Genomic DNA, 288,358 nt, shown 5'->3' on the forward strand with positions numbered 1-288,358 from the left:
GTGCTGCACATTCACACACATTGGAAAATCCCAGGGCCTATGTGCTAAGTCGACAGAGAGACGGTGCACAGCTAACTGGCTTTACAATTCCCATCCTGATCTAACAAACGTTCCCGATCTAACAAACGTTCCAGACAGGCGTTTGTCAGATCGGGAATTAGGCTGTGTGGTGTCCATCTGGCCACACATTCCCCACGCAGGCGACTGATCCATTCAGTCACCCGTGTGCTCTCTCTTGCTGAAGAGGCTGCTGACCTCCCAGCCATGGGGAATAGATCCTGTGTAATGGGACGCAGGGCAGGGGCCAAATGTGAGAATCCCCCCACGACTGCTCCCCAAACGCAACATACGACTGCTCCCCAAACGCAACATACGACTGCTCCCCAAATTCAACATGACACGAAGGTGGATGGGATGGATCAGAGATGAGATGGCCCAGGTCACTGCTGAGAGAAGGGTTACTGACCCGCAGGACTCGGTTCCAATGAGACAGGAGGTGCTCGTGTATCTAAGGAGAGAGGCATCAGTGAGAATGGGAAGAGGAAGCTTTGGAAGAATAAGGGAGAAAATGGGGCAACTGTCCACGGTGCGGACTGAACTGCTGATCGGGGAACAGAACTGGCCGAACGGCCCTGAGGACATGGGCTCGTGGGAAGGGCCACCCCCGCGGTAGAGACAACGTCCCAGACTTCAGCTTTGCCTGCGATGACTGGAGACTCACGGGAGGTGCTGTCTCTGCTCTGAGCTCTGCTTGCCAAAGAGCCTCTGGGTGGGCCTTGTCTTCTTGTGAGGGTCTGCCCCTAGAAGCCTGAGCAGCCGTCGGTCAGGGCAAACCCTCTGCTTCCCAGGCCACCAGCCTCCTCGTTGGAAAGGAAGCAGTCAGATTGTGCATTGGCTCTGAGTGCTGCGTGTGGGGGGACGTATCCCCGGAGAGCCAGAGCCACTCTCAGGAGGCAGCTGCATTACGGTCCCCTGCCTGCCTGTCCAGCTAGGGGCCAGACCCCCATCAATTCAACTCCCCTTGGAAAGACACTGGCAGAGGTGACCAGGGTCTCCAGGGGACTCACCTCTGCAGCGCAGTGGGCAAAGTCTTCACCTGATTTCCTTCTCTGTGCCTTGGGAGAAGGTGAACATTATCATCGCACCAGCCCTGGCCTGCTGGGCTATTCCAGACACGCTTCTGTATCACGCTCACCAGCGCCCTCTAGGAGGCAGAGCTGTGAGAGCACCCAACGCATAGGTGGGGAGATGGTGGCACAGACAAGCCGTCACAGTCAGGGTCTCCAGCCCCGGGACCAACACCGGAAACCACCAGGCCCTTACCAGAGCCATGTGAGGCCCTGGGCAGACCAGAGCAGCGCAGGGTGAGGTGGGCTGTCTGATGGCATTTTGTCTGAGATGCCCGTACCATCACTCAGGCTCCTCATGAGGATGGGCCGCGGCCCCCAGGGGTGTGCCAGAGCGATTGTCTCGGGTGGTGACTCAAGGGAGGAGGAGATTCGCAGGCAAAGGCCTGGAGATGCTGTGTGCCCGGCAGCCACGTACAGGCGCCTTCGTCCCGGCCTCTGCTCATCGTCCCGGCCTCTGCTCCCCTCATGACCTTCATCTCAAATCATGTGATGTGCAGTGGCCTGAGTGCGTCCCCCAAAAACTCACTTGTGAAACCTAACCCCAAGGTAATCGTGTGAGGAGGTGGGGCCTTTGGGAGGTGGTTAACTCGTGAGGGTGGAGCCTTCAGGAATGGGATCCGCGTCTTATCAGATGGGCCCCAGAGAGCTCCCTCGCCCTCTCTGCCCTGTGAGGATATAGCCAGGAGGGCCCCGTCTATGATGGGGCCCTCGCCCGACGCCAACTCTGCCGGTGCCTTGATCTTCGACTTCTAGACTCCAGAACCGTGAGAATTAAAGTCCTGTGGTTTTAAGCCCCCTGGGGTGGGGTAAGGGGTTAGAGCAGCCTGGGGCACTGTGCACTTGTCCATCCGGTTTCTGCCTACCTCCCCAGGTCCAAGTTCCCCAAAAGCAGGACCCACACCATCCTGTTTCCTGCTGGGGCCTCTGTGTTGGCAACAGTGCCTGGCACATCTTAGGAGCTCATCAGCATTTGTCGACCAAATGAAGGAATGTGATCACTCACTGTACTGTCTCGCTCTCCATGACGTACATTGAAGGGATTTTGAGAATCCCCTGGTTGGCCTGTGTCAGGTCTCAGCTGTTCAGCATGGGTCCCGGGCCTTTCAGAGGCAGAGCACCGAGGATGCAGCCGACCAGACGCACCCTGAGGGCATGGCTGCTGCTGGCAGTTCCGTGGGCAGATCTTGTCACCTGTGCTCAGAGCCTCAGTGTGAGCAGCCCCTTCTGCCTGGAAGGCTCTGCTCCTGAGTCCCCCCAGCTCAGCTTCAAGACTTGTCTGTCCCCTCACTCTCCCCGCTTGCTCCCCTCCCACAGTCCCCTGCACACTCCCAGGCAGCATGTGCCACCCTGTGTGTCAGTGGCCTGATGATCTATGAGTCACTTGAAGACCAGGCTTCCGAGGCTCCCTTCCAGCAGTGCCTGGCCCGGGAGACACAGAGCACACGTCAAAGGAATAAAGAAATGAGCACCGGCAGGAAGAGACGTTAATTCCGACAAAGCCACAGCCCCCAGTGCCCTGGGAGAAACCCAGGGTCCAGCGCAGGGTGTGGTTTGCGGATCTGGAGTCAAACAGACTTCTGTGCAAGTTCTAGCTGTGTCCCTATTACCCAGACTTTGGACAAATCGCTCGCTCTTTCTAAACTTCAGAGTCTTCTGCGAAGTGAGAGTAGCAATAGGATTTACCTCAAAAGATTGTTGAGAGGACAAAATGAGTCAAGGAAGAAAGGACTGAGCGGCACGCCTGGTCTAGAATGAGCATTTGCTCAGTTACTCACTATGATTAGTATTCAGATTGTTCACAGATCAAGGGTCATGGTCATCTGGAAATAGGAGCATGTTCCACTTACAATGAGTGCACACCAATCACCTGCAAACAGTGGCTTAAAATAATGACCCCTTTGATTTTGCTCCTGGGCGTGCGCTTTGGGCAGGGCTCAGTGGGGAGAGTTGGTGTCCGCCCGGCTCAGTGTCAGAAGGAGCATTCAAGCGCTGGGAGCTGGGCTCCTAGGAGGCTCCCACGCTAGCTCCTGTCGCCTGAGGCCACAGCTGGGGCCTCTCCACGCAGGCAGGGCTTCCTCACAATATGGTGGCTCCCACAGGAGAATGTCCTGGGCAAGGAGGAGCCAGGCAGAGGCTGCCTCCTTTCAGAGCCTGGCCTGGCAAGTCACATGCGTCTTCCTTGTGCGCTCTAGTTGAAAGCAGTCACTGGTCCCTGCTGGATTCACAGGGCAGGAACCCAGACCCCACCCGTTGTCATGGCCATGGCAAGGGGAGCACGTGGGCTGTGGGTATGTCTGTGTGTCTCTGTAAAGCACGCGGCGGTGAGTGGGGGAGCACAGCCTGCACTGTGTGGATAGACACGGCTGGCCCTGCGCCTGGAGAAGCCACCAGAGCCCCAGGACAGGCTATTTCCACATGGCTTCCACTCCCTCACCTCCAATACAGTAAATACGCATTATTTTAAGATCTCCAAATGATTTCCAAGTGTAATGCAATTTTTAAAGATCGAGTCTTGGAAAACAGAGTTTGGAGGCAGGAAGGGATTCAATCGCAAGACAAAATCCCTAAAACTGTATGGAAACAGTTCTGTTTGCTCTGAATTCTGCTCTCCTGAGCAGCTGTCCGAATCCCTGTTTTCTGTGCCCCCTCACCCCACTGCTGTCCTCTGTCCCCCACTGTCCCTGTTCTCATGGGGATGGCCCTCCCTCCGCATTGCCAGTGCCCGAGGGCACAGTGACTTCGCAATGCCAGTCTTCATGGGTCTCTTCACGTCAGCAGGCCCGGCAAGGACACGACTACATTATGCTGACAGCGTTTTACAAACAAGCAGGAGTTTTTCACCTGCATCACACTTCACATTCTTAATGGAGAAAAGACAGCAAAAAAAAAAAAAAAAAAAAAAAAAAAAAACAAGGTAAGTATTTTGGGGGCAATACAACTTCCTCTTATTATTGTTTGCAGCAGATCATTCAAAAGAAGCAGCAACAAGAAAATAAACAGTAGCGACAATAAACGTTTAGTAAAGAAATGAATGGAACACTGAGTAAACCTTGGTTAAAAAAAAAAAAAAAGTGTCCTGACCATCTGTGAGAAACAGCAGGGCCGTGAGTCCACGTAGGCCCATCCATCTCCGTCACGCCACGCTGCTCCTCTGGTCTCGACTACTCACGGCCAGGAAGGCCCGGGGCCCCCTCATCCTCCCTGCGGGGGCCTCCCCACAGAGCAGGGGGTGCTGGGGAGCGGCAGACGGGCAAGGGGCATGCTCTGATGTGTGGAGGGGCTGGCAGATCTGGCAGCAGCAAGGAGGAGCTGAGAACTCCCAGGCAGAGAGAGAAGGCCCGGGTGGGGCCGGGGTGGGGCCCAGGTGGGCAGGGAACCCCTGAGCTGAGACCCCAGGGGCAAGTCTGAGAGAAGAACAGAGTCTGAGAGAGGATGAGCGAGGAGCCAGGGGCAGGTGGGAGGGGTTAGTGAAAGGCAAGGGCCCCAGGAAGGTGAGAGGTGGGTGGGCCCAGCTCTTGGGCTCTGGAGCTTGGAGGGAAGCTTCTGTTCCATGACCAAGGCCAGCGACTGCCTCTCCTTCCGCTCTCTTGCTGGTCCTGGGTGGGATTCAGTGATTTCTGATGGACACTCTAATAGAATATTTTAGTTTCCTGCTAAATTCTAAGAGGCTACTGTCAAGTTCATCCAAGTTAGGTTAGTGGCATTTAAAATGTAAGTGAAACATGGAAAAATGAAATTATAACCTAATACTGTTTTTCTATAATATCTTAAATACATACTGAAACTAGAAAGGTTATTTACATCTACAACCCCCAAAGTAGGAGAACATTGGAAATGCACTCCCTATAGACAGACATCATGAGGGGTTTCAGAGCTCGTTTTGCTCCCTGAACACGTCCCTAATTACACCCGCATTCCCCCTTCATCTCCACAGCATTGCTGATGGGCCCACAGATGGGCGTGCAGGTAGATACAACCATCAGCATGGAGATGGCTCCATCACTCAGCTAACCATGACTTTAAATCATTTAATTCTCTTCGAATCATAATCATGGCTGTATGAACTAACATACGAGACCCCCAAATATTTGGATGAAAAGCAAAAATACCCAGGAGTTTTCCTCCAGGCCGGCGGCACCTGTGTGTTCCTAAGCACCGAGAGAGTATGGATTCTTTCACGTTTGTGGAAACAGCTAACACGGGGCCCTCCCCATGCACTCATGCCTATTTCATTTCTGGTGTAACTGTGCCTTGTCGTGAGCATTGGATAATTACCATCTGGACGACGGTGGAAATGATGGCGGGGATTAGAGGGTCATGGCGCTGACGGCCCACAGATGGCCACTCGCTAGGGGTGACGGAGGAGGGCTTACCAGAGTGTGACCCTGAACACTGGAGCCGAGCTGAGGGAAGTCAGGGAGGGCAGAGTGCCTGGGAAAAGCCACCACAGATGCTGCTTCTAGCCCGAGCCTGAAAGGGCGGGAAAGGCCACTGTTGCCAAAGTCCATGTGAGCCGTGGCTGTAGGAACAGCTCCCTGACCAGATCTGTGGCCTTGGGCAAAGGAAACAATGTGGCCAGGCAGCAGGGAAGAGGGGGAACAGACACCCCAAACTCCCCCGCCCACCATCACTGTTTCCTGCTGCTGCCTCCCATTGACAGAAGCAGCCAAGAGCAGGAAGGAAGAGGGCCCAGAGCCGTGGTGTGGGAGACTCGGGGGCCACAGGGCAGGGCAGAACCCCTGGGAGAGGAGTTTTGGGGACGAATAGAAACTATGGAGCTCTGGCCCCTCACCCCACAGCACACTCACAGGCATTGGTGAGGACGGGGCCCCGCCCCCAGCGTGGGAGAATCCACTGAGGTAACACCACAAAGTCCCCAGCAGAAACCCGGGGCAGTGGGCCGAATGAGATAACAGGGGAGAGAAAGGGGAAGACATGATCCACGGAAGAGTTCAGCTGCTCAGGTCCTATTTCCAGAGACAGCCATGAGCCCTTGGATGAGAATCACCACTTCCAGCTCAATCTCAGGCTCCTTTTACCCAAAACCACGTGATGGGTGAGCCAAGCTTGCTTTTCTGTGGGGTCCAAGTCTTCACCACTGCTGACTTTCTGAGTTGATAGTTTCCTGCCAACCAGTGCCAAAAACTGAGTGGTACTAAAGATGCCCAGCAAATTCCGCAGGGTCCAGTCATGGTTCTCCGAGTCCTCATTATGTGGAATTGGGAGAATTCGCCCCAGCCAGCAGAGCGGCCACCTTCTCCACCTCCTGCTTCAGAGCCAGGAGGGGTCCAAATAGCAGGAAGCTGCCACGGCCTCCAGTTGAACAGAACCAAGATGGTGAGCAAACTCTGCCCTTGGGCAACAGGCTCTTCACATGCACCAGCCCAGGGCTGTGGGGATGGACATAAAGATTCCCTAAGTAGGTTAATGAGTCGAATGACCCAAGGGGCCACTCCTACCTCCCCTTGTTGCACCTGGTTCCAGGGGAAACGCCGCCTCTTGCAGGCTGCTGGGCTCTGGTGGGCACCATAACCCACAGGCACCAGACCCTCAGGGTTTTGTCTCCCAGGTGGCACTGTGTCCAGGCCCTCGTAGGTTATTACAGACTTATCAAGGCAGCTGCTGTGGGGGTGGGCACATGGGAACACCACTGAGTCGGGTGGCTCTGAGCTCATTGTTGCAATGACTTTCACTTGGATTGAATCCCTTGGTCAACAAGACATCTTGCGGGCAGCCCTGGAGATGGAGGCCATCCTGGAGGAATCGGGTCGTGATCACGGTAGAAGTGCTTCAGGCAGGGAAAGAACATCTGCCTCTGGGGAGGTAATCGAATGAGAAGAAATTGCTTCCTCATTAATGAGACAATTCCACGTGATCAGCCCAACAAAGGGGCCATCTTTGAGACTGAACATTGGCCTTTTATGGCAGTAGCTCCACCCCCTCCCTGAGCAATTCTACTAAAGCCCGTGCAGACCCCGCATCCCGCCCTCGAGGTCACTTTGAAGTTGGCCCAATGCGTAAGAATCAGGGTAGTGAGGGAAAGACACAGGCTGATGGCTGCAGGACCATTGTCTTCTCCCGGGTACTAGAGTGTGCCTTGTGAAGGGCATTTCCCAAGCACATGGGACCCGAATATCTCCACATTCTGTGTCCATCCCAACAATTCCCAGACTTCTTCATCTCTTGCTTGAGGTGGACACTCAGTAACCCCAGCCCATAAGCCAGTGCTCCCCTTTCACCGAGAGGAAGGAAAGGTTCACAAAGTGGTGGCGTCCACAGCCTGAGGCCACTCACTGAGGCTTCTCCTTCACAACGGCCATCGGCACCACTCCGGACCAGGCCATTACTGGTGTCTGGAGCCAGCAGAGCTGGGGACTCCCCCGTGAGTCCTGGCAAGCACCTTCCATCCTCTGTCGGCGGGGGACCAGGAGTTCAGCAGGAGGCAGCACTGTGGGCAGGGGCGGGACTGGAGCCATGAGTCGAGTCCCCCTGGTCAGGGCCACTTTGCCCATGCTGTGTCCACTCTAAGTGAAACATGGTTATGCACCTGCAGTTTTGTGTTGGGTGGACTGGACAGTAGGCCTGAGCCTGATCAACGGCCCTGGAACCCCCAGGGGCCACCTGACACAGAGGTGAGGTGTTAACAGTGATAGTGTCAGGACCAGGGCTGATCTCAGTGAAGAGTGGATCCCACCTTGCCCAATTACATCCTAATAAGTTTGGAAAAAAGTGTTCCCATGGGAACTAATTAAGAAGAAGGTAGATGAGGAGGCTGTGTCACTCTTTACTAGGGGACAAAGACATTGTATCTGAACAGATAACTCCACAAATCTTGAAATAAATAAATGGATGTTCAATAGTTCAAGGAACGCAATTAATTAGCGAAGGTTTTGCCCAACATGGTTCCAGCCAGGACTACTAAGTATGTTAAAAAGTAAGATTTGGTGTGAGTGGCATTTTCATGGTCCTTATTGCAATCATCAGGATTTTTTTTCCCCCTGAATCTTTCAAAACTGGGTATCTTTAGTTGAAACACAATTTTGCTGCTTAAGATCATAAGGAATGCCTTAGTAACACACACACACACACACACACACACACACGCTGGTTTAAAATATTTATTGATTAAAAAAAATTAAAAATTTTTTATACAAAGGTGATGAGAAAAAATCTCATGCAAACTCTGGGCATACAATAAAAATAACTCAAATATTAATATGATGGTTTTGTACAAAATAATTCTTTTGAAGTAGGACCTGTGGCAACCAGCACGGCTCCCTGCTCCAGACCGGGACGCCCCACTGGGAGGAACGCGCGGCCACCCCTGGAAACCTGTAAGTGATCCACAGTCCAGGTGTGGGATGCTCACAGTTGTCACTATGATGAACGATGAAAACCCTATTGCTGCTACTCAGAAACGAGACTGAGACCTAGGGACAGAGTAAGGAATTCCTCAACGCCGCGGGAATCCTGGAGGAGCGAAGTAATTCACAAAAGTTTTTCAGAAAATTTTCGCTAATCGTCTCAGGTGATGACACAAATGCCTTGAGATGGTTACGGAGGCTCCTGTTCCCGCTTCCCCACAGTCCTGCAGTGGATTGATAATTTGTGTATATTACAAGTAATTTGCATAATTAAAACAATTAAGAGATCGACGTATCATGACAATTAGAAATGCATCAAACTCTGAACGTACAAAAGAGAGAGCTTCAATATGAAACAGTAATCCTCTGAGAACGAAGACCCCGCAGTGCCGGTGCCCGCTGGGTCGTGCAGGTGCCGGCCGCCCCACGCCCGTGTCTGTCTCCACCGTGACCTCCTCGCCCCCGGCACGCCCAGGGCCAACCCCCGGGCTTATTGCATTTTTCACAAACTCATCTCATTTTCCGCAGCCTTAGTCTGTTTTCCTTGTCCCGTTTCTTAAGAATAAGTATGAATTGGTTGAAAAAATGCTCCTGGTCCTTTCTTTTTTGAACAAGTCGGAACCTCTGATCCCGGCCGTATTTCTCCGCAAACTCCTTAAATGTGGTCCTGAAAAAGAAAGAGTCTCCTGAGACACCTTCCAGAGAGCACCTCTGGCCTCCCCAGAGATCCTGCAGCGGTACTGCCTGAGCAAGCAGCCAGCCCTTCCACCAGGCCTGGCCGTGGGCGGCAGGGCACCCGGTGGGTGAGCGGCTCTGGCCAGCCGTGCCTGCTCCTCACCGGGGTCCTGCAGAGCCCTGACCTGCCCTCACTTGCAGGAACCCCTGGTCTCTCCTCTGAGTGGTCTCCAGAAATGAGCGGCCTCCACTAGCCTCCTCAGCCGGTTCGTGCAGCTGTCACTCTCCCAGCCGTCCCCGTCACAACTGTGCCTGCCAGGTCTCCTCCGCCCCTTCCTTGCTGCCACCATGCTCTGCCTGCCACGGTCTTTCTTACACTGTTCCCTCCGCCTGGCACACCCTTCCCTTGTTTCTTCCCCCAGTTAGAGCTGCTCGTCATGAGAAACCAGGCCAAGGCATCTTCTTTGGGAAACTCGCCCTGTCTAGGTCAGAGAACTGTGACTCCATCATAGCCCTCTTCACAGTGGTGATCTTGTCAAACCTCACGTGTGGAACCGGACTCCCACGTTCGAATGGGGGAGGCATTATCTGCTTCATTCTCTGATAAACGCCCTGAATGTCCAGCCCAGTGTCTGGCAACTAGTGAGCCCCAAACACTGATGGAGTGAATCAGAGCTGCCAGGTCAGGTGGTGCCCCACAGGAAAACACGAGTGACCCAGTCTAGACCAGCAAGGCTGTTCTCAAGGCTAGGGCAGCTCAGAGGGCAAAACAGGACGCGCCTCTGCGGTGACCAACCTGACCTTCACAGGCACCGGGCCCAGCAAATTCCTGTTCTCTTAGCCTTGAACTTGAAGCCAGAAACAGGGACAGGGGTAGAGGGGCCAAGGCCTGGAGCCACTGGTCCATGCAGATGCACTCGCTTGTCCAGCAACAGCAGGGCCTGGCCTGGGCAATGTGCTCTGGGGTGCCTGGAAAAATGTGGTCATTTTTGTCCGGGGGATTCTTCTTATTCCCTCCGATTTCTCTTCCCAGAGAATTTTACACTTCCTTGCAGACACTGAATTATTGTGTTAAATTATTATAACTTAATAGCTTCTGAAATATACAAACAACAAGATTATGCCGACATGGCTGTTAGAAGACAAGACAAATAATTATCAGACTCATGCTCATTTCTGTCACTGAACAACTCGTCTCATTCCTTCCCTAAGGCGCTGCCGTTTTCCTGCTCTCCATCTGTGGGGGGCTTGTTTACACATCTCTTGCAAGAAAAGCACTTCTCTCTGGCTTCCCTCTTCCTCCCTCCCTCCTTCTTGCCCTCTCCCCTGCCTTCCCTTCCTCCTTCCTTCTCTCCCTCCCTCCTTTTCTCCCCATTCCTTTCTTCCTTCTCTCCCTCCTTCCCCCTTCCTTCCTTTACTGATGTAACAACCTTGCTGTGCCGTGGCTACGCCACACTCCACCCCTGACCTGCTCGGGATGAGTCAAATGGTCAGACTCGCCTGGGCTTGTTCCACGCTCCCCTGGCTAGACAGGCATCTACACATTCTCAGTTAGGGGCTGGACAGGTGCCGCTGCTAGACAGGTCCTATTCTGGGTCTCTCTGAAAAAGTGTCCCTGAAAAGAAAGGGAGCTTCATACCTCTGTGGCCCCCGAGCCATGCCAAGGGGCAGCACTGGGTTTCTGCTGATGCTGACGAGCTGTGGTGTGAGCTCAGGAAGGTGAGTCACGGGCCCTGCATCTCTGTTCTCCCTCCACTAAGCGGGACTCAGGACAGCCTGCCATGAAGGAGGCAGCTGCTGCAGCTTCCAAGAAGGAGCACCAGGTGTCAAACCCACCAGGTAGCCAACCCCACCTGGCTAGGACCCAGTCCCTAGTGGATGCTCTCCCGAGAGGCGGGCAGGGCTGGGGCTAGGGGCTGTCTGGGAATTCTGGACTATCCCATCACCACCATTCCCACAGGCTGCTCAAGACTGAGGCTGAGACGGGCGACCAGTAAGGGACTGTATGGCTGTAGGAAGCCACACAGCCCCAGGAGGCTGCTTCGAAGAGGCCCACATGGCCTGTGTGGGGATGAGCCTAGCCGTCCAGCATGTGGTCATTTGAATTGCACATGTTTCAATAGGATGCCTACAGAACGGTAGACAGGAGATCTGGAAAAAGTTTTTGAAATGTTGTAAACTTAGCTACTTTAAAAATTAAAAAAAAGCTTTATAATTATAAAAGCAATATATCTCAAGTATAAATGCTAAAATTTGCTGCATTATAGTAAGCATTTTATGATCTCTATGCACCCTGTACCATTATGTTGTATAGTTTAAATATATACAATAAAATTTCTCTTAAAAAATAGCAGGCAATTAAATCTAATTTTAAAAATAGTCAGTTTAACTCCCTTCTAATTTCTACCACTCATTTTCCTTGCGTGTGTGTGTGTATCATCTTTTTTAAATGACTCATTGCATTCTGAATATCTTTTTCCATTGTCTTCATGATGTATTCATGGGAAGGGGAGTATGTGGCTTATTGCTACTATTTTATCAATAGAGAGACAGAGAATGCTGGCCAAATGTCCTTAATAGTAATGACGGTCTCAACAGTAATGACAGCTATAACTTTTGGAGCTCCTCCTGCCTGCCAGGTGCCACTGGGGTCCCTCCCTGTAGCCCCTCACTCCATCCTCCTAGTCACTTGCTGAGGTGTGTGTGGTCATCTTCCCATTTGGAGGAGGGCTCTGACGCACAGGAAGGCCCAATACTTACCCCATGGCCGGGATAAGATGGGCCAGGGCCGGGGCCAGGCTGTGAACTAAGGCAGAGAAGGGGCTCCCACACCTTTCCCAAGCCCTTGCCTCCGCGGCCTCTGTCCCATGGCCACCTGGTGGGTGGACACAGCTGAGCCATGGCTAGAACCCAGCATTCTCATGTCTACTTTAACCATAGAAAATCACAAGTTGCAAGCAATGGGACACACATTTACTTGCCCACGCTAGCACTTGTGATGAAGATAACTCATGCTATTTTTCCCCATTCAGAAAGTACCTGTTCTCTAGAATAGTTAGAGAAGTGTTATGAGGATTGTGTAACTAGCACTAACTTAGGCCACCCAATTCTTGATCAACCAAACCACAGGTCAAACAAAGGAGGCCTATGCCTTCATAGAAAGCATCAATTAATGTCCGCTTAAAAACTGATGCTGGCCAGGCACCGTGGCTCACGCCTGTAATCCCAGCACTTTGGGAGGCTAAGGCAGGTGGATCACCTGAGGTCAGGAGTTCAAGACCAGCCTGGTCAACATGGCGAAACCCCGTCTCTACTAAAAAATACAAAAATTAGCTGGGCATGGTAGTGGGTGCCTGTTATCCCAGCTACTTGGGAGGCTGAAGCAGGGAGAATTTCTTGAACCTCAGAGGCAAAGGTTACAGTAAACCAAGATCGTGCCACTGCACTACAGCCTGGGTGAAAAGTGAGACTGTCTCAAAAATAAACAAAAAACAAAAACAAACAAACAAAAAACCTGATGCTGGATCTTCCAGTCTAAAATAAAAATACATTGTCAACCATTTTTATGCTTATAAAACTTACAGTTTTATAGTTCTAAGAGTAGTACATGTTCATTAATTTATAAAGATTAGTCAATTAAAGCTAATTTTTAAGAGTTAAGCTTATGTATTCTTCAGATTTCTAGCATCTATTTTCTTATAAGTGTGTCTTATTTCATGGAAATAATGCCTCACTTATTATTTTAGTAAGTCTTGGCAACCCAGTTAACTCAGTTCACTTCTCCAGTATATCAAATCTTCATCTTATTCTGGGACCAACTGTTAAGACATCTGGAACCAAGCGGTGTGGTAGGGGTTACGGTGCTGTTGTTTGTAGTTAGCTTTGCATTTTTGCTTCTTGATCATTAGCTCAGAAACTCAACCTCATCTCATGGGTGCTGACGTATTGATTGGTTATCTGGGTCAGTCAGGGCTGCTGACGTTTGAAAGGTATGCAGGGTAGGAATAAAATGGTTGTGATGCATTTGGATAGCAAATAGCCCACTTTCCCAGGACTGATAAGAGGGACATTTGGAGGCTCATGACAGGCAGCATGGTAGAGGGGAATCAGCCTGGTCTCACTGGCAGGTCTTCAAAGCTCACACTTTTGTGTCTGTGGAAGGCTGGGTTGCACAATTTAACAAAAACAAACCTGAAGAGTCCGCTTGTAATTGGCAAGTTCCCAGCCCCAGAAATCATCTGGTATATTTATCTCTCCATACCTGGGAGACACTTTAGATTCCTCTAGAAGTTTCTTGAATTCTTCTTTGGCTAGCAGCAATTTACTTTTCTTTTCCTTGTATTCTTCTTTTATTCTTGTCTTGACAAACTGTTCAAATATCTTAAAACACAGACACAGAAGAAAAACATCATGAAATTGCATATCAGAAATGAAATCTTGTATTCCAAGCACAACATGAGAAAGCAGCAAGAATCTATGGCAAAAGCTGTCCTTGTTCACAGCTGCTGGAGTTATGAGCAACAGCCTTTCAGCATAGCTCTCCAGGATCCAAGCGGTCTGAATAATTAAACCTGGGTCCCCACACGGCCTGGCGTTTCTCTACATGCAGGCGCCATTTCTGGGTCAAATGTGAAACAGCCCTGCTGGAGAAACCCGGAGAATGGCTTGGCTGCCCTCTCCGCAGGCATCTGGAACCAAGTGGCAATTTGGAACTCATGCCGTAGGGCTGCAGTGGTCCTCGCTGTGGCCTCCGAGCAGCATCCGTACTGCACGGCCTCCTCACTTTCTCATCATGGCCAGTGGCACCAGAACACAGCAGAGCACTCAGTTCGTGCTAGTCACTTCCTAGGGTGACGTAATTGACATTCCAGTCTCCCAAAAATGACCTTAACTTGTGAAAAGAAAGTAAATTCTGCATCTCTGATCCCCACTTGTGAACCTGGGAGTCTGGCGCGTTGGGGAGGACTCAGGGTGCACAAGCGGCCTCTTCTGAGGAGGTCATGGGATGCCAGGCTGCCTGGGTCATCAGGGTGGAAACAACTGACCAGGAGGCCTGACGCTTGGGCACTGGGCATGCCCCAGTCTGACCAGAAGTACGTCTCAAATGCTGCCCCAAACAGGAAAACCCTGCTCCTCAGTGGGAAGGACACGCACATCAGCTGGCAGGCAATTTTGGGCAAGGCTCCAGGGCACTTCTCCCGGAACCCGCCAGCCCGCATAACGAGATGCAATCTCTTTATGACAGGCCACAAAACCTCTTCTCTGTCAGAGGAAGATGGATCATTGTTCTAACAACCGAAAAATTGTCATTTATAGACTACAGAGTCAAAGAGGGACAAAGTTCTTTCATTCCTAATGCTACCCCAAACTCAAGAATATTAAAAATAAACTGAAGATGAGTGTTCATGCAAATGTAGATAAACATAAACAAAAATATCAAGAGAAAGTCCACATAGGATCCTATAAGGTCGATAAATGGCAACTGTGCACCAATCCAACCAACGGCCAGGCAGATCTTAGAATGTGACCGAGGACCAAGCAGGCAGCTCCTTCGACACTCATGCCAACTGAGGGGGTGATGAGAAAGTAAGGTGGGCAGGTGAAAGCCTCCACCCCAGCACCGCTCAGCCCCTTCTCTGGAGCGGTTTCCTTCCCATTTTGTCTCATTGTTTCAGATTCCATGTCAGTAGTGGCAAACCTTTACAGGGTTATGAATACACAATGCTACTGGTCTCCTGAAGATACAGCAGCAAAATGAAACATCCACAAATATGGCTCAAATTGAGAATACGTGCATGTATATGTAAGTAAGAATATGATTGGCTTTTTTTCTTTTCTTTTTTTTTTTTGAGACAGAGTCTCGCTCTGTTGCCCAGGCTGGAGTGCAATGGCATGATCTTGGCTCACTGCAACCTCTGCCTCCTGGGTTCAAGCAATTCTCCTGCCTCAGCCTCCCAAGTAGCTGGGACTACAGGTGTGTGCCACCACGCCCGGCTAATTTTTTTTTTATTTTTAGTAGAGACGGGTTTCACCATGTTGGCCAGCCTGGTCTCAAACTCCACCCGCCTCGGCCTTCCAAAGTGCTGGGGTTACAGGTGTGAGTCACCGTGCCTGGCCATAATTGGCTTCTTATAGCAATGTAAGTTCTCAGTTGTCTTATATTTAACTAATAAAAAAAATGAATGCAGGGTTATTATCCAAATAAAAGCATATGGCTCCATCATTAGCTAGAGTTTCGCTCTATTAATTTCAGACCTGGAGAGAAAGCCTCGCTGGCTGTGGGGTCAGGGCTCTTCAGAAACGCCTGCTTCTCTCTCTGCCTAGAACCATTTCTCCATCTCATCAAACGCTCCTCTCTTTCCTCTCGCTTTGCTCTGTTACTTTATTTTATGCTGCTATAATTTAACATTGCAGGTTTTGTTTTTCATCCTTAACAAATTATACCAGCTTTATCCAAAGTGGAGCATGACTTTTTAAAAGAGATTCCGTTGGCCGTTACATCACTGCTGTACGTTCTAGCGCAATAAAACAAAACGCTATTTGTTGCCATAGAAACAGGCCTGCTTCACCCTCCCTCGACCCTGGTTCTGTGTAGGATCACTCTTCTCCTGTGCAGCTCCCCCAGCAGAGGAAGGGCTGTGATTTTCACACCAGGGGCCTTAGCTTTCCCCGTGAACACACTGTGTGACACGAGGTCCTGTACCGATTCTACGTCTGATACTTCTAACCCGATTTCTTCCTAAATAGGACTGTGGTCTTTGGATGGGGACCTGCTATGATTTCTCTCCATCCTCCTCCTCATACGAGCTGCCATGCTCCCCTTTGATGAGGTTGCAGGCACTTCTGAATGCCCTCTGGCCACTCCAGTGCGCTGGCTACAGTGTGGCCTGCTTCCTCCTCTTTCCCACTGGACCTTCTGGGACCAAGTTGCAGGACATTGGGACAGGCCCACAGTTTCCTCTGGGTGATTTCACAGGGATGCTTAAAGGCTTTCCCCAGGCAACGGGTACTTAGCATGAGCTATACTCTCATCTCATCTATTTGCAGAGGACCCACCCAGGCAAGGGCAGGGCATCCCAGCCCAGGTAGGCCTAGCCCCATCAGGGTTGGCATCTGCTGTCTCTGATGATGGCCTGAGGAAGGTCCAGCCTCACAGTGCTCGCTTGGATGAGCCCTGGATGGGATGCCCATGTCCCCCAGACATCAGGGGGGACATCGGGGGGACATCAGGGGGCTGGCGCTGCCCTGCCCATGAACCACTTCCACCCAGCAAGCTGACTGGGCCCCTGTGTTCCCAGTTGTTTTAAGAGATGTGCCTTGGCATTTAAACTAGAATATCTGGAAGGGCTTGATCATAAATTGGAATTTTCTTTTTGCAATGGAGATGATCTTACTTATTCAATGTTTTTTAAAGGGACTAATGGCCTCAAAAGGTATCCATGGCACAGAGAGAGAACAACTGACAACAGCAAACTAGTTGTGGTGGCACACATGGCACACGTGGCACACGCCACACATGCCACACAGAAGCCACACGCCACACACAGCACACACGCCACACACACTCCAGATGTACTGATGATTTTTAGACACTGCCTAGTTTATGGTTCCTGACTATGTCCTCCAGTGAGTCTGTCACGTAAAATCACAGGCTCCTTTCTATGCTTTTTCATAGCTGATTTTTTTTTTTTTTTTTTTTTTTTTGAGACTGAGTTTTGCTCTTTTTGCCCAGGCTGCAATGCAATGGCACAATCTCGGCTCACTGCAACCTCTGCCTCCTGGGTTCAAGTGATTCTCCTGCCTCAGCCTCCCAGGTAGCTGGGATTACAAGCAAGCACCATGACACCTGGTTAATTTTTGGCGTTTTTAGTAAAGACAGGGCTTTGCCATGTTGACCAGGCTGGTCTCGAATTCCCGACCTCAGGTGATCCGCCCACCTCGGCCTCCCAAAATGCTGGGATTACAGGCATGAGCCATTGTGCCCAGCCATAGCTGAAATTTTTGATTTTTAAAATTGCAACAAAATGGTGAAATATTGCCAATTATCTAAGTCTATGGTTTTCCTTCACTATAGGAAAAAAATATATAACACCCAAACTCAGCTAACTCTATTGTAGTATTATTTTGAGACTGTGATAACACATTTCACATATTTTAAAATATTTCTTTATAGAAAATGAAACTCAGCTAGAAGACAATAAAAGATTATTAATTCCAAGTTCTTGAAAAGTTCAAGTTCTGTATTCCAAGGCAGTCAATCCTGGGAACACGTCACACTGCCCAGCCTAAGGCAGTCAATCCTGGGAACACGTCACACTGCCCAGCCTAAGGCAGTCAATCCTGGGAACACGTCACACTGCCCAGCCTAAGGCAGTCAATCCTGGGAACACGTCACACTGCCCAGCCTGCCCCGAGCCTGCTCCAGGGAGACGGTCCAGTTCCAGTGAGCGGAGTGGTGGGGCAAGGGCTGGGAGCGGGCGTGGGGACAGAGTGGGAGCTGGTTACAACGAGCAACGTGGGTCCATGTGACTGAGACCCAGTGGGTTAGTGCTCCACTGACATCACCTCAGGCATGTGCTTAAAGGGGCTTGATGAGCAGAGGACAGAATTGAAAATAAAATGGCAATTTCCCATACCCTCCGTCTGGGGCTTTATCAGATTCTGTTGGTGTGAGAAATCCAGTGGACACCAACCTGGGGCCCCTGGTCACAGAATCCCTCTTCCCCAAATTAACTATGGCTCTTCCATTTTCAGCCGCTCTTCTTAATAGCTCACCTTCCATGTGCATCATTTCTGAACTCAAAGGGCAAAGGGAGGGCAAGACGTGACCGCACGCATGGAGTCTGGGCAGGGAAGTCCGGACCTCCCAGAGTCTATCTCAGGGCCCTTCTCAGACGCGCTCCACGGGCCACACAGACCCAGGCTGTGCTGGTCCCTCCCCCAGCAACCACAGGCCCCTCCTGTGAGCCAACACCATCTGTCCTTCTGTCTGTTTGATATGGAAAGCAGTGTTGGCTCAGGCACCTACTTTGTGAAAAGCTAGGGCAGACCCCTGGCAAGTCTCTCCTTAAAATAGCCCCCAGAGAACCCCCTCTAATCAATTCCTTGTTTTCTGGGCGATGTTCTGTAGAACTTCCACCCTCTACTGTGCTGCTATTGTTCTCTGGACCACTCCTATTTCATTAGTATTATTGTCAACCTGAAGAACAAGCAGAAAGAGGCTCTCTAAAATGAAATGAATGCTTATTTGGGAAGAGAGCATTGCGATGGGAATACACATGCCATCAAAAATGACAAGAATACTCAGGGAGTAAAAAAAAGACAGTAATTTTTAAGGAAAAATAAATGAGAGGATTAAATCATTGTTTTGAAATAATTATCTTTGGCTACAGAGATCCATAACAAGACAAAGCCAGTCTGAGGTTGGACAGGCAGTTGTTGGATAGGCGTCCTTGGAGAAGTGCTTTTTGTGTGTATAAGTTTGTGATGAGCCAGGTGCAGTGGCTCACACCTGTAATCCCCACACTTTGGGAGCCCGAGGTGGAAGGATTGCTTGAGCCCAGGAGTTCAGGATGAGCCTGGGGAATATAGAGCAACCATATCTCTACAAAAAGTATAAAAATTAGCTGGGCCTGGTGGCTGGTGCCTGTAGTCCCAGCTACTCAGGAGACTGAGGTGGGAGGATGGCTTGAGTCCAGGAAGTGGAGGTTGCAGTGAGCTGAGATTGGAACAATGCACTCCAGCCTGGGCAACAGAGCCAGACCCTGTCTAGAATAGAACAGAATAGAATAGAATAGAATAGAATAGAATAGAACAGAACAGAACAGAACAGAACAGAACAGAACAGAACAGAATAGAATAGAATAGAATAGAATAGAATAGAATAGAATAGAATAGAATAGAATAGAATAGAAGGTTTTGATGGCCTTGTGTGCAAGACTGTGGTTCTCATAGAGCCTTTTTAGTTATCAGGTACACAAGTGTGAGAACCCTCTCTTCATGGCCTTCCCCCATTCTATTTGTCAGGGTTCTCTTAACATTACTGGCTTCATTTTCATTCTGACAACTTTCATACTATATAAGACTTTAAGCATATAAAACCTTAAGGTCTTACATAAGACCACCTATTTCAGTATCTTTATATAATACCTTCAGTATTTCATATTTTTAACGTATGATTTATGGTCATTTGGAATGAGGGTTAATGCTCCTAAAATCTACATTTTCATCTTTAAAAGTATTTGTCTTCCAGGGTCATAACCAAATGGTGAGGTAAGAATAATGACCAGAATAGCCTTCCTCAGTCCCTCTAACTCTTCTGTTCACAAGCTTGCAAGCTCCAGTGCTGGAGTTGTAACTCCTCCCCACTGGCCACATTTACAACACAGTGTCTGTCATTCAGGAACGAAAAGCTCCCCAGATCCAGGATGCAGCAGTCGCTTTCATGCCCCTCTCTGCAGTCAAAGTGCCCTCCCACTCCATTACCTGCTTTCGTTCCTCAGAGTTGAGCAGGAGATAGCGTGGGTCAAACACGATTTTGTGTAATTCTTTCTCCCAGGTAGAAAATGCTGACACCTAAAGAAAGATATTCAATAGAGTTGCTGTTAGCATCTAATGCTAAGCCTGAAGCCGCGCTGAAATGATCGATGGTTAAAAACAAACAAACAAACAAAAATCGGCATTAAAGTACAATAGATTCAGTGATGTGGTGGAGTATAAGTGTTAGACTTGTCAGACGTCCCAAGAAAATCAATACCTAGAACATCAGAAAATTTAATTTCTAGACTCATGACCATTTCTTTCTTGGGTAACTTTCAGGGTTGTGTCCCCTGATGTGAAACCCCAATTATATCTGTAGAGGCATGGCATTCTAGAACACCCCACTTCAAAAGGAGAAATTATATTTGTAAAAATTTTCAGAACCCCTACAGACCATAACAAAGAGTAACGTCTTGAAAACAGGCTGAGGTTAGTTGATTTGCAATCAAAGTTTAACCTCTTTTAGGCAGGTCATTTTAAAAATAAATTATTTTGTTTGCAATGCTTTTACACATACTAAAAATTTGCAAGAATATTACAGAAAGTCACCATATACTCATACCCAGTTTCTCATGTTGTTAACATATCAGTAGGCTAGATTCATCACCACTAACACTGATACATTATTACTAACAATAGTCTGCATTTATTCAGATTTCTTTAGGTTTTACCCAATTTTCTGTTTCTGTCCAGGATCCTGTCACATTTGGCTGCCATATCTCCTTGGACTCCTCTTGGTTGTGACAGGGTCTCAGACAGCCCTTGCTGTTGATGACTTTGAGGAGCAAAGTCATGATGGTTTGAGGAGCCCTGGTCAGGTGCATTGCAGGATGCTCCTCAGTTGGGATTTGTCTGAGGTTTTCCTCATAAATAGCCTGAGGTTATGGGTTTTGGGAGGAAGACCACACAGGTAAATGCCATTCTCATCATGTCATAACAAGGGTATACACACTGCTGACATGACTCCTCACTGTCAGTGGTGGCTGTGGTCGGCTGGCTGAGGTCTCCCCACTGTGAAGTGCACCTCTCCATGCTGTCCTCTCTGGAAGGACATCGCCATGCACAGCTCACACTTAGGGGTATGGGCTGTGTCCACTTCCGAGGAGGAGAAGTAGCTACATGAGTGACTGGGAAATGTTCTGGGGGCGGGGGGTGGTGAATACTCGTTCATGCCTCCACATTGCTTATGTACTCAATCTTTTATTTATATTGCTATGGACTCGGATATTCAGCCCATGCTTGGGCTGGACTCCAGTGTGACTTTGCTTCTTTTCCTGCTCAGCTTCTTCCAGGTTAGCCTTGACAAGCTCTGTGGGGGGTTCCTGGCTCCTGTGCGCCTCTGACAGGAGCTCATCACTTGGCTTTTTGGGCATCTCCTTAATTTCTGCCACTAAAGATACTCCAGGGTCATCTTCTGCATGTCCCACCTTTGCCCTTGAATCAGTCAATTCTCCAATAAGCCCTGGCTCCTTTCCTAGAACGGTGTTAGAAACCAAGATCTGGGCACTGGTGTGTTCAATGTTAATGAGGTGTCATTGCTTCTAGACTCTCTCAGCTGATAGAGCAAGGGAATGCTTAAGTCATTTAGAACATAAAAGCATTCATTTAAAAACATGGACTATGCATTCACTGTGCCTTGAGCCCTAAGCTGGGTATTGAGGATCCTGAGGAAATAAATCAAGGAAGCCCATGGTCTAGGGTAGTGCTGGTGAGGAGCTAGCAGACTCTTAAGATGGCACTAGGGCCACAGCAGAGACAGACCTGGACACTAGTGGGACCCAGCAAAGACCCACAGCAGCCTGGGGAGGTGGCTTCCAGAGTTCTGTGACTTTGGAACATGAATACTCCTCACGGTTCACATAGGAGTCTGGAGGGTATCCCAGGACTGGCTGGCAGTCAGGGCAAAGGCTGGGTCATGAACTACAGGGAATGCAGGAATCGCAAGAGGCTGAACATGCCTGGGGGTGCCAGAGCCCATGAAGGAACAAGGAAGAGGCAGCAGAGCCAGAGGCTGAGGTGCAGGGCAGTCTGAGACACGGTCAGGAGCCTGGGCATTCTCTCAAGAGACAGGGGAGAAGAAAATTCGGATGGGGCATGCGTTTGAGGAAAGCCACCCTGGGATCTGGGCAGGAGATGAATACCTGGGCAGGGTCAGGGAGGGGAAGGTAATTGAAAGTTTACAAAAACAAAACCCCATTCGCATTCTTAAAATATTCCTCATAGAGGTACTATTTCAATAAACACGTGCTTTATCTGTTTATCATAACAGATGAATTTACTTCACTGGCAATTTCTATCTTTAACTATCAAATTTCAGCCTTTTCTGTAATAACCCACAAGCTCTTTCATTGGGTGGGATGACCGAGGGTCCAGCCAGGGATTCTCCTCCATAGAACACGGTGAAGCATTGCTGGGACTCAGAGTGAGGGGGTGACTCTGGGAGGGTCTCCAGGCAGAATGGGTCCCTTTAGCTTTGACTGAGTGCACGTGGCCCTGGGAGCATCTGGGGCTGTTAGAGAAGCTGTGGGCAGCCTCCATTCAGCCCAATCAGATGGCAGACACCCATCTCACGGGGACCTGTGCACAGCCCGACGGTCCCAGCTCTGCAGGGACAGAGGATTAGACCGTGTGTGGCATAACGACACCAGTTTCTGAAAAATGTTGGAGTTCTAGAAGTATAATAAAATAATTTTTCAATTAATGATGTGTAGTTTTTGCTGCCGAAGGGATTTATAATCTCTATAGAAGGTCAGATAAGCCATCTCTACAGTGATCACAACTTACAATGATAAGCCCAACAGTGTCATGTCAGGGACAGTTCAGGGAAGGGTGAGAGCACAGTGGCTGGGACCCAGGATGGAGGTGGGGGCTGAAGTGAAGGCTGCACAGCCATGTGTAAAACAGGGTCCTTCCCTGCCCTCCAGGGGGGCGCAGGACTTCTCCCAAAGAAGGGGTCCTGACAGCCATGGGGACGAGGAGTCCTGCGAACTGCTCCTGAGAGAAGCCTGACATTCCCGAGCCTGTGTGAAATATCTACGTTGCCCAGAGAGTACATTCCATGGGGCCAAGATTACACACATGTGTGTGTGACTATACACACACACATAAGCACACACACAAACATCCACAGCATGTACACATGCAGGTGCACACACATGCAAACACATGAACACACACAGGACATGCTAAGATATGCATACACGGGCACGTGTGTACACACCCGCATGTACATAGTTGCACAAATGCACACATATGCACAAAGATGCACACACTGATACACACATGCACATGTGTGCCTACATACACACACACACACACACGGTACCGCCACCACCACCAAGGAAGTCCAACGTTGCAGAACAACCAGGGAAAGAAAGAGAGAGCCCATCAACTGAGTAGACAGCAAGCTGCGTATCTCCTTTATTTATTTATTTATTTATTTTTGAGACGGAGTCTCACTCTGTCGTCCAGCTGGAGTGCAGTGGTGCGATCTCGGCTCACTGCAAGCTCCGCCTCCCAGGTTCACGTCATTCTCCTGCCTCAGCCTCCCAAGTAGCTGGGACTACAGGCGCCCACCACCAAGTCTGGCTAATTTTTGTATTTTTAGTCGCAACAGGGTTTCACCGTGTTAGCCAGGATGGTCTCGATCTCCTGACTCATGATCCGCTCGCCTCAGCCTCCCGAAGTGTTGGGACTAGGCATGAGCCACCGTGCCCGGCCCAAGCTGCATATCTTTTTTAAGTCCAGCTATGCTGTGGGACTGTTCTCTGGGTGGCCGTGGACAAAACCTGGTTCTCCCTGTTTCTGGCTGGTACCTCTCCAGAATGACTGGAATGCACTGGGAATGCAACAGGCTGAGAACAGCCAGGCTTTGTTTGGGTCCCACCCCAGAAACAAGACATCCTTCCACCTTTAGCCCAGCATTTCACATGACCTCAGGGTATAAAACCCACTGTGGGCTGCTTTTTGGAGCCCCTTGGTTACAGCAAAGGGTAGAGGAGGCTCTGTCCCCTCCTTGCCGCTTTCCTGGGCCTGCAGGACTGGTTCACAAGGCACCCTCATCTTCTACCACCCTTGTTTTCTGTCTGCAGGGAATAAACCCACTTCAGATGATTTGCTGTGTGTGTGGGCGTTCTGTCTCAGCAGCCTCACACAGGTGGCTGACCGGTGCCCAGGAAATCTCCTTCACATCTCAGTTTCTATTGCTGCATAAGCAACGACTTCAAACTCAGCAGGTCACAAGCACTACCTCGGATCACTCCATGGACTGCATGGGTCCTGAGTCCAGCATGGGGGCATTGGGCTCCTTGGCCCAGATCCCACTGGGCTGAGACGAGGTGCCAGCAGGAGCTTTGTTCTTGTCTGGTGCTTGGGGTCCTCTTCCAAGCTCACTGGACGTTGGGAGAATTCAGGTCTTGTGGTTGCAGGGCTGAAGCTTTCCATGTCTTCAGCCAGCTGGGAGCCAATCTTGGCTCCGAGCGGCTGCCTGCAGGTCCTTGCCCCAGGACCCCCACAGTGGGGCAGCTTCTTCAAGCCAGAGAGAGAATCTCTCCCTGGCTAAGGCAGAGTCTTACACAACACAGTGCAACATTGCCACGGGTGTGACATGGGCCCCATCCACACTCAAGGAGAGGCCCGCACAGGATGAGCACAGCGCGGTGGGGTGGGGTAGGGGGTGGTGTTTAGAATCCTGTCTGCCCAGCACGCCCCAAGACCAGGACACGCTGTTCCTCCCTCAGGGGTTTCCACGTCTCAGCAGAGATCTCTCTCTTTCCTCTTGCCTGACACTTCTTTGATTCTTTGGCATTTTATATGTGACTTGATCCTTAAAGACCTAAATTCTTCTGTAAACTTCAGACCCTTTCCTGCAGAAGTTTGTGATTCCACCCTCTTCCTCACCCTGTTGTACATCGTCACGTCACCCCCTGGACGAACAGCAACGGCGATCCTGGTGCCTGTCTCAGCACGCCTGTTGTCTGTTTCCCTGTGGATGACGTGACCATGGCTGTGACCGTGGCCGTGTCTGTGACCGTGGCTGTGTCTGTGACCATGACCGTGTCTGTGACCGTGACCCTGTCTGTGACCGTGGCTGTGTCTCTGACCATGACTGTGTCTGTGACCGTGGCCATGTCAGTGACTATGTCTGTGACTGTGGCTGTGTCTGTGATAGTGGCTGTGTCTGTAAATACTGGAGCTGCCTCGGTGGGAGAACAACAGGGTCTTGTTCTGGTTCCTGGGCTGGAGCGAGTGTTTGACTCTGTCTGAGGACCACGTTGCTGGTCCCTCACTGCACATTCTCATCTGATCGCTGTTTCAGGACTGTTCCTCCACCCCGCCTGAATCACGAGAGTGGGGACTGGAGGTCATGTGGGCTGGGCTGGAGTTGTGCCCTTTCTTCCACTCTCAGCCTCCTGCAGTGGGACTCTCTCCTCTCTCCCTGGGAACGCCGGCTGGAGCTCCTCTATTCCCTCATTAGTGTCCGGGTTGCAATTGATTCCCTCCCATTTCCACAGTGGAAGAAGCCAGAGCTGGTTGTTAGAAATGCAGGTGCCAGAAGTTAGCTGCAGAGGAGGCAGTGTGGTTGCAGGCCAGAGAGGCAGTTTCCAAACTTGGCAGATATCTCCATAAAATGGACATTGCCCAAGCATCACCCTGCAGATAGTGGCCGGCTGGCAGCAGGCGTCCTTGACTGCAGGTTGCCGTGTGGCACCGTCTCAGCCCGCAGGCATCTCTGCTGGAGAGAGGACAGGCACCTGGAGTTTGAGGTTCGGGAAGGGAAACTGCACCTTCTTCACAGCCACAGGAACTGGGCTGTCCCTTTCACAGCTGTTTCCAACATCCTCTCCGTGCCAAGGACCTGGTCTGGAGAACCCAAAAGTGTTTTCCAGATCAAGTGGCAAGATAAAAGGCCACGTGGGCAAAGCATGTGGCCATGGTCATCTGGTTCTGCGCTGACTCTTAACCACTCCCCTCCCTGCCACGTCACCTCCCTCAACTCACACCCTCTAAAACTTCTCCTCCTTGAGCCCTCAGGTGAGTCCACAATTCGGCTGGGTGCTCGAGGCCCTGGTGGTCTCGCCCCAGCTCCTCCCAGCATTCAGGGGGCTGCTTCTCTGTGCTGCCGAGTGATAAGTGGCTGCCAGGAGCCCCAGGTTTCCCTGAGCACCCACACCAACTTGAGCAGACTCTCAGCAGGGAAGAGACCCTAAAGCACGGCCCGAGCCCAGCACTGTCCATGCCTCCTGCTGTGGATGGGTCTGGGTGAGCCCCTGCCTGAAACCGGGCACCTCAGCCCTGGGAAGGCGGCCAAGACCTTGGGCATAAAGGAAAAGGTCACCATTTATAAAACAACACCAGGGAAAACTAGATCTAACTTCAGTCCCAGCTTCACCAAAAGCCTCTCTGGAGACTGAGAAACTCATCGTGCATTGTTCCGGTGGATGCGTCAGCTCTGAGAAAAGGGGGTTCAGTTCAACTAAAGTGGCTGAGAGCTCGAGGACGGCTCAGCCACTTGTGGGACGCCAACGTCCTGGAGGTGCCCCATGCGTGTGCGGCTCTCGGAGGTCATCAAGGACGGGACAGGTCTGGTCTGGCAGGGAGCCTCCGACAGAAGCAGAACGCTACCTTCTATCTCTAAAACCAAAAAGGCTCTTTCAAGTATTTTTCAATCCTTGGATCACGGAAAAGGCCAGGGATCCTGATGACTAGAGTAAAGGGCGAAAGCTGGCAAAAGGATGGCGCCTGCCAAGTCCCAAACTGGAGGATAAAGCCCCAGCCTTGAGAGGGCCTCAGGTCAGGGGCACAGTCCATGGCCTCTCCAAGGAAAGCCGGAGCCATGCCCTCTCCAACCCTGACGCTGGGGCTGGGCTTAGCCAGGCAGACTCGTGTGCGTCTGCAGAAACGTGTGTCTGTCTGTCCGTCTGCACCATCCGCCCCCACCCAGCCTCATGGCTCCCTGCTGTGGTCCTCAGTGTGTTCCAGGGACGGGAGCTGCGGTCTCTGTCCCTCAAGGAAAGCTGGGTCATACAGGGTCTCCCAAACGTGGCGAACTTCCATCTCAAAGACAAACCTGGTTACTTTTATGAAAGTCCTGGAAGCTAATGTTTTGATGAAATTTGATCGTCAAACAAAATGTATTTACTTTTACTTCTTTGTATCTTCAAATGGCCGTAATAGACCGGGAGCATGAAGTGTTAATCGAATTAGAGGTGATTTTTCCTTCTGGCTTTTATGAGTGCGAACGTCCTAAGGAAGGAAGCAATCTGTCACAATTACCTTCCTCTCTTGACGACCCTGCAGCTGGACCTTTGAAATACGATCACGATTTCCTTGCACAGCCTGCCCTTCCCCTCGCCCATGCCCTGTGGGCAGAGGACAGGCTGCGATTGGTTATCTTGGGGCCTGCGTGGAATTCGCTCATGTAAATAAATGAATAAAGCTCCCAGGTAACATTATGCTATATTATTTCATGCTGTGTTGGAAACACAAGAAGACAGACAGACAAGCCAGGCTGCTCCCAGGTGTTGAGGGCGGCCTGCCCTTGCCGCCGCCAAGTAAGACCCCAGCAGCTGAAATGCATCTCCAGGTCCCTTGGTCCCTAGTCATGGGCCCCGCCCCCAGCCTCTCTTCTCAACGCAGCCTGCAGGCTGTGTGGCCAGTGCCAGCCCCCTCCCTCCCTTCCTGCCATCTTCTCTCCGGTTTCTTCCTGCCTCCCCTGGTCTCAGGAACATTGATCAAAGGCCTCTGCTGGGGCAGCAGAAGTTCAAGACCACTGAGAGTGGGGGAGTGGGCCCCAGCCACACAGCACTCCCAGGGGCCACCTGAGGAGGGTTCAAAAACCTCCCTGGGGCCTGAGCCCAGGACCTCCGCTTCCAGGGCCGGGGCTGCAGACTTGGGCCACACCCCTGTCCCCGAGCTCTGTCCAGATTTGCCTGCTCTGTTTCTCCAGCTCCAGCTCCTGCACTGTCCTGGAGATGCCTGCCTGGATCTGCAGCCCACCTGGCCCCTCCTGAGCCCAGATGCCCCAACCCACCCCCAGCGGACTTTCTCCCCCTGTCCCCCAGGCCCACACTGTGCCTCCCACAAGCCCTAATGATCCCACAAGCCCTAATGATGCCAGCTGCATGTGGACAGACTTCATTTTTGAGAAACTGCCTGGCCACTCTCCTTTCCTTTCAACCTGTGCCCCTCTGCGGCCCTCTTCTCCTGGCCCCTGGACTTTGCCTGCTCTCAGGGACGGGGAACATTCCTGGAGCCTGTGGCTGCGGCTGCTCCAGAGTCCTCGACCATCAAAAGTGCGGCAGCCCAGGGCAGAATGACCGGGCTCCCACCTCATCCTTGAAGATGAGGCCATTGCCTTACGCTCAGACCCCTAAAGAAGCCGCATGGCCAGGGCCAGGGTGCAGGCGTTTGTTTGGAAGGTGATTCCAGGCCGTCCTGGGAACGGACACGCGGAAGGAGAGGAGCCAGCGATGGAGGGTGGGCCATGGGGCGAGGAAGGTGCCCAAACCTGCCCGAGAGGTATCCTCACTGAGGACTGGGAAGCAGGTTTTCACCTACTGACCCTCGTCGGTTGAGGGTTGCCCTTGGGGCGTTAAATCCCTAACGTTTAACAGTGGAAGTGGCCAGCACAGACAGAGTTCCTGTGAGCCCAGGTGGCCCCAGGTGGACCCAGGCAACTGTGAGTGAGCGTGGAAGGGAACCTGGGCCGGCAGGCGAGGCCTCCGTCTGCATCCCTGTGTTACCCTGCCTCGAGGCACATCAACGCCTACCCCCACCTTCAGGGCTCGGAGTAGTTTACTAACTTTTTGTTTTCTCTTTTGCTGAACAAACGCAATTTTACATGGTTATTCCACAATATAGCCAGCTGATTTCACTTACTTTTGAGGGTTACCTTCACACAAGCGTAATAAAAATCCCATTCCAGAAATTAGAGCCGGCAATCCCAACTCGCAAAGGCACCTTCAAGGGTGCTGTCCCCACAGGCACCTCCCCTTCCCTGGTAACAGCCTAGGCCTTTCTGCGCATGCACGTCCCAGCCGAGGGCCTGGTGAAGCTCCTGGGAGGCAGAGCTGCCTGTAAAGGCACCAGATGTTACTCATCCGGGGAGACGGACAGGCCAACGCTGCCCTTCCTGCTGCCTGGGAGGGGTGCCTGCTGCCTAGGACTGTAGGGGCCTCTGTCTGGTTTGTACCCACTCACCCCACAGCCTCGCTGTCAACACCCATCTTAGTGTAGGGAGAAACCATCATAGCGAAGCCTGCAGGAACCCTGCTCTGTGAATTCCTCACCCCAATGCAGACGTGGTCCCAGGGCTCTCCTGTGTAGCCCACCACACTGCCAGTCAGGGTCCCCGAGGCTGGTCATTGCTCTGGCCCAGGGTCACCCGCAGAGGGATCCCTGAAAAGGACCAAGGACGGCCCCTAAGTCCCTAAATCAAAATCGAGTATTCTCAGAGGGACTTTCTCTCCTGGCCCCTGGGTGAGCATCACCGACTTGTGAGAGGTACTTTGCAGAAGGAAAGTATTCTCAATAAAATGTCTCTAATGTATTCACCTAAACAGCAGGATTAAATTAATAACCTGCTATTCAATTAAACTTGCTCCTGATGGACTGAAGTTTTAAAAGAAAGCTTCTTTGGGATTTGTACTAGCAAGAAAAAAACAAAAATAAAACAAAACAAAAAACAAACCTTCTGCTGAACCATCATTTACATGCCACAAAACCACAAAACCTTCATCCCGCTGCCCCAGGGCACAATCCCCATGGCAGGGCCCAAACTCTGCCCTTTCTAAACTACTAAAAACCCCAGGGTCCACCCTTCATCACTCCACAAGTACATGAATTTCTGAACTGAAGTATTGAACAAATGCAATAAAAAATCGTATTAATCACTCAGTCCATGAAAAACTGACCTCTCTGTACCTCATTGTTAGGCATCTAGAAACCTTGTGGGTTTAGCTGTGAAATTCTCCTGAGCATGAGCAGATCTGCCAGCTGATTTTACAAAGCTGAAAAGTCATAAATAGTGGCATTGCTTTATGATATTCACAGTAAATTTGGATTGATCTTTTCTACTCATGAGCTGTGTGTGGGCCTCTCCTGAAGATCCTCATGAGACACGGGACTAGGCTTCACCCCAGTCCCTTTCTCTCGGGGTAAACACACGCCCTGTAGTTACTGCTTCACATTCAGATGATTTTGCTGATTCCTGTATAATAATCTGAGAAGAAAAAGTTGAAATGAATCACCCACTCTCATTGGGGTAAAAAGGCTCTGAAAATCTCATTAGTAAAATCTCTCAACCAAGGCCATTTGGAGAAATTCAAGAGGCCACGTAAACTGAGTCCGCCAGCATTCCTGCCCGGGAAGGGAAGGCCGGCCTCTTGAGCAGGTAGGTCAGTTTAAAACTGTGTTGGTAAATTGGGCCTGCCTCATTTCCAAAACAAAGAGATGGAAAACTTGGACGTTAGTAAGATAAAGGGAATGTTTTATTCCTATTTCCCAAATGTTCACGATGCCATCATGTTTCAGGGAAGACGAGTCATGATAAAGGGAATGTTTTATTCCTATTTCCCAAATGTTCGTGATGCCATCATGTTTCAGGGAAGACGAGTCATGTCTCCTGCCTGATAATCCAACCAGGCCAGCCTGGCCAGGCCTATTCGGAAACTCAGAATTACAGCCATTTCCACAAGGGCCATGTAGTCGCAGGGGCATAACAGTAAGGACTGGGAAACTGCCTGCACTTGGACCTGTGGATCACAAAACGGCCTCTCCTGCCTCTTGCCCAGTGACACCCCCGAACCTGACCCTGCTCCCAGGCAGGGCTCTCCTAGAAGGTGACTATCTTGGTAAAGACGCAGTCACAAGGGCATGTGCTGATATAAGCAGGTTTCCTGTGAGAGGGCCACCCAGTCACCAGCTGGACTCTTGGGCATCAGGCCGTCCACCAGGATAAAGAAGAGTCCGTGTTGTTTCCTGACTTTTTAATGATCGCCATTCTAACAGGTGCTGGAGAGGATGTGGAGAAATAGGAACACTTTTACACTGTTGGTGGGATTGTAACCTAGTACAACCATTATGGAAAACAGTATGGCGATTCCTCAAGGATCTAGAACTAGAAGTACCATATGACCCAGCCATCCCATTACTGGGGATATACCCAAAGGATTATGAATCATGCTGCTATAAAGACACATGCACACGTATGTTTATTGCGGCACTATTCACAATAGGAAAGACTTGGAATCAACCCAAATGTCCATCAGTGACAGACTGGATTAAGAAAATGTGGCACATATACACCATGGAATACTATGCAGCCATAAAAAAGGATGAGTTTGTGTCCTTTGTAGGGACATGGATGCAGCTGGAAACCATCATTCTCAGCAAACTATCGCAAGAACAGAAAACCAAACACCACATGTTCTCACTCATATGTGGGAACTGAACGATGAGATCACTTGGACTTGGGAAGGGGAACATCACACACCGGGGCCTATCATGGGGAGGGGGGAGGGGGGAGGGATTGCACTGGGAGTTATACCTGATGTAAATGACGAGTTGATGGGTGCTGACGAGTTGATGGGTGCAGCACACCAACATGGCACAAGTATACATATGTAACAAACCTGCACGTTATGCACATGTACCCTAGAACTTAAAGTATAATAATAATAATAATAATAATAATAATAAAAGATTTGAAAGAAAAAAAAAAAAAGAAGAGTCCGTGAAGGCACACGGGGAACACCTGGCGGCAGGGGCAGGGCGAGAGCTTTTCGCCACCCTGCAGAGACCAAGTTAGGAGAAACTACAACAAAGACCCCCATGCCAAGAGTGGCGGGAGGGCAGGAAGCCGGGGGGGCAGGAAGAGGGAGGGACTGAAGTCTCGTTTTAAAACAAAATTTGAGGCTAGTAAAAACAGCTTTTAAAATAACATTTTTTGAAAAACAAACCAACACCCAGACGGTGCATCGTGCCAGGGCCGGCTCCACACACGTGTGAGTCCACATCGTGCTCCGTGCCTCTCGGCGCGTGTGTTAATTCAGCCTGACACACACACTGCAGTCACCAGCTTACATGCCTAAGTTTCCTTCTGGTTCCTTGAGGCCCAGGGCTGTGTTTTACCTTTGAGTGAATGATGAAATACATAAACAGGTGCACACATTCAAATTCAAGGGGCTTTGGAGGAGACGTGTCCCTGGGGGTGGGTGGGACCAGCTCCTTCCTCCATAAAATTCCTAAGGGGTAGGATCTGCTCAATGTTTCCTGTTCCCCCAGGGTTTAACCCAGACCCAGGACAGCGCCCCAGCCCTAACCCTTATGAGGGTTCTGCTCAGACCTCTCTGTTCTGCAGGGAGCTGCGTTTCCAGGCAGCTCCGTCCCTGCCCCTCTCCAGGACCCTGGGAGTTACCAGCTGTGGGAGGGCCAGAAAGCAGCCTGGGGGTGGGTGCTGGCTGCAGAGGAAACTTGCTCTTCAGTCTGAAAGGCCATTTGTGTGTTCATTATAAATATCCTCACACGTGGGGCCCATCACTGCCATCTGCATTCAGCCTTACTTTCTGAGGAAATCCAGCGGGGCTGAAATACTGCCTCTGGCTCATGTTATACCCAGAGCCAAAGCAGGAAATGATAGTCATTGAAAGGGGATCTGAATATAAAATCCCCCCTGGCCCCCAATTCAAAGTGAGATTTGGAAATCAGCTACACTGAAGATATCCTAATTTTATTTTAAAAACAGTCACGTTCATCCCTAGGGGAGCGAGTCCCACTAGGTAGGATGGACAACCCCATGGGGAAGCTGCACAGGGAGGTCGGGCACCGCAACCTGGCCCAGCTCCCGCAGGAACCCCATCTGCGCAGTGCGTGCTTCCTCAGGCCACCCAGGACCTGGCCTCCCTGTGGACCCCACCTGCCGGCCTCTCAGGCCTCATGCCCACAGGAGAAACCACAAAGGCACCTTTCTCCTTTCAGAGGTGAAGCAGGACCTCCTCTCCACATTGGCTGCCCTTCAGCCTCCACTCACTTAGCACCTGCCCCTCACTCAGCACAACTGGGAACTTAGTAAGAGGGAGGCATCCCTCAGGCCCTGGGATGGTCACTTAGCCTGATCAGGAACTCAGTAAGGATGACACATCATCTCTCAGGCCAGGACAGTCACTCAGCCTGATCATGAACTCAGTGAGGAGGAGACGTCCCTCAGGCAGGGACAGCCACTCAGCTGCTGTTCCCCAGGGTCTGCTGCCGGAGTGCAGCCCCTCAGCTGCTGCGCCTTACCCCTCTCTCCAGCAGCATGTCCCGGAAGTGGGTCACACGCTCCTCCAGGGGCAGGAGGATCTGTGGGGGTGGCGTCCTTGTGCCTTTGTCCTCTCTCTTTGCCTCCTCTGGCCTGGGACTCCCGCAGCCTTCGGTCCTTCAGGGACACAAGATGCAGAGAGTTAGACACACTCATGGGGACCCAGCCGGTTCTTATTACAACCTTTACAAACCCTCCTTGAGGTAACTCTTTCAGAAACACAGTCTCTTTGACAACTCTTCACAAAGCCTGACGTGGTCTCCCCAGCAAGGGTGGCACATTTGCTCCTGGCAGGCACGGGGCTTGGCTGAGTCCAGAGCGGGAGGCTGGAATTGAAGTCCCAGCCCTGGGCCCGGCTGCGAGAAGCTGAAGCTCAGGTGCAGGCAGAACCACACCCCGGAGGCCAACCGGCGTGTCTCCCGGGCAGGCCCTCACTCCAGGTCTCCGTGCTGCCCACGGCCCATGGCAGGGAAGCCAGGCCTCAGGTGCCGCTGCAGAGATGGGGTCATGGAGGGGTAAGTAGCAGGCTTTTCATCCGAACAATCATTTCACTCATTCATGGCCCCTTTGTTCTGGACAAATTCCTGGAAGACAGTTATGCACAGAACCATTTGTGTCCTGAGATCTAACCCCAAAGGGAAACTTCAGTGACAAAGAAGGAGGCTGGGACCCCTCCCCAGGCACAGAGGACAGTGGAGAATGGGATCACCCAGGGGCCCTGGAGAAGTTCCCTCCTACAGCAGAGGGGTGGCCCCTGCCAAGGCCCCAGACACTGTGGGCAGCAGCAGGAGCTGCACAAGGTGGAACCCCGGGTGGGCAGGGAGGGAGGGACCCCACGAGCTGACTGTGCTAGGCTGGGAAGCTGACCAGCACTCCCTTTCAAACCACAAGGGCAGGGAGGCGGGACCCTACTCCTATGGAAGAAATGTGAGAGGCCCACCTTTTTCAAGTACCAACTCTCCCCCTTGCATTATTTTAACTGCACGTGGATAGATCTCTTTATGGTTCTACACTGGATTCTAAGAAGCATCTAGAAATATTCTTTTGAAAAAATTAAATGTTTGCTGCTGGGAGAACGTGTTTGGCCAAATGCAGACACCGTTCTTCTTGTGTCTGGCTTCCTCTCCTTCCCGCTCTGGCCCTGCCTGGGAGCAGGTCCGTCAGCCGCCCCCCGCACCTCAGGATGCAGCCTGTTCTCCAGGATGGGCAGACTCAATCCACGCAGGCTTGGCACACCCTCGGTCCGACCATGCTGAGCCCTCATGGGCCTGCTCCATGGCCTGGCCCTGCTCCCACACCTACCCATGGATCATCAGACCACCCATTTGAGAGCTCCCTTATTTTCTTTTCTTTTTTTCTTTTTTTTTGTGAGATGGAGTCTCACTCAGTCGCCCAGGCTGAAGTGCAGTGGTGCAATCTCGGCTCACTGCAAGCTCCGCCTCCTGGGTTCACGCCATTCTCCTGCCTCAGCCTCCCAAGTAGCTGGGACTACGGGCTCCCGCCACTATGCCCGGCTAATTTTTTGCATTTTTAGTAGAGACAGGGTTTCACCATGTTAGCCACGATGGTCTCGATCTCCTAACCTTGTGATCCGCCCGCCTTGGCCTCCCAAAGTGCAGGGATTACAGGCGCAAGCCACCGCGCCCAGCCGAGCTCCCTCATTTTCTGCTGCACTTAGGTCAAGCTCAGCCAGCAATCATGAAGAGCAGTCCTCTCATAAGCAGTGGCTTAGGGCCTCCTACATTCTGGGAGCTCCCTAAGTGCCTGGAGATGTAGGAATGGCAGGAACGTGCATCTAAAGGCCTTACCTGCTCCTTTCAAAACCAGATCACCCTGGGATCTGAACTGTGATTTTTTTGAACCTTTGTCTGAGCTTTCTGATTTGGCCTAGAGGCAAGAGTCTCTCCTGGGCCATGGTCTCCCCAGGCTCCCCTGAACTTTTCCGTAGGCCTAGGATTTTGAACTTCCATGCTCACCTTTGCATTAAGAGTACCACTAAACAGATTAGCCATAGTCTTCCCCGCCCTTCCCTTACTCTGCTCACCTGGACACCTTATCAGATTTCTCATCCTCTGCCATCCCCTAGATCTGACTCAGCAAGAATCTGCTGAGGTTGGTTCAGCCAAAACTCCCTGATCCCTGAAGTCTGCTCTTGCTAATTTTCCATCCACTGACCCCCAACCCTGACCGTGGCTATCAATTCCTGTTTTTCCATGCCAAACTTGGAATTGAGCCTGGTCTCTTTTCCTCCTTTGCAACAGTCGTGAATATAATCTGATTTTATGGCTTTAACTACTGTCCAGCTCTGGTTTTGACAATAGTGCCATGTTCTCCACTGGGGATGATTTTGCCCCAGGGGATATTTGGCAAGGTCTGGAGACATTTGTGGTTGCCACAACTGGGGAGATGTTACCAGCACCTGGGAGTGGAGACTCGAGATGCTGTGAAGTGTCCTCCAATGCACAGGACAGCTCCCACCATGCAGGCTCATGTGGCCCAAGTGGGCCTCCCCCAGGAGGTTTGGATGCTAGGTGAAGATTACACTACTTTTCTCATTTGGAGAGGAAGTAAGGGGTCAGACGGGAAAAGGTACAGGTGGTCATCTAGGGGCCAGACCCGGCCGTCCAGGCCTCCCAACACCTGCCAAGTGAGAAATGTTTCCTCATGGTCTGTCCAAGGTCCTGGGAAATTCATTAGTACCATGTTGAGGATGTGCTGAGAATATACAACGCCTTATGTCTAACAAGGGGTTTTCACTCACAGGGGCTGTAATATGGATTAATCCCAACGAATACAAAATGTGCAAAGAAACAGAAAGATTGCTCAGCCCATTCGAGAATTGTATTTATAGACCAACTATTCCAAGAGAATTTACATTCTCTGCTTCTTATGCAATTACATGGAATTTTGAGAAAAGAATATTACCAGTGGATTTCCAATTGTATCGTACTCCAAAGGGTATAATTAGGATTTCCCTGTAATAAATTTTCATTAGTTAAAAATAGAAATGTGAAACAAGGCCTGTATTGTTGCAACTTGAAATAAGAAGAAAAGGCACATTTAGACTGTGCGGTGATGGTGTGTTGAAGCTTATTCAACACAATACTCTATTCAGGACTGCTGCATGCCTTCCAAATGGCTATCAGTTCTGTTAGGATCGGTTGAAAGCAAATGCAAACTAGCTAAATATATCTTTGATATTCTTATGGCTGAATGATTTCTGTACCTTTAACAAAAAGTGAATTCTAATACTTTTAGTAAAGATAGCTCAAGTCACAGTTTTCCTGCCGGTAAAGGCGGCGTCCCCGAGGACGCACTAATTGGTGTGCACAAGCACTGCCGGTTGCCAGCCGGGGAGGCAGCCTTACTGCATCACAGAAGCCTCGTTAAGGTAACCCATGGATTTGGGAAGTTTTCCAGGTCTAGTGTATAGGTTGAAAGGGGCCTGGTCTTGGTCAACCTTTAACCAGGGTAGGTGCTCCTGAAATCTGGGCACCATAACCCTGGGCGGGGGGGCCCTCACGCCCAGGGTCAGCCCCTCCCTGCCTTCTGCCCCTCAGTGTGGTGACCATCCCACCCCTGAGCTCTCTTCTCCTGGTTCTGTCCCTTCCCCCAGCCTCTGAGCTGGCCAATTGATCTGTTAATGATTCGTGTGTGTGAGCGAGCCTGTGTGTGTGCACATGCAGGCATCTGTCCCACGCTGGTAAGTCTGTAAAGCTGAGGTTTTCTGATTTTGCCCATGTGCAGAGGGCAGCATATTATCCAGTAAAATGCACAAATCCGAGATCCAGTGGAGTTGGGTTCCGGGCACTGCAACCAAAGCCATGATTTTCCCTTTGTAAACAAGACACTTTAATGGTCCATCTGAGGCTGTGCACACCTGCTGTGGGTGCAGAGCGCACCCCTAAACCCTCAGAGGCACTTCTCTCCACCCAGATCCTTTCTGCAGAACCATCTCTGAGGTTGGAACCATTGCCCTGGCAGAGGAATGACAAACACCAAGCAGTTGCTGGCTCCAGGCTAGAGGATGTGTGATATTCAGCTTCTCCAGCCAGGCTGAGGCACCCACCCATTCCCTCGCAGGCTGACACCCAGGTGTCATCACAGCATGACCCAGATGGATGGAGGCTCAGACAGCCCAGCTGGATGGGTCAAGATCCAAACCTCTACGTGGGCAAATGTACTGACGCCTTCAGCCCCAGCATGCTCCCATGAGGTGGTCCTAGCACTCACCTAGGGCTGTCGTGTGGATTCAGTGAGATGGTCCACATCGACCCCTCAGAGCAACCCCTCCTGCTCCTTCCCTCCCTCTCCAGCTTGCAGGTGTGGTGTGTCCACCCATACTAGGCCCTGCGACACTGTAGCTGGAACAAGGAGCCCCTCACTGCCCAAGGAGCTTACAGTCTAGTGGGACGTGAATTAAGGTTACACACACATGAAGCCTCAGGTGCACAGGTGTGTCAGGGCTGAAATCCACAGTGCAGAGACGGTCAGTGTCAGAGGTATCCCTGTGGTGGGCTTCCGGTTGGTGTTCCCATGAACACAATTATTTGAGAGACTCTGCAGAAACAGCAGACATTCTAGTGGACCACGGCTCCAAGACAGAACATGAGCAGGGAAGAGACACAGACGATGACACAGGTTGAGATGGCGTCACTCTGCCAGGGTGCTGCCATGGGACGTGGGGAAAATGCAGACATAGGAGGGAGGACCTGGTTCTGGAGAGGCCTGTCTGCAGATGTGATGAGGTCAAGGTGTTTCTGAGCCTTACAGGTGAGGATGACTTGCTGTACAACCTTGGCCAAAATATGGAAACTCTCTGGATCTTACTCATGGTAAGATATATGCTTCCGACCAGATGATCTGAAAATGCCTCGCAATACTGCACTTCTATGATGCAGATGTGATCCTGTTAATTTCATCCTGATGAAATATTTAAACATCTTGACTCTGCCGTCAACTTACTAGCTCTGCCTCCCAACTTTGCAGTTCCTATAAATTTGATAAATAGGCCTCCTGCGTCTTCATCCAGCTTGTTCATAAAAATGTTCCACAGGAAGCACCAGACAGACGCCTCTAGCAGGTCTCCCAGCTGCAGCCCTGCAGACGGATGGCTCCACACACCCACGCTCACAATGGGCTGTGAGGCCTGGGCGTGGGCACAGAGGCAGAGATGCCCCCTCTGCCTGGCCTGTCTCCCATATAGTCTTGTCTCAGCCTGCAGGTGCCAGGTCTCCCAGCTGCAGCCCTGCAGACGGACAGCACCACACACCCATGCTGGTGATGAGCTGTGAGGCCCAGGTATGGGCACAGGCCCCTCGGCCCTGGCCTGCCTCTGGCATAGTCTTGTCTCAGCCTGCAGGTGCCATGCTACCATCAGAGGTCCCTGCTGACAGCCAGTCTGTGGAAGTTTCCAGAGGCTGTGCCAGCCCTCACTTCAGTCTTGTTTTATCATAAACAATGTCTCTTGCAGCCTCACTTCTAACAAGTGACTGCACCATGCCACACACTGCCAGCCTCCCCAAGGGCCCTTTGGCAGTATTGTTTGCTGGGGAAGAGTGGATTGGGAACCTAAAATGTTAGGCCTATGATATAACAAATAATTAATCCGGTCTTTACTCCCAGTTCCTGGCAGAGATCCAAAAAATTCTTGGAACATCCTAAGCACTAGAAATGACCTTTGCTATTCATAAGGAGACCTCTCCACCATACCACATCTTAGCTGCACTAATGAGGTCACTCACTGGGTTCTTAGTCTCAACGAAGGCGCTGGCATGCCAGGAAACAGCAGCCCTGAAGACTAGAGGGTTGGAATGTCCAGCCCCACCCACCACCTGCCATCCAGGGTGAGGAGAGGAGCTGGAGATTGAATTAAATCTTCTCACCAGTGATCAATAAATTAATCAATCATTTCTCTGTAATAAAACCCCAATAAAACCCTTGAACAATGAGTTTCAGGAGTGCCCTGGTTGGTGAACAAATCAGTATACTGGCAGCAAGACAAATGTAGGGGGACAGAGAAAAGAATATTACCAGTGGATTTCCCTGCCCTTGAGACCTTTCCCGATCTCAACTCATGAGTCTCTTCCATTTGGCTGTTCCTGAGTTGTCACCTTGATCATAAGATAAAACGGGAATCGTGAGCATAGCACTTTCCGTGAGTTCTACGAGTCATTCTAGCAAAGTATCAAACCTGAAGGAGGGTGGCAAGAGCTCCAGAATTTGTAACCAAATCAGACAGATGTGAGGGTAGCCTGGGGACCCCACTTGCAGCTGGTGTCTGAGGTAGGGATGGTCTTCTTGGGGCTAAGCCCTTCCCCTGTGGGGTCTGCAGTATCTGGGTGGTTGGTGTCAGAACTAGACTTAATTGTAGGACACCCAGTTGGTGTCAGAGAATTGCTGTCAGAACTCGGGTGCAATCAAATTCGCTTCAATTACATTCAGCAGGCATTGCCATGGGAACTACCCTGTGGTCCTCCCAACTGGGGCAACCTGCCTCGTTTCTCTGAGCCTCCCAGGTCGTTCATCTATTACACAACCCACTGGCCCCACACGGCTGTCATGAGACTGAACAGAAACCCTCACCTGCAGGGGCCTGCAGAGGGCTGCGTGGGGCCCCTTGGTTAGCACATGGCTGCTGGTGTCTGCAGCGGACCCTGCTCCAGACCCTGGGATCCCAGGCCCCTGCCCTCACCAGGCTCACATCCTAGAGGGAGGAACAGAGAGTAACAAATAACCAATACCACCAAGTTAGTAAACTGGGTGGTGTATTCAAAGATGCTGGATGCTCAGGAAGTCACAAAAAGCAAACAAATGAACGCAGCTGAGGGGAGGGTCTGAGACCATCACCAGGCAGGCAGGACACCCACAAGCAGATCCTAGGAAGAGGTGAGGAGGCTCATTCCAGACTCAGGGCTCAGCTATGCAAAGGCCCTAAGGTAGGAGCATCTAACAATATTCCAGAGACAGTGGCAAGGAGGTCAGTGAGTGGAGGGTATGGGGGGCAATGCTCAGAGGTCTTCGAGGGTCCAGGTCCTGATGTCTCCTCACCCATGGCAGGGCTGTGACCTTTCACTCCCAGGGACATGGGACCCCAGAGCCTCTGAAAGTAACGCATCCTGGCCTCCGACTGCCCCGAGTCCTGACTTAGTGCTCGCTTCTCTGCTTGCCTGGCCAGGGGCCACCCTGAGCCATGAAGTGCAGAGACAGCTTTGGGCAGCACCCGGGGAGCCAGGGCGGGAGTAGGTTCCTGCCCGGAGCTGCCTCTAGAGCACGTGGTTATTTCCGTCAGGACCCCATGGAGACGAGGCCCTGCCCCTGTCTTCTCAAATGCATTTCAGAAATGTTTTCCTGGACATCCAAGACTGCCCCATGATTTCCTTGGTGGATTTTTGAAAATCATGCATTGTTCCAGGTAGGGCATGAGTGGGTGGAGGCCACCTGGAGGAAAAGATGCCTCACCAGGTGAAGCCATGACATCAGGCTGTCCTGGCAGCGGAGGCTCCTGGAGACTGAGGGGATACTCTTCTGTCAATCACTGTGGCGTAGACCAAGGTGCAACTTTCCTTGCCTGGCTGATGCTACAAGATGATGCAAATCTGCACACACTGCCTGGTCCTTGGGTCAGGGTTTGACCATCCCATAGATCTCTGGCCTCTGACAGGTCTCCAAGGCTGTAATTCCAGGGCCCACTGCCAGGCTCCTGAGCTGCGGGAGACCCATCTAAGACCCACTAGCATCCTATGCAGCCGAGCTCCAGATTCTACTTTCTAAAGGAACAGGGTTTCAGGGTCTCCAGCCTTCCTCTCTTAGCATGCAGGAGTCCCCGTCCCCCAGGCTGGCCCCACCCCAGCCTTTGTCTTGGCATCGCAGACCTTGCCCTTCTGAGCGATGTTTCCGGAATTTGTCCAGCATGGAATTATTGCCACATTTCTGTAAGCCTTCCGAATGAGTGGCCACTGAGTTCTACTCTCATTGAACAAAATTGCCAGAGAAATTTATAAAACAAGGTGACTTTTTGCAAGTGCACTACGGTTTTGACATTTTCAGCTCTACGCCATGCAGGAGCGGAGAGCAAGACTTCGAGACCCAAGCAAGGCTGGGCCCCCTGCTGGCTTGGCTCTTCGGTGCTGCCTGTCTGTGGATGTGCATTGCACTGGCCTCTACAGGCTTCACCTTCTTTATCACCCAAATGACAACAACAACAACAAGAACAACAGGATCTGCATTGCAGGGTGGGCTGGGGAGGGAGTGCTGGGCGCTCATGAAACGCGTGGTCTCTGAGCTTGCAACCTGGGCTTTCCCACTGTGTGCTCTGTTCTTAAGCAAGTCTCTTCATTTCACCAACCCTCCATTTCTTCCTCTATAAAGTGGAAATAATAATAGTAGCAACCCCTTGGGATTTGCTTGTAAGAATTAAATGAAATAAGAAGAATCCCTTAAATCCACTGAGGGCTCACTGTGTCGAATCTTCTCCTCTTCAGCATCCCTCCATAACCTCATTTCATCACCAGCACAACCCCACTGTCCAGGTGGAAAAACTGACATAATGCATTTAAAATATTTAACACAATGGCTGGTCTAGTAATAGTTTTGATGACAATGATGGTGATGATGATACAGTGATGATGGTGATGAAGATGGTGGTGGTGATAATGGTTATTGTGATGATGACGGTGATGAAGATGATGGTGATGAAGATGGTGGTGGTGATGATGGTGATGGTGACGATGACGGTGATGAAGATGATGGTGATGAAGATGATGATGGTGATGAAGATGATGGTGAAGATGGTGGTGGAGATGATGGTGATGGTGATAACGGTGATGAAGATGATGGTGATGAAGATGATGATAATGGTGATGAAGATGGTGGTGAAGATGATGATGGTGGTGGTGGTGATGATTTTTCACCTTCATCATCTCTGGCAGCTTCTGATCATCCACAGCTGTTCTCTCCAGGCTGGGTTCCAGCCCTCTGTTCATCTGGATGACATCTCTTTTTTTTTTTTTAATTTTATGGATGGGAAGAACTTGTTCTTTCTTCCAGCAAAGAGGGCTGGGAATTTATCATCAAAATACTGCCAGACTGTAAATCTGGTGTTAGACACAATGCGAAATTCTGCAGGAATCAAAGTTTCTATGAATCTTTTGCCTTATGGGGCCTCAGACATTCTAACGTGTGGTTGTAACAAATGGTCTTCAGATGAGACAAACTTTGAAAGATCTGTATTCTCTAGTTTTTTAGCCTCGACACTGTGCAGTGCAGAAGCGTGCCTCTGGCAGCTGTAAGGAAGATTGGCACATCAATCAGGGTGGGCTGCAGGCCCCTGGGTGAGACAGGAGCACAGGGGCGTCGGTTCCGCCAGCTCTGCTCTGCTCACGTGGATGGTCGGGATTCACAGCCAATGATGGCATCGAGATGGATGCCTCCCCAGGATGGATCACGGCCACCAAAAAAACCCTGGCTTTGGGGCTTGGTGCTGGCCCTGAGTAGGAACCTTGCAGGCAGCTGGGTGAACTCAGCTGGAGCAGCTGCTCCTCTGCCCTTACGCAGAGGTGACACTGCCCAGTGCACAGAGATGGGGCTCTGGGATGGGCAGGGATGCAAAATCTTCCTGGAGGAGTGATCGTGAGTTCCCAGCTGGGGTCTGGGCTGCCTGGAATCTCCACGGACCTGTGCCCCAGCCACAGGCTCACTGTTGGCCTATCTGGCTTGGCCAGTTCCTGAATGCCTAGCACCCCTGCTTCTGCCCTGCCCGCTTCACCCCTTCCGGGAATCACAAACCCATTTCTGGCTCTGCCTAAGGCCAGACAGGCCCCACCGTGGCTGGACAGCTCACTCCCAGTCTTCAGTGTGACCACACTCATCTGTCCCGTGTGCACTTGCTGTCCGTGTGGCTGTGGCACATGGGCCATGCTGGGGAGAGGGGGCAGAATGAGGAGAGATCAGGCCATGGGAGCTGTGGCCTCCTGGACCCTCCACCATGCTGAGAGGCAGGCTCACCAAGGCCTGGGAAGGGCTGAAGTCTCTGCCAGCTGAGGTTTATGAGCCACTCAGAAGGCGAAACATCTGCTGAAAAGGGTTTGCTGGTGGCCTCGTTCTGGCTGGGGGCAGAATCCCAGTGAGCAGCAAGCTCCAGCTCTCAGCTGCGGGAGGCGGGGCAGCTCCGTGCTGCAAGGCAGCCGCTCTGGCCTGAGCTCCTGCTTTGTGACGAGCTCTGCTGGAGACTGTGTTTCAGTACCAGCTTCAGTGCCGGCTGCCAGGCTTCCCCAGCAATTAATCAGGATGCCCCTGAGCCCCTCCCCAGGACGTGTTTCTGCACTTGTAACTTGTGCAGCCTCCTCATGTGAGAATTCACTGGTGGCTCCAGACAGGCAGCACCTACCTCCACCCAGGGCAGCACAGACACCAGGCCATGTCCTGTCCTTTGGCAGGTAGTTTGGTAACATTTGCAAAATTACCAAAGCTCTCAATCTGACATCTTGGTCTCAGAGCTCTCAGAACTCTAGACGGGGCCAGACAAGAGCTGAGGGAGACAGTCAGGGCACCTTGGCTCTAGAATTTGGGGCATGGCTGACGGAGGCTGATTAATCACTGAAAAAGCAAACCCTCAGCAACAAAAACCTCTTTTCTTGTCTCTACTTGCTGCCTCCAGGTGTTGATTTTAGGTAATATTGAAGGAGACACATCAGCCCAGTCACATGCATCTCAGGACACAGGACTCTGAGGAATTCTGAGATTTAAAACAAAAACAAACGGCAGGAAACTAAATCCCACAAAAGCAGAAGGGAAGTGTTTTTATCTCCCCAAAGTCATAAAAGCTCACACCGGACTGTCAGAGCAACAGAACAAAAGCTCACACCGAATTGTCAGAGCAACAGAACAAAAGGCCCATAGACAACATCTTCACATACTGCTGGGTGAAGAACCCCCAGGAACACCAGTGTGCATGGCAAGTCCAGGCCAGGGCCCTGACAGAGACAGAGACCGAAGCACATCCCAGCCAGGCCCCGAGCACCAGCCAGCCCGCGACCCTGTCATAAGCAGCATTCCCAGGCCAAGAGGCAGCCCCCAGGCTTCTGCAGCTAAAAGGCTGATGGTAAGCAGAGGCAGACAAGAGCAGAAGCCTTCCAGGGTCCAAACCTCTTAGGAGCCCGGGTGGCCCAGGAAGTTCCAAACAGCTGGACCCTAGACACAGACTGGTGAGCTCAGTACAGCAGCTGCCTCAACAGACAGAGATGCCAGGGAATGGAGGGGCAGGTCCAGATAGAGTGCAATGCAGAGCGAAGGGACAGGTCCCTAAAACACAGCCCCCGTCATAATCACAGACTCTAGGAGGGAACCCCAGAACCACAGATCTGGAGACAGGTCCCCCAAAAACACAGCCCGTGTCACAATAGCAGACTCTAGGATGGAGTCCCAGAGCCACAGACCTGGGACGCTGCCCGGGGCCACTGCTCTTATCACAGTCTCATCTAAACAGGGATGACAGATAGAAAACCACCATGGTCCCACCCCATATACCACTACCAAGACCACCACCAAGAGGGACTGACGCTCAGAGAAACGTCCCCAGGTGGCAGAGGAACCGCAGGGAGGCACACCCAGACACTGAACGACAATTCAGCTGACTATTCAAAAAGGAGCTAAACATTAAAAGAAAAAAATAGGTGTTACAAAATATCAGCATATGTCTTATTTTAAAATGAGTAAAAAAGAATATTGGTCAAAGACTTGAAAAACAGTCTGAGAAAATCTGGGAGATAATTAGAAATGAAAGGGGAAAAAGTGGAAATGAAGAATAAACTAGAAGGAACACAAGAGTGAATAAATGTCATAAATGACATCATAGGAGGAATAGAAGGTGAGAAGGGAAGAGGAAATCCAGAAAGAGCATAATGACGAAGCGTCAACAGCGTGCAAAGGAGGTGACCCAGGAGGAAGCTGAGGGAGAACCAAACAGTTCACAGGTGACTCCAAGCCACGAAACAGAAAAGACATGAAAGCAATTCAAGAAAATGCCCTGATGGAAGAAAGGCATCCACCTACATTTTTATAAGATACACCTCATATCTGGGAAAATGAACCAAGAATCACCAAGAGTTAGCTCTATCATTGTCTTCTAAAGGATAAAGATAGTAACTAAAGTTGACTAAAACATCAACCATGTTTGCATCCAATTCACAGTAAGTTGGTCATCTTTCAAGGATACCAGGGAACCGATGGAGTATTTTGGAAATTGATATTTAAAGGAAAGAATCAACTGTTCATTGTGTGTTTTCAGTTTAAACGATACCTTGAGGGAGTCAATAGTTTATGAGGGTAAGTTCCTCTTTATGAAAGTAGGCGGCCGGGCGCGGTGGCTCAAGCCTGTAATCCCAGCACTTTGGGAGGCCAAGGCGGGCGGATCACAAGGTCAGGAGATCGAGACCACAGTGAAACCCCGTCTCTACTAAAAATACAAAAAATTAGCCGGGCGCGGTGGCGGGCGCCTGTAGTCCCAGCTACTCAGGAGGCTGAGGCAGGAGAATGGCGGGAACCCGGGAGGCGGAGCTTGCAGTGAGCCGAGATCGCGCCACTGCACTCCAGCCTGGGCAACAGCGTGAGACTCCGTCTCAAAAAAAAAAAAAAAAAAAAAAAAAAAAAGAAAGAAAGTAGGCAAGCTAGTAAATGTGAATAAAATGGCAGAATTAAGAGATGAGCACTCAGCAATCTCTAAGGAAGTCTTAGATCAAGATAAATCATCTGCTTGTATCATGTAAAGACAGACAAGTCGACATCACCTGCTTCCTGATGGAAGGAGCTCAAAGCCACCATTAGTCCTAATCAAACCTGACCCTGATAAAACTCGAATCTGACTGCAGATTTACCAGAAATACAGAGGACAGAAGAACACACCCCTAAACCATGCCCCAGGCATGATCTATGTCCAAACCATTCTCCAGGGATGAAATGACCTATGTCCAAACGATAGGAAACGTACACTTGTAAAAAATCTGTCACTTATTGAAAAACAAATGACGAAAATAAAAATGAAGCGTAGAAGGGAACACACCAGCAGGTTAAAAGAGACTTAGGAGAGAAGCAGAGGGCAATACTCGAAACTGATTTAGTCCTGATATGAAAGCAAACCTCTAAGAGAAAATAAAACAGTCAAGAAAATTTAAACCATGACTGGGAGCCCATTTGATAATGTTAAGGAATTATTTCTGTTTTTAAAGATGTGACTATGTTACCATGCTTATATTTTTAACATCCTTGTATTTTAGTATTGTAGAATATTTACAAATAAGATTTATATGATGTTGGGAGGAGTTTGTTTCAAACTAATCTAGAGGGGCATGGACTAAAGCAGAAAAACGCTGGCCTTGAGTTGATGCTGGGAAATGAATGCATGGAGGTGAACTGTGTTGTTCCAACTTTTATGTGGAACTTTTCCATAATAAAAAGTTAAAAGTAGGTAAAATAACTATTACTCCTTAATTGAGTATATTTGTTTTTTCATATATTTGTTGAGCCTTTTCCACCCAGTGTCAGGCAGCTAAGCACACACTGGGCCGTCTTACGCCATCTGTCTCTCCTATCACAATAGAACTGTTTGGCTTTGATGGAAATCACTCCGTCTCCTGGAATCTTTTGAACTGACGTAACCTGCTGTATTAGTCCATTCTCACACTGCTATAAAATACCACCTGAGACTGGGTAATTCACCAAGAAAGGAGGTTTAATGACTCACAGTTCCGCATGGTTTGGGAGACCTCAGGAAACTTTCAATCTTGGCGGAAGTTGAAGAGGAAGCAAGGCCTGTCTTCCATGGTGGCAGGAGAGAGAATGCAGTTGGTGGAGATTTCCACAAACTTTTAAACCCCCAAATCTTGTGAGAACTCACGCACTATCATGAGACAACCATGCAGGAAACTGCCCCCATGATCCCATCGCCTCCTACAAGTCCCCTTCCCTGACACATGCTGTATTAGTCCACTTTCACGCTGCTCAGAAAGACATACCCGAGACTGGGTAATTTATAAAGAAAAAGAGATTGAATGGACTCACAGTTCCACGTGTCTGGGGAGGCCTCACAATCACGGTGGAAGACGAAAGACGCATCTTACATGGTGGCAGGCAAGAGAGAGTGTGCGTGTGGGAACTCTCCTTTATAAAACCATCAGATCTCGTGAGACTTAGTCACTATCACGAGAACAGCTGGGGAAAGACCCGCCCTGGTGATTCAATGACCTCCCACTGGGTCCCTCTCCTGACACGTGGGAATTACGGGAGCTACAATTCAAGGTGAGATTTGGGTGGGGACACAGACAAACCATATCACATGGGGATTACAATTCTAGATGAGGGTTGGGTGGACAGCCAGTGGCAAACCACATCACCCATGTCCCCTGCACATGACCATTTTCTCTTTGGCTTCTCCCACCCTGGCTGTCCCCTCAGGGCCCACGCCCCCGTGTCCCTCTGCCTGTCATCCTGTGATCTGCTCTGACCCTCTGTTCCTCCTCGTTCAAGTTGAGCGTTTCTTACCACAGAAGTGATGACCACACTGAAGAGTTAACCTGTCATTTCTCATAATACAGAACAAATACGTTCTCTCTCACGGGAGAGGAAACTACCTGAGATTTTGATAAATTTATACCTCCAAGTGGTGATAGAGCGAGCCAAATATTTGATAACCAGCCTTGTGAAGAAAGTACTGAGTTTTGGGGGAAACTGACTCCCCCATTCACTCGGTGATCTCTGGATCCCTGCAGGGATGGGCATCAACCCCCCGGCAAACCCTAATTACGTCACAAATACGGGGTAACTGAATTATATGAAAAGAGTACTGAAAACACGCCCACCCTCTGGAGGGAAGCAAATCGGTGGAGCATTCCCGTGAGCACTCATGCAAGCTACACTGTGCATTTCATAAGCCCACGGCCACAGCCACACAAAACAATCTGTTGACTTAAGAAAATATATTTCCAGTTCAAAACACCACAGCAATTCCAGAAATCACAGGTGTGATTCGAGCCGTGGTGTCCAGGTTTCTGATGCTCAGGCCCTCATTCTTGGGGGACGTTGGGAGACAATTGCAGCGATACCACTCAGCAGAGACCACCACCCTGTACATGTGAGGTCAGAGGGATAGAAGGGGACTGTGGACGGGATGCTCCCCAGAGCCCATTTGAAAGGGAGAGTTATAAAGCCAGAAGATCAAAGATCAAAGCAGGTCTGAACTATGAAAAGACCCGTTCATCAGAAACTGGCAGCACCTCCAGGCCCTGAGCAGAAAGGGGCTGAGCCGTCATGAGTCTATTTTCCAGTCCCAGGGAAGATGCATGGTCATTGCGAACACATCCCTCTAAATAGTAAATAACAAGCTATTTGAAATGATACTCACCATGTAGATTAGAATATTTCAGTAATTTGAATGCTTGTCATTGTGACATATTTCTCCTCCAAGAGAATTTCAGGAAAAGTTTCATGTGGACCTGAATCACTTTCACAATCGATTTAATTCCATCTGGGCATGAATGCCCAAAATGTGTATCGATTGTACCAGGGTTCACAGGAAATGTGGGGAGTAGAGACCGGTGTCCAAAACAATCATCATCTCAGCTTATTTGCTTGTTTCTTAAACATCATAATCTGACTGCTGATGTATCACACGTTCTGGGAGAATTTTAGTGTTCTTTGATGAGGCAAAATTATGCTATCCTCACAAAAAGGGCAGGTCCAAATGGCCAGATTTCAGCAGGCCCCCTGGAGGCATGTTCTCTAACTATACGGGCCAGATTCTACGACATAGAAATACATAAAAGCAGTTAGGAGCTTGAGGAGTACGTGGACTTATTGACCCTAACCTTCCCAAAGAGGGATCAAAATGCCATGGTGATGCTGGTGGTTCACCCGGCCTGTGGCGATTCGCTCTGAACTGGTGGCGTGCAGGTTGGTGCTTTGGAAGAGCTTTGGGAAAACCTGCCCGATGGTGATGCTTCCAAACAGAGGGTGTGGCTTTGTAAACCGGTCTATGAACGAATGCCCAGGACAGGATGGGCGTGCTCAGTCCTCGGGCTGGCTGCAAAATGAACACCAAAGCGTTTTCCTCCCATACCTCAGAGCGGGCCGCAGCCTCCCCGAGAGTCTCCTTCTCCCATGGAATCTTCAAGGCTGGAACCAACGTGGAAATGAACAGCTGCCAAAACGGAGGCAGCTCCATGCAAAACCTCTGTGCACATTTCAAAGTTGGTTTTCAATGACGGAAATCATACGGATGATTAAAACCAAAATTAGCGTTTCGATGTTGTTGAATGCCAACTGTTGGGAACCGAGGCCAGACCCACGGGTCGGGAAGTGCAGCCGGGTGAGGAGGAGGACAGCCCAACTGCTTCGGATCCCGCCATGCTTTTCCGCCCACACAAGTTCAAAATTCATCAACTCATGGCCACATTCCATGTTTCCTGTGCCTCAGGAAGCTCCTCTTGTGTTTTAAATTAAGCACACATACCCAAAGACCAACGGAGACCAGTTTAGCTGAGGTCCACATGTGATGGTGAAATCAGAGAGGCTGCACTGGGTCCTTTCCTGGAATCCTTGGCCCCCATCAGAGGTGCTCCTTGTCCATCCCCTGTGGCCCACACAACATCCTTTGGCCCCCAAAAGTGACTTTTTATGGAGGAGATTTGGGTTAGCAAGAAGACAGCTGCCCAGGAGATTTTGAGTAGGAGGTGTCCTCCCTCCACAGCCAGTGAGCCCCTGCCTGCCCTGCCTCGTGCGGCCCTAGACCTCCCCACATAGTGGTTCACAGGCTTCCACGTGCTGTGGGGCCAGGCGGCAGGATCCCTGGGGGAGGAGAGCTCCATCTCCTACCTGATCACCTCCCTGGCTTAGGGAAGACACTGTTATTCTTCTTCGCATTGTTCCTGAAAGTTCTGTGGTGTCTGCTTACTATTGAACCACTCAGATCTAGTTCTATGTGTTTTGTTCGTGGCTCCATGGGCACTCAGGAGACAGAAGAGCTCGCCCTGACCCCCCGGCTGCTGGGCCTGCTAGGCACCCCCAAGCCCAGCTCTTGCTCCCTCTTCCCCTCTCTCCCTTACCATCCTTTCATCCTTTGCTAAAAAGTTGAAAGGACTGAAAAGGTGAGAATGGGCACAGGCTCTGAGTCAAGATTTTGTTTTACCTTCATTATGGCAAATATTTTTACTGCAAAAGTACATTTTTTAAAAGAGAAAACGCATATAGTGCTAAGATTCCTGACCACTTCATTTGGGTTCCTGTTGCAGGCCTAGGGTATCCCATGAGCAGGGCTGGTACAGGAGCCTGGTGCAGGATGAACGCACCTGTGGGCCGTGGCAGGACCCAGGGTCCAACGGAATGTCTGGGCATCCTGGGGCCAATAACAGCCCAGCTCAGGAAGAGCCTGGGAAGCGCCCCTCATTGATTTGCCTTTCGGAGTCCTCCCCACCCTTCTCTGCCAAACATGGGGCCCAGCAACCACAGCATTCCTTGCATCTCCCTGTTCTGGGAGGGAACACACTTCCACATTCATCCCCTTATGTGAAACTCACAGGCGAGGCAGGGCAGAGCAGCAGCCACACAGGAGGGGTTAAAGGGCAGGAGCCATCCCCTGGCTTGATGGAAAACAGGGATTCCCTACCTCGGTGCATGGCAACTCCCAAAACCAAACCGTGACCAGCTGACTTGGAGGGAGACCCACTGGCCGTGTGCACCCTGCAGGTACGCAGGCATCATCTCATCCAGCTGTCCCAAGGCCCACTGGGGCCTCTGCAAAGCCTCATCTTACATATGAGAAATCTGAGATCAGGGTTGGCTGACTTTGCCCGAAGTCATCAAGCAGGCAAGACACAGAGCTGCAGCACCAAGCCAGGGCTGCCTGACCCCTAAACTTAACCTGACACAGCACATGGCACCACCTACGCACTTGGCCCCCACGACCACTTCTACAGGACTCGGGAAACACAGCAGGGCTGAGAACGTGGGCGCCTGGGTAGGCTGGGGGTGGCAGGCCCTGTGTACAGTGTCTGAAGTTGTCTGAAGTGCCCCAAGCCTCTGAGATACCTGCTTCAGCAGGTGCCCAGGACACTGCTAAGACAGAGCCTGAGACTTCTTACCATCTGTCCAGCGGTTGAATTAGCTCTTTGCTCACAGTCAATGTGGTCAAAATGATGCCTTTTCTTTCTACATCACCTGAGTACCCAGTAGGGAAGGACCCGCTGGGGAAGGGAACGGCCACCTACCGGTTCCTCTTGGTTTTCACATCTGGGTCTTCCCTGCCGTCTTCAGAACTGGACCCATCGCTGCTGTCAGCTGAAAGAAAATCAGATGAACAGGGTTAGAGTTGTCAGCGCTCAGGGCTTTGGCACAACCACTCTCAAGCAGACTTATCTAGAAATTAAGACAACAGGCTTCTCTTAAAGATTGATGTGAAATCCTACAACGAGTTTCCTCTCGGCACACAAGCTTTCACATTTCAGCGGAACAGAAATCTGACTGTGCTGATCTGCAGAGTGGTTCTCCTTAGATACTGTCTGTTTAGCAGGTGCTGGGCCTTCCAGAGGGGCTGGAGGGTGGAGAATTACAGGTGGACCTCTGCTCAGCCTCCGGGCGAGGGCCCAGGATGAGCAAAGCTATGTCATGTTCTTGAGAGGGAACCATGAGACCGGGGCCACTTCTGTGGCCACTGCCCCAGGGAAGCGTGGCCCCCAGCAGCACCTCCAACAGGCCCATGCTCAGCTCCTCTCCATCCACTACAATAGATAACGAGATTCCCCTACCCTGCATGCAGCCGTGCCTCACTATGGATGCCCATCTACTTCCAAAAGCCGAATCGATTTTGAAGACATGGTCCCTATTTCCATTCTGAGGCGGTCGGCCCTGTAAATGTTTGACGAGCTTTTGGAATGAAAAAGTAAAAAGGTGCTTTGGTGTTTCCTATGGGTCTCCGGGAGGGAAGAGGAAAGATGATCATGTAGATGGTCTGGAGTGTCATCGCTTCTTCCCTGACAGGCGGAGTGACTTCCACACGCGCCGAGCATCACAACGGCCTCCCACCTGCTTCTCATTCTGTGTCTACCTCTGGCTCATTCCGCCCCTCCCAGTTTGGGTGGCCAACTGAGCTGGGCTGGGCTGGGCAGAGCGTCCCACCATCTTCCCAGCCAGCCTTGGGCCACCTTCCCAGTGACTGCGGAGCCTGCACTTCCTTCCTGGGAGGGTCTGCAATGAAAACAGTGCTCAGCTTAGGACGAGCGCAGAGTTGATGAGAAAAGACATCAATTTCAACAACTGCAGGGGTCTCTGCACATTTTCTTTCCATAAAACCCTACAATTCTCCCCACACCTGTTTTTAGAATCCCAATAATAGCTCTGTCACCAGCTCACCGTTCAAATCTATTTACAGGCTTGTTTCCAATGTGCAGCGTGGGGCCCGTGGTAAGAGGAGAGGGTCAGGCTCTGGAAGCCCCGGCTCGCCGCAGTCATGCTGCATCATCCTTGGGGGCCTCTGCCATCTGAGCTTCCCAGGCAGCTCATGGTCGCCCCACCCACGTAAGCCACGGGACCACGGAGGCTGCCTTAGAAGGACCGGGGTACGGCATGTCTGCCCTGCACCTTCCAGCAAGGCCGCAGTGTCCACCATGCACACCCTGAGTGGATGTTCCACCCTTCTGAAAGGATGCAGGCCTCGGGGAAGGGAATTCCCGTGGGCAGTGCAGAGTAGGGGACGAGCAGAACTTGGCCCTGGGAGGGCGGAGGAGCCACAGCCCAGGCGGAGCTTCCTGACTTTTCAGCAGCCCCTGGTTCTGAACCTGGCAGCGCTGACTCCAGGGCTGGATTGCTCTGCCCTGGAGGCCGCCCTGCACCCTGCAGGTGTCTCTCAGCCTCCCTGATCCCTGCCCCTCCCCACCATGCTAATGCAAAAGCCTCCAGAACTTCCCAAATGTCCACAGGGGTAAATTTGCCCTTCCCAGTTGAGAGCCACTGGTCTAGAGCCAAGATCATTGATGACAACCGGGGGGCCATGGAAGGGAAGAGAGGACACTGGAGGGTATCCACTTCCTCCTCTCTGGCTGCCTTCTGCATGTGCTCCACAGCCCAACACAGCCCTCCAGGCCAGGACCCCAAAGGACACACTTCATGCTCCCTGCTTCCCAAGCTGCACTCGTGCCAAGCCCAGCACTTCCAGGCATTTCTGGTTTTTTCTGAGGCGGAGTCTCGCTCTGCCCAGCTTCAGGATGAGGGCCTGCTGTAAGCACTTCTCTGTCATGTTCTTGAGAGGAAACCGCGAGGCTGGGGCCACCTCCGTGGCCACTGCCCCAGGGAGGGGTGGCCCCCAGCAGCCCTTCCCTCAGGTCCACACTCAGCGGCTCTCCATGTTCAGTCTGTCACCCAGGCTGGAGTGTAGTGGTGCGATCTCGGCTCACTGTAACCTCTGCTTCCCGAGCTCAAGCAATTCTCCTGCCTCAGCCTCCCAAGCAGCTGGAATCATAGGCACCCGCCACCACACCAGGCTAATTTTCACGTTTTTAGTAGAGACAGGGTTTTACCATATTGACCAGGTTGGTCTAGAACTCCTGACCCCAAGTGATTCACCTCCCTCGACCTTCCATAATGCTGGGATCATAGGCATGAACCACCATGCCGGGCCACCTCCAGGCATTTCTACTTCCTGGCTGTGGGAACCTGCTCTGCCCATTCAAACTGAGGACACTGGCCAGGCACAGTGGCTCACATCGGTAATCCCAGCACTTTGGGAGGCCGAGGTGGGTGGATCACAAGGTCAGGAGTTCGAGACCAGCCTGGCCAACATGGTGAAACCTCGTTTCTACTAAAAATACAAAAATTAGCCGGGCGTGGTGGCAGATGCCTGTAATTCCAGCTAGTCAGGAGGCTGAGGCAGGAGAATCGCTTGAAAACACAAAGCAGAGGTTGCAGTGAGCTGAGATTGTGCTGCTGTACTCCAGCCTGGGCGAAAGATCAAAACACACCCTGCTCCCTGCCTCAGCCTCTGCACCCAACACCCTCCAAGGAAATGCAGGACTCCTCTCCTGTGTCCCGGAGTCCTCTCCCCCTGGGGCGCTGGGTCCTGGGCTGTCACTGTGCCCTCCTGGTTTTCCCTCCCTGGTGCTGTGGCTTTTCCCTGGTCCCTCCTGGCCATTCCCACCTAGGTCACTGGGCCTTCTGGTTGTCTCATCCAGAGGCTCCTTGGCCTCACAGAGGCTCTCTCAGCTCCCCCGGACCCTCCGCCTGACTGCCTTTCTGCACCTCATGGTGTTTGAAATCTTTTCCAAGGTGTGCCTCCTGCCTGCTGTGTCCAGGGGAGGGAACATTCCAGCTCTGCCTGGAAGAAGGCCTGGGAATGGCACCTCTCCTCCACCCACACCAGAATGTACCCAGGGAGGCCACGGGGGAAACATCCACATTTCTTAAAACTTAAAAAATGAGGTCATACAATTACATGCATATTATTTAAAGTACATGTGTATAATATTGGTAATTTTTTAGGGTTTAAAATATAGGTAATTTTTTAGGTTTTGAATAGTTTCAACATGGGCATAGTTTTCCTAATTACGATCCAGACTCATAAATAAAAGTATGTATAAATTTAACAGACTTAAAGAATACAAAACCAGAGAGGTTGCCGTGCACAACGGCGGCGTAGCAAGCTCTCTGGTTGGGTCTCCACCAAGACTGCCGTCAAGCTGTAGGGGGATTGGAAGCAAGTATTTCAGCTCTCTGGGAGCAGAACAGACACTTATAAAAGCTAGGACTGGTGTAACAATAGTGCTAGAGGCTGGGCGCGGTGGCTCACTCCTGTAATCCTAGCACTTTGGGAGGCTGAGGTGGGCAGATCACCTGAGGTCAGGAGTTCAAGACCAGCCTGGCCAACATGGTGAAACCCTGTCTCTACTAAAAATACAAAAATTAGCCGGATGTGGTGGCACATGCCTGTAATCTCAGCTACTCAGGAGGCTGAGGCAGGAGAATTGCTTGAACCCAGGAGGCAGAAGTTGCAGTGAGCCAAGATTGTGCCATTGCACTCCAGCCTAGGCAACAGAGTGAAACTCCGTCTCGAAAAAATAAAAAAATAAAGAAAAATAAAAGAATAGCACTAGAGAGGCTGCCATTCTCAATTGACTGCGAAGACAAGGGAACTGAAGCTTCAGTCACCACACACGATGAAGAATATACACTTCAAGGCCATCACTTTGGAAAAGGCACACTTGGATGGCTCCAGTCTGCACAAGCCCACGTCAGCGATCTCTGGGAAGTGGGAGAATCCGATTTCCACCAAAGCTGCCCCATTACAATGCCTACCATATCTATTTTTCAACCAAAAACTCAAAAGCATGCAAAACCAGGAAAGTAGGGCCAATTCACCCGATAAAAAATATTTGACAGAAATCATCCCTGAACAAGTCTACGTGTAAAAAGTATCTCAAATGGAGTTAACCGTACACGTTACAACTATAAAAGTTGTTGAAGAAAACGTAAGGGGAAAATCTTTGTGACAGTGTTTAATCATTGCAGAGTTTCTGCTATGGGTGAGGAAACAGTTGTAGAAATCAGTAGTGTTGACAGCTACACAGCATTGTGAACATACCTAATGCCACTGAATTGTACACTTACAAATGGTTAAATGGTCAACTTCATGATATGTATATTTTACCACAATGAGAAAAAAAAATCAAGGACAACTTGTTCTATGGCAAAAAAAAAAAAAAAATCAAAAGACCAGGAAAAATATTGTGATACTATTGTAGCCAAACACTGATAGCCTTGATTTTCAAGTCCAAATAACTCAATAGGAAAGCTAAAGAACACAAACACAAAACAAATGGCCAACAAACCTGTGAAAAACGGTTCAATTTCACTCAAAATTAAAGCAATGCCAACTGAAACAAAGAATGGCTTTAAGAATTAAGTCTGATGTTCTACAGTGCTAAGGAGATTATGCAGAATCTATCAGTACAAGTGTGAACTGATCAGTCTCTTTGGGAGAAGATTCGGCAATACCTGCCCAAAATCTAAAATGCATGTACCTTCTGAGACAACAGTTCTAATAACATGAAATTACACAATCGCTATGTTTTCAGAAATGCTCCTAAGGTAAATACCTAGGTACAAAGATGTTCTTTCCAGCACTGTGTGTGTGAGCACAAAGCAGATGACCCAGACGTCCATCCAAGAGGAAGCTCTGAGGAAGTCATCATGCGTCCAGACAGGGCGAAGGTGGGGGCACAGGAGATGGATAGGAGAGAAAAGCAAGGCATTGGAGGGAGAGGGAACAGGGTGCAGGAGACAGGGAGGCTCTGGGTCTGAAGGATAGCCAAGACGTGTTACAGGTGCGATGCAGGCAGCGTGCAGCAGTGGGTCAATCTCTAACATGCTTATTAATGCACACACAACAATATCTATGTATTTTTAAAATGTGTTGTTTTTTATGCATTTGCCAGAAAGGCTATGCATATGTGCGTGTGTGTCTGTGTGTCTGTGTGTGTGTGTATCTGTGTGTGTGTGTCTGTGTGTCTGTGTGCATGTGTACGTGTGTGTTTCTGTTTCTGTATATATATGTGTGTGTCTGTGTGTGTCCATGTGCTTGTGTGTGTGTCTGTGTGTGTATATGTGTGTGTATCTGTATGCATTTGTGTGTGTCTCTGTGTATGTGTCTGTGTGTGTATATATGTGTTTGTGTGTGTGTCTGAGTGTGTTTGTAAGTCACTGAGTTCAGGGAGTGTGGCTGGTTGCATCAGGTAGTAAAAGTCCTGAGTCTCTGAGCCAAACGCTTTCCTTTCTGTGAGTGGTGGGGAATATACCTAATTTTGTCAGTCTTCTTAGAGAGGGTAGGCACAATCTTTGGTAGAACTTACTATGGAATCATAGGAGCCGAATGTTGGTGCGTAAGGCAAATTTGCATTCAGATGGGATCCTTGGCACACCTAAACTTCCCACTCATCACATTTCTTTCATACACAGACTGCACCCTACAAATACAGAGAACTACAGTTTTGGTATCTGTGGGTGCCTGGCTGGACCTGCTGGTGGACCCAGCCCCTGCACAGCCAGGCCTCTCACCTCCGGTGCAGGTGACACCCCCACCTCTGCTCCTGGCAGGAGCTCAGCCCCACAGGGCCCTGCTGCTGAGTGGCCCTGGGCTTTGTGCTCTGCCCTCTCTGATGGGGCCTCCTGCTCTGCATCCTGTCCAGTGCCCTACCCCGCTTGCTCGGATCCTGAGTCCTGAGGAGGATGGGGCTCGGTAGGTTGGAAGGTGGTGTCATCCTCCCTCTCCAGGCGGTTGCGCTCAACCCTGTGAGCTGGATGCAAACCCCAGGTCACGCATTAACCTCGGGTCCCCCCCATCTAGGCGGCACTCAGGCTCGGCATCTTCGTGGAAAAGTCAGTGCTCTCCCAGGACTGTGGCTTTCCTGGGCACAAAGAGGGGCACAGTCCTCCTGCATGGTCCGGGACCCCAGAGAGCACCTTGCAGGGGCTGGGCCAGAACTCATCTACAGGCAGGCAGCTGTGCGAGGGGTGCCCAGGAGGCAAACAAGGGCGGGCACCGGGATGAGATACGGAGCAGGAGCCCTTGGCGGAGAGGGCAAGGCACATGGCTCAGGGCAGCAGGGTCTTGGGGGATGAGCTCCTGCCAGGAGAGGTGGTGGGGCTACCGCCTGTGCTGAGGGGCGAGAGGCTGGCTGTGAAGGGGCCAGGTTGGATCCGCCCCACTCCACCAGCAGGTCCAGCCAGGTGCCCGCAGATGCCAAAACTGGACTTCTCTGTATTCCTAGATCACATCCTGCGTGTGAGAGAAATGTGATGGGTGTGAAGTTCAGGGATAGAAAGAGCCGTAGCAGAGCTGCAACTGCCCCGATTAGGAGACGGACCTGATGTGGCCACTTTGCTTTGCTAGGCCTGGGCTCCCAGCCGAACTCAGGGAGGACATTCTGGATTTGGTCAATAATGGGGACCTCTCCGTGGCCACTTGGAAATGCCATAGCACAGGTGCCGTGATCACAGCAGGGCTTCCCCGAGCCTTCCACGCCTTGAGGCTCATTGTCCCCAGACAGCCCCAGACAGCCACCCTCCACCGCTCTCAGCTCAGCCACAAGCACACCTTCTTCTTCCCGCCTTAGAGCTCAAAACACACCCTTTACCTCCCCTCTCCACCTCCTGGGGTCCAGTGTGAGTGACCATGCCTCAGGGAAAAGCCCCTGGCTGGTGCGCTGGGTCACCCCACTCCACCCATCCATTGTTGCTTGTTTCTCTTCCCCAGTATGCAAGACGTGGCGCTCCCTGCCCAACATCTGCTCATCTTTGGTGTCCTGTGTCCAGTCCAGTGCTTGGCCAGTCACCAGTCCCTAAATAAAGGACTGGTTCAGAAGAAAATGAACTTCCTCTCTTCCCTCCCTTCCCTTGCTCCCTTCCCTCTTTCCTTTCCTTTCTTCCTTTCCTACTTCCCCTCTCTTCCCTTTCCTTCCTTTGCTCCTGGCCCCGGAGGTGGGTGGTGGCTTCATGTCTTAGGTCCTGGGGAAACTACTCTGAAAAATGCTGTTCTAGCGTCTGTCCTTCTCCACCGAATCCACTGGTGCATCCAGGAGCCGGGCTCGGCCCCTGCCCTGCCCACCTGGCCTCCTGGCTGAGGCCAAACACAGCAAGCTGAGGGGTGAGTGTGATCAGAGCGTCCTAGAGACTCCCCCAGCTCACTCCTTCCCTTGCACCGGCTGCCCTGTGAGCTCCACCCTCACACTCAACTTCCTGCACGGTCAACTCGGGATTCTGCAAGGAAGAGACACCTGTCGCAGCTCATCTGCTTCATCTTGGCATCATGTTACAGAGACTAAACAAAGTGGGCACTAAAATGGAGCTTAGCAAACAAGCCACCTGGTTCATTCATTGTTCAAAGAGGAGGCTCAGGGCCTGGAGGCCAGCAGAGGGTGCCGTGACATGAAGGCCAGGGTTCCTCCCAGAGAGCCTGGGGCAGGTGGGTTCCAGGTGGGCAGAGCCTTCCACATTGCCCGGAATCCTCATGGACAGAACCACACTAGCTCACCACCCTCCAGGGCTCTGGCATTTGTGTTTTCAGCAGCCCTGGGTCCCCCCAAGTGCCCCAGCCACCTGGGGCCCTGGATGTCATAGATCCAGTGTGCGCTGTCTTCTCGGACAAACAACGCTGGGGAAAGTGACCCATTCATGAGTCACAGCTGTGTTTACTCACCGGACAATTTTACATCCTACTTGGTGAAATGAATGTCATTGTCAATTTACATTGGTCTTGAATATAAATGTCTAAAGTGTTTATAGAGCAATTAAGTCCAGTGAAGTTCATGTCATCTGCCTGCAGGCTAGGGAGGGACAGTGTTGAGTGCACAGCTGCTGCAGCTGCTGCCTGGTGAGCTGGCACAAAAAGTCACCTGTGTCCATCACAGGCTCATGGGGGCCTGGCCAGGCTGCCCTCAGGCCTGGCATCAGACTCGCCAGGGTGCAAATCCCCATTCCCCACTCAGTAGAGGTGTGACCCTGGGCAAGTTAACTAAGCTCCTTTTTGAAATTCCCTCTTCTGTAAATCAGGCATGGGTCACAGATTAATGCCTCCCACCAATGCCCACATCTGAATCCTGGAAGGTGTGCATACCCTGGGCTGCCTGGAAAAGGGGATGGAGGTTGCTAAACAGTTCCCCTTGAGGTGGGAGACCATCCTGTATCATCCAGGTGGCCCCACAGACCACAGGGACCCTTCAGAGTGGAAGCGGGAGGCAGAAGGGCCAGAGTCAGAGAGAGAAGAGAGAGGCATGAAGATGGATGAGGGGGCCAGGAGTCAAGGAAATCTCCCCTGAATCCCCTGGAAAGACACAGCCCTGCCGATGCCAGTGAGGCTCTGCTTAATGTCTGCCCTCCAGAACTGTAAGATCATCACCTTGGGTGACTTTTATCCCCGTGGTGATCATTTGTTACAGCAGCAAGGGGTCTCCAATGCTGATGGCATCTGCTGCGTGGGACTGAGGAGGGGAGTCAATGGAACCAAGTGTGGGGGTTGCACACACCCAGGGTCCCACCCGGTGGTCCCTCCCCTCCCCAAGGCAGTGAGAAGGCCCCTCTTCACTTCTTACCCCAGGGCTCCCGGTCCTCCTCCACCCCTGGGAGGCACTAACAGGAGACAGCCAGGCAGGAGGAGAGGCCGGGGTTTGTATTCCCTCTCTCTCCCCCACCTCTCCTCCCTCCACCCCAGACGAAGAACCCAAGGGCCCCAGCTCCAACACTTCCCACCAGGCTGCACCAAATGTCCCAGTAAAGTGACAGGTGGCCCCCGTGGCCAGGGCAGGCAGAGCAGGCCAAGGTGGCCGGGCTGCAGGTGCACGGCCAGATGGCAGGGGAGTTTCTGCCGTCTCTAGCAAGAGAGGGTTCGGCTGCTGCAGGCGAAGACAGCGAGAGAACCGTGCCTCTGATAGGCCTGTGAAATGTGGGCACAGGTGGGAATGCAACAGCCAGCACCCTCCCAACTGAAGTGTCGGTAAGATCCCTGAGAACGGCATGGCATGGAACGGATGGGGGTGAGGGTGAAGCCTGGCACTTCTCATTTTCCTCCAGTTCTACTGGCATTTATTCTCAACTAACAGCACAGTTACTACAGCGATAAAAAATCTGGATGCTCTGCAAGGTAATTAGAAAATAATTCAAGACTTCGCTCGAATCCTTCAGCAGTGCTCACAGAATGAAAAAGCGGCCTCTTCCCTTATCTGCGGAATGACGAACGTCTCAGCACTTCTGGCGGTGCTGCATCCTGCATCCCACAGCTGCCCAGCGCTGTGAGCCACAACTTCCACGTCTCACACCCCCACTGAACACACACACACACACACAGACACACAAGCTCACACACACACACAGACACACGAGCTCACACACACACGCGCCCCTGAGACCTAAGAGCAGTTAAATGTTGTAGCCATTTTACAAAATTCTTCTATTTCATTTGCCTCTTGAAAAGTAATAGGTGTCGACTGAAAGCGTAATTGTCCCATTTCAGACTTCAAATAGGTATGGATATATTCACATCGACAATGACTGATAGTTGAACAAAATGTGAAAAACAAAACTCTCCACCCAGAGCCATCTCCCCTGGAGCTTGTTTTCATCATCAGGGTTAAATATCGGACAAGCCGCGATGAACGTCGGCCAGGGAGAATGCCGGTCACTCCTGATGGCTGCAGGCCATCAACTCTGCTCCCTGATCATTAATTAACCCTCCAGAAACACCTCCTGTCCTAATTGTTTCGCTGCAAAGCTCTCTGAGTGCATTTTAGGGAATTAGAAGTTGTGCTCTTAAACATCAATTCTACCCTGGCAACCGGAAGTCGAGAATCGAAGTCATTTGCATATCCTTAAGATTCAGGTTAAAAAAAAAAAAAAGACTGGTTGAAGACAAATCTCTTCCTCTCTTTATATGAGGAGGGAAGTAAGATTAAAAATCGTTTTATAACTACATGTAATTTTGTAATCACATGTCTGTCTACTAAGTAGAGTACTTAGGTCCACCATAATAAAATGGGTATCAGACAAAACACCATAACATGCTAAATCTAAATTAATCAGGTATTTCTGGTTGTTAAACCTTAACTCTCTACTTTTCAGAGTGTTACATGAGATTCTTGTTAAAAGAAGGAAATGGAGCATGGAGCTCTGAGCCAGGTAATCCAGGCCCCTGTCGTCTACCCACAGTCCTGGCGAGCCCTGAGACAGCAGGTGGCCCAGTGGGGGCGTTTGCAGACGCCTCCCTACCTCTTTTCGGACCTGACCTGATTTGGTCCAAACAAAAGAAATGAGAGAGCAGCTATGCATTGCCTTTAATAAGTTCATTTCTTTCTCCTTACTACCAATTCTTTTGGGGAAGAAAGAAACAGCACCCGATTATCTACAAGAACGCAAGTTAAAGAAAGGACTGAGGAATCTGCCAGCGTGATCTGTCTTTGCCAAGCAAATAAAATCATCGTTAGGACAAACTGTGCCTCAGTGTTTCTCGTGGGGTCTGAGGGTGTCGTGATTTCCCAACTCGTGCACCATCCTCTGGTCCATGAGTAGGAACCTTGAGAGGGTGCTTTCTGTAACGATTTTAAAGCACTCTTTCAGGCCCCCTTTTCATAATGAATGTGGCCTGATCAAAGGAGGAAACACAATCGCCAAATTCAATCTTCACTGTCCCTAAATACAGCAACATTTTACAGATTCAATTCCATATGCACCTTGGAGATTTTTCTTTTCCCAACATGCTGATTCAGTCTCTGGAGAATGCTGTTACTATTTTAAGTGGAGTAAACATTTTAAACGTGAGATCTCTCAATCTTAAAAGGCTATCACCATGTCTCTTACTATGGTTAAAAATGCTGATAAAACTTTTATAATACTGTCTTCTAAAGCTTCAGTCAAATACCTCTGGATTTGACACGAAGTGTGAATTGCCGTCATCTAGTATTAGCCTTCAATGATGTGTAATTAAAAATGCCACTATGAACCCAATACCACTATGAACCCAATAGAATTCCACACAAAACTAAAACAAAGAGCCAAGCTCCCATTTCACCGGCCTGGCCTTGCAGCCAGGCGTCTCTGCCTCTCAAGTTGGCGGAGAGCTCCTGCTCTCAAACATCTCCAGTGGAGTCAAGACTGTTTGAATCCACATGCTGCGGGAGGAGGGCTTTCCCTGAGCAGCAGCTAATAAAATATGTATTAGATCTAATCGGAAAAGATCCTTTGTGAAAATGCTAAAAGTTCCTCTCTGTTTCTTGGCAAACAAGATTTACAGGCATTGTCAGAAACAACCGCCTCTCCAAGCACCCCATTCCTCTACGGCTGAAGAGAATCTCTTCCCCCGTCCATGACCAGGGTTTTATCTAATTGAGGCATCCATCCAAACACAACAGCAGATCGATGTGGTGCAAAGGTCTAAAGTGAATGTAAGGTGGAAGAAAATACACTCCCATCTGTGTACATCTGGTCTCTCAAGGGGCGTTCATAAGACACTTGGAACAAGAATAAAATGCCGGGTAACAGTGATGCTGGATGGAAGCTTCAAGGGGCTGATGGAATGAATGGCTCTCTCTGCATTAATCACCTTACGTGATGCAAAAAGACAGTCAGAGCTGACCGCTTGGAAGGATCAAGGTTTCTGCAGGAAGTGCCATAAAAACTTGATTACTAAACTCTGCAGTCGTGCACAGGATTGATTCCTTAATAGTCAATTTTCAACATAACCAAGAAGAAACATGCTTTCGCTTTACATTCATTAGAAATAAGCAGCTTAAACACTTCAAAGGAGATGTAAATAACCCAGTGCTTACTTACTTGCTGGTGCCTCCAGCTTGCGTTTGTGGGGCGGGTCCTCAATGATCCTGTTGAGGTCTCCGCGGTCCTTCAGGTCCATGGGCTTCTCCCAGACAGACAGGTGCATCGTTGGGTTGAAGAAGAAAACTCGGTCATCGCCCGTCCACACCACACACCTGTTCGAGTGGAAAAACTCATCTCAGTGGCTGTCAGAGACACTGAATTAGAAAGTCATTAGCATGAACTCTCACTGAAAAAGCCCCTCAGGACTGCAATCCACGCATTTGCAAAGCTTGTTTACGGACAATATGAATGCTAAAGACAAAGCCTGCCTTTTTAGGGGGCCTTATGGATCTGATTCATTTGATTAACAGGTAGACATTCTCATCACCAGCCTTAGACCAGGAAGAACACCAACATTCCGAGAAACCAAGCAGCTCATGAAGGTCACATGCGGGCAGAGCTCTCTCCAGCCCACCAGCTGTCTCTGCCTCAGTGAAATTCCATTTCAGATGCAGAGCACTCTGGGGCACCTCTGGCCCCAGTTCCGGCAATGGAGTAATTTGGAGAGTGGCTCCCTACACTTCCCCAGTCGAGCTCTGCATGGCCGTGAAGCAATGCGCACGGCCACAGCTCATTACCCTCCCACAGCAGCAGAATTAAAAGGGCTGCTTTCATTAGCAACCACAGCCCCGGTGTCCTGCTCATTTGTGGATGAGCAAATAATGAAGATTTGTATTTTCATAGATGGAAATTGAAGATATCTAAAAGGAATCATGTGCCATTTTTAAACCCCTTATCTGTGAAAAGTTATCAGAAAAGATTAAAAAGAAAAAAATGAAAGGAAGAAAAATAATGAGAGGGAAGGAAAGGAGAAAAGTCCCTCCCTAAGGAATGTGGGGCCCGGAGCCTGCGGCATGGAGGTGCATGGAAGATTCTGCGCTCTGACACTCTGGCCCCGCACTGTCCCCATGAGATAAAGGCCAGCAAGGCCGGCTTGGGCTCTGGGTTTATCCCCTAAGTGGTATCAGGGTGCTGTAGAGATTGAGGCCTGTGCTGGCACCAAGGTCTGGTCTAGGTGTGGACCCCCCGGGAGGTTCCCCTGGGGCAAGCTCCCTCCCCTCTCTGGGCCTCAGCTTCCTGCAGTGACCTCAGAAGGTCCCTCTGGCTCCACAAGCCTCCTGGGACTTTTCAAATGTGCGGGAATGAATGGGTGAGAACACCCATGTACCCACCTCTAGCTATTGACTTCCCTCTGAGGGAGGCTCCCGACCTGCTGGGCACTGACTGGGTCCCCAGTAGCCCACTCACGCCTCACTCCGGCCAGCCTAGCACAGGTTCTGGAGGAGCTATGGATCCGTGTCAATAGAAGCCACTCTGTTCTGTGTGGAGAAAATTACTCCACACTTCACTCAGCCAGGCACGTTCCATGGGCCAGGCATAGGGCTCAGGGCCTGGGGCCCTGCCTGTTGGCAACCCTGGGCAGACCAGGACCCTCCCCAGAAATGTCCCTGAGAAGATGTGCCGGGTCCACTACTCAGCCCAGCCACGTTCATGAGTGTGGGAGCCAAAATGATGGCCCCAAAGATGTCCACGATCCCCAGAACAGGTGTGCATCACCTTACATGGCAAAAGGTCTGTGCAGATGGGATTAGGATCCTGAGGTGGGGGAATAGCCTGGGTCATTCAGGTGGCCCCAAGTGTAATCACAAGGGTCCTTCTAAGAGGAAGGCGGGAAGATCAGTGAGGAAGAGATAGGAAGATGGAGGCAGAGGTGTTTCACACAAACACACTCACAGAGACACACACAAACACACATACACACAAACAGACACACAGAGACACACATGCACACATATACATATACACAGAGACACACACATACAGAGACACACACATCAACACACAGACATACAGAGACACACACACATACACACATGCAGATATACACACATAAACACAGACACATACACACACAGACACACAGACACACATGCACACATATACACACACACAGGGACGCACATACACACAGACACACAGAGACACATGCACACATATACACACACACAGGGACGCACATGCACACATATACACATGCACAGAGACACACACATGCAGACACACACATAAACACACACACATACAGACACACAGAGACACACATGTACACGTAGACACACACACAGAGACACACGTGTGCACAAACACGGAGAGAGAGAGAGATCAGGAGATGACTCGCCTTGAGGCTCAAGAAAGGAATCACGAGCTCAGGGTTGCAGGGGCCTCTGGAAGATGGAAAAGGCAGGAAATGGACCTCTCCAGAGGCTCCAGAAGGATCCAGCCCTGCCCACACCCTGACTTTAGCTCAGCGAGACCTGTGTCAGACTTCTGACCCTCCCAACTGTAAGATAATCAATGTGTGTCGCTGGAGCCCTGAGTCTGTGGGAGACAAATCAATGGGCTTCCCTGTCGGGGCCACTCTGTCCTGAGTGCCAGCATCTGGGAGCCCTGACCCGAACCCCAGGTGTTGTGCCTGGAGGCCTTGGCCACAGTCAGCCTGGTCATTCATGTGGGAGAATATGACCTGCCCTTCTGCCTGGCAAACTCTGCAGCTCTAACTCTGCCCTTGACCTACCAGGTGACCCTGAGAAGGTCGCCTCCCCTTGCTGGTGGCCTTACGCCCTCAGCCCTTCAGGTGGGGAGTAGAATGGGAATTTGCTTTACCTGAACAGTCCACCCCACTAGGGAAATGGACCAAGATAGAGAGTATCACACTCCCATGCCAGGCCCTGCCCTCAGGGAAGGCAGGCTCATGGGCCCATGGGGCGCTGCCCAGGCCCATGCTGGAGGCTGGAGGATGAGGCTGGCCAACTGCAGCAGACTCCATGCCCAGGTAGTTGGATCCTTTCCTGCTCTCAGATCAGGCAGACCCTTGTTCCAGGAAGCCCAGGTCAGGGATATCTGACCTCTGGGGCCTGCAGGGAGGCTGTGGGGTATGCATTTATGGTGCAGAACCCGGCTAGCATAGAAGTTTTTATTGAGTCTAAAGCTGAAGGTAATTACACGGTGCTGTAAATTATGCACAATTCAGCTACTGCATGAACTCTGCAGACAGTGTGGGCCAAAAGGGAACATAAGCCCAGGGCAGGGACTGACTCCTTTCCTCCAGACGCAGACCTGGTGATGGCCTCCTCCCCAGGTGGACCTGTGAGTGAGTGGGCCACATGCAGAGCCTGTTATTAGCTCCCCGCGAGGCCTGGGCTCTTCAGGAACGGTTAGGACATGGATGGTTTTACTAGTGTGACACTGGGCTCTGTCTCCCAGCACCCCCCTTGCAAGGAATGCAGTTAGAGTCATTGATGGGACCCTATTGCCAGCAGGAATGTAGGGAGTGAGGAAACCCTGAGCCCACCTCCTCATGCTGTATGTCTCATGCCCGGTGTGTCAGGACCAGAGCAAGCCCAGCTCTGGCCCCACATGGGCTTCAGAAGCTTCCATGACTGGACAGTGGCTGGAAAGGCAGCTCCAAGCCTGAAGCTCCTGGCAGCAAGAGGGCCCATTTCTAACAGTATTGCTTGGAACGTTTTTTCATGATGTTTTGCTGCAACTGGCCTCAGTGGCAAATCCTAGAAGCATCCTTGGCTCTCTGTGTTCCTCGCTAGCCACTTAAGACTTAAAACCTGTTGTGTAGACCCACGAAGGTCTCCTCAGGAGCCTGACCTCACCTGGAGAACACAGAACAACTCACTGTGACGTGGGTACAGCAGAGAGACCTGTTGACCACCATGTTTCCGGCAGGAGGCCATCCTGCCCCCACGGTTCTATGCACACCAGTGATCTGGGCATAGCACCCCAGCCTCCAACAGCCTCACCCAGAGCTGGGGGGATCTGTGTGCTCCTCTAGAGTCACTGAAGTGTGGGGATGCTCAGCCAAGGGCCAGATGCTCACTGAGGCATCTCCAGTTCACTAAGAGCTGCTAGGTGCAATGTCAGGCATTCATACTGCATTCCACAAGCAACAGGGCCATGGGAGAATTATCCGGAAGCCAGAGGTGTTGGGACACAGGCTCAGACTGGCTGAGTAGCCTCATCCAATCCCAACCCTCCCACTGGCTTGGGGAGCTTTCCTAACCTGGGAACTCACCAGCTTTCCTGAACACCTGGGGTGAGTCCTGATGAGGGCCAGAGGACAGGGGGAAGAAGAAGCTGAAAGAGGTGAGAGGATGACCCATTGCATGGCAGGGACCAGTAAGAGCTCTGTTCTGCCCACTGCAGAGTTTAAGGGAAACAGGACTTCAACTTTGGGCCCTGATAGCACATGTGGATCTCCTGTTACCCTGCACTAGGCTGAGGGCAGGTCAATGGCTGTATGAGTCCATTCTAACATTGCTATAAGGATATACCTGAGACTGGGTAATTTATAAAGAAAAGAGGTTTAACTGATTCATAGTTCCTCATGGCTGGGGAGGCCTCAGGAAACTTACAATCATGGCGGAAGACACCTCTTCACAGGGTGGCAGGAGAGAGGATGAGAGCCAGCAGGGGAAGTGCCAGACACTTATAAAACCATCAGATCTCATGAGAACTCACTCACTATCACAAGAACATCATGGGGGAAACCACTTCCATGATTCAATTACCTCCACCTGGTCCCACACTTGACATGTGGGGATTATGGGAATTATGATGAGGTGAGATTTGGGTGGGGACACAGAGCCAAACCATATCATTCTACCACTGGTCTCTCCCAAATCTCATGTCCTTTTCACATTTCAAAACCAATCATGCCTTTCCAACAGTCCTCCAAAGTCTTAATTAATTCCAGCATTAAACCAGAAGTCCAACTCCAAAGTCTCATCTGAGACAAAGCATATCCCTTCCACCTATGAGACTGTAAAATCAAAAGAAAGTTAGTTACTTCCAAGATACAAATGGGGGTACAGGCATTGGATAAATTCTCCCATACTAAATGGGAGACATTGGCTAAAACAAAGAGGCTATAGGCCCCACACAAGTCCAAAATCCAATAGGGCAGTCATTAAGCCTTAAAGTTCCAAAATGATATAATTTGACTCCACATCTCACATCCAAGTCATGCTGATGCAAGAGACATGCTCCCACAGCCTTGGGTAGGTCTTCCCCTATGGCTTTGCAGGGTACAGCCCCCTTCCTGGTTGTTTTCACGGTCTGGTGTTGAGTAATTGTGGCTTTTCCAGGTGCATGGTGCAAGCTGTAGGTGAATCTACCATTCTTGGTTCTGGAGGACAGTGGTCCTCTTCTCACAGCTCCACTAGGCAGTGCCCCAGTAGGGACTCTGTGTGGGGGCTATGACCCCACATTTCCCTTCTTCACTGCCCTAACAGAGGTTCTCCATGAAGGCTCTGCACCTGCAGCAAATTTCTGCCTGGACATCCAGGCATTTCCATACTTCTTCTGAAATCTAGGTGGAGGTTCCCAAACCTCAATTCTCGACTTCTGTGTACCCACAGGCTCAACACGTGAAAGCCACCAAGGCTTGGGGCTTGCACCTTCAGAAGCAATGGCCTCAGATATACCTTTGCCCCTTTTAGCCATGGCTGATGCTGAAGCAGCTAGGAAGCATGGCACCTTGTTCCAAGGCTGCACAGAGCAGGGGGACCCTCCTAGCACCCTCCAGGCCTGTAATGGCAGGAGTTGCCATGAAGGTCTCTGACATACCCTGGAGACAGTCTTCCCATTGTCTTGATGATTAACATTTGGTTCCTTGTTATTTATGCAAATTTCTGCAGCTGGCTTGAATTTCTCCCCAGAAAATGAGTTTTTCTTTTCTATCACATGGTCAGGCTGCAAATTTTCCAAACTGTTATGCTCTTCCTCCTCTTGACTGCTTTGCCACTTAGAAATTTCTTCCACCAGAAACCCTAAATCATCTCTCTCAAGTTCAAAGTTCCACAGACTCTAGGGCAGGGGCAAAGAGCTGCCAGTCTCTGCTAAAGCATAGAAATAGTGACCTCTACTCCAGTTCCCAACAAGTTCCTCATCTCCATCTGTGACCACCTCAGCCTGGACTTCATTATCTATATCACTATCGATGTTTTGGTCAAAGCCCTTCAACAAGTCTCTAGGAAATTCCAAACTTTCCCACATCGTCCAGTCTTCTGAGTCCTCCAAGTCGCTAGGAAGTTTCAAACTTTTCCACATTTTGCTGTCTTCTTCTGGGCCCTCCAAACTATTCCAGCCTCTTCTGTTACCCATTTCCAAAGTTGCTTCCACATTTTAAGGTATCCTTATAGCAGCACCCCATTCCTGGTAAGAATTTACTGTATTAGTCTATTCTCACAATGCTATAAGGAAATACCTGAGACTGGGTAATTTATAATGAAAAGAGGTTTAATTGATTCACAGTTCCACATGGCTGGGGAGGCCTCAGGAAACTTACAATCATGGCAGAAGGCACCTCTTCACAGGGTGGCAAGAGAGAGAATGAATGCCAGCAAAGGAAATGTCAGATGCTTATAAAACCATCAGATCTCATGAGAACTCACTCGCTATCATGAGAACAGCATGGGGGAAACTGCCCCCGTGATTCAATTACCTCCACCTGCTCCTGCCCTTGATACATGGGGATTACGGAGATTACAATTCGAGGTGAGATTTGGGAGGGGACACAGAGCCAAACCATATCAGTGGGTCTGGGCGGGTGAATTCATTAAGGGGTCCTGGGCAGGCGTCAGTGTTAGTGGGCCTGGGAAGAGGTGCAGCAGAGTTGAGAGTCCCACTGAAGACTCCCAGACACTAGGCTGAGTGGTGTATGAGGATGCTAGGTGTATGGCCTCTTCTAGCAGAGGGAGGAAAGTACAAGGCTGCCTGGCTTAGACTCATCTCCAGTCAGGGCAGCAGGACCCACCTGAATTTCCCCGGATGTCCTACTTTCCACAGAAAACCAAAGCACATTCACCAAAGGCCAGGGCAGTGTGAGGAAGCTGGATTCCCTTGCTCCTCTGCTGGGCCACTCACCCTAAGCCCCATGTGCTCATTCCCTAGAGAATCAAATGCACTGAGACCCTAGAAACCTGTGTTCCAGAGTCCTGGTGGAATGCTCCAGGCGGCCCTATCCACTGGGCCTCATCATTTTCTCATCGACTTTCTGAGGGATTTTCCCAGCTGGCCTCTAGCTTTGCTGTTAACTTAAGAAAGAGCTTTACATTTGGGGACTTATATTTATTCAGCCAAATTTTCCCCAGATCCTAGGCCAGCGTTTGTTGTAAGTGCAGTGCCTAGGGATGCACTGACTCTAGGTCCCTGGTTCTCAGATGCAGAGACGCCCAAGGTGCATCCCCATGCTGGGAGCAGCTAGCACAGCATCCTGGAATGTCCCAAAGTGTGAGGAAACAGCTCCCAATTCCCAGCGAGGAGTGGAGCTAATTAGGACTTGGTAAGAGATTACACCCAGGAGGAGGCCGAGCGATGGCAACTAACACGCCACCCATTTATATCCAGGCCACAAAGAGCCCAGCTCCTGAGCCCTGGGGAAATGCATGGAGTTGAACCAGAGCGGGTAGCTGGTAAGTAAACGCAGTTCCCCCGGAGAAATCCACCCATCCACTCGTTACGGTTGGCTTCCACTAGACAGAGCCAGCTGTAACACGCGGAATTGATTTTATGTACCATTTTATGCCCATTCTAAGTAATATGCATGTGTTCCCCTCCTTTAATCACACTTTATAATTTCTGGATACCTGCCATATTCCCTTTTCTCTCTAACTGTCCCCATATCCCAGAGGATATAGTTAGTGCATCAGAGTTATTTAAGTCTGGTTCAGTACATCCACACCAAGCAGCTGCAATATCTGAAGACCTGGGTTTCACTGAACGAACACTGAGGTTGTTGCTTTGTCATATGAAAGGATTCCCACACTCATCCTGCAAATAGCAGGACCCCAAGCTTCAAAATCAGCTGGCTGGTGGGGAGGGAATGCATCCCTCCCAGTCCCCCACTCCACAGAGGCTCTCCCTGTCTCCATCTATCTTTCATCCCTGAGTGCCCTGTGCCAGGAGCATCCTTGGGGATGGACAGAGCCACACACACAGGGCTGAGCTCTCAGAATGAAAGGGCTGCGCCCAGTGCCCTTTGCCATCTTCTCTCCCTCTCCTAGTCCCTCCCCACCTTTTCTGGGGTTTTGTATCTGGGAAGGGCCTGACCTGGGCAGGACTGAGTGGCCCAGGCCCATCCACCTGGCAGCTGCGTGAGGAACTAGGGCTTATAAGGACTTCAGGAGGAGTGTGTGGAGACCTCCCTCCCGCCTTTCTTCCCTCCTGAGTAGGTTCTCCAGCCCAGCCGTGTCTGGTCATGGTTCCCACCACCACCAACCCTTAATTTGAGAAGAAGGTACAGATATGCAAGACAAGGACACGAACATGCACAGATGTGCTGTTCTGGGGCCGCAGGGGCAGCCTGGGCCGGGCACCTGCCAAGTGACCATGTGGCCTCTCCGCTTCAGGCCATGGGTCGTCTCGCTATCCTTTCTCGAAAGTTGATCCGGCTTGTGACGTTCTAGACAGAAGGTGCTCCAGGCGCTGGTGCCTGCGGCACGGTGAGTCCAGGAGCCTGGGGACACGACCTCAGCCTCCCGAGAGCACAGGCTTCCCTACTTCCTCCTTTGAGGTAAAAAGACACCAGGAAATAGCACCAGAGAGAGGCTGGAAGTGAGACGGCGGACAAGCTGGGTGAGGACGTCCCTGCACTGCACCAACAACGGTGGCTTCTTGGCTGAAAACAAAATTCCCCTTGCCCTGGGCTTAGGTGTCTGTGCTCCTAAAGGCATCACTGTTAACTTCTTGGCATAACTCTTAAAAGATTTTACCAATCCATCTTTAGTTATTTCACATAAACGGATTTTGTCATTGTTAAATAATGAGCCACAGGGAAAGACCATTATTCCATAGTCATGTTGAGCCGAGGCCACTCGGGGCCCTGCCAGCTCTGTCCAGCCTTGCAGCGCAGACGCAAACCCCCGGAGTCTTGCCGGGAGGGCAGCCTCTGGCCCAGACAGCCTCTGAGAACATAGGTTTCTGCCGAGAGCTGGGCTCTACCCGGGCTGGGGGCTGCCAAGAGAGCCAGTCTTTATGGAGCTGGAAAGGGGTGTCACCCTGCTCTTGCACCCAGCAGAGTCCCAGCTTTCTTTAAACCCAGGGACTCATCCGATTTCTGATCTCCCCACCAGTCGCCAGTCGAAGATGGATAAAACTGCTACCTGCCCCATAGAGGCAGCGGGCTGACAGCACGTCCGGGAGTCGGTGGCTGCCTGGGGATGAAAGCAAGGTAGCCTGAGGACCAGGGAAAATCAGCCCAGAGGGAACTGGAGGTGGCACTGCCCATGGCCCACCCCCCACTCCATGAGCTGCTCCCTCCAGACCTCTCAAATGTGAGCTAAATGGCAGCTTCCCCGCCAACTCCTCCTCCCTCACTAAACCACACTGACATTTACTTCAACATTAGAGTCCCTTCCTCGACAAGTGACACCTCCTGTCCCTTCTCTGACATAATAAAAGACTCAATTATGCAAAAGGGCTGAAGTGACATTTGGTTTCTCTTAAGTACTACTCAGTCAAGGAAGACCGACGCGATGTCCCTCAGCCTAGCGAGTGCAACCGCAAGTCAGGGGACAGTGCACCAGAGAAACTGACTCAGTCTGATGTGACCGAGCCCCGCATCTCTCTTAATCACCATAATTTCTAATCACCTTTTTCTTCGTGAACACCATCCAAATGTATGATGTCTTGGGAAACTTTTCCTTTCTTTTTGGAAAAGTTCTACCAACTTCATCTCAGAACATGATTTTGATACTAGTTTTTCAAAAGTCAAACATGCTCAATACCTGTATTTAGAAAATCCAGATAAACAATTTTAAAATATCATGCCCAATAAATAATTATGAACTAATACAAAAAGATGTTACCCACAGGTACTGAAATATAAAATGAAGTCAGAATTAAGGACAAGTCATTAGCGTAAAATCAGGAGAACCAAAGCGTATCCCTGGGATTTGAAAATACAAAACAGCCCTTTGAAAGATGCTCACACCTACAACAGTTCACAAATCACATTTCTAGGAGGGTGCCTGCCCGCGGCTCTTACCTCTCCAAGGCAGAAATGCAGAATCAGCCGCTGGCTTTTGGACTGGACACATTTACTAACATCAGAGGAATGCACCATACTCACTTTGATAATGTGCCCCGTACTTCTTACCTTTCAATGACTTTTGCCTCTTAGGATAAAATGTGAATCAGCTTTGCTAGAAAGTGGTGCCTTCTGACACTGTCAGCTCCCTAAAGTGCACTTTCATACCTTTCCAAGCCATCTTAGAAAGAACTTTGATCTGTGCTACTAACAGACCATGACATAAGACCTGCAGTGTAGCAATCTGCATTTTTTAGGAAATAATATAATGTTAAAACCAATATTTAATATAGAGTTTTTAATTTTTACAAAAAATAGCTAACTACTTGTAAATCTATAGTCTTTTAAATAATTTTAAGATGCTGATTAATCATAGTTTTTGACATTTATTGTCATTTAACCCAAAAGCTATGGATTTTACACTTTGTCGAGCAATTACTATTGAAATTTTCCCATGTCATCAACTCTCTAAAAACCTTTTTATTGCCAGTAAGTGGGAGTGGTTTAATTCCCTCAAAATTACTATTTGTGTCTAAAGCCAAATCGCAAAAAAAGAAGATATAGAAATTCCTAAGGAGACTAATATAATGCTATTCTACTGTTAACACGCCTGAACGTTTAAAGAAGATTTGAAAAAAAAGTAATTCAAATTCCATTGCAACTATTACCATGACACCTTCTCCAGAGGAGGATCGGATTTCACCTTGTATGAAAGTAAATGCATGGTCTTCAATTCCTTTATCCTCCTTAAAATACCATGCCAGGGACATGGTATCCTTGAAACTACCCAGCAGGAGAATGCGGAATAGGTTTTCAGATAGCAGAGTTGGCTACAGAAGTTACTATGAACTTCGACACCAATTTTAATGGTTAAACTGGCCCAGGCCGTTAGACAAGAGTGGGTAGATGGCCCTTCATTTTTATTCCGGTCAGGGTGTTAATTTTCCATTTCTCAAGAGCTTAGCATTACATTAATGCCTTCAAGGAGGCCCTGCGTCTGGCCACTTCTCGGCAGTGAGAAGAGCAGAGAGAATCCCACATAGTTAAGAATAGCTAAGGATGCCGCCCGTCTACTGCTGGCATTCCGTATAGATTCACTGAGCTCTAGCAGGGGGCATCAGCTCCTGCGGGGAACTGGAGAAACATCACCCTCTGCTCTCATCACTTTTAAACCAGTTTCTACCACCTCATTGCTTTCTAAGATGCTTTCCCCAGAGCAGACGCAAATCAGAAAAACGCTGGAGGAGTTTCACCTTTGAAAGTGAGTTTCTTCCCTGTAACTGCACAGAGGAGATGGAGGGTCTTATTCACTCTGCTGTCTTCTCAAACACTCCATTTCTCAGCCCCCGTTTTATTCAAAATGTATTTAATAACTACATGAAAAAGTTAACCAAGAGTAAGACTAATTTGATTTTTGTTGCAGATGTGTTGAGTGGATTCCAAAACTCCTTACCTCCTTATCATCCCAATTCCAGCTGCCCCCAGATGGCTCTGTGATATGCAAGAGGAACTCTTTCTGAGAATACTTTAGCCCAGTCTGCTTGGCTGGTCCACCTATGTGGAACCTTCTAGAAGCCAGGTTTCCTTAGGAGAAGGTTGAGGTCTATACTTACGTAGACAGCGGAGCTAATTCTGGGATCTGGCCTGAGCTGGCAGCCTGGACCACCACCCCTGCCTGGCTGAAGGTGGCCTGGTCTCTGACTGCCAAGTGGACCATTGCAAAGAGGATGCGCGGTCACGGGACGGACAGAAGGAGACTCCCTGAGACACGGGCAGCAAGCTCTGGGCTTGGCCATGAGAGGGAGGAGAGTCACCTGGAGCCATCGGAACTTCCTCCGCTGCCGTGCCTGCTAACCCCGCCACCAGTTCAACTGACAGTGCCGGTGGGGTCCCCCAGGTGACCGTGAACTGGCCTTCTAAGACCTGACCCCTGCCCACCATCCTTCCCACCTACTTCCACTGCAGCCCCAAACCCCAAGCACAAGACCTTTTCCTGCTTTACACTCGGCCAAGATGACCTTCTGCGGGGCAGGCAGGTTCTCACTCGCGGTTGGGGGCCTCAGCAAGAAAAGGGGCAGTGCGTCCTGGGGAAAGGGCTGTTTCTGTCAGCTCAGGGCAAACAGGCAAACTACACTGTGCCCTGCCAGCCATGTGCCAGAGCCTTACAGAGCACTGTGGGCTTGACCTCTCAGTCTAAGCGTTCCGTAGCTGAGATGAAGACCAAGGAGCTCATCTATTTGGGCAGGGATGGGCTGTTGTGCTTCTGGTAGAAGCTGTCACTGGGGCCTCTCCCCAATGCCTCCTTAGTCCTGGGGGCTCTGCCAAGCTCCTGCTGAGACCCCCTGTGGTCTTCTTAGAAAGTTCAAGGCGGCCACAGTGTCTGAGACATTCTCTGTCTGGGCAAAGACACCCTTTCTAAGCATGGGTTGTTTCAAATGGGTGAGGGAAAATGAGACAGATGACAGAGCCCCACTCCTGTCCCTGGAGCTCCCAGTGTGTCTCCGTGAGACCCTGGCTGACTCCGGGGAAAGGCTGACTGCTAGCAAATCTCTATAAGCAAGACAGCAGCAGATAATTCAGCTAATCAAGTGAAATAGGCATAGACCCACCCCCCAACCCCACCCCACAGTGGAGAGAGCTTTCCCTAGACGCAGGTTGCAGTGTGAGGAGAGAGTGCTGTTCCCAGGCCTGTGTGCATCATGCTGACATGAGTGAGGATGTCACATCACGAGGCACACAAAGCCCTCCTTGACAGAGCACACGGCCACGGGAGAAGCTGAGATCTGGAGTGACCCCCTCACTCTGCAATGTCGAGGGTGCCCCCACTTTTAAGGATATGTGCCAACCCACTCTCTGAGGTCTGATGGCGGTCTGCCAATACATCCGTATTCCAACAGCTGCTCAAACAAGCCTAGGCTCTCTCTCCATTCAGGTGGGGCCGAGGTTAGACTAAACATGAAACGAGACATGCAGTGAAGCATCAGCTACCTCTCCATCCTTCTATGATACTGCACAGGTCCCAGCAGGCAAAGCCTAGATCTGATTCAAGCAGTGTGCTCCCAGCGTGAAGCTTCTCCGTCCACTCGCAGGTGTTCGCTCCTCTTGTAACACAGGAGGCGCCCCCTGGGGCTCCTTGGATATTTCCCTCTTGCCCTCATGCTTGCCAGTTAAAGATGACATGGCCAGGAACCCACACTGCCCCTCCGCCGTAGTGGCACCAGTCACTGTGCAGACCAGGAAGGCCTGTAGGTCCCGTGGGACCTTGGCCGTCCTTCCTCTGTGATCCCAGGCCCAAGTCCTCACCTACCTTTCCTCAAGCCCGTGGCCCTACACCCCGCCACTCCCTCTGACCGCAGCCACCCTTACCTCCCATCCCCAGCACCCCCCATTCATTCCCTCATCTGCAAGTACCCCGGGCTTAGCTGCTCCACGCTCAGAAACCCACGAGGACCCGCTAAGTCCTCGTCCTGCGTGGGGTCCGCCCTCCCATGTGGACCAAGCTCCCTCGTTCTGCTCCTGTGCCGAACCTCTACTGCCGCAGGGATAGTGTGCTTTCAGGTGTGATCACACAGCAACCAACAGACTCCCCTACCTATCCACGATTCATCGGCAAAGACCCACGACTGGGAGGGGAGTGCAGCAGCCAGGGAACCGTTCTGATTTGCTGGATCCCACGAAGCCTTGCTCATGGTAACACAATATCGCTGGAGAAGAAAGCCGCAGCTTTCACAGTGAGAAGGCTCTAGTGCTCAAGGTCAAGTCTTCCGGATCCCTGCAACCCCCAGGGGAGCCTGGCGGAAGCTGTGTGAGGATTCCACAGGGTCTCGGGGAATGTTTCCCAATCCCGCAGTGCAATGTGCAGCAGTTTGCCTGCCTTGGAGACATCGGAGAGTTTGCTTGTAGAAGCTCTCAAACAGTTTGTGGCATCGTCAAATGGACGTGCAGTCATGTGCCGCACAGTGACATTTCTTTCAGCCACAAACCGACAACACATACCATGGTGGTCCCATCCAATTATAATACCGAATTTTACCATACCCTCTCTACGTTGGGATGTGTTTAGACACACACATCTCCACCACTGTGTCACAACTGCCTCCATGCAGTCAGCACCACACGGTCTGCAGCCTGGGAGCCACGGACTACGCCATGCAGCCTGGGCTTGCGGGAGTCCATGCCACCAGGCCCGTGTGAGAGTACCCTGTGATGTGCACAAAAGGATGTCAGATGCCACTGCCCGAGGATGCGTTTCCAGAACATAGCCCTGTCGTTAAGCAGCACAGAGATGTATATGGTCTTTGTTCCAGATGATTCCTGACACAGAGCTTCCCAAACTCTTAGAATTTCCTGAGCAAGGACAAGTCCCTGACCGTGCCTGAGGCTGTACAAAGGAAATGATTTCAGGATGCCTGAGTAGCTTCGGGGAGGGTGCTGGTCTCCAGAGACACCAACCGCATGACCAAACGGTTGCCACTTTCGGCCCTGCCCAACCCTCTGAGTCCTCTCACTTGGCCGATGATTTCATCAGTCATGCCTATGTAGTTACATCTCTGCTAAAGTTCTAAAACAATGAGGTTCCGAGCTTTTCCAGGCTGGTGAACGCTGCAGCACTGGGAGGGTGGCTCGGGGGAGGCCCAGAAGCTCAGTCAGGTCCATACCTTACCCTGAGCACTGCTTCCACTGGCTGCTCCTGAATGGTATCCTTGATAAGACAAATGTAATGCCAACTAAAGTGCTTCCTGAGTTCTGCGAGTTGTCCTAGCAAATCACCACTGAAGTGGAGAGGAAGTCATGGGAACCCCAAATCTGTGGTCAGCTGGGCAGACGTATGGGCAGCTGGGGGACCCCATTTGCAGCCAATGTCTAAAGCAGGGCAGCCTGAGGGACTGAGCCCCAGCCTGTGGGGTTTGACACTAACTCCCACTAATTAGCATCAGAATTGACTTAAATTGTAAGGGTTGGAGAATGGGTGGTTGGAAAACAGCACAATATTAGTACAAGGAGGCCTTATCCCGAGGCACTCCCAGGGTGCAGAGGAGCTTTAGCTACAAATGGAAGGCTGGAGGCGCTGGGTGCCTGCCACCGACACTGACCATGGCATACAAGGCAGGGGTGCCAGTTTGTCCAGATTGGAACCAAGTTCACCCTAAAAATCAGAGGGTCAGGGGACAGCACAGCAGGCCCGGTCATCAGGGACATGCTCACTCACTATGCAAGGCTGGTAGGGGCCCTGCGCTCCTTAGCTGGCTGCTTTCTGTACCTGGCTGGCACATTGAGCTGACACAAGTGGTTGCTATTTCTGTTCTTTAAATTAGCTGTTCCTCCCAGCTGTATACTGCACTCTCATCTTCAGGCTTTAAACTTAATTTTTACTGTAATAACCTTTTATTCTGCTTCCAAATGACTCCATTATAAAAGGGCATTTTAAAAAACCAAAGACTGTGGCTCCCTCGTGGAGGGTGTCTGGAGCGTGGCATACTCCGAGAGCAGGCAGCCACGCAGGGCGACAGAGAGAACAGCCACGTCTTTAATTAATAGCCATTCGGTTACGATTCTTCTTGGAGTGGAGGGAAAACAGATCTTTTGAAGTGTAAGGCATGCTACACTTTCTTCAGCCACTGCCTTTCGCTGATAGACATGCAACAGCATTATCATTTTAATACATACGCACAAATAGATCAGAGCAGGATAGTTCACCACTTAAATGCTATGTTTTTCTTTCTGCAGAATGTGACCACAGTGCAGAATTATACCTGCCAGGAGCTGCAAGTTCATTTTTTTAAGGCACAGGATGCCTGAGAAACATGCAGTGTCTCTCTGGTGACATCGGACAAATGCCAGGACCAGACAACGCCATTGCTAGTGGCTCTTGGGCTTTGGGGTGTCTTACCAGGGGGATCCGGGCACTGGGGTGGAGGCCACTGGCCTGTTGCCTCTGGCTGTGCTGTCCTCTCCTCCCCCCAGCATCGGTGGAGGTTCCTTTCAACAGAAGGAGACAGGAGAATGACTTTTAATTTTAAACACTCATCTTCAATTACAAGCACGGAAGGGAGGAATAAACAAATCTCCTGCAGGCAGGCTGCTGATAGTAGCCCCGAGATAATGACCTCAGCGCAGCAGTGCCTGGGCTGGGAGGTTCTGCCAGGAACACGGAATCAGTGCAGAGCAGCCTGGGTAGAATCACCCGGACAAAGGCACCCCTCATTGTCCCAAGCTGTCTAAGCTGCCTGCTTTTCCAGAAGCAGAGATGGTCAGAGGCAGCCAAGAGAGGGCATCTGAGGTCTGATGTCTTTGGGACAGAAAATCTCACTGGCTTCATCCCCAGAAATGAGCTGACCCGGCAGTGGGAGTCACTGTGCCATGAAAACAACAGCATTTAGTGGCAGAGAGCCTCAAAGCTGGGGTTGCCACATCCTGGTCCCATTAAGTCAGGAGGAAGCAACAAACCCATATTCCTCAATAATGACTCTGCCACACAGAGTGCGGTTCCTTCCCAGGCTCCCGCCTTTCCTGACCATCCAGCTGGGGGCAGGGCTCATGGGGGCTGTTTTGCATCCTGGGGATGATTCTGATTCTGATGCTTGGTTGGTCCACGTTTCCATTAAGAAATAAGAATGTTTGAAATGCCGGGCGCAGTGGCTCACGCCTGTAATCCCAGCACTTTGGGAGGCTGAGGTGGGCAGATCATGAGGTCAAGAGATCCAGATCATCCTGACCAACATGGTGAAACCCCGTCTTTACTAAAAATACAAAAATTAGCTGGGTGTGGTGTGCGCACCTGTAGTCCCAGGTACTCGGAAGACTGAGGCAGGAGAATCGCTTGAACCTGGGAGGCGGAGGTTGCAGTGAGCCGAGATCGTGCCACTACTGCACTCCAGCCTGGATGACAGAGTGAGACTCTGTCTCAAAAAAAAAAAAAAAAAAAAGAAAGAAAGAAAGAAAATTTATCACCTAGAATAAAATGAAGATTTATGTCCTAAAATTAAAAAGAGAGAAAAATAAGCTATGGTTGGGACACTTGATCAGTATTCACTAGGAATAAAATTTGGAGAAAAATAAAAGTTGCTTGAGATTTAAAAATACGGTCCATCATAACTCTAACATAAACAGAGGCCCACAATTCAGATGAATTCCTTTAGCCATATTGATGTATGACAGACAGCAGATCTTACTGGGCAGAAAGAACCAAATTCTTGCCGGTAGAACCATATATCACAAAGAGAAATAAAAAAAAAAAATAAGGAGGTATCAGCACAATCTTTGAAGGCTGTAAGAAAGAAATGAATTCACATGAAGTATAATAAATTCTCATGTGAGAAACTTTTTCCTTTTTTCCTCTTCCAGCTGTTTCCATGGTTTTAATCTCAAACTTCGAATGCTCTGATAGATTATGTCCTCTCTCTGGGAAAATTAGGTGGGATTAAAAGATACCAACGCCTTATTCAAAGCAGCAATCTGGTTCTGAGCTGAGAATGTCAGGTGTAATTAGAATACTCGATTCATCAAAAAAATGGCACATCATCCTAAAAGTTTAGCATCTCTGTTTCTACCGTTGTTGATATTGGCACTTTATGAGGTAGTGGAGGTGGGAAGATGATTAACCATTCGACCAACCAAAACTAAATGAAGTCAATGCTCCAAAGTCCTCCTGGGGAGCTCCCAGTGCAACATCAGCCATGCTTAGGAGGCTGGGGATGCTGTGACAAAGCCCAGCACATGTGGGTCCCTGAGGGCTGCGCTGGGCCAGGGCCCATCTGCACTATGTCAGCTGCTTTCAAACAGAGTGCTTAGGAAGGAAAGTGCTAAATTACGGAGGCACAGAAACATAAGATTAGAACAAAAATTAAAAGAATCTCGAGGGTCTATAAGAGACAATGGTGAGATAAAGCCCAAACGAGTAAGTCTCTCTAATGTGACAGTTTGGTAGAACCATGGAAAACAGAGTGAAGTTGTGTCTTGGTGACCGAGTTATCCAGAGTGAGTGGCCCATGTTGAGAGATGCCAGCCCAGAAGGGAGGACAAGAAACACGGAGATTAAAGTGCTCAGCCAGAAGGATCTTGCACGGTCTCCAGCGTGAGGGTGAACCTGGGAAGGGCATCTTCTCGAACATCATGCAAGGGACTACAGGAAGAAAGGAGTGGTCTGTTTCATGTACGTTCATCCTGGCATTTTGGTATTTTACACATGATTTGTAATGTATATTATAACATTATCCTTAAGTTTGTAAGTTTACGAATAAAATTTTTATAGATTTTCTAGTAGCACGAAAAACCTTTGTTTCTTGTGAGAAAATAAGGTCAGGATAACTAATTGCCATAACGGAGCATTCAGAAACACTTTTCTCAAAAAATATATATTAAGACTAGAGCTTATATTACCAATCCAATTAGAAAAACTAGGGGGGACTTCATTATGAAGTTAATTGAACAACAGAAACTCACCAAGAAGTCTGTGAGTGGTAGATTACCTCAGCTAATTATTCAAGCAAATAGAGTAGGATGTAATTTGTGATGGGGACTAACGTTTAAATTTGGCAAGGCTGGGGTTCTCTACTGCTAATTACCGAGGTCTTCTCCATGAGATGCATGCTGGTTATGATTTCCTGTTGGCGATATAAACAGCTAATCATGGTATAAAACTCTTGTCCCACGCTGAAGTCATAAAAGTGAATTAGACTCGAAGAACTGCGTGATGGAGAAAGGAGTTATTTAAGGCACTAGAAAGGCTATCTGTGTAATTAACATGTAATTCTGGCCTGGATGTTAATCTGGAAAAATCGGAAAAATCATACCTCAGAGGGCAAAAGTTTAATTTGCACTAACATGTGTGATCAATTTTCACCACTGAACACCCGCACCGATGACTGAGGAGGAGACGTGAACAACAGGGCGACTACATCCTGCAAGAACTCAGAGGAGACACGGAAGCAAAACCAGGGAGAACAGAAAGCTTGCAGTGTGACTTCAGGCAGAGAAATACCTTGGAAAGGTGAAGTAAGAGAGAACGTTGACAAGTAACTGAGTCCCACCAGCATCTTCAGTGTATTTGACAGATGAGAGCAAATTAAGTGTGATTTGTGATTTTGAAATGCAGTAATAAAAGTGACTCCCTTGGGTTATTGAGAGGAAGGACTGTACTATTAAAAACATGAAATGCTTCAAATGCACTGTCCTGGTCAGTCTTTAAAATGCCATTTGGCAAACCAGTGAAGAGAAAGACCTGAAATTAGGATGAGAGCGTTGGCTTTTCTTTCCTCTTGCCTAAGTGCTGTCTGAGTTTGACTAACTTGTGTGTCTTCTCTTCCTTCTGAAAATGGACAAAGTTCAAATGGAAGCCAAAGCCTTTCCCAACAGGGTCCCCCAGGGAGCTCTAGACCCAGATCGGGCAGGACCAGCAAGGGCTGCATCCCTGCTCTCCAGGCCTCACCTGGCCCCTTCAGTGCCAGGTCCTGTTGCTTCACACAGCAGATGTCAGTCATTTCACAAACACCGTATAGCAAACGAGCATGAGGGTGTCCTGGCCCTGGATCTCCACACCCAGGGTTTTGTGTCTTTAACACACACATGAGCCCCGAAACTGACCTTGTCTTCTTTGTCCCCAGCCCGGCTCTTCTTCTGGGCCCGCAGCATCAGGGCAGGTGGGCGGGCCACTCGGCCCCGCTCTGTCCTTGTATCTGTTGGGCCAAAGAAGCTGTCGTTAACATTTCATTTGTCACAGTAGTTTGGAAAACCTAAGCAATCAAAGACCAAATGTGGCCCTGAAGATTCGAATTGATCGGTAGACCCTGTGCATTCCACAGGAAAGTGACATTGCCCTGTCCTTGGGTTGAAGTCTAGTGACAAAGTTCTCATCCCAAAGTGAGGATGCACCTGACGATGGGTTTGCAGGGGCCAGAGGCCTGGGCACACACATGCACCCCTGGACTCCCTGGCCCAACCTCCTGGCATCCTCTCCCGTGCCTGTGTGTCCCCGCAGTGTCCCCTCCGTCCCGGACCCGGGCAGTGCCCACCCCGTCCCGGACTCGGGCAGTGTCCACCCCATCCCGGACTCGGGCAGTGTCCACCCCGTCCCGGACTCGGGCAGTGTTCCACCCCGTCCCGGACTCGGGCAGTGTCCACCCCGTCCCGGACTCGGGCAGTGTCCACTCCGTCCCGGACTCGGGCAGTGTTCACTCCGTCCCGGACTCGGGCAGTGTCCACTCCGTCCTGGACTCAGCCTCTTGGAGAAGGACAAGCAGGAAACAAGTCCAAAACGGGGTGGCCCAAGACTTGGCTGTTGTCCACCTGGTGACAATCACCAGGGTGAGGCCATGACAGCTCTCACCACTCCCAGCCCAGTGGGCCCAGGATGGGAGTGCTGTGCCCAGGCGTGTGAGTGTCTCGGGGCTGCTCTCTCACATTCTGGGGCCCCCAGTGCTCTGGGAAGTCAGCAGCCTCCTCCAGTGATGTCAACCTGCCCCCTGTGAACTGGGCCACTTGAGTCACGGATGAATAGGACACAGGCCCTTCCCAAGAAGGACAAAGGGCCAGTGTAGGACAGAAGAACCAGCCTTGCTGAGGCTCTGCCAGCTGGTGGCCATGATGGGCTGCCCTTGGTCCTGGCCCTGCCAAGGGGACAGGAGGGGCTCTGTGCAGACCACACCACGAGTGACCATGGCTTACTGGCCACCATGGTGGGCCCTGGCTTTTCCAGGGGGCCAGATCCACAGCACTTTGAAAAGTACTTGTTTCAGGGGAGGAAGGGATTCTGCAAATTCCCAACAACTGTTCCATTTTTGTCTTATCCAAAAGTGTCTATCTAAGTCTCAAAATTTTGCAAGTAGATTCAGGGTAAAACAGGAAAGCAAGGTTGAGCACTGTTTAATACCAAGAATAAAAAGAAGGACCCAAACCATCTAACCACACACCAACCTAAAACAATAGATAAGTTCTCAAAGGAAAGCCCTGGCGGGGTCTCATGCGTGTGAAGGGCAGGGCCCTTGGGAAGCAGAGATTTGTTTAGCTTGATCCAGAGCTCCAGACTAGACAGTGCAGTCAGGGAGGCCGGGTATGTTCCTTCCTGGCAGAAGGGAGGGTCGGGAATTCATGTAAATCACTTTATGCATGTGTGCACACAACACACAGGAGCGTATATGCACACACACATAGAAAGGATGTCCCGTGGCCCCTTCAAGTCACATGTCTGTGCTTGAAGGAAGTGAAAGGCAAGACTGGGGGTCCCACTGGCACACCCCACCTTCTAGCCTTTCCTCCTTGACCCCTGCAAACTGGGGCCCCTCTGCAGCTCCTGGAAGGAGAACTGCATAGCTCCGCATGGGGCCGGCAGTCACGCCGTCCGTGGGCATTGGCACCCATCTGCCTTGCAGCTGTAGAGCCAGGTGGTCTGCAAGGCATCCCTCCCCAGAGCCCTTGGGAGGAAGCCCCTTATTAGTTAGGGTTGGGTCAGTTGGCAGATTTATTTCAGATGTGGGGCAGCAACACTGAGGCAGTCTAGATGTGGCCCAGAGACCCCATCCCCGGAGGTGCTGAGTCCGGACGAGGCAGAAGCACAGCATTCTACCCCCGGCTCCCCTCCATCCAGTGAGCCGGTGGAAGAAGGCCCAGCCTGTCTACCACTGTCACTCTGCACCGGGCCCTGGCCTGCAGGCTCTCCCCAGGGCTGGGTGGCTGTTCTGCCCTTAGTGCAGGCTGCTGGCAAACAGGCTGAGCAGGGATCCCTGAGGGCACCGGCCTCCTCCATCATTGCCACTCTACGAGGGTGTCCACACAGAGTCTACACGGCACACTTCTCCCTCACAAGAGGCCTGCCAAGGCTGACCACAGGGCTCCCATACAGCCATGACCACCCCAAGAGACGCCCTCCGGCCTGGCAGCTCTGTGCGTGGGTCTATTTCAAGGATGGCCTTGGGAAAGGGACTATCGGCTTTTCACTGAACCGGGTAACCAAGCCCGAGTCAAGAAAAGATTTCAGGGCAGTGGAAATATTTTACTGTCACTCAGGAAGAGAAGCAGGGTCCCTGAATTGCACTAAGATTTCCGGAACTCTGTAAGAATCACTCCCAGAGGCCATTCCTTGTCGAGGTGCAGTGGTCACCAAGCAGCCCGGACACTGGATCTCTGTCCTGATCCTGCAGGGCCATCCTGCCCCACCCCATCTCCGCCTCCTCATCTACAAGAGGGGATTAGCGGGTCACTACCTCTACACCACAGAAAGGGGCTAGTAGATGGGGACACAGCCACGCCCTAGGGAACCCTCGTCAAAAACCCGGGGCTCTGTCCTTCTGCCTCCATCCTGCAGCCACCAGAAGCAGCCCCCTGATTGAGGGACAAGGGGGCACACAAAGGAAGCTGAGCCCACCCTTCCCCTGCCCTCACAGACCCAACACAAAGCAGGCCCAAGTGACGGGAAGAGGGAAGTTAAACCTGGTGATTGGATGATCCAACACTCCACATATCTCACTATTGCACCCCACATATGTCACTACTGCACCCCACATATCTCACTACTGCACCCCACATATCTCACTACTGCACCCCACATATCTCACTACTGCACCCCACGTATCTCACTACTGCACCCCACGTATCTCACTACTGCACCCCACGTATCTCACTACTGCTCTCCACGTATCTCACTACTGCTCTCCACGTATCTCACTACTGCACCCCACGTATCTCACTACTGCTCTCCACGTATCTCACTACTGCACCCCACATATGTCACTACTGCACCCCACATATCTCACTACTGCACCCCACATATCTCACTACTGCTCTCCACGTATCTCACTACTGCACCCCACGTATCTCACTACTGCACCCCACGTATCTCACTACTGCTCTCCACGTATCTCACTACTGCTCTCCACGTATCTCACTACTGCACCCCACGTATCTCACTACTGCTCTCCACGTATCTCACTACTGCTCTCCACGTATCTCACTACTGCACCCCACGTATCTCACTACTGCACCCCACGTATCTCACTACTGCACCCCACATATCTCACTACTGCTCTCCACGTATCTCACTACTGCACCCCACATATCTCACTACTACTCTCCACATATCTCACTACTGCACCCCACATATCTCACTACTGCACCCCACATATCTCACTACTGCACCCCACATATCTCACTACTGCTCTCCACATATCTCACTACTACACCCCACATATGTCACTACTGAACCCCACATATCTCACTACTGCACCCCACATATCTCACTACTGCTCTGAGACCTATTTTTTGACTGGATATGAGTGGATGGCTTTTTACTACCTAAGAATGTGCCATAAATGAATTGTTTTAAATTTTATCTAAAGTACAGCAAAGAGCAAGTCCCAGGGAGGAAATCTGGAGGGGTCGTGCATGGAAAGCTGAGCTTGTGTGTTAATTTTATGCCATACACTCTATGTTTTCAACATGGCAGGTGCCTATAAAACACACAGCAATCACAGTAGCTGAAATGTGTGTCTGTATCTTCTATGAGCAGGTAAATAAATATGCATTGTGAAAAACTGTGTTAAGAAAACGCAGCCTGCAAGGAGGGCGTAAGCCCGTAATACTGTTCTCAAATAGGGACAGCGTTGCCTAGTTTATTCCCCATTACCTTGATAAAACATATTAAGGTATTTTTCATATTGAAAACAGTTGATCTTTGTAAAAATCAGATCTTAAAGTCTGGCTTTTGAGATAAACGGATTTACACTGCTCCTCGTGAGTGCTTCTTGGAGAATATATTGTTGATGATCATTTTAAAGCCCCTAATCATAGACACATACCCCCAGAATACCTGTGACAAATGTGTGTGCCTTGCCCTAAATACTTTTCTTAATAACCAGCACTCTTTAACAGTCATTGATTTTGCAGGTACCTTGGAGGTGCGTGGGTGGCACCAGGGGCTCACACACATAACTGGGTCTGCGTCTCAGCCATTCCACCGTGGAAGTGCTTATTCTACGGCTCTCCGGGGGCCACTTCTGGGGTCCACTCTGAGATGCTTAAGTACTCTTTGCTTTGGGCCTCTCCACAAACTCTGATGATGTTGTCATAAAATCCTCCCTTGAGTGGCAGGGAGAACTAGTTTATGGAGGAAAATCAACAAGTTGTAAGACTATGGGCGCTGAAGTACTTCGGGGAGCATGCCATACATTTCCACCCTCCAAGAGAGGCATGGCGGTAATACCTTTCTGTGCAATGCCTCTATTGATCAAACCCAACTCTGAGATGTGAAGTGCTCCCCAGTGGCCTTCAATGTAATTTCCCTCCTGGCAGTGATGAGAGACAAAGAGAACTGAGAAGGTCGCATGGAAGTCTGGAAGGAAGCAAAAAAGGCTGTGCTAAAAACACCCACGTCAGTCAGCTGACAAGCATGTATTTACTGCTCTTACACAATCCAGCACAACGCTCCTTGCTGGTGGGGAAGAAGTGAGAGGATGCACTGTGAGCAATTAGACACTCCTTTCTCTAAGGGCTGCAGGGATTGGTGAGGGCGTCCAGCAGAAAAGTATTCAACACCAGCCCCTTGAAATCAAATGGGGCAACGAAATATCTCTTTAAGAAAAGTGTGGAGGCCGGACACTGTGGCTCACACCTGTAGTCCCAGCACTTTGGAAGCCTGAGGTGGATGGATCACAAGGTCAAGAGTTCAAGACCAGCCTGGCCAAGATGGTGAAACCCTGTCTCTAATAAAAATACAAAAATTAGCTGGGCGTGGTGGCAAGCACCTGTAATCCCAACTACTCAGGAGGCTGAAGCAGAGAATTGCTTGAACCTGGGAGGCGAAGGTGACAGTGAGCTGAGATCACCACTGCATTCCAGCCTGGGCGACAGAGCAAGACTCCATCTCAAACAAAAACAAACAAACAAACAAACAAAAACAAAAAAAAAGAAAGAAAACTGTGGAAAGAAAAACTGTGTCCTATCTCCTGGGCAAGACTTAGCTTCAGAAACTCTTGGAGCTCAGCAATCAATTCGCCATGTTTCCCTGAAAGAAGGGGGAGCTGGGTTTGCTTGTGCCTGACCTAGGGTCAGGGTCCTGGAAGCTTTTCCATATTGCGCTTTTAAGTCATTAATCCAGGCCCGAGGCACCTGTTCTCCTCAACTGCCCGGAAGGTGAAGACTCAAAGGTATCATCATCACCTGGGGTCAGGCCTCAGCTCAAAGGTGGCACCAGGACGCAGGTCCAGTCGATGGCATGTCGTGTAGTCATCACACACCTGAAGACCAGCAAATGCTTCTTACATTGAATGAAGCATCAGGAATTGATTTATTTATTTATTTTTTATTTAGAGAAGGGGTGTCACTCTGTCATCCAGGCTGGAGTGGGTTCACTGCAACCTTCAAGTGATTCTCCTGCCTCAGCCTCCCGAGTAGCTGAGATTACAGGCATGTGTCACCACAACCGGCTAGTTTTTGTATTTTTAGTAGAGATGGGGTTTCACCATGTTGGCCAGGCTGGTCTCGAACGCCTGACCTCAGGTGATCTGCCCACCTCAGCCTCCCAAAGTGCTGGGATTACAGACGTGAGCCCCTGAGCCCGCCTGAATGATATTTTAATCTTGCCTACTGCCTCCCTAGAAGCACCTTTCTAAAATAATTTCCAAGACGCTGAGATAAAGTAGGCACAATGATCTCTTTTTACAACTGAGAAAAGCAGATTAGGTGAGCATTTTCTAGATTATAAAGTAACCCAGTAGGGAGGGTAGAAATTATCTATTTAACTGGTACTGAGCTCCTTTGAAGAATTTGATAATAAAATAAGGGGAAAATACAATTTATGCTGAAGATAATAAAAATGACACGCTCAGGGCCCGTTGTATATGGTCCTACATGAGGCGTGGTGACGGCATTGATTTTCCGAGTCGGCCTCTTCAATGAGAATCAAAGCATCTAAGGGAACCCTGTCCCTGAGAAGGTGCCTGCGTTCGGTCTTCATGCTGAGTGCCAGATTCACAAGAGCTGCCAGCCCCGGAGGAAGGCGGAAGGAGGAGAGACACAGATTTCAGGGGTTAAAAACAAGAGAAGCCCAGGGGCCGGAGGGGCACTTGAATGGAAGGGGTGCCATGTCATGCAGGGAACGTTGGTGGCAGCTGGGAGCACAGAGGCACGGCCTGGAGGTGTCTTTTTAAAACCCCTTCTCCAGGGCGTGCCCCTCTAGACAGAACCTGGCACAGTGTCCTCCAGATGATGTCAGGAAAGCCAAATCCCACTGGTGAGGAGCTGGTGAAAGGGGAGACTGTGCAGCTACCTGTCGCTCCCCCTGGTAGCTCAGGACTGGGAAGGAGGGAGGGGGTAGTGGAGCAAACCCCTCAAGAAGCCCCTCCCCCAACAGGGCTTTTGACTGCCACAGGAGGGGCTGGAGTCGGAGTGGCAGGTACTCCCTAGGTTTCCGGAAGAGCCAGGGTTCTCTGGTCCATCCCCACATCTCACCAGGGGATGTATAGGTGGTGGCCTCGATCCCCCTTAGTGTGTGCTGCACAGACCTGCTCACCTGCCCAGAATATAAGGCCACAGTCAGATGCCTGCTGCCGCCTCAGGAGGACAGCACTGGGGGCTGCCAGCACTGGGGCAGGAGGGCGGGGGCACCTCTGACAGAGCACCACAGCCCAGCACACAGGACGAGCCCAGCATGAAGCCCAGCCACACATGCTGAAACCCCACAGTGGGGCCATTTCCCTGGGAGCCTCCTTGAAGCCGGTGCAGGTCTTCCCGGGTCCTGCTCAGTAGGCCAGGAGGATGCCAGCTGGCTGGGTTGCTGTGCAGTTGGAGACGACTCAGGTCAGCCAGGGCTCCAGAGGTCCCCCGTGGGGGCTGGGCTATGAGCAGGGCCCACGGCTGCAGCTCCACCTGCCTCTCCCTCTCACCCGCCTGTTCCCCAGCAAAGGCTGGCTCCTGAGATCCCAGAGCACCTCACTCAACTCCACTATAAACGGAGATAATTTTCATACAAACAGCAAATCATTTCTGAGTCCTCCTAAATTTTTCATAGGTAGTGATTTCACAGAGTTGACAAGCTGCAGAGAACTAATTTTCCATCCATTTTTAACATCCTGAACTTCCCTTTGCAAGAACAAAGGGTTGTAAAATGCTCAGACCAGAGAACCAGAGCGTGGCTTCCTCCACAAGAAGGGGTCTCAGGACTGAGACGCAACTCCACCTTTTAACAGGACTCAGCCCTACAATGAGAATTTGCCTCATCATGGGACTCCACCCCTGCAACCTGAATCCATCCTGGAACCTGAACCCACCCCTCTAATAGGACCCCACCCCTGCAACCTGAACCCACCCCTCTAATAGGACCCCACCCCTGCAACCTGAACCCACCCCTCTAATAGGACTCCACCCCTGTCATTGGTCTCTGTCCTCCATACCCAGCCAGAGTCCAGATTTTCTCTGTGGGCTCTGTCTGACCAGCAGATCTGTTTGACCAGCAAGAGAGAATCTGGTGCCACCACTAGACAGAATGGCCTGGGGAGGTGGTGGGACATTTTCACCAGCGTGATCCAGGGCCTGGGGCACCCTGCTTCTCTGATGAAGGCAGGCTTCCGACAGAGAGGCCAACTCCAGGTGGGAGATGCAGGAAGTGCTGCACCCGGCAGAGTGAGCTTTGGGATCTGAGGGTAACAGGAGTGGGGATGACGACACCAGCACCCTGGTTGTCAGCGGAAGGCAGCGAGGAGAGCCTAGTGCCTGCCTCACCTGGTGCAGCATGCCTGCACGGAGGCCTGCCTGTAGGGAGGCATGTCAGGGCCTGTGGGGAAAACTAGCTTCAATGCGCTGTCCCTCCAAGAGAGCTACTCCCAAGTCACCAGGGCACTGCAGCCCACCCCAGGGGCAGGCTTGTCCCGCTCGGTCCAGAGGAAACTGACACCTGAGTCCCAGCTGTGCCCAGGGAGGGAGCCACAGAGCCAGCTCCCTGCCCACCTCTGACCTCAATACAGGTGTGTTTAATGAGTAAATGAATGAGCTGATGGGGAGTTCCACGCAATTCACAAATTACGCTCAAAGTTCTCATCTTTATCCAAAAGCAGGGATGTTAAAAGCAAAAGAGACATATTAAACCAGACAATTTGTATAAGAAATGAAATAAAAATTCCAAGCACTCTTGTGTCAGGTACATAGTGAGCGAAGTAGGACTTTACCCCAACCTTGGACCAAGAAAAGAAGAGATGACTAAATGGAGGAGGAGGAGAAGGTGGAGGCTGGGACAGAGACAGAAACGAAGACAGGGATTGAGACAGAGGTACAGATAGGAAGCAGGGAGGAAGGCAGTAGAGATTCATGTGAACTTGTAACCATCATTTAAAACATTTTCCTGAAACCTTTTTTCAAAGCATAAATCCATTTCACAGTACCAGGCTGAGTTATTTAAGCAACGCCCACCTTTCAAGGCAGTGCGGGAATTACAGCTGCCAACAGACGGAGAGCTTCAGTCTGCCGCTCTGCCAAGCCCTCCGGGTGCTAGAGCAAGCACCCAGCAGTAGGTGTTCCTCCAAATGGGTTGTCACGAAAGTCACAGCTGGGCTGAAGACTGCTGTTACTCTGGGTGCTTGAGCTGGATCAGGGGCTCTGGTGCCCATCCAAGAGGGCAATGCTGCACACACAGATACCCATGCACACACATAGAGAAGCATGCACACACAGACACGTGTACACACACGGAGATAGGCACACACACCAAGAAACATGCACACACAGAGACGTGTGCACACACACAGAGACATGTGTACACACACGGAGATAGGCACACACACCAAGAAACATACACACACAGAGACATGTGCACACACAGACATGTGTACACACACAGAGATAGGCACACACAAAGAGATACGTGTACACACACCAAAACATGTGTGCACACACAGAGACAAGTGCACACACATCGAGACATGTGTATACACATAGAGATGTGTGAACATACACCAAGACACACGGACACACACAGACATGGGCACACACACAGAGACACATGAACACACAGATAAATGTACACACAGAGACACATGCACACACAGACATATGTACACACAGAGACACATGGACACACACAGACAGGTGTACACACATAGAGACACATGCACACACACAGACACATGCACACACAAGCACACACATATGAAGAGACACACACGTACACTACACACACACAGGCACACGCATGCCCACACAGACACAAAGCAAAGCTTGTGTCTGATGATGGCTTTTCGGCCACCTGTCACAGCGGATAAAGGCATTGCTCACAAGCTCACTACTGAGCTCTGCCACTCTGTACACTCCGTGTGCCAGAAAAGAATGGAAGAAAAACTGACACATGTACATAAACGTGAACAAGCAAAATGTCTGTATTGTGACTTCAATAATCTAAAGGTGACATCAAAACAAGTTGCCTCTATAATGAGAACTGTGTGTGCCCTGCACTGCTCCTCCCAGCACAGGGCCATTGGGATGTCCCAAAGGGCAGCACGCCTATCGGCAGTGGTAAGTCCCCTTGGCCACCACACTGTCTCCCCTTTTACGGGTGTTAACACGCCCAGCACATGCCAGAGGGCAGCATGTGTGCTGGGACCCCCATCGGGACAGCCCCTCACAGAGGCAGCCAACACCCACTTCCGAATCCGGCACAGAGCAGCAGGCTCTGGGCAGACGGCAGCTAAGGACACAGAGGGAGACTGAAGGGGAGGCTCTCGGCACGCGACCCTGGACCAATACCCCCCATGTCTCCTCTGACCTCTGACTGTTCTCGATCCACAATCCAGATTCTTTCCCTCTTGATCATGCATGACATTCGCACTGCACACAGGAACCGTCAGCCCCTCGAGTCCCTGCTGTAGTTTCAAGTCTGTTTCCACTTTATTTTTTCTCTAGAAACAGACTCTGGCATGTTGCCATTTTGACGGAAGCAGCCTCCACATTCTGGGACAGTCATGCAGGCTCTTCCTCCCTTTACTCCCAGGGCTTTCTCAGGAGTTGGGGGAGCCTCCGCATGGGGCGTCAGCCAAGGCCCCACCTGTGCCCCCTGAGGACCCTGCCTCCCCGCTGAGCGCTCTGCAGGAGGCACCATGTGAGGCCCAAGCCTTTGCCCAGGGAGGTTGCCAGCTTTACCTTTGCTAGAATTGCAGGTTTAGCACAAGACAGTGACATAGGTGACTCTGCCAGGTGCTTGGAGGGGATTTTTCCGGGAAACAAGGAAGCAGACTAGCGTGGGACCCTGGAAGAGTTTTTGAAACAAGATGAGGTTGGTTTGTATCTGAATGTCTCTTGTTCCTCTCAGCTGAGCTGTGATAAATGGGGTCACGAGTATCTCATGCCCTGAGTGGTCTGCAAACAGCTTGAAAGTTCTACCAGATGATGGAATGTGCTTCCAAGTCTCAGAAGGTGAAGCCCCCTAGCCACGCAGGTCAGGAGACATCTCCCCCAAGGACATGCATCTGTCTGTCTGCCTGTCCTCAAGGCCTGGGAAGAGGCACAGTCCTTAATTTGGAAACTGGGTGTGGAGACCTTCAGGCCCCTCCCAGAACTGAGGTCTCCCAGCACCTGGGAGACACCTGGTCTCGCCTGTGGGTTCCCAGCAAGCACTGAGTTCAGGGCCTCGCTCGTCCTGCCCTGGGTGTCTCCGGGATCCCTCGGGACCTGCTCCCCAGGCATCCGCCTGTTCTTCGCACTCCAGGATGAAGATCTGGCTCTCCGCACTTTATGAGCCTCTCTCTGATCAAGTTAAACAACAGAATCAACAGATGGGACTTCACTGTGTGCTCCACAGAGCTGCAAATGAATGGTTTAATGAGAAAGCAAAGCAGTTCCAGGAGAGCCCCGCTCACTACTTGTGTATACTCATCAGTGCTCGTTCCATCCCTCGGGGACACGCTCCTACATGTCATCACGGAGCGTTCCATCTCATGGCGGCACCAGCCCAGCCTCCAGCCCCTCTGACAGCAGTGGAGGCTGAGCCTGCATCGGCACCATGCCGGTGGAAGCCGGGGCTCCTGTGAACACACCTGCCCAGCTCTCTCCACGGGCTGCAGATCGGGCTTCCTGGATCAGGAGGTGAGCAGCACTCCCTGCCCACCTCCCCAAACTAACAGGAACTGGCCAAGGTGGGGCAGCGGGGGCAGCCCCCACACAGCCATGTGGGCAGCACCTGTGTGTTTCCCAGGTCACAGTAAGAGGCCAGGCCACGCCCAAGTCAGGACCATGGGGCTTCCTGGCTTGAGTTATACATACAGAAACACCAAAAATCAGCACCATTCAGCTGCCTTTTAAACTTTTCTTTCAATCCAAGAATGCCCTAAACAGAAATATGAAGAATGTGCCCTTCAGGGCACCACATCCCACGTGAGGCTGGTCTGCAGAACACAGCCCTGCCCTCCCTCGGTGATCACCAGAGTAGCCCTCGGTCCACCCTTGGGCACCACCTTTTCCAGCCTGGACAGCAGCCAAGGGGACTGAGCCAGCCCAGCCGTATGACCCTGCAAAGTTCAGACAAAGCCATTCCTACTGACATGACCACACGGAGGGCTGGGGGGAGGGGCTTCCAGTAATGTCTCTGGCTCTTGTGCTTTTGTTTTGAGGTCAATGAAAACATTGCTATCCAGAGCCAAGAAGTGGAGCCTTAAACTACACTTTACCATGACAGAAGCAGCTGCATGCATACGTCACTGACGGTGTTGTCCCCTTGCAAATAGGGAGAGGTGGTGACTCTGCGAGGTTAAGGCCCAGGCACCCCTGATTCCCCACACCCACTTCTGGGTGGAGAGAAGTGGTCACCGGCAGGTCTGGAGTCCTGGAATTCTCCATTCTGCTCCTGGTGACAGCAGTTGACTTCAAGACAAAGAGCTGGCCATGATTTTTTCATGTTTTAGTTAAAAATATGTGCCAAGCATTGCCCTGCTCTGAGCATGGCCTGAGGCCCAAGGGAGGTCGGGAGAAAGACAGACATGATCTCCCTGGTCTGGCAGGCAGGTAATGACCAACCCGCTCTGCAAGGGACTCCAGCACACAGCCCAGAGGGGAGAGAAGCTCAGGGATGGTGGCATTGAAGTCAGACCCCAAGGATGGGTAGAGATGGGATAAAGAAGAATCTATATGATACAGGAATGGCAGATAGGGATGCAAAGTCCCAGAGCTAAGATCACGGTGGCGTGGCTCACAGGCAGGGGTGAGTGACAGAAGACAGGCAACGCAGGAGCAAGGCCAGCTCAGGCCCAGCCGTAGGGACAGCTGCCACTGGGCATTGCAGGGAGCTCTGCAAATTACAAATTCTGAGGACATCAATGCATTGGATTGCTAAGGTCATATACAACATACACAGGATATTACATACTGTCTCATCAACATAATAAAAATGAGGACATTTTATTTTTACATTCACATTTATTTTCGGCTACTATCCACTGCTAATATTATTTCACATTAACATTTATTTTAGGCTACTATCTACTGCTGATATTATTTTGCAGAAGAAAGAGAATTTCAAGAGGGGGCCTGTACTATTCCTAGGTGTATTTTGACAACGTTAAAATTAAGTGTTCGAGCCATAAAGTTAAAATATTGTATTTAGCACATTTGTTATCTTAGCATATGTATTCAGAACTGCAGATTTTAAAGCTTCAAAATACCTTTTAATATAACCTTCAGTTCTATATGGAAGATAAATGCATGATTAAGTATATTCACATTCTAAATTGCATCATTAAATTTTATCAAATAAGAATGTTTTTGTAAAAAAAAAAGGATTCAGTATTAAAGTGATTATAATATAAGAGGGAGATGTGTGAAACCCCACGCTTCCCATCACTGACTGCATCCTATTATTAGCGACGTCTATTACTTTGAGGGGAAGTCGGGTCCCTGGTGTCTCAGTTTGATGCTGCTATTCAGGAGAAGCCCCCGCTGGCTCCATTCTCATGACCAGGGAGTTTTAGGGCTCAGGCAGGGAAGGGCACAACCCCTGCCACTGCCTGCCATGGACCGTAACCCCAGAGTCCAGGCCTCCCTGCTGCTCCCTGGTCTGCGTGGTTGAAGCACAGCCTCCAGTTCTTCAGCCAGGGCTGGGACCTCCCCACCGTGGAACCAATGCCTGGAGCCTGAGGGCCGCTGGGGCCAGAAAGAGGAGAGTGGGGCCAGGCTCAGCTAAGGCCCACCTCTCTCCTTTCACCTGGCCTGGGAGGACGGAAATCAGGCTAGGAAGGGACAGCGCCACCAGCAACACCGGGGACCAGGGAGTGTCTGTGCTCAGCACAGAAGCCGAGGTCTGCGATCAGACGGGCCTAAGCACGGCACTCCGCTCAGCTACTTCCTAGCCACGAAGTTGGGGGAGCATCACTTACCTTCTCTGAGATTCAATGTGTCCATCAGTGAATGGGAAAAATAATAGCATGTGGAAGATCCTGACTATGGACAGAGATGCTAAACGTTCAGTGCCATGCACAGGTGTGCCCATGGCAGGGTTCATGGAAGTAGATTCTAACAACTGTTTGGGCAAGAGCCTGCTGAGCCAGCCTCATCTGTTGCTAGCGTCTGCCTGTGGCCAAGCAAGCAAGGAAGACCCTGGCCTGGAGGAGACCTGCAGTGGACCAGGTAGGCCAGGGGCAGGGAGAGGCGCTCTGTGTCCCCCTCTCGCTTCCTGAGCAAACTCAGCTCCTCTGGGTCCACATATCTTTGCAAAATGCACTTGTTCATCCAGGCGGCATTCCAAAAACTTGTGGTAGCCACTATTCTATCATGAACATTTTAAGGGAAACCTTTGCAAATGTTCTTTGCAAATACATTGGGAACAACCACTCATCTCTCCCAAGGCAGCATTGCTCGTGTTAAGATGCAGCTTCGAATCACCACACAGAAATCAAAATCAATCTGAACAGCAAGGTATCTATGTATGTGCACATAGCACCCTGTGTGTGTGTGCACATAGCACTTGTGTATGCATGTGTACATAGCACTGTGTGCATGTGTGTCTGTGTGTACACAGCATCTGTGTGTGTGCATGCATATGTGTGAATATAGCATGTGTGTGTGCATGGGTGTGTGTGCACACTACATGTGTGTGCACACAGGACGTGTGTGTATGAGCATGTGTGTGCGTGTGTATATCAAATATTCGGGTCCCTTTAGAAGCCTTGAGTCTGCCGTGTGAGTAGGCATGGGAAAAAGACCTGAAGAAAGTTCTCTTGCCTCTGTAAAAATGCATTTTGTAGGCCGGGAGCGGTGGCTCAAGCCTGTAATCCCAGCACTTTGGGAGGCCGAGACGGGTGGATCACGAGGTCAGGAGATCGAGACCATCGTGGCTAACACGGTGAAACCCGGTCTCTACTAAAAATACAAAAAACTAGGTGGGCGAGGTGGCGGGCGCCTGTAGTCCCAGCTACTCGGGAGGCTGAGGCAGGAGAATGGCGTAAACCCGGGAGGCGGAGCTTGCAGTGAGTCAAGATGGCGCCACTGCACTCCAACCTGGGTGACAGAGCGAGACTCCGTCTCAAAAAAAAAAAAAAAAAAAAAAAAAATGCATTTTGCATTGTCACTGTGTGAAAGGGAGAAAAACGCACATTAAAGTTACACCAAAGACTGGGAGGTCCTCAGGGCATGGCCGGGGTCTTTGTGCCCCTGTCCCTAGCTGGAGAGCTAGCACAGTAGCTAGCTGGGAGGGCGTCAGTAAGCAACTAATTTAAAAGAAATAAACATTTATTTAAAACATCCTCTTAGATAGAAATCAGGTTTTGTGATAAATCCATCCAAATCTGACCCATCTGCATGATTTAAATGAGCAGATACTTACAAGGGCATCTGCCCTTGCACAAAAGTGTGCTCCTGCTTCTCGGAACTCAGCATGACCAAAACAAAAGATAACTTCAGAAGAACTGTATGGATCCCTCTGTCGTGTGGTTATGGTAGCCTGTGATTTATACACACCCTGCTTTAGCATTTGTAGGCCTGTTAGTCTTCAAAGAGCTCATATCAAGTCAGCTCTGACTTTTTGCAGACTAATCTATGTGAAAATGCAGTCCTCACCTGATTTATTTTCACATTTAGAAGTAATAAAATTAATAGTGCAGTTCTCATCTCAGTTGATAAAATTAACTTTTTTTTTCCTAACTAACTTCTTTCAGTTATTTTCTTTATTTCTAAAGGGAAGTTATTCCAGTCATTTGATACAAATGGCTTTAATTAGTTTAAGGCAAACATAACCTTTAATGAATCCAGGCTTGGGATTGCTGGTTGTGCGCTAAAGGATAAAAACAGTGCAGTGCTTATGGCATTGATTTGTAATGTCAGGCTGCACAATCCAATTTGGGTTGGCATCAAAGCAAACCACCCATCACTTGAAAGAATAATTCCTCTGCCAAGGCCAGCCCCGAATACACACAAAATGCATTTTTATGACGAGGGCAGGCACATTTTTCAAATGATGGGGAGGGGGAGACTCACCATAACTATGTTCTATTTGGCACTACCCACCATAGAGGCTGCTCTGGCTTAGAGCATAGCAGACATTTTCTAAGGAACTTGCATTTTTAATGACTATTTCTTTGTTGTTTCTTTTAAAGAAATTAAAACATTTAAAATAATCAATCCTATACTTACAATGAAGCAATTGGTACGAAGAGACCCTTTGTTGGGGAAATACTCAACTGAAGGTTCTTGTCTGAGATTTACCTTTTCCCAGTTCTGTTGAGCTACCTATCAAATGGGTCAGCCTTTGTCAACTAGAATCAGAATTTCTGGTCCATCCACCAGAACTTGTATTTGCAGATCTGACCTTGGGCTTCTCTCGTATTTCAGTGGCTCCTCACCCTCTGTAGGATATAATCTAATCCCAGTAGTTCCTCCTAAATATCTTATTTTTCAGGAATTATCTACTACCTAAGACCACTCCCAGAACAAGCTGAGAATACAGTTTTATGTACCCACTCTCTAGAATACGCTACACCCATGCCCCACCACTGACTCCCCCCTCATCTGAGCTCAGGGCCCAGGCTCTCTGGACACTGTCTACACTCCCATGGTTGGGGCAAGGAGGACTCTTGTTCTGTCCCCCACTCTGTGCATTGCTCTTCTTACACATGTTGCTAACATTATGGTGAACGTGTCTGCCTCCTTCTTGGGAGACAGGTTCCTTGGAGGTGGGCATTGCATCTTGAGCAATGTGTCTGCCACGCACATGCACAGGCACTGATAGCAGTGGGACTCAACTCACCTCCTCTGACTGCTCACTTCCCCATCTCAGTGACCAGCCCTTATTTCCACAGGGCCAAGCTCAGGGGTTGCCCTAGAATCCACGACACTCTCTGTCTCTGTATCGTCACCTGGAAGTGTCTATTTCTTGGAAGCTGCTCTCCTCTTTGCCCAACAAAGCCCTTCTCTTCTCAGTAGAGCACTCCAATACCCCTGCCTTGCAAAGCCCGCACTTGGAGTGTGCACTAAGCGATGACTTCATTATCCTTCCGTGTTTCAAAAAATGTGACACATTTCTATTCTAGCGTATCACATTTAAATGACCCATTTCTTATCCGCGAGCTCTCTGAAAATAGAAGTCATATCTTTTAATCTTTAAATCTACTTTAAATCAACTGTGATTGACACAAAATAGACTTTAATAAATATTGGATGGCTGACTAAATGTATACATAAATGAGGGAACTACTATCCACTGGAGGAGATAAATGGGCTTGTCAATCTGCCCTTCCCATGCACAGAGCCATCAAACAAAAGAGAAACAAATCAGCAAATAAATATGAAACTGCATGCGATATTTGGCAAGAGTCAAGGCAGCTGGCACAAAGGTTTTCTATTCTGGAACAAAGTCCTCCATACCAGTCAGAAAGGGATCCCACTACTAAGTGGTCGGCTCCTGGCACATCCAACCTCAGGTAGAAACTGCGTCTACAGCAGCTCTGCGTGTACACATTGGTCATGATGGGAACTCTCTTGCTACTCGCTGATTCTAAGTTGTGAATGGGAAGCCCAGGAGCTCCAGGCACCAGAGCAAGCCTCAGCATCAAACAAGGAAACTGCAGCAGCAGGTACACAAGTGCCCATCGGCCTCTTATCTCACAGAGGAAGCTGTGGGCCCTTGTAGTGGGATCAACACAGTGTCCTCAAAGGGACTGAGAAGGTCCTTTAGCCATGAGGCAAGAACAAAATGGCCCCAAAGTCACTATTAGAAAACACAAATAAACTCTAGAAAGTCATATATACACACATATAATATACATCCTACTGTATTTACAGGTTAGCTGGGATTACTGTAGGAATTACAGGAGGCTGAGGTGGGAGGATCACCTGAGCCTGGGGAGGTTGAGGCTGCAGTGAGCCAGGATGATGCCACCGCACTCTAGCCTGGGTGACAGAGCGAGACCCTACCTCAAAAAATAGAGACATATAGATATATACATAGATAAAAATATAGTTAATATAGATGTAGGTATCATTTTAAAATAATTAGATAACAAGATGCATCAAGAATATAAATGGATATAGATATATTTTAATTAGAAAAAAATAGATGTTTGAAAGATAGCATCAAGTAAATGACCCAAAACACAGAAGAATGTCGTAAAGATTTTAAGGAGAAAGAGACATAATCTTGGATTTGGCAATAGATTCTTAGACATAACACCAAATGCATGAGTAACGAAAGAAAAAATTAATAAACTGCATTTCATCAAAATTTAAAACTTTTGTAAATCAAAGAACACCACCAAGAAAGTAAAATACAGCCTTCAGAATGGGAGAAAATATTTGCAAATTATGTATCTGATAAAGGTCTGGTATCCAGAATATGTAAAGAATTCTTTACAACTCAATAAGAAAATGACAAACCACTGAATTTGAAAATTAGCAAACGACTCAAATCATCCTTTTGCCAAAGAAGATACACAAACGGCCAACACGCATGTGAAAAGGTGCTCAAAATCACTAGTTGCTAGGGAAATGCAAAACCAAACCACAGAGAACACATTAAACTCACTAGAAAGGAACAATTTCAGAAAATAAAGGAAAATAACAAGTATTGAGAGTATAGGGAAAACGATGGCCGAATGTAAAATGGTTCAACGACTCTAGAAAACAGTCAGAAAGTTAAACATAGACTTAATGTAAGACTCAGTGATTCCACTCCTAGATCTATACCCAAAAGAATTGAAAATGGGTATTCAGATCAGTACTTTTAAACAAATGTTCACAGCAGCACTATTCATAATTGCCAAAATGTGGACACAATGTACATGAGCATCAACGGATGGGTGAGTAAGCGACCCGTAGGCTATCCAAGCAATGGAACTTTATCCTGCAATGAAAAGGAATGAGCTGCTGATACACGGTACTGTGCAGATGAACCCCAAGGACATTAAGTGTAAAAAGCCAGACACAAAAGGTCACCTATTATATGGTTCATTTACATGAAATGTGCGGAATAGGTAAACCCATAGAGACAGAAAGCAGGTTAGTATTGCCAGGGGCTGAGGGGAGGGGAAACGAGAGAAACTGATTAGTAAGAAGGTTTTTTTGGAGTGAGGAACATGTTTTGGAAGTAGATGGAGGCGGTGGTTGAGCGACACGGTAACTGTGCTCAGTGCTGCTGAATTGCTCACTTGAATATACTTAACTTGTGGTATGTGAATTTCACCTCAGTAAAGAATAGAAAAGGTAACCAAAATAGACATACAGATTATCAATCCAGGAAGCTGAACACCCAACTCATAAGACATCCAGAGAGGTAACAGATTCTGATAGAAAAGTTCTGGGAGCTCCAGAGACACGAGGCTGCAGATCTGATGGCTGCAGAGTTGTATCCGTGCAAATCAGAGACATATTTTGGAAGACCAGGGATACACGTTGATCTAGAAGGTTACAGAAAGGAAAAGAAAGGTGTCTGAGGGCCAAATGTGCCCCCGAGGAGCCCCCTGTCCTTGTGCCTCTGGCGTGAAGGCGGAGGGCTGAGGCGCTAAAGGCTCTGGCTCTGGGCCTGCCACTCGTGCACTGGGCACTCCACACCACCAAGCTGCCCTGGACATCTGTTTTGTCATTGGTTGGTTTTTGTTTTTTTCTTATCAGCTGGTTTTGTTTTCCCCTCACCAAGGATGAAGATAATGCTTTGATTTATACCACAGAAACATTTTTAGAATAATGGAAGGTAATATTAATGAAAGAGCTTTGAAAAGTCAGAAGCTATGAATCTGAGCCGCATCTGACCTTGACCCCACACCTCCAGCCCTTAGGTCAACAGCCCTTCATCCCACAGGGGCTCCTTGTCCTTCCAGCCCACTCTCTCACACCTCCAACGCACTCGCTCTGTCCCTGTACAACAAGGCAAGTCTGCCACAGCTGGCATGAGCTCCGAGGGAAATAGAGAAGTCCAGGCCAAGAAGTGGACAGAGGATAGAGGCTGTGCCAGCAGTGTCAGCAGAGGCCCGTCGGTCAAATCACCACTACCCAGCCACCACCCCAGCTCCTGGTGCATGATGTCTGTTGAAGGAAGGAGTAATTATTTACGAAGCTGGCATTCGATAGAGCTGTGCAACCTCAGAGTCAGAGACCAAGCTAATCCAAGGCCCAGCCATTGCAGAGAGCTGAGAAGTCGGCCGTCCAGACTCTCCAGTTGTACTAGACACGAGTGTGGGTGTCCAGGTGGCCCAGCGGGGAGCATTCCACCTGGCCATCCTGTTCTGCTGCTATCCAAACAGGATAGCCTCACCCAGGGGCGGCCCCCATCTGCCACCCCGACTCCCACCCATACTTGAAAAGGGGGCAGATTTGTGAGGAGATGGCCTCCCATCCTCCTGCATTTCATCCTTAAGAATGGCATGGTGGAAAGCCAAAGGCCAAAATCAATAATCTGCCCCTTCTGGGACCTCCTTGGGTCTCCCTCAGGTCTTGAGTTCTGACTTCCTGCCCCCACCTAACTGAGCTGCAACTATAAAACTGCCCCCAGGAGAAGACGCTGGGGACACTTTTTTCTCCTGGAGAGCTTTCACGACAGGCCCATGCAGCTGGCACCTACTCGGCACTCCATCCTGCTGCACTGGGAGGACTTGGTGTTAACAGATGGAAGAGAAAAGAGAAGTATCCTCTGCAGAGGGGAGGGCTCCGTGTGCCCTCACTCAAGGGCTGGGCCGGGCGCTGCTCCCATGCTGCTGAGCCTGTGTCTGATGGAAGGGGTGGGTTTGCTGAGTCGCACGGAGGCTCCGCATCCTGGGTGACACTTTCTCTGCAGAAAGGCAGCCTCTCCTTAGCTTGGTCCCCAGCACACTTCCCAAGTGACAGCTGGGCAGGGCTGGGCCCTTTCCCTGACTCTGGCGCAATTAGAGCTGGGAGCACACTGCTGCTGACAAGAAGATGGAGGGCTCGGCCGGGCGCGGTGGCTCAAGCCTGTAATCCCAGCACTTTGGGAGGCCGAGACGGGCGGATCACGAGATCAGGAGATCGAGACCATCCTGGCTAACACAGTGAAACCCCGTCTCTACTAAAAAAAAAAAAAAAAAAAAAAAAAAAAAAAGAAGATGGAGGGCTTAGCTGTCCCAGCAGTTAATTGGTTGTGTTATTTATGTGTTTTGAATGCTTGTGAAGTTCCCTGCCTGTTTCTGATACAATTAGTCTCATTGATGGCGAGGCTTATGAGTGGAAATGGTGGGTACTGAAGTGCCACCTGACACAAGAGAACACAGTACAAATGGGCGCGCGCTGCTCGTTTCCATGCGAACACCTAGGAAACGGGCTTCCGAGTTTTTATAGGCGGATGAAAGATTCATCTCTTGCCCACACAATTACTCCATTCACATGGAACTGTGTAGACTGCAGTCTGAGAGAAATGAACTTCTAAAACGGAAGGCCAATATTTACAAAAACAGTTTTATTTTCGGCAGCCTCTGGTCTCTCATTAGTATAGCAGAAAGAAATCCTAATGTATACATTTCCATTACTCCTACATTCAATAATGGGCACACAATTAGCTTTAATTCAGGATAATTATTATGGAAAAGTTAAAGATGTTTCGCACAAATTCTTCAGTAATATTGACTTGGGAATTTTTTTGCACGTGTAAATTGTTATCTATACGTGGGACATGACTTTGCACTTTTCTTTTAAAACCAATTTAATTTTGAATAGACCATATATTCACTATATTCACATGATTCAAATTTCAAAAGGTACAGATGGATATAATGTGAAATGTCTGCCTCCGCTCCTAAATCTGGCCACACAACTGTCACGGAAAGTAATAAATGTCACCACTTTCTTATGCGAGTTTCCTTAGTTATTTTATGCATTTTCAGACAAACATGAGTATATATCCTTTCTATCTCTTTTTCTGTACACAAATGAACCATGGTATATACTTTCTTTGCGCCTTTAAAAAAATCTAGTAATACATCGTTGAGATACAGGCAAATAAAGCAGCATCCTAATTTTTAATGGCTCACAATATTGACCGTGGGGATAGATTAGCATTAATTAAACCCACCCCATCAGAACAGACATGTAGGTTTTCCTAGAAGTTACAAATTTTTGTAAAAGAAAGTCTGCTTAGATTTGCCATTTATTATTTCTTTTTCCTTTTCTAATTTTATAAATTTATAGGGCACAAGTGCAATTTTATGACATGCATAGATAGGCTAATAGTCAAGTCACGGCTGTTAGTGTATCCGTCACCCAAATAACACACAGTGAGCCCATTACATAACTTCCCACTATCCATCCCACCTCCCACTGCCTCACCTCCAAGTCCCCACTGTCCACCATCCATTCTCTATGTCTGTGTGCACACATCTTTTAGCTTCCACTCTGAGTGAGAACATGTGGTATTTGACTCACAGTGTCTGGCTCATTTTACTTAAGTTGATGACGTCCAGTTCCATCAATGTTACTTTGAAAGTCATGATTTTATTATTTTGTATGGCTGAATAGTGTTCTATTTTTTATATATATATATATATATGTATATCTCACATTTCCATTATCCTATCTTCCACTGATGGACACTTAGGTTGATTCTATATCTTTGCTATTGTGAGTAGTGCTGTGATACACATAGGAGTACAGGTATCTTTTTGGTCTTTTGATTTCATTTGCTTTGAGTAAATGTCCAGTAGAGGGAGTGCTGGATGGCACGGTAGTTCTCTTTTTAGTTCTTTGAGAAATCTCCATGCTGATTTCCATAGAAGTTGTATTCATTTACATTCCCACCAACAGCGTACAAGAGTTCCTTTTTTTTCTGCATCCTCACCAACATCTGCCATTGTTTGTCTTTTTAATAATAGCCACTCTGAAACAAGAACAAACTAAATCTAAAGCTAGAAAAAGAAAAGGAATAACAAAGATCAGAGCAGAACTACATTAAATTCAAACAAAAAAATACAAAAGATCAATGAAACAAAAGCTGGTTATTTGAAAAAATAAACGAAATTGATAGATCATTAGCTCGATTAACCAAGAAAAGAAGAGAGAAGATCCAAATAAATTTAATTAAAAATGAAACTGGAGATATTACAGCTGATACCACAGAAATAAAAAAGATCATTGGAGACCCCTATAAACATCTCTATATGCACCAACTAGAAAACCTACAGAGAACGAACAAATTTCTGGAAACATACAACCCTCTTAGAATAAATCAGGAGGAAATAGAAACCTTGAGCACACCAAAAAACAAGCAGTCAGATAGAATCAGTAATTTTAAAATCGCCACACAAAGAAAGCCCAGGACCAGATGGATTCACAGCTGCATTCTACTAGACATTCAAAGAAGAATTGGTACCAACCCTACTGAAACTGTTCCAAAAGATTAAGAAACAAAGAGGCCTCCCTAAATCATTCTACGAAACTAGTATGACCCTTTTACCAAAAAAGGAAAGAACACAACAAAAAAGAAAACTATAGACCAATTTCTCTGATGAACATAGATGCAAAAATCCTTAACAAAACACTAGCTAACCAATCCAACAGCACATCAAAAATATAATTCCTCATGATCAAGTGGGTTTCATCTCAGGGATGCAGGGTTAGTTTAACGCATACAAGTCATTTCAATAGATGCAGAAAAAGCATTCAACAAAATCCAGCACACCTTTATGATAAAAACTCTCAACAAACTAGGCATAGAAGGGACCTACTTCAAAATAATAAAAGCCATATGTGACAGACCCACAGCCAATATCATACTGAATGGGGAAAGGCTGAAAGCATTCTCCCTAAGAACAAGAACAAGACAAGGATGTCTAGTTTTGCCACTCTTATTCAATATAGTTCTGGAAGTACTAACCAGAGCAATTAAATCCAAGAAAGAAATAAAGGGCATCCAAATTGGAAAAGAGGAAGTTAAACTATTGCTGTTTGCAAATGATATGATCATATACCTAGAAAATTCTAAAGACTCCTCCAAAAGACCCTTAGATTTGATAAACGAATTCAGTAAAGTCTCAGGTTACATCAGTGTACACAAATCAGTAGCACTGCTAGACACTGACAAAGACCATGCTGAGAATAAAATAAAAACTCAGTCTTTTTCGCAACAGCTACAAAACCAACCAAACAAAACCCCCTAGGAATATACTTCATCAAGGTGGTGAAAAATCTCTACAAGGAGAACTACAAAACACTGCTGAAAGAAATCATAGATGACTCAAACTAATGAAAACACATCCCATGGTCATGGATTGAAAGGATCAATATTATGAAAATGACCATACTGCCAAAGCAAACTATAGATTCAATGAAATTACCATCAAAATACCAACATCATTTGTCACAGAATTAGAAAAAAACAATTCTAAAATTCGTATGGAACCAAAACAGAGCCCAAATACCCAAAGCAATCCTAAGCAAAACAAATCTGGAGGCATCACATTACTGGACCGCAAATTATACTGTAATACAAAGCTATAGATATCAAAACAGCATGGTACTGCTAAAAGGAGGCACACAGACCAATGGAACAGAATAGACAACTCAGAAATAAAGCCAAATACATACAGACAAGTGATCTTCAACAAAGCACACAAAAACATAAATTGCAGAATGGACACCCTGTTGAATCAATGGTGCTGGGAAGAGTGGCAAGCCACATGTAGAAGAATGAAACTGGATCCCATTTCTCACCACATACAAAAATCAACTCAAGATGGATCACAGACTTAAATATAAGACCTGAAACTATAAAACTTCTAGAAGACAACATTGGAAAAACTTTTCTAGACATTGACTTAGGCAAACAATTCCTGACTAAGACCCTAAAAGCAAATGCAACAAAACCAAAAATAAATAAATGCAACCTTATTAAACTAAAAAGCTTCTGCATTGCAAAAGAAATAATCAGCAGAGTAAAAAGACAACCCACAGAATGGGAGAAAATATTTGCAAACTATGTATCCAACAAAGGACTAGTATTCAGAATCTACGAGGAACTCAAACCACCAAGAAAAACAAACAAACAATTCCATTAAAAGGTGGGCAAAAAACGTGAACAGACATTTCTCAAAAGAAGATACACAAATGGACAACAAACAGGAAAAAATGCTTAACATCATTAATCACCAGACAACTGCAAATTAACACCACAATGAGATACCATCTTACTCCTGCAAGAACGGCCATTATTAAAAAGTCAGAAAACGATAGATGCGAGGAAAAGGGACTCCTTGTACACTGCTGGTGCAAAGGGAAATTGGAACAATCCTGATGGAAACAGTATGGAGATTCCTTAAAGAGTTAAAAGTAGATCTACCATTCGATCCAGCAATCCCACTACTGGGTGTCTACCCAAAGGAAAATAAGTCATAATATGAAAATGACACCTGCACACATATGTTTATAGCAGCACAATTCACAATTGCAACCTAAATGCCCATCAACTAATGAGTAGATAAAGAAAATGTGGTATATCTACATCATGGAATACTACTCAGCCATGAAAAGGAATGACATAATGTTTTCTTTTGCAGCAATTTGGATGAAGCTGGAGTCCATTATTCTAAGTGAAGTAACACAGGAGTGGAAAACCAAAAACTGTATGTTCTCACTTGTAAGTGGGAACTAAGCTATGAGTATGCAAAAGCATACAGAGTGGTAAAATAGACATTGGAGACTAAGAAACAGGGGGAGTGTGAGGAGCTGAGTGACAAAAAAAACTATACATTAGGTACAACATAAACCACTTGGGTGATGGGTGTACTAAAACCTCCGAATTCACCAAGATATAATTCATACATGTAACAAAAGCCACTTGTACTCCGGAAGCTATTGAAATAAAATAATAAATAAACAAATAAAAGATAGCAGCTATTTTAACTAGGGTAAGATGATATCTCATTGTGGTCTACATTTGAATTTCTCTGATTATAAGTGATGTTAAGTATTTTTCATATGCCTGTTGGTTTTTTATATGTCTCCTTTTGAAAAATATCTATTCATGGCATTTACACACTTTTTAATAAAATTTGTTGCTGCTGTTGTTTTTTGAGTTCTTTGTATAGCCTAAATATTAGTCCCCTACCAAAGTAATCATTTACAAATACTTTCTCCTGTTCTCCAGATTGTCTGTTCACTACATTGACAATTTCTTTTGTTGTGCAGAAGCTTTTTAGTTTAATTAAGTTCAATTTGCCTACTTTTTTCTTGCCTATGCAAGTCAGAAATTATTTGCTCAGACCAATGTCCAGAAGAGTTTTCCCCAAGTTTTCTTATAGTATTTTTATAGTTTCAGGTGTTATATTTAAGTATTTTATCCATCTTGAGTTGACTTTGTATATTGTGAGATAAGGGTCCAGTTTCATTTGTCTTTCATGGCTAGCCAATGTTCCCAGGACCATTTATGGAAAAGGGTGTCCTTTCTTCAATGTCTTGTGAGTTTCATCAGAGATCAGTTGGCTGTAAATATCTGACCTTATTTCTGGGTTCTATATTCTGTTCCATCCATCTACGGGTCTATTTTTGTACCAGTACCATGCTGTTTTGGTTACTATATCCTTGTCATGTAATTTGAAGTCAGATAATGTGATGCCTTTAGCTTTTTCCTTTTGTTTCAGATTGCTTTGTCTACTCTTTGATTCCACATGAATTTTAGAATTTTTTTTCTAATTTTATGAAAAATGTGCATATGGGTCTTGCTGCAAAGCACAGCCCTGTGTACCCCTCACTGAGCCCCCAGGAGGATTATGAAGATAAACCCCCAGAAGGGGAGTGGCTGGATCTAGGATACACACCTTTGAGATTCTGATAATGTTGCCGCATTGGCCATCTCATGCACTGTGCTGATTAATAGCCACACCTCCAACCCCCAGCGGCGTGCCTGGCTTCCCGCACTCTGGCCACACCACACGGCATGGAGCTTTGACCCATGCCAAAGCAGTGGGGATGCGTGTCTTCATAAAGGCTCACTTTGCTTTTGGTTCCTCCATTCAACAAACATTGAGAAGCTACCATGTGCCAGGCACTGTTCTTGGCGGTGGGGAGTGAGTGAGGGAACAAACAGATGTAATTTGCTGCCCCGTGGAACTCACACGCTGATGAAGGGAGACAGACGATGTCCCCGCCGTTGCCTTCAGCACCTTTCCAGGGATTAAGAAAGGCACCTGAATTCCTCTTCCGGAAGCTGCCTGTTTATGCCCAGAGCCTGGTCCTGTTGGACTGTGGGTTTGTTTTGGTTATAGAATTAGAGGGCCCTTTTGTCTAAGATAAGGTTTGTGACATGCTGTTCTCCTTTTGCCTTGCTTGTGATCACAGTTTCCATGTGATTCAAACTTTTATTATTAGGTGGTCAAATTTTCCATTATTTTCTGTTGGAGCTTCCAGCTTTTCTGTTGTATTGAGAAATTTCCTCACTCCAAAATTACATACTAATTCTCTCATGATTTTCTCTGGAAGTTTTATGGTTTCATTTTTTGCATGGTGGTCTTGTTTGCACATGGAGTTTATCCAGGAAAAGGGGTGAGGTGTGGATACAGCTGTGTACTCCACCAGGCGGCTGCCCTGTTTGCTCAACAGCATCACCCGAATAATCCATTTCGCCTGTTGATTTGAAATGTCTTCTTCATCACAAACTCCATGCCTATGGATATCTGAGTCCATTCCTGGACACATATGCACATATTTACCTGTTGATCATATGTTTTTGCATGTGTACACACACATGCTATTTTAAGATCAAGGAGCAATAAATGCTGCTGGTAAGATTTGGCTGCTGATACACATGTGCCACTAAATCCAGCCTGTCGAAGCTTTCACTCTAACATTTGCTGAGGTCACTGACTATGGCCAGACCCTTTTAGTGCCCATGGACTCCTTCCTTTCCCCCAGACCCAGGCTGTTGCAGGTCCGAGCATGCTTGGTTCTTGCAAGCACGAGGAACAGATGTGAAATGGGAAGCAGGTGAATATTTTCATTTCTCATATTTTGATGAGAAATGGAGCATGACATGAGATCATCTTAGTAGGCACATCCAGGAACCTGAAACCGTGTATGTGAAGCCTAATCACAGCTTTTATCTGCCCGTACCTGGCCAGTGGGTGTGGCTGTCTTCCTTTGGCACCTATGCACATCTCAGCCCAGACAACACACAGGGACAGAAAAGGCCTCACTTATTTGGTTTGCCCATCTGAGAGGCTCAGCGCCCTGCAAAACCGGAACACGACTGTGGCACCGGATGGAAACCAAAAAGGAGGAAATCTTGGCTTTTCCAGGCTGACGGCTGTCCATGGCAGGCCAGCTTATCTCCAGGGAAGATGTTCCCCTTGAGGCTCTTCCCAATCCCCCTCCCCCGTACCCCAAGAGCTTTCTATGAGAGGGGTCCAAGGACCAAGGCAGGATTGGGGGCCTCTTTCTCCAGCCCGATCGACAGGACCTCTCTGCCAGGCCAAGGCTCCCTGCACGCTCAGGGCTGTGGTCCTGGCACATGTGCTGCTTGAAGTGGTCCTTCCCTCGGCCTTCTGTGTCCCACCACCCTTCCCACACCCTTTTATCTTCTGGCAGACGCCCCTGCCATGGTCAGCCATGCTCAAGCATCTTGTCTTCTGCAAGCCCTTCCAGGCACTGCTGGGTGGAGACCATGCTTGGCCTGCAGGGCGCAGCTCTCCTGGCTGCATCCACACAAGGTGAGGCAAACACAGCCCCTGCACCATGTCCCCACTGGCCTGGAGCTCCCTGGAGAACACAGGATGCAGGAAGCTGGTCCCCAGAGCCTGGCAGCGGGGCTGGCCCTGAGTGGACACGCACAGACTCTGTGAGTGACACACCGGCCAGTCAGCCACCTGAACAGCAGTGAGTGCCCCCATTACCATCAGCCCCACTGAATATCAGTTCCTTTAGGGTTCAGTATTCACAGTACTCCCATCGCAGGGGACAAAATAAAAGAAATAAAAATTAATGGATCTTGGCTTTGATAAAATGTTCAGACGCCTGTCACACACAGATGAGATCTGACTTCTGCCACTGGAGATGAGATTTACCTTATGGGGGTGGTACCCTCTGTGAAATATCCTCCGGCCGCCTCTTATCAAAGAGTTCAATGATCATCGTCCCTGCTTGAACCGGAGACACAGGCGCACCCACAGCTGCGTCGCTCAGTGACCCTGCATATTTGCAGGGAAGGTGGGCGTGCCAGTTCCTTCCAAGAGAAAGAGGAGGCAGGAGGCCTGGACACCCCAGGCCAAAGGATGCTGGCTCGGGGCTGCGACAGCCGTGCTGACACTCACAGCCAAGGCCTGAGCATGTTCCGAGGACAGCCTCGACGTGCAGGTGCTCCTGTCTCTTCCCATCTCTACCACTGCATGTTCAGTCTCCACTGTCCTGAAAACTCTGTGATCAGGGCCTGGACTTTCATGGGGAAAGACGCAGAGGTGAGGGCAGGAGGAGCCCTGGAGCCCGGAGGCCACCTTGGCACACCTGGCGCTGCAGCCCAGTCTCCGCTTTCCTGCTGCCTTAACAGCCTCCCGTGACTTAGCCTGACCGGCTGGAACACCACCACCAAGCAATTCCCTCCAATGAATAAACATTCTACCAAAAAAGAAGCATTCGCCTCTGCTGTCATCATGGGCTAACTGCCGTTCACCTGTTAGTACTAGTTGATACTGTGTTTGCATTGTTGATCTCAGCTCTACTAAGAGAAGAAGGAGAATCAGAGAATGGGGTACTTAGGGAGGGCCCCTGACCTGCCCCCTAAAATAGAGGCAGAACAAGGGACCCGGGGATCAGGTCCTTTGCAAGGGAAGGGTGGGCTCCGGGAAATCAGAAGGACAGGAAGAGGCTGGGGAGGCCACGCCCTCCACCCCCTTCGCCCCCTTCACCCCGCCCTTGCCCTACAAGACACTCCCTGTGTGGTCTGTCAGCGCCAGGGACCAGAAGTTTTGCTGCAGCTTTCATCTGGGACCCTGCTTAGTTTTCTCTTCTTAAATAGGGCCACATAAGTTCCTTCTTTCCTCCATTTTTTTTCCTGACTCAAACTTCACAAAGTGCATAAAGGTACAAAACACAAAATGAAAGAAATTAGTCATGATCGAGTATCAGAAGGCAACTGCAGTAAACCCCGGGGAGCTTTTCATCACATCCCAGTCTTTAGCAGTCAGCAGGTCTACCCAGGGAGATGGCCCAAAACTGAACACGTGCACGCAGAGAGCAGGGCACACCAGCCAGAGCTGACCTGAGGTGAGGAGCCCTCTTTTAGGAAACTAGCATAATACACAAAAGCAAAATCAGATACAAATGTGTATCTTTACCTTGAATGAGCAAAAAATCACAACACATCCCAAATTCAAAAGGGTTTAAGCAATTGCAAACATCACACAATCGAGGAAATTGGTATAGTATTTCGACCAAATTCCTGTTACGTTTTAAATTATTTTTGCTCATACTTTTTGGGGTTGTGTCCTTGTCAAACATCTCTGCATACAAAACAATTTTGTAACACCATTTTGTATAGTAGAATAGATATTTAATTCAAATATTCCTGTAGCATCAATGCTCAGAATTGCTGTTTTTTTACAAAAATTCTTCGTAATTGCTGCACCTGAGGATGTTCTCACCTGTGCCAACATGTCCATGGGTGCAGCGCTGCTGTGTCTCTGCCCAGGGGTCCGGGCATCCTGGTACGTTCTATTTTGTGGGATTATCACAGGAAATGACAGACAGGTGTGGTGTGTTTATCACTATGTACATGGCATCATCAAGTATATTCTGATAGAAAAGAACTCAGAAGTGACTAGTTGTTGAGAAATTACACATCCAACTTGGGAAGAATTTCCCAGACTGGCTTCTGGCTCTGCACCCTTCAAACCAGGTCCCCTGGTGACCCATTGCCCACCTGCTCCTGGGGGCCAGGCCTCACGGGATGTGTCTCTCAAGACACAACCTCTGGCCCACGACTTTCTTCTATGAAAAGAGGTGCCTCTGCCCATACTGCGCACTGCTGTAGCAAAACACCACCGGCTGAGTCATTTATAAAGAGCAGACGTGTGCTCCTCACCATCCGGAGGCTGGAAAGCTAGGACAAGACTCCTCCAGTTCCACCATCTGAGGCAGGCTCCCGGCTGCCCCCACCCCTGCAGCATTGCTGGAGCGGCCCCACAGCTGCTTTCCTAGGTGGCAGTCTCAGGCCTGTGGCCCTCCCAGGCTGACATTACATGCTGGTGGCTCTAAGGGTCTGGGGTCTTTGTGGGGAGCCCTGCTCCCATGTATCCACTAGGCATTACTCCAGCGAGGGCTCTCTGCAGGGACACCACCCCTGCAGTGGGGCTCTGCCTGGGCCTACGCCTCTCTGAGGCATCTTTTGCAATCTGGGTGGAAGAAGCTTGCGCCTGCTCAGCTCACGCACCGTGTGCACCTGCAGAGGGTGGACAGCGCCACGTGGACACCACCAAGGTCACTGCTTGGACCTTCTGGGGCAGCACGTCCAGCCTCTCACCTGGCCCACGTGAGCCACAGCTGGGCTGGCTGATGAGTGCTGGGTCAGAACGAAGGGAATGGAAACTTGAGGCAGCCCTGGGCAGTGAGCCCCAAGATCTCATGGGCAACCTGGGCCCCTCCCTGAAGCCCTTCCACCCTCAAGGGCCTGGCACTCTGGGCCTGCGAAGGACTTGGCAGCCCCAGGCTCTCTGAAATGCCTCAGACTCCTGCTCTCGTTGTCTGGTGAACAGCAGCTGGCCATGGGCTATCTGTACTCACCCTTTGATCAAAGGGTACCTTGGCTACCCTTGGTGCTCTCTCCCCAGCCCCTCTTCTCATTCTGTACCTGGCCAGGCAGAGGATGTTCCAACTTTAAGCTCTGCTTCTCTTTTGATTATAAATTCCATCCTTTATTTGTTTCCCTCTTTTCACATTTTACTATAAGAGCTCAAAACAAGCATCCTGGGCCCCTTGCTGCTTAGAGATTCCTGACAACGTCCTAGCTCATTGCTCGCAAAGTTCTGCCTCCACCAAGTCCTGGGACACAGACACAGCTCATCCAGTTCTTGGCCACGTTATAACAAGGGTGTGATAACTTCCCTCAGTTTCCAATACTTCGTTGCTGAAAAAGAAGATAAACTTTCTGTCTGAAGAATGCAAGCCCTTTTAAAGTATCAGGCCCATTAAATGGGCATTAAAATATGACAGCAGTCACGTCACACCCCTTGCGCTAAATAATTACTTCTTGAAGCCACCTGCTCTGTGGGCTCTCAGTAGACAACAAGCAACCATAAAGGGCCACACGCCAGGCACCATCACTACACCCTGTGGTTTAGTGGTGCACAGCCGATCACTGACCAGTGCCCCTCCTGTAAACAGTGGGAATTCCCACCCGACAGCTTTGTAGCAGCCAGCCCTTGTTCTCTTTCGCCTTTAAAAACCTACTCGGAACACTCCCCCATGTAACTTAAAAGTGTGTCCTGGTGGCTGCCCTCAACCTGGCTCTAGTAAAGGCTATAAAATTACATGCTGTGCCTGAGCTTCTCGCTTTAGGTTGACACTCCTCCTTTCCATCTGAAGCCTCTCAGAATGGTCCTTCCCGTCTATATCACCACCAGCATTCTGATCATGACCCCTCAGTGATCTCTAAGAAGGACTAGGGTTTTCCCGACAGCTCTCCCCTCCTCTGAGCTCTCACCAGGATCGTCCTCAATGCTCTGTCTATGGCAATGCAGGCTTTTCCCAGCAGTCATTCTGAAATGATTCCAGCCTCTGCCCTATTCCTGGTTCCAAAGCCGCATTCATATTTTTGGGTATTTTTTATGGCAACAGCCCACTTCTCAGCACCAATTTCTGTCTTAGTCTTGTTTGTGCTGCTAGAAAGTTGAGTTGAGACTGGGTAATTTATGAAGAATAGAGGATGGGAAATTCAAGGCCAAGGCACGGTATCTCTGTTGTCTGATGCGGGCTCCTGGCGACTCCACCCCAAGGAGCGTTGAGGGCCCAACCTCTGCTCAGTGTGTCTGGAACATGGAGTCGAAGAGGGTGATTCTCAAACCTCAAAATGTGATGCCATTTGCATTGTTGGGTATTGACATTACCTGGGATCTGCTACTTTTTCCTTCTTGCCTATTTCTCCTTTTTGGGGTGGGGGATGTTTATCCAATGCGTGTTCCGCCACTGTATTTTGGAAGTGGATGACTTGCTTGATTTTGCAGGCTCACAGCTGGAGGGAAATTTCCCTTGGAATAAATCACATTTTGGGGTCTCACCCATATGATGTTTAGAAGACTGTGCTTTTGAGTTGATGCTAGAACAAGTTAAAACCTTTGGAATTACTGAGATGGAATTAATGCATTTTGCATGTGGGAAGGACTTAAGTTTTGAGGGTCAGAGTAGAATACTACAATTGAGTATGTCCCCCCTAAAATTTAGAAGTTAAAACTAAATGGTCATGCGAATGCATTAAGAGGTGGGGCCTTTAGGAGTTGATTAGATCACAAGGGATCCTCCCTGGCAAAGGGGACGGAGGCCCTTACAAAAGAGGCTTCTCGCACAGTTATCTCCTTTCCCCCTCCTGCCAGTGCTCTGAGGACACAGCCTCCCTCCCCTCGGGTGGATACGGAATCACGGCGCCATCTTGGACACAGAGGGCAGCTCTCACGGTCTAATGACTTGTTAAAGGCCCCACCTCTTGACACCATCACATTGGCAACTAAGTTTCAACACGTGAAATGTGGAGGGGACACATTGGAACCATCACAAGAGGTGAAAGACTTCCCGAGAGTCAGGCCCACCACCCGCATAGCTGGCTCTGCCTCCCTGGAAAGTGAGCCCCCAAAACACACCCCACTAAACTCAAACTCAATGAAGCACCTCCCTTCCCCCAGCTGGGTCCTGCCATGCCTACAAATACTCCACCAGCACCCACAGGGCAGGGACAGCGACAGAGAGGGTCACGCTGGGAACAGACAGCAGCCTTCCTGGGACCATCGACCATCCCGCAGATTTTACACAGATACATAATCACGGGAGCACAGCACCAAGAGTTCCCCGGGTCTTGCAGGGCACCCAAAGCGGGGGGGTCCCAGCATTTCAGCTTCATTCATTCATTATGGACCTGTCACCGAAAATGTAGGATTGTTTGCTTTACTTACTATTTTAACAAACGCCACACGCTTAGAAGCCCTTAATAAGCATGATTTAAATGCCTGCAAATAAATACATAAAAATAAAATAAATCAATGGCTGCCTAATATTTCTACAAACCATGGACTGCAATTTGCTCTGCTGCTGCTATTGGGCATTTGGACTTCTTTTTTACATTTAATCTCCCAATTTTACACTGCATTCTGTGGCATGTCCTCATGCATCCTTCTCTGTGGGACTGTAATGACCTTCTAAATGCCCATCTGTTAGTGAGTTTTTCAGAGCTGCTGGCTTTGGTAAACATGGCTGCTCTTTTACCCCACGTCCACCACCCCCCTGTGCTGATGGTGTACCCATCGACCTTCCCCAGAGATGAGGAAAGAGCCAATGAAAGATAGTAGAGAAGATGGCCGAATAGGAACAGCTCCAGTCTCCAACTCCCAGCGCGAGCGACACAGAAGACCGGTGATTTCTGCATTTTCAACTGAGGTACTGGGTTCATCTCACTGCGGAGTGCCGGACGATCGGTGCTGGTCAGCTGCTGCAGCCCAATCAGCGAGAGCTGAAGCAGGGCGAGGCATCGCCTCACCTGGGAAGCGCAAGGGGGAAGGGAATCCCGTTTCCTAGGCAGGGGAACTGAGACACACAACACCTGGAAAATCGGGTAACTCCCACCCCAATACTGTGCTTTAAGCAAACAGGCACACCAGGAGATTATATCCCACACCTGGCCGGGAGGGTCCCACGCCCAGGGAGCCTCCCTCATTGCTAGCACAGCAGTTTGTGATCTACCGGCAAGGCAGCAGCGAGGCTGGGGGAGGGGCGCCCACCATTGCTGAGGCTTAAGTAGGTAAACAAAGCTGCTGGGAAGCTCGAACTGGGTGGAGCTCACAGCAGCTCAAGGAAACCTGCCTGTCTCTGTAGACTCCACCTCTGGGGACAGGGCACAGTAAACAATAACAAAAGCAGCAGAAACCTCTGCAGACGCAAACGACTCTGTCTGACAGCTTTGAAGAGAGCAGTGGATCTCCCAACATGGAGGTTGAGATCTGAGAAGGGACAGACTGCCTGCTCAAGTGGGTCCCTGACCCCTGAGTAGCCTAACTGGGAGACATCCCCCACTAGGGGCAGTCTGACACCCCACACCTCACAGGGTGGAGTACACCCCTGAGAGGAAGCTTCCAAAGCAAGAATCAGACAGGTACACTCGCTGTTCAGCAATATTCTATCTTCTGCAGCCTCTGCTGCTGATACCCAGGCAAACAGGGTCTGGAGTGGACCTCAAGCAATATCCAACAGACCTACAGCTGAGGGTCCTGACTGTTAGAAGGAAAACTATCAAACAGGAAGGACACCTACACCAAAACCCCATCAGTACATCACCATCATCAAAGACCAGAGGCAGATAAAACCACAAAGATGGGGAAAAAGCAGGGCAGAAAAGCTGGAAATTCAAAAAATAAGAGCGCATCTCCCCCGGCAAAGGAGCGCAGCTCATCGCCAGCAACGGATCAAAGCTGGACGGAGAATGACTTTGATGAGATGAGAGAAGAAGGCTTCAGTCCATCAAATTTCTCAGAGCTAAAGGAGGAATTACGTACCCAGCGCAAAGAAACTAAAAATCTTGAAAAAAAAGTGAAAGAATTGATGGCTACAGTAATTAATGCAGAGAAGGTCATAAACGAAATGAAAGAGATGAAAACCATGACACGAGAAATACATGACAAATGCACAAGCTTCAATAACCGACTCGATCAACTGGAAGAAAGAGTATCAGCGATTGAGGATCAAATGAATGAAATGAAGCGAGAAGAGAAACCAAAAGAAAAAAGAAGAAAAAGAAATGAACAAAGCCTGCAAGAAGTATGGGATTATGTAAAAAGACCAAATCTACGTCTGATTGGGGTGCCTGAAAGTGAGGGGGGAAATGGAACCAAGTTGGAAAACACTCTTCAGGATATCATCCAGGAGAACTTCCCCAACCTAGTAGGGCAGGCCAACATTCAAATCCAGGAAATACAGAGAACGCCACAAAGATACTCCTCGAGAAGAGCAACTCCAAGACACATAATTGCCAGATTCACCAAAGTTGAAATGAAGGAAAAAATCTTAAGGGCAGCCAGAGAGAAAGGTCGGGTTACCCACAAAGGGAAGCCCATCAGACTAACAGCAGATCTCTCGGCAGAAACTCTACAAGCCAGAAGAGAGTGGGGGCCAATATTCAACATTCTTAAAGAAAAGAATTTTAAACCCAGAATTTCATATCCAGCCAAACTAAGTTTCATAAGTGAAGGAGAAATAAAATCCTTTACAGATAAGCAAATGCTTAGAGATTTTGTCACCACTAGGCCTGCCTTACAAGAGACCCTGAAGGAAGCACTAAACATGGAAAGGAACAACCGGTACCAGCCATTGCAAAAACATGCCAAAATGTAAAGACCATCGAGGCTAGGAAGAAACTGCGTCAACTAACGAGCAAAATAACTAGTTAATATCATAATGGCAGGATCAAGTTCACACATAACAATATTAACCTTAAATGTAAATGGACTAAATGCTCCAATTAAAAACACAGACTGGCAAACTGGATAAAGAGTCAAGACCCATCAGTCTGCTGTATTCAGGAGACCCATCTCACATGCAGAGACATACATAGGCTCAAAATAAAGGGATGGAGGAAGATTTACCAAGCAAATGGAGAACAAAAAAAAGCAGGGGTTGCAATACTAGTCTCTGATAAAACAGACTTTAAACCATCAAAGATCAAAAGAGACAAAGAAGGCCATTACATAATGGTAAAGGGATCAATTCAACAGGAAGAGCTAACTATCCTAAATATATATGCACCCAATACAGGAGCACCCAGATTCATAAAGCAAGTCCTTAGAGACTTACAAAGAGATTTAGACTCCCATACAATAATAATGGGAGACTTCAACACTCCACTGTCAACATTAGACAGATCAACGAGACAGAAAGTTAACAAGGATATCCAGGAATTGAACTCATCTCTGCAGCAAGCAGACCTAATAGACATCTATAGAACTCTCCACCCCAAATCAACAGAATATACATTCTTCTCAGCACCACATCGTACTTACTCCAAAATTGACCACATAATTGGAAGTAAAGCACTCCTCAGCAAATGTACAAGAACAGAAATTATAACAAACTGTCTCTCAGACCACAATGCAATCAAACTAGAACTCAGGACTAAGAAACTCAATCAAAACCGCTCAACTACATGGAAACTGAACAACCTGCTCCTGAATGACTACTGGGTACATAACGAAATGAAGGCAGAAATAAAGATGTTCTTTGAAACCAATGAGAACAAAGACACAACATACCAGAATCTCTGGGACACATTTAAAGCAGTGTGTAGAGGGAAATTTATAGCACTAAATGCCCACAAGAGAAAGCTCGAAAGATCTAAAATTGACACTCTAACATCACAATTAAAAGAACTAGAGAAGCAAGAGCAACCACATTCAAAAGCTAGCAGAAGGCAAGAAATAACTAAGATCAGAGCAGAACTGAAGGAGACAGAGACATAAAAAACCCTCCAAAAAATCAATGAATCCAGGAGTTGGTTTTTTGAAAAGATCAACAAAATTGACAGACCGCTAGCAAGACTAATAAAGAAGAAAAGAGAGAAGAATCAAATCGACACAATAAAAAATGATAAAGGGGATATCACCACCGACCCCACAGAAATACTAACTACCATCAGAGAATACTATAAACACCTCTACGCAAATACACTGGAAAATCTAGAAGAAATGGATAATTTCCTGGACACTTACACTCTTCCAAGACTAAACCAGGAAGAAGTTGAATCCCTGAATAGACCAATAGCAGGCTCTGAAATTGAGGCAATAATTAATAGCCTACCAACCAAAAAAAGTCCAGGACCAGATGGATTCACAGCTGAATTCTACCAGAGGTACAAGGAGGAGCTGGTACCATCCCTTCTGAAACTATTCCAATCAATAGAAAAAGAGGGAATCCTCCCTAACTCATTTTATGAGGCCAAAATCATCCTGATACCAAAGCCTGGCAGAGACACAACAAAAAAAGAAAATTTTAGACCAATATCCCTGATGAACATCAATGCAAAAATCCTCAATAAAATACTAGCAAACCGGATTCAGCAGCACATCAAAAAGCTTATCCACCATGATCAAGTGGGCTTCATCCCTGGGGTGCAAGGCTGGTTCAACATTCGCAAATCAATAAACATAATCCAGCATATAAACAGAACCAAAGACAAGAACCACATGATTATCTCAATAGATGCAGAAAAGGCTTTTGACAAAATTCAACAGCCCTTCATGCTAAAAACGCTCAATAAATTCGGTATTGATGGAACGTACCTCAAAATAATAAGAGCTATTTATGACAAACCCACAGCCAATATCATACTGAATGGGCAAAAACTGGAAAAATTCCCTTTGAAAACTGGCACAAGACAGGGATGCCCTCTCTCACCACTCCTATTCAACATAGTGTTGGAAGTTCTGGCTAGGGCAATCAGGCAAGAGAAAGAAATCAAGGGTATTCAGTTAGGAAAAGAAGAAGTCAAATTGTCCCTCTTTGCAGATGACATGATTGTATATTTAGAAAACCCCATTGTCTCAGCCCAAAATCTCCTTAAGCTGATAAGCAACTTCAGCAAAGTCTCAGGATACAAAATTAATGTGCAAAAATCACAAGCATTCTTATACACCAGTAACAGACAAACACAGAGCCAAATCATGAATGAACTTCCATTCACAATTGCTTCAAAGAGAATAAAATACCTAGGAATCCAACTTACAAGGGATGTAAAGGACCTCTTCAAGGAGAACTACAAACCACTGCTCAGTGAAATAAAAGAGGACACAAACAAATGGAAGAACATACCATGCTCATGGATAGGAAGAATCAATATCGTGAAAATGGCCATACTGCCCAAGGTAATTTATAGATTCAATGCCATCCCCATCAAGCTGCCAATGAGTTTCTTCACAGAATTGGAAAAAACTGCTTTAAAGTTCATATGGAACCAAAAAAGAGCCCGCATCTCCAAGACAATCCTAAGTCAAAAGAACAAAGCTGGAGGCATCACGCTACCTGACTTTAAACTATACTACAAGGCTACAGTAACCAAAACAGCATGGTACTGGTACCAAAACAGAGATATAGACCAATGGAACAGAACAGAGTCCTCAGAAATAATACCACACATCTACAGCCATCTGATCTTTGACAAACCTGAGAGAAACAAGAAATGGGGAAAGGATTCCCTATTTAATAAATGGTGCTGGGAAAATTGGCTAGCCATAAGTAGAAAGCTGAAACTGGATCCTTTCCTTACTCCGTATACGAAAATTAATTCAAGATGGATTACAGACTTAAATGTTAGACCTAATACCATAAAAATCCTAGAGGAAAACCTAGGTAGTACCATTCAGGACATAGGCATGGGCAAAGACTTCATGTCTAAAACACCAAAAGCAACGGCAGCAAAAGCCAAAATTGACAAATGGGATCTCATTAAACTAAAGAGCTTCTGCACAGCAAAAGAAACTACCATCAGAGTGAACAGGCAACCTACAGAATGGGAGAAAATTTTTGCAATCTACTCATCTGACAAAGGGCTAATATCCAGAACCTACAAAGAACTCAAACAAATTTACAAGAAAAAAAACAAACAACCCCATCAAAAAGTGGGCAAAGGATATGAACAGACATTTCTCAAAAGAAGACATTCATACAGCCAACAGACACATGAAAAAATGCTCATCATCACTGGCCATCAGAGAAATGCAAATCAAAACCACAATGAGATACCATCTCACACCAGTTAGAATGGCGATCATTAAAAAGTCAGGAAACAACAGGTGCTGGAGAGGATGTGGAGAAATAGGAACACTTTTACATTGTTGGTGGGATTGTAAACTAGTTCAACCATTATGGAAAACAGTATGGCGATTCCTCAAGGATCTAGAACTAGATGTACCATATGACCCAGCCATCCCATTACTGGGTATATTCCCAAAGGATTATAAATCATGCTGCTATAAAGACACATGCACACGTATGTTTATTGCGGCACTATTCACAATAGCAAAGACTTGGAATCAACCCAAATGTCCATCAGTGACAGACTGGATTAAGAAAATGTGGCACATATACACCATGGAATACTATGCAGCCATAAAAAAGGATGAGTTTGTGTCCTTTGTAGGGACATGGATGCAGCTGGAAACCATCATTCTCAGCAAACTATCGCAAGAACAGAAAACCAAACACCGCATGTTCTCACTCATAGGTGGGAACTGAACGATGAGATCACTTGGACTCGGGAAGGGGAACATCACACACCGGGGCCTATCATGGGGAGGGGGGAGGGGGGAGGGATTGCACTGGGAGTTATACCTGATGTAAATGACGAGTTGATGGGTGCTGACAAGTTGATGGGTGCAGCACACCAACATGGCACAAGTATACATATGTAACAAACCTGCACATTATGCACATGTACCCTAGAACTTAAAGTATAATAATAATAAATAAATTTAAAAAAAAAGAATTTTATACTTATCAGAGGGTGTGAGAAATAGAAATAGAGTTAATCAACTGAAGTAGTTAATATTGATTAGGTATTCTTTATAAAAACAAACTTGAAAATATTTTACTTCTCAAAAAATTTGCTGCTCTGAATTAAAAGGTCATTAAATAAAAAAAAAAAGAAAGAAAGAAAGATAGTAGAAAGCTCTAGCAAGTCCCAGGGCCATGTGGGGGTGATGGGGGCTGGTGCACTCCAGACCCTGTAATGCATTTCCGATGACTGCTCCTTAGGAAAGGTCGTGCGGTTGGAACTGCTGGGTTAAACAGACAGGCTAATTAAGAGTCTCAATTTATATTAATCCATTTCTTTCCAGAAGCAGTGAACCAAATTGCGTGATCACCAGCTGCACATGAGCCTCCTGCCCACATGAAGGAGCACAGAGAATGTTCACTCTGAACTGACTATAACAGCCCACGTTAGAAAGAGCCTGATGCCCCCAAAGCAAGTAAGTATGTGCATGCCTGCACCATGGGGTACCACGAAAGCTGGCAAGGCTGGAACTTTTTCACCAGGCCCAGTGGCTCATGCCTGTAATCCCAACATTTTGGGAGGCTGAGGAAGGCGGATGACCTGAGGTCAGGAGTTCGAGACCAGTCTGGCCAACATGGTGAAACACCTTCACCACTAAAAATACAAAAATTAGCCGGGCATGGTGGTGCATGCCTATAAACCTAGCTACTTGGAAGACTAAGGCAGGAGAATCCCTTGAACCTGGGAGGCGGAGGTTGCAGTAAGATGAGATCATGCCACTGCACTCCAGCCTGGGCGATAGAGCAAGAGTCCATCTCAAAAAAAAAAAAAAAAAAAAAAAAATTTTCAAGGTCACTATATTTTGGTCTTCAAGATACATTGCTAAGTAAAACAGTCACATAGTGGAAATGTGTGCATCACACAATCCCCTTCAAGTCAAAAACATCCTCCACGTTTTCAGGATTCCCACAGGCTTGCATGGAATACACTGGAAATATTCTGATTATCTGATTATCAATAGATGTTTCCAATATGAGAAGAATAGGGTTGGGAGGAGCTTGATCCTATATGCTTCTGAATAGTTTCCATTTCAACAATAAAACATGTTTATTTTTTCCAGTTCAATTAGAAAAAAGAAACAATTAAGTCTGCCGTCTGTGGAAATGCACACTTCAGTGTTGATTGCTTCGTGGTTCACGTTAACCAGGTGCCCTCCTAAGTGGAAGTTTGAGTGAAGAGGTTTATTCTGGTTCACAGATTGTGGGGACAGAAGTTGAAGTCCACGCTGACACCAACATGCTTGATTTATCACACAGCTGCCAGGAATTCCACTTGTAAATTCAAGAACCATGGACAACAGCCCTCAAAGCTTTTCAATAACAGCAGTGACACCTTCTCAGGAGTAGTGACGGCGTTCACGGAGGTGCCTATACCCGTCTTCAGCCCTCCGAGCTGCACTTTCTGCGTTACTGAGCACAACTGGGTGGTAGATGACCTCCCTTAAGACTTCCAGTATTTTGCGGCCGTGACCTTTGTGGTCTCGTCACTTAAGACCAACTCGTTGTTTAATGAGGCTGATGACAAAAAAGCACCCCAAGACCTCTTTGACCAGATGGCAAACCGCCTCTGGTAGCACATCTAAGCCGGGACGGATCACAGGTGCCTACGTCTCTGTTTTAAGGGAATGCATGTGCAGAACTTCTCAGCCTCACGGGAAAATGCTCCCGTCATGTCAGCCGTTCACATTCGAACGCGGTGTGTCGCTCCTGTGAGGATGAATGTGGGTCACCGCAAATGATTCAGGGACACACCTGCTTCTGGTCTGTGGCCCTGCCATACCCAGTTTCAGAGAGGTTGGAATCCAGGGGCTAGCAGAAGCCAGGAGGTGGGGAAGGAACCCTCCTAACCGCTGCTTCCACTCTCATCCCGCCGGCGAGCACTAGCCCTGGGGAGGCCTGGGAAATGTGGTCGCAGCCTCCCCAGACACTTTCCACTTCAGTCCTCCTCCGAGAGGGGATGGGCATCTTAAGCGGACAGCTGGCTGTCTCCACTGCAGCCCAGCTGGGAGGGGAGAGGCTGATGTCACATTAGGTCACACTAGAGCAAGAATGCGTGAGTCCCCGCAAAACCCCAAAGTAGGAAACTAAACCCCAATAGGACGATGTGAAGAGGTGAAACCTTTAGGAGATGTGAAGTGATGAGAGCAGAGCCCTCATGGATGGTTGAGCTACCTCATGGAAGGCCTGAAGGGAACCCGCTAGGCCCTCTTAGCCCTCGCTCCCTCCTGCCACAGGAGGACACAGCAAGGAGGCGCCATCTTGGAAGCCCAGCGGCTTAGCACTGGGCCTGGGCCTAGCTAGGGTCTTGGCAGCTCTCATCAGGCACCAAATATGCTGGTGCCTTGGTCCTGGACTTTCCATTCTCCAGAGCTGTAAGAAAAGCATTTCTCATGTCTATAAGTTGTCTAGTCTAAGGGTATAGAGCAGCGGGAACAGACTAAGACAGGTCACAAACCAGCAAGTGGGCTGGCCCAATGGCCCCACCCACATCTCCCCATGATTCCCAGACTGGAGCACCTCGAGGGACCCTCTGTCTCTGCTGAGGCACAGCAGAGCCCCCAGAGATCAAGTCAATATTTTTGGAGGAGAAAGTTAATTGTAATGTCTGCTTTCGATTATAGTCATTTTAACTGGGTCACTTGGCCTTGGAGTGTCCCCACCCAGAGTGGATCTAAGTACCTCACAGAGAAGTGGGATGTTTGCTGAGTCTGCAGTTGGTCTGCTGCAAAGGGTGTTTTATCCAACTGTGTTTATTAACTTTGATCCCCTTCGAAAGGCTTTCCCCATCACTCAGCAACGGCGATGCTGTGGCCAGGCCTCCAACAGTAAAAGCAGCGTAAGTGGCCAAGTGTGCACCCCTTTTTCTGGCTATGGGATAAGTCCTGCTAGGGCTCTGGCTGGGAGGGAGGGGCCACAGGTCTGGAAAGGTTGTCTCCCTCTGAGCCTATGCAAGGCTCCCCCTTTTTGTGCCCTGTGGGACCTGAGTGTGCTCTGGGGCGGGGGGGGGGGCGGTGAAGAGGTGGCCAGGGGAGCTCTGGGAACGGGTGCAGATTGTGACCCTAACCCGCCACAAGCAGGCTAGGAAACTGGCACCTGCCCCCCACTCTGCCCCTCCATCTACAGGACCCCATATGCCCAACTGGAAAATGGGGATGAAAATGATTCCATCCACCCCAAATGCCAGAAAGTGCCTGTCAAAGCCCTTTGCCACACAGAGTGAAGAAACTGTCTGTGATGGTGGGTCCTGGCTTGCCAGCAGCGGTGGCCACAGTCACAGCATGGGCTCCAGCGGGGCATGGAGCCAGCTCAGATCCAAAGCTGTGTGTCCTCAAATCAAAGGACATTTGTCCAGTGTCCTTCCACTAGAGGCTAAAATAAACCAATGAACCTGCAGGTAAGGGAAGAATGTTTATTGGGGCAGAAGACTCCCTTCAAGGAGAGGCCCCGATGGCAGCGGACTTGTCCCGTCAGCCCCTTCCCAGCCTGGCCCCAGGCAGAACAGGTTGGCTGGAGAAGAGAACCCACCTCTCAGTTTTATGAACGGGCAGAGGAAGGGATCCTCGGTGGAGGTTCACACCATCTCTGACCACAAGCCCAGTGGCCTTCCTGCTTGAAGTCCAGGGTCTTCACGTGCTCTGCAGTTGGATCTGGTCTAAGGTCCCTGTCCCTGGACCTGTCACACCCTCAAACCCTGCCACCCGGCTCTTTCTGGGGCTGCACTGAGAACCCAGCCTCTCCCAGACCAAGCGGACCATGGCATCAATTCAACTGCAGTCTCTCCCGAAATCCAATTACACCTGGTTTTATTGCCATTGTGACTGATAAGTGGTTCCCTTAAAAAGGGAGAGAAAATGTTAATCTTAGCAGTTTATCCTTTTATCCCAACAGCAGTCCTTTATGGAATGCCACACAATTAACCAGTGACGTGCACGCCTCATTGTGAGGCACAAATCAGACGCATCCCAACTCTCTGCTGTGTCACTTACTTCAGAAATGTGAAGCTATGAAACCTAAATAGGTTTTCAATTTCTCCTAATGTAAAAAAAAATAGCAATAAAGTAAAAAAGTGAGAGAAAAAGGGAGAAACAGTTAGACTCTGGAAATAGCATCCTTCATGAAACTACGTATGATGTGAATTATTCCCACAATCATTTCTCTGTGGAATTGCCGCATTCCAGCCTGTATCTCACATTAGGAAATTCTGTAACAGGCTGAACTTTTATTAGAAAATGTTTCTCCTAAGTAGCCCCAGTGCAGCCCTGGAGACGTGGAGGTGAACGCCGCTTCCCATGGCCTTCCCTTCTCAGGGCATGTCCTGGCCTGGGGTCATGGGGCCACCCTGGCCTCTCTGACGGCCACTTCCTGGAGAAGCAGCACCTCCGCAAACACCTTCCTGAGGTCACCTGGTCTTGGAGGCTCAGCACTGCAGACCTCATCCTTCCTAAGAGGCTGCAAAGGGTGTTTTATCCAAAAGGTGTTTTATGCAAAGGGTGCAGGAGATGGGAGGCTGCTGGAGCCCCTGGAATGGACCCAGAGTTGGGGAAGCTATGACGGAGGGCCAAAGTGGTGACTGCCTTCCACTCGCCTCCTGCGCCAGGTCTGTGTGGGGTCCATGGGCAGACAGTTTGCCATACGGGCAGGGGTCCGCAGGCCGATGGTTTGCCATATGACCACAGAGGTCTTACCACAGTTCTGTGGCTCCTTTGTCTGGAAGGCCCTCAAAGGGCAGGAAGGTGGATGCTGCAGACACAAAGCCCTTGGGATTCCCAGGCGGGAGAACTGGCTGGTGGCTCTGGAATAAGAAGTACAGGCGGATTTGAAGGATGTCATGGACAACGAATGAACTGCCAACCTGGTGTACGCCCAAGTCTGCAGAGGCAAATCCTCACGGAAACACTGCCTAGGGTCACCAGAAGGTGCCTAGCAGGACCAGCTGGCAGCCCAGGAGTGGACTCAGGGCGCTAGGCAGGGAGGTCAGCCCGGGACACACCCTCCAAGGGGATGCTGGGGTGAAGACTGGCTGTGGGAGCTCTGCCGAGGCCTCCCAGGCCCTGTGGCCCCAGACAGTCCAAGAAGGGAAGAATCCACCTGCATGACTGAGACTTCCTGGAGCAGCCCGCAAAGGAAGGCGCATGAGGAGAGGCAGAATCGAGGGCGTTTTATCCATGGAACAAGTGCCCCTCGAGGGTGGCTGCCCGCCAGGCCTTGCACAGGCCCTGGGTGCAAAGTCCATGCAGTCAGGGAGCCCATGGCTGAGCTCAGTGGGTGGCATGTGAAGGAGGGGCAGATGTCACGTGTCCCCAAAGGGGCGACTGTGATGAGAACAAGAGCATCGTGAGGCGCACGGGGTCCTCCTGGAGCCCAGAAGCAGCAGCTGAGCCCAGCCAGGGTGGAATAGGGGCTGGGGCAGCCCCGGCGGCAATTTCCCAGGGATGTGGGGTGTAGGGCAGGGAGGCCTGGTCCGCCTTGAAGAGGACAAGATCATGAGGAGAGGGTGGGGTCTGTCCAGGGAAAAGCCAGGTGCTCCTGTGGCCAAGCGGGTGGTGGGGGAGGGCGAGGAAGGATTCGCTGTGGTCACTTCACTCCCAGAGGGGCCAGGGAGGCAAATGGTCTCTGAAACTCTCTGTCTGCTCCTAATTATCAAACAGGTCTTTCTTGGCATCCCCGTGGCTGGCCCCCTCCATCAGTTCCCCTCTTCAGAGCTGAGCCCGGAATCAGAAAGTGCTTTGTCCTTGTCAGCGAGCGTTGGGGTGGGCACAACTCTGCTGGCCATTGGCAAAGAAAGCTGCATGGAGATCTTCAGGGAGGTCCCCACCCCAATCCCCTCACTTGCCCCGATCCCTTCCCCCACCCCGATCCCCTCCCCCACCCAACGCTGGCTCCAGGCACAGCGTGATTCCATATCTCCAAAGGGAGGTTCTGTCCTTGCAGACCCCAGAGGTCACAGGAGCTTTCCAAATGGGCTGAAAGCCAGCATGAGTGTTGCTTGGTTTCACGCGCAGGCCTGGTGGACAGGCATCTTGCTGCCGAGGCTTTGCTGCCCAGGGGGGTGCCTGCAGGGCTGGCACAGCAGCGACGCAGGGCAGAGTTCAAGTTCACTGTTTACAGGTGACACAGCAGCTCCAACATGAAGACAGATGTTCCCTGGAAGCAACACTGCTGGCTTCTCCCTCCAGCTCTCTCTTGCATCAGTTGCTACCGTTTTCTTTATCCCCTGGCTCCAATTAGCAGACCAGAAACAGCTGCATCAGGTTTAAGACCATTCATGGGGCAAAACCTTAACATGGAGAAAGCTGCCCCCTTGGCCTGGAGGCCTCACACAGATTGGGAGATGTGTCCGCTTCCTGTGTGGACAGCACGGGCCTCTGCAGCAAGAGGAGGGGTGTGGGGCCGAGCTCCATGCGACCTCAGACGCACCAGGCCCGGGAACCAGGACCACTCCGACAGCTCAGGCTTCCTGTCAGCCTTGAAATACTGAGCAGGCTGTCCCCGACACCGAGTGGGTCTGAGGAGGACAAGCACCACGGAAGGAAGAAAGAAGGTACCAGGCTCAACTGGAAATAGGCTATGTCAACAGTGACAGACCCAAGGCCCGGGCGGCTTCAGGGAGGCAGGCAGGGGAGGCTGTGCTGAGGGGGAGTCAAGGTTCCCCGAACTCTACTTCCACAATGAGCCAACCTGTCCGTACCGCCAAGGGACCCCAGGGACCAGCCCAACCACGGAGAGGCCAGCCCTGTCTAGCCCACACGAGGACTCCAAGGACCCACTCAAAGGCCAAGACAGGACAGGACTAGGTGGAGTCAGTATGACCATCACAAGTCACCTATGATCTCCTTTGATGCTGAGCCAAAGCGGTTCCTCCAAGGGAAATCTTCCAAATTCAACACCCCTCCTCCATGACGGACGCCCAGGTTACGTCGCTTGGAGAAATCTCCCTCCCATGTGACATGAGGATGCCTATCCTCAGTGTCACCCACTGACCACAGAGTGTGAAGCCTCAGAGGGGGCCCGTGAGTCTGCCTTTCCTTAACGTGGCACAGAGCTCGACAGAGATGCATGCGAACGATGGTGAGCGGTGGTGAGACCAGCTGCCACAGGCGGCTTCCACCTCCTCAGCATCCTCTTCTCATTTTGTGTCTGAGCAGACAGATTTTCACAGCTGGAGTTAAACGATAAATCAGAGCTCACGTGCTAAAGCTCCACAATCTGTCCCCTGGCCCGCCGTTTCTAGGGAGGCGGCAGCCGTTGCCTTTCTTAGGGTGTAGGTTGAGCACTTCTAACCTGAAAACACACAATCCAAAATGCTCCAAATTGGAAGCTTTCTCCGCGCTGACCCCAGAAGTGGAGAATTTCACATCTCACCTCGTGGGGCTCGTCTCAGTCAAAACACAGTCAAAACTTGGCCAGGCGCTTTAATGAACAGATATTTTTATATGTACACAGCATGACCAGTAAAATAATTCTTTTGCCACAAAGTAAATGTCTTAGATAAATGTACTTATAAATGTAAAACATATATAGGCTTTGCCATTTGTGAGGCCTGCTAACCTTCTCCGAATAACCCCTCTAATTCTACAGGATCTGGAGGCTGAATGGCCTCATCTGTCCTCCTGCCAGTGACAAACACAGTATCATAGTAAGGCAATAATTATTATAATTAAGTAGTTTTAAAAATAAATGATAAAATAAAGCATTTTATAATTATCTAAATAAATATAACTAAATAATTTTAAGCTTAAAGAAGACTTTGTAATATTAATTTACAAAGATAATGCTTTTAAAACGTTACTTTTTAATACATCAGAATCTTGATGTGACACCCAAAATAGCGAGTTACAAATATATTTTACACCTAGAAATAGAGACCTCACTGATTAGGCTGCATTTTGATGCTATCGTAATTTCACTGTGCTGGTCATACCAAAAGGAGCTAGAATGTAAAAACCTAGAGGATACTTTCTCTAGCTTACAAAAATGAATGTTTTCTGCAATACAAGGAACAGAAGTGAGATAAAGATCACCTGGAGGAAAAGAAAACACTCAACATGAAATCCATTGACTTTCCAGCATTTTGTCATCATCTCTCTCTCTCTTTTGTTATTGCCATAACTTCAAGAAAAATAATGGGAGCTGTTGTTGTGCCCATTTTCCAGATGAGGAGACTGACACAGGGATCTGGCTCTCCCTGAAGTTGCCCAGCCTTGCAGACAGTGTCAGCTCAAGGACCAAAGCCACTGACTCCAGGTTCCTGTACCCACAGTCCCCCCAACCCTCTGCCCCCAGGGCCATCCTGGGCAGGAACTAAGAACCTGCCCACTTGCCTCACTTTTGTCCCTGCTGGAAGAGAGTCAGCTCTGACCACATCCACTCTCCAAAGACCCCCAGCAGGGAGACATTCAAATGACCAGGACTCCATGGGCAACACCAAGAGGAAAATTAAAAGAAAGAATTATCTGGGGAAAATTCCAGGCTTCACCACTCACAAGTGGCACAGCTTTGCCAAGTTGTTTTTACCTCCAGACTGTACAACTAAGAACTCTTAGGCATTGCGGGAACACACTACATGTCCTGAGCTGTCCCGCAGGCCTGCCCTCCTGGAGCCAGCCCCCATCTCCGCCCCTCCCTCAGTTTCCTCCCTCCTCTCCTCCTCCTTCTTATTCCTTCTTTGCTAACTACCCCATCAGGCCCATGTTACAAACCTATTTTGCTTATTAGTAATAAATTATATCTGCAGTCAATAATTCATTTTCCAAAAACTAATTTGGGAGCAACAGTACACAGTTCCCCATGTAAAATCAGGGAGGCATGGCAAGCCACCGAAACAGCAAGTCATTACTTCATGTCACTACTATTTCGTCGTTTTCCTCCAGTGAAGATTTATACCCTCCACGAGGTGCTGCCATGCACGTCAATGTTTGAATCAAAATCAAACGTCTAAGGACGTTGTCCCATCTCCCCTTCTGTCTCACCCACCTGGAGACCTTCTGAACGTTTGTTTTCTGAAGCTGCCTGCAGCCTGTGCATCTGTGCTTTGGGGACAGCAGCAAAGGGGTGTTGGGATGGTATGTGGGTGGTGGGGCACGGTCAGGGCAGCAAGGCTCGGCCCGCCCTGCTGGAGGCACCATGGTTCTGGACCCACAAGTGCAAGAAATAGGCCAGCCTCTCAGAGGAGGACTGAGGAGGACTGTCGCTGGCCTTCAGGCCCCCAGCAGATGAGGCTAGAACCGGATCAGATGCCTCACATCAGGAAGCATGTGGTGAGCTGCGGCTAGGACTGGGACCCTGAGCACAGGGCTCTGACTTTCCCTGCCAGATTTCCCCACAGTGTGGCAAAGGGTTTCCTACTACAACCCCCTTTCTGGTGTTCTGGGCCCATGCTGTGGCCGGAACTAGATGTGCTAGAACCCCTTCTATTTAGTTACACACAAGAAGTAACGTCCCAGGATGCAGTGACTTCATCCACATCCTGGGACAAGTGAAAGCATAGCCCCAGCCAGAGAGCCAGTTTCAGTCAAAGGAATGTTATAGGCGACTCCTTTCACGAAGGCAACCTATTTTATTAACACTTCAACCTTCAAGCAACATAAATGCAGCATGAAAATTGCACAAATGGAGGAAAGAAGCCTCTGGGCGGTGGACTCGGGCCTGAGAAGGAGCTCCACCCCAAGAAGCACCAGAGCACCAGGCCTGCCGGGCCACTTGCCACCCTCACCTCTAGTGGAGACAGTGACTGGCAGCATCCATTTCTCTGATGGAAAAGGATGATGTTAGAAGTATAAAGCAGAAAAATAATCAGATAAACAGAAGTTTCCACAGCATTAGTTCCTAAGATCATCTTTATGCTGTTGCTGAGTAGACACGTGACCATCCATAGATCTTTTCTTATTTCTTTTCCAGATTAGCAAGCAAGAACTAATGATAAAATTGGGGGTGATTCTTAGGTTTTGTGACTCAACTGTGAGTGGGACCACATCATCCTAATCTCCCACGTGGATGAGAGACCATCTCATCTCCCCAGGTGACGGTGTAGGAACCATCCCTGCCCAAAAGTGCAGGCTAAGGTTGTGTCTGCTTCTTCATTCACATGCTCCACCCACTGGCACCGCCTCAACTCAGACGCAGACCTGGGGCAAGAAAGCAGCTCTCCCACTGCCTTCAGGCCCATGCATGCTTGATTCTGCAAGGCTGTAACACGAAGGTCTTGAAGGGAGCATCCTTTTTGGTGTACACGTCCATGGTCTGAAGTTAAGGGTATACCAATGCATGATTAGAAACTCCATTCATCCAGCCCAAATGCATGATAGGAAACTCCATTTATCTAGCCAAAATGCATGATGGGAAACTCCATTCATCTAGCCCAAATGCACGATGGGAAATTCCATTTATCTAGAACAAATGCATGATGGAACACTCTATTTATCCAGCCTAAATGCATGATGTGAAACTATTCATCTATACTTGGCATCTGTAAGCTCAAAATGATTAGGCCTTACCTAAAGCATCCATAATTAAAAGTGGAATGGTAAATGAAAGAAGTGAGGGTCCAGGTGATTTTATAAATATGTATAGATAATGCTTTGAAGGGTCTTAGGTAGTTTCCTGAAATTAACATCTCCAGTTTGCACATCCATAAGTCTACAGTTCCAAAATTCTCGATTAAACCTGAGACTACCAAATTAGTTTTATTTGTGACTGGTTAATAAAACAACGAATTAAATTGTGAATGCTAATAAGCAACCATAGATGCAAAAAAAAGCTCATTTTACAGTAAGAGAGGAAAACAGTCAAGGCATGAATAGTTTAAAACAGGACCGTGGTTGCAGCTGCCCCATGTGATATGTGGTAGGAAGTGTGACAGAGGCACCACATGGGGCTAGCACTGCTGGAGCACTTCTTACGCAGAGGTTCCCCACAAGCGCTCCTCCCACAGCTGCGGACTGACCTGCACAAGCACAATGGATCTGAAGACTTCCATCACTCATCAGCCAAAAATGACCCTCTCTGCCCCATCAGGCAGGCGACCAAGAAAACTATTCCCTCATCAACCTCGACCAGAGCCTGCATGGCAATGAGGGGGCGTGTGTTGGCCCAAAGAGGGCTGAGGATTGGCTACGGCCCCCAGAAGCTATGTGGGGCCTCCCTCCCATGGCCGCCTGGTGACTAGAGGACAGCCGCTCTATCAGTCCTGAGCTCCTGGCACGCCGGAAGATGGCTCATGTCAAGAAGGGAAAAAGAAAGGACCAGACTCATCAGAACCCATACCTGCACCCAGGCTCACCCTTGAACGTGGGAGGGCTTGAAACCTGGGACTTACTTCCTGGAAATGTCTACAGAAATTCACACACAGAAAGGTTTGACTGGAATAAGACTTCATGTTATAAAATTCCTCTGCACCAAGACCAGATATTAGGAAACATGATTCTGCTCTTCAAGTTCTTAGTAAAATATCACTGAGTAGCTCGGCATGCAGAGTCAAGAGACCCACAGCCTCCTTTCAGATTCCAGCTCAGCTGGGCCACTCTGTCTGGACTGGCTGTGCCTCAGTTTCCCCATCTATGGAATGGGGACAACCCAAGCTGTCTCCAGCACTACTGCGGAGATGCAGCTACTTAATTATGCAAGCAGCTTCCATCAGCCTCAGGCTCCAGGCAGGCCCTCAGCAGGCACAAGGTGGGCTTCTCCCTGGACCCTGCTCTCCTATGTTTGCTGAAGGGATTCTTAAGGGCAAGGGTACTGGCACACCCAGGCGAGAATCCCGTTCAACCTGAGCTTAGGGCCCTGTGTTGGGCCCTGCTTCAGGAACTGAGAGAAAACAGAAAGGAAACAAGAGCCCTGCCCTCGAGGAAGCCATAGCCCAGCAGGGAACCCTGTGTTTCCCAGGCCCTAAGAACATGCTCACCAGGATCAGACCGTCCTACAGTCCCAGCAGCTCCAATGGCCGTGGAAGTCAATCAGTCTAACTCAGCAGAGGCACACTGCTTATCCGGGGATGCAAACATGCTTTTAATGTTACATGCGCGCGCGCGCGCACACACACACACACACACACACACAGACACTTGCAACTGTTAGTACAATGACTAACTGAGCAGTCATTCATGAATTCACAACCTCTTAAAGAATGTAGGAATGCACAGGCCTCCTCACAACCTCTGCAGGGTCCTCAGAGAGTCTGCCCAGGGAGGGGTGGGAGCCTGGGGTGAGGCACCCTGGGAAGCTTGTCCTAACCTGCCTGCAGAGTCCCCTCCCATCTCCACTGCACGCACTGCCCCCTGTCCAGGGCACAGGCCCCATGGGACCCCCAGGGAGCCTGGATGGGCCACACGTGCTCCTGGCTGCTCATCTCTTCCCTTCCGCAGGATCTTGTTCCAGCTGGTGGCATCTCAGCCGCTCTCACGGCCGCCTCCAGTACCTCTTTAACTCTTGATTAGCAAGCCTCCCCCACCCTGAGTTTGGATCCCCTCCCAAGAAAATCAGAGTCTTTCTACATGCTTTTAAGAAAAGGCTCATCATCGTCATTTACACCTTCTGTTTTCACTGAACCGTGAGAGTTAAGAGGAAAAGAGCACTGTCTCCTGTGTTTCAGCCGCTCCCACAATGCCTGACACCCAGGAAGTGACAGAGGCGGTTCAGAGAGGCAGCTTCAGTTCCACTCGTACAAGGATTCACAGCGCTCCCGGTTATCTGGAGGTGGAGCAGTGACAAGGGAGGTGGGTGGAGCCCACGCAGTGGGAACAGGCCCCCGGAAGGTCAGCCCCACAGATGCCCAGCTGTGTGGGTCAAACCTACTGGTTCTGGGGGTGGGGAGCAGCTTCAGTTCCACTCGTACAAGGATTCACAGCGCTCCCGGTTATCTGGAGGTGGAGCAGTGACAAGGGAGGTGCGTGGTGTCCACGCAGTGGGAACAGGCCCCCGGAAGGTCAGCCCCACAGATGCCCAGCTGGATGGGTCTCACACCTACTGACCATGTGCCCACTGAGAAAGACATTGGACAGTGAGAGTCAGCAAACACAAACATGTACTGATACACTGATATTCACCTGAATCTGTTTATTTAACAAGCACATTAAACACTTATTCTGTGCCAAGGACTCCTCTAAGGCCTTTGTGAAGCTCATCTCATTGAATTTTCGCCATGGCCCTGTTGGGGGCCCTGTTTCTGACCCCACTCACAGACAGAAACAGGGGCACTCGGAGCTAGGCTGGGCGCTCACAGGCGGAAACGGGGGCACTCAGAGCTAGGTTGGGTGCTCACAGACAGAAACGGGGGCACTTGGAGCTAGGCTGGGCGCTCCTCGAGATCGCAAGGTGAGTGGGTGGCAGCCCAGGCCAGATCCCACGCTTGTACTTCCTCACTGTGACACACTCGTACTCTGATACTTTCTACTCAATGCCACTTTATGTTAAAGCAGTGCTGGTCCTTACCTGCTAATGATTTCCCTTCATTGAAAGCCTCCAGACCATAAGTTCTCCAAGGCTCACCCCAAGCCTGACACCCCAATCCCCATATTGAAGCCACATCTCCCCGCAGGGAGCCAGAAACGAGTGGCTCATTAGAGAAGACAGTCCTTCCGTCTGAAGATGCATTCTAAATTGGGAGCTAGCCACTAGATAAACATCAACTGCCGAGAAAAAATTACCTTAAGACGTATATTTAAATATAAATGGAAATTTTCAATCCAATCCGGTTTGATTAAAATGGAATCCACGTAATTGGTGAAAGCCTGAGTCTCAGCAGAGGCTTCCTGTTTTTGGAGGAGATGAATGAATCCAACGCGAGGAAATTTGGAAACCTGAACTGCACCTGGCTGGAGGAGCAGACCCCAGCCTGAGGTCAGAGTTCCCAGGACAAACGGATTTCGGGAGAGTCAGGCTCTGAGGACGTCTGGTCCAGCCCATAGCAGACCCCAGCCTGAGGTCAGAGTTCCCGGGACAAACAGATTTCGGGAGAGTCAGGCTCTGAGGATGCCTGGTCCAGCCCATGGGAGGGTGTTCAGCTCCAGCCAGAGAGAGGGACTGTGGAGAGGAAAGAGGAGGGGAAGTCAGCCCCCTGGAGCACAGGATAAAATCACTAAGAACAGGGAAGAAAGTTGTTGCACCCAAGAGTCTACCCAGTCTAATGGGGTAGTCCCCTAAGAAGTGTCCACAGAAAAGAACAAACTGATGCTGCTGAAGGGAAACATAAAACCATTTTCCATGAAAATCTACATAACCAAGAAAAAGAGTGAGCAAGGTAGACAGCACAGAGCAACCAGTTTGCTGCTTGTGCAGAAGCTCGAGACTGAGGCAGAACTCACCCACGAACGCGAGCCGAGGGGCGGCCACAGCTGAGCCGTGCTGCCCAGACTCCCCACGACACCGGACCTGAACAGCCGCAGGGAAGGGGAGGGCAGGTGAGCAAATGGCCTTGTCCCTGTATCAGCCTGGACATCAGAAGCAGACTGGATGTTAATCGATTAAATAAAAACAGTTTCACATTAGCAAAATCTAGCCAGATGTCATCAGCTAGTCAGTTTCTGCTCTCTGCCCTTGTTGGAGATGGAGAAATAGAAAAAGCATCTCACTAGTACAAAGCCCAAAGAGAAGAGGTAGAGAAAGAACTGGGTCAGGTGTAAGACAATATGGAAGGGTAGAAACTGGAGCAAAGAGGAGTTCCCAGAGCCCATAGGCATCACTTTGGAAACATCAAGCCGAGAGCCTTGTACCATCTACTATCGCAGATCCTAAAACTGCCTGTCCTTTTCGCTATGGTGAGGCCTTCAGTTTGGACAATATCTTGCCTCTTTTGAGGTTAAGAATCTTTGGAGAAAATGGGGATAGACCTGCTTTGGAAACTCTATAGTAGATTTTACCGTACCATCCTTACATATTACGTAAGAGAAAACTTCGTCTCCTCAGAGCCAGGGACAGGACAAACTTTACTGAAACTCAGTAACTACCTTTTGTTTTTTAATTTAAGCTCTAAGCAGGGACAGAATTGGAGAGGAAAGAAAACAGAGCTAAGAAAATAGCCTAAGAATCAGCCCAGGACAGCTGGATTTCACTTTCACTGACTACAGTGGGCAAATAGATATTGGGGGCATTTATAAGAAGATATGTCTTGTGCTGCCTGCGGGCCAGGCATGGGAGTAGGGTGCACACAGGCATCGGAGCCCCCCAGCAGTCCGCGGAGGGAAGTGGCCCTGCGGCAGCTGGGAGAGGAAGAAGCTATGACTCAGAGACCGTGCGGTGGTTCCCAAATCCCACTGAAACCGAGGGTGGCATCTCTACCCAGGGCACAGGACCAGGCCTGCCATGGTTATCCCTTCTGGCTGCCAAGCCGTCTCACTCCTCCTCCGTCCTGCACCCGCAACACCCACAGTCTACAGGGTTGATGCTCCTGGCTCGGTGGTGGACGCAGGAGAACAAGGATGATATGGTTTGGATCTTGTCCCCACCCAAATCTCATGACAGATTGTGATCCCCAGTGGTGGAGGCGGGGCCTGGTGGGAGGTGTTGGGATCCTGGGGTGGATTTCCTGCTTGATGCTGTTCTCGTGACAGTCAGTGAGTTTTCCTGAGATCTGATCGTTTAAAAGTGTGTGGCACCTCCCCTATCCTGCTTCTCTTCTTCCTGCTCCAGCCTTGTAGGACGCCTGCTCCACCTTCGCCTTCCACCATGGTTGTAAGTTTTCTGAGGCCTCCGAAGAACACCAAGCAGATGTGGCCATGCTTCCTGCACAGCCTGCAGAATAGTGACCCAATTAAACCCCTTTTCTTTATAAATTATCCAGTCTCTGGTATTCCTTTACAGCAACGGGAGAACGGACTCATACAAAGGGGAAGGCAGGACTCAGCAGCAGAGGGCTGGATCCCAGACACCAGCCTGGTTGGCAACAGGGCACTCCAAGAAGAAGCCTCCCATCCAGCTGCTCTGCCTGGCCAGCAGCGACCACTGTGTGCCCAGAGACCAGGACGGTGGCCAGGCAAGGCCCAGGGAACAATGGGAAGCTCCACTCCTTCCAGGCTGAGTCTTGCTTCGATCTGACCCCACACAGCAGCTGGCTTTTAAGTTAAAGGATGCACAGTGCCTGCCACAAGAGCAGGAGCCACAGTCTGTCCCAGTGGCCCCAGCAGCCTGCTTGGACTTGGCCCAGCTTTTCCCACTTGTGTCCCTTCCTGCAGACTTCCCTCCCTGTTCTCGTTACTGCATTTCCTGGTATGTGGACTGCCACTGTTTTAATAGTTCATGACTTTTGTTCATATTTCTACATAGAGTACTGTGAGTACTGTGTAAGAAAGCACCAATACATCTAACCAAAACATGCATGACATGGATAGAAATGCTGTTTTTAAAACACAGAAACGATGCTCAGCCCTGTGGAAACACCACGTAATCCTATCAGTTGTCCATCTCCCACAGTGGCCCTGCAGTCCTTTCTGGCTTGGGTGGTGTGACCTCACTGCACACTGATTCACAGCTTACAAATGGCAACTGAGTAAGTCCAAAGCCAGATTGCTTCTGCGATCCGTTTTTTCTGCGTATTTATTTATTTATTTTGAAACAGAGTTTCACTCTTGTTGCCCAGGCTGGAGTGCAATGGTGCGACCCTGGCTCACTGCAACCTCTGCTTCTCGAGTTCAGGTGATTCTCCTGCCTCAGCCTGCCGAGTAGCTGGGATTACAGAGTACCTGCCATCTGCCCATAGGCGAGTGATAGGAGATGAGAGGAGTGAAGTGGATGTGTGTCCTGAGCCTCTGGGAATCATCCTGCAGGGAAGCACCTGGGCTGACATGGGGAGGGAACCACGATGCTGGCCAAGGGGAATCCTTGCAGCTGGGCGCCCTCCATGTCCTGAGACCAGTGTGATGCCGTGGTTCTGTGGTCACTGCAGAGGCCAGCTGTGCCCTGCTGTGACCTGTCCTCTTCCCTGGCAGGGGCCTCCAGCACACAGCGAATCTGTTCACAGCTCCCTCGACCCTTAGAACCATCCTTCCTGCCTTAGCCAGGGCACTGGCCACTGTCACTCCTCCTGGGCACTGGTCACCAGCTCCTCGCCCAGCTCACTGGTCACCAGCTCCTCGCCCAGGTCATGGCTGGCATGGCTCTGACAGCAGCTCCAGCCTCCAGGACTCCTCTCCGTCCTGGCTCTGCCTGCAGGCTCCGTCCCACAGTCATGATGGCCCTTCATGGCCTGGCTCTGCCCATGTCTCAGCCTGGCTGCCATTGCCCTTGCCCCTAACTTCCCCATGGGGCCCCTCCAGCACACAGGGGTCCCTGAGCCATGGGCCAATTCGGGAACGTCTGCTTCCAGGAGAGCCCCTGTCCCCTGTCCTTGAGCCAGGTAGGTCCCATCATCCTAAAATTCTTACTCAGTTTTCACCTCCCCAGGAGGGACTGACCCCTGGTGGGCAGACCCAAGGACCACCAGCTGCTTCAAGCTGTGGATGTGCTCTTGCCCCCAGGCCAGGAGCAGGCTCCGTGGATGCCGGGCTGTGGGTGGACCCTTAGCTTACCCCTAAGGAGCCTAGCACATCACTGGAGCTCAACACATACTTGCAGGAAGGAAGAGTGACCGTCTGCAAAGGCCACTCTGCAGTCTGTGGCGACCTGGGGACCGCAGTGCAAGGAGGCTACCTCCTCACTGATCCTTTGTCCACGTCCCCCGCCTCCCCAGGGAAGGCTGCCCGGCCCCAGGGCTTTCCCTTCCGATACTCTGAGGGGCTTCCCCTCGAAGCTCACTGTGGCATCCCTGGGGCATTCGGGGCTGGATATGGGCCCTGAGTGTCCTGAGGTACCATTTATCCCACGCTCGGCAATCTACACCAGGGCTGTTTACAGTACAACACTGTTAACTAAGGGACGGGAAGGTAAAGTCAGCATCCAGTGTTAAGGTGGGGTGCTGGACTGAGGCTGTAGTGGAAAGAGGCTCTCCTCGGATCAGCATGGTTTGCCCCCCGGCTTGAGCTCTGAAGCCTCCCTGGGCCTACCAAAGTGCATAGAAGAGACGCACTCCGTTCCAAGGGTCTGTTTTCTGAGAAATGAGCCCAACCAACAACAAATGAGCCAGCCTATGACCTCTGCCTCCCTGAGGTTCCAACGCAGATCATGGGCCCTGGACCCGGGCTGAGCTCCACCCTGGCACCTGCATGGCCTCTTACAGCCTCCAAGCCTCGTCCGTAGTGAGGCTTCTCCTGGCGACTGTTCCCCGCCATGTGGAGGTGATTGCCCCGCCAACATCCCCCGGCTTTCGGGCCTATTGCCCCCAACAGCCTGGAACAGGGAGACCCGCCCAGGTGCCACAGATGCCGCAGGTCAGGAGGGCTTGGTGGGTCCCCACTCACCCCAGCCCCATCCTCCAGGGCTCTTGGCTTAGGGCCCAGGTTAGGGACCAGGGAGAGCACAGCCCTTGGGCCTCTGGCTGTATCTGCGGGACACCGAACTGACCATTCAGAAACCCTGGGCAGCGTTTCCTCCTCCTGGCACCCTGACTCGCAGGGGGAACATGGGGATCCCAGAGCTCCGTTCCTGCATTCTTTGGCTTGGGCTACTCAGCTCCGGCTTACTGACCTTACTTGGTGTCTCGTGGGGCCAGGGAAATGGGCTCAGAGAGGGAGGGACGAAGGGGCATGGAGACCCCATGGGAGCCACCCCGTGCTCCTGCAGAGCTCTCAGGGCAGGAGCTGTTCCTGGGACCCTGCCTCGGCCAGACCAGGCTGGCAGCAGATCACTGACTCCCCCCCGCTCCTCCGCCCCTGCAAAGCTGCCCAAACCCTTGGCAGTGGTCCAGAGCCAGGATGAGGAAAGGGGTGGGGTGGAGACCAGCACCTTTGGGGGCTCCAAGGGTTTGCAAACTGCTGTGCCTGATCCCCCATGCCCTTGTATGTGTGGTCTTAGTTCTGCCCTGGGGCTAGAACTAAGGGGCACCACCATCCAGTGGCAATGAACAGCTGGGCACCTATGGTGCAGCCACTGAGGCAACACCCCCCCCATCCAAGCAGCTGGGCACCTGTAGTGCGGTCACTGAGGCAGTCCCTCCAGGCAGCTGGGCACCTGTGGTGCAGTCACTGAGGCAGCCCCACGCCCTGAGCAACTGGATACCTGCAATGTAGCCACTGAGGCAGCCCCCTCAAGCAGCTGGGCACCTGTGGTGTGGTCACTGAGGCAGCCCCCGCAAAGCAGCTGGGCACCTGTGGTGCAGTCACTGAGGCAGCCCCCCAACAAGCAGCTGGGCACCTGTGGTGTGGTCACTGAGGCAGCCCCACGCCCTGAGCAACTGGACACCTGCAGGGTGGTCACTGAGGCGGCCCCACCCCTGCCCCCAAGGGTCTGCTTCCGCTCCAATTCCCTGGAGGCCACAGGGCAGCCAGGAACGGCAGGTGGAAAGTGTCTCCCTCTCCGACCCACCGAGGGCCGCAGCTCCCCTCCCTGCTGCTGTGGGGTGGGAGGTCCCTGGCCATCCAGGAAAGGCAGGAGGAAATCTGTGCTCAAATCACCGGTGGAGAGGGAGAGACTCAATTCAGAGATGGCAACACCATCAAATTTCCTTCTCAATATTTGCTACAGAAATCTCCAAGAAGGTGCCCAGAGGGAGGTGGGGGAGGGTGCGAAAGGCAGCGGAGAAAGACCCCACCTAGGGTGACAGCACCTTCTCCCAGGATACACTCTCCACCTGGAGTAATCAGAAGGCATCGAGGAAAGCGGGGGTCTGGGGTCTTCTAACCACACTTCGAGGCTCCAGGCAGGAAGCTTCTGGAAGACGCACCAAGGGGATGTGGCACTCAGAAGATAATACACTTTTTCAAGGTGCCCGGTGTGTGTGTAAACTGCATGTGTTACCACAGTTTATTGAACACAGATCCCAGCTCCTCTCTAAATGAACATTTGGCACCAGTTTTTGCAGCAGGGGAGGTGCCCGTGCTATGACTTGGCCACATGACAGACAGCAGAGCGCGTCGTAATCACACAGAGGGCAACCCGGTCTGCTTTTCTGCGGTGTGCACATCGTACAGGAGAAGTGGCATCTTTCCGCAGACCCCTGTCCACCGCTGCCCCCACATCGGGAATATCTTCCCGCACAGGGCGAATGAGATTCTGAGTGGACATCCCAGCTACAGCCACCGGACCTCTGGGTGATGGACGAGGCAGACTGCAGGCATGAGGCTTTCATTTTCACTTGTTGACTGTGGTTTGCAGAACTCTACATTCCTATTCCTCCAGGGAGCATGAAAACACACTAAGTGTCTCCAATTCTTGGGGTTAATCCACATTTCTCAACTGTCCCGAACCAGAAAGAGAACAGCCTCCCTCCGTCTAGCAAGCCAGTGAGTAACATATTACACCATAAATATGAAATGGCCTTAGGAGTTCCAGACCATTAAGGGGGCCGCTTCTCCGCAGCATGCGAGTTTAGCGTGAGAAATACAACTATTCATCAAAAGAGTGAATTATTGGTGCACACTCAGGCATCCTGAGTGCCCCACATCTGACAGATGCTTCAAAGGTATCCATACATGATATTCTGTGCGGACAGTGACGGCTGCGTTTGGAACCAGGCTCTGCTTACTATTCGTGGATGAATTCGTGCTGCCCCAAGGGGCCATGAGTTTACAAATGTGTCAACTTCTAGAGCAAAATTCAGCATCCTGAGAGGGATGCATCTCTCTGTTGGCAGATGTGAAACACAATGAAATTTCTCCACCTAAGTCAGAAGGCAGCCGCCACACCGGTGTGAGTGCCAGCCTCGTGCTGGGACTCCCAGATGGGAAACGAGAAAGCTCTAGATTTTCACATGGTTTCTTCAGCACGATGGATTTTTCACCAAGGCTCCCTGAACTGGCCCCATTCAGAGGGTCCACGAGATAGTGAGGACGTGGCCAAGCCTTTCAGGATCACCCTACTCAGGAAAGACCACGGCTGAGCTGTCATGGCAACGGCCTCGTTAACGTGGCCATGCCCATCCGGCCCCTTCCTGTCCCCCCTCACATGTGGTTTCGAGGGTGGATAAGGTCCCTTCCCAAGCCACAGCCCTCTAGGCAGGGTCGTGAGAGAAGGCTGGGGCCTCTCCCAGCCCCAGTGGCCCTCTAACTGCTCAAGGTGGAGTGTGTTTCCTGGGAGAGGTCACTGTCACCCTAGGTGGCCGTGGTCGGTTTAACCCCTGCCCCGCCTGTGGGAAGTCTGCACAAGACAATGGCATCGTCCTGGTGGGGATGGTGAGTTCCATCCCTGATGGTGACTTGTCCCTTCCCTGGGGTTCACCGGACACAAGCCCCGTTCTTAGTGTCCCTGATCAACCGGCAGGGACGAGATCCCAAAGGATGCCAGTCAGCCTGCCCGTCAAGTGAGCAGAGGATGCCAGTCAGCCTGCCCGTCGAGTGAGCAGAGGATGCCGGTCAGCCTGCACGTCGAGTGAGCAGAGGCAAAACCTGGGATTCAGGCACTTCCTCATGCCAGGAGACCAGGAGACCTGCCACCTGCACCAGCAGCTGCTGGACTATGCAGCCTTGGAACCCCATGGGAACTGGGTGCCTCTCTCCCTCGGCCCCCAGGGCAAGCAGCAAGCCCAGCTGTGTCCTCACCGTGGTGCAGACCCCAGTCCAGGCATTGAGGTATTTGGGACCACATGCTCCACTGCCTGTCACCTCCAGATGGGCTTCCATCCCAAAGGGCTCCTTTTAGTGGTCACAGCTTGGCATTTTGCTCCAGAAAGAGCTAAATGCTGACCCATCCTGATCATTCAGATACTGTTTTAGGTCCACCTTTTCCTATATCCGCCATTTCTATTTGTTGGCTCTTTTCCCTTACATTGTAAACATAATTCTGTGTCTTTTGACTTAAAAACCAACAGCTACAGAAATAAAGCACATGTGCGCACACTCATACACACTGACATGCTCATACACATGCTCACACTCACACACACACTGACACTTGCTCACATTCACACACACACTGACACATGCTCACACACATATGCTCACACATGCTTACACATATGCTCACACACAGATATACTCACACATGCTCACACATGCTGACACATGCTCACACACATGTTCACACATCTCACACACACACGCTCACACACACGCTCACGCACACACACAAACTGACACATGCTCTGATACACATGCACACACATGGATATGCTCACACACGTGCTCACACACACATTCACACATGCTCACACATGCTGACACACAAGTTCACACTCACACATGGTCACACACACATGCTCACACATATGCTTACACACGCTCATACATGCTTACAATGCTCACACACGTTCACACATGCTCTCACACACATATACTCACACATGCTCACAGCTCACAATCACACACATGCTCACACATGCTCATGCACACTTACACATGCTCACACCCATGTTCACACATGTTCACACATGCTCACACTCACACACATGCTCACACACAAATGCTCACAGTCACACACACACAAATGCTCACACTCTCACACAGACACATGCTCTGACACACACAGACTCACACATGGATATGCTCACACACATGCTCACACATGCTGACACACTCTTACACACATGTTCACACACACATAAACGCTTACACATGTTCACAGCTCACACTCACACACATGCTCATACATGCTGACCCATGCTCACATACACACATACTGACACACACGGACACACTGACACATGCTCACACACATGCTACACACTGACACACACACTGACACATGCTCAACACTGACATGCTCACACACACATACACTGACACATGCTCACACACTGATATGCATGCAGCACATGCTCACACATACTGGCATGTTCACACACACTGACACACACATGCTCACACACACACACACTTTGGTTGGTCTGAGCCCAGCTGGGGCCCAGTAGCCACTCAGGTGACATATTTTTCCATAAAACTTTCCTGAAACATCAGACTCTGTGCTCTGAGCCCGTCTCCCTCGTTTAGCCCCCATCCCCCAATAACCTGATAATCAGATACTTTGCTCCCACTGGGAGATTGTACCCAGGGACCCCACAGACCCTCCTGGGCTGGTCCATGTGGCTGGCAGGTGCACCTGGCTGTGGCTGGTCCTCAGGAGAAACCTGTGGGGTCCATCACTGCACATCTCCTTCCAGCTCAAGGTCACTCCCTGAAGTCTCCTTTGGCAAGCAGCTCCCCGCCCACCCAGGAACCCTCCCCTGGCCCTCCCTCGGCCCTCCTCCTGGCCCACCCCGAACTGTCCCCTGGCCCTCCCCCGGCCCTCCTCCTGGCCCACCCCGAACCCTCCCCTGGCCCTCGCCCTGCCCACTACACATGGACATCTTCAGGATGCAGCTCACTAAGAGATCCTAGCTTGACCTGCTGAGCCCTGTCCCCTCCCCAGGCCACATCCCCACCTTCTCCCCTCCCACTTCTCCCTCTTCACTGCATTCCCTGTGGTGAGAAGCAGCTGCTCCATCCAACCAGAGCTCCACCCTGGAGGCTTCACTGTCACTTCCGACTGTTTCCTTTTCGGGCCTGAATTCCAGTTGATTACGAATTCCTCGAACCCCTCCTGTCTCCTCTCCCCTTGACCCATCCTCTCCCCTCTTTCCAGTTATCCCCTTTTGTCCCAGCTGAGACCTGAACTCTGGAAACTCTCACCCCATTGTTCCTTGGGGCTCCTCTCCAAGCCTCAGATGATGCCCCTACATGCTCCTGCCCCACACGCCTTTCCAGCTCCAACTGCGTCGACCCTGAGGTCGCTGCACTTCCCATCGGGAGTGCCCTCCAGAGCCGGCCTGGCCCCACTGTCCCGTCCTCCTGGCTCTGCTGCCTCCTGCACTCTGGCCCCTTGAGTCCCCTGAGCAATCAGCCACATCCCTGTTTCAGACTCACCCACTAAAGTAGCTTTGTACGCTTCCCTTCCCCTAGACTCTAGGACCCAGGGAGGCAGGGGTTTTATCTAATTCACCATGGATCCTTGGTGGGTATCCCAGTGTCTGTTGTTTGATTGACAGCGAGATGTGTGTGGCTAAGTGAGTCACAACTGACAGCATGTCCTCAGGGCTGCACTAAGCTGTGTGGCCTGGGGAGTTACCTGAACTCTCCAACTTCAAGACGGAAGTTGGGTCCTCCCTCACCAGGCCCCTGGGAGGATGGTGCAGGCCAAGCCTGGGAACTGCAGGGCCCATCACAGGCTCCTGTGGCCCCCCGTCCCCCAAACCCCACTCCCAACTCCCAGATAAAACGTGTGGGAAAACACTGACAATCTGTGGAAATAAAAAATAAACTCTAGCAAGATCTCATTTTGATGAAAACACACTTTCCACTCTAATTAGCTCACCTGGATGTCAGGAATTCTGAGTGGAATGATAAGTAGAAGGTCTGTCCTTACCAGTGGAGGTAATAACGTGGTTTGTAATCATGACTGTCTGCCCTCAGTGCGGACCTGCCATGTGCTGAGCACTGGTCTGGGCACTGAGGCTCATGAGTGCGGTGGACGCGTTGACTGAGAAGGGCCTGAGTATCACCTCGTTTTGCAGATGGGAACAAAGAGGTTCCCAGGACCCACAGAACCAGGAGTCCGACTCACTCCTGCCCCGCGCCAGAGCTTAAGCGCTCTTCTGCATCACGCACTCTATTAGTTTATCAGAGGAAAATGATTAAGCAGAGAGCAAAATTGCTACGACCTGACAAGGTTTCTTCTCGGATGGGCCCTACAAACCAGGCATCAACATCCAACTGCTCAGTCCAGAGAACAGGCGCACAGCCCTGCCACGCAGACTGGAAACGCGCGCTACAGCCAGGACCACGCAGAAGGACCTGAGAGAAGTGGCTTAGGGAAGACCACTGCACCTGTGTTTGTAAGTACACGATTCTACCCGCGCGAGAAGGCAGGAGGACAGAGGCGTTTCTCATTTCTAAAATCAAAAGGTATCCAGGACACCAGCCGGGGGCGCTCCCGCTGCCTCCGTGGCACCTACACTTCTGGATTCATCTCAGACCCAAGATGCATTTCCATTGATTTCAAGACCCACTCCCCATGTAATGCTGAAGGAAAACCCCACTGAAGGGAGACCCTAAATCTCACGATGGCTCCAGAATCGTTCCACTGAAGTAGCAGAGCACACAGACCACATGGAAAGCAGAAGGAGAAGGCTCTCCACGTCAAGGCACAGCCTGGGTCTGGCACCTCCAACGTGACCCCCCCACCCCCCACCCCGGCAACTGCCTACACATGGCGATGCCCCAGGCCAGGTTTCTGATAAACTTGAGTGTGGTCGGCCTCACAAACGCAGTTTCAAAATCAGTGAGTTGTGTTCAGTCATCTTAATGACATGAAATGACTTGAAAGATACACATCTCAGAGCAACATGCCCTAGACGCCAGGACCAATTTCCTTTACTTATTTATGTATTTATTTGCACAGGGTCTCACACTGTCACCCAGGCAGGAGTGCAGTGGCACCGTCACAACTCACTGTAACCTTGAATGTCTGGGTTCAAGTGATCCTCTAGCCTCAGCCTTCTGAGTAGCTGGGACTACAGGTGTGAGCCACCATGCCCGGCTAATTTTTAATTAGTTTTTTGGAGCTGGAGTGTCACTAGGTTGCCTGGGCTGGTCTTGAACCCCCAGGCTCAAGCGATCAGCCTGCCTCTGCCTCCTGAAGTGCTGGGAGTCCAGGTGTGAGCCTCCACGCCTGGCTACCACTTTCCTTGAAACATCTAACCTGACCAGTAAGTTTTCTCACTCAGCAGAGCTCTAGTCTGTCCCAGAAACAAGCCAGCACCTTTCTAGAATAGCAGAGAATCCAGGAAATTACTGAGTTTTCATGTTTTCCTTCAGAACCATAAAAATTAGGATTACAGCCATGCCGATTAGTATTCAGCAGAAGCAGTTTTCCTGCTCTGCAGCACCGTCTTAATAAGCAACTGAAGGAAGGGAGAGACCGTCCATGGAGCGGCTGGTGTGAGGGAGAGAAACGCAGCCTCAAATCCAATTGCAAAGAATTCAAGGTAAATTAGCCACATAGTAAATACATGCAATCAAAAATAATTATAGTTTAGAAGTGTAAAAGCCCAAGCAACAAAAACTGGGTTCATTTTGAACAAAAAGGAATCCTGTTCTTGCCTGGGGGCAGACGAACAGATAAAGTACTGTATTTTCATGTTTGTATAGAATTTGGAGGAAAATGAAGTATCCTGCTTCAACCACAAAACACAGAAGCAGAGTGTGGGGGCCCTCCTACCTGCTGGCATCGCTGTCAGCTCCCACAGCATGAGCAGCTGCTCAGGGCCAGGTGGGCTCTGGGCAGGGAGGCGGCCCCCTCCCAGGCACTCTTCGGCCCTGCTCACAACCGCAAGGCCGAATATCAGTTTCGCCCTGGGCCCTCACAGGACCCTGGAGAGAGCGGCATCCCATTCAGAGACTTGTTCTCCATAATGTCCCATAGGGCATGGCCGTGGGCTAGCAAGGGAACCTTTGTTTAACGTGGCACTTCAGCCACCACTGGAAGTGACTAGGGCGGCCGAAGTCCAACCCAGTGCTGGTCACCATGGGAGGCCCCCAGCTCTATGCCTGCAGATACGTGGTCTGAAAAAGGTGATCCCTGGTTCTCCTCCCAAAGCTGGGCTTGGAGCTGGCCAATTAGAAGAGTAGAGTTCCCTTGGGTGGACACACGGCGTGGGCAGAGCTGGACTGAGTCATCGGCACACATCAGCCTCGGGTCTGGCCGGTTCCAGGGCAGCCAGCCCAGCTTTCCCTGCCATCAGGGCTTGGGTGAGAGAAGAGCCACCATCTCCCACCTTCCCCCCAACCCACACACCTAATACAGACCTGAGATAGCAAACACCTGCCGGGTATGTCCCACTCAGACCCTGGAAAGGACCGCCCAGCTCATGCACCTGTATCCACACCGGCTGACCCTGAGTTCCCTGGGAGGCAATGAGCAGCTCCGCCTCACCTCCAGGTGCGCTGAGGGTTTTCTATCAGGCGAGCTAGCTGCCCCCCTAAAAAGATTAATGAGTTACGGACATGAGCAAAGAACCCAAGATACACGTTTTGATGATTACAAAACTGATCACAGGCACTTTCATTACAATATTGATCACTTATGAATAGTGTTTTCTCTTTCTCATTTTTTAAACAGAACGGGAACCCCTTCTCATGGTCTCGTCTAATATTTAAATTTGACCTGAGAGTGACTATCTTCCAGGTCAATATTCAGAAGCTGTTGGGCTGCACTCAAGCGTCTTCAGGCTCCCTGGTTGAGGGCATTTCCGTCTTTGCCCTCCTCACCCCCCAGCACCTGACTTGGACTCTGTCCTCCTTGCCCAGTCCCCCCTCCCTGTGCTCTGTTTCCTTAGTGGCCTCGCAGGCGTATGTTTCTGCACCTCCAAGCCCCCGATAGGCATTTCCTCAAGGCCTCACGAGTCTCCCCTCCTGCTTTGACTCTGGGCCATCCTCAGTGCCTGTTCCAGGCCGGGCCATTCTCCTCCAGCATCCAACTGTCCAACACCAAAGCCCTTGGTGCTAAACCTGCCTTCAGAATTCCACTCAGACTTTTTAGTTCTTTCCAGCAGATGACGGGGGAGGAAATAAAACACCTTCAAGATCTTTCCGAAGAAACCCCAGCCGCCAGCGACACGCACATTTCATGCTTCCTGCCCACACGCCGGTCCCGCCGTCAGCGACACGCACGTTTCATGCTTCCTGCCCACATGCCGGTCTCCAAAATGCCCCTGGAACATTCAGCTCCTGGCAACAGGATGCTCAGTACCACTTTCCAGTAAGTGAAGGTCAAAGTGACAGTAAAATGTAAGAAGTATGAAGTATAAACACCAATTACCAATTAGCACAGTCATAAACTTCTGATTCTAGGAGGTAGATGAAATCCCAGAATAGCCCAAGACACATAGATGTATAGAATATTTGCCTCCGAGGCATATAGACTTGCCTCTTACATATTTAGAATATTTAGAGAATATTTACCTCCTAATGGTAAATAAAATTTTAAAAAGTAATGATAATAATTGAGAATAAAGGCACAGGATGAGTAACCTTAATGAAATTTAAAGAAGTGATCATAATTGAGAATAAAAGCATAGGGTGAGGAACCTTAATAAAATTTAAAGAAGTGACAATAATAATCGAGAAAAGAGGCACGGGGTGAGTAATCTTCTGAACGGAGCGCCGAGGAGAACGTGATTTTGTTTCACTGAACTTTTCCCTCGTGTGGCACTGTACGAGGATAAGGCAGCTTCCTCTCCGCAGAAGCAGCTCTGAGCACTGAAGTTTCCGAAGCAAGGGCGGGAGCAGCAAGCACGGGTGCCCCCAGGCACTCAGCTCTCCACTGTGACCCGACTGTCCCACGAGGATTTCAGCACAACACAATTTTCACCTGCAGCCTCCCAGAGTGCCCAGCCTGGCCCCAGCCAGATGTCAGAGTGGCCCAGCCTGGCCCCAGCCAGATGTCAGAGTGGCCCAGCCTGGCCCCAGCCAGATGTCAGAGTGGCCCAGCCCTGCTCCAGCCAGATGTCAGAGTGGCCAGCTCAGCTCCTGCCAGGTGTCAGAGTGGCCCAGCTCAGCTCCTGCCAGGTGTCAGAGTGGCCAGCCCAGCTCCAGCCAGGTGTCAGAGTGGCCCAGCCCTGCTCCAGCCAGATGTCAGAGTGGCCAGCCCAGCTCCAGCCAGATGTCAGAGTGGCCCAGCTCAGCTCCTGCCAGGTGTCAGAGTGCCCAGCCTGGCCCCAGCCAGATGTCAGAGTGGCCCAGCCCTGCTCCAGCCAGGTGTCAGAGTGGCCCAGCCTGGCCCCAGCCAGATGTCAGAGTGGCCCAGCCCTGCTCCAGCCAGATGTCAGAGTGGCCCAGCCCTGCTCCAGCCAGGTGTCAGAGTGGCCCAGCCCTGCTCCAGCCAGGTGTCAGAGTGGCCCAGCCCTGCTCCAGCCAGATGTCAGAGTGGCCCAGCCCTGCTCCAGCCAGATGTCAGAGTGGCCCAGCTCAGCTCCTGCCAGGTGTCAGAGTGGCCCAGCCCTGCTCCAGCCAGGTGTCAGAGTGGCCCAGCTCAGCTCCTGCCAGGTGTCAGAGTGGCCCAGCCCTGCTCCAGCCAGATGTCAGAGTGGCCCAGCTCAGCTCCTGCCAGGTGTCAGAGTGGCCAGCCCAGCTCCAGCCAGGTGTCAGACAGCCAAAGAGCAGAGGGGGCAGAGACGTATCCCAGGACAGCAGACGCCCTCCTTGGGCCCTTGTGTTTCATTTTATGAGGACAAGGCACCTTCCCCTCCACAGAGGCAGCTCTGAGCTGCTTGCGCATCCTTCTTGGGTGCTACTGTGGTGATCACTGTGTGCCCGTGACCCAGCTTTCCCGTGCCCCCTTCCACCTCCTGGGTGAGCACAGCAGGTGCAGGCCCCTTGCTGCCGCCTCCAAGGTCCACCCTGGAGGGCACTGGCTGAAGCAGTGGATCCCGGCCAGTGTTCACCGGCAGCAAGTCCCAGCACGCTGAGGGACGCTGGGAAAAGAACCACTGTGCCAAAGACACAGACATCTCCTTCCCACAGACAAGCCTGGTGGGCCCTGGTTATGGGAGAGGCTGGGTCACATCGTATCTCAGCTAAGCCTCTGTGTGGATGTGAGACAGTGGGACAGTGGAGATGGGTCTGTGGCTCGGGTCCACTATTCCGTGTGAGATCAAGCTCAGGGCTAGAGAAAAGTGTGGCTCTGAAACCTCAGGCTCTCCAGTCACTCAGAGCCACTCACACCCGGACAACCCGGGAGCATCTCTGGCACCTGAGCGCCATGTGCCAAGGGGAAGAGATGCAGACGCTACCGGCCCCGGGCAGGCAGCTCTGGACAGATGCACAGCAGTCAGTCCCTGAGGGGACAGTGTGCCCCTTGCAGGCTGGCACAAAGGGGCCACTGCAGGGTGCTGTGCCAGGGCCAGTGATAGACTTCTTAATTGTTTTCAGATACATGCCCTGAGCACCCTTAATTGTTTAGGGTGCCCCTGAGCACCGCTCCTGAAAGTATGAAAGACTGGGATTTGGCCTGAACACTGCATGACTGTCAGTGTAAGGATCTGGAGGGGGCAGTGGCCGTGTTGGCCTGCCCAGCCTGGGTGAATTAGCCTCCAAGTACACCCAAGTTCCAAGCAAGTGGGTTCTGAGCAGGCCGCTGCCCTGAGCCTGCCCGAGGACTGCCACTCTCACTGTAGCGCAGCAGACGCTGAGGGTTTCTGACAGTGATGAGCCAGCAGGTTCCGGTGCTTCTCAGGATGGCTCCTAAGCTGTGATCATAGAGCTATGCCATTGGAAAATGAGCCGAGTGATGGCTTCCTAAGCGCCTAGCATGTGCTTCCTGTGCCTCCACAGTCCCACCGTTACCGGCCCCTCCAGAGGCGAAGGTCACCAACCCCAGGTTAGACAGAAATGACCGAGGGCTCCAAGAATTGCAGCCCTGGAGCCGGCTGGCATCCCCTGTGGCTGCCGTGGCCCTGCCTGACTAGCTTGTGGCTCTGCCGAATCCTTCTGAGGTGCAGCCCCAGGAGCACACACATCCAAGCCCCTCCGGCATCAGAGGGGTTTGGAGCAGGGACAGCCAGCACATTGTGATGTCTGCCACCACCTTCTCCCTTTGCACATCTATGCCTGTGACCTTCCTCCTGGTTCAGCATCCAGTGCTGTGGGAGGGAGATGAAGCCAATGAGGCCGGCAGGTTGGGGGAAGTCAGTGCTAAGATTTTATCCAATAAAATAAGATTTTACTTCCACTTAGAAAAAAAAGACCAGGACAGCTGAGTCTCAGGGCTCAGTGGACAGGGGACAAGGGGGACTCTCCCTTTCCACATCTGGGAGTCTAGTGGAGAGGGCAGAGCAGCTCCAGCCACTGCAGAGGCTAAGGGTTCCTGCTGAGCAGGGGCTGATGCAGAAGGAAAGCAGTAGGAAGGTGAGGAAGCTGCCTCCTGTGTGTGAACAGTGGCAGAAATGGCCCCCGTTCCTCCCATCCCCCAAGCCAAAGCTTTGTTCCTTAATGCTGCAGTGTCTGCCCTCCCTGGTAGGGGCCATTCTGCTGCCACCTCCACTCCAGCCCCAGCCATGTGCTCAGGGCCAGCGGCGAGTTAGCCACAGCGATTCACTGGGACTCCAGTCACTGATGCCATCAGGTCCATTCATTCTCGCGCGCTGTCATGCCCATGAAAATGTGGCTGGGTGGGCCTGGGTGGGACGCGAGGAGCACAGGTGAGTGACCCCATCACTCCATATAGGCACCCCAGACCCCACGACAGCCATGCAACCCCTGAGCTGGGTGGAGCCCAGCGGGATGAGCGGCTGCCATCTAAGCAGTGGCACACACCGGGGCACTCCCTGGCAACCGCCTCTGACAGGCTGATTTTGTTTTGCAGGAGCCTTGGCAGAATCAGTAGCTAACAGGCAGTGTGTACCCCAGATCGCACATGCACACGCTCACCTGGCAGAGATGCCCCGAGATGCCTGTTTCACTGAATCCATCTCATGCGCTTTGGTCCTTAGCCAATTTGTGTTCACAAAAAATGGGTAAGAGAGGTTGATGAATCTGAGAAAAGTTTTAAAACAGATTTTGTTCTTTCTCTTTAAAACTGCAGTGTGAAAATTGCCAAAAGTGAAGTTTTCAGGTTCCAACAGTGCGGGCAGCTCAAGGAGTATTGGGGATTGAGAGCCCTTTCCCAAAAGCTGCTAAAATGGGCACAAAACCCCTCCCCTCCTTGTTCCACCACACAAGTGCCCCCCACCCTTCAGCTCACAGAAAGACAAGGGTCTGGAGCCAGAGACGCCTGCCCTGAAAATTCCCCCACACCCTGCCTGTTTCCAGCCTCGACATCTTCAAAACTCAAGGTGTGGTCGGCATTCTGTATTATCCCCCAGTCTGTGTAAATAGGTTTTTACAAAGGCTACATAGTTACTTCAAAGAATAATTTATACGCACTATTATTGGAGATGTAAGTGACTGCCAATTTTAAATATCACAAGTAGGTGTGGCTAGAGCAAATGTCCTGCATCACAAAGCTAAATTCCCTGAGGGAGAACTGCTGGTCAGAGGATATTAACATATATAAGGCTTCAGACACAAATTCCCAAAGGGTTTTCAAAAGAAGACTTTTTCTATTAGTGTGTCTGCAATTCTTCTTACCACACCTGTTTTAGTACAGATCTTACATCATGAGGGACAGGAAGAAAGGAAGGAGTGAGAGAGAGAGGGAGAAAAATGTAGTAAAATATTGAGATCTTGTTGTTGCAATTTGCTTTCTTTGATTATTAATGAGGTTACACTTATTCTGTTTTCATTAACTTATGTGTTTCCTCTTTTTTGATCCCTTTATTCACAGCCATTGTATTTTTATTAATAAGAGACAGTGATCTTGAATATCCATTGCACACACACACATGCATGCACATACACACACATGCATACACATGCACGCACGCACACAGACACACACACAGACATGCACACACGCAAATACACACACACATGCACACACAAAATTTGATGACGCATTGTGACTTTTCTTTCATTTCTACAGTTTACTAGTCCTTTTTCCTCTGGATATTTTCCTTAGTTAGCATTCATTTTTAATATACAACTTTATAATCCATTTTTAATGCTACATTAAAGCACAAATTTTGAAACTATCAAAAATATATTGCAGTCAAAAGAAAATGACATTTTAATCTCCATTAAACTTTTAAGACATTACTTAACTCCTGCTATGCTTTGGCTATGGTTCCTCCCCACAAAACGCCCGATGAAATCTGATCCTCAGAGCAGCCATGTTGGGAGGTGGGGCCTGTGGGGGCTGCGTCATAGGGGTGGATCCCTCACAAATGGCTGGATGCTATTCTCTGTATTTGTGTGGGAATGGATTAGTTCCCTAGAGAGTGGCTTGTTATAAACCCAGGATGCCTCTTGGGTCTTCACACTCTAAGTGTGTCTACTTCCCCTTTGACCTTCTGCCACATTGTGACACAGCACGAATGCCCTGGCCAGAAGTCAAGCAGATGCCAGTGCCACGGTCTTGAATTCCCCAGCCTGTAGAACCACTTCCTTTATCAGTTACCCAGCCTCAGGTGTTCTGCCATGGCAACGCAAAACAGACTAAGACAGCTTCTTGAAAATTCCTGGAAGAAGATCATCAGGTATATTTTAGATTTTATTTTCTACCCTAATCACCCCCAACCCATTGCATCTGTGAGAGTTCCTGCTACCTTTAAAGTACGCTGTTGAAAAGATACTTCATGGTATGATAGGCTAATTTTACTAATGTAATTTCATGAATCATTGCTATGACAAATAATACTTTTTTCAATTTATTACTAGCTGTTAGGCACACCAGATTCTCAAAATGATGAAATAAAATGTAAAAGCTGTAGATAAAAACGATTAAAACCTTTTTTAGAAAAGTTTGGAATAAACTAGAGGCTTGTGGCTTGAAGGCAGGATGGCTCAAGGGGTCAAGACAGCTGACTTCAGATTAGCCCATAGCTTACATCATGGCAGAAAGAGTGTACTCATTTATTCTCATTTATTCTTGATCCCAAGGGCAAAAAATGACCGACACCTTGGAGGAAGTCGTTGAGAAGCATGTGTGGTTCACTAAGCTGATTTTGTTTTTTTGGGATGGAGTCTCGCTCTGTCGCCAGGCTGGAGTCCAGTGGCGTGATCTCTGCTCACTGCAACCTTTGCCTCCCAGGTTCAAGCGATTCTCCTGCCTCAGCCTCCCAAGTAGCTGGGACTACAGGTGTGCACCACCATGCCCAGCTAATTTTTGTATTTTTAGTAGAGACAGGGTTTCATCATGCTGGCCAGGATGGTCTCCATCTCTTGACGTCATGATCCACCCGCCTCAGGCTCCCAAAGTGCTGGGATTACAGGTGTGATCTACTACACCTGACCGGATAATTCTTTTAAGCACAGGGCAACTGCCACATGAGGTGGCTAGCCTCCAGACAGTGGGAGAGTTCAAACAGCAACACAGGGCCCAGAGTGCCACAGGCAGGGTCCTGTAGGTGAAGGAGGGTGGCTCAGATGGTGCCCAAGTTTTATTAAAATTCTAAAATCATCACCCATGAAAATGCTTAGGCCTAATGTAGTTTACTCTTACAACATGTACCAACAAAGTAGTTTTCCAAGACAATCTCAATGATGATGGCACAATGGAAGACTGATCTTTCATGTTGGAGAAGAGTGGAAACAGACAACGCTAGAAAATGAACATGCAGGGAATGACTTTTCGTTGCCTGTGGTGAGTGAGGAAAGTCCGAGCCTGGCTAGAAAACCACAGGGCAGCACCTATAAAAGGAAGAGGGGTGTTACTTTGGTCCAGCAGTTCCATTTCTAGGGATCTCTCCTCAAAATACTGCAAATAAGTACCAAGATGTGGATGCATCATTTCTAATGATAAAGAACAACTAAAAAGAACACTGATAGGCAAAACTATAACTTAGCAAAGCACGACAGCTCAAAATTATGGAACACTCTGGTGCGTTAACAGAATTAGGTCAGTTTCTCTCTACTGATACAGAAAACATTCTCATAAAAAACTGCTAAGTCTGAAAAATCAACATGTAGAACAACATATATAATATAATCCTGTTCATGCAAACCAACCAAATAGATCTGTACATTTCTGTGGGACAGAAAGAGATCAACAAGGGGCCGCCAAAGGCAGACAGTGAAGCCAGCACCAGCAGGGAATGGTGGTGGCCAATAAGCGTGCCTTGCTCTGTACTTCTGTTGTATATAAATCTTATAAAACAAAAACGCATTCATCTGTTTCTTTAAAACAATAGGCTAATCCTTATAAAACAATAAATACCTATAAAATGTTTTTATATCATTAAAGAAATACACAGTAAATATAGTGCCTGTAATGCAAACAGTGCCTTCTACATAAGCAATTTTATGGCATTCCATTACATTTAGGCTCACATAGTGTGTGTGCCAGGCAGTGAGTCACCCTCAGAATCCTAATCTGAGCTCCACATGGCAGGATGACTCTTGCACTCCCATCTCCAAAGATACTGTGTGTCTTGCTATATGCAAACACTTAGCCTTTCGATCTTGTTATCCCAGTGGGGGACATTAGTCCTCCAATCCTATATAAAAGGGGATCACGTGCTCCAACCTGCTGTGATCTGTGACCTAATAAATTGGACCATCAAAACCATCTAATGGTTCTCTGTAGGTTAGCTATTACTGCCTTTCCCCTCACCCCAAACAATTCAAGTAAAACGGCCATTTGTTCATCATCCATGGAAATCAGCCTCAGAAAGGCAATGGACCACATGACATGGCCACGCTGACATTCCAGGGTCACCGAGCCTGGGCCACAAACTGCATGATGTGGCCATGACATTCCATGATGTCACCGTGCCCTGTGGCCATCGCTGCTCGCAGAACTGGCTTTGAAGGTGAAATTCCACATTCACCGACGTCACTGAATCTTGTGGCACATCCCCTCGTATTTAGCTCGTTTGTAGTTAAAAATGACATCTATTCGATTACAGCCATCCCCACTGTGTTGACGCCCTCTGAATCTTATTATCAGCTCTCTCCCTACTTGGAGCCCAGCTGGTCCTATCCAGGAGTGGGAGGCTGAAGAGAGGTCATCGTCTTTGTAAGGAGAATCCACCAGGAGCCTCTCCTCTGAGAAGGAAGGAGTGAGGCAGGTAGGTAAGAGCAGAGAGACGTGAGTCCCTGGAGGTGGGTGAAGATCCAGCCTTCGTCTAATCCACGTGCTTTCTGAGAATAGACCATCCACTGTCCCCACACAGGCCACCCTGTTCAAGCTCGCATCATCCTTTGCCCCAGTGGCTCATTCTCGGTAGCCGGAGGGACAGTTTTAAAGCTGTGCAGTGTCCCATGACGTCATCCTTTGCCCTGATGGCTCATTCTCGGTAGCCGGAGGGACAGTTTTAAAGCTGTGCAGTGTCCCATGACGCCGCTTTGCTCCAAACCCTGAGTGGTCCCAGTTCACCGGGAGAAGAGGAGAGTTCTAGGAATCCCTGGGAAGCCAGGCTCCGCCCTCCGCCTCACCCTGTGCCCTGCCGCTGCCCCTCCCCTCCTTGCTGGCCTGTGCACATGTCAGGCTCACTCCCGGCGGAGGCCTTCCGTGGGCCATTCCCTCTGCTGGAATATTCTTCCCCAGAGAGCCACTTAGCAAAAACCCTCATCCTCCGAGCTTTACCTGGAAGGTCATCTTCTGGGAGCCCACATGGAGCCCCTGAGTGCCAGCTCCCTCTGGCCTGGGCTCCCCTCCCTCCCCTGCTCTGTCCACTATGGACTCTGGCCACTTTCCACCACACCACAGGCTCAGGCTCGGCGTGTGCTTCTCCTACTAGGGTGCAGCCGCACCACCGCAGAGATTTTTGTTTCTCAAGATTTTCCACTTACCAAAAACAGTTCCTGGGACTCAGTAGGTCTGAGTGTTTACTCAAGCGAGTGGAGGAGATAAACCAAGCAATGAGGATGCATTAGTGCATGGCTAGTTTAATAATTCAGTTGCATTGTATCTGATTAGATAAAATTTCAGATACGTACATACAATGTCATCATTTTTTACAGTACATTAAAAAAGTGTTAATGATTTCCAAAAGGAAGATGTTTATCTCTGAGGGATATTTGAAGTAGGTCCCACCCACCGGTGGGTTCATCGTAATTCACAGAACTTGGCCTTGGCAAGGCTTGGGGCCCTGTGTGTTGTTCCCTCTCCTGTGTGTCTGACACGAGGCAGATGGACAGTAAATCTCTGCTGAATGAATGGGGAATTGAGAGGGTTACCTTGCTATCCTTGGCTGAGCCCGAGTACAGTAAGAGCTGAGTGGAGGCCTGTGGGCTCTGGCACGTCCATCCAGAGATCCTTCAGAGACGCAGGGAGCGCCAGGGCAGCCCCTCATCTACTGAGAAACACGGCACAGTCTCTCAGCAAAGCCAGCTCCCTCTGGCCTGAGCTTGCCTCCCTACTCTGACCTTTTCCCACACAGGTCACATTCTGCCACACCACAGGTAACTCACACATCTCACGCATACGTTAGGCTAGAGCAGTTTCATGGATTTACTCTGAGATTAAAAAATTTAAAAGCCAGAAACTTTATTACAGGTTTGCAAAAGAATGCTGAGGGGGGCTGGATTCCTAGGAGCCAAAATGTGGTCTCCATGTTGAACGCCCTCTGTACCTCTTGGCTTGAGAAGCTAATCCAGGCATTGGCGGGGTGGAAAATGTCAGCTCCATAGTTCAGCCAGTCCAATTGCTTCTCTCCTAAATATTTCCTTGCAGGCAGCAAGGGCCTTGAACCCGGTAACACCTGATGGGATGCAAGTCTTCGTGTTCTTTGATCACACTGACTGAGAGCTGGCGGGCGTATGCTCATTACTTGTGTGCCCCTTGCTTTGGTGTTTCATTGATTTTTGAGTTGAAGTTTTTTAAACAACCTTCCTGCCCACAAAGCCCTAATGTGGAGCATCCCTAACTGAAGCATGGTAAAATAAATGGCCATCTTTTCAACAAAATACTTTTTTCTGTTTTGAGAACTCAAGGAACACTTCGTGACATCAGGACCTGCCCAATTAGCTTCCACCCCACAGCCTGGCCCCTCCACCTGCTGGAGCCCGCCCCCTGTTCCAGCCCCTAGATCTGCAGTCTGAAAAGGCTCGCAGACCTGGGTCTGCTCTGGCAGGATCTCAGGAGACCTGAGATCAGGCCTCCACGTGCTGTTCCATTGCACAGCCATCTCGTTAAGGAATCCACACTGGAGTACACATAATGACAGTCGTTCCCCTGGGGATAATATTTGGAGACAGTTTGCAGAAGATATGAAGCTTCCACCAAAAAGAAGTCCTGATGGGGGAGGTCAGCCCTTGGGAGGGGTGTAATACGCAGGGTGGGGGTCTCCCCACGGTGTTCAGAGCCTATCCAGGAGTCAGCTGCAGGGCTGCCCACACTCAAGGCAGCACCGGGGCCAGGGGTGACCCCAGCAAGCAGGGACTGGCTTTATTTCACAAGTGGCCACCACGAAGCAACAGGCAAAGCCTCCCCCGAGGGAACGGCTCCTGGAAGTTATGTGCTTTCCTATTAGGAACCTTCCTCCATGTTCATTATCTCTGGTGCTTGTTCAACCATGCCGTGGTTCTTTGTGAAACAGGAAGTCGCCTTTCCATGTGCAGCCCTGGCAAAGATTGTTCTGGAAGTGCTCATGGTCTTGGGCTGGAAATGGGCCCTGGTCCTGTCCCCAAATGGTCCAAGCCACTTGCCCATCACACGGGCGGGGCTGAAGGGGAAGAAGGGGCTGGGCCGCAGCTTTGACTCGGTGCTCAGGCATCTTCTCTGCCTGGCAGCGCTGGGAAACGGTACACTGGGCAGAGGGAGATCTGTCCTGGTCATGAGTGTCCCGGGCAAAGCCTGGTACATGCCAACATCCCCGTGCAGTGGGTGGTGTGCCTGCTGCTCTCCTGCCTCAGTGCCTGACATGGACTTAAACTCTGAGAACACAACAGCCAAAGCCCCAAGTAGCAGGCATGCATTTTCATCGGCTGCAAACCAAGCCGAGCGCTGTTCCCAAGGGACAGCCCATTTGAGGCTGCTGAGGCCCAGCCAGCTGGGTGGAAGGAAGCCCAGAGCTGGGCCTCGGACCCAGCCTTGCCACGGCACCCAGCAGCAGAAGGCAGACCTGCAGTCTCCTTTCCCAGGTATAATTCCACGCCTTTGCTTGAATGCAGCCTTCAATGCACATTTAAAAAAATAAACAACCACCCATAAATTGTTTGCTGATATGAGAACCAAAGATAAACAGATAGAAAAGAGCCTGCTGCAGAAGATGTTGATAGCAATGCCAAGAATGAGAATGAGAATGAAATGTCAGCATATATCTTATCTCCTACAAATAAAGGCATGTCAAAAAAAGAATATGTTCCCTGTTATCTGCTTATTTATTTATTACCTCAAAGAAAGGCTTTTACAGATTTTGACAAGTGGTCAAATAATGAAAACAAGTTTAGTAATAATCAGACATCTCAACAACACCATGCTTCATGCTCCAGGTGTGTATTTGCAGGGACTCTCAGACGCGTCGGCCCTCAGACATCCATCACACCAGAGTCAGAGGTGAGGAGGGGCCCACAGGGCAGAGCAGACAGAGGGGCTTTTACAGGATTGGCCCTGAGGGTCTCAGACACTGGCTACACCCATGATAAATTGCTTCCAGTGGCATGGAAATCTCGCCACTTGACCTTCTGCTCAGGCTCCTGCATAAAGGGGATTGTGTTCTTTTCCCAGTGTACAGAGACACCCGTGCAGCCTCTGGTCAGAGCCAGGACCCTCCCAGGCTCCCTCGTGGCCCCTAGAAAAGGTGCATTATCTTGCTACAGTCCCTAGAAAGGGTGCGGTGTCTTCCTACAGTATCCCAGAATACAGAGGAGAGTGGCCCTTCTGGGGAGCCACTTTTGTCTGTGGGGTGCTTTCTATCTGGTTGTTCAGGCACACATCCCGTGGTTTCAGGAAATGGGACATCTGGGCTTAGTGAAGAAGCCCTTCCCCCCGGACCCTGCTGACTGTGCTGGTCCCTGTGGTGGGACATGACCCCTCCCTTAGGATGACTGTCCCTGGGAGGACGGTGGTACCTAGTCATCCCCACTGGCTTCCATTCTGTGCAGAAATGTGTATTCTGAGCCTAATGCTGTCCTTTTCATGCCCAGTTCTGGGCCTTAAATGTGTGTGGAGCAGGTGCTTGGCAGGTGGGCATCAGACCCCCAAAGGCAGGGTCCATGCCATGTGGCCAGGGCCCCCCAGGCTCCCTCTGGGAGCAGGTACTGTGTTATCCACACAGGAACTCAGAATGGTCCCCCCCACCCTGACACTTCCCCGTTCGTTCATTCATGCATGTATCGGGCACGTTTGTGGAGCTGATTTATTTTATGATCTGTCTCCTCTTGCACCCCATAAGCTTCCTGAGAGCGGGAATCCGGGGCTCTTTTATAATTTGACCATCCAAAGCACCGACCACAATCCCTGGAACGCCAGAAGCACCCAGTAAGTATCTGAGGAATGAATGAATGAGTGAGTGAGTGAGCATCTGTTCCGAAGGCCGGGCCTGCTCGAAGTGCTGGAGACGGGACAGCACCTGCACAGGGTTTACAGTCTTGCAGACAGACATGAGCCACATGTTTTCTAAAAATACGGCGCAGTCTGGTCCTCCACAATCCCAGGGAAAGTGACTGAGTCGGCGTCCATCCTGTCTGAGGCTCCTCCTGAAATATGGATCCGGGGAAAGTGAGAGGCGGGAGGAGGGGAGCAGAGGGATGCCTCTCACAGATGAGAGAGAACCACAGGCTTCTAGAAGGTGAGACCCAGAGGGAGCTGATTGTGAGACAGGAGAGGCAGAGAAACTGGCGTGTGGGTCCCCTGTGAGGGACTGCAGCGGCCTCAGGGCCTTTGGCTCAATCCCAAGAGACTCATCCAGGGCAGAGGGGGGCCAAACCAGCTCCCAGGCCTCCTGCTTCACCAGGAAAGCATGACCGGGGTCTATGAGGCGGCCGTGAGAAGACATCGCAGCAAGAGAGGAAGACTGAGATCATCAGAGAGAAGCTCAGGGCACTGCACAGAAACGGCAACAAAACAAGACAGCGTGGACAGATCCGGAGAGGGGAGGAGCTGCCTGCACGCCAAACGAGCGGAGGGCTGCGGAGAACACGAGGCTGGGGGTAGGGAACACAGGAAAACTAGGAGGTGAAGGAGGTTTTCAAAAATTCAATAGATTTAGAAAACAAAGTTAAGGAAGTCTACCAGAATGTGGGAAGAAGTCAAAGAGCAAACACATGAGAGAAAAGAGTAAGAGACAGGGAGGGATGACGCCCAACGCCCGGTAACCCGTGGACAGGAGCCACAGGAACTAAGTGCATGTGGAGGAGCAGTAAGCACCTGTGACATGTTGTATGACGTGCAAAACATTGTGCATACATGACATACAGCACAGTGGACAGTGTAATATAAAAACACAGTGGAGGACATGCACGAACACTGTGGATAGGGCAATATAAAAACATAATACAGAACATGCATTAACACAGTGGATAGGATAATATAAAAACATAGAACATGCAGGAACACAGTGGATAGTGCAATACAAAAACATAATATAGAAGATGCATTAACACAGTGGATAATGCAACATAAAAACATAATTAGAACATGCTATAACACAGTGGATAGGGTAAGAAAAAACAATATAAAACATGTATTAACAGCAGGTATGTCTCTGTGTGCATATATGTATACATATACATCTTTGGGTTGAAAATGCCCATGGAGGTTTCCACAGAATTAATATTTTAAAATGTCTAGATGTCATTAGAAAATCACTGAACATCCGAGATAAAAGGGTCACAATTACCACAGCATTTCTACAGAAAGAAAACAAAAGTCACCTGCACAGTAACACAAACTCAGTGAGTCTCTCTCACGGTAGGGTCAGATTTTAAAAGACGGAGAGCAATTCCTTTACAATGTTGAGGGAAAAACAATTCAAGGTAACACTGTACACCTTGGCAACCTATCAATCAAGCTTGAAGGGCAAGAACAGAATTTTCCACACGAAAGGGATCTGGAAGGCTTTTATTAGGAGGTTGTTTTTGGCTATGCTCCAGCCAGTGTGATCGTGAACTCGGAAAGGTGGAGATAATCCATTCGGGAAACGTGGCTCCCAGCCAGCAGAGCGATGGCACGAAGTTCCAGCGTCACAGCCCCAGGGAGGAGCTGCTGAGAGTATAGAAATCAGGAAGATGGATGCTGTGAGGAGTGAGAGGCCTCCAGGGAAAAAAGACAGAAACAGAATAGAAAAGTACAGTGAAGAATGTGAAAAACATCTTGGCAATGCATAAGAGAAAGAAAATGGGGACTGGCTGGATGAACAAGCAGATGTGCACAAGAAGGTCGCCATCTAATCTCTGGCAAACTACAGAGGGGCATGATTGGGAGCTCTCGGAGAGCGGTCAAGGCGCGGGTTTCACTCTGATATTAAAACACGGCACCAGCGGCTTTCAATGGAACAACATCTACTTAATTATACTATTGAAAACCTACACAGTGAGTATCCCTTATATGAAAGGCTTGCAACCAGAAGCATTCAGATTTCAGGTTTTTTCCCAGTTTTGAAATATTTGCAGAATTATATACTGGTTGACCATCTCTAGGCTGAAAATCTGCATTCCAAAATGCTCCAAAGTCTGTGACTTTTTGAGTGACAGCAGGATGCTCAGAGGAGAAGCTCACTGGAATCTTCTGGATGAGATGCTGCATCTGTGTCTGTCTGTTTATTTATTTACTCATTAACCTGTAGGATACGTCTAGGAACAAAACTAGAAAATCTGGTGATCCCTGTAAAAGCGAATATAATTATGAACACCCTTGAAAACAGAAAGGGAAAACTGACAGAAGTTAGGACTCAGGAAGTTGAGGAAATAGGGACGTCGATCTCCACATGTTATGAAAAAGAAGGTCAATGCTAGGAAGAAACTGCATCAACTAACAAGCAAAATAACCAGCTAACATCATAATGACAGGATCAAATTCACACATAACAATATTAACCTTAAATGTAAATGGGCTAAATGCCCCAATTAAAAGACACAGACTGGCAAATTGGATAAAGAGTCAAGAGCTGGCAAATTGGATAAAGAGTCAAGACCCATCAGTGTGATGTATTCAGGAGACCCATCTCACGTGCAGAGACACACATAGGCTCAAAATAAAGGGATGGAGGAAGATCTACCAAGCAAATGGAAAACAAAAAAAAGCAGGAGTTGCAATCCTAGTCTCTGATAAAACAGACTTTAAACCAACAAAGGTCAAAAGAGACAAAGAATGCCATTACATACTGGTAAAGGGATCAATTCAACAAGAAGAGCTAACTATCCTAAATGTATATGCACCCAATACAGGAACTCCCAGATTCATAAAGCAATTCCTTAGAGACCTACAAAGAGACTTAGACTCCCACACAATAATAATGGGAGACTTTAACACCCCACTGTCAACATTAGACAGATCAACGAGACAGAAAGTTAACAAGGATATCCAGGAATTGAAATCAGCTCTGCACCAAGTGGACCTAATAGACATCTACAGAACTCTCCACCCCAAATCAACAGAACATACATTCTTCTCAGCACCACATCACATTTATTCCAAAATTGACCACATAGTTGGAAGTAAAGCACTCCTCAGCTATCGGGAGAACCCACTCCCGATGTTTAACGTGAGTTCTTTTCTATTTCCTAAGTGTCTCGGCTGGGTTGAGAAATAAAGGGAAAGAGTACAAAAGAGAGAAATTTTAAAACTGTGTGTCTGGGGGAGACATCACATGTCAGCAGGTTCCGTTATGTTCCCCAAGTTGTAAAACCAGCAAGTTTTTATTAGCAATTTTCAAAACTGGAGGGAGTGCACAAATGGGGTGTGGGTCACAGAGATCACATACTTCACAAGGTCAGAAAATATCTCAAAGCAAATGGAGGCAGGGCGAGATCACAGGACCACCGGATGAGATGAAATTAAAATTGCTAATGAAGTTTCCGGCACCCATTGTCATTGATAACATCTTATCAGGAAACAGGGTTTGAGGGCAGACAACCTGTCTGACCAAAATTTATTAGGTGGGAATTTCCTCCTCCTAATAAGCCTGGGAGCACTATAGGAGACGGGGCTTATTTCATCCCTTCAGCTTCAACCATAAAAGGTGGGACGCCTTAAAGGGGCCCTCTATAAGCCTACCTTCAGGGTGCATTCTCTTTCTCAGGGATTTTCCTTGCTGAGAAAAAGAATTCAGCAATATTTCTCCTATTTGTTTTGAAAGCTCTGTTCCGTCCAGCTCACCAGCGGCCAGTTCAAAGTTACCTCTCTTGTTCCCTGAACATCGCTGTTATCCTGTTCTTTTTTTAAGATGCCCAGATTTCATATTGTTCAAACACACATGCGCTACAAACAATGTGTGCAGTTGACACAATCACAAGGTCCTGAAGCAACATTCATCCTCCTCAGCTTATGAAGAAGATGATGACAGGATTAAGAGATTAAAGTAAAGACAGGCATAGGAAATCACAAGGATATTCATTGGGGAAGTGATAAGTGTCCATGAAATCTTCACAATTTATGTTCAGAGATTACAGTAAAGACAGGCATAAGAAATTATAAAAGTATTAATTTGGGGAACTAATAAATGTCCATGAAATCTTCACAATTTATGTTCTTCTGCTGTGGCTTCAGCCGGTCCCTCCATTCGGGGTCCCTGACTTCCCACAACACTCAGCAAATGTAAAAGAACAGAAATTATAACAAATTGTCTCTCAGACCACAGTGCAATCAAACTAGAACTCAGGATTAAGAAACTCACTCAAAACCACTCAACTACATGGAAACTGAACAACCTGCTCCTGAATGACTACTGGGTACATGATGAAATGAACACAGAAATAAAGCTGTTCTTTGAAACCAGTGAGAACAAAAACACAACATACCAGAATCTCTGGGACACATTTAAAGCAGTGTGTAGAGGGAAATTTATAGCACTAAATGCCCAAAAGAAAAAGCAGGAAAGATCTAAAATTGACACCCTAACATTGCAATTAAAAGAATTAGAGAAGCAAGAGCAAACACATTCAAAAGCTAGCAAAAGGCAAGAAATAACAAAGATCAGAGCAGAACTGAAGGAGACAGACACAAAAACCCCTTAAAAAAATCAATGAATCCCGGAGATGGTTTTTTGAAAAGTTCAACAAAATTGATAGACCACTAGCAAGACTAATAAAGAAGAAAAGAGAGAAGAATCAAATAGGCACAATAAAAAATGATAAAGGGGATATCACTACTGATCCCACAGAAATACAAACTACCATCAGAGAATACTATAAACACCTCTACGCAAATAGACTAGAAAATCTAGAAGAAATGGACGAATTCCTGGACATAGACACCCTCCCAAGACTAAACTAGGATGAAGTTGAATCCCTGAATAGATCAATAACATGTTATGAAATTGAGGCAATAATTAATAGTCTACCAACCAAAAAAAGTCCAGGACCAGATGGATTCACAGCCGAATTCTACCAGAGGTACAAAGAGGAGCTGGTACCATTCCTTCTGAAATTATTCCAATCAATAGAAAAAGAGGGAATCCTCCCTAATTCATTTTATGAGGCCAATATCATCCTGATACCAAGGCCTGGCAGAGACACAACAAAAAAAAAGAGTATTTTAGACCAATATCCCTGATGAACATTGATGCAAAATTCCTCAATAAAATACTGGCAAACCGAATCCAGCAGCACATCAAAAAGTTTATCCATCACGATCAAGTTGGCTTCATCCCTGGGATGCAAAGCTGGTTCAACATATGCAAATCAATACAAACATAATCCATCATATAAACAGAACCAAAGACAAAAACCACATGATTACCTCAATAGATGCAGAAAAGGCCTTTGGCAAAATTCAACAGCCCTATATGCTAAAAACTCTCAATAAACTAGGTATTTATGGAATGTATCTCAAAATAATAAGAGCTATTTATGACAAACCCACAGCCAATATCATACTGAATGGGCAAAAACTGGAAGCATTCCCTTTGAAAACTGGAACAAGACAGGGATGCCCTCTCTCACTACTCCTGTTCAACACAGTGTGGGACATTCTGGCCAGGGCAATCAGGCAAGAGATAGAAATAAAGGGTGTTCGATCAGGAAGAGAGGAAGTCAAATTGTCCCTGTTTGCAGATGACATGATTGTATATTTAGAAAACCCCATCATCTCATCTCAGCCCCAAATCTCCTTAACATGATAAGCAACTTCAGCAAAGTCTCAGAATACAAAATCGATGTGCAAAAATCAGAAGCATTCCTATATACCAACAACAGATAAACAGAGAGCCAAATCATGAGTGAACTCGCATTCACAATTGCTTCAAAGAGAATGAAATACCTAGGAATCCAACTTACAAGGGATGTGAAGGACCTCTTCAAGGAGAACTACAAACCACTGCTCAGTGAAATAAAAGAGGACACAAACAAATGGAAGAACATACCATGCTCACGGATAGGAAGAATCAATATCGTGAAAATGGCCATACTGCCCAAGGTAATTTATAGATTCAATGCCATCCCCATCAAGCTACCAATGACTTTCTTCACAGAAGTGGAAACAACTACTTTAAAGTTCATATGGAACCAAAAAAGAATCCACATTGCCAAGACAATCCTAAGCCAACAGAACAAAGCTGGAAGCACCATGCTACCTGACTTCAAACTATACTGCAAGCCTACAGTAACCAAAACAGCATGGTACTGGTACCAAAGCAGAGATATAGGTCAATAGAACAGAATAGAGCCCTCAGAAATAATACCAGACATCTATAGCCATCTGGTCTTTGACAAACCTGACAAAAATGAAATGGGGAAAAGATTGCCTATTTAATAAATGGTGCTGGGAAAACTGGCTAGCCATATGTAGAAAGCTGAAACTGGATCTCTTCCTTACACCTTATACAAAAATTAATTCAAGATGGATTAAAGACTTAAATGTTAGACCTAAAACCATAAAAACCCTAGAAGAAAACCTAGACAATACCATTCAGGCCATAGGCAAGGGCAAGGACTTCATGAGTAAAACACCAAAAGTAATGGCAACAAAAGCCAAAATTGACAAACGGGATCTAATTAAACTAAAGAGCTTCTGCACAGCAAAAGAAACTACCATCAGAGTGAACAGGCAACCTACAGAATGGGAGAAAATTTTTACAATCTACCCATCTGACAAAGGGCTAATATCCAGAATCTACAAGAACTTCAACAAACTTACCAGAAAAAAATCAAACAACCCCATCAAAAAGTAGGCAAAAGATATGAACAGACACTTCCCAAAAGAAGACATTTATGCAGCCAACAGACACATGAAAAAATGCTCATCATCACTTGCCATCAGAGAAATGCAAATCAAAACTGCAATGAGATATCATCTCACACCAGTTAGAGTGGTGATCATTAAAAAGTCAGGAAACAACAGGTGCTGAAAAGGACGTGGAGAAATAGGAACGCTTTTACACTGTTGGTGAGAGTGCAAACTAGTTCAACCATTGTGGAAGACAGTGTGGCGATTCCTCAAGGATCTAGAACTAGAAATACCATTTGACCCAGCCATCCCATTACTGGGCATATACCCAAAGGATTATAAATCATGCTGCTATAAGGACACATGCACACATATGTTTACTGCAGCACTATTCACAATAGCAAAGACTTGGAACCAACCCAAATGTCCATCAATGGTAGACTGGATTAAGAAAATGTGGCAAATATACACCGTGGAATACTATGCAGCCATAAAAAAGGATGAGTTCATGTCCTTTGTAGGGACATGGATGCAGCTGGAAACCATCATTCTGAGCAAACTATCACAAGGACAGGGGACCAAACACCACATATTCTCACTCATAGGTGGGAATTGAACAATGAGAACACTTGGACACAGGGTGGGGAATATTGCACACCGGGGCCTGTTGTGAGGTGGGAGGAAGAGGGATAGCATTAGGAGATATACCTAGTGTAAATGACGAGTAAACGGGTGCAGCACACTAGCATGGCACATGTATACCTATGCAACAAACCTGCACATTGTACACATGTACCCTAGCACTTAAAATATAATAATAAAAAAAGAAAAAAGTATATGCACACAAACATATCTATATATATATACATGCACATATACACATGCACATATATATGTGCATGTATATATATATAGAAGGTCACCTTTTTGTGAAACTCATCATGTTACTGAAGAAGAATGAGGGGCTTAAGTGTTTTATTTACCCTGTGACTTATTTAAAGACTAGTTAGTTTTGAATATCTAACGTTATAAAATACCCTTGTGTGGGGCTGTACAAGATTTTGGTTCACCTGCATGATAGGAACAATCGCCAACTCACTCATGCCTTTCCGCACTCACGCCCTGTGAGTGTCCCTCCCACGCTGACCCTGGACTTCACCATGGACCTGCACTGACCAGTGAGACAGGGGCGAATGTTGCATAAGCAGAGGCTTAAACACTGCAGGCACAGCCAGGTGCAAAGGCTCACGCCTGCCATCCCAGCATTCTGGGAGGCCGAGGTGGGTGGATCACTTGAGGTCAGGAGTTGGAGACCAGCCTGGCCAATGTTGCAAACCCTGTCTCTACTAAAAATACAGAAATGAGCTGGGTGTCGTGGTGTGCACCTATAATCCCGGCTATTTGGGTGGCTTGAACCCGGGAGGCAGAGGTTGCAGTGAGCCAGGATTGTGCCACTGCACTCCAGCATTCCAGACTGGGCAACAGAGTGAGACTCTGTCTCAAAAACAAACAAACAAACAAACAATGTACATGCACACTGGGGCTGTCCTCTCTATTGTTCCTAAAACCAACCCTGCAACCTTAATGTGAGAAACATGGTCCTGATGTGAGAGGCACGTGACCAGACACCCTCTGCTCACCAAGACGCATGTAAGTGATAACCATCCTCAGCCTGTCGGCCACCAGGCAAAATGGCAGCTGACCTGATGCACAAGGGACACATTATTAACTCGTGATCTGTGGGTCAGTAATTTGAGCTGGGCTCGAAATAACAAAATCATGAGTTACATAAACAGCCATTATTCGAAACCACTCTATTTGGGGATGGTTTGCTATCCCACAAAAGCTAAGGTTTTGGCTGTGCAGCAACAAACAATGAAAACTATTTTCCTTTTACAGGATGTCAACAGCCATCATCTAAAACTGACACACCCGGAGATCATGATATCAACTGTGTCATTATAACAGAAAAATTAACTCACAAAAGTGCAAAACATAAAATGAAAGTTGCATCGATTGGAAGAGGCTGCCTGGGGGTGGGGGCCCGGGGTCCTGGGGCAGGAGGCCCTCGCTCATCACCAGCCGTCTCCCTCCGTGGGAGGGTACAGGCACATGCGTAGAAATAAGTATGAAAAGGTGTGACCGTGAAGCATGAGAAATGCCAGGAGCAGAAGTGTCAGGTGCTCCCACATGGAACAGGCACCTGCTCTCCTCCGGGGGGGTTAAGGGAGTTCATCCAGGGGAGAGGGAGGTTTACGTTCAGAGCAGGCAGCTCTGGGGGAGCGGAGCATGCAGAGTCGGGGGTGCTTTGGGGGTAGGTGGGGAGAGGCCTCTCAGCAGCTGGCTAAGATTCTTTAAGGTGCGCTGGAAGAATCTGCAAGAAGCGTCGTGACCCCATGGTTGACGTGGAGGGGCAGCTAGAGTTTGTCTCCAGAGTAGACGGCAGTGAGCTCTCCAGGTGGTAACCCCTTCCAGCCATGGCCAGGACTTGAGTCTCAGTAACGCCCAGGGTGCCGTGGAACTCCCTGGAGGACTGCCAGGTGGGGAGGGCTTCCAGAGCTCGCAGTCACTGAAATCCTGGCCCAGGCTGAAAGAGTTTTATCCGTGGACGAAGTCACCTGTGCACTTTCAACAGTGCCATGGACTAGTGGGCCCAGGTGTCCCCCAGGCAAGAGAAGACTTGAGCAATTGCCTAGATTCTCCACGCCGCCACCTCCTAGATGGGCAGGGAACTGTGAAATCCCATTTCCATGGGCACGAGCAGGGCCAGGTGTCTTCCTGCTGAGGACACCGGGGAACAGGAGGAGCATCAGTAACACAGGCAGATGCTGCAGGGGGACCGGGCAGGAGTGTGCTGGGCACAGGGGAGTTGGGGAGCCCCTCAGCTGCTGGACGGCACCTGGACAAAGCCCAGCTTCACCCAAGAAATGGGCTTGCTGCGGTGGTCCCCAGCCACAGACCTTGGCTGATGGGAGCCTGGTGGGGCGTTCTGAGCTCCTGAAAGGGTCTCATTGGCATTGTTGCCACCAGTGTGCAGAGCGGGGCACTGTGACCCCAACACACACCGGAAAAAGTGTCAGCAAAACCTAATTAAAGCGTGAGATGAAAGGAGCCTGCAGGAGCCATGTTAATTACAGCATTTAATCCGCCGGGCAGCGTGGCCGGGCTACCTCTTTGGGATTCTCTGAGCTTGTTTATGATAAATTATTTTTGGGAATAACAGCCAACATCATGGCTTGTTAATTGGTTTAAAATAATAATTTTTTAAAAGAACTGAGAAGTTGAAGTCGACGTTAGCTTCCTAAGAGCCCATGGTCACTTCCCTTGAAGAGGGCTTCCCTCCCTCGAACCTTCTGCATTTCCACCCAAAACGAGGGGGCGGCTCTCCGGGGGCAGGGGCAGGAAATGTGACCAAGCCCGCAGCTCACGGCTCTCCCTGGGAAACCACGTGTCATGCCCACAGGCTGCTGCCACGTGGCTCTCTGGTAACCTTCAGTGGCAACAGCCCAGACCAGGGAGGGGCCTTCCCGAGGGGCTCCTGCCACTGCTCCTAGGTACAGGTTAGTGTATCATCCTCATAAAGAGCTGGTCAAGTTCGGAGTTGGCGGGAGGGGTGCAGTGGGTGGGAAGTGCAAGTAGGGCCTTTGTATCAGAGTTCTGTGGGTTGCAGGGCCTCATGGAAGGGCTGGCCAGGAGTCCTTCAAGGGCCTGGGCGGCAGAGGCCTCGGGTGGATGGGAGTGTAGGTGGGAAGAGTTCCCAGAGCAGGCAGTGCCAAGGAGCAAGGCCCAGGGCCCTTGGCTGAGTTGACGGGAATGATGGGGTAAACAGAGGCCGAGAGCCCCCAAGTGCTGGGTCTTCTGGAAGGACTGAGGCTCTGGTGAGACACAGAGCACCAGCCCTGCTGGGTTCACGAGAGTCACAGCCTTGGTTGGGCTCCTCCTGGCTGCAGGGCCCATCCGCTGGCTGGAGGGGGGACTGCACCTCAGCCAGGCGGCGTGGCTCAAAGCCTAGCGGGGAGATGGCACCTCGTGCACGACAGTGGCAGAGGGGTGGCTGCACTCAGTGAGGCTTTCTCAGGGTGGCACAAGCTGAGTGCTGGAGGACAAGTGATTGTTGGCCAGAAGCATGGCGAGTACCATGAGGGAAGGCTGGGGGCCAAGGGGCTCAGGAAGTGCTGAGCAAGGAGAGAAGAGAGGCAGGTGCATGCAGGAGACGGTGGCCACGCTGGACCGGGAGGGGTCTGCTGGCCAGGCTGGGTGGGACCCAGTGATGGAGCTGGGAAATGGGCAGGGCAGGCCCCACATGACTGGGACGGCCCACTACAGTCTCCACGAGGATGCAGAAAGGATGGTGAGCGGAGGCGTTTCCCAGTCGGAGAAGGATGGCAAAAAACAGAGGACAATTTAGGGGCTTGTGAATCTCCTCCTCTCCCTCTCCTGCCCCACAGGGAGCTCCTCCTCCTCCGGTGATGGGTGCCTGCCTGAGCCGGAACTCCGGGATCAGTCAGGGATGTGGCAGAAGTCCGTAGCAAAGGAGCTTGGTCCAAAGAGGAGGAATCGGGTAGCCACCTTCCAGCCTTGAGGCTGGGCTACCCCAGGTTTGAGACGGCCGCCCAGCCACACACCCCCACAAGGCATCCTCCTGCCAGCAGCATAGAGGTGGGGGTCACACACTCAGGGGACAGGACTATGAGACTCAGAATTGAAACCAAATAGCAGGTGCCCCCTCAGCCGAGCCCCCGGGCTGCTGCACAACAGAGTCCCAAACTCGTGGGGTGAGATGTGTAGGGAGGGGAGTATGCCAGCTCGTTCAGCAGCCACCAAGCCCGGGTGCCACAGTGCCCTCCCAAAACAGGGAAGTAAACTGAATTAAACACATATGCACACACGCGTGCGCACACATCCACACCACACACAGCGACGGGCACATTTTCACTGGAGGTGGTGGCCCACGCTGTGCCTACTCCAAGGTACCCTGTGCTGGGCAGACACAAAGTGGCTTGCATGTGTACATCAGTTTCCTCTAATTACTATAAATTGAGTATTAGATGTTCGAGTCTTACACATTCGCCACAGCAAATTGTATCCTCACCTTCCTTTCTACCATTATCACATTCTGAAACACCCATATGTAATCAGCATCGCCTACCAGCCCCAGACTGTGTTTAATTCCTATTCTGTCCCCAGGAGCTCCTTCCTTAAGTGTCCTCAGTCAAGAACCAAGTGATTCTTGAACTCTGGCAAGACCCACCCCTGGTCGGGCCCCTGAAGCTTATGAATGTGAGATAAGGCTTTTGTGGCAAGGAGTTATCAGATGGTGAGAAGGACAAGGCAGAGCAAATGTGGTGAAAAGAACCCTGGATGAATGACCGCCCTCAAGGGTGGCAGCACACCCAAAAGATTTTAGAGCAGATGAGCTTTCCCTTCTCTGTCCCCATCGTCCATCCTTGATCAGTTCACACATCTGGTCCATTTACCCTTTTCCAAACGGTTCTCAAACCTGATTCTCAAACAAGGCTCTCTCTCCATCCCCACCTCCAGCAGCACCAACTTTCCCCTGCCTCCTGCCATGGCCTCAATTAGATCACTCACTCACAAATACTGTAAATTCACACCCACACACCCACATGACTCAAGTACACACACGCACAGACACATGCACACACACGACTCACACACACACAGGTAAACTCACACACACACTGTAAATTCACACCCACATACCCACATGATTCGTACACATGCACACACACACGACACACACACTACTCATACATGTACACACACACATGACTCATACGTGCACACACACGTACACACATGACACACGCACAGGTAAACTCACACACACACTGTAAATTCACACCCACATACCCACATGATTCATACACGTGCACACACACACGACACACACATTACTCATATGTGTGCACACACATGCACACACGACTCATACGTGTGCACACACACGTACACACACAACACATATGCACGCACACACACATGCACACACGCGACACACTGGTAAAATCATACACACACGACATACACTCACTCACATATGCTGGTAAACACACCCACACACCCACATGACACACACACACGACTCATATACACACAACTCTCTCGCACACATCTCACACACGACTCACACACACTGATAAGTTCACACCCACACACCCACAGGACACACACGCACACAACTCACACACGACTCACACACACACGACACAGATGCCATCCAGGACCTGGACCCAGGCCTTGGCAGGAAATGTCAGAGCTGTGACAATGACAGAAAGGTCTCCATGTCCCTAGCACTGAGGCTGTATTAATTATGAACTTGAGAAGTCACAAAGCAAACCAGGCTGATCTCCCTCTGCCCTCCTTGGCTCCGAGGGCCACACTCCACCCGTCAGCCACACCTGGGCCCAGTACCTTCCTGTAGCCTTGCCTCCCCCACACAGGCCAACGGCCCTTTCCCGGCATCCCCTAGACTCTCTCTGCCTTGGCCTGTGTCTGGCTGGAGGGCCATCTGGGCCTAGTTCGGGGCAGGCAGGAAGACGGAATGAGAGTCCTCATGCTGCCCTCAGATACAGGCAGCTGAGAGTCAGTGGGAAAAACATAACTTTGCTCCTTGAACGGGACACTGAACCTGCACTAGGCTTTCTGTCCAAGTCTCCAGCAGCGCTGAGCCCCCAATGCCATGGGGTGTCACGCCCAGCAGAGGCTCCTTCGGCTCCCATCACAGTCCCCCCAACCTGTGCTCACATCCAGTCTTTGTCTCAGAGTTGGCTTCTGACTAGAGGTGCCCAGCCCTGCAGGTCATGCCCATCCCTGGAATGGTGCCCCAGGCCAGCCCTTGGCAGGACCGAGCCGCCCCCGGGAGAGGCACACAGTCCTAAGGGAAGAGGTTCCCTCTCACGCTCACTTGTAAACAGCCAGAACCCAGCCTAATGCTGGGAATCCAGCAGGGACTCAGCGAAAGCGGGGCGGCTGACTGGTTCATCAGGTAAGGGGAGGTTGGGACAAAATGATTTATTTACAAAAGCTCAGGTTTACTTTTCGCATCATGCTAGAGTCCATTGTCTTAAGCAAATATAAGTGATTGTTCCTGCCTTCTTAGCAGAGGCAATATCACTGTTGAAGAAAGAAAAATAAAGGGAATACAGCAAGCTGTGGAAAGCCATGTGGCTGCCCCAGCATAGGAGATTCCACGGCCCTGACAGTGGCTCCCCCCGGGTCCCCAACAGCTGTGAAAAGCAGCATCCCTGAATCCCGGGAGGACAGTGGCCCTCTCTAACCATGGCAAACGCACACCGGGGTCCTTGCAGCCCAGTAGCACGTTTCTTTCTTTCTTTCTTTCTTTTTGTAACTGTTATACATTTTGTTCTTTTTTGAAAGCCTCAGAAGTGAGCTTTCTTTCTACTCGTGCAAACTTTCAAACTCTATATCACCAGTCAAAACTGAAATCACGCATGCACTCTCCCCATCCTGGTTCTACCTGGCTGGGAGCTGCATGGGTTTGACAGTCACACTCGCTGGCTCACACATTACTGGCTTGCTTAACCTGAGCAGCCAAGGCTGTGTTCCCCTCCTTTTCAAATCGTTGCAGGAAAGCACAAGCATTCCGCCTGGCAAATAAGAACCTGAGGAGAGAAAGCAGCACTCTCTGCTTGTGCACAGAATAACTCAAACACGGTCTCCTCCCAGCAAAGACAGCTCTGCTCCCAGAAAGGAGCACACACCTGCCCCAGCATTCAGAAAGAACGCAGGAGCAAACACCATTCGGGGCAGCCAGGGACACCTTGGAGGAATAAAGCCGCACGATTTGAGTGACAGGGCACCAATGAGGTACCACAGACCAGGCAGGAGCCCAGCCCCACTCACGTGAAGCTGCGTGCTGCGTGCACGCCTGACGGGGGCTGGCAGAGCCCACCTGACTCCCCTGCAGATCCTCCCGGAGGCTGTGCACAGAGAACCACCCGACACTGAGACTGGGTGGGGCTTCTGCAACTGGTCTGTAGGTTCATAATCTTATTTGAAGTAAAGTGGTAAAAAAAAAAAAAAAAAGTACTTCTTTAAAAGAAGTAAAGTGGAATTGCAAGTGCTTCATGCGAGATGTGGCCTCACAGATGCAGGCTAATCTGTCACTCACTGCGCCAGAGCCTTTGAGAGGTTTGCAGATGTTCACTTGAGGTGGAGGGATCACGGGCTATTTTCCTTTTCTCATTTATGCTTCTCCCCTTCTTTCCTCAGGGTTCTAAGTCAGTGCTAATCAGACCCTCCACAGGGAAAGGTGGCCGGTATATCCTAGTTGGGAATCTCATTCTAAGAACACAGGGAATCCTGAGGGAACACGTGGGTTGTGAACCAAGTCCTGGCCGTCGCTCATCGCCTGCCCAGGTGTAGCTGGAGCCAGTCTTGAGCTGCAGCAGGGAAGGGATGGTGAACTGGTGGACAGCGGCCGCCTGCCCGGGGCCTGCCCTAAAGCAGCCTCTTCGCCTCTCTTCCTCCTAGCCCGGGAGCCCAGCGCCCTATTAGTTGACTTCTTAGGGAGTGAGAAGTGCTGCCTGCTATGAGCTCACTCAGCCTTCTGGTCATCCACATTTACTAAACTTTCAGCTGCCTGCAGAGCATTGGACACCCGGGATCTCCTTCTTAGCTGGACAGTCTCCCAAGCCACATTGCTCTTTCTCAAGCCGCGTGTGACATAGGACACGCCGGGCATGTGAAGTCCTTCTCTCTGCAGCTCTCTCATTTCAGCACCAGCACCAGGCTCCGCTTCCCACCTGTGCTGCTAGATGGCTCATGCCTGGGAGAGTTGAGGCCCAGCCAAATTCTCCAGCTTGTGGGAACATTATTATGCTCTCAGGCCATGGGTTCATCTCAGGGAACCCACTCACCTTTGGTATATGGTGCTCCTTTCAAGGCACTGAGAAATTCCAGGAAACATAATGGCAGCAGAGGGGTCCAGATTCCACACTGCCACCCCCTCGTTTCCCAGGAGCTCTGCTGTGGCCCTGACCACTCCCACGCCCCTCTGCCCAGGCCAGCAACCCCAGCTCATGGGGCTGCCAGCCTGTGCTGGGAGCCAGTCCTGACTTTCTGCCCCCTTTCCCCCTGCCCCTCCTCCCTACCCAGCTCAAAACAGCCCCTCTCGCTCTGCTGCTTCCTTCGCCGAGAATCCTTGCAGTCACAGACCTCAGGCCAGCCCCCAGGCCCTGCTGTCTCCTGCTCTCTGCAGACCCTATGCAGTCTGCCAGCCACCTCCAGGACAGTACATGCGCTCTGAGCCAGCCACCCTCACCCAGGCTCACGGGTCTCCTTTCTTCCTCATACCTCAGTTTCTGCTGTGTTCCAGATGGCTGAGGGCACCAGAAATGGGGCCGCTGAAAAGACTGTTAGCAGAGCTGACCAGAGGAGATGCCGAAACGGAAGGTACCATGAAGGGTAGAAGCAGTAAGAGGTTTTCACCGCTTCTTACTTAATGCTGTTCTTCTGACCCTCTCCAAGGTCCCTCAAATAAACTTCATTCATGTGCATATGAGAACACGCCTCCTTTTCTTATTGTTTTTATTGTGGTAAAATATACATAACACGAAATTTACTGTCTTAACCATCTTGAAGTGTACAGTTCAGTGGCATTAAGCACATTTGCAGTACTTAATGCCAGCCGTCACCACAGCCCACACTCCGAATTATTTTACCTTCCCAAACAGAAACTGTACTGGTTCAACACTGACTTTCTCTTCCCCTTCCCCCAGTCCCTGGCAACCACCCTTCTGCTGTCTATCTCTGTGAATCCGATGGGGGGCCTCAGATAAGTGGAATTCTACAGGCTTGTTTCACTGACCATCGTATCCTCAAGGTTCATCCATGCGGCAGCAGGTGCCAGCAATTCCTGCTTTTTAAGACTGAATAATATTTCACTATATAGATATGCCACATTTTCTTTATCTATGTACCCATAAATGGATGCTTGGATCACTTTCATCTTTTGTGGAATAATAAATAATGCTGCTACGAACATGTGTACTCCAGTAGATATCTGTTTGAGACCCTGATTCCAACTGCTGAGTCCCATGGTAATTCCACGTGTAACTGTTTGAGGACCTGACGCACAGTTTTCCACAACTGTAGCTACTCTGAAGCACCCATGTTGCTTTAGGGATATTTGTTCAAAGCAACTCCCACACAGTCTCTAGAAGTTTAAGCATGGAGCGCAAAATATCAGCTTTCTCTCACCCAGACCCCTGGATGGAACATGGGCCTGAAATGTCAGCTTTCTCCCATCCAGACCCCTGGGCAAACACAGGCCTGCGTGCTACTGAACACAGGCTGTCCTCCCCTAGGGCGTGGATCTCATTCATGCACCAAAGGGGTCTATTTGAGTATTGGGACCGGAAGACTCTCCAGTGTGAGCTGCGGACCGGATGTCTCCAATGAGTGCCCATCAGGGACCGCCTCCTCCACCAAGTCCTGAAGCACATGTCACTCGCCGCTTCTGACGGCCACCCACCATGGATACTATTTCCAACAGTGCTGTTATCACAAATTAAATAAAGTGGCCTGGCCCGGGAAGCAGCTGCTGCTCCTGTTGCAGTGAGTATTCTATGACAATGTCCTGTCTGTGGCTACAGCAACACGATCTGCACAGCGACCAGCCTCCTCGCACAATGCTTTCATTAAAGCAGCCATGGGTCACCTCCTTCCTCCCTGATCTGTCTACAGACCAACTATTTCCCCACCCTCCTTCCAGGGGCGCGTCTAAATCTGGCCCCTGCTTGAAGACCACAGGGACCCCCAGGGATGGCAGCACGTACCACTGTGTGCCTGAGTGAGGCCCTGGCGCCTTCCCTGCTGGGTCGGTCAGAGACTCTCCCTGAGGGTCCTCAGCACAGCAGGCATCCAGCCTCTCATCGGCCCTTGGCCTGTGCCTGCCAGGCAGGCACAGCCGAAGTTATCCAGTGTCCCTTTAGCCCCGGGAGCCCGGCCACCATCACAGCCACTGGGTTATTGATTTTAGCGCAGTGGCTCTATAGACGGACAGGAATTACAGCTGGTGGGTGGGACTGCCAATGGTGCAGAAGACAGACATCCTGGGGAAATCCTTGGCAAAGGATTGCTGAGTTCCACCCTCACTCTGCCCCTCACTTGTATTGGGATTTAGGTAAACTGGTCTTCAGTGGCCTTTGACCCTGCCCCCCAGCTTTAAGTAATGGAATCAGTTGTCTGGAATCCATAGGCCTTTCAGCTTGAAAATATTGGGTTCTGGGAAATTCAAATCCCTAAAGATTGTGGTGCCTGGGGCACGATCACCTCACTCTCTGCCTGAGCTTCCCATTAGAGATTCCGGTTAATGCTGAGCTGAGCAGCATATTCGGGCTGGGTGATGCGGCGTCCGCCGTGCTGAACGCTTCCTGACTATGTTTGTCTGTTAGGACCGGGCTGAGTGGGTGTGGAGCAGGGCAGCCATCTCTGCACTGTCTCGTAGAGAACACAGAGAACTGTCAACCAACACCCCAGAGCGTCGTTGAAGAGGGTCGTATCCACAGAGCACAGGTGTGACTGGATGCCGTTCATTAACAAAGACTCAATGAGAGGTAAATTTGTGCCAAGAATCGTTCCCGGCACCAGGGCCTCAGTGGTGAATAGATATGGGAGCACCCCGCCCCTCAGGGTCTGACATGCCAGTGTGGGAGAGAAAATAGGCCAGGAATTGACACTGAAGAGAATTGCAGGTGATGATAAATGCTGAAAAGCAAATACAACAGTGAGGAGAAGGAGTTCGTTCCATGGGCCACTTCAGGATGGGAGAAGTAGGGCCGTGTGCTGGAGCTGAGGCCTGAACAGTGGAGGAACCACCGGCCGATGGGACAAGGTGTTATATGACTTCATACAAACAAATGCTGCACAAAAGTGAACAGGATGGTACCACCGCTGCACATACCAGCAGGGATGACTGTAAAGAAAGCACGTATCTGAGTGAAAAGGCCATCGCAGAAGAATGCACAAACGATGCTAACATTTATGTGAAATTAACAAAAACTGAAGTATGCAATATATTGTCTAGAGATAATGCATGTGGTAAACATATTTTTTTTAAAAAATAGCAAAGGAATGATTGGCACATCTTCAGGGGAGCAGTGACCTCTGGGGTGAGCAGGAGGTGAGGCTGGGGGCAGGGGCTGGGACACTGGAAACATCAGGTTTCTTAGACTCAGAGGGAGGCACTGGGTGTCTATTGTATTAGTATTCTCTATACTGGACATAACCTTATGCATGCTGTGGCCCGCATGATATATTTCCATATTTTTTCTTTAAAGAGAGGGTGAATTGGAGCTAACAGTGGAGATGGCTAACATAAAGTGCAGGGTGATTCTCAGGGAAGGCACAGGGAATGGAGCAGCTCAGAAAGAACGCGAGGTCCCAGGAGCATCGTTTCCTAGATGAGTGAGCCAGACCTTGCTCATGGGAGTGATTTCCCTGTGAAAGCAGCTCTCCCCTTTGGAGCCCAACAACGGGGTCTCCATTTAGGAAAGTCTGCACCTTATATGCTTAAACGTAATAATGCCAGCTCAGATGCCTGTGGTTGCATTCTCAGTAAGAATTCACTTATCATGCATAACAAACTATGCAAAGGGGTTTTGTTGGTTTGTTTGTTTAAATCCAGTAAGTTTTCCACTAGAGGTAACTCAATCCTCCACTAGAAATGAACACGTCTTTCCCGCACAAGCCCGATGAGTTTCAGGAATCTTGAGGTATAAGCAATTATATTGTTACAGCATTTTTGTCTCTGAAAATCTTTAAAATGTTAATATGTATTATGACATTTTTGATTATAGTGGAGGAGGAAACAATTCCTGGGTGATTTAAAAAAAGACCTTATTCCCAAATATCTGAATTACTGTTGTTATAGAACCTGTTTCAGCATCTGCAGATTTTGCTAATGAGGAAAGCCGACAGCCACATGAAAGGCTGCGTGGTGGAATTCTGGCTTGGAGACTTTCTGACTTGTTATGTAGCTTGGCTGGTAAGTTACTGATAGAACAAAAAAATAGTCACTTCCCAGCTGTTCTGTGGCAAGACAAAATGTTAAATTTAAACCATTAAATAGCTCTGGAAGCAAAGAACAGGTGGCAAATGGCTTCCCAGGCAGATGGCCCTTTTTAATATCTATTTGGTAGTTACCTGCTCTACCAGAGACTGAAAGTACTTACTCATATTTCACTCTTCTCGCCCGAACGCTTCAGTCATGGTGGGCCAGATTTTAAAAATAAATGCTGTCTTTCTTAAAAGAAAAATCACTTTGGCTGAGCACAATGACTCACGCCTCTAATCCCAGCACTTGGGGAGGCCAAGGTGGGCAGATTACAAGGTCAGGAGTTCAAGACCAGCCTGGCCAACATGGTGAAACCCCGTCTCTACTAAAAATACAAAAATTACCTGGGCATAGGGGTGTGCACCTGTAATCCCAGCTACGGGGGAGACTGAGGCAGGAGAATCACTTGAACCCAGGAGGCGAAGGTTACAATGAGCTGAGACCATGCCACTGCACTGCAGCCTGGGTGACAGATCAAGACTCCGTCTCAAGAAAAAGAAAGAAAGAAAGGAAGAGTAAAGAAAAGAAAGAGAGAGAAGGGGGAAGGGGGGGAGAGAGAGAGAAAAAAAGAAAGAAAGAAAGAAAGAAAGAAAGAGAGAGAGAGAAAGAAAGAAAGAAAGAAAGAAAGAAAGAAAGAAAGAAAGAAAGAAAGAAAGAGAGAGAGAAAAGGAAAGGAAAGGAAGAAGGAAGGAAGGAAGGAAAGAAAGGGAAAGGAACACAAGAAAGAAAGAAAGAAAGAAAGAAAGAAAGAAAGAAAGAAAGAAAGAAAGAAAGAAAGAAAGAAAGAAAGAAAGAAAGAAAGAAAGAGAGAGAGAGGGAGGGAAGGGGGGAGGGGAGAGAGAGAGAAAGAAAGAAAGAAAGAGAGAAAGAAAGAGAAAGAAAGGAGGGAGGGAGGGAAGAAGGGGGAGAGAGAAAGAAAGAGAGAGAAAGAAAGAAAGAAGAAAGCAAGCTCTGTGAGTGACTGGAAAAGGAGCAGGCTCTGCTGGGCCTATCAACGTGCAGAAGGGAGTGCTGTCCCTGGAGTCAGGGGAATTGCTGCGTTGGGTGCAGGCAGGGTGGGGATGGAAAGATGTGACCTCTGCTGATGACCCACTGCCTGGGAGGGGCCAGCCTGGTAAACAGACCCCTGTGAAGCGGAGGCCAAGGGACACCCCGTCCCCTGGGAGGGCAGCAGGGACCAGCCTTCCCGCCCGTGCTGATGCCACTCTGAAAGAGAAGTCCGGTTCACGGCTGAATCCGGACCTGGTCACGGGCTCTTTAAGTATGATGTGGCATCTTGGTTAAGCTAAATCTCGCGCAAGGCACCGAATTCCGTGCAAGCTTTATGACTGTGGGCTCTTTCCAACACACAGCCTGCTCCTTCAGGGTCAGGGTAGTGCCATATTAACTCTCCCAGATGAGCGTATCCGGGTACCCAGACAGCTTTTCACGGTGCCTTAAGCAGAGTTCGAATAATACAAACCCCGGTTTCTCCACAGAGCCACTACCTATACTTTGGGCCAGATGATTCTCTACCACGGGGGCTGGCTGGGGGTTGTAGGATTGTGGCACCTTCCCTGGCTGCTACCCACCAGATCCCAGTAGCAACCCTCAAGTCATGACAACCAAAACACACGGATAGTCCCACTGCCAAATATCCTCTGGGGTGCAGAACTGTCTCCAGTTGGGGACCACGTGGAGCTCTGAGGTTACTGACTTTTATACCAAAGCCAAGGATGTAAGTACAACAGTCAAGCTCACTTATATAAAGTGGGAATTATCTTCCAAATAAAAACAGGATAATTCTTCTGTAGATAAATTAAAGGACACAACCTTTTATAAAATCAGTCTGAATATAGAGCAAACTTGGGACTGAGCTGTGTTCTTCTGAGTCCATCAGCACCTGCTTCGCACTGATGTCCTTCTATTTCCTCTCCCCCAGGCAGAGGCCACTCCCTCCACCCACCCCTCCATGGGATAGCTCATCCTTGTCCCGCCCCTGCCCAGTTCATCTATTTTAAGGGGTGTCGGAAATTTCCTAGGGGGCTGCCTGAGCATTCGCTGAGACTGCCCATCAGCAGAGACGACGCCTTGCTCCCGTCGTTCTGTGGGGCTCTTGCGGTGGTTTAGGAAACAGCCCTAAGGGTACAGATAGGCCAGCTCTCTATCCCCGCATCTCATCAAGTCTTGGTTTTCAAAAAGTACCCCAGGCACATGTTCGGATGGTTTTCCTCATGGGCATGACAGCCTCGCTCCCAAGTCCAGAGGAGGCTGCCACGACAGCACCACCAGGCAGTCCCACCTCCCGATGGAGCCCTCACCAGGGGCGCCCCTGGCAGCACCGCACCCACCCGTGAAGCCTGGGATGGGCTGTGCTGCTCACAGCTCAGACCCGCTCATCGCCGGTTCAGACCCAGCTTCCTGATGGTATTTCAGCCTGCACCCTGTCCTGTGGGGCAGGGTCTCCAGGTCAGATGGATCAATGCCAGCAATGGGAAGGCAATTTTAGGAGCTACCTTCTGAGTAACGCCCCTTTCATCTTCCTGTCAGCCCATTTTTCCAGTTATCTACAGGACAGACCACGTTGGTGCTGGCCTCATTCTAACTGAATGCACATTATAGCAAATTTGATCATGGAACCTTATAAAAGGCAAACAAGAGAGGATGCCTAATTGTTCTGTCACCTTATAAATCATGTAACAGATACGGAAAGTGAGGCTGCCCCTGAGGTACACAGCTTTTGGTTCTAAGATTAATTTTCCTCTGAAAACAGTAAGTCATCCCTAATATATGTCAATGGACTGGTAGCTTTAACCAAATTCTTGACACAGCTGCAATTTATGTTCCACTCCGAGATTATCCATGTGTTTTATTTATTTTCTCCATCACACCCTAAATGCATGTTCACTGACATGCTGAAAGAGAAATACGATTTTGATCTTCAGAATACAATATCCTACTTATCAACTAATTCATCAAGCCAACATAGAAATAGCGAACGCCGAAGGTCCATTGTTGAAAAAGACCGTATTATATTTATTAGCAACAAAGTCAACAAACTGCAAACACTCCAAAAATCGGAAAGTCGTGGAACTAGGCTGTTTGTCCTTCTACCATGAACTAGTATGTATATATTTATGTGTGCGTCTATCAGAGTCTAGTGAGTCATTTCCTGCTACTCATAATCTAGCAATTAATGATATTAATACAATCTTCCATGGAATTTCTCTACAAGTTTTACCATCTCACATGAAGAACTGAAACCAAAATAATAGAGTAAATCCTCAATTCCTGGGAGTTGGCACTGTCATTCCAAATTAATGGAGATGTTGCTAAGTTTGGAGAAACAGGCATTTCACAAGGGTGTCTGGGTCCCGAAGCATGTAGGTTACAATTAATGGATGGACACGCATGCCTGTGAACACATAGGGGCAACAGAGCTGCAGATGGGACCCAGGGCCTCCCATCTACTCCAAGTGCCTCATCAATGCATCTCACACCTCTCAGGACACCAGAATGGCCACCCTCCCGGCCTCTGCCCTGAGGACATCTCAGAAAGGGAGCATATCCACTGCACTGATGAGCTCAAATGCCTTTGTGGCAGCCCAAGCCTGTCGTACTCCAGGCTGTCACAATGGGTGGGACCCCAGCCCCCGTGTCCAGCACAGGGCCAGAAGGCAAGCCAAGTGGGCGGCCTGGGGGGAGCGGCGTGCAGCTTGGCTCTGGGCTCACACACCAGGCTCCGCTCCAGCACACCAGCCTCCACGTCCTGCGCAAGAAAATCACGACTTCCTGGGGTCCTTGCACTTCCAGACCACGCATGACTCCCCATAAATTCCAGTTAGTAAACAGAAGCCTCATTTCCCCAAATGGAAACTTTCACCTTGGCTTTACAGCAGGAAGTGCCAGGGTGGACCTGACAAGGTGGCTCAGTGGAGTCAGGTCCATTTGCAGGGTCTGAAGTCAAGCAAAGCCCAAACGATCCCAGCCGAATGTTTCCCCCTTAACCGCAGCTGGGCTTCATGTCCCACAGCACCTGGGCCCAGGCCAGTGGCATCTGACCAGGAAGCCTCAGCGCCCTCACTAAGGCAGCACCAGGCACCGGGACTGCGCTGAGCCTACCTGAGAAGGGGGACGTCCGGAGGGGTATTTTGATGGGTGCCAAGGTCAGGAAGTGGCGCGGCTGCACACTGGAGGGGGACGGGCCCCGGAGGCTCTCAGGGTCCATGGAGACCATGGCAGCGGCAGCAGCGGTGGCGATGGTGATGGCGGGGCTGCTGGTCGGCTTAAGGCTGTTATGGCAGCCACCTGCGGAAGAGGGATGCAGAGGGTCAACAAGGGGACGCCCAGGGCCATGGGTGACAGATGCCCATCTTGCAACCGCAAGATATCAGCCCCTAGAAAACAGGTGAGGGGGCACTACCCCTCTTTAATGGAAGCCCACAGTATGTACCACTGTCCGCAGAACAACCAGTTGTGATGAGTTCTCCATCTGTGAAACGCTGACACACACCCAGCACATATACAGGGCCATGTGATGCTCAGTGAGCCACAAGGCTTACAGTCGCCAGGGGACGAGCCAGGATCCATGTGTCTTACAGAGAAACCGCTTGTCCCTGGTGCCCGTGTGCTAAGTACCTAATCAGAAGTGACCATGAACAGCATGCAGTGACTTGGAGCAGATGCCGGGGAAGGCCCGGGAGTGCCACATAAGACAGTGGGGGTTTGGAAGAAGGGGCAGCTGTGAGATAGGTTTCCAGAGGGCGCCAGGCTCAGCTGGGCCCTGCAGGGAGTGGCCGGTCACCACACCAGCTGCTGCAGGGGAGAAACCCACACCCAGCTCAGCGTGGGTTGCTCCCTGAGAGGAGTCAGACTGCAAGCGTGGAATCGGGCATCTCTTCTAACATCAACGGAAGCATCTGAAAGTTTGCTTCTTCCTCTGCCTTTTCAGTAAAACATTTTTTCTTTTAAAAGACTCCTCAGTTCCCCCAAATAAATGTGGTATCTAAGAAGTATTTTGTAGGTGCCATTTTACATAAATGGTGGAAGCTTAGTCTGGCCAGCTCTGGACAGCAATTTGGAAACATGTTTTTAAAACCTTGATATAATTCACAACTCTTGATCTGGCACGTCCTCTCCTGCGACTCACCCACATGCCCAGTGCCTTGGGACACAGGTGTAGAATGTGGAGCTAGAAATATCAGCAAAAGCTGGACAGCTGCATGAAGGATGGTGCACCATGCATGGGACGGTCAACGGTCAGTATGAACACATCAAGAAAGATCATTAGTGCCATAGCGGATGTCTCATGATACAGTAGATAAATAAAACAAGCTAAAAACCATATAGATTCCTACAATGTATCGTCATTCAGTCAACCAGTCTTTATTTAGCTGACAAGTGCCAGGCATTTTCCAGCTCTAGCTCTTTGGGACAGAGCAGTGAACCAAACACTGGGAAGGCTGACCTTCGGGGGGGTCCTCCCAGGGAGGGGGGAGGCAGGGTGCTCATTCTTCTCGTTGATTTTCTGTACTTTCCAGGCTGGTGGGCATGGTGGGAAAGCAGGGAGGGGGCATCTAGCCTTGGTGTATGGGCCTCAGTTGTGACTGGGGTGGCCAGGAAAGTCCTCACTGGGAAGGTAAAAGTAGGTAAAAGTCTGCATGAGGCAAGGCGAGGCACCCTGCTGACTCCTATAGAAGAAGCAGGTGCGCGAAGACGCTGTGGCCGGTGCCTGTGTGGTGCCTTCCAGGAGCAGCAAGGAGATGAGCAGGGCTGGGGTGCAGCGTGCGAGGCACCGAATACAGGGAGATGAGGAAGCCGGGGGGTGGGGGGGGAAGCCAGGCTTTGCCAGCAGATACAGGCAGGGGATGACTTGGGTTTTACAACAAGTGAGGCGAACCACAGGAGGGAGCGGAGCCTGTGGAGCCTGCAGAGTGGCGGAGAGTCCAGCTCTGAGTCTCGTCTGAATGTCTTCATCCTGCCTGCTTTACTGGGAACAGACGGGCCGGGGACAGCATTCGCTTCCAGATGGGCTCAGTGCCATACCCTATAGAGTCCCTATTTCAAGGAAGACATCCAGGCTAGAGCTAGAAATTTGGAGGCATATAGGAGGTACTTAACACTATGATGTCAGATGTGGTTAAAAATAGAAGAAAGTCGTGATAATGAACATATCTAGATGGCAGAATTACGGCTGATTTTCTCTCCTTTCTTTTGGAATCTCCCATGATGAGCATATAAAGATATTTTAAATTAAATATAATTTGTTATAGGGCAGCTTTAGGTTTACAGAAAAATTAGATAGGAAGTAGAGAGAGTTCCCTAATAGATGCTCCCACTCCCCTCATTGTGAACATTTGGCATCAGTGTGGTGCCTTTGTTACAGTTCATGAACTGACACAGTGTTCACTGGAGTTCACCCTTTGTGCTATGCATCCTGTGGATTTGGACAGGGGCACTGTGGGATCATAGGGAGCATTTTCACAGCCATTGTACCACCATGCATTGTGGTATCATACAATGCATTATCATAGCCCTTAAACTCCCCTGTCCTCCACCTGTCCATCCCTCCTTCACCCCAGTCCCTGGCAGCTGCTGATCTTTCTACGGCCTCTCCAGCTTTGCCTTTTCCAGAAGGCCATTCAGTTGGAACCAAATACTATGTAGCCCTTTCAGACTGGCATCTTCCTCTTGGCAGTATCCATTTAAGGTTTCTCCATGTCTTCTCATGACTTGATAGCTCATTTCTTTTTACTGTTGAATGATACTCCATTATCAAGATGTGCCGCAGTTTAGAAGCACAATTGTTGGATTTTATGGTAGGAGTGTGTCTCACTTTTTAAGAAACTGCCAGACTGTCTTCCACGGTGGCCATGCCGTTTTGCATTCCCCCAGCAGTGAATGGAGTTCCTGTTGCTCCACATCTTCATCAGCGTTTAGTGATGTCGGTCTTCTGCATGGCAGCTTTTCCAAGTATGTCATGGAATCTACTTGTTGCCATAGACAGATTTGAAGTCAGAAAAAAATAGGCACTATTCAAAATATGTCATCTCAGTAATAAAACACTTTAGAAAATTTGTAAGATAAAGTGATTATGTGGATAAAAAGGTCCTTCCTGAACTCCCCACTGAACACTGTCCATCTTTCGTTATATTGCAATTGTCTGGCCTAGCTGTGTTGGAAACATATCACAATCACACCAGATCTGTGGCTTTTTCATGAGAAGCTATAAAAGGAACACTTCCTTTGTCATAAAATGCCCTTCAAAAGACCCACGCTGAACCACAGCCTTGTATTCCAAGGAAGGGACATGCCACATACGTTTGCTGTATTCTGTTACCCAGCCCCATCGTAATAGGTGCTGCTCTGATAGATAACCACGATGTCAACAACCACCTATAAACAGGTTCATTTCTGTATTTATTGCTATGCAGTAGATTGCAGGGTCCAAAGAGTGTAAGCATGTGGGGTGTGCATGTGTCAGTGTAAGGAGGGAATTTTCCAGAAGTTTTGATGCACTAAAGAGCCCTACATGAATTTAATCGCAGTGGCTTCTCCCCTTAGGATCTCTGTTTGCATGTTGCCTCCCCACAGCTGTTTCCACTGAAATTTAACCACTTTGGTTAAATTTAACCTGCTTAGTGGGCCTCTGAGTGAGCACAAAAGTTAAAGCCCTTGCTGGGAAGTTATTTCCAGTTGAGGAAGGAAAAGATGGTATCAGAATGACCTGAGGGAGTTTTCCAAATCCTGGGAACCACTGGGAGCCCCAGAAGCACAATGGGTGGGTGAGAGGGAGGGAGGGCTGTAAACATGCAAAGCCCCTCAGGTCACTGTAACATCCCCCCTGCACCCCTTCCCAGTGCCCAAGTCCTGCCCACCCGGAAGCTTCTCCCTGGTCTCAACGCAGGCTGACCTTCCTGCCAGGGGTGCTCTGACTGTCATTCCTGAAACTGCTCCTACCTGGCAGAGGAGGGCCAGAGGCAACACACCCTCCATTTAGCAGCCCTGCCGGAGCATGGGTGCAGCAGTGCTGGTGATCAGGCCCGAGCTGTGGGCTCCCGGGTCGGGGAGGGGCTGTCCAAGACCACCCACCCACAGGAAGGAAAGGTCAGACCTCTATAGGGTGTGATACGGGTGCAAACAGATACAGAGAAGCCATACAGCTTGGTAATTAGTACACAGATTGGCACCCGAGGAGTCCGGCTCTCAGTTCAAAACCTGAGTGTGATAATTTGGTTCTTACCTGAAGGCTGCACTGAGCAGGTCCCAGGGGGAAGCTGTGTCCCCACACCAGGCTCATGCTTAGCCAGTCATGGCAGGCTTGAGGGAGCAGCAGGGAAAGGCTCGGGCCCTGGGGTCAGTCACGCTCCCAGCACATCTGCACCCCTATCCCGGGAGCACCTTCATTCTCATGTCTCATTATCTGAGGCCTCAGGCAGAGGTCCTCCAGGTGCATCTGCTAAGACCTCCTTGTTGGCGGGTGAGGGCAAGAGCTTAAAGCCACCTCCGTGCTCTGACTCAGTTCCCAGGGAATTCCTGCTCCAAGCCCTTCCCAACTCCATGACTTCAGGGTCCCTAAAACTGCAGGAGCCTTTTGTTCAGTGTTCCCTGACAGCGTGAGGACCCCACGTCTGTGTAGATCGCTCTGGCTCTAGACCTGTCTGCTGGTCAGTGGGGGAAAGAGAACGGGGAGTCGACACGTCCTCCAACTTCAGACTCTTGCCTGTCCCAGCCAAGTACATGACCCAGGCTTCCCGTCTCTGGTCTCAGGGTGTAGCTTTAATGGCTTCTCTGACACTGCAGCCCAGCTCTGCCTGTCGGCTCACCTGAGCCCTTGAGAGAATGTGGGCCCCGCCCAGAGCTTCCCCCAAAGGCCCTGTGTCCACACGGGCTGCCAGGGCAGATCAGGGAGCCCCAAAGAACTGAGTGGGTGAGGCTCTTCCTTCCCTCCTCCGGGAAGTGTTGCTGACCACACATCAGGTGCCGTCCATGTGGGCTGTGCTGTGAGCACAAGACTTGGAAACATCCGTGTAAAATGTAGCATTTCACAGTGCGATGGGGTGGTGGTGACTGTGAACCTTTCAGAGAAAGGTCTAGCGTGGTACACAATGCTTGAGAGCATCGCTGTCTTAGTTAAGAAGACAGGACCAAACTTCACAATCCTGGTGAGAAGCCACCTAGTCAATTTTGTTTAATGAACTCAATCTGTCGTTTGAAATGAAGATGGCCTTTACCAATTAGTAAAAAGTCACTAATGGTGTTTTAAAAGAAACAGATACTAAGGTGAGAGTCGTTTGTACATGAAAGTGAGAAGAGATTTTTATCACCATGTGATTTTGTTGCAAAAAATCATGGGTCAACTAGGTAGAAAAATAAATAAGTAAACTTTCTTATCTGCCTCTTTAAAGAAAAACTTGAAAATAGAGTTTTTAACCTGTTCTGAAATCATATGGTTGCATATGAAAATTTAACACTCTGATTCATTCACAAAGTCAGCTGAATGATATCACTGAAGATAGAAAGTTAATAACCATATCAACAGAACGATTTACATAATCGGTGGATGAGATTGAAAGAAGAGGTCCTGGTATTGAGTAAGGCTTCTGCCCAGCTCCAGCCCTTGTGAAGTGTGTTGTTCGACCATGACCACGATCAGAACTGAGTCCCAACAAACCTCAGAGATAGCGAGGGTGCAGTTCCAGACCACCACAGTAAAGCAAATATTGCGATACAGTGAGTCAGGCGAACTTTTTGGTTTTCCAATGCATACAAAAGTTACGTTTACACTATACTGTAGTCTGTTAAGTGTGCAATAGTATTATGTCTAAAAAAATGTACATCCCTTAATTTAAAAATAGTCTTTTGCTAAAAAATGTTAGAGATCATCTGAGCCTTCAGCAAATTGTAATTCTTTGCCAGTGGAGGGTCTTGCCTCGATGTTGATGGCTGCTGACTGATGGGGGTGCTGGGTTGCTGAAGGCTGGGGTAGCTGTGGCGATTTCACAGAAGAAGAAGAACAATGACGTGCGCCACATCGATGGACTCCTCTTTTCAGGGAAGATGTCTTTGTAGCATCCAATGCTGTTTGGCAGCATTTTAGCCTCAGTAGAACTTCTTTCAAAATTGGAGTCAATCCTCTCAGACCCTGCTGCCGCTTTATCAACTCAGCCTGTGTAATATTGTAAATCCTTTGTTGTTATTTCAACAATGTTTACAACATCTTCACCAGGAGGAGATTCCATCTCAAGAAACCACTTTCTATGTTCACCCCTAAGAAGTAACTCCTTAGGTGTTAAAGCTGTATTTGAGATTTTAGCAATTCAGTCACATCTTCAAGCTCCACTTCCAATTCTAGTTATCTTGCTGTTTCCACCACATCAGCATTTACTTCCTCTAAAGAAGTCTCGAAACCCTTGAAATCATTCATGACGGTTGAAATCAGCTTCTTCCAAACTCCTGTTAACGTTGATATTTTGACCTCTTCCTATGAACTATGAATGTTCTTAACGGTATTTAGAATTGGTGAATCCTCTCCAGAAGGTTTTCCATTTATTTTTCCCAGACCCATCAGAGAAATCACTATTAACAGTAGTTATAGCCTTATATTTAAAAAATACAAAATATATGTCTTAAGTAGTAAGACTTGAAAGTTGAAATGACTCCTCCATTCATAGGCCGCAGAATGGAAGTTGTGTTAGCAGGCATGAAAACAATTCATCTCATCCCCATCAGAGCTCTATGTGACCAGGTGCATTGTGAATGAGTAAAAATGTTACTAGATCTTTGGGGTGTTGCTTTTCTGGCTGGAAATCTCTGTGGTCAGTGGCACCTTGGCCTGACTTCTTATCCTGAGTCCAGAAAGAATGAGGTACACAGACAAGTGGAGGGTGAGCAAGACAAACAGGAACTTTATTAAGTGTTAGAACAGCTCAGAGGCTCTCAGCAGACAGGAGGCCCTGGAGTGGGTGGCTCCTCTCTGCAGGCAGGTCATCCTGATGAGAGTTCAGCTCTCAGCAGAGAGGGTAGCTTCTGTCTGCAGCTGGTCAACTGGACATCTGCAGCTCTCAGCAGAGAGGAGGCCCTGGAGAGGGTAGCTCGCTCTGCGGCTGGTCGTCCTACGTCTGCTGCTGTCTGCAGAGGAAAGCTCCTCTCTGCAGCTGGGAGTCCTGGCACTTCTCCGTCCACTGCTCTGCTCTGGCTGAGCCTGGGGCTTTTATGGGCCTCAGAGGAGAGGAAGTGCCTGCCAACTGGTCCATGGGCAGCCATGAGTGGGCCCGGAAAAGGCACAAGTCCCTACTGCAGCCCGGCCCCCAGCCTTCAGGTCCTCCCTGGCCTGAAGGTGCAGCCTCACCTGGAACCCACCCCTTCACACCCAGGAGCCTGTCTGCCTCCTGCCACCACCCATGATGTCCAGGTCGCTTGCACCCAGGGATACCCACAGGCCAGTGCTGAGCTGCCACCAGCCCCATCTCAGCCTCCCACCCGTGCTTATTGGTGCCCAAAGTCCAGAGAGGCCAAAGCAGCAGGGCACTGTGCATCAGCACTACCCTGAGTGTGCACACACCTGGCTGGACTGCAGCAGCACCCGGGCTTCGCTCCAACTCTACTCCAGGATCAGAGTAAGCGCTGGGAGCAGGGAGAGGCCAGGCAGAAGGGGCAGATACCCCCAAGCCTGAGTCCTGAGAGCACTGGGAGGCCCAGGCCCACAGCTGTAACCTGGGTGGCTGCAACTGAGCCTCAGGAGCTCCCACCCTGCCAACTTGAGGGCGGTCATGGCTCTTACCTGTCTTAGCTCTGCAAGGTGAGCAGACCTGGCTGTGCCCTTCTCTGCGTCTCCCTCTGCTGCAGTGGTGGCCCCTGCACAAGTGAACCCGATGTTCCTGGGGCTGGTCCCATGAGTCCTGGCTGCAACTTTGGCCAGGTGCTCATGGGCTCCCAGGACATGGCAGAGTGAGGTCGAAGCTGTGGCAGAGGCTCCAAGCCTTGGAGCAGGTCCTGCCCAACCATGCAAGGGTGGAGGTGGCAGAGTTGACTGCCCTGGGGACGTGGGGCACAGGGGACCCCACTGCTGCTCCCACCACCAGTCCTGCTGCCCTAGCCACCTCCTTGCAGACTGGGATGGGGGCTCCAGGCCTGTGCCAGAGTCCAGGGGCAGGGGTGATATTGCCACAAGTTCCCCTGTGGCCCCAGTGGTCAGGGGTGGTCCAGGGCTCCCCTCTGCCCAACTCACAGCCCTGTCAGGTTGGCTCCTCTGGGAGCAAATTGTAGGCCCTGGGCCCAGCTGCCAGGAGTGCCAGGCTCAGCAGTGGGAGCAGTCACTTCTAAGCCTGTGTGGGGCAGGGAGGGATTCCCAGGCTCCTAAGACCACAGGAATGCCCTGCTCCACAGCCAGGCTGGGCAGCTGCCGTGGTGCCCAGGGAAGGCTGGGCTCCTGCCTGCTCTGTAGAGTGGAAGACCCAGCTGTGCCTCCCTGCTGCAGCTGGCATCTTGGCAGCAGCCACTCTAGATGGGCTGCTGCTGCCATCCATAATGTTTTGATAGGAATCCTTTTTGTTTTATTTTATTTTATTTTTCTGAGCAGTAGTTCTCAATAACGGGCTTTAAATATTCGGCGAACCATGCTGCACACAGAAGTGCTGTCACCTAGGCTTTGTCCTTCCATTTATAATGCACAGGCAGAGTAGATTTAGCATCATTCTTGAGGGCCTTAGGATTTTTTGAATTGTAAATTAGTCTTGCCTTCAACTTAAAGTCACAAGCTGCATTAGCCCCTAACCAGATAGCCATCTGTCCTTTGAAGTTTTGAAGCCCATCACTGACTCCTCCTCTATAGCTATAAAAGTCCTAGATGGCATCTTCTTCCAATAGATGGCTGTTCCATGTGCATTGCAAATCTCTTATTTAGTGTAGCCCCCTTCACTGATGCTCTTAGCTAGGTCTTCGGGATAACGGCTGCAGCTTCTCCATCAGCACTTGCTGCTTCACCTTGCACTTTCATGTTACGGAGATGGCTTCTGTCCTTAGACCTCATGCATCACCTCTGCTAGCTTCAAACTTTTCTTCGGCTGCTTCCTCCGCTCTCTCCGCCTTCACAGAGTTGAAGACAGTCAGGACCTTGCTCCGGATTAGGCTTTGGCTTCACAGAATTTGTGCCTGGTTTGATCTTCCATCCATACCATTAAAACTTTCCCCACATCAGCAATGAGGCTGTTTTGCTTTCTTATCTTTTTGTTTTTGTTGTTCACTGGAGTAGCACTTTTGATTTCCTTCAAAAACATTTCCTTAGCATCCACAGCTTGGCTAACCAGTTGGTGCATGACACCTAGCTTTCAGCCTGTATTAGCTTCAACACATCTTCTCTCAGCTAAATTATTGCTAGCTTTTTATTTAAAGTGAAACATGCCACTCTTCTCTTCATTTGAACACGTAGTCGCCATTGTAAGGGATTAATTGATACAATTTCTATTTGTGTGTTGGTTTGCTTGTTTGGTTTTTCATAGGGACTCTCACTCTGTCACCCAAGCTGGAGTGCAGTGGCGCAATCTTGGTTCACTGCAACCTCTGCCTCCCAGGTTCAAGCGATTCTCCTGCCTCAGCCTCCTGAGTAGCTGGGATACCAGGTACCTGCCACCATGCCTGGCTCATTTTTATATTTTCAGTAGAGACAGGGTTTTGCCATGTGTGGCCAGGCTGCTCTCAAACTCCTGACCTCAAGTGATCTGCCCGTCTCAACCTCCCAAAGTGCTGGGATTATAGGCATGAGCTACTGCACCCAGCCTCAACTGATCTAATTTCAATATTGCTGTGTCTCAGGGAAGAGGAAGGCCCAAGGAGAGGGAGAAGGATGGGGAAAGGCTGGTTGGTGGAGCAGTCAGAACACACAAGACATTGATGGATTAACCTCCCCATCTTATATGGGTGCAGTTCGTGGCACCCCAAAACAATCACAATAGTAGCATCAAATATCACATCAAATATCATAGATAGCATCAAATATCATAGATCATCACAACAGACAACAATAATTAAAAACATTGAAACACTGTGAGAGTTCCCAAAACGTAACAGAGACATGAAGTGAGCGCATGCTGTTGGGAAAATGGCGCCCATAGACTTGTTCCACCCAGCGTTGCCACAAACCTACAACTTGTAAAAACACACTCTCAGCAAGGCACAAGAAAGGGAGGCACAATGAAGAGACGTGTGCCTGTACCTAGTGGGCAGGCGAAGCCTCGCACCAAACCCGCAACCCACAGAGAGCCCACAGAGCACGGCAACCCCACGTGCACATCATAAAGGCAAGAAGAGTGCACTTCAGGAGGATACCCAAGCCCGTTTACTGATAACCGTGCAACAGTAACACACACAGAGCCCAGTGTTGGGAAGAAGAGGTGTGGGTTGCTTTGTGTTTTCCTTCCTGGGTCCTTCTCTGCACCCCATAGTCAGACATTTACGAAGCCAGACGGTACCTGGCTCTGGGACTGGAAAGATGATATAACGCAGGCACCCAGGCCAGCAGAAGAGTGCCTTCGGGTGGGAGCAGCCTGAGGACACCAGCCAGGAAGGGCGCAAAGCCAACTGGAGCCTGGGGATGCCAGCTGCCCCCCTCGGAGATGCCTCCTGAGCTGAGTTTGAAGAGCAGCAGGCACTCAATGCACTGCGTGGATGGATAAATACCATAACTCACTTTCCTCAAAGGACCACAGAGAATCCCATAGTTGAGTAAATAAACAGTGAGATAAGACAGGTCCAGCCAAAGAAAACTGCTAAGCCAGCTCAGAGATAAGCCAGAAATGCTATCCCACAAGGATGGCTTATAAAAATCAATATTTTAAACAAAATAGTAATTAACCATGTGCTTCCCTTGAGGGCAGGCTGAGGAGAGGGTGCGGAGCCAACGTGTCCAGAAAACCGGCATGTGCTCGACACCCAGCCCCGCATGGCTGCTGCCGTTGTTAGCATTCGCATTGTTATTGCCACTCCTACCTTCTTCTCTGATTATTGAACTTACAAAAGAGCTTTGCTTGCATGTTGTTTTTCAAACGTGTCCTTTAATATCCACATGCAGGCAAATGTCCATTGCCCCTATGTTTCGTGGGAGAGGTCAGGCTTGGTGAGGTTTACAGAACCTGCACAAAGGCTCGTGATGATGAAGGTGCCGATATTCCTGCTCCAGTGTCTCTGGCCTGAACCCCACCCTGCCAGGCTGGGGCCAGGCCCCCTCCCCACACTGGCTGAAGTCGTGCCTCGTCCATCTGATGCATCTGAGAGGACTAGGGCTTCCCAGAGACGCTCCTGGGCCTCACCAGGTCCCACCCTGGGGCTGTGTGCACTGAGGCATTTGGCCGGGCTCCACATCGTGACTTCCTGAAGACCCCACTGGCCTCAGCAATACTGGGAGGGCAGCCCTGCCACCGCCTTCTCTGCTCGGAGGCAGACCGGCTGCTGAGATGCTTCCAGAACCTGCCTCCAGAACCTGGCACCCAACCAGCAGCTGGATTTGGCTTTTCCTGGGACTCAGCAAAGAGGAAGGAAGAAGAGGGACAGTGGGGTGGGAACCCAGTGCAGTGGCAGGCGGCTCCAGAACATCCGGCCGAGTGGGCCAAGCCCCACCGCGCCGGCTCAGGGCACCCACACGCAGCTGGGCGGCTCTCCAGGTGTTCTCTTCCTCTCTGGGCACACCCTAGGATGGAGCCAGCCTCAGTCCAGAGGACTTTGGTCTCTGCCTGCACTCTGCAGAGGAGGTGCCCGCAGAAGGCACATGGCTGGAGAGGACTGTCGACCCAGCCAGACCCTCCCTGCCCGGCCCAGGCATCAGACCCCTCTGCCCAGGGGATGATCACCCAAAAGGAGCGTGCTGGCATCGTGGGCTCCGGGGCCTCAGGCTCGGAAGCTTGTCAAAGACTAAGTTGGGAATTATGCCCACCGGTGGGGTGCAGAACAGATAAAATGCTAAGCATTTACCTTCTGCATCTTCACCAGAGATCAGGAGGAAGGCCAGGACAGATCTGCCTCTGAGAATGCCAAGTGGAGGGAAGGCCTGGAGGCCTCCCACAGGGCAGAGGGTTTTAGGTAAAGCCCAGGATGGCTGGTGAGGGTCCCTGTGACCGAAGACTGAATCCGACAAACACCAGCTGCCATGCTGTCTGTGCTGAGCAACACATTCAAGAAAACAAACAACCATTAGTTTATTATGCCTGTTTAGCAACTGATTTCAGCTCCAGTGGAAATCCTTCAGGCGCCGTAGCCACCAACTATACCAGAAATAACGGTAACTACTTCTGCAGAAATGACTCTTTGATCAGGACAGTGATGTCAGGCACAGAAGACAGGCCCAGTGAGCTTCCCGGGGAGATGAGCCTGGGTCCACAGCAGGCACTGGGGGCTCTGACAACACGGTGGGCAGCGGCAGAATGAGCTGGTGCAGAGATTCCGTCGACAGCACGGGTCCTTCCCTCCATGTCCTCTGAGAGCACTGCGTCTCGCACCTCCACACACAGCTCCACACAGCTTGCAAGAGTCAGGAAATTCATCAGGAATTAACTATGCTCCTTTTGGAAGACCAGCGCTAGGTGTTTGCGTATCTGAGTCAGGCGCCGTGCAGATTCAGGACACGTGCGTTTGAACCGCTGTTGGATGAGGCGGCCGGCATTTGCAATTTCTGGTGTTTGTTGTTCTGGTTGTTTTCTGAAAGGCATCCAATGCCTGGTTATAGTTGCAAGTTTTGAACGTGCCAAATGAATAATCCTACAAACTGGGCTGGATCACGGCCCAAGCTCCACGGGCCCCTTTCATCTCCTTGCCATGTTAGGTGTTTGACTATCCGGCTCTTGCAGTGTGGTGGAGTCCCCAAGGGCCCCCACCGTTCTTTCTTCCCTGCCAGCCCTGTGCCTGGGGACCCCAGTGCTCAGGAAGTGTCTGTCTGTGTGGAGCCCCACCTGGCCGGTGGGAGGGATGACCCTTGGCAACCCTTCCTTCCTGATCCTCCCACGCCACAGCCTGGTCTGTGAACTGTGCCGTCCAGCATGGATGCGGGTAGAACCCTTGGCAACCTCCCAGCAGGGAAGCTCAGGCCCTCAGTGCTGCCCACCCTTCCCGGATGTGGAGGCACCTGCCTCACCTCAGCAGGCTCAGCACATCAGCTTCCACGGGGCCTAGAGGTCACAGAGGCTCCTCGCCCAGGTTTCTGCATCTGTGGGGTGGGGGGAGTGTTGTTTAGCGGACCAAATGGGTGGCCTGGATGAGGTGCCCAGCCGGGAGCTCGGGAGCTCCCCTTTCCCTCGAGGGCTTGTCTGGCACCTTTGCTGATGGGGAGGCTCTGTCCACAGAGTAAGACTTTGGAGACTGTTTTTCAGACAAAGCAGCAGGGAGTTGGGGTCCACAGTGGAGTGGGCCCGACCTCACCCTCAGGCCTGGGGCCCCTCACTCAGGCAGCACCACCTTCCACTCTCCACACTCCTTCCATTACCCTGGCCTAGGTCGGGTCCCTGCCCCATGGCAGTGGGTCCTGGACTCCCAGGGGCTGCCCGTGCAAACAGCCTGGGACCCCCGTGGTTGTCAGGACATAGCCTGGGCAGCCAGAATGGAAGCCCCAGCAGTGACTACACACAGTGGTGATCCTCGGGCAGTGTCTGTTGGTGGCTCGGGCACGTCCAGCAGGCCTCCTCCCTGGGTCTGGAGTTACCAGGAACCTGGTTCCCAAAGCACTCACGTGCCTCCTGGGGAGTCCCTTGGCCAAAGCCCCGGGCTTTGCTGCCACAAACTCAACGTGGAGCCTGAATCTCTGCCACAAAACGCCGAGGAAAACTTTCTGAGGATTGAGGCTTTGGGAATTGTCATTTAAAAGGTGACTCTCAAAGTGAAATGCAGTGGTGGGGGCTGACCCCAACGGTGGACCTCAGCTTTCCCGCCTCCGTCCAGGCCCCTGGGCTGACCGAGGCTCCCTCATCTGCGGAGAGGAGTCTCCAGGGGGGAGCGCATCATTTCCCCAGAGGAGACGCTGCCCACACCTACCCCATCTTTGCAGTGGGTGGCACTGGCTCAAGGTCTCCAGAGGTCACTCTGAGTGCGCCCAGGAAGCCCCAGGGCCAGGCTCTGGGCTTCCAAAAAGGATCTTGGAGCCAAACGGAGCTCTGGTGAGTGCTAGCAAGGAGTGGATGCCGGGAAGCCCCACTTCTCTAGGCTTTCCAGGAAATATGGAAATAACAGGATTTACTCAAAGGGAAAGTCAGGAGTGAGAGGGAAAGTATCCCCCAGTGAAAAGCTTCCCAAATTGAAAAACAAATAATTTGTCAGGGAACATGTCACATGTTTCATGTAATTTGTTGCACAATAATTTGAATATTCATTTTATTAAAATGACAGTACCCAGGAGAACAGATTGCTGTGAATACGTGGTAATGTAAACGTCCTGATTACTGTAAGGAACCAGGTCAGAGAGGGAGAGAGCGGGAAAAGGCAGGGAGCAGTTTCCATCATTAACTGCTTGTTCAGGTCTGTTTTCTTCTCTTCCGTTTGGTTGAGAGAGGAACGCGGCCAAGCGTGTGATGGAAGCACCACTGCTGTCGAACACCTGCTCAGCGCCGAGGAGGAAAGTGTCCTTCCTTTTCCTGCTCCGCTGTCTTGCACGCAACTCACGGTTGTTTATCCCACAGACACGGGAAAGGAAAGACTCTCGTAAACTGCATTTCAGAAGAATGCACATTTTCGTATTCTAAAAGGATCATTCCGTTTCTTCAAAATGGGATTTAGCAAGCAGAATCCAGACTGGGCGGTGGACGGCGCCTGCACAGCAGCTGTCCTCCAGAGCGGCACCTGCTCAAGGCAGCCAGGGCCAGCGCCACTCCCAGCTGCACTTGCTGGTTTTGCTCAGCATCCCATGGCCACGAAAAGTGACATCAGCCAACGGATGGGTCTCTGCTTTAGGACCCTTTCTGCCTCTCTGTCCTTGAAGGAAGTGTGAAGGTGACTTTCCCAGGCACATCTCTTTCATTTCATCTGTGTGCCCCTCCTCTGCTGACGTCACAGGTCAGTACACCACGACTGCTTTACAACGGGCTTCTTCCCTCCGGCTGTTTCGTTAAAACTCCCTCAGGGCCCAGCTCCTCCAGTGCAAGGCATGGCTGCTGCATGGCTTGTTCGTGATCTGGCTCTGCACAGGCACTCACAGACAGCAACTTACCCCAAGATTCCTCCCAGGCCCCAGGAGGGGAGGACCCACCTGACCCCTGACATTGCTCTTGTGCTTTTCTAGCCAAGCTAAGCCCAGGCCAGATGACACTGTCCCTTGGCATCATGGCTTCGCTTAGCAGCTATAAAAAATGTGGACATGGCCCCGTCCAGTCTGCCTGCCTCCATCCACAATCCCAGTTCTGCAATCTGGATTGTCACACCAGGTGGAGCCAGGCAGGCTCAAGATCTCACAATGGAGCCTAAGCCTGTGGGCACAGATCTGAAAGACCCGTAGGCCCCATGTTCCATGACTGACGCTCCTCTCGGGCCACTGACTCCTGATCCATACTCAAAGGTGCCCACATCACCCTGCTCTCAGCATTGAAGGGATGCAGCCAGGGTTCACCCTGTCCCTCCACCCCATGACACAGTGCCTCACAGCTGGGCCTCCTCCCACAAAGCTAAGGAGCTAAGAGGTGCAGCTTTGGCGTGTGTCCAGGGAGGACCCTGACGATGTAAGCTCGAAATGTCCACTGGGCCCCACTGCACGGGTATGAACAAGCAGCCCTGCTCCCCACACACTGGACAGAATGTCTAACCATTGAGTCACCGGAGGTCTACAAGCATGAACGTCACTTTCCCTGCCTCGGTAAAATGGACCAGTAAAAGGCAAGGACGTATGCAGTACTCTCTGTAAGATGGGAGAAAATTCACTTAGCTTTGCACGTCAGTTTAGGAAGACTAATGCATTGATATTGTTGTGATTTTGTGTAATTTGTTGCACAATAATTTGAATATTCATTTTATTAAAACTAGAGATTAATGACACCACCCAGGAGAACGGATTGCTGTGTATACGTGGTAATGTAAACGTCCTGATTACTGTAAGGAGCCAGGTCAGAGAGGGAGAGAGCGGGAAAAGGCAGGCAGCAGTTTCCATCATTACGAAACAATGGACGGGTTCTCAGAGGTTTCAGAAATCACCCCTCAAGAACTTACCTATGTAACCAAAACCCACCTGCACCTCAAAAACCACTGAATTAAAAAAATTTAAAACTATTTTGAAAAAGGAAGATTGGATGGTTTTACAATAACTTCCAATGAGCACCATCAGCCCAACCTTTCCCCCTGTGCCAGCATCAGCTGGTGGGGGAGGTGGCCATGGGCTCTCCGGAACTGGAGATCCAGCACAAGGTCCAGACGCGGGCGCCTGGACAGGAAGTGGATTGTGACAATGTGCGTGCACCCCAGGCTGGCTCAGAAGATCCCTTTGCCTCCCCCAGACCCTCTTTCTATCAGAATCCCAGACATGCCTGCCTGCACCAGGCACACAGAGACTCCTCAGGCAGGATCCTGCTCCAAGACCACGCCTGTACTGTGTATGCAGCAGGTGCTTAACACATACATGTTAATTGGGTGGCTGCTAGACAGCATTCTCCTCCTGAAAGATCCATTCAATGTGTGGCTTTCATGAATTAGAAGGGTCCGCAGCTTCCTCAACTTCCAAGGTTCCTCTTGATACGGGGCTTCCCTGGGGGGAATCCAGCAACATCCCTCTAAGTACAGTCCAGAGTGGGCATCTGTCACTAGGAAGATTAACCCTTTGCCCTAGAATACATGTGTTTACATCACGAAAGCTGCAGCAGGCAGATTCTATTCCCAACCAGCAGCCCAAGGCTTCATTGACCTTGAGAGAAGAACAGAAGCCTATTTGTTTGTACAACAACAAAATTTTGTGAAGAGGTTCTTTAATGCATTAAGCAAAACTCCGCTGTTCATCATCTGGCAGCTGTTTTCAAACCACTTCATTATGTTCAACGCACATGCAATTTACACTCACCTCTCACCTGCCTCGTCATATCCCTTGGCAGTAACAGAGCACAGGAAATTATTCTCAGCCCATGTCTCTCTCTTCGGAGACGCATTTAGACAGTGATGCAATCAGCCAGCTGACAATTTTCAGGGATTCTCGGGCTTTGCTAAGTCTATCTTGGTTATGAAATTAACATGATTGAATGCCTCATCATTAAGACACCAAATATGCTTTTCTCTATACCACCTGCCAGGATGAGTTCTGTTCCTGAATCTCCCCAGGTAAGTGCATGCTGCTTCCTTCCATGACTGTCCGGGATGGTAGACGGGTCTTCAGTGGATCACGGATAAATGTGTCCACACTGATGACTTTATTCCTCAAAACCCGAACACTCTCCCAGGAAATAGCCTCTGGACCAGGACTCCCTGCAAACTCCGGAATGAATATGTACAGTATTGGAGAAGGAAAAGCTAAGACAGAAATGCTCAGAAAAAAATTCCTCATCATGTGTAGCTGCTGTTGAGTTTTCATGTCAATATGACATAACAAGACACGATCATGCCTGTCCTTGTAGAACTGCTACCCTAAGCGAGACGAGAGTTTGAGATTCCAGAATCAAGGCATTGGTGGGGACTGAGGAAAACAACGTCACCACTGAACTAAGAGCTGTGAGAAGGAACAGAGACTGGGCTCGGGAGAGCGGGGCCACACTCAGAACTGTCTGCTCCTCCACCCCAGGAACGAGTGGTGACCATGGAGGTCACAGAGGGTTTAAAGCTGGAAGATGGATTGGCAAGCTTCTGGAAAGTACAAAGGAGATGTGAGTTCATTCTTTGAACCCAGCCCCTGGATGTTGACGATTCCTGGCAGTGCACGCATACCCCAAAGCTCTAACCACGGGAGCAGTCACTGCAGCTGCCCAGATGGACAGCCAGGAAATCTCCCGCAGGCCTGCGCCACGAAGATAGTGGCCTGGCCTAGACATGAGCCACATGAGAGGGCCGCTCCCCACCTCCCGGCAAGCATGCTGATGCCCACAGGCATGTCCACACACTTGGCTACTTAACGACATTTTTGGAACCCTCCCAGGCGCAGGCACTGTCCAGCCAACGGCCCTGCCTATCTGGCTCAGGTTCTCGTCTGGGGAGCAGACCAGGGACAAACTAACAGAAAGCTTGAGGGTGCGAAGTCAGTGTTGGGGAGGACAGTGCCCATGGCAGAAGGATAAACACAGAGGCCGGCACGGGCTTCTGAGGTCAGGTCTCAGCGCAGGTCTCAAGGAAGCAGGGATAAGCTCTGAGGACATCTTGTCAAAAGTTGCCCGGAGGAGGGCACAGCGACTGCCCAGGCCCCAGGCAGAAGCCAGGAGAATGGAAACGAGCCAGTGACAGGCACCTCCTGAGCCGGGAGAGCCACTGACTTGGGAGGGAAAAGGCTAGGTGGCCAGAGCAGGGGTCTCAGGGGCCACCATGAACTCTGGACTTCATTCCACATGTGGGGAGCTTCAGCCACTCCCCAAAACAGGGCCTGGAGGGAGGAAAGTCTGAGGACACCCAGCAGGGTGTGGGAGATGGAAGCGGAGGGAGGCAGGGGCTCCCGGCTCCTCCTTCACCCGACTCTGAAACCCCAGGCCGAGCCGCGTGACCCCAGCCAAGTCGCATCCTCTCCTGGAGGCTGCTCAGTTTCCTCACCTGTGAAATGGGGCAACAATGCCTCAGGCGTTCACTGGTGAAGATGAGATGAGTCCACCCCTCCTGTCCTCTCCTCTCGAGCCACATCGTCTTTTCTTTTCTTTTCTTTTCTTTTTTGAGACAGAGTCTTTTTTTTTTTTTTTTTTTTTTTGAGATGGAGTCTCGCTCTGTTCCCCAGGCTGGAGTGCAGTGGCGCGATCTCGGCTCACTGCAAGCTCCGCCTCCTGGGTTCACGCCATTCTCCTGCCTCAGCCTCCTGAGTAGCTGGGACGACAGGCGCCCGCCACCGCGCCTGGCTAATTTTTTTTTGTATTTTTAGTAGAGACGAGGTTTCACCATGGTCTCGATCTCCTGACCTTGTGATCCGCCCACCTCAGCCCCCCAAAGTGCTGGGATTACAGGCGTGAGCCACCGCGCCCGGCCTGAGACAGAGTCTTGCTGCATCACCCAGGCTAGGGTGCAATGGCCTGATCTCAGCTCACTGCAACCTCTGCCTCCCGGGTTCAAGCAATCCTCCCGCCTCAACCTCCCAAGTAGCTGGGATTACAGGTGCCCACCACGATGCCCAGTTAATTTTTGTGTGTGTATTGTTAGTACAGACAGGGTTTCACCATGTTGGACAGCTTGGTCTCGAACCCCTGACCTCAGGTGATCCACCCGCCTCGGCCTCCAAAAGTGCTGTGATTACAGGCGTGAGCCACCGTGCCCGGCCCACATTGTCGTTTCAAGCTATGAGACCGATCATGTCTCTTCCCTGCCTTGGAGTCACTTCCTGCCAAGGCTGGCCTGGGAGCCCTTTGCTGTTGGTGTCCTTGCCTGCCCAGGAGTCACCACCAGGCCCTTGAGGGCCCCTGCTCTCTCCCATCCTGGGGCTTTGCAAGGAGGAAGTGCTCCTCCCTCCCGTGGGAGCTGTCTTGGGCTCATGGGGCCTCAGGTCCCCTGAAAGTCCTCCCTGATGACTGCTGGACCCCCACAATCCTCCTGCGTGGTCTTCAGCCCCACACCTCCCTCTGGGCCCTTCTGCTGCCACTGTGTGTGCCAGTCACACCTGTTTAAGGAAGTCTGTCTGTCTCACGGGTCCCAGAGCCCAGAAGCCAGCCCAGAAACCTCGCCTGACTGGGTTCAGCTCTTTCCTCCCTAAGCCTAGTCCAGCCTCACAGCTGTGTGTGCCCCCTCAGGCAGGGACAGGGCTACCTGGTTCACGGGAGCCCTAGATTAGAGAGGAGCCACGGGGAAGGGCCCGATACAGTGCCTGGTACACAACTCATCAGTCGCTTTCCTTTCAATTCCGAGGCATATTCTAAACATGGGTTGACTTTACACAGAGACAGAGGAAAGGTGAGGGGGAGGAAGGAGGGAGGGAGGAGGGAGGGAGGAGAGGGAAAAGGCCTGGGCAGGCAGGCGGGCAGGAGTGTAAGACGCTCAGTGCCATGCATTGCCTGCAATTGACAGTAAGCAACGCTGCTAACCTTCATGACGGTTTAGGACAGCAGATGGGTCTTTTCCAGTGAGCCCGTTCCAGGCTTCACATCATGCCCAGAGTGTCTAGGACTTAAAGCCCCAGCAGGGGCCAAAAAAATCCAGCCTCATCAAGAACCAAGTGACAGAACCCTGGAAACAGTGACATCTGGCGAGACAAGCACCTGTGCCCCCATTCAAGGCACCCAGATAAAGAGAAGACCGTGGGCCGTGTTGGCCTGAAAGCCAGAAAAACACAAAGGAGAGAGAAAGCCGAGAAGGACCTGGAGGAACCCAGGCCACCCAGCCGCCCCCAGAGGATGACCACACCTCCAGCAACCCTTGACTGAGCCAGGGAAATGTCCCCTAAACATCTGTTGGTGGGTGACATTCATGGATGCTGAAACACCCATAGCAAACCCGGCGAAAGTCACCCACAGTTCCTCACTCTGCCTTTCGCTGCAAAGGTCCAGCTACTCTCTCAGGGGCACACCCTCCTCTCATTAGCAAATCCCACAAGAGTGACAGGTGACAGTTTCTCCATGTGGAATGTGACCCAGCAGAGCCAGCCTACACACTTTCGTGAGCCCCAAAAATCAGAGACAGGTCTCAGTTAATTTAGAAAATTTATTTTCCCAAGGTTGAGGATGCACGCCCATGACACAGTCTCGGGAGGTCCTGGTGACAAGTGTCCAAGGTGGTCAGAGCAGTTTGGTTTTATACATTCTAGGGAGATATGAGACATCAATCAACATATGTAAGATGAACCTTGGTTTGGTCTGGAAAGGAGGGACAACTAAAAGCCAAGGTGGGGAGACTGGAAGCAGGAGGGGGCTTCCAGGTCAGAGGTAGATAAGAGAGGAATGGTTGCATTCCTGATGAGGCTCTCCAAAGGAGGCAATCAGAGAGATGCACTTATCTTAGTGAGCCACAGGGTGATTTTGAATACAATGGGAGGCAAGTTGGCCCTAAGCAGTTCCCAGCTTGACTCTTCCCTTTAGCTTGGTAATTTGGGGGCCCCAAGATTAATTTTCCCTTCACGTTTCAATATTAAGCTATACGACTCATCTGTGCCTGCCTAAGATGCACGTGTACACACACACACACACACACACACACACACCTGCTCTCTTTGTGGTTGTGCTTCCTGCAAACAGCCACATGTATGCCCAGGTAGTCTAGGAGACGCACCCGACAGGCTCAGGGTGGACAGCTCTGAGCCTGCATCAGCGTCCCCACCACCCCAGGCCTGGCCCTCCTGGGAACCCAAGCTACTGCCCTTTTCACCTGTCAGGTATAAATCGAAGAAATTTTCGTATCCATGGAATCGGATCGAGCCTGTGGCCCCACCTTCCTCCTCTGACTCAATATTCATCATTTGACCTTTTACAGTCAATCACAAAATGTCATTTTTAAAAGGCATTATTCAAGTTATCACTGTGGTCCACGGTGAAAATTCTTTTTCTCTTATCCAAGCCTGCATCAATGTTTATATGCCTCTTTCTCATAATCTCAATGGCAATAATCTACTAGCAACAGTCATTAAATTTCCCACTTCTATTGCAAATTGTACAATACCACGCTCCGCATTCCAAATCACATTCAATCTTCCTTTCACGAAACCAGCAGACATTGCCTGCATGCATATCACAGGCAGCCTTGTGGCTGAGCACGCTGTGAGGAATGCCCTGCACGCCCTGAGCTGCCTGAGCGGGTCGACCGTGCAGCTTTGTCTGTATCACAGAACACCAGTGCACAAGGGCTAATTAGATCAAAGGAGATTCAAGGTCCATCTCCAAATTTTAAAAAAATCCATTGCAGTAAAGACAATGCCACCTGAAATGAATGCTTTCTTTCCTCAAGAGTGAGCACCACCTTGTCCATGTGAAAGGCATTTGTGCTGATGCAGGAAGGAAAAGGAAACTTCCAGTGAAGCCCAAGCCCCCAGATCCTTAGGGCAAGAGCCAGACACAAAGTTGGGCCACTGGGAGCTGCCTGTTTCTATTCTTCCCAAAGGCAAACCCTCCCTAGAGCGAATGCAACTGAACCTCCAGGGTCCTCCCGGCAGACTCCCCAGACGCTCTGTCCTAAAGTCCCTATTGGGAATGTCGGGTTCTCATTCTTTAAAAGGACCCCTACCCATCACAGTTTGTATACTAGTCAGGGTCCAAAAACCCTGACCCGCCCCCTGCTTACCACCTTCAACACCTGAAAGTGAGGACTGCCTGAGCCCAATGAAAACCCGTCTTCTGCAAAACCACTTAGGAGGAATTTACCCAAATCTTCACCTCTGAAAGCACATCCAGTAACTAGGTATTGAGATCCCATACTTTCAGATTTCTCAGAATTATATGGAAGTCACATTTTCAGGAACTCAAAAAAGAAAAACATTGTTATGGGAATTGTGATTGTGACATGCATGGTGTTTTAGGAACAGACATTATTTTTTAAGAGTCCTGATGCAATTGTTTTACAAAAATTTGTAGTGGTTGGTGATACCGAACAGGCAGATGAGAACTAATTCTTCCCTATAGAAACCAGCAAAAGTAACCTCAGCTAAGATCTCCCTATCTGAAAACTTTTCACTAGAAGTTAATTAACTTACTAATACAAGTTAATATACTAACATGTTAACAAAACAAATGACTGTAAAACCTGTGGAAGCAGGTTTTAAAAATAACCCTGTTGGCCGGGCGCGGTGGCTCAAGCCTGTAATCCCAGCACTTTGGGAGGCCGAGACGGGCGGATCACGAGGTCAGGAGATCGAGACCATCCTGGCTAACACGGTGAAACCCTGTCTCTACTAAAAAATACAAAAAACTAGCCGGGCGCGGTGGCGGGCGCCTGTAGTCCCAGCTACTCGGGAGGCTGAGGCAGGAGAATGGTGTAAACTCGGGCGGCGGAGCTTGCAGTGAGCTGAGATCCGGCCACTACACTCCAGCCTGGGCGACAGAGCGAGACTCCGTCTCAAAAAAAAAAATAAAAATAAAAAAAAATAAAAATAACCCTGTTTTGTTCACGCCTCTATCCCCAGCACATATACCAGTGTACATGCTACAGAAGAGGCACTCAATCGTATTTGTGATATTGATAATCGATTGGATATTTATCAAGCCCTTGTTATACCAGACACTTGTCAGGCCTTGGAGAACCAGCAGTAGATGAGACAGACGCAGAGGGCTTCTGCCCTCCAAGAATGTACGTTCTTTCCTGTATTGATGTTACCAGAGTTTTAAAGAAAAAAAAATGTCAAGTAAGATGAATATTTAGTTTTTATCATAACATTACTTCTCATAAGTTCATTTCTTATGAGTCTTGACCCTAACTTTCTAAGAAAATTAAAGTTCAGGTGATATATGTAATTCAAAAGGAATCTATTGAATTGCATAATTTGAGGGTATTGTCTCAGATTACATATATTATACCCAAACATAATATATATTTATATATAATATATAAATGTTTTTGTGTCTCAAATTATATAGCCTCAAATTATCTCAAATGTATTTCTCTTAGAAGAATATTTCTTATTACACTGTTTTAGAGCTAAGTGCATGTAGGCTATAGAAGCTGAAGTGAGTCATTTCTGCCGCAGTGCTGTGAGCAAGGTTCTCTGAGAGGCTCTCCAGCTACAGTAAGGAACGGCCTTAGAACGGTCAAAGGTTGATCAGGCCTCCAAGAATTCAACTTCTTTCCATTTCCCAGGAAACCTGTCTTAGGTCTCCCTGAGAACCAGGCAGCAGTGACGAAGGAAGCTGAGCGCAGGATTTTAGAAGGAAACCAAAGCTGTGCCTTCACGGGGGACTGGTCTGCTCCTGGGTTGACGGTGCCCCTTTAGTTCTGCAGGTGCAAATGTAAGGCCTCTCTAGTGAAAAGCATAACCCACTGAGCCTGCTGGAGTTCCACGAATTAGGAGGAAATCATAAGCTCAAAGTTAAAGAACAATGGGTAAAAGAAGTAAACAACCATACAGAGTCAAAAATAACAAATGACAACTTTGGACCCACAAAAATTAGAAATATAAGAATTTTCATGTATAAAATATACTAATTGTATATGAAATGTTTTCAAGAGGAGCAAGGACCAAGACATTTTAATGAATGAAGAACTGGAAAACAAAGATGATGAAATTTCTAAAGATTAAAATAATTGTTGAAATGTAAAACTTCATAGAAAGTTGAAACAGGATATTAGACATAGATGTGAAGAGAGACTTAGCAACGAGAAAACACAGCTAAAGAAATTGCTTAGAATACGCATAGTAAGCAATAAGCACAGAGAGCAAAGAGGTAAACAGTATAAAACAAAAACTGACTGGGCATGGTGGCTCACGCCTGTAATCCCAGAACTTTGGGAGGCCAAGGCAGGCGAATCACTTGAGGTCAGGAGTTCAAGACCAGGCTGGCCAACATTGTGAAACCCTGTCTCTACTAAAAATACAAAAATTAGCCAGGCATTGCAGCGGGCACCTGTAATCCTAGCTACTTGGTAGGCTGAGGCAGGAGAATCATTTGAACCCAGGAGGTGGAGGTTGCAGTGAGCCAAGATGGAACCACTGCACTTCAGCCTGGGTGACAGAACAAGACTACATCTCAAAAAAAAAAAAAAAAAAAAAAAAAAAGAAAAGGAAAAAAGAAAAGAAAGAAGAGAAAAGAAAAGAAAAACTAAGAGATACCAGGCCATAAATCAAATCTCCACACATTTCAGAAGAATTGTTGTATACAGCCCACAATTTATGTCAGTTACAAATGAATAACAAAATTTTAAATCAGCATACATTAGAAAATTAACTGAATGGGAATTTCTTTAAAAATCATAGGATATAAAACTACAATGAAATTTTAAAATTTAAATATGAAACTGAGTGATAACAAAAGTAGTACATCTAAAAATTTACAGGAAGCAGTGAAAATTGTATTAAAGAGAAAGGGATAGCCTTAAATTTTTTATGAAAATCAAGACAGATAATTAATGTGCAAATATACAACTTAAGGATTTAGGGGAAGAAAAAAAAATACATCTGAAGAAAATGGAAGAAAATTGAGATAAGAACAGATTTCAATCAAGTTGAAAAATGTACCAAAAATGTTTTTAAAGACTAAAATTGTTACTTTGAAGAACTAATAAAATGGACAAACCTCTAGCAGAAATGAACAAGTACTTTTTTTTGAATGAGGAGGTGCAAATAAGCAAAACTATACATTAAAAAATAGACAACTATGATTATAGCATATTAAAAAGATAAGTAGGTACTGAACAATCTTATACAAAGAAAATTTGCAAACTTAGAGTCAAATATAAATTCTAGAAAAAAATACAACTTTTGAACCCTACCAGAATGGGAAATGGAAAGCATGAATAGTCATATAACAACTAAATACACTGTATCAGTAGTTAAAAATCTTTCCGCATAGGAAAGATGAGGTTCTTACATTTTAAGAGGAAAGTGCTACAAATTATTTTTAAGGAATATTCCAATCTAACATTGTAAAATTCTTCCAAAGCATTAAAAAAAGAGGAGCCACTTCCCAGCTTATTCTATGAATCCAGTATACCTTTCACACCAAAGCCAGATGAGTCTAGTAAAAGAAAACGAAGTCTCCAGGTGCAGTGGCTCACACTTTTAATCCCAATACTTTGGGAGACCGAGGCAGGTGGATCACTTGAAGTTAGGAGTTCGAGACCATCCTGGCCAACATGGTAAAAAGCTGTCTCTATTAAAAATACAAAAATTAGCCAGGTGTGGTGGCTCATGCCTGTAATCTCAGCTACTCAGGAGGCTGAGGCAGGAGAATCATTTGAACCTGGGAGGTGGAGGTTGAGTGAGCTAAGATTGTACCACTGCATTCTAGCCTGGGCAACAGAGCAAGATCCTGTCAAAAAAAAAAAAAAAAAAAAAAAAAAGGAAGGAAGGAAGGGAGGGAGGGAGGGAGGAAAAGCAAAAGAAAGAAGGAAGGAAAGAAAGAGAAGAGAAAAGAAGATGAGATGGCAGGGCAGCTTCCCACAAGAACGTGGATTAAAGATCCTAAACCCTGTAGCAGAGATAAGTGCAGCATTGTTTGCATGAAAAGGGCAATTCAACATGAAGATTTTGGGTTGATTCAAGAAACATAAGTGATTTAACACCGTAACAGTTTAAAATATCATACACCACAATAACAGATTAAAAAAAGAAAAATGTGGTTATCTTAATCTAAAAAGGTAAAGCATTGAAAAAAAATTCTTCCCTAAAATATGATAACAAGAAATGAGCACCAGGAAACTCCGCTGGAAGGAATGTTCTAAGCCCAGTGGCGGGTGGTTAAAACCTATAAGCATATAGAGAACAGGACACATTTGAGGCATCTGCCCCGAAACAGGACCAGCACGGGGTACCAGCCGTCGCTACCACATCAGACATTGTACCGAAAGTCCTAGATAATCAATATAAAAATACTATTTTAACGTTTTAAATTGTAAAAAGCACAAGAATGGAAAAGAAGAAAGAAATCTCACTCCTGAATGTTAACACGTCTGTGGCTCTTGCACAGTAGTTTTCTTTTTGGCCCTTAAACCAGGGGAAATACTTGGACAATTTGGGTTAAGAGGCCTTTAAAACGTCTGGGAAGTTCTTATAACAAAATGATGCTAAATGCCTAAAAAGTATGTAGGCACCGTGAATGTTTGGAAATAGTTTTTTCAGCGTATATATGTTGAGTAAACTCTGATTCATCAGTTGGATTTTTAAAATTTATTAAAGATGGGCCGGGCGCGGTGGCTCAAGCCTGTAATCCCAGCACTTTGGGAGGCCGAGACGGGCGGATCACGAGGTCAGGAGATCGAGACCATCCTGGCTAACACGGTGAAACCCCGTCTCTACTAAAAAGTACAAAAAACTAGCCGGGCGAGGTGGCGGGCGCCTGTAGTCCCAGCTACTCGGGAGGCTGAGGCAGGAGAATGGCGGGAACCCGGGAGGCGGAGCTTGCAGTGAGCTGAGATCCGGCCACTGCACTCCAGCCTGGGCGACAGAGCGAGACTCTGTCTCAAAAAAAAAAAAAAAAAAAAAAACTGTGGTTATAATACCGCATCGCGTAAGGGAACGCACCAGCATACTAGCCTTATTTGTAAATATTAACTGGAGCTGGGAGTGACTTTTTTCCCTTCCTTTCGCATGTTAATAATTTATAAATGTTTCATATCTAACAAATATGAATTATTCCTATACTGGAAAAAATAAAAGGCAAATCATTTGTGTATATAAATACTATATAAGTTTACACCATTTAAATACCGTATATGTAGATTAAAATGGATCCTTTAGCTATTCTTATAAGATCAAAGAAATAGAGAGGTCACATTTGGGTTCCAGTTGGTAACAAAGGGGCATGAAGTAAATTTCTTTGAAATGCTGTCTTTAGGCCTCATTGAATCATCTATAAACTATACTCACAAATAGATCTCTGAGATCTTCGCAAATGAACTTGGTTATCACCTTCTGGCACTGCCGTTCCCATGTGGGAGGCATTAGCTCCACGTGGCTACAGAGCCCCTGACCTGGGCTGGCCCAAATGGAGATGCATTGCGAATGTCAGATATACACTGGATTTCAAAGATAATATCAAAAAAGGAAGGTAAATATCTCATCCATAACTTTTACATCGATTACACGCTGGAATAATAATGTTCTGGATATATCGAACTAAATTAACAAATTATTAAAATTCACCTGTTTCGTTACACTTTTACAAATGTGAGTGCCAGAAAATTTTAAATTCCATGTGTGGTTTGCATTATATTTCTACTGAAGAATGTTACTTCAGAGCAGGGATCAGAGACTGGAAACTTCCAGTAAGAAGAAAGTAGGGGAATAAAAATCTCTCATTTAGACGCTAAAGTCCATAGTTATCATGGAATTCTGACCTCTCCACACTTACTTTCTTAATAGTCGCAACACTAACATGGTGATTCTGTATCCTATCTGTAAGTTAGAATTTTAATCTTTTGGCAAACTGATTCATTATTTTGTGGCTTGTCACTCATAAATTCAAGGAATATAATGATCACTGGGACAGATTTCTAGTTGTTTAAAATGATATGAATTATGTTGGTAAACACAAATCTCACGTAATTTCATTACCTATGCAGTCTGCCCATTTTAGTTGTTTAAATAATTTACCAATGGGTCTGGGGACATAACCATTTTTTACACAAATGGTACCTTGAAGTACAGTCCAGATACAGAGAAAATATAAAGTGATCCAAAGGTCTGGCTGACTCACTAGATTACTTCCAAGCCAGCGTCCACCTCCTTGCCATCTAGAGCCGGCTTACTCAGGGAGCATCTATGGGAACGGTCGAAATAGGCCGGGCATTGCGGATACCACACAAGCAGTAGTCATTCACATCCATTATTAAAATAATCATAATGCAATTAATTCTTGCAATAATCCCACTTCACAGATGAGAACACTGAGGGACAGGGGTGTTTAGTCATCTTCTCAAGGTCAGGCAGCTGGCAAGTGACAGGCCATTTTGAACCCAGCAGTCTGTCGGCAAAGTCTGTGCTCTCAGTAATGAGTCACTCCTCCAACAACAACATTAAACAATAGACTAGAAGGTGGCTCTGGACAAACGTTTTCCACACACAAGTATTTTTCTGACTTCTTCCAGATGGCGTAATTTACAGTACTTTTTTGGATGTGCTTCTCCATAGCTTTCTCTGGAACTGGGGACCTGTGAAGATCCCAGCAGGACGACAGGCAGGGCCTGAACCGGCCGGTACAAACCCGCCAGTCTCTGAAGGTTGCCTGTGATGGTAAAATCAGTCTGTTCTTCCATAATGTAAAAGAAGTGTTTCTGCCCCAGCTCTCTAAGGAAAAGTGCAGATTCAAAATGACTTATCTGTTCGTCCTACAACTTCAGAAACCACTCGGCACCAGGCACCCAACCCAGTTTGAGAAACCGAGCCCACAGTTTAATTTCCTAGTAAGCAGGTGCTGCCTCTTGACTAGGAGTAATCAACCGTCTGTGTTTTACTCTCCCACCTGCATCCCGTTATGGTCACGTGGATGCAGACCTTCAGGTGGGACCAGACCGACCCTCTCAGGACAGACGCCCCTGTGGGACGCCCGCTGTGCCCGGAGGTGGATGCTACCCCCCAGGGCCTGCCCTCCACCCTAATATCAACAGGGTTCTTTGCTTAGAGGAAATGAAAGTCCACGTCCAGACGTCAAGCTCTGTGCCCAAAAAACTTACCTCAGAACGGGCCCTTACTTGGAAGTAGAATCTTTGCAGATGAAATTAGTTAAGATGCCATCATGCTGGACAAGAGAGGGCCTTACATCCAAGATGCCCTTGTAAGAAAAAGACCCACAGAGAAGGCGGCCCCGTGACCACGGAGACAGAGGTTGGAGGTTGCAGCTCCGAGCCAAGAACTGCCCAGGATGGCCAAGGACACCAGGAGCCGGGGCAGGGCCCGGGACAGACCCTCCCTCAGCGCCTCGGGTGGGAGCCAACCTGGGACTTCGACATTTCCAGCTTCCCGAGCTCACAGGGAACACGTTTCTATGGACTTCAGCCACACTGTTTATGGAATTTTAAGGCAGCCCTAGACACGGAATCCACTCTGCATTCCCAAAAGTCACACAAAATTCCAAAAGTCAGGGTTACATAATTATTAAAAGCTCTTCCTATTTCTTGACATAACGTGATACAAATAAACTGAATTTTAAAAAGAGATTGCTTTGCTATAGTAAAAGTCTTGATTTTCTTTTTTTATCAAGCATCGCCTGAGCACAGGCATTTCTTTTCGGAACAGATGGATAAGACAGCATTGTCTTCATTTCGTGAGCGTCACGTGACTGAGAAGAATTTCTAACAGCAGGTGATACTCTCATTTTCAACAGCGTAAAGAAAAAGAGATGCATTTTCATATATTTATGGCATGTTTCTGATTATAAACGTAATACAGACTCATTAAATATGAAAAATAAAAGATATGATATAGTTGGAAATAAAAGTGCCCGTTTATCCCAGCATCCAGAAAGGCCCACATCTGACATTGTGGTACACTGCCTCCATCTCTTACTGGTGTGTGTGGGTGTACGTGTGCACTGCTGTGTGTGAGCAGGTGTGTACATGTCTGACATTGTGGTACACTGCCTCCATCTCTTACTGGTGTGTGTGTGAGTGTATGTGTGCACCGCTGTGTGTGAGCAGGTGTGTACATGTCTGACATTGTGGTACACTGCCTCCATCTCTTACTGGTGTGTGTGGGTGTACGTGTGCACTGCTGTGTGTGAGCAGGTGTGTACACATCTGACATTGTACACTGCCTCCATCTCTTATCGGTATGTGTGTGAGTGTATGTGTGCACCGCTGTGTGTGAGCAGGTGTGTACATGTCTGACATTGTGGTACACTGGCTCCATCTCTTACTGGTGTGTGTGTGAGTGTATGTGTGCACTGCTGTGTGTGAGCAGGTGTGTACACATCTGACATTGTACACTGCCTCCATCTCTTATCGGTATGTGTGTGAGTGTATGTGTGCACCGCTGTGTGTGAGCAGGTGTGTACATGTCTGACATTGTGGTACACTGCCTCCATCTCTTACTGGTGTGTGTGGGTGTACGTGTGCACTGCTGTGTGTGAGCAGGTGTGTACACATCTGACATTGTACACTGCCTCCATCTCTTATCGGTATGTGTGTGAGTGTATGTGTGCACCGCTGTGTGTGAGCAGGTGTGTACGTGTCTGACATTGTACACTGCCTCCATCTCTTATCGGTGTGTGTGTGAGTGTATGTGCGCACCACTGTGTGTAAGCAGGTGTGTACACGTCTGACATTGTGGTACACTGCCTCCATCTCTTACTGGTGTGTGTGTGAGTGTATGTGTGCACCGCTGTGTGTGAGCATGTGTGTACATGTCTGACATTGTGGTACACTGCCTCCATCTCTTACTGGTGTGTGTGGGTGTACGTGTGCACTGCTGTGTGTGAGCAGGTGTGTACACATCTGACATTGTACACTGCCTCCATCTCTTATCGGTATGTGTGTGAGTGTATGTGTGCACCGCTGTGTGTGAGCAGGTGTGTACATGTCTGACATTGTGGTACACTGCCTCCATCTCTTACTGGTGTGTGTGGGTGTACGTGTGCACTGCTGTGTGTGAGCAGGTGTGTACACATCTGACATTGTACACTGCCTCCATCTCTTATCGGTATGTGTGTGAGTGTATGTGTGCACCGCTGTGTGTGAGCAGGTGTGTACGTGTCTGACATTGTACACTGCCTCCATCTCTTATCGGTGTGTGTGTGAGTGTATGTGCGCACCACTGTGTGTAAGCAGGTGTGTACACGTCTGACATTGTGGTACACCGCCTCCATCTCTTACCAGTGTGTGTGTGTGTGAGTGTGTGTGTGCACCGCTGTGTGTGAGCATGTGTGTACATGTCTGACATTGTGGTACACTGCTCCATCTCTTACTGTGTGTGTGTGTGAGTGTATGTGTGCACTGCTGTGTGTGAGCAGGTGTGTACACATCTGACATTGTACACTGCCTCCATCTCTTATCGGTATGTGTGTGAGTGTATGTGTGCACCGCTGTGTGTGAGCAGGTGTGTACATGTCTGACATTGTGGTACACTGCCTCCATCTCTTACTGGTGTGTGTGGGTGTACGTGTGCACTGCTGTGTGTGAGCAGGTGTGTACACATCTGACATTGTACACTGCCTCCATCTCTTATCGGTATGTGTGTGAGTGTATGTGTGCACCGCTGTGTGTGAGCAGGTGTGTACGTGTCTGACATTGTACACTGCCTCCATCTCTTATCGGTGTGTGTGTGAGTGTATGTGCGCACCACTGTGTGTAAGCAGGTGTGTACACGTCTGACATTGTGGTACACCGCCTCCATCTCTTACCAGTGTGTGTGTGAGTGTGTGTGTGCACCGCTGTGTGTGAGCAGGTGTGTACATGTCTGACATTGTGGTACACTGCCTCCATCTCTTACTGGTGTGTGTGGGTGTACATGTGCACTGCTGTGTGTGAGCAGGTGTGTACACATCTGACATTGTACACTGCCTCCATCTCTTATCGGTATGTGTGTGAGTGTATGTGTGCACCGCTGTGTGTGAGCAGGTGTGTACATGTCTGACATTGTACACTGCCTCCATCTCTTATCAGTGTGTGTGTGTGAGTGTATGTGTGCACCGCTGTGTGTGACTAGGTGTGTACATGTTCACACGGATATACTGCTCTCCAACTTTGGATCCTATTGTTCAATTTGAAGCCAGTTTTGAAAACTTAACATTCAGCCCGGTTCGGTGGCTCACGCCTGTAATCCCAGCACTTTGGGAAGCTGAGGTGGGCAGATCACCTGAGGTTGGGAGTTCGAGACCAGCCTGACGAACATGGAGAAACCCCATCTCTACCCAAAATACAAAATTAGCCAGGCGTGATGGCGTGTGCCTGTAATCCCAGCTACTTGGGAGGCTGAGGCAGGAGAATCACTTGAACCTGGGAGGTGGAGGTTGCAGTGAGCTGAGATTGTACCATCGCACTCCAGCCTGGGCAACAAGAGTGAAACCCTATCTCAAAAACAAACAAACAAACAAAACAAACAAACAAAAAATCCTTCACATTAAAACAAAACAAGAGCATTTTCTTTTGTCACTGTAAGTACTGTTCTAAGTGTGATTTTATTCATGACTGAAGGCCATCCATTTTTTAACGTAGATGTATCATAATTCACATAAACACTTATCACATCGGAGGTTTTATTTTTCCTTTTGGCATTATGAATAATGTCGCGCACTACCACGGTTCATACACACATGCTCTTTCTCTAACCTCCCTGGAGCTAGAATCACTGAATGAAGTTATATCGGCTTATTTCAAGGATCTAAAAGTTATGCTGCAGGTGGCCCATTGCATCCCACTTCTCACAGAGCACACAAAAGAATTCACCAACTACTGCGTTGTTGGGAACGCTGAGTAAAGAGCCAATGTGTTCTGAAAATCTGCGCTAATTTAAGGAGAACATCCCACTTGGTGGTTTAAATTTACATTCCGTGAATGACTTATGAGTAAGCCACATATTACACAAGGATCATTTATAATTATTCTGTGTCTTCCGTTTATGTCTATTTTTATTATAATATTAGAATAAACTGTCATATATACCAATGTCTGTAAAATTCATTACATTGACCTATGTGTAGATTACAGTCAGTGCCACATATTTTAAAAACTGATGCAACTTTAGAATAATTTTAATCCCATATATTTCATATATATCTGGGATCCTATATAACCAATATATAGACAGCTAGATACCTTTAATAATCTCATGTGTATATTCCATAAACAGCATTTCTAAATGCATCACTTTCCTGTCCAAGACCATAGTAACTGTAAAAAAAATCACTTCTCAGAATTTTCTTGTTGTTTTCTCTGTTTAGATTTCACACGTAAGTAAAGGTTATGATCCATCTACCAGTGTAGATAGTTGTTCATAGGTATTTTGTGCAGTTTTCTATGCTATGTGAATAGAGTATTTTCTTCAATTACAACATCTAAATAATACTAATATGTAGAAAATACATTATTTTTCATATGCTAATATTGTATCGATCCATTTGTTGGTCTTTTAATTCTGAGTTGTTAAGCTGACTGTCTCCAGTTCTCAAAATGTAAGAGTATATAACCAAGTAGTATTTCATATTTCTGTTTTATTTCTTATTGCATTGGCTAGAACTTCCTGAAAACAGTTTCAGTAAAATGATAAACAGTGACTCTGATTATCCAAGGACTGCTAGCACTGTGGCAGTTTTTAGCTAATTATTCTGTATCCGGTTCCACTTCATTCTTTAGTTTTCTTTCTTTTTTTTTTTTTTTTTTCGAGATGGAGTCTTGCTCTGTCGCCCAGGCTGGAGTGCAGTGGTGTGATCTTGGCTCACTGCAAGCTCCGCCTCCCGGATTCAAGCCATTCTCCTGCCTCAGCCTCCCGAGTAGCTGGGACTACAGGCGCTGGCCACCACACCTGGCTAATTTTTTGTATTTTTTAGTAGAGACGGGGTTTCAACGTGTTAGCCAGGGTGGTCTCGATCTCCTGACCTCGTAATCTACCCGCCTCAGCCTCTCAAAATGCTGGGATTACAGGCGTGAGTCACCGCGTCTGGCCAGTTTTCTGACTTTTTAAATGGCTGTTACTTTTGCATTTTTATCAAACGATGCATCTTCATGTGGTCGACTGATGGGATATTGTTGTTCTTATAAACACACAGAGATGATACTATTGTCACTGCCTTTCATAATATGATGCTGTTGATGAAATGCATATTCTACTGGATTCTTACAGATGTTATTGTCACTGTTCTGTGAAATTTTCAACAATACTTGTAGGATTTGTATAGCTATCTTTATAACTGAGATTTGTCTGTATAATTTTTGTTTCCATTTCTTCTATTTTTAAAAACATTGGTAATCAACTTCTATTTAGAGTTTCACCATATTCCATGTTTGGAAACAAGCTCTCTAGGTTGAGAATGTTCTTCTCGGAGTCTGAGAGATTTTACCACTGAAACCTGTGGTGTCTCAGGTGCAGATGGAGCTCTTTATGCAGCTGCCACATCGTGGTTCAAGTTGAATTGCCCATCGTGTCTCCCAAAATAGTTTATCTAATTACTTAAAAAGTACAAATGTGGAGCAGTGACGGCTCCATTTATTGTGTATTTTTTTTCATGTAATTTGTTTTCGTGTCTATGAGAAAGTATTTTTAATCATTTTAATTTATTTCCGGATTTTTTTTTTTTTTTTGAGACAGAATCTTGCTCTGTTGTCCAGACTGCATTGCAGACATGCGATCTCGGCTCACTGCAACCTCCACCTCACAGTTTCAAGCGATTCTCCTGCCTCAGCCTCCCAAATAGCTGGGATTAAAGGTACATGACACCACGCCTGGCTAATTTTTGTATTTTTAGTAAAGACAAGATTTCGCCATGTTGGCCAGGCTGGTCTCAAACTTCTGGCCTCAAGTGATCTGCTGGCCTCAGCCTCCCAAAGCGCTGGGATTACAGGCATGAGCCACCATACCCAATCTTATTTCTGGTTTTAAAATCATCAACGCCTGCCTTTATTTTTTAATCATATGCTTCCCCATATTTCCTTTTTCTCCTCGAGTTTTCTAATGCCTGGATTTGAAAGCTGATTTCTACAGTGCCGATGGTTTTGTGTTTAACATCATCATCATTCCAGGCTTTAGATTTGCAAGTACTATTTGACTGTGACAGTGCAGGTGTATCGCCGTCTTGGACAAGCACCATCATTCTAAAGTTCACCTCGATCAAAAACTGCCTAAATCCAAAGGGCATCAGCCTAATGGCTAAAGTCATCATGACCATAAACCACAAATAACATCTCCTACCAGAAACATTCCAAAGCCCTCCCCGACCAGAGACATGCCAGCCCCGAGATAACCTCCCTCCAGCTGGGAAGATGTCAGCCCCAAGATAACCTCCCCTCTGCCCAGAGACATTGCAACCCCACCATAAAACTTCTCCCTCACACAGAAACATCCCAAGTTTGTGAAAAGCCCCCTCACCCTAAAACCAATCTATACTCTTAGTCTGTATGAGAAAGTGCTCCTGACCGAAATCCACCAGAAGCCCCTCTCAGGTTTATTTTCTCTAAAATAAATCTGTCTTTAACTGTTAAGCCACATTCCATGTTTCTTTCTTCTTTCTTTAACTCTTACAGACTGCAACTTATGAATTCTAATAGATGCACTTCAGGTTGGGTAATTGTATTTATGAGTTTACATTTGTAATTTATACTTCCGTTTCACTCATTATTTTTTTGTAGCCTTTTAACTTCAAGGTTGATAGGCATTTCTTTATAGTCCATCACTGTCTTTCTGGTTCAGATGCATGATGACTGTAGGTAAGGCCCAGGCAATTGCTCTCTGTAATTTCCTGAGTGTACTTCCTGGTGTTATGTAGAATCTCACTGTTTACTTTTTTAACTTTGATTATGAAGTCTTTCAACAATAATAAATAATAGTGTAATGAACCAGTGTCCCTATTTTTATACTGTGGGAAGAAATAAAAAACAAGGAAACTTTATGTCTGAAGAATGAGAGCCCCTTTAAATGATCAGGCCCAGAGAAGCATGAGAATGCAACAGCAGTCACCTCCCTGCCCCTGAGCTAAATCATGGCCTCCTGAAGCCACCTGCTGTGCCACCAAGTCGCCATCAAAGGCCATACACTCTGGAGCGCCACACGGTGTACCCCATCACTAACCAATGTCATTTCTATAAACCAAGCAGAATTTCTGAAGAGCCACTTCTGTAACTGCCCACCTCCTGATTTGTCCATTATCTCTTTAAAAATCTGAGCCTTTCCTTCATTCTCCAGAGCACTCCCCAAAGCAACCTGGATTTGTTCCCCATGGCAGCTGTCCTCAACCTTGGCCCAAATAAACTCTCTATATTATTTTTGCCTCAGTTTCTTCCTTTTAGGTCAACAACACCAACCTAGCTCCCACGCGAGGATTACTCTAAAGTAAACCCATGACATTTTATCTCACCCTTACATGTTTCAGAAGATATCTCTAAATTTATCCTTTGAAAAACATGAGCATAGAACTCATCACTCCAACAAATTAACAATAATTACTTAAAATTATTTAATACATAGTCAGTTTTTCTTCTATTGTCCATTTTTTTTGTTTAGTTTTATTTAAACCAGGATCAAACAAAATCCTGGCATTTTGTTGGGTATGTCTTTTAAGTCTTTTTTTTTTTTTAAGTTGGATGCTCTCAAGTGCTATTTACATTCAGTGTACAGTCCTCTGTTTTTAACAAATGTAGACAGTTTTGGAACCACTGAAGCCAGATAAACATCCACCATCCCCAAACCTGCCCTCTGCCCTTTTGTTGTCAAAACCCTTGTCCCACCCCATCCCCTGGAAATCACTGAGGTATTTTTTGTTCTTATAGTTTGCTTTGCCTAGAGTGTCACAAAAGTGGAATAATACATGACATAAGTGTTTGATCCTGAATGCCTTCATGGGTATAATGCTTTTGGGATCCATTCACGTCATTGCACATGTAAGAAGTGTGTTCCTTGTTATTTCTGTGTCCCAGTTCATTATTTGGATCTAACCAAGTTTGTTTACCCATTCACCAGCCAACATCACTTAGGAATAAAGCATTCACTTAGGAACAAATATCTGTGTGCAGATTTCTATGGGCATCTTTTTATGTTTCCAGAACAAATATGTAAGAGTGAGATTATTGGGTACTAGGATAAGGGTGTTAATAACAACTTGCTCAACTGGCTTTCAAAGTGATTGCATTCCCACTTCGTGGTGCATTCCCACCAGCAAGTTACGAAAACTTCAGCTCTGCCGCATCTTCACCACCACGTGGTATTGCCAGGTTCTGTCTTTGTTTTGTTTTCATGATCGCCATGCTAATAAGTATGTAGGGACTCCAATCATGAATTCAACTTGCATTTTGCTAATGAAATATAAAGTTGATCATTTTTTAAAAATTTTATTTAATTTTCTTTAAATGTACATAAAATAACAATACATATTCATGGGGTATATAGTGATAAATTGAGTCATATGAAGTCTAGTGACCAGATCAGGACAATGAGCATATCCATCACCTCAAACATTTTCCATGTCTTTGTGGTTGGGAACATTCAATATTCCAATACCCCTCCTTCTAGCTATTTGAATCTATATATTACATTGTTGTCATCTATAGTCACCCTACAATGATAACGACCTCTAGAACTTAGTCCTGCTCTCTAGTTATAATTTTGTAGATTTTCACAAATCCCTCCCTATTTCCTGTGCTTATTGGCAATCCATCTTTCCTTGTAGGTGATGTGTCTGGTCATATATTTTGTCCGTTTCTGTTGGATTGGTTTTTTTCTTATGACTAAGTTGTGAAGGTTCTTTGTATGCTCTTGTCTTTATCACATGTATGTTTTGTGAGTATTTTTCCCACTGTGTGACTTTTCTTTTTCTGTTATTTTATTTTATGAAAAGTAATTTCAAAGACCAACAGTTTTTTAAAATTTTGATGAAGTTCAAGTCATCAATGCATTTTCTAATATGGTTCATGCTTTTGGTGTCATGTTATTAGAAACATTTGTCCAATCCAAGGTCACAACATTTTTCTTCAATGTTTTCTTCAGAATTTACAGTTTTTGGTTTCACAACTCGGTCTATCATCTATTTTGAGTTAATTTTTATATATAGTAAAATGTATTGATCAAGGATTGTTTGCTTATTTTGAAGACAGATAGATGTTTACTTGTTCCAAAGTCATTTGTTGACAAGATGGTCTTTTCTGTATTGATTTTTCTTTGTAACCTTGTAAAGAAATCAATTGGCCATATGTGCATGTGTCTACTTTTGGATGGTCTACTACTGTGTTCTATTGGTCTTTATTCTTATGCTTTTGCCAATTGCACAAAGCCTTAGTTCCTGGTGATTTGTCATCAGCATTTAGATCAGCTATGCCTGTGTCCTCCACACTCGCTTTCTTCATCAGTACTATTGTGGCCATTCCACTTCCTTTGCCTGTCCGTATTAATTATTGCATGGGCTTGTCAATTTCCATGAAACTGGGATTTTGTTTAGGGTTGCACTAAACATGTAAATCAATCTGGGCAGAAGTGAAATCTTATTGAGCCTTCCAGTCTATAATCCAGAGTATCCCTCCATTTATTAATGTCTTATTTGACTTCTTTTGTTAATGTTTCATGATGTTCACATATTTTGTTAGGTTAATCCCTAAATACTTCATGATTTTGGTGCAATTTTAAAGATACTTATATTTTATTTTAACTTCCAGTTGTTCGTTACCAGTAATACAGGGGTACAATTGAATTCTGTATATTGACCTTGCATCCTGCTACCTTGCTAAACTTCCTTATTCGTATTAGTAGCTTTTGGTAGACTCTTGGAGATAGTCTATATCGTCATTTGTCTGCACATAGAGGCAGTTTTGTGTCTTCCTTCCCAGTTTGTATGTCTTTCTTTTCTTTTTACTTTTTGCCTTGTTGCACAACTAGGGGTCCCGGCACAAATCTTTGCCTTGTTTTTCATCTTAGAGGGAAAACACTATCCTTCCACTATTCAGTTCGATGTTAGCTGTAGATCTTCCTTAGATGTCCTCTGTCAGTTTGAAGAAGTCGCCTTTGGTTCTTAGTTGACTCACACGTGGTTTTTGTGCTGTTTTGTTTTTAATCTGAGTGGATGGTGAATTTGACAAATGCATTTTCTGAATCTATAGAAATAAACTTACTACTTTCCTTCTTTGTCTTTTGATAAATAGCTTTGATGGATTTTCTAATGTTGAACCAGCATTGGATTCCAAAACCAGAAACAGAAACAAAACAAAACAAAAAAATTCACTTGGTCATGATATGTTATCAACTTTAAATATGGCTGGATTTGATTTGTTAATGTTATCTTGAGCCTTCTTGCATGTATGTTCAAAAAGTGTATTGGTCTGCTATTTTCTCTTTGTAATAACCATTTGGTTTTTGTGTAAGGGTAATGGCTACCTTAGAAAAAATTACTTAGGGAAAATTGTTTCATTTTATTTTCTGAACAAGTTTATTTTAATTTGTGTATTATTTCTTCCTTACGTATTTGGTAGACCTCACCAGTGAGGCTGTCAGGGACTGAATGTTTTCCTGTTGGAAGAGTTAAATTGTAAATTTTATGTTTTTATCAGATATAGAGTTATTCATGTTTTCTATTTCTTCTTGAGTGAGAACTGGTAGCTTGTGACTTACAAATAACTTATTTCATCTAAGCTGTTGCATTTATGATTATAATTTATGTTTTCCTATTGCATGGCTGGTGTTAAGATACATCATAATAATATCTTTTTTTTATTCCTGACATCAGTAATCTGTGTTGTCTTTCTTTCCTCTAATTCTTTATAGCCGGGGGTTTATACTTTCTATTTGATCTTCCTAAAGCATCAAGTTTTGTTTTCATTGAGTTTCTTTATAGTCTTCTGTTTTTTAACTTTTTAATTTCTGCTGTTATCTTTACTATATCCTTTCTTTAGCTTGTTTGGATTTAATTACTTCTACTTTTTCTAGTTTCTTAAGGTTAAGCTTAGATCATTAATTTGAGGTATTTCTTATTTTTTAATATAGGTGTTTTAATGCTATAAATGTCCATCTAAGCTATATCCCACAAGAATTTTTTTGTTATATTGATTTTGATTTTCTTTTATTTTCATTCTATTCAAAATATTTTCTTATTTCCTCTGTCACTTTTTCTTTGACCTATCCATTACTTAGGAGCATTCTGTTCTATTTTCAAACATTTGGAGGTTTTCTGGATATCTCTGTTACTGATTTCTAACTTAATTCTGTTGTGGTTGGAAAATAAATTGTGCATACTTTTTTTTTTTTTTTTTGGAGACAGAGTGTCGCTCTGTTGCCCAGGCTGGAGTGCAGTGACACGATCTCAGCTCAGTGCAACCTCCACATCCTGGGTTCTGGTTATTCTCCTACCTCAGCTTTCCAAGTAGCTGGTACTACAGGCACATGCCACCACGCCCGGCTAATTTTTGTAATTTTAGTAGAGGTGGGGTTTTGCCATGTCGGCCAGGCTGGTCTCAAACTCCTGACCTCAGGTGATCTGCCCTTCTCGGCCTTCCAAAGTGCTGGGATTACAGGCATGAGCCACTGCGCCCGGCCCTACTTTTAATTATTTAAAATTTTTTACTTGTTTTAGAGCCTAGAATATGGTATTGATGAATGTTTCATGTGCAGATAAAAATATATACCCCGTTACTGTAAAGTAGAATGTTCTATACATGTCAATCGGGTCAAGTTGTTGGACAGTATTATATAAGTTCTCTAAATTCTCACTGAAATTCACTGATGAGCTTTCATGCTCCATCAATTACTGAGAGATGTTGAAATCTCCAATTGTAAACACAATTGTCTATTTTTTTGTTCTGTTCTATCAGTTTCTGTGTTGTGAATTGTGAATTTCTTTTATTAAATTATTAGATTAAATGTATTTGATTAAATTTTATTAGAAATTTTTATCCCTAGTAATACTTTTTGTTCTGAAATCTAATTTGTCAAATAGTATTACAGTTACTTCAGCTTTCTTTTGATTTGTATTTACATGTTATATCTTTTCCAGGCTTTTGCTTTTATGTTCACTGTCTTATAAAAAGTGAGTTTTTTATAGACATTGTATATTTGGAACTGCAAACCTGAAAACTTCTGCCTGTTCATTAGAGAGGTTAGATCTTTATATTTAAATCTACCATTTCATAGTTTTTAAAATATTTGTTCCAACTTTACTTTGATCCTTTGCTTTCTTGTTTTGTCTGCTTTGGGGTTAAGAGATCATTATGATTTCATTTTTATCTCCATAATTATTTTATTAGTTATAACATTTTTTACAATTTTAAGTGTCTGCTGCTCTACTGCTTTATATCTTTTGAAGATATCTTATATCTTTCAAAGATAAAGTATATCTTCATCTTAGAGGGAAAACATTATCCTTCCACTATTAGAAACTGTAGCTCTTCCTTAGATGTCCCCTGTCAATTTGAGGAAGTCCCCTTTAATTCGTAGTTGACTTATAGGTGGTTTTTTGTATGGTTTTGTTTTTAATCTGAATGGATAGTGAATTTAAAGACATACTTACATCTTCAAAAGATATAAAGTATGCCTTTAACTTGTCACCTTCAAATAATACTATAGCCCATAATGTATAGTACAATAGCCTTACAATTCCATACTTCCAATTCCTTACTTCCACGCTTTGTGAAATTTTTGGCATGCATTTTTATTTTGTGTATAATTTTATGCATTATATAACTATTTTTGCTCTTTATACTGTCAGTTATCTTTTAAAACAAGTAAAAACAGAAAAGTACATATTTTACTTAATGTATTCCATTTCTAGCATGCTTCTTTTGTGTGAAGGTAACTTTCTCTACGCTAGTGTATTATTCCTGACTGATAATCTTCTTTGTAATTTCATGAACTGCAAATCTACAGAGAATGAATTCTTCTCAGCTTTTGTTTGCTTGTTAAAAATCTTTGTTTCACTTAGCTTTCAATAATTGTTTCTGTTTAGTATAAAGTTCTTTGAATCAGAAGTTTAAATATGATTTATTTAGTTTTCAATTTCAGCTTTTTCTTGTTTTTGCCATTTATTAGTCTTACAGTTTGCCGAACTTATTGGACTTATAGTTTCATAATGTCCATTTTTATCTCGTTTGTTCTTTACAACTTCAAATATTCTATCTTCCATATATTCTCTCCTTGCCCTTTTCAGACTTCAATTATACATGAGTTAAACCATCTGATATTCTCTCCTGGCTCTGGAAAAGGACGTTCCATGTTTTCAGTTGCTTTCTGTTTTTGTTACCGGTCTGATGATCTATCGTTAATTTCAATAATTCTTGGCTGTATCACATCTACGCAGGAGTTCATCAAAGTAATTTTTCATTATGCAGTGTTTCATTTTTTCTGATATTTTAATTTGACTTTCTTATATTTTTTATATCATTGATGAAATTCTCCTTCTGTTCATTCATGTTGCTCTCCTTTCCATGAGTTAATTTAACATGCTAATCATGGTCAATCATAGCACTGTCTGATAGTTCTAACATCTGTGTCATCTTAGGGTCTGATTCTGTTGATTATTTTGTATCTTGTCAATAGTTTATCACTTCTTGCTTGGTTTGTGTGTCTTGTAACTTTATTTATTAAGTGCTAGGCATCATAAATAGAACATAATGAATGAGATAATAAATATGGTTTACTTCTGGGAATAGGCACACCCCTTCTTGTGTCAAGCTGTTAGTGAATGCAATTTTGTCAGTGTATTCAGGGGGTGGACCTGGACTTGGATTTTGTTGTCCGGGTTGCCTTCAATGCACCATAAGCTTCAAATCTTTTAAAAATGTATTTTGCTTAAGACAAATTCTGGGGTGTGTGAAAATCTTTTTCGGTATTTGTACCCTTACCCCAGCTTTCAGCCAGCCTTACGTCCCTGAACCACAGAAAAGGTTTCCTATATGTCCCTCTCCTTCCACCAGTGATAAGGGGTTATTGCTTTTTACTCAGTACTTGCTACTGGTTAGTGGGAAGAAATCCTTGTCAATTTCAATCCTACCTAACTTTGTTCATTTGGTCTTAAAGACTGGGGGTTTCTTACTCCTGCTCTTAACAAATGTGAAGGATTTTTAAAGACTTCATACTCTCATGATCCTTCTTTCTCATCTCCTCAATTTTACTGACATAATTTATGTATCCAGATTATGATTATTATAAAAAACTCTTCAAAATAAAAATATTGTTTTAAATTTTTCACTCATTCCTGCAACCAAATTAACAAATATTCACATATATCCTAAAGGTTAACAGAAATTGTTGATAATTACAGATATTTTGAAAACTGACATCTCCATTGTTAGTTCTTATTTAACTGTATTTATCACTTATCTGAGAAAATTAAAAGAAAAAATGAAATTTGATAAAATAAACTTTTTCCAAATGTCTCATATTTCATAGAAGAATTCTAAAGTAATTGCGTTTTCATGATATGAAAACTGAGAAAACATAACCTCAAGTCTGCTTTTTAAAAAAATTCATACTGATAATTGCTTGAGAAAATAGGATCAGTGTAAACACATTCCAAATAACCATATAAAAGTAAACAAAATGAAATAAACTGTAAATGTCACCCACAAAAATAAAAACAGAATAAATCAAAAGAATACGAAAAGAAAATAAAAAAAGAATGTAATAATTACAGATAAATATACATACAGCAAATCAAATATAAATGTGCTAAATTTCATTTTCAAAAAGCAAAGGCAGACATTGTATGTTTAAATAATTGACCTGAGCTTAAAACAAAAATAAAGCAAAAGTTGATAAGAAGAATAAAATACAAGATGCAGATAGAGCAGCAGCAACATTAATTTTAGACAAAGAATTTGAGGTGAAAACATTAGGTGTGGTAAAGTCAATTGATTGCTTTTTTAAGAACATCTTTTCCATACTAATGCAGTTGTATGACTTTCTCATGAGGTATAAATTGCTTCAATCACAAGATGCTTTCCTCATAATTCTCCAAACTTTTCTCCATGAACCAAGCTTGTCTAGTACTGCAGAATGGGCTGAAGCTGTATCAGCTTCTGTGTTCTTTTAAGTAGTGTCTCCAACATTCATAAAATGCCTCCACGATACGGTGAGCAGGATATATGACTTGCCTTGCTCCGTTTACTACTTCTGCTGAAATCTGTGTTTTGTTTTTTGTTTTTTTGAAAGGAGAGAGATATATTTTTTTCTTTTTCTCATCAAATGGGTGTTATTTAACCTTATATATATTGACTTATTTTCCAACCTAACTCTGGTATAACCTTATGAGACAAGGAAGAAAAACCAAAATATTTTCCCCAAAACATGTGTCTTTGCCATATCTTGAAATGGCCCTGCAAGTCGTCTTTGGTGGGGGAAAATTTGCATCCATAAAGAATCTCTATTAACATAGCTAGATCTTTCACTTCCAGGCCCTCCCAATTCTTTTTTTTTTTCAAAAAAAAATTTTTTTATTATACTTTAAGTTCTGGGATACATGTGCAGAACATGCAGGTTTGTTTTACAGGTATACACATGCCATGGTGGTTTGCTGCACCCATCAACCCGTCATCTACATTAGGTATTTCTCCTAATGCTATCCCTCCCTCAGCCCCCCACCCCCCAACAGGCCCTGGTATGTGATGTTCCCTTGATGTCCCCCTCCCTGTGTCCATGTGTTGTCATTGTTCAATGATCATTTATGAGTGAGAACATGTGGTGTTTGGTTTTCTGTTCTTGGGTTAGTTTGCTGAGAATAATGGTTTCCAGCTTCATCCATGTCCCTGCAAAGGACATGAACTCTTCCTTTTTTATAGCTGCATAATATTCCATGGTATATATGTGCCACATTTTCTTTATCCAGTCTATCGTTGATGGGCATTTGGGTTAGTTCCAAGTTTTATTATTGTGAACAGTGCTGCAGTAAATATATGTGTGCATGTGTCTTTATAGTAGAATGATTTATAATCCTCTGGGTATACACCCAGTAATGGGATTGCTGATTCAAATGGTATTTCTGGTTCTAGATCCTTGAGGAATCACCATACTGTCTTCCACAATGGTCGAACTAATTTACACTCCTACTAACAGTGTAAAAGTGTTCCTATTTCTCCACATCCTTTCCAGCATCTGTTATTTCCTGACTTTTTAATGTTCACCATTCTAAACAGCATGAGATGGTATCTCAATGTAGTTTTGATTTGCATTCCTCTAATGAGCAGTAATGATGAGCCTTTTTTATATGTTTGTTGGCTGCACAAATGTCTTCTTTTGAGAAGTGTCTGTTCATATCCTTCGCCCACTTTGTAATGGGGTTGTTTGTTTTTTTCTTGTAAATTTGTTTAAGTTCTTTGTAGATTACAGATATTAGCCCTTTGTCAGATGGATAGATTGCAAAAATTTTCTTCCATTCATGAAATCTGTGTTTTTAAGGAGGTCAAAGCAATATAGGTTTGTTGTTTGCTTTCTATTTTACACAGATATCACCTTCTCCCACTGTTATGATCTGATTTTCACAGTCACATCTATTTATGCTTAAGAATCTTTCTATGTTGTCTTCTCTCATCAGATGCATAATCAGTTCTTCTCTTCAATGATTTTAGTTGCCAGTTTTCAGAAGTTTCCTTGCATTCTTTTCTCTTTTCCTCAAACTGTCTTTTCACATTGACCAACTCTCTTTCAAGTTTATCTTTTACTGCTTTTCTATGTTCTATTTTCTTTTACCTATTAAGATAGGCAAAAGGTGTTTTGCCTACAATGGTTACTAATTCCTGTGCAAAATCCATTTCTCAGATATGTTTCTCTTCCGGAGCTTTTGAGCAAATGAATCTTTTACGAAGCAGAATACTTCAGATGCCTTATCTCATCTTCCACTTTCTCTCCCCCTCTCTCTCTTAGTCATCTTTGAATGAAGAGAGGTACAGTCAGTGGTTTGGTTTGGTTTGGTTTGGTTTGCCCATCATGGTGTTTGTTGGTAGAATCAGGCTCTTTGATCTTAAGCTGGCAGGCAATGGGATATGGGCAACTTTTACATAAATCTCTAGTTTCCAGCAAGATCCTTCTATTTCATTTGCCTTTGTTGGACAGATGCTGAATTAACTACCTTCTCCTCCCACTGCTTGATATTCTTGATGTAAATTATTTAATTCCTGAATGACTTGAAGGACTCTGAAGCTCTTATTTTCAGAAGTAGAAAACAGAGACTCCTTGGAGGGTAGTTGTACCACCCAGACCCTTCTCCACATCTGCCTGTGAGGAACCGCATGTCCTAAGATGCAAGGTAAGCCCCTTCTGCCTGGGAAGAAGAGGGACCGGTAGGACTGCAGGGAGCGGGGAGGTGTTGATGGGGATGCAGCAGCTGATGTACAGGCACTGCTGAAGAAGAGGTGGTGACTGTGGGGCAGGTGGCCTCTCCCTGCCTGTCCAGCCCTGAATCAGCTTCTGAGGTCCGGGAATCAATAGATCCTAGATAATTTCTCAATTCAACCCATTCACAATGATCAGGAAGAATTTCTTTAAAAACTGCAAAATCATTAATTAGAGATCTTGGTTTCTAGTGCAGGTGTAATTATTTGTGTGCTTGAATTTATTTGGCTGTGAGAAGGCTCTGCCTCTTCTGTGGCTCCTCTGCTTCCCGAGAACAAGTTCACACTTTCCTGGAGAAGCCAAGAATCCTGAGTGGAAGAATGATGTAAAGTCCCCCAACAGTCCATGAGGATCCAGGGGACTGACTCACACCACAGGTCTCATGTGATGGGTCTTGTTTGAAGAGGCCCCAGAGCCCATCCCTGCCACACCTCCTCCGGCAGCCCAACCACACTTGGCTACTTGGAATTGCCCGATCACAAAATGCTCCTCTTGATTTTGTGTCTTTGGACAGTCTATGTCCTTCATTTGGAATTCATTCGACTGTTCCTGCCCCAAGGTGGCATTGGCCACAGAGGCCTTCCCTGAGGATCCCCTGCTAAGGTTCTCCTCAAACACCTGTAGAGAGCACACGCCACTTGAATTTCTCCCCCAGGTCATATGTTGATGGACTAGCCCCCAAAGTGATGGCATCAGGAGGTTGGCCCTTTGGGAGGCTCAAAAATGACCAACAGGCTTGTTTACAACAGAGTGTGAGAGTATGATGACAGGCGACCATCATCCTCCTGGTCACGAATGAGTGCAGTGTATATAAAAATGGAGTCCTTTATAATACTTATTAAAGCTTAGAGAGCTTTTCCAAATTCATCCAAATTGTGCTTATATTATCTGAGACTCTGTGCCGTGCAGTTAATTCCTAATCAACAGTAAGTGAGGGGTGATCTGATATTAGTCTCACCCCCATCTCTACCAGAGAGATTCCAGCTTAGTTCAACAAACGATTCAGTTCATTCAAACAAACCTGCCTTCTGGGTTACATCATTTGAGTTCATAGTATAAATTGCCATTATCCCTAAAACAACAGTGCAGATTTTAAAAGTACTTAAAGAATGATCATTACAGAAAAATTACTACCTCTCCAAGAAAGGAAAATAAGCTTAGCTCACTAGACCTGTTTAAAATGAGCGAGTTTGATTCACTTTTCCTGCTCTTTGGGACTGTGATTCTGCTTCACTGATTAATTTGAAGGGGATTGATAAAATATATCTGATTCTAAGGCCATTTATTTTTGAATATAAAACTTTATAACAAGATTGATTGATGTAATATAACAATTGTATAATAGATTTATACATTATATATTTTATATATAGTACATACATATATTTGTAAATGCATACTTTTATAATATATTTGCAATATAAATTAGCTATAATATATAAATTTATCAATTCATAATAGGATATGAAAAATTAATAGTAATTTTTAGTAATGACAGCATACATGAACATTTACGTGTGAGTGTCTTAATAAAGTTGTAATTTCTCATTAACTACAGTAAAATTAAAACCATTTACCTGAATTTTTAACTTACTTGGAGCTTACCCTACCTTCCACCTTTACTTGCCCCCCTCATCCCAGTTCTCTGTTAAGCAGTTTGTAGCACGTAAATAACCCCTTATATGTTTTCTTTGGCCTAAGAGACATTAGGTATGTGCATTCCAAAGTTGGGTAAATTCTAAGAATTCTGAAATTTATCAAAAAAGTAAAGTTTTCATGAAGCAACTCAGAAACTACCATCTCAAAACAAATACATTTGATTATTATTAAATTACCTTTGGTGTCAGGTACCTTTCTCCCCATAACATAATTAAAATTTTAAGTGTTATATTCACATATGATCCATAAATTTAAAAAAAAAAGCAGAGAAGAGAAAATCTAAGCTTTGTTGAATAGTAGACTAGGTCAGAATGAAAGGTTATTCTGCTATTTATCATGTTTATAAGAAATACTATTTTATTTTGTTCTTAAAAATAGATCCATTAATGGATACTCCATTCTCTAGGATGCGCTTATCTCACACTGCGTGCCTGTGGTCAAAACATCTCACGTACCCCACAAATACATACACCTACTATGTACCCACAAAAAATTGTAAAAATAATTTGTAAAAGTTTAAAAAATAGATTCATCCAAAAATCAAAAGAAGGTAAAATCAATACAAACATGTTTCTAATGAAGTATTGCATATTTGCCACACAATAGTAAGTAAACGATGTCCCTAAGGTGGAAAATCTATGAGAGGTGACCATAAGCTTCTCCAACTAAACAGATATTTAGCACATTTGTATATGGATTTCCTATGAAGAAGGTGAAGGAACGGTGGAAAACGTCTGTATTATACTCAGGGGTGAACTGAGAGAAGGAAAGTTCACACAAAGACTTTGTAGGAACAGGTGAGCTCATTTCACCATTTTTAAAACTACATTTGCTGATTATTTTCATGATAGTTATGGCCAACGCATTAGGAAATTAAAATATTACCTTTTCATATACCAAAAGAACCTTCCAAAGTCATGTCATCCTCATATAACACATGCCACTGAATCATCGTTTATCATCATTAAATCAAATAGGAAACATGATCATGTTAGTGTAAAATGTTTATAAATGTGTGCATGTACCATGCTCACTCAGACTTCAATTAATCCCTAATGTGTAATTACAAGGACAAGTTGCAGTCAGAAATCATTTAGGCCTATGAGAAACACAAATAGTTTAGTTGTTCTTCCTGACTTATTACTAAACAAGATTCATAGCAAATTGGAATAAATGTGTAGGCAAACAGAGAACAAAATAAATATATCTCCTAACCCATCACTGCATTATCCACAAGAACATCTTATTACTAAACTTTAGAGACACACATTGAGACAAGCTTGGGAGGTAGGAAATTACAGAAAGGTAATGTAATTCTGAAGCCATAACATATTCCATAATGGAAGGTGTTGCACGACGATTTTGGCACGGGTGGCATTTGCTTTCATAAAATGATCCACATGTTAAGGTGATTTTAAAAATCAATTTAAAAATTCATAAGATGATTATATTCCCCTGTTACTATGTAGGTTTATTACACAATCTTTCATCCAGGCATTGCTTCATGGGAGTCTGTTCCAGGACAAATGTTCTTTCAGGTCACTAGACTCCAAAGATAGAATAAAATCCATCTTTCAAACAGGGCATTTTATAGTCCATCTCACTATCACCACAATGTGAAGGCAAAATTCAGAGATCACACATGTTCCTGTGTCCTACAGACCAACAAACGTTATTCCTTGCACCTCGCCACAGACAAGCAACATTTTTTAAAGAGTAGGCTGATCAATTAGTGCCCCTATTAAGAGCTATCAGCAGGAAACCTGGTCCAATCCTAAAAATAGAGCACTGAAAGTACAATTCTGTGAAAACCCCTTCAGCCATCTCTTCATTTTAACATCAGATCTCTTATCCACCCACCCCAGAAAAAAACAGTGGATAAGCTATCCAAGACTCATTTTTTAAAAAAAGCTTCATGCTTGTGAAAAGAAATTATCTTTTACCAAGATAATTGTTTCATTAAAAAGACAAGTATGGTTTTCATATCTAAAACTAATCTGTGATTGAAGCAAAAATGAAAAGCACATTGTCAATGTTATTTGGGCACCAACCTGGGATGGGCTGAGGTGCTAACACCACTGTGGGGAGTGGCCTGGAGGCAGGACCCGGCCTGGACAGAGACACAGCGACTTGATTTGCCAGCAAATGAGGCTTTTCATGCCCATGGAACAATCTTGACTCCTCAGGATGTATCCACGTTGAGTCCAGAGCAAAGGAATTATTAAAAAAGATCTGTCCAAAAATAATGCAAGCATAACATTTAAGGCAAGGTACATGATAAAAGCTGAACATGACTATGAAAATATTTATGTTGCCTTACGTTGATCCAGCATTGAACATTCTGTTATTGGGGACTCTATAAAAACATCATTCTAAAACTTAAAGGAAGTTCCACAGGGCTTCAATACCAATCACCATCTAGTTAATATCTTCTGGGCTGGCCTTCAGCTATTGACTTGGTTACTTCAGCACAGCAGTCAGTTCACTGATTGAAGAATCACCCCATGAGATAATTACTAAGCTGTACAACAAGTCAATAATTTACTTCTTTAGTTTCCTTGTGAACAAAATGTAGTCAGTAAATTTGAATCCAAAAGCCAAAACAAACCATTAGAAAGATGAAAACTTAAAGCATCATATGAAGAAAAACTGACTTTTAAAACTTGAACTGGTATTGTGTAATGTTTAAGTCTAGATCTTGGATCAATGGTTACAAATTTTAAAACAAAAAAAAATTTTACAAAGACTCTGATTCAAAAATTGGAAATTTTACATTGCCCTGTGGAATCCAAATATCCTAAACTAAAACAAAATGCCCCCTGCCTGCTGACATTTTTGAACAGATCAATCTAAGCCTGAAATGATTTCTTTGTATACCTAGATGGCCAATATATGGCAACGAGAAAATACATGGATATTTTTGTTGTTATGGCGATGTTCAACAATTTAATCATTAAAAACCCCTTATCCAATTAAATCACTTGCATTTTTACCTTACAGTTAGGAATCCTTTTATCTATCCAACTTTTCCCAATAGGAGTTGCAAGAGCAGAAGGGCAGAGATGTGGGAAGATGGGCACCAGCTCCACTGTGGAAGAGGGGGGCAGTCCAAGGGACGGAGAATGGCCACCAAACAGCCACTGCAAGCCAAGCAAGAAAAGACAATTGCATTAGCCTGAATCCATCCACTCAACTTCACACCAAAACATTCTGGAATAACTGCTTTGAAAAGGGAATTTCAAAATGTATGTATTTGATTATCAGATAAACTTCCTCGAGGAAAACTATAAATATTTACCAATCAAAGGAAAAATTATAGTTTTCATATCTGAATCATCACAAAGCATTACCAACATTACATTCTTCAATACTGAAAAAGAACTTCTAAGCACAAAACCTCAAGCACAAGGTAAGAAATGGGTTTCTGCTCTGAGATCATGAGAAACCACCATGAAAAAGAGAAATGCTGGGTGTTCCCTTTCTAATTCTTAAATTATTTTTATAGGCAGGCATAGGGCTATATTATTCCTTTCAGTATTGCGTTTTGTATTAATTACATTTGTCGTTTTACAAACAACTAATACTTTCAAAATGAAAATATCTAAGAAGTTAAGATTCTAAGTTTCACCAATACAAGGTTCACCAATACAAACAGATTCTATGGAAAAAAAAAAAAAAACTAAGCATCTCATGACTTGAAGATCTCAATGCACAGAATAAAACATCAGTCACGGAAAGGGACTGGTAATTCAGGACACCGTCTCTCTAATTAAAATAACTGAGACCTCATAAGGCACTAATAAAATGCATTGCTCAATGACATGGAACGTTTCAGTACCTATTGTTTTAAAATCATAAAAGCATTTGTGATGTTCCTGTTATGTGAAAATGTTCTTCTGGTTCTACATATTCTTACTTTACAGAAGATGGGTAGCACAAAAATATTTAAAATATTAATACTAAGGTTTTTTAAAATTTTCTCTTAAATTTATACAAGTGAAAAAATGCAGTTTTTTAAAACAGAATTTTTAAAAATGTAGTTCCTTGACATTATATACCTCTAGTGGCAGCATTCTGATACAACACCCCTCCAAAATACGGCAAAAACTACCAACGTTTATTGAAAATTCTCCAAAATAAACTGCATCACACATAAAAACACAATATCCAGGGCTGCATATGTGATGTATCATTAAGTCTAAAGACCAATTTAGCAGGAGTTTAACAACATCTTTTAGAAAAACTTACAAGATAATATTGGAATTAAATTAATCAAATGGTGTATTCTAACATAACACTCATTTGAATATGCTAATGAGGTCAATCCTTGGAATAAAATGCACGCTATTCCCTGATTTTAAATGCATCTGCATAGTTAGCTGACAATGAATCTTGCCCAAACCAGCCCGCCTAGCTCTGCTGCACCATTTATCAAAGGTTCAGTCACTTTTTCTTTTTAATTCCATGTCTTAAAAGCCAAACTCTTCTAAAGTGCAGTGTGGCATTAACGAATGCGGTGGACTCCGGCAGGCCTGGGCAGGGGAATCTCCGGTAATACCTCTCAGTACCGAAGGCAGGATTTCCCAGCCACTTCCACCGGCTGGAATTCTCTCAAGCATTGCCCTGAGTCTATTTTCAAACGAAAGGGGGAAAAAATCCAACCCAGATTAGAATCCGAAACAGCTATTGATTTCCAGCTTGCTTTCAAGTCTGGCAGAGACAGTGAAAGTCCTAACTTCTCCGCGATGTCAGCCACGGCCCGCGGCGGCCACGGAGCCACTTCAGCACCGCGCGGTGGACAGCGACCCCCGGCCTGGCGCGAGTTCCCTGCGGTCCCCACGCGGGCCTGGGCGGCGGGTCCCTCCACGGCTCCGTCCAGACACCCGGAGGCACCTGCCAAAGCTGCGGAGGTGGACAGCCGGGCGTCCAAGCATGAACTTTCTCGCCGAGGCACGGCTGCCGGGCTGCGTCCTGAGGTTTGGGGCGGCGAGGACCGCCGGGGAGGAGGGCGCGCGAGCCGGAGGCCAGAGCCGGGCCGGGCAGGGCGCGCCCAGGAGCGGGGGAGCCGGCGATTCGGGCCGAGGCGGGACGGGGACACGTTACCTGCCCGTGGAGCGCGGGGAAGGGGTGCGCGGCGGCGGCGGCGGGGTCTGGCGCAGAGGGCAGCGGCAGCAGCGGGAGCACCGGCTCGCTCGGGGCCGGCCAGCCGGGGAGACCGGGGAGCAGCGCGGCCGCGGGCGGCGGGGCCGAGGCGAGCAGCACCGGGGGAACCGCGACCCCCGCGCTGAGCCGGAGCAGCCCGGCCGAGCCCGGCACCATCCAGACCCAGGGTGGCGGCGGCGGCGGCTCTGCGTCCATGGGCCAGAGGAGAGGCTGCCGCCGCCGGGGCTGCTGCTGTTGCAGCTGCCGCCGCCGCCGCTGGAACCTGGCGCCCGCCTGCATTCTACATCCCCGCGCGGGCGGCGGCGGCGGCGGGGGCGGCGGGCGCCCGAGATGCGGGGCCGGCGGCGGCGCGGGCTCCGGAGCGAACTCACTTGGCTCCACTGCGCGGCCGCTCGCTCCGCCCCTGCCCCGCGCGGGGAGCTCCTCCTCCTCCCGCCCGCGCCGCCGCCGCCCCCGGACCCGGCCCCCGCCCCGGTCCCCGCCCGCCCGCGCCCCTCCCCGCCAGCCCCAGCCCCGCCCGCGCGCTCCCTGGTCCTGGCCCGGGTCTCCTCCCCACTGCGCCCCCTGGACCTGCGCGGCCGCGGAGGACGTGGGTGGGCGAGGGCCGAGGGCGCGCCCGGCTGGGCTCCCGCCAGTGCCGCCCCCCTGGTGGCCTCTGGCCCTCGGGGACCCAGCGCACCGCCAGGGAGACTCTGGGCTCCGCACTCAAGGGCAAGCGGAAGCCGGGGTGGCGGCGTCGGAGCCAGGCATGTCCCGCTGCCCGGGTGGGGCTGAGGGCGCAGATGGGGACAGCGCGGGCCGCTCTCTACCTGGCCTCCTCGGAGTCCAGGGCGCGGGACCAGGGGGGTACTGGGCTGCAGATCCCGGCGCAGGCGGCCCGGACGCTGCTAGGCGCTGGCGGATTTCTGCTGCACAAATCGGCCAAATACGTTCTTAAGGCCCCCGCGGGTCCCCTGGCCCAGAGGTTGAGCCGTGGGTGCCTGGTCTAAAGTTCCGCGCCCCACAGTGGCCCGCTGGCCTCGGCAGCTCCTGCCCTACGCCCTCCAAGGCACCGGGCAGGTGGCCCCAGGGCCTTTGCCCAGGACACTCCGAGGGTGGGGCAGGACCACCCCTCTATGAATTTGTCCTGGATGCCCCCAGGCACAGTCTGTGCTCCTCCCACCCCCAGCACACGCAGCCTCTGACGCTGCACGCCGAACTCCCTGGGACCCAGGACAGACCCGGGCTCCGAGGACCCTCGCTCCGCCCGGAGCACACGCGGCAGCGCCGGCCGAACCGAGCTTGGGTCAGCGCAGCGCTGGCCACGCGCAGCCACCGCCAGACGGCGCTCGCCCTTCCCCGCCGTAGACCCTGCTTCGGAGGCCGCCAGCGTCCTCCCCATCCCGGGCCACAGCTTCAGTCCAGCCCCTGGCGATGCGCGCTGAGAGCTGGGCAGAGACTTCCGTGCGCTGTAAACCCCTTAGGTCGCTAAACCCAGGAAACCCAAGCACAGCTAATGCCAGCGCGAGACCAGTGCTTGTTAGAGGCATTGAAGGGGCTTTCGGGATGCAAAAGGCAGCATTATGATCCGTGCATTTAAGAACCTGCATGAAAAACCCTCCCTGACCTGGGTGGGAGAGCAGGCACCCACCCACCTACCGGCACAGACACGCCTAGTACTCCAAACACGTGTTCACATCACCTCCCACCTGTCCACTGCCAACCTCCTGAGATGGACTAAAGCACCCCGGTGCTTTTAATTTGCATCTAGGGTTGTTTCCTCATTATCCTGATTTGCTTAATTTCCTCTTGGCCTGGCATGATTTCTTTTAGATCTGGGCATATGCTGATTTACATAGCTGGCGCCTCCATATTTTCCTCCACAAAAACCAGTTTTCAATTAGCAAGTTTATCTGTCTCTTTGATGCAAAAGTACTGGCATTTTTTTTATTCACCTAAAATCAGAAAGCTCTGCAGATTAGAAGGCTGTTACTATTCACTTACACCCTTAATTTATGTGCATATATTAGTATGTGCTCGTGTGTTATAAATGTGTCAGTTTAATGGTCAGAGCCAGATCAGGATATTGGGGAGGCGTCTCTAGGCAGGCTCACATGCCGCCGCCACCCACCTGCCCCACCGCATGGTCCGTTTTGAACAGGAGATTCTCCTCCCTTCTGCATTGTTTGGAGGCAGAGACAGAAGGCCAGGGGTGCTGGTGCCTGGCTTGCATGCCGTTCTCTGCAAAAGCAGAGCTTCGTGTGTGGCCCCCAGGCTCCTGGGAAGATAGGGTGAGCCACAATCTGTGGGAGCTGAAGCACTCCTTTAGGGAATCCCAGCTCCATCCCCACTGTCCTAGAAAGGGTTCTGCTGAAGTCAGTTTTTGCCAGTGCACCTCCCAGGCTTGCTGATGCTTTGAGCTCAGGACCCCTTGAACCACTGCTTGGCTCTGAAGAAGAGGTGGAAAGTCAGAAGCAACTCGACTCAACCACAAAGCAGCCTAAACTCTTTCGCTGTTTCCTGCCACAAGCTTGACTCTCCTTTTGTATGACAATGCTTGGAAGCCCTTTTCTGTACCATTCTGTGTACTCAATTACAGGAAAACAGCCCTGGACAATGCAGACACGACCATTTCCACTAATCATTGCTAGGGCCAAGGACCCAGCACAGGGCTTCTCCCCCTCCTCCTGGCTCTCATTTCCATCAGCTTCATTTCGGGGTTTGCCTCTCATCCCATTTAACCTAGGAACCTTCTACATCCTCATGGGTAGGAGATGCTCCCTCATAGACACACTCATTTCAATGATTGTTTAGGAGGACTCCCTCCATGAACTGGTTTTGCAAAGGTCGTTTGTACATCTTGAGAGTGGTTGAAAGAGCAAAGGCAGAGAAGATGCAAAGAAGACGGCTGTCGCACAAACAAGCAGGATGCCACCTTCTTCCTGGGGACTGGAAGCCAGGTGAATGTCTAGCTTTGAGCTGAGACACTCTGCCAGAGAGAGGTGTGCTGGCAGGCACATCTGCCTCCCTGTGAGTGCCCCCGGAGGTCAGCCCTAAGCAGGACAGGTGGCTGGCACCCCACACACTCCCCTTTGTCTCCCTGTAAAAATCATGAGAAATTTGCTTTATAAGGCATCTTATATACAGTCTAGTCTCCAGCTTTCCTATCCAATAAAAACAACCTTAAGTCTTTCCACGTTATTTGGGCAAAGCCAGCAGAAATTTCCTGCTAAGCTGAGACAGGATATCACCTAGGAAGAGGAGATTCGCAGCAGGGAAAATGTGTGAATTACCTACATGTGCTAATGAGTTCCCGATTGTTTATTACCTTTCAGGAAAAAATCATGTGGAAGGTTTCAGAGGCATCAGTGGAATAAGATTTTGAAGCCCATAGAAGGTTTCTTTTCTTTTTTTTTTTTTTTTTGGAAGTTATTTTATTTTGTTTTTCTAAGTAAACCCTAATCCAAAATGGGAGAGATGAAAACATTTTCTTCCAGGCCGGCAGAGTTAAAGTAAACACCAGGGGAACAGGAGGGAGGTCAAGGCCCCGCATATCACCTCCGCTGTTCCCTGCACCGCCCACCGCCCACGCTGCCAGAACTTCTTTCCAAAGCAAGTGCCATTCAGACCGACTCCTTTCTGAACACTCGCCAGCGGCGCGATGATGAGGCCCTGAAAGAAAGCCGTGCCAGCGAGGACCCAGAGAAGGAACCGGCAGTGTGACACCTGACTCAGTGCAGGTTGAGGAGGAGAAGGGTGGGAGAGTGGCTCCCCTGTTCTGTGAGACTGGGGAGAGCCTGGGGAGTCTGAGAGACTAGGGATGAGGAGCCCTTAGGGATGGATGCACTGTGGGCCAAGAGGCTGGCGAAGATGTGCTGACCTGGAGGGCTCCAAGGTCACCTGGAAAGACGTATCCTCTTCACAGTTGAAAACTTCAGCCTGGAATTCAGGAGCAAGGTCTTGGATGGAGCCACAGAACTGAAATTAACACAAAAATTGAGAGTGGCAGCTGTCCGTAGTGATTGTGATCAAAGATGTGGATGGGATCGCCCAAGGCAAGCACAAAGTGGGAAGAGGAAAGGCCACTCGTGGAGTCAAGTGATGGGAAGTGAGGCTCCCAGTGAAAGAGAGAGAGAGGGACACACAAGGCACACTGGGCCCGCAGGCCTCCCGGGCAGGCAGGAGCACGCTTGCCTGATAAAGGCTGTTATTATTGTTATTTTTGTTATCAGTGTGTTACTGTAGGATATCTGGAAAATACTGCAGAGCACTATGAGTCAGAACCCCTCAGGGAGAAGCAGTGCTAACCTTTTGGTGACCTCTCTACAATCATTTTTTCTCCTCACTTCTCTCTCTCTCTAATGTGTTTACGTGTGTGTGTGTGTGTGTAGTATGAATAATATATTGCATCTTGTAATACAGTATTACATTTTATATTAAATTGCATTTTATAATAAATAGCTTTAATGCAGCCTGTACTATAAATAACCTTAAATCTTATTTTTCACTCAGTATCACAGCATAAGCATTTCCCCACATTTTTAAAAAATCTTAGAACAACCCACTTATCAATACCAGAGCAAATACCCCACTGAGGACAGATGGAGGTTCAGGTCAGGCCCTGTTGTGTGAATTCGCACCCACTGTCAGCTCGGGGCCCTGCGTGTGAATCGCACCCACTGTCAGCTCGGGGCCCTGTGTGTGAATTCGCACCCACTGTCAGGTCGGTGTCCTGCGTGTGAATTCGCACCCACTGTCAGGTCGGGGCCCTGTCGTGTGAATCCGTATCCACTGTCAGGTCAGGGCCCTGTCGTGTGAATTCGCACCCACTGTCAGGTCGGGGCCCTGCGTGTGAATCCGCACCCACTGTGCCAACTTTCTGCAACTTTCAAAGGACCACGCGTGTGAAAAGAGCCACCCAGTAGCTGGTGAAGAGCAGGCACTTAGTGCACATCGCTCCCCTCAAGCCTTCACCGAGGCGGATGAGTAGCTTGTGGCCTGTTTGTTTAAACAGTGTGTACCTGTGTTCAGAATTGAGAGACAGGGACCCCCACATGTAGTCAGGCAGGTAACAGGCAGCTGCTGAGAGCCCCTTGCCTGTTTGGCCTGCCCTTCTGCCTACCTGATTTGTACCCTCAGGATCCTGGGACTCCCCAGCCTCCACACACTCACTGGTTTCCTTCCAGGACAGCTACAGGCCTGGAGCCGGGAGCTCCCTGGCCTCGCATGCTGCCTACAGGTCCCCTTTGGCTGTGTGTCTTCATAAGGGTCTTTATGTTTAGAAAAGCATGTTCCCTGGCCCTCAGGAATCCCTTCCTCTGAAGCAGCTCTCCGGCCTTTCTGGGGCCTAGCACGTGTGTACACAGAGTAACCCATGTTGGCTGAGGGACAGTGAGCTCCGTGGAGGCTGCTTCCCAGCGCCCTGTCCCTCTGCCAGCCTGGGGCTCCCCACACAGTCGCTGCCTGCTGCCTAGTGCGGCCCTCGCTGGTCTGGTCCTCAGGCTCTGGGTAGCACTGCTGCCTGGGCAGACCCAGTGGAGGCTCCTGGTCCCTGCCTGCTCATGATGCTGCCGCCCAAACCCTGGTGACATTTCTGAACACATTTCTTCCACCTCCCCTGATAAACATACCTGAAAGAGGCACCAAACTTTCTTCAGTCTTCAGCACTCAGAAATGCAGTTACAGAACAGCCCAGCTCAGAATTTCCTCACAGGCCTCACTTTCCCCGTGGAGTGCTCAGGCTTCAGCAGCCACCACCCCCAAAACGTACCCCTTCCCTTCTGCCCCAACATTGGGGTCCTCCTGAGGCCTGACCCCTTTGTGAGGCAACTCGCCCAGGCTCTCCGCTTCCTCCTCTAGTCCAGGATGCTGGCCACAGACTCACCATGGTGGGTTGACTGTGCCCCGCTCCAAAAAAAAAAAAAAATTGTCTACCCTATAACTGTGTTTGAAAAAAAGGACTTTGCAGATATAGTTAAGACAAGGGACTTGAAATGAGAACAGGCTGGCTACCAGCGTATCCAGGAATACATTTAATATTAACAATTTATTTTTGAATATGTTAGAATATTTATTTTGTAGTATAGAAATTAACTATTTATAATCAAAGACTGGTGGTATAAATGATAAAATATCTATAGGATAAAATACTCTCTGCTATGCAAGTATTGTTACAGAAGAATATTAATTGAAGTGAAAATAATTACATATTCTATTTTTAAGTAAAAATGTTAATCAACCTACCTGTCTACCTATCTATAGATCATCTGTGAGACATACAAGAAATGTCCCAAATCGTGGAGTGAGCGGAGGTTGTGTGGGGCTGGTATGGCTGTGATGAAACCAGACACCACAGGCCTGGGCTGCAGCTCCCAGGATGCTCAGGTTGAGACGGAACCCGTGGTGGGAACAAAGCTCCTCTCTGTGCCAAGCCCTCAACCCTCCACTTCCCCATTGTCTCCTCCCCCACCTCCCACCCTCCACTCTCCAATTTCCACTCTTCTTCCCACTGCCTGCCCTCCCACTCAACCCTCCGCTTCCCCATTCTCTCCTCCCACACCTCCCACCATCCACTCTCCAACTTCCACTCTTCTTCCCACTGCCTGCCCTCCCATCCCTCACCCTCCACTTCCCCATTCTCTCCTCCCCCACCTCCCACCCTCCACTCTCCAACTTCCACTCTTCTTCCCACTGCCTGCCCTCCCATCCCTCACCCTCCACTTCCCCATTCTCTCCTCCCACACCTCCCACCCTCCACTCTCCAACCGCCACTGTTCTTCCCACTGCCTGCCCTCCCATCCCTCTCACCCTCCACTTCCCCATTCTCTCCTCCCACACCTCCCACCCTCCACTCTCCAACCGCCACTCTTCTTCCCACTGCCTGCCCTCCCATCCCTCACCCTCCACTTCCCCATTCTCTCCTCCCCCACCTCCCACCCTCCGCTCTCCAACTTCCACTCTTCTTCCCACTGCCTGCCCTCCCATCCCTCACCCTCCACTTCCCCATTCTCTCCTCCCACACCTCCCACCCTCCACTCTCCAACCGCCACTCTTCTTCCCACTGCCTGCCCTCCCATCCCTCACCCTCCACTTCCCCATTCTCTCCTCCCACACCTCCCACCCTCCACTCTCCAACCGCCACTCTTCTTCCCACTGCCTGCCCTCCCATCCCTCACCCTCCACTTCCCCATTCTCTCCTCCCACACCTCCCACCCTCCACTCTCCAACCACCACTCTTCTTCCCACTGCCTGCCCTCCCATCCCTCACCCTCCACTTCCCCATTCTCTCCTCCCACACACCTCCCACCTCCACTCCACTCTCCAACCGCCACTCTTCTTCCCACTGCCTGCCCTCCCACTCAACCCTCCACTTCCCCATTCTCTCCTCCCCCACCTCCCACCCTCCACTCTCCAACCACCACTCTTCTTCCCACTGCCTGCCCTCCCATCCCTCACCCTCCACTTCCCCATTCTCTCCTCCCCCACCTCCCACCCTCCACTCTCCAACCGCCACTCTTCTTCCCACTGCCTGCCCTCCCATCCCTCACCCTCCACTTCCCCATTCTCTCCTCCCCCACCTCCCACCCTCCACTCTCCAACCGCCACTCTTCTTCCCACTGCCTGCCCTCCCACTCACCCCTCCACTTCCCCATTCTCTCCTCCCCCACCTCCCACCCCCCACTCTCCAACCGCCACTCTTCTTCCCACTGCCTGCCCTCCCATCCCTCACCCTCCACTTCCCCATTCTCTCCTCCCCCACCTCCCACCCTCCACTCTCCAACTTCCACTCTTCTTCCCACTGCCTGCCCTCCCCACTCAACCCTCCACTTCCCCATTCTCTCCTCCCACACCTCCCACCCTCCACTCTCCAACCACCACTCTTCTTCCCACTGCCTGCCCTCCCATCCCTCACCCTCCACTTCCCCATTCTCTCCTCCCCCACCTCCCACCCTCCACTCTCCAACCGCCACTCTTCTTCCCACTGCCTGCCCTCCCACTCACCCCTCCACTTCCCCATTCTCTCCTCCCCCACCTCCCACCCTCCACTCTCCAACCGCCACTGTTCTTCCCACTGCCTGCCCTCCCATCCCTCACCCTCCATAAGACACTCCCCAAGGCCCTCACTATGCCAGGGTCCTTCCACACACGTGCCCCTCTGTCTGGTTTGGTGGAGAGGACCTGGATGGCAAGAACCGTGGGTTTTTCCTTCTCCTCTTCCACTGCACACTGTAAGAAGTTAATAAATGCTCAAGGAAGGGCACAGAAGAACCTTTGTGCTGTAGGGAAGACCCAGGCCAGGATCCCCGGGAAGGTCATGCCTGAACCCCGTGGATGAAGCCAAGAGGAAACTGCCTATGTCCACACCCACTCGACAGAAGCGCAGCGAGACTTTGCAGGTGCGCCCTGTAGGGGTTGCTTAGCCAAGGGGAGAACGGGGTCCAGCCAGGCCACTTGCCCAGCCGTGCCAAGTATAGGCATGTGTCCACCTACACGGCACCTTTGTGAGAGTCACATCAAGGCAGCCTGGGGCTGGGCTTCACTAGGATGCAGCCTAGGGAAGCCCAGCCCCTGCCCACTCCCGCATTTGTTCTGCTCCTCAGACCTGGAAATACTCAGGAGGGCAGGGAGGCGGGAGGGAGAGGGAAGAAGAGAAGGAAGGGCAAAATCCTGTGGGGAGGGGGCGGGAAGGTCAGAGACTGAAGGACAAGCTCCTGGCTCTAAGGGGGGCACCCTGAGCCTGGCCCCCTCACCCACGACTGCTTCCTGTGCCCTTTACTGCCCCACTACTGCCTGGCAGCATCCGGCTGCTAGAGGAGGGGACAGGGATCATTAATCTTAACCGAGGATGGCTTAGGGGACACACCGACAGGGAAGGAGGAGAAGGGAGGCCGCGTGGTGTGGGGCATTCTCACAGCCGGGCAACTCCTCTGCCTCCTGCTCACTGCACACATATGGTGGCATGATTTGTGGGGTTTGGTGACATGAAATCATTTGCATTTTCTCTACAAAGCCTGTGCAAACAACTAAAAGCCACACTGATTCATGTTAAGCAGGCATTTACCAGTCAGAAAACACACAAACTTCCCATTTTGACACAAACATCGCTACTGGCCATGTAGTTGTATCTTCTGGTGCAGGAGCCTAGAGATCCCATGCGGATGAAGCCACTGCATTAGCCCTGCTCTGATCGGTCCCGCTGCAAGGTGCACCTGCCTGATTTCGTACCTGGACTGAGAGGGCGATGCAGCTCCCCACCTCCAGGCTCCACCACTCTGTGGGCATGTCACACCCTGACACCTAAGAGGGGCTGCAGTTGGGAAGCAGGTGACAACAAACCCATTGCTTGGAAATAATTCAAGAAGAAAAGTGGCCTGGTCCGACTTGGGAGCACTGTTGATGATCCAGTGTGTTTTTAACATAGTTTCACTGTTTGGGGGCAGAACTAGCAGCACAAGGCCCCCAGTGGCCAAGGAGAATCCTGCTGTGCCCGCTCTGAGCAGGTGGAAGCTTTAGCAGAAAGCGCTCTGGAAAGTTTCTGCTTCTATCTGGAAGCCAATCAGCCTCCTCTGCACACAGACTCCATTCTGCTAGGAGATTCTTATCACCCTACAGCCCCCAAACAGTGGAGAGGCAGATTCCCACCGGCTCAAATTGGCAAACTTCCAAGGCACAGGGTCTGAATTCACGACTGAACCCCAAACACGTTTCTTTAGAGGCACCAGAACGAGAGAGTGGTCTGGACATTTCTGGCAACTCAGCTTCTGCAGCCCGTGCTTGAGCTGATCAGAATTCTAAAGATATTCCCACACCTCCCATTCTGCCAGTGGCCTCTGAGCTAGCAGTGCCCGTGGTGCAGCCTGGCTGTACAATAGGGTTATCAACGCCCCAATTCAGCCCACAGTGTGTGCTGCGGATGGGAGCTCAGAGCACAAAGAATGAGAGTGGAAGAGGTGTTCCTTCAGCAGACCCAGCTATCGACCGGCCTCGTCAGGCCAGGGTGAAGCCCTCTGTGTGTGCAGGAGTCCCCAGGAGCTTGGTTTAACATTTGGTCATGATATGCACAGATGAAGGGCCCTGTGGCTCGTGGTCATTAGGCGTGCACACAGGAGCCAGATATTATCCTAAGCTATTACACACATCATTTCACTAAATCCATCCCAAAGTGCTATGAAGACGGTGTGTCCCTGTGCCTGTTTAAAGGATGAGAAATCGAGGCAAAGAGAAATTTGGCAATCTGTCCAGGAATCCGAGGCTGATCCTTAGTCGGGGCTGGGATTTGGACTCAAGCAGCTTCCCAGAGCCCAGGCTTTCCAGGAAAGGAGGCCAAAGGATCAGAGTGTTGCTGAGGTGTTGGGGACACCTGGTGACTGAGGACACGTCCACACTGGCCCTCTGCACACACTCCCACTCTTCCCTTCTCTTTGGAATCACGTCTGTGACTGTGGAGCCACACATATTCCCAAGAGGTGGCAACTCTGGATGCAACAATCCTAATCCTTTAAACCCAGATCTCTACTCTCACTAGTAAATTCTGTCTCAACAAAGAAAGAGGAGACTAAGTATGTTCTCTGCACCATTGATTGTCTTAATATTTTTCACCTTGACAAAATAGTCTTAGGGTAAGAAAAAAATAGAATTTCATAGACGATAGTCTGTTTTTTCTTCCCTGAAGAGTTAACTTAAATAATTCTGTACATTCAGCAAACTCTGCCTCTTAACCTTTCCTCTGACTCTTTCAGCTCATTAATAAACACATTGAGATATACTTGCCTTGGGACCAGTCCCTGGGGCATCTGACTTCTGACCTTTTTCCATGTTCAGAATTAGACAGGGCAAGAGTTTTGATTATCTAAGGAGCTAAGTGGTAAAATAGAAATACGCCCATGAGACCGTGGGGCTTGAGAGAGAATGAGGTTTCACGGGGACCTGGGAGGGCAGCGGGGTCATCTCAAGCTGAATCACCTGCTCTGTGGCTTGTGTGAACCCAGACAGTGTGGGAGGGACTCCAGCAAAGAGCCAGACCCCTCCCTGCACAAGAGCCAGCCCATGAGATGTCCTTAAGCCGTTGAGGGAAGATTCCCAGCGGCTCCAACTTCCAAGCCCTCAGACAGACCATAAGGATCTGCCTCTCCTATGAGCTGGGAGTCCACGGGCCAGGTCCAGGGTGAGTCAGCCTTGGCCACCTCCCTGGGGCCTTAGGAGAGAACACTTCCTTGGCACAGTCAGAGAAAAAGGCCAAAAAATAATAGAAAAGAAAAATGTAAAATGTGAAAAGTCCAGGACAGGGACGCGAGTGAAGCCTGTTTCACCCCATATGCTCTTTACCCTGAGAGAAGAGTTCCTTCCACCCAACCAGACACAGCCTCACGCATCCCAGAGCCGAGCCCCAGGCTGGGACCGAGGCTGGCCGCTGCCACAGGCCTCAGCTTTGTGGGCCAGAGCGCTGCACACCGGATTGAAGCCCACCCACAGGTGGGGGAGCTGCAGGAGCTTCAGGACCCTTGGCTTCTCAGCAAACCCCTGCTGCTGCTCCGAGGGGCTGGCCTGGGGCACCCAAGGCCACTCAGGCAGCTGAGGTGGGGCCAGGATCCTGGGCCTCTGGGCCCAGTGCAGTGCTCTTTCTTCTATCAGCAAGACCAGGACCAGTCATAGCTGGACAAACTGGTTTTGGAAAGAGAGGGCACGCTTGTGGACTACCACACATAAAGGTCCTGTCCCTGCCAGAGCCAGCCAGAGCCACCTGGGGGGAGTCCACAAGGAGTGCAGCGTGGGGGCTGCAGCCTCTTCCCAGCAGGTCCCAGCACCTGCCATTCTGCAAGTCTTCCTGTTTGCATTTGGGAAAGCAAAACACTCATAGGAAGTCACAGCCTCACCGCATCTCAATAAAGAGGTGAGAGGGGGAGGCCTTCCCCTTATGCACCTTCTCCCCAAAGCCTTGTGACTCAACACATGGAATGAATAGAGGGAGAGATCCTGTTCCTGGGAGGCTCCTCTGCCCTCAGGGCAGCCTGGAAGCAGCCCCGCAGGGCTGGGCAGGGCCAAATTTTCTGATTTTTGGTAATAACCTGCTCACTGCCTGCAATCCAGGCACCAGACCTGGTGCCTTGTGTAGCTCGCCCTGGCCAGCTTGGGGCCCACGCAGCGGTGGGGGGCAGTGGGCTGCAGTAGTCAAGGAAGTTAACTGGAGCCTGAAGCTCCTGCCTCAGCTACACAAAGCTGGTTTATGTATATTGCCAACAAACCAAGTATACTTTAGTGCAAGAAACATTATTTGAGATTAAAGAGGGCAGCACATAATAAAATAACAGAAAGGCGTAAGTGTTCTAATCGTGCATATACCTAATAATAGAACCTTAAGATATATGAAATAAATATCAGCAGATTTTTTTTTTTAAATAGACAAATTAATCAAGTTTCCTGGCGGGTTTGAATTCCAGTGAGTCCAACGTCCCACGACTCTGCCGCCCCTTCCCTGCCTCTCGGGTGCCTGCTTCTCCCCTAACCTTTTCAGAACAAGGAAAGAGAGAGGATTTATTTTATCCTTCCACTCACGCCACTTCCGAAGATACTTTTCCCCATCCTTGTCCTAGTTTTACTTCTCTACAGTTCCAGGAGCCAGGTCACCGCACGACCTTCCTCCTGCTGGGAGGGGAAGCCTGCTCTTTTCTTCCCCGTCCCCAGCAGGGAGCCCAGGCAGGTGCTGGGGCAGCCACTCCCCCGAGAGCCGCTCAGGAAGCAGGAGAGGAAGGCAGGCGCAGGCTAGGGGTCCGGGCCGTCCAGAAACCCCTCCCGTCCTGACCTGAGAATCACTGAAATGTGAGCCGCACGTGGCAGGGTGCAGCTGTGTCCTCAGAATCTGGGACATGAGAGGCTGCCACTCCTATATGCCCTTGCTGAATGGGGATCTTATCAGGTACATGTGTTGAAAAACCTTTCCAGTATGAAACAGTTTTTCAATGATATGATTACAATTTTTAAAAAGTGCAAGGCTGAATTGGCCGAGAAGAAGATGAGATCCTGAGAGAAAACCTACAATAGGGAGAGGCTGAAGCAAAGCCTCCATCCAACCAGCGCAGGTGCCAGCGCCTGGTAACCGAGCCTTTGTCTTGGGGAACCGGTGTCCAGACCTGGAGGCTGCCTGGGAGACTCCCATGTTAACCCACCCCATCTGTGCAGGTGCCAGCATCTGGTGACCGAGCCCTTGTCTTGGGGAACCCGTGTCCAGACCTGGAGGCTGCCTGGGAGACTCCCATGTTAACCCACCCCATCTGTGCTGGTGCCAGCGCCTGGTGACTGAGCCCTTGTCCAGGGCAGGAGGCTGCCCGGGAGATTTCCAGGATCCCAGGAAAGCAGCATCCTCGTTGTGGGCCAGGAGAAATGCTCTGCAAAGGAAAACAGGAAACATGCCCAGTTCTAGACAGAGGGAGAAGCCTCCCTGAAAAATGAAGAACCACAGACCGTCCACATGTGATTTTGGAGTCAGTATTCACACGACCTGTGTGGAAAAAAAAAAAAAAAGTGGTTTGAAGTGGTCCCTGGTGGGAAGTGGCCCCAGGCAGCTGACAATGAGGAATAGAAAACCTCTGCAGGGACGCATTTCAAATCCAGTCCCCAAAGAGACTCCATAGAAACAGATCAAAGGGACATATTCATATTCGAAAGCAGACGCCCAGGAGGAAAGAGGCCACCATGACTGAGGCTTATAAGAAAAAATCAAAACAGAAGGATCAGACCCCAGAAGACAAATGGTATTAGGATTATAGTACACGGGGTATCAATGTGTGTGTTTGAAATATGTTTAAATATAATTTAAAAGTTTTAGTGTGCTCTTTGAAGGGTGTATTAAAATATTTTAAAATATATTAAAGTTGCAATTGAAGAATGAGAATTTCTAAAAATAACCTTGTGAGTTTGTAAATGAATATAATACATCTTTTAGAAATGAAAGATGCAGTGTTGAGGTCTGGAACACAATGTGTGTATTTAAAAGTATATTAGACACAACAGAAGAGGTGATAAATGGACTAGAAGAGAGATTTGAAGGAATTGTTCAAAAATCATCCCACAGAGGGAAAGCGTTTGGGCAACATGAAAGTGGAAGATGAAGAACACGGAGGCTGAAGTAAGAAGGGCTGGGAAATGTTTAGAGAGCCACAGATGAGCTGAGAGAGAAGAGACATGCCCGACGCAGAGAGAGAAGAGCCAAACGTTTTCTAGAATTGATGCAAACCCCAAGACCCCAGGTCCTGCAAATGTGGAGAATCCCCGGTCCAGCCGGTTTCCTGTGTTCTCTGGAGACGTGGTTTGTGGCTTTCATCAAGGAAGCAGGGACACAGCCTTTGGGAGGCTCTGAGGAAGTCAGTGCTGAGGACCAGGCTCCTAGAGTCAAGAGGAAGCAGGTGCCAGGCCCACAGCATCGGCACTGCAGAGGCCAGGAGACCCACAGGGGTCTGCGAACGGGATCCCAAGGGCCCTGCCACGGTGAGTCACAACTGGGTGGTCACCTTATTGTCATGTTGGGAGATATGAAATCAGCCAGGAATGGTGAGCTTGATGATAAAGAACACGAAGAGGGATTTCTGGACCTGAACAGGAGAAAATGGTGTCTGGACACTGGAAAGAATCCCCACACGCAGAGACTTCCCCAGTGAGTGTGGAGAACCCCAGGACACTGCTCAGAGAATCACCCAGTGAGTGTGGAGAACCCCCAGGACACTGCTCAGAGAATCACCCAGTGAGTGTGGAAAACCCCTGGGACACTGCTCAGAGAATCACCCAGTGAGCATGGAAGGATCCCCATGCACTGCTCAGAGAACCACCCAGTGAGTGTGGAGAACCCTCAGGACACTGCTCAGTGAATCACCAGTGAGTATGGAAGGATCCCCATGCACTGCTCAGAGAATCACCAGAGAGTGTGGAAAAGCCCCAGGACACTGCTCAGAGAATCACCCAGTGAGTGTGGAGAACCCCCAGGACACTGCTCAGAGAATCACCAGTGAGTATGGAAGGATCCCCAGGACACTGCTCAGAGAATCACCCAGAGAGTATGGAAAACTCCCGGGACACTGCTCAGAGAATCACCCAGAGAGTGTGGAGAACCCCCAGGACACTGCTCAGAGAACCACCCAGTGAGTGTGGAGAACCCCCAGGACACTGCTCAGAGAATCACCCAGTGAGTGTGGAAAACTCCCGGGACACTGCTCAGAGAATCACCAGAGAGTGTGGAAAACCCCCGGGACACTGCTCAGAGAATCACCCAGTGAGTGTGGAGAACCCCCGGGACACTGCTCAGAGAATCACCCAGTCAGTGTGGAAAACCCCCGGTACACTGCTCAGAGAATCACCCAGTCAGTGTGGAAAACCCCCAGGACATTGCTCAGAGAATCACCAGAGAGTGTGGAGAACCCCCGGGACACTGCTCAGAGAATTACCCAGTGAGTGTGGAGAACCCTTGGGACACTGCTCAGAGAATCACCCAGTGAGTGTGGAGAACCCCCGGGACATTGCTCAGAGAATCACCCAGTGAGTGTGGAAAACCCCAGGACACTGCTTAGAGAATCACCCAGTGAGTGTGGAGAACCCCCAGGACGCTGCTCAGAGGATCAACAGTGAGTGTGGAGAACCCCCAGGACACTGCTCAGAGAATCACCCAGTGAGTGTGGAGAACCCCCGGGACACTGCTCAGAGAATCACCCAGTGAGTGTGAAGAACCCCCGGGACACTGCTCAGAGAATCACCCAGTGAGTGTGGAAAACCCCAGGACACTGCTCAGGGAATCACCCAGTGAGTGTGGAGAACCCCCAGGACGCTGCTCAGAGAATCACCCAGTGGTATGTCCCTCTGCTCTCCTCCTCATTCTAGGTCTTCAGGAATAAATGACGGCACCGCAGGTGGACCTATGGATCTTCTAACACATTTTAAAATCAAGCTATTTCTCTAGACAGGCCCAAGGTAAAGGATTTGCACAGGATCTCACTAACACTGGAGGCAGCTCTACACACAACACTAGCAAAAGAAAGCTGCTCTGTGTATATTCACAACAAACCAAGTATACTTTAGTGAAAGAAACATTATTTGAGATTAAAGAGGGCAGCACATGATAAAATAACAGAAAGATGTAAGTGTTCTAATCATGCATGTACCTAATAATAGAATCTTAAGATATATGAAATAAATATCAGCAGAATTTTTTTAAAGTAGACAAATTAATCATCATAATGGTAGATTTTAATATAGCTCTCTTAATAACTGGTAGTATAGCCAGATGAATACATAAATCTGCAAGTACACAGAAGATACACACAAGAGGATAACTAAGTTTATCTTTTTGAATAAATGTTGAACACAGTACCCAACATCTGTAGAATACAAAGGCAAAGGCAAAATAAAGAGGTGAAAAGTTAAAAAACAAAAGAAAATATAAACAGAGATTTACTCAACAGACTCTCACTAACTAAAGTTATAATGCAGTTCTAGAGAAAGAAAAAAAAATCATCACAAGAGAAAACTTGGATGCCTGCAAGAATAGTGAGCAAAGAAAGCACTAAACGTGGCAGAATATGAACCTGCCTTGATCTATGAGAGAAAAATAATGAAGGAATACTCTGTGGGGTTAAAAATTCAGTTAAGACTAAAGTGCTGGACAAAAACAGCACATAAGTTTGGAGAGAGGTAAACAGACTTATTACATTTTAACTGTCAAATTAAATATGCATGTTAGTATTTCTAGAATAAATAATGAATAAAAATAGTTTGGCAAGTTAAAAAATCAATATATAATTGTTATTTGCATTTCTGTAATACATGCAACAAATGGAGCATATAGTGTAAAAATATATAATATTTACAATGGTAAAAAAAAAAGATAAGGGAGATTCCAAAGTGTAATCTAACCAAGAATGTGCAATTTATTTAAGATAAAGTTTTGTAAGCGTATTGAAATGTTTAAAAACAAACAAAAAATTGGGGAAATAGGCATTTTATGGATAGAAAGACTCAAGATTTTAAAGCTGCCAACTTGTCCCAAATTTATATATAACTTTAATGCAATCAAAATAATCAAAAGATTTTTTATAGAACTTGATATACTGATTCTCAAATACATTATGAAAGTGCAAAGGGTACAAATAGTTAATAAAGTACATATTTTTCAGTAGGGAAAGAAAGGTCTTTTCAACAAATGGGATTAGAATAAAAATATGAGAGTATAAGGAACAAGACTGAACCCTACATCATACCACATACAAATTGTAAAGCAAAATATATCCTAGAACTAAAATTAAAAACTAAAATGTGTAAGTCTCTAGAAGAAAGCATGCTTGAAAATCTTCCCAACCTTGAGGCAGATAAAAATATCGCAGGACAAGGAAAGCCAGAACTGTAAAAAGAACAATGGATACATTAGCTTTCAACAAAATGTAGAGCTTCTCCCTTTGCAAGACGCCATTATGAAAACAAAAAAGCAATGCACAAACCAAGAGGAAAAAAAGCTCATAATTCAGACATCTGACAAAGGGCCTGGCATATATAAAGAACTATAGATCAATTAACGAAAATACTAACAACCTAATAAGAAAAGATTTGACTAGCTGTTTCATAAAATAAGGTATTCAAATGGATAATAAGTATATTAAAAGATGCCAAACATTATTAGTCACCAGAAAATTGCAAATTAAAAACCCCTGAAAAATGTCATTTCACACCCACAAGAATGGCTAAAATGTTAAAACAAAACAAAACAAAACAAAACAAAGGACTGATGATATCAAATACCACTGAGACTTGTGGAGTGACCAGAGGTCTTATACACTACAGAGAAGAGAGTTGCATTGTCCCAATATTTTGGAAATCTGGCAGTTTCTTATAACGTTAAACTGCTAAACTTGCACCTGTCCTGTGATGAGTTCTTCCACTCTGAGGTACTTAGCTCAGATGCACTAAAACATATGTCTTCAATAAAACTTGTATAAAATATCTTAGCATATTTAGTCTTAATAGACCCCAAATAGTAACAGCCTGTATTAGTTTGTCAGAACTGTCATAATAAAGTACCACAAACTGGGTGGCTTAAACAACAGAAATTTATTTTCTAAGTACTGGGGCTGGAGGTCCAAGATCAAGGTGCCAGCAGGCTTGGTTTCTCCTGAGTCCTCTCTCCTTGGCTCCCAGGTGTCCATCTTCTCCCTTTATCTTCACACAGAATCCCCTCTGTGCATGCCTGTGTGCTAATCTCTTCTTCCTATGAGACACCTGTCATGTTAGACAAGGGCCCACCTTATTAACGACCTCATTTGAACTTAATTACCTGTGTACAGAACTTATTTCCAATTATATTACATTCTGTGGCACTTGTGGTTGAGACTGCAATGTACAAATTTTGGGGGGAAACATAATTCAGTCCATAACACACCCCAAGTGTCTGCCAACAGGAAAATGGAGAAATGAATTGTCTTACGTTCAAAGAGTGAAATACTACTCAGCAATAAGATCGCCTAAAAACCACAGATTAGTGTAACATTATGTTGAGTGAAAGAAGCCAGACTGAAAGAATACATACTGAATTATTCTGTTTTTATTAAATCCAAAAAATAGGCAAAAGTCTCCTATATTTCTAGAAATTAGAACAGAGGTTGCTATGGGGGTGGGGATTGACTTTTCAGGGGCCCAAGGAACGTTCTGGGTGATGGGAGTTCTCTGTGTCTTGGTGGGATAGGGGTTACAGATGCTTACATTTACCAAAACTCACCAGTTTCCACTTCTAATCTCTGTATTTCACTCTATGCAAACTTTATCTCACACAAACAAACATAGATATTTAACAGGGAAGACATTGTCTGTTTACATTTAAAAGCATTAAACAAGTGTCTTATGCTTTTAAACATTAAACCTTTCATTTGGAATTATTGTGGATTCATAAGCAATTGTAAGAAATAATACAGAAAGATCTTGTGTATCCTTATCCAATTTCCCCAGTGCAAAACTGTAGGATGACAGCACCACCAGGATACTGGCATTAATATAGTCCAGAGAATGAAGATTTCCACCCCCACAAATTTCTGATGTTGTCTTTTACAGCCACGTCCACTTCAGTCCCACCCCTGTGCCCTCCTTAACTCCCAGCGAATACTAATCTTTTCTTCATTTCTATAATTTTATGATTTCAAGAATGCTATATAAATGGAATAATGCAGAATGTAACCTCTTCGGTTTTACACTCAGTATCATTCCGTGAAATTTAATCCTGGTGGTTATGTACATCAGGGGTTTCTTCTTTTATCACTAAGAATTCCGTGGTAAGGATAGACCACGGTTTAAACCTTTATCTTTTGAAAGACATCTGGATTGTTTTGAGTTTTTGGCTATGATGAGTAATGTGTCCGTAAACATTTCTACATATTTTTATATAAACATTAACTTTTATTTTTACTGGGGAAAATGTCTAGAAGAGCAACTTGTTGGTTGTGTGATAGTTGCATGTTCAGTTTTGTAAGAAACTGATAGATTGCTTTCTAGAGCGGCTGTACCATTTTGCGTTCCCACCAGCAATTTATGACAGAGTATTTCTCCCCATCCTCAGGTGCATTGAGTGTTGTCACTGTGTTAAGCCGTTCTGATGGATATGCAGTGATATCTCATTGTGGGTTCCATTTGCCTTTCCCTAATTTGTGATAATGTTGTACATCTTTTCCTGTTGTCTCTACGCCATCTTCATATCCTCTTTGGTGAAATGTCTCTTTATACCTCTGTTCATTTTCTAAGAAGATTATTTGACTGACTTTTGAGTCTGGAGTGTTCTCTATGTATTTCAGATAATAGTCCTTTGCAAGATATGATTTATGAATATTTTCTCAGTCTGTAGCTTGCTTTTTCATCCTCTGGAGTCTTTCATAGAGAAAAATATTTTAATTTTCAGGCCGTTCATTTTATTATTTTTCCTTTTATGACTCACACTTTTTGTGTCCAGTTTAGGAACTCCTTGCCTAGCCATATGCCCAAAAGTTTACTCATAGTTTTTTCCGTTTCTGACATTGTGTGTTAAATCCATGATTCATTTGGAATTAATTTTTGTGTAAAATGTGAGACATAGGTCAAGGTCCAGTTTTGTTTCTTTTGCCTACCAATATCCAGTTGCTCCAGCGCGTCTGTTGAAAATGCTCTTTCCCAGGTGGAATGGATTTTGTACTTTTGTCAAAAATTAGGTATGTAGGTGGAAATAATCAAATGTTCACCAGATGAAAACGTAGGTGGAAGGTGGAACCAAACGTTCATCAAATGATGAATGGATGAGCAAAACGTGTTGTAGCCGTACCTGGAGTATTGTTTAGCCTTAAAAGTAATAAAGTATTGATATTACAACATGGATAAACCTTGAAAACATTCTACCTTTCACGGAGTGAAAGAAGCCAATCACAGAAGACCACATGGGATTCCATTTATATAAAATGTCCAGGCAAATCTGTAATGTTTGCTTAGGGATGGCAGGGATGTGGTAATGGGAACTGATAGCTAAATGGTAAGGGACTTCTTTTTGAGATGATGAAAACCATCTAAAATTGATTGTAGCGATGGTCACACATATCTGTGAATATATTACAAACTTAGTGATTCTACATTTTAAATGAGTTGCATGGTGTTTCTCAATAAAGCTGTTAAAAAAAATCAGTGGGGGAAATCTCTGTGCAACCAGTTGGCAGATCTCTTTCGTTTCATTGATTCAATACCACGCTGCTGACTACTATAACTATATAATTACAATAAATCTTAAAGTCAGGTACAATGATTCCTCCCACTTTCTTCTTTTTTAAATATTATTTTAGTTATTTCCTTTATCCCTTCTATATAAATTTTAGACTCATCTTACATGTATCTATAAAAACCTTGTTGAAATTTTAATATGAATTACATTAAACATGTATATCAGTTTGGAGAAGCTTGATATCTTCATTATGTTAAGACTCCCAATCACTGAACATGGTTATTTAGATCTTTGTTTTATTCCTCTCATCAGCATTGTATAGTTTTCAACATACAAGTCCTGTTCATGTTTTCTTAAATTTTTCCTTAAATATTTTAAAAATTAAATTAAATTTAATTTATTTGTTTTTTTAGATGGAGTCTTGCTCTGTCACCCAGGCTGGAGTGCAGTGGCACGATCTCGGCTCACTGCAAGCTCTGCCTCTGGGTTCACACCATTCTCCTGCCTCAGCTTCCCAAGTAGCTGAGACTACTGGCACCTGCCACCACACCCAGCTAATTTTTGTATTTTTAGTAGAGACAGGATTTTAGTGTTAGCCAGGATGGTCTCGATCTCCTGACCTCATGATCTGCCCGCCTTGGCCTCCCAAAGTGCTGGGATTACAGGCATAAGCCACAGTGCCCGGTCAAATATTTTATTTTTTAAGCAATTATAAATAGTATTTTTATTTTAATTTTGATGACCATGTGTTCATTGCTAGTATATAGAAATAAAATTTATTTTCATATATTTTCATGTGTCTTGCAATCTTGATGAATTCACACTCAGTTCTGGGAACTTTTGTTTGCTCTGTGTGTGTGTGTGTGATTTAGTATAATGGTTATACAGCTTCATGAAGTTAATTAAGAAGAGTCATCTTCTATTCTATTCCTTGGGCAGGTATTGTGTATAATCAGTATTCATTCTTCTTTAAAATTTTGATAGAATTCTCTAGTGGTTTTGATAGAATTCTCTAGCATAACCGCTTAGGCTTGTAGATTCATTTTGGGGATGTTTTTAAAGTTATACATTCTATTTTCTTAATGATTATAGGGCTATTCAAATTAATTGTTTCTTACTGGGTGACTTGTGGTACTTGGTGTTTTTTAACAATGTGGTCCAGTTGATGTAAGTTGTCAAATGTATGCATGTATTGTTGTTCTTAGTATTACTTTACTCTCCTTTTGATATCTTCAGGGTCTGCAGTGATATTCCATGTTTTGTTCCTAACATTGGTAATTTACATCTTCTCTCTTTCTCCTTTGTCTGTCTTGCTAGTGGTTTATTAATTTTATAGAGCTTTTCAAACCTCTATGTTTAATTTATTTCTCTATCATTTTCTGTTTGCAAGTCTATGGATTTCTGCTTTTATCTTTATCATTGCCTTCCTCCTCCTGGATGTGGGTTCACTCTTCATTTTCTAGATTATTTAGATGTGAGCTTATATTACTGATTTAACAGTTTTTTGCTTTTCCAATTTGTGTACTTAGTGCTCCAAATTTTATTCTCATACTGCTTTAGCTGTGTCTCACAAATTTTAATATGTTGTATTTTAATTCTCATTCAGTTCAGTGTATTTTTAAAAATTGCTTTTCAGATTTTTCTCTTTGACCCATGGATTATTTGGACATGTGCTGTTTTGTTTCTAAGAGTCTGTTGATTTTCCTGTTATTATCTCTAGTTTGCGTTCATTGTGGTAGAAGGACACACTCTGCATAGCCTCAATTCTTTTAATATATTGAGATTTTTGAGGCCTACGATATGGTTTATTTTGGTATATGTTATGTGGACACTTGAAAAAAAAATGTCAGTTCTGCTGTTGTTGGATGAAATATGCTATAAATGTCTATTAAACCTATTGGTTTAATTGGGTTATGCAGTGGTATTGAGTCTAATTGGTTTGGGTCTGGTGGTGTTAAGTTCTTCTATATCTGCTGCTTTTTGTTTGCTTTACCAATTGGTAAGAGGTTTTTTTAATTTTTTTGTCTGTTGTTGGCAGAAGTTGTTAAAGACAAATTGTGATTTGTCTATTTCCCTTTTCAGTTCTATCAGATTTTGCTTTACATGTTTTGCAACTTTCCTATTTGATACATACACATTTAGAATAATAGCTGTGTTATCTTGGTGAATTGACCCTATTATCATTATATAACATCTTCTCTGGCTCTGGAATTTTTCTTATTTTTAAGCCTATTTTATTTGATTTTACTAAATCCACTCCTGCTTTCCGTTGATCAATCTTTGCATAATGTGGCATTTCTATCTTTTTACTTTCAATCTGACTCTAATACGTTTGAAGTGAGTTTCTTACACACAGCATATAGTTGGGTCAAGTTTTTTAATCCACTCTGCCAATCTCTGTCTCAGAATTAGTATATTTAGATCATTTACATTTAATATAATTGTTGATGTGTAAGGCTTGTCTGCCATTTTACTTCTTGTTTTCTATTTATTCTCTGTCTTAGCTTTCTCTGTTTTCTTTTTCCTGCCTTCATTTGGGTTACTCAACTATTTTTTTTTTAGAATCCCATTTTAATTTACTTACAGTGATATTGACTCAATATATGTGTGTAGCTTTTTAATTGGCTGCTCTAGGGATTACATTTTATACACATAACATGAAAATCCACCGATGTTTTTATTTTACCAGTTCAGGTAAAGCATAGAAATCTTGTCTCTTTTACATCTCTTCATTTTCTCCTATTATATTATAATTATCTTAAATATTTCATCTACATGCATGTAGAACCACATCAAATAGTGTTATAATTTTTGTTTTAACTGACAAACATAATTTAGAAAACTCAAGGGGAGAAAGAAAGTATATTATAGTATCCATATGCTGGCTTATCATATTCTTCCTTCCTGATTTTCTAAGATTTATTATTTCATCATTTCCTTTCTGTTTCAAGAACTTCCTTTAGCTATCCCTATGAGGTTAGCCTCCTGCTGACAAATTATCTTCATTTTCCTTTATCTACATATGTTTTGATTTCTTTTTCATTCTTGAAGGATATTTTCCCTGGGCATAGAATGTTGGGTTGACAGTTCTTTTCTTTTAGCTTCTTGAAAAATGCTATGCAATTTATTTCTGACTTTCATAGTTTTATTATTTTTTAAAATAATATATCTTCTCTACTTTGAAATGAGTTTTCCCCAGTGCTGATTGGTTAGTTTTTCTCTACCTGCTGTTAAGATTTTTTCTTTGTTTTTTGTGTCCAAAAATTTGACCATGATATTTCTTGGTATGGATACCATTTGGCTTATTATATTTGGGATTTTCTTGGCTCCTTGAATCTCTTGTTTTATGTCTTTTTAAAAAAATTTGAGAAGCTTTTGGTTATTGTTTTTCTGAGTGCTTTTTTTAACCCAGTGTTCTTTGTCTTCTCTATCTGGGACTCCAATGACATGAATGTTAGATTCTTCATCGCAGTCCCACAGTTCTCTGAGGCTCTTTTCAATTATTTGTCAATTTTCTATCTATTATTCAGAGAGTAATTCTCACCACCATGAACAAAATGCACCCAGGCTATGGCTGACTTTTACCTCAAGGGCATGCCCAGCTGCCTGTGGGGCTCATGAGAGTGCTCAGAGCACACTGTCTTCCTGGCCAGGCACTGGCTATTCATGAGGTGAGAAGGGAGATCCCTAAATCTTTCAGCGCAGAGTAATATTTAAGGACATTCTAGGGACACATGAGTTAAAGGAGATCTGGCCCCATCCTTCATAAGTAGGCTAAGTTTAGAAGACTGATAGAAAATACAGATGCTGACATAAAACTTCTGTGTTCAAATCTTGGCCTTTCCAATGATTAATTGCATAACTACAGGCAAGTTGCTTAACTTTTGGACATCCACGCTTCCTCATCTGTAGAGTAGGGATAATAATAGAATTTACCTGAAAGGATTGTTGTGCATCAGAAGTGTAAAATCCTAGAGCAGCCTCTGGGATGCTATAAGCCCTATGTCAATATTTGCTATTAAGATTTTAAAATTTCTTTCATCCTTCATTTTTTCATCTACTAAATGGATAATTAAACTTTATTTCACAAGGTTGTTGTAAAATGTAAAAGGTATAATTTGTGTAGAGTTCTTAGAGTGATACCTAACATGATAAAAATCTGGAAAATTATTTTTTAATTTTAGTGACATTATTTCTACTTTCACTGCTACCTCGTGTTTACTCAGTTGTTCTCTACATAACAGCTGAGATGGACTTGTTTTATGGTGTGATGAAAGTTTCTAATGAAATAACCCTAGAATTGTTTTTTGTTTTTTAATTTTTTTCTCTTATATGCTGTTTTGATAGTTGTGGCATTTTCAGCATGTAAATAGCATAGAGCAGGGTTTACAAATCTCAACACTATTGATGTTTTTGGTGGATAATTGCTAGTGGTGAAAGCCATCTTGACCACTTTAGCTTCTACCAACTACACACCAGTAGCTCTGCCTCAAGTCATAATAATCAAAAAATTTTTCCGAACATTGACAAATATTCCCTATGAGGAACCCTCCCTGCCCTCCTTGAGAACCAGTATTATACATTAAGAGAATAGCAAAAAGAACATTGAAACCATGTCAATAGACCTGTCATCAAGATGGCCCAAGCAGAACCACCATCCAGAGTCTAGAACAGGGTCTGCTAGTTGTCACACACTCTGACATGCCTGCCTGACGCTTATGTGAACCGAAGCACCTTGGACCACTTTGGTAACTTAAAAAGACACCTTTAGATATTTTCACCAGTCCCTGGACTAAAGCTCCATCTTTCTGTGTCCATATGCCAAGCACCAAGTGGTCAGCAAACAGATCCCTGCATCTGTGGGTCACTGATTTCATGGAGAGGCAGGCATGCTTCTCCACTATGACATGGGCCTGCACTGTCCCCATGGCCGTCCACCCTTTCCAGTCCATCTTGCCAGGATGACTGATTCTCCTCAAGCAGATGAAGCATCCTGCTCTGAAGAAGGGCCCAGCTCTGCTCTTCTGACATTTCCACATTTTCTAAGAGCAGCTTCAGTTGATGCCACAGAATGTCCCTGCTCTCAGGGAACATTAGGTTGCATTCCAAGTGCCTTCCACGGAGCAACATCTGACACGGAAAATCCTTATTCATAGCCCTCGTAGAAGAACATCAAGGAAAGCAGCAATCAGTCACCAACAATGCCATTCCTATTATTTCACTCAAATTTGACCTTCCCTAGGAAGAGCATGAAAAAGCCATAGTTAGAGATTGATGAGTTGCACTACAAGAATGCTTCCACTTTTACTATCAAGTGGCAAGATGCTTTAAAATAACATCACTCATGCCATTGTTGATGTCCGCTGGGAGCCCAGTTCATGACGAGCCTATGAATAAAAGATGCAAAAGCAACCCCATCTTCCTGGACTGTGCAGAAGCCGGCCAGTGGAGTGAGGGGGAGGCGGAGGGGGCCTCACGCGGGCAGTCTGAGTACGTTTTCACACCAGCAGTGACCTGCCCACCAAGCCAGAGGCACATCTGCTGCTGGAAGCCCACCAGCTTTGCTGTGAACGAAAGGCTGTTTCAAAGCTGATCACCCTCAGGTGAGTGAGGTGTGTCCCAGACTCCCACCTAAGGGAAGCAGCCACACCTCCTGGTAGCAGCATTTAGGAAGGGTGCCGCTGAATGCGCAGCAATCGCTAGACTCTGAGGCAGATGTTGGTGGAGAGCTTGCTGTGTGGTCACCACAGCATGGAAACCTGCCTTGGAAGTCACAAAGAAGCCAAGTGGGTTTGAAACTAGCACTGCGCTCCACTTAGATTCTGGAGCTGGAGCTTCCTTTCCTGCTCCTCAGACTAAGGCTGGGCTGTGGACTGATTGTGACTCCCCAAAATGCCTATGTTGAAGCCCTAATCCCCAATGTGAAGGTATTTGGAGACGGGGGCTGTGGGAGTGAAACAGGTTATATGAGTTCGTGAGAGTACAGCCCCATGATGAGATTAGTGTCCTATACAAAGAGGAAGAGAGAAGTGAGCTCTCTCCACCAGAGGAGGGCATGTGAGGAGGCAGCCCTCATGAGGAATGGGCCTGCTTGCATATTCGTCTTGAACGCCCAGCCTCCAGACCTGTATGGAGCATGTGTCTATTCTTACAAGTACCAGCCCATGCTGACTCACACAGCCTGCTTCCATGGGATGAGAGTTCCCCTCCAAGAAACCACGAGTGTATTAAATGGCAAGCAGAGGATGCATGTCATTACGGGAGGAGGATCCAACCTCAGTGGCAGAGAATTGCAAAGACTGGGGGAAGTCAAGTGAGAAAGAGGAGGACACCTTTGCCCGTTGCAGGGAGAAATGGAGCGGAACCTAAGCAAAGCCTCCTGCTTCCCAAGTGGGTCACAGGGGTATCCCAAAGGGAAATTTCTCTGTCCAGGTTAGCAGACCTTGGCTGCTTTTCAAACTGCAGAGTGTTGGGTTTTGTCTTGGCCTTGCTGTCCTCTTTACCTGGAATGTGCTACTCTCACCCACGTGTCTTCTCCATTCAGACAAACCCTCCTCTTTCTCGAAAGCCCAGCCCGGAAGTCATTTCCCGTGGACCTGGGATCTCCAGGCAGGACTGGTCGCTGTGTTCTCTGTGTTCACATAGCACTAGTACAAGTGACTGTGAAATATCATAGCTCCCTAAACTGGGAGATTTTCATTTCCTATAGGACCCAGCCTAGGGCTAGAATATAGTAGGCATCTCATCAACACATGATACATTAATGCATGGATGAGTGAGTAAATGAATAATTAAATGGACACATAAATAAATGAAACAGTCGTATGCTGTCAATGTAACACATGTAAAACATGGCTAGTGATGCAATCATCTTGTTAAGTAAGTACTCATCTATATTCTATATTCTATTTTAATAAACATAATGAAGCAAATTAGAAAAATGCAAAGTATCTTTAAAAATACCTCCAACAATTGAATGACACTGTCGCTCTTTTAATCTATCAGTCTACATACAAAATCCTTTCTAGCATATATAAGTCAGCTTTTTTTTTTTGAGACGGAGTCTCGCTCTGTCACCAGGCTGGAGTGCAGTGGCCGGATCTCGGCTCACTAGAAGCTCCGCCTGCAGGGTTCAGGCCATTCTCCTGCCTCAGCCTCCTGAGTAGCTGGGACTACAGGCGCCGCCAACACGCCCGGCTAATTTTTTGTATTTTTTAGTAGAGACGGGGTTTCACCGTGTTAGCCAGGATGGTCTCGATCTCCTGACCTCATGATCCACCTGCCTCGGCCTCCCAAAGTGCTGGGATTACAGGCGTGAGCCACTGCGCCCGGCCACATATAAGTCAGCTTTGTTGCAACCATAATGCAGTGTACCCAGACAGAAGCAACTTCAAAACCAAAATCTATCCCCAGGGCTGCTCTAGGTGTTAGGTGGGAAGGTTCAAAGCTTCTGAAGCCCACCCACCACGCTGCACCACCAGCACTGAACAAAACCTACACCTCTTCTGCCAATGAGGAGGGAATCCTATTTCGTGCCAAGGACAGACTTCTCCTGAGGCATTAATTACCATCAACCCACACACTATTTCATCATTTCTCACAAATTGCCGAGTAGGGGTTGCCATGTAAAGCCTCAGCATTAAAGGACAGTTGGTACTCAAATCGCTAGAAGTTATTTAGAATATTTTATGGAGGTGGATGGTGGGATGCAAAAGACACTGAAAAAAATTACGTGTACCTGTTTTCCAAATCGCTTTCACGGTTGCTTCTGTCCACTCGCTGACCGATTCCACTTTGGCAAAATGCATATGAGTTTGAGCACTTCCAGGGCAAGTGACCTCACCCCTCATTTATCTCATTTTTCCTCAATTTGCCAGTCTCTGTTTCTTTTTTCTGTCTGCATCTTTCTGCAGGGAAATGCTAGGTCCAATGCTTCCATTTACCTCCATTGGTTTTTTTTCTTAACTTTTTACAAATATTTTCGGTGAAATACACAAAACATAACATTTACTGTCTTAAATATTGTTGAGTGTATGGTTCGGCGGCATTAAGCATATTCACATTTTGTTGTGCTACCATCGCCACCTCCCATCTCTACAATTCCTTTCATCTTGCACACTGCAGTCTGTACTCAGTAAACACTGACTCCCCACCCTCCTTCCCCAGCCCCCAGCACCCAGGATTCTACTTTCTGTCTGTGAATTTGACTCTTCCATGTAGCTCACATAAGTGGAATCATACAGCCTTCGTCGTTTCGTGACTGACGTTTCACATCAGGTTTCATCCGTGTTGTAGCTTGTGTCAGAATCTTCTTCCATTTAAGGCTGAATAATGTTCCATTGTAGAGTAGACCATGTATTTTTCTTACCCTTTCATCTGTCAGTGGACATTTAGGTGGCTTCCACCTTGTGACGATTGTGAATGATGCTCTTATGAACATGAGTGTACAAATATTTCCTGAGACCCTGCTTTCAATTCTTCTGGGTGCATGCCCAGAAGTGAAATGGCTGAATCATATGGCAATTCTATTTTTCATTTCTTGAGGAACTCTTTCCTACAGCAGCTACCCCATTTTACATTTCCACTGACAGTGCACAGGGATTCCAGCTTCTGCACACCCTTGTGAACGTTCCTGTTCCGTTTCTGTTTGTTTTGTGTGTGATAGCCGTCCTGATGGACGTGAAGCAATATCTCATCATGGTTTTGATTTGCATTGCCCTAATGATTCGTGACGTTGGGCATCTTTTCATGTGCTTATTGGTGATTTGTATATCTCTTTTGGAGAAATGCCTATTCAAGTCTTCTGCCCATTTTTAAATAGGTTGTTTGTTTTGTTGTTGTTGAGTTGTAGGGGTTCTTTATATATTCTGGATGTTAACATCTTATCATATATAGGATTTGCAAATATTTTCTCCAATTCTCTGGGTTACCTTTTCACTTGGTTGAATGTGTCTTTTGGTGGAAAGTGCCCTATGGCCTCCATCCCATTAACCCACCCCGGGTCCCAGGCAAGCACTCGCTTGCTCTGTATCTGATTAGTTTTACTGCCCCAGAATTCCATATAAAAGCAACGTTGCAGCATGTACATTTTTGCATCTTTATTCTTTTGTTCAGCCTAATGTCTTTGAGGCTGCTACATGTTTTTAGGTGGATCAGTGGTACCTTCCTTTTAATTGCTAAGTACTATTCTACTATATGTAACCTAGACTTGGCTATCAATTCATCTGTTGATCGACTTTTTAGTTGTTCCAAGTTTTTTGACCATTATGAATAAAACTGTTATAATCATTTGTGTGCAGCTCATTGCATGGCTGTGTATTTTCATTTCCTTTTAGAAAAGATATGAATGGAATTTCTGGGTTTTGTGAAAAGTATATGTTTAACTTTATAATAAGTTGTCAAACTGTTTTCCAAAGTGGTTGTACCACATTTAATCTCTCCAGAAAGGTAACAGGGTTTCAATTGCTTCTCATCTTCACCAAAAATGTGTTTTCAAAATTCCATCCATGATGCTTTTATGCAGTCCTGTCTCCCTGGGGCCTTAAGGGAGTCATGAACGGGCAAGTCTTTCATGACTGTAAGTGATACTGAGCACCTTTCTGTGTGCCTCATGCTCATTCATGCATGTTCCTCCAACAAACCCCTCTTCAAATATTTAGCTGAGTTTTTAATATGGAAATTTAAAATCAATTGCCTGAGATGTAATTTACATAGGGTAAAATGCACTCATTTAAAGCATATACTTTAATGTCATGCTTTGTTGGAGTGTCTGTTCCAATCTTTTGACCATTTTTTATTGAGTCGTTTATCTCCTTATTGAGCTGTATGAGTTATTTATGTTTTGGATTTAATTTCAAGATTCAGACATTTATCGTGGAAAAATTGCTCCTAGGATTGTTGCAAGCTTGTGGTTAATTTACAGAGTCCTGAAAAAAATTGATTTTGACAATACTATACAGTGTTCTGATTGTCTTTATGGAGCAGTGGATTTCTAGAGTTCCCAGCCCCTCTGGAAGAGGCTGCTCCGAGAGTGTTCGCTCTCCATGAATTACCTCAGCATTGTATTCTGTTCACTGGGGCTACTAGTCTACCCTTATGCAAATTACACATTTTCCTATTAAGGTAGCTCTATCTTAAGTCTTGAAATCAGATAGTATGATCACATGAAATTTAAAACTACCTAGAAAAATGAAAACAATTTTTTTTTTGAGATGGAGTTTCGCTCTTGTTGCCCAGGCTGGAGTAAAATGGCATGATCTCAGTTCACTGCAACGTCCACCTCACAGGTTCAAGTGATTCTCCTGCCTCAGCCTCCCGAGTAGCTGAGATTACAGGTGCGCACCACAATGCCTGACTCATTCTTTGCATTTTTAGTAGAGACGGAGTTTCACCATGTTGGCCAGGCTGGTCTCGATCTCCTGACCTCAGGTGATCCACCCACCTCAGCCTCCCAAAGTGATGGGATTACAGGCTTGAGCCACCACGCCTGGCTAAAAACAATTTTCTTAAAAGAACAACAGTAGAGAATTTATGAGTGAATTTAGTAAGGTCAAAATATGCAAGGTCAGTATTAATAGTTTTCTTTTACTGCTTGAGGAGTTTCCATCTTTTCACAGTTTGCTGATAGTTTTCATCAAGAATGGATGTTGGATTCTATCAAATGCATTTTCCACATTCATTGAGGCCACTTTTTGTTCTTATTGTTTTAATATGGTGAATCAAACTGATTTTTATGTAAACCACTTCCACAATGTGAATAAGCATTATTTGGTAATAATATACTTTTATGGAAGACATGCCTATTTAAAATATCACAACCAATCTTCTACTAATATACAACATTGCATTTAATGTAAGAAACTTACAACAGTAGGCTTCAATTTCCACTTTCCGTTCTGTAATTGGAACACATTTTGCTCCTCCGTTTGTTATAAGCTCCACAGTATCTTTCCTAAACATTGTATTTTCCCAGGTGTTTGGTGAATACCCTGTCGCTAAACGAGGTCGCTCTTCTTTGTTTGACTGCTCAGAACCCAAATATCTTTCAGCTCTGCTTGAGCTCTGGGAATTGTTCATTTTACAGCTACACAGCAGTCATTCTTCCACCAGTTTTATAAAGTTCTGCACTCTGAGCATGCAGCTTCGTATTCACGAGAATACCTAATGGCAAATATGAAAATGTCTGGAGGTCTTTCTATGCTTCACTCCTTCCTTCTGCTCTGCAAATTCCAGCTACACAAAGAAGAAGATGAAACTCAACCCTAATGCCACCATATTCCGGAGAGGATGACTGCTACAGTTTTGGAGGGCATATATTTTTTTACTCCAAGGGTGTGTGACTCAGGGTTTGTGGTCTATGCAATCGCATTTTTCTCTACTCACAGTTCTTGCTAGCAAAATTACTGACCTTTAATTTGGCCCAGATAGTGTTCCCCTAAAATGTATGGGTTAAAACCCTGACCCCCAGCATGACTGTATGAGGTCAAAAGGGTGTGGCCCGAATCCAGCTTGACGTGTTTCCTTACAAGAGGTTAGGACCCAGGGAGGAAACAGCATCTGCAAGCTGAGGGGAGAGGCCTCAGGAGAAACCAGCCTGGCCAACAGCTTGACCTTGGAATTCCAGCCTCCGGGACTTTGAGACAATGAGCGTCTGTTGTTTAAGCCACCCAGTCTGTGGTGTTTTGCTATGGCAGTCCAAGGCCACTGGAGACAGGGCATTTTGGAAACAGGGGCCCCTCCACACCATCAGAAAGTCAATGCTGGCCTCGCCCTATCCCTTCCCATCACCATGGGTTGGCTTTGGTGTGGATATATTGCACCATGGCCACAGAAATTTGAGCTGGAGGGGACTCTCTCCTGGGCAGCTGTTTAAAGAGATGTCATATTTGTATCTATGTGGAGAAAAGAGAGAAGGAAGAATGATTGTTTTCTGGGTAAAATCTTGACGTGGCTGTGTGAGTCCAGGATACTGAATTCATCTCATGGGCAAAAGAGACCACACCCGAGGATGGGCCGGGCAACAGGAACAGGAACGGCAGAGAGGAAGCACAGAAGTGCACAAAAGTGACTTGGGCTAATTTTAGGGCCACTGATGTCCAAACGTCTTGTTCTGGATGATCATAACCCCCTATGGCATAAGACACTCGTCGCACTTTGCTACTTACATCTAAAGGCATGCAACCTGAAACACAACTTTTATGTAGCCGCGATAACATGAGTCATGCATTTTGGTAACAGAACTTTCTGTGTATACTGTCATGATTTTCCACGTCATCCAACATTTCTCATGAGCCTGATTTTTCACAGCCACATACTCATTCCTGCATGAGTGTTCTCTATTCCTGTGTTGAGCACGTGGGACTTCCCAGCTTTGCAAATATGCCCAGTCCTGTGTGACAGTCTTGGAGTATGAATCTTGGTCTTCAGATGACGTAAGGCTGAATGGTACAGACCCTTTTAAAATTCCTGATCCATATGACTGAGTCGGCAGCATGTGAGTGCAGCCAGTTTATCTCATTATGCCATCATGGAGTGTTATTTGAAAATGCTTCTAACCTGCTTGGCCATAAGCAATGTTTTTGTTGTAGTTTTAATTTACATATATTGAATTCTTCTTCAGGTTGCATCATTTTTTCAAAGTTGTTGATTAGCTTAGATGTCTGAGAAGAGAATGTCTTCTCCTGTGACTTAGATGATGTTCCTTGCTCACTATTGCATGGTACAAGCACTTTTTCCTCAAGCAAACCCTGCCTGAGAAAGCTACCATACCATTTTTTCCTTGCAGACACATACTTCAAGGGCTAAATCAAACACCTTCTCCTGTGAAAAGCATTTACTCCCTCTGTGGCATCTCTAACCCCACATCTTACTATACTCCCGTAGCTCACTGTGTGTCTCCACTGCATATGATTTCAGATGATGTTTTGAGGACAAGAATTCTCCTTTGTTCTGCATCAATGGGCCCTCAGTCAGCACTTCCTGGATGAATGAATGAATGTGTGCATTTGTGCCCCCACTCAGCGCTCACAGGCTTGCAGTGAGGGCACAAACAGAGATACCTGGTTCTTCATCCAAGGAGGAGCTGGTCAACCTTCCTGTGCAACAAATTTTAGGCAAAATGGAAGAAACAACCTTCAGCAGGGACTGAGGCAGAGATCTGGGTAAAAAAAGAAAAAACGTCTCTGAGCAAAGTGTGTTGTTGGAAAGGCTGCTTGTCAAATGCAGCCAAAATGGACAGCCTGGGTGCCAGGACTCATGGTCACTCACAGGCAAGGCCACAGCAGGTGCAGTCAGAGGAGAGGCGATCGGCACACAGACGTGACATCCCTCATGCCTGCAAACCACCACTCCCCAGGCTGCCTCACTGCTGGGCTGCCTGGCCGCGCAGACACCAGGCCTTTGAGGCAGACCAGTGTCAGCCTGGGTGCTCAACACACTGTCAGGAAGAAAGGGGTGCATACCCTCCAGGAGAATGCCAACTCCCAAAGCTTCCTCACAGGTTTAATGGGGGCTCGCCCTCTTCTCCCGCTGCACTACCTGAAGGAATGCACATGCTCTGTGATCATGATTCTATGGGAATTTTCACTTCATGGATTTGTCAACGAGAAATGTACGTTTGCTCTTTCTTTCTCCTTTCTTTAGATTATGGAAAAGTAAGGGTTATGTGATATTTTTCTGGACTCTGAGAAGTAGTTTTGAATGTCAGCTGTGGGAAAGAAAAATGCACATTAGATGACATGAAATGATGCAAGGTTGCACATAAGGTCAACAGTGTATGTAAATTTTACTCATTAAAATAGAGCCATTTGTATATTTTCCCTTGGCACTGAATAGTTAAAAGAAAGCTTTTTTAAACTGTCAGCTTGTCTCATTTTTAAGAATAATCGTGATCCTGAAATAACTGGATAAAATCTTTATTAAAAAATCTACAGAAATGATTTTTCTGTAGCTCAAATAATGGGATGTCTGTTTCTGTTTCAGATTTTTGTTTAATTCCACCAATTTTGTTCTTTTTTTGACTCATCACTGTCCAAATGCATCATTTTGTCTTCTTAGTATTGATTATTTTAACATCAGGTTGTAAAAGCCATGTCAAGTCACATAGCTGCATTTATGGTGAGAGCAGACAGTCTATTTCAGAAAGAAAAATTGGGGCTGCCTTCCCCCCATTCGGGACCAGGATTCGTTCTTCCCTGAAAGTGTGGTTCGCCCCCAGGAAGTGCCATGCGTGTTTCCTGCAGGGAAGTAGCTCCACTCTTCCATCGGCTCTTTCCCCAGTAACACTCAATGTTTTCACTCCAGCCACAAAGCAGGGAAGCAGCCAGTCTCTCAGCTCCACAAGCTGAATCTATAACAGAAGGGCTTAGCAGGCAGTTTCCTCTCCCTTCCTCCAATAAGTGCAGACTACTTGAGAGCTTTTGCCGGGAACGGTTCGTGCCAGGCAGGGCAGGCAACTCCACAGGGTCCCAAGAGTCAGGCATCTCTCATCACAGTTCCCGTGGCCTTGATCATCAGCCTGGTCCCAGAGGGAGAGGCATCGGGGCGTGTGGTCCCAAGTATCAGCTCAGATAAGTGCATCCGTTATCTATGATCACAGAACCTCTGTGGAACAAATGACCCCACACTCGGCGGCTGAAAACAATTAACGTTTATTTAGTTCATGAATCCCTGGGTTGGCTAAGTGGTTCCTTTGATCTTGGCTGGAGGTTGGGTGTCCGTCGGTGGGACTGCAGCAGGTTTGTCTGACACACCCTGGGGGTCCTGTTTCATCCTCTGGCAGGTACCTGGAGCCTGGTGCTGATGAAGGCAGAAGACAGGCTGGGAAGCTGAGCCTCCACGTGCTTTCTGGGATTCTGCTGGAACTACAGTTGCTGGCACCCCATCGCCAGGGCACATCTCTGCCTGAGTCTGGAGGCAGAGTTGACAGAGGAGAGTTCCACAAGTGGGAGGGCCCCTGGGGCCATTTTCAGATCCATCACAGCAGGTCTGCTTCTGGCCAGCCATGGCAGACTCCATTCTGAAGGCCTCCTCACCCTCTCACGCGTGGACCTGGCCTAATGCAACTGAGCTGGGGTCAGTGAGCTACCTCTGCATGGTCTCCATGGCACTCAGCGGCTTTTGTGATCCAAAGTCACAGCTTCTTGCCCTCTGCATGCCTGTCATGTGGGCCAAGAGGCCCAGTCTGGCACATTGATGCCATATCCCAGTTAGCAACAGGAAGGGATGGACCCTGGGGAAGTAGGGACGGTTTAGGAGAAGAAATACGGAGTGCCGCTTTGGAAGGCCAAGGCAGGCAGATCACCTGAGGTCAGGAGTTTGAGACCAGCCTGGCCAGTATGGCAAAACCTTGTCTCTACTAAAAATACAAAACTTAACCAGATGCGGTGATGTGTGCCTGTAATCCCAGCTACTTGGGCGGCTGAGGCAGGGGAATCACTCCAACCCAGGAGGCAGAGGTTGCAGTGAGCTGAGATCGCACCACTACTCTCCAGCCTGGGCCACAGAGGGAGACTCCATCTCGAAAAGAGGAGAGAAGAGAAGGAGAGGGGAGGGGAGGGGAGGGGAGGGGAGAGGAGGGGAGGAGAAGAGAGGAGAGGAGAGGAGAGGAGAAGAGAAGAGAAGAGAAGAGAGGAGAAGAGAAGAGAAGAGAAGAGAAGAGAAGAGAAGAGAAGAGAGGAGAAGAGAAGAGAAGAGAAGAAAAGAAAAGAAAAGAAAAGAAAAGAAAAGAAAAGAAAACAGAAAAAAGGAGGAGGCAGGCCTTCCATGATGGAGGAAGGGCATCTCCTCCATCATGGTTTTGTGTGCCCAGTGGTGTGGTCTGAGAACAACCCTCTGCAGGTGGAGAGGAATCCTAGGCGGGAGCCATCTCTTCAGTCCCGGGCCACACGACTGTCCTCTGGGATGGCAAGGAGGGAGACTCGCCAGGCCCAGGCTAACGGTAGCACAGCTGGTGAAGGCCCCTTTTCCAACCTCACATTTCCTGGGAGAAGCTCGCCAGCAAGGGGCACCACCTGGGGCTTCACGTCCACCCTCCAATCTGACTCTGCAACCCCCAGTGCTTGTCCAGGGTTCCCAGGGGACACAGGCTGTGTCATCACGGGGGAAAAATTCCCTTTGGATTCAACAGCTGCTCACTGTTAATTCTGGCTCTTTCAATGTTGGTTTGGTGAATTTGAGCAAATTATGTAAGATCTGCCACCCTCCTCTACTCCGTTTCCAAAACAGCAGTTGTAAGTTCTGCTTTTTAGGCTCATTTTGAGAAACAGAGATTTGCATACACATTCCCGAAATGCCATGCAGGAAGCTTTACCTACACGTGACATAGAGCAAATAAAATATCAATAGCATGTTACTCTAACCTCCAAACTCACTGTGTCCTCCGGTAGCCTGGGATGGACACGCTTCCTCAGCCTCGGTGTTTGCGTTTTCTTTGGTGGTGTAACCACAGTTCTGGTCCAGAGATGTTCCAAGCAGACACGCTGCTTACAGCGATGTGACATCCTGCACCTGGGCCGCAGCCTGGACAGCCCCTTCCCAAGTTGCCTGCCGAGCCTCAGGAGCTTCTGCAGGAATGTCACCTGGGGCTCAACCAGGCATTGGGATGAGGAGACAAAATCCCCACCCCAGAAGCCTGCAAGGCTGGTGTTTCCTCATGGGAAAGAGCACCTCCAAGTAGATGTCAGGGGCACTGGTCCAACCTTCCAGACCAGGTTCTGCTGGTTTTGTTTAGCCTCACCAGCTGGCACCAGCCACAGAGCTAAGCAGAAACGTCTGTTAACAAGTATTTGCAGGACGTTGAGCTTGTCTGTTCAGCATCAGTTGCTCATTAAACACCCACTGGGCATCAGAATCTAGGTCAGATTCTTGGATCCTCAAGAGTGACAAGTGCGCTTTGAAGAACTGACAGGCAGTGAACATCCCTTCTTTTTTCTGTCCTTCCTTGTTCCCTTCCTTCCTTCCTTCCTTCCTTCCTTCCTTCCTTCCTTCCTTCCTCCCTCCCTCCCTCCCTCCTTCCTTCTCTCCTTCCTTCCTTCTCTCCCTCCCTCCTTCCTTCCTTCTCTCCTTCCTTCCTTCCCTCTTTCCTTCCTTCCTCCCTCCTTCCTTCCCTCTTTCTCTCCTTCCTTCCTCCTTCCTCCCTCTTCTCTCCTTCCTTCCTCCCTCCCTCTTTCCTTCTTCCTTCCTTCTTTCTTTCTTTCTTTCTTTCTTTCTTTCTTTCTTTCTTTCTTTCTTTCTTTCTTTCTTTCTTTCTTTCTCCCTTTCTTCCTCCTTCTATCATTCCTTCCTTCTTCCCTTCCTTTCTTCTTTTCTCCTTCTTCCTTTCTTCCTTCCTTCCTTCCCTCTCTCCCTTCCTCCCTCCTCCCTTTCTTCTTCCTTCTTCCTTCTCCCCTCCCTTCCCTCCTTTCTTCTTTCCTCTTTCTCTCACTCCTTTCTTCTTCCCTTCTTTCCTTAATTTCTCCTTTCCTTCTTTCCTTCCTTCCTTTCTTCCTTCCTTCCTTCACCCTTCCTCCTTCCTCCCTTCCTTCTTCCTTGTCTCCTTCCTTCCTTCTTTCCTTCCTCCTTCTCTCATGCCTTCCTTCTTCCCTTCTATCCTTCATTTCTCCTTCCTTCCTTTTTCCTTCCTTCCTTTCTTCCTCTTCTTTCCTTCCTTCCTCCCTCCCTTCCTTCCTGCCTTCTTGCCTTCCTGCCTCCCTTCTTTTCTTCTTTCCTTCCTTCAACACCTCATTTTCTCCAGCCTGGGAGCCAGGCCCAAGTCAAGGAGTTCACAAGAATGCAGATGACAAACCTAGCAGGCAGGTGATGGCGATACACTGAAAACAAATTTTTTTGAATTTTGTTTTTTCTAAATGATGTGTATGATTATAAATTGCATCTTATGAAACACTCCACAGCCAGGTGTCATGCAATAGAAAGGTTCCTGTTGAGCTGTATTTCTGACCTTGTGGCTGGCTGGAATGTGTAAGGCTTTGGAAATTGAACTGCTATATTGAACATTCTGGAGTGCAGGTGATGCTGGAATGTGGGTGAATTACAGGAAAGGTGAGGATCCTAAGCCAGGCGGCACATTCCGTGTAGGTGAATGTGACCAATCACCTTACATCAGGGTAGAAAACCTTCATGGTAATGACAGGGTTTCCTGCAACTTTTGCCCATGAGCCTCTGGGAGGCTTTTGCAGCAGGGGAGCAAAGGTGGTGGTCTTTTCATTGCCAGCCCCCTGCAGAGCCAGGATTCCCTGCAGAAGGGCCTGGCAAAGCTCCCTCCTCCATCAACCTTTCTCCCGCTCGGTCCTCCCACCAGCAAATCGACTAATGGAGACCGGAGCCTCAGTGTGTGCCCAGCACAGTAGCAGCAGCGTCCTCTGGGACCCTGTCAGAAAGGCAGAGTCTCAGGTCCCCCAAGACCACTGAGTCAGACACTGGAGGTTGGAGCCCTCCAGGGAGTCTCACACCCCTACAGCCTGAGAGCCCCTGCCATCCTATTTTAAGTCATCTTGAAAGGACCCCGAGCATGAAGTTTGCTGCAAGTCGCTGGATTCTGAATCTGCTCTTTTAAGGATATGTGGGGTTTTGTTTGTTTGTTTGTTTGTTTTTTGTTTTTCACTGGTGGGTTTCCTGCAGTCTTGAGATTTCCTAACAGAAATTGCTCCTCCGGGACCATGAATTACCTTCCCTTAACCTCATCGTAGGAAGTCACTCAGACCTGGCCTATCCCACACCAGAAAATGAAGGATGGAAACGACACAGGAATCAGCAGAGGATGGTCAACCAGCTTCACCCGCCAGGTCCTGGGGCGAGGACAGGAACACTGTGGTCCTGCCGCACAATGCCACCGTGCCTCACTCCCTGGGCCTCAGTGAACCTGCAAGAAAATGAGCAAGCTTATTAACATTTGCGGATGTTGGTGAGGCCTTTTTCATTCCTAAGGTGTCAAGACTTCACCAAAAATAAAGCATTTTTCTGATTTTACTGCGGGAAAATCACATAATATACGGAAGCTACAATTCACTTCTCTAGGTCCAGTGGTAAAACTCTTTGATGATAATTGTGTACATTTACTGGGTCTTACCATACGTGAGCCACTGTCTTTTGCCCCGTAAATTTAGGTCACCTGGTGTGAACCTCCAGCAGGCTGTGGAGATAGCTGCTGAGACTCCACTTATTCTACTGATGAAGAAACTGAAGCAAAATGCTGAGTGACCCAACCACCCATCTAAGCTCCTAAGAGGGGAGCCCAGGATTAGGAAGAAGCAGCCAGACCCTAGGAGTCACACACTCCTCATGGTCCCAGGTTGCTAGGGCAGAAAGGAACAGGTGACTGCACTCAGAACCCTCACTGTGTGCACCTGTGCAGAAGCTCACCTGCGTTCTTCAGATGAGGCTGGAGAGGAAGAAAGGGACAGTTGTCAGGCACTGGCTCGGTGTGGCTGGGGCCATGTGTCTGTGGTCAGGGCCTGGTCATCTCCAGTGAATCCCTTGATAGCATCGTAATAATGGCATGATGGTCAGGAGAGGCACCTCCATCCAGACTGGCCAGTTTCCCCAGGTTGGATCCTTCTACCAGCGATTTTGGCAAAGACCCAACACACTGCAGGTGAACAGAGCTCAGGCTGACTCTTCTCAACTTGGGCTCAGTCATCACGAGCCAGACGGAAGCTCTGGGCATAGCTCTCCTGAGCTATCAGCTTTCCCTTGCCAGGGCCTTCCAATAGCCTTAGAAAGCCGCTATTTCCAAGAAAGCCAAGTAGCAGCTGAGAGCAGAGCCCTGGGAGTGCTGACCGGCCAGTGTGTGCCACCTATGAGTGTCACCTGTGTCTACCACCTGTGTATCACCTGTGTGTATCACCTGTGTGTCATCTGTGTCTACCTTGTGTGTCACCTGTGTGTCACCTGTGTGGGCCACCTGTGCACCAGCTGGTCGTGCCACCTGTGTGTATCCCCCATGTGCCCCCTGTGTTTGCATCTCCTGTGTGTCACCTGTGTGCATCACCTGCATGACATCCCACCACCCTTCCTGGTTTATAGCTCCTTCTCCAAGATCCAGTGAAGCCTCTGGAGAAAGCCTGGAGGCAGGAGGCCCAGGACGGGCCTGCTCTGCCATGGTCCAACCTCTGACACGCAGGCCTTACTCCAGCAGCTCCTGCTCTGGGTGCTCTGCCATAAACCTCCAATTTCTCCCTGCGAAGGGCTCTGCAAGTGGTGCTCAGCAAAATCCCAAACTCCTCTTCATCACCCTAAGCCACATTCACCGTTGGGAGATTCCTAGCAGCGTTCTCTTCACAGTACCTCTTGAGGTGGCCTTTGAAGGGGGGATAGTCTCTGTCATCTCCCCACTCGAACTCCCCAGCATGGCTGCCCATCAACCACCCTCCTTCCAACCACCTTCACTGAGCAGTCAGGGCTTCTGGTCGACCTGTGGCAGACACCTGGGTCCGGTTCTCTCTGAGTTGCAGCAGTCCCTCTGTTCCTTCTGCTCCTTGGACCTCAGGCCCTCTTGCCTTGGAAAGACAGACAAAGGAGGCCGCTCCTCCACCTTATCCTCATCTAAGGCAGCAGCACTTCTCAGTGTGTCTGTTGTTCAGGAGTAGATTCGCCTACCTGGGCACTCATATTTCTGGGCCCCACCCCAGGCTTTGAGGGGCAGAATCAGTATCTGAGTCCCAGGTATTTGTCATGGATGTTACAGGCTTGGAGTCAGCGCCCTGAGTTCTTGTTTACCCTTCAAGCAGCCCCTGCTCCCGGGATTGAAGGAAGAAAAATGCATTTAGTCGTCAGGGCAGTGGGGTCTTCCAGCTGCAGAGGCTGGGGGCTTTGTCATGGCTTCATTCTTGGTGCCCCATTGTGAGGGCCAGATACCAGCAAATGTAGCAGCATTGAGCCAAAACCCCCATTTGGAGGTGGTTTTGGAAAGGAAAAATTCGTGTAAGTTGTGCTGGTCACCTTTGGGGGAAATCTTTGTGTTCAATCTTTATTACCCAAGGATGAATTGCACTCCAGAGATTTGCTGTTTGATGTAATATTTATCTACAGACTCCCGGCTATTGTTTGGTTGGGCTGGTTCCCCTCCAGAGCCCTCTGATTGTCCTCCAGCTAGTGGGATGGCTGCATCAAGATGCATTTCCGTTCTTCTCCATGGACGCAAACAACACACCCGGAGGTTGAAAGGTGGCTGGGATAACAGAACGACAACGCGGAGGAGGAGACTTTTCTCCTCTGCAGTCCCTGCCAGACACGCCATGTGGCTGTCGTGAGCACTTCTTTATGTGTGCGGGATGTTTTATTGTCCATAAATCTCAAAGAGCCAAACTGCGGTTGTCCTTGCTGGAAGGAAATAATCTCTTGATAACAGCTCAGGCTCTGAAGGCATTGGCTATTCCCAGAGGTGAGAAAGCAAGATGTGCCAGGATCCAGAGCATCTGAGGGCTGTGGAGGGGAACGTGCTGTCTTTGGGGGTCTCCTAAGCTCCTGTGCATCCCAGTGGAACCACCCGGGAAGCCCTGGTGGGTAGGGGGATGAGGGTATCACACACCAGATGATGGGGAACGGCTCGATTCCTCTCCAGATGAGGGTGAGGAAGAGAGAAAGGACAGTCTTCAGGCACTGGCTTGGTGGAAACACTGCCAACACAAGCTTTGTTCTGGCTGGGCAGTGGCCTTTGGGCAAGGCCAATTGATAAAAGTGCTGGACTGAAGCTGTTGACTTGCGGGAAAGCCCTCCTCTCTCCCGGCTGAGCCCTGCGGTCCAGGTATTTGCTCTGATACCAACCCGACCTGCCTTCTGGGTCCTTCCCAATCCAAACTCCCCCTTATTCCTCCTGGAACCTGATCACAGCTGAGCACAAACAAAGTGGGAGACATTGTGTGCTGTGAGCATCTACTAGGGAGACAGGCACTTGTAATGAGTAACCAGTCCATGACCACATACATGGAATCTCTGTACCCGCCTACCCTTCCTTCCCAATACCGTCCCCATCTTATAAGGAATAAGGCTTCTTAAAGATCAGAATTCCCTTTCCTTGCTATTTCCACCTTTGATTTGCTGCTGTTTCTGTGACTGAGACGTATGATTGAGAATGCGCTACAAGGGGTGCTATGGCTTTTCAGGGTTACTCTGGAGATATGGGGGATTTGATACCCACGTCAGGACTGGAGGTGTGGCTCCCAGCTCTACTTTGTATTAAAATAATTTCCATAATTTGCACCATAATGTTCACACATAGAAAACGGCCATGAAGAACAAGTTTGATCAGAACCTGAGCTCTGATGGGTCCAAACAGTGACAGCAAAGAGCAAGCAGTAGGTGCGTGATCATACCAGGCACCATCCTACCACTTCACATGTGCAGTCAGATGCCACATAAAATGCCTCAGTCAGTCTTGGACTCCACTTATGACAGTGCTCCCATAGGTTATAATACTATATGTTTACTGTAGCTTTTCTATGTTTAGATACACAAATCCTTACCATTGTGTTACAATTGCCTTCAGTATTCAGCACAGCCACACACTGTCCAGGTTTGTAGCCTAGAGCAGTAGGCTACACTAGATGGGCTGGGTGTGTTGGAGGCAGTACCTCCTAGAGTGTGGGGTAAGTATCCTCTAGGAGGCTCGCACAAGGACAAAATTGCCTCCTAATGCGTTTCTCAGAATGTATTCCCATTGTCAAGCGACACACAACTGCACAGCATCTCGGATCCTCATGGCAGACCTCTGAGGTCCATGCCCCTGTCACCATCATCCCCGTTTGGCAGTAGAGGAAGCTGAGGCACAGAGGGGCTAAGTGCTTTGCAGAGTCACACAGCAGGGTCGGGGCAAGGCCAGGATTAAAATCCCAGCTTAGAATCTGTGTTTTTATCCTACACACTGCAGGCCCCAAACACATCATGAAAACTGCATGAAGTCAACATTGCAGATTTGGGCAAACGCACGGCTCAGGATTGATGTAGCCCAGCTAAGCAAATTTACCTGGTGCGCAGTGAGTTTACTCAATGGAAGACATCAAAAATTGTTCCTGCACACAAGCTCCACACACAGTGGCAGGTCTAATCCAGGCTCAGTGGAGACCGGCTTCCTTAGTAAATGGAATCTTGCTTGGCAGATGAGAAGTGCATTATCAGACTAGGATGGTCTAGTTCAAAGAATCTTCCCATTGTGGCAATGGAGCCCCCTCCCCTCCTCGAGGATAGAGTTGCTCTTAAGACTCGAGTTCAGCTGGCTCTGGATCCCACAGGCCACTCACCATCAGGAGCTGGAGGCCGTTGTGGAGAGAGGTGCAAGGCTCAGGACCAATCACATCTGGAGCAGGGCTAGAGGGTGCCCCAAGTGGGGCGTGGGGCAGAGGAACACTGACCATGAGGGACCATGCACAGGGCCTGGCCAGGAGTGGGGAAAGCCGCATCTACTGCACTCCACAGGGGCACTGCCCACCAACATCCAGAGCTGGGAATTGCCAAGAGCTTCTTACAACTGGCCCAGGAGCACACACAGGGCCAGGTCAGGCTGGGCCACTGTCTCTCTGGAACTGGCCCATCTCTGGGGTCAGCCCAGTCCTTACCTGTGCAAGCCTGAAAGCAATACACAAGCAACCTTGGCTTCCCTGGAGGGACAGAGTGGCAGCATGGCCTATCCTCAGTTCTAGTCACCATGATTCAACACTAGAATTGACACTGGTGGCATTTATGGACTCCGGAGTATAAAAGGAAACAAACATGTAACTTCCTATGACAGATAATGTAAGAATTAGGTAATGGTGGTGGTTGGTTCGTGTCTTCCTTCTGGTTATTTTATCAGAAACAAGATGTACAGTTGCCAACACATTCCATACTCAAGCCTTCAGTAGACCATTCACCCCCCTTGGAGGGACGCCTGACCTCAGCATGGGCCCCGCAGCTGTTATGGGAGAAGTGACTTGGTGTTTCTTCTCTTTTTATGAAAAAAAAAAATACATAAGCAAGTTAGTAATGGAGCTATCCAATAAAAATTAAGTAAATGAATTAAATAAATGTTTGCTTTATTGTAAAATTTGAATTTTCAATGACAAAATAGCCTGGTGAAAAATCAAATGGTTTGATTGCTAGCTTAATAAAATCCCCCAGAGACAGCTTTTAGTGAACAAATTAAGTGGTGAATGAGTGGGACCAACAACGCTCAAGCGATCTGTTTATTAGTCATTTTACTTTCAGAATTAATAATTTGACATAAAATCCTCCCATAGAAGGAAGCATCTCACAGTTCTGTGGTTCTTTCTGAAGCAGGTGGCAGATCTCTCTGGCTTCCTTTTTGCCTGAACCCTGATGAGATTAATTTTGACATATGGGCAGATGTTTGGGGGAAAATGGTTAGATTTCTCTGGGTATTTGCCAAGATAAAACAATAAAATGTTGGTTTACTTTCTATGTTTTGTTATGACCAATTGTATCAATCAGGGTTCTCTAGAGAAACACAACGAGAAGTGTGTTCATGTCAGTGTGTGGGTGTGTCTTTCTGTATATGTGTGCAGGATGTGTGGTTACAGTTTACCCTGGAGTAAGATATAGATGTAAACACAGATGTGTATGTGGGTACATATATAGGTGTCCCAGCTGTGCCCGTGGCTCACCCTTTTTTAAACCTCCCTGGTTTCCTCCATAGCATTTATCATCTAATCAACCACAGACTTTATTTATTTTCTATTTGTTGACTGTGTCCGTGCACTAGAATGTAAGCTGTAAGCTCTATGAGGACAAAGATGCGTTGTTGGTTTTTATTTTTGGTTTTTGTGCTGTATTTAAAAATCACACATTTCTTATTGTTCATAGGTCTACAGGTTAGCATATGGCTCTGCAACTTGGGTGGAGTTCAGGTGAATTTGGTTGGATTCACTCATTCATGCCTTGGAAGGCAGAGGTCATTCTTGAGGTAGTTTCAGCACCGCGGACAACGCTGAGCATGTCCCTGGTGTTCAATGAATTTTCATTAATGAAGGAATCTTGATTCAGATCCCTAATTGAACGGTGCACGTTCTTTTCATTGTAACCCAATTTTGTGGCATCCCTAGAATTTGGGCCAGTAGCTTCCATTTACCGTTTTACTATTTAACGATACAGAAATCAAAGGCAGCTGCAGCACTCGAGACTCACTACTCTGCTCTTTCCCCTGGTCCTTGGCAGATGATGATGATCATGTTCACAACATCGGTTTGGGACTGAAAGTCACAGGGCAACCCACGGAACACCCAGCTAATCATTTGGAATCCATTCACCTAACATTTGGACTTATTTTTATAGCAGGAAATAGCTAAAAGGATTTTTCATTTTTGGAGTTTAAAAAGAAATTTGGTGTTATTTTCAATGTCACTTTATTAAAATAGAAGTCGAACTGCTTTGAAGACATGCCAAATGCAGTGAATTTCCCATTTATCAAGGCTTTTTTTTTTTTCAGCATGAGCCGATTGCTTATTTTCTCCCCTTTGCCATGTAGTGGGATAATAGCTCTCCTTCCAAATTGGTTTATCTCAGTCCACAGGAGTTTATAGCTCAGTGTCAGGCAAAGAAACCCTTCACTTGGATGCGTTTCAGTGTAGAAATGACAATGACAGCCGGCGGGAAGAGAGTCTCCACCAGGACGCAGACACTGACCTAACATAGTCTGTTTTCTCGCTATCTCAGAAATCTCTCTCAGAATGAAGGGGGAGACCCACCACAGAGAGGGGGACGCCACCTGATTCACAAGCTTTGCTTCTGGCTGGAACTCAGGCTGCCATATGAAGTGCAGTCCCAGAACTCCATGATCCCTCTGCTATTTGGACCCACCTGAGTTTGTTCTGGTACTGTGGACAAGTAACTTCTTCACTCTAGATTTTAATGCTCAAAATACAAAACGCGCTGTGCCATTGGTCCTCTGCCATTGATAATCCCTTCCCCCACTGAGCTGTTGTCTCTGCCTCTTGCTATACAATATTCTGATAAGTAGTAACTTGATAAAGATCATGAGACAGGGGACAGAGCACAAAGGATCCCAGGAGGACTCCTCAATCAAATCCTGAAAACTGGAAACTGACCCCACTGTCCAGCCAGTGTTAAAATCACTGGGCACAGTTATAGCTTTAAATTGAGAGTGAGTTAAAGCACAACATAGGGTTCCCATTCCTTCAGTAGGAATGGCTTCTAAAAACCTGCAAGTTCAACTGACACACCCTGGCAAAAATACTGCTCTTGGGGTTTTTATTTTCACATTCATACAAGGGGTTGTTTGCAGCCTGACTTGGTACTGAGACACATCCAACGTGATGCTCTGTGTGAGGGAGACAGAACCCCTACCAAACACTCCGTGGGACATGGTTATCCCAGGCACTGCCCTTGCTATTAGCTTGATGCTAGACCCAGAACCAATGGTGATTATCAAGGATGACAGGGCTGTCACACGGCTATCACATACAAGCTTTTAGAGAGGCCATAGCTGCTCACATCTCATAAGGGGCTGCCGTGGAATGACCCCAAATCATAGATGCAGCTCAGTATAAGATTTAATGTGGAATCCTGACAGCTCTTGAGACGAACCAGTTCTTTTTAGGTCTGGACTCCCAAGTGACTCTTGCAGGTTCAGGATATGCAGCACCTTTTACTTTGTAAGGAGATATTAAAGGCCAAAGCCATTCCCTTT

At 48.1% G+C, this 288,358-nt stretch overlaps 1 protein-coding gene across 1 annotated transcript; it reads right to left on the minus strand.

The window, feature by feature from the left end:
* Nucleotides 1–8,235: 8,235 nt before the first annotated feature.
* Nucleotides 8,236–241,421, minus strand: TCERG1L (transcription elongation regulator 1 like). Its single transcript, XM_050805500.1, has 12 exons — nucleotides 240,993–241,421; nucleotides 238,883–239,029; nucleotides 237,941–238,121; nucleotides 187,718–187,903; nucleotides 83,080–83,171; nucleotides 79,388–79,476; nucleotides 63,357–63,511; nucleotides 51,263–51,332; nucleotides 32,990–33,125; nucleotides 19,655–19,744; nucleotides 13,431–13,549; nucleotides 8,236–9,161 (listed from the first exon to the last, which is right to left on the minus strand). The coding sequence occupies exons 1-12, from the start codon at nucleotides 241,329–241,331 to the stop codon at nucleotides 9,005–9,007; spliced, it is 1,761 nt and encodes a 586-aa protein (XP_050661457.1). The 5' UTR covers nucleotides 241,332–241,421; the 3' UTR covers nucleotides 8,236–9,004.
* Between the last annotated feature and the right edge of the window lie 46,937 nt (nucleotides 241,422–288,358).

This window comes from Macaca thibetana, chromosome 9 (assembly GCF_024542745.1).
Source record: "Macaca thibetana thibetana isolate TM-01 chromosome 9, ASM2454274v1, whole genome shotgun sequence".
Taxonomy (NCBI): Eukaryota; Metazoa; Chordata; class Mammalia; order Primates; family Cercopithecidae; genus Macaca; species Macaca thibetana.

What these genes read in the sequence shown, in the direction of transcription:
- TCERG1L (XM_050805500.1), bottom strand. Translation starts at nt 241,331, where the DNA reads ATGCAGGCGGGCGCCAGGTTCCAGCGGCGGCGGCGGCAGCTGCAACAG. An exon ending in AAAGGATTCCTAACTGTAAG is followed by an intron (nt 238,122 to 238,882) that starts GTAAAAATGCAA and finishes ATTTTTGGACAG; the next exon opens with ATCTTTTTTAATAATTCCTT. An exon ending in ACATGCTGCTGGAGAGAGGG is followed by an intron (nt 19,745 to 32,989) that starts GTAAGGCGCAGC and finishes ATCTTTCTTTAG; the next exon opens with GTGTCAGCATTTTCTACCTG.